Source organism: Camellia sinensis, chromosome 9, assembly GCF_055761805.1.
Source record: "Camellia sinensis isolate YWXY chromosome 9, ASM5576180v1, whole genome shotgun sequence".
Classification (NCBI taxonomy): domain Eukaryota; kingdom Viridiplantae; phylum Streptophyta; class Magnoliopsida; order Ericales; family Theaceae; genus Camellia; species Camellia sinensis.
This window is the reverse complement of record NC_138969.1, coordinates 145,342,922-145,631,279: the sequence shown is the minus strand read 5'-3', so window position 1 is coordinate 145,631,279 and position 288,358 is coordinate 145,342,922. Positions and strand designations below refer to the sequence as shown.

The window sequence follows — 288,358 nt, the reverse complement described above, 5'->3', positions numbered from 1 at the left end:
AAAAGGAACACGAACATGGATGGTCATCGAGTGTTCAAACGATGACATCCAAGTCTTGAGGATAGTCAAAAATGGGGTGTCTACAGGTGGCATTGATGAAAGTAGTACAGTCAGATGAGAGACAGCGCAAGAAATGCAAGTAAAGAACATTAGATGTGTAAGTAAACGGAGGTTGTACCTCAACGGCAATAGCTGAAAGATGGGAATCTGGCTCCCTCAGTAAGAGGTCCTCTGGCACGTCAGTAGCAAAATTAGTGAAGTGCCTAATGCCTCCAGCAGGTAGAATATGTGTTCAAGGATGATACCTCGCCCGATCAAAAGGCCTTACTCCCAGTGGTAATGGCTCTGGCTCCGCTTTAGAATCAAACTCTGCCTCGAACTCTGCCTCCGGAGGAGCTCCTTCACGTGGTATGTCATCTGCCATATGGAATATGGGTAAAGAGTCGATGAAAAGTGAAGAAAGTGGAGAAAATGGGTAAACTTTGAAAAAGTCAAACCCTAGGAGAGAGAAAAGGGAAGAAAAAGTCAAAGCCCGGAATAAGGCACCAAACCCAAGAGAAACTCGAGGGGAAAAAGCCTCAAGTGATGAAACTCCAAGAAAAAGTGCCGAAATCAAATTTCAATCGGTTCAAAACGGAGTAAACTAAGAGGGTTTAGTGAAGAAAATATGTGTGGGGCGTTCGAAAACGCGTATAAAGCTTGGATCTAGAGAGGAGGAAGGTCTAGAGAGAGAGAGGGTGGAATTTCGGGCATAGAGGTGTGTGGAAACGAGGTCCCATGACCTATACTTAAAGACCAATGGGTGAAAGAACCTTTTGGCCTGATCTGCCATCGGTGGCTAGTCGGCCACCACTGATGGCCGGTCAGCCACCACTGATGGCCGACATGCCTCATTGGTGGCCGACAATCTTGAAAGGTGGCCAACAGGTGGCCGTCACCCTCATCTGGTGGCCGTCCAGTGCCCAGTGCTCCTATTTTGGGTCTTGTCGCTGTGGTTGTCCCTGTTTTCCAAGAGGTGCAAGGGAAGGTCATTGTTGAGTTCAAATTCTCTCTGTGGAAGCTCGAAATTGTGTTTTCGGTGATCGTTGTTTGTCACTTGTTAAATGAGGTGTATCCTTTTTGCATGTTGCAACTCTTCCGAGAGGTGAATCAGAAAGTTGCTATTGAACTTGTTTTGTTAGAATACATATGCATTCCCTCATTACGTATGAAGAATGTGCATTTTACATATGCTATTGCACAGAATACACATTTCAATCCTTTGCATAGAACATGCATTTTGTTATTTAGCATGGAACATGCTTTTAATCATGCATGGAGCATGCATTTTGTACTTTGCATAGAACATGCTCTGACTCTAGCCGCATAGAATGTGCTTCCGCTCTTGCATTATGCATAGAACAAGCTTATTGCTTTCGCTCTTGAATAATGCGTGGAATATATGCATTTGCCTTTGAATCATGCATAGAATATGCTCCCATTACCAATCATGCATAGAATATGCTCTCAAATTGTTTGGTTCGCATAGAACATGCCATTATATCTCAGTTGTTGTCTTGCATAGAATATACGTTTCCTATTCGTTACACAGGCATAGAATATGCGCTTCTCCATTATTGCATAGAATATGCACTTTTCTATTGTAGCATAAAATATGCTTTCATTCTTGTTTCATGCATAGAAAATGCACTATCGTTACATAACACGCTTTTGTACACAGGCACGATATTGTATGTATGGTTCATTTAGCGGAGCCAGCACAGACAAATGATATTGTATGTACAATCCATTCAGAGAAGCTGTTGGTAAAATCATTTGTGCCCTTCGAATAATATCCTTTTACTCACTTTTCTCTCCCGTGCAACGCGTTAGGATTCCTTTGATTAAAAGCATTTGTGTGCGTCCTGATGTTCATACCATCCTCCGGCTACCTTCCTTCGATTAAAAACATTTGTGTGCGTCATGATGTTCATACCATCCTTTGGTTACCTTCCTTTGGTTCTAATGTTTATGCCATCCTTCGGTTACTTTCTCTCAGTTAAAAAAATTTGTGGGCGTCCTGATGTTCATACAATCCTTCGGTTAAAAACATTTGTGTGCATCTTGATATTCATACCATCCTTCGGCTAAAAAATTTGTTTGCGTCTTGATGTTCATTCCATCCTTCGGTTACCTTCCTCCAGTTAAAAACATTTGTGTGCGTCCTCATGTTTATACCATCTTTCGGTTACCTTCCTTTGGTTAAAAACATTTGTGTGTGTCTTGATGTTTATACCATCCTTCGGTTACCTTCTCTTGGTTAAAAACATTTGTATGCGTCCTGATGTTCATACCGTCCTTCGGTTACCTTCCTTCGGTTAAAAACATTTGTGTATGTCCTGATCTTCATACCATCTTTTGGTTACCTTCCTTTGATTAAAAATATTTGTGTGCATCTTGATGTTCATAAATATTTGTGTGCGTCCTGATGTCATACCATCCTTCGGTTATCTTCATTCAGTTAAAAACATTTGCGTGCGTCCTAATGTTCATACCATGCTTTGGTTACCGTCCTTCTGTTAAAAACATTCGGGTGTGTCCTGGTGTTCACACCACCGTTTTCCTTCCTTCGGTTAAAAACATTTGTGTGCGTCCTGATGTTCATACCATCCTTCAGTTACCTTCCTTCGGTTAAAAACATTTGTGTACGTCCTGATCTTCATACCATCTATTGGTTACCTTCCTTTGGTTAAAAATATTTGTGTGCGTCCTGATGTTCATACCATCCTTCGGTTATCTTCATTCGGTTAAAAACATTTGCGTGCGTCCTGATGTTCATACCACCTTCAGTTACCGTCCTTCTGTTAAAAACATTCGGGTGTGTCCTGGTGTTCACACCACCATTTTCCTTCTGTGTGTAACACATTAGGATCTTGTTTGACATCTTGGGTACGCCCCATGATTTTGTTGCCCTTCGTCTTTCCTGCGCATTGCGTAGTTAAGCTTGCATAATTTTCTTACATCCTTTCTGCATGAAATGTGGTTTGGTTAGTTATTCCCACGTGTGGCATGTTTACTTACTTTTGTGTTTGAGGTTGATGTACCTAGTTTCGGTTTGTTTGAATGTGGCATTTTCCTTGCATAGCATTTGCATTTAAATGTTTCATTACAACCTCATTGCATGATCATAAGTTATGTTCCTGTATCATGCATATCACTTGCATCTTGCCCTAGAACTATGCTGGTTTGATTCCATGTAAAGGGATACGTAAGAAGCCTGTGGGCGCAACCATTTTTGTCTTGCTTGTTTGTTGGTCCAAGGCTTCGGCCATGTCAAAATAGGTCGTCTCTAGGCTTTGACATTCACTCCCGTCATTCCGTGACTTTCGAGTTCTGTCAAAGAGGGGCAACTGTAAACACCCCATTTTTGACCGTCCTCAAGACTAGGACGTCATGACTTGTGCATTTGATGATTATGGTTGCTTGTGTTCGTTTTGAGCGCTCGAAGTCCTCGACGGAACGCCCTGTCTTTGAGCCTTTAGACCTTGTCCTTTCTGTGCCTTGTTTTGGATCAAAACTTGGTGCTTGGAACTTGTGGTGACCTGTCGGCTACCACCATAGGATGTCGGTCGTGGCTTGTGCTTGTCGGCCATTGGTGTGGCCGGTCGGCCACCAGTGGTGGCCAACGGCCATCTCTTTTTGCAGATATTTCTAGATATTTGTTGACAGTTGTGCCAGCTGTTAGCACACTGACCTGCATCTTCCTACACGTGTATGGTAGGATGTTTCTAAGCTTAAGGCATGTTTTTTTATATATAGGGGGGTTCCTCCCCCATTTTTGAGGGTTAGAAAATTCAAAGCAAAAATATATCTCTCTCTCTCTTACAATTTTGTGCCTAAGTGCTTGTTTTCTCTACACATTTGCATACACATCCTAAATCAAATCCTCTTACCTTTGAGCTGAGGTTACTTGGGGTCTTCTTGGAGCTCTTGAAGGCGGTTTTAGCTTGGTTTTGTGCCTAGAATTGCCCATTGCTTCAAGAGGTAGTTTACTTGCCTCGTTTACTTTGTTTTGCAAGCTTGTTTTACCATCTTTTCTTACTATTTTGGGGGTGGTTTTGAACTAAGAAAAACTCTATTTTTGTGGCCTAAAAGTGCTGGCTTGAGCCTTTTTTTGGTTAGGGAGTGGTTCACCCTTCTTGCTTATTAGTTTGTAAAGTTTTTGTACCTTTATTCATCACTTTCAACTTTTTTGGGCCTTTTTACTACTAAATTTCAAAGGTTTTTGAATGGCAAAGAACTTATTTTGAAGTCCAAATTTGGAGCGGGTAGCCTCCGTGGACTTGCCTTTTTCCGCGCCCCGCCTTTCAGAAAGGGTTTGAAATGAAGGCCTCACAGTTCGGCCTCCCGCGGTTCTGAATCTAGTCTCACAAGTGCAATGTGAAACTGATAATCACCAAAGAGTCCAATCCGACAAATCTTTTTGGAAAATTGATTTTAAATCAAATAATGCCAAAATTGAACTGCTTTTTTCGATATTGAGTCGCCACCTGGATATTTTTTTTTTGAAAATTTAGGAAACCCTGACTCATGCCGAAGACCGCGTGTCCATCATCAACAAAGTTGCCTCAGCTCGGGAACTTGGGTACGAGGGGGAAGGTCATGAAATGAGCAGCCCCGCTCACCCGATCAAAGGATTGGTCTCTACTAATCATGATATGATATTTTATAAACATTACGCGTTCTTATTTCAGTTATTAGACTAGCTTTACTATGTGATGTGCACAAGCAAGTATAGACTAATCGCAAGACTTGGAACAATTCAACTCGTGTTTGTTTGCGAAAAAGGGTTTGTATTTGCCACCCTTAACTGGGCTTAAAAGATGTGGATTTTCCACCAAATAAAGGGGGCTTAAAACATGATATGCCATAGCAAAGTGGGCTTAAAGCACATATTCGCTGAATCGTTCCAATTCAAACAACAAGCCTTCATCCACAGGCATTCATGCAGTTTAGCAAGTAAGCACATAGCCTCATGGCAAGCATGCTAAATATGGCAATATGGCAATCATACTCATGCAAGTATGCTAAAGCATAAAGACTTACCGAGTACTCCAAGCCAAAACAAAAACTGGTTAGAAAGATGCATGATCCTAGCTATACAAGATACCTAATGCAACGCATGCAATAGTGCAATTAATAGGCTCGACTACTAATATGGCATATGGATTGATTTGAACAATATACGATTAAACACGTATTCAAAGAAGTTATTGAAATTGTGATGCAGTTTGAATAATGCGTCGAGCCTCGGTGCATGCAATGTTAATGAATGTATGCAAACATGTAAGCATATGTGTAGACGCGCCCGTGGGCCTCGTGCTACAGTTCGGACTCAATTTGTGTCACGGTTCTTAATCTGAACCAAAGAGTCCAAATCTGGCAAATCGTTTTGAGAAATAGATTTTTGAAAAAGTAGTGCCGAACATGGACTGCTTTGCCAGATACAGAGTCGCCACCTAAATATTTTTTTTATGGGAGAATTTAGGAAACCCTGACTCGGTGCCGAAGGCCACATGTCCATCATCACCGGAGTTGTCTCGGCTCGGGAGCTTGGGTACGATCGGGGAAGGTCAGCTATGAGCACCCCCTTTCGCCCGGTCCGAAGACCGGCCTCTACTAACCGTGATATCCAATTTTGAAAACGTTACGTGTTCTTAAACCGGTTATTAGCCTAGAATTACTATGTTGTGCGCGCAGCAAACAAGTATAGACCAAATCACCCAAATTGGAACAAAACATTTCATGTTTGTTTTGAAAATGGTTTGCTACTCGCAAGTAGGCTAAAATGCAGATTTTGCCACCCTCAAGTGGGCTTTTGGAAAAGATGGTTTTGCCACTATCTAGTGGGCTTAAAAATCGCAGTTTTAACGCATTATCCCAATTTAAGCAATTTGACCTCCACCCACAGGCATTCAAGCAGTTTATCTCACGTAAGCACTTAGCCGCATGGCAAGCATACTGTCATGGCAACACTCACACGCATGCTGGATGCTAAAGCAAAAATACTTACATCGTACTCCGTGCCAAAACAGTAAACTAGTTAGCAAACATGCATGTCCTAGTTCATGTTAAAAGTGGCTAATGCATCACATGCAAAATGCGATCTAGGCAGGCTCGGCTAGCCCTAAACATCGCATATGAAATGCGATCAACTATCACATAGTCAATTTTTGAATTGAAGTACGAATGCAGTTAGCGTGATGTACCGAGCCTAATGCATGCAGTACAAATGTATGGATGCACGCATGCATAGCATAAGGTATGCTAAAATAAATGTGCCCTAATCTACCATCATAAGCAGGTAAATAAAAGAGAGAAAGAAGTGGGGGTTGGAAGACATGCACACACACACCCACACTTATTACAAGTTTGCCCTCGCTCGGAGGGACCAAATAAATATTACAAATTAATTAACTACGCAAGCTAATTAAATATTACAAATTAATTAATTAATTAACAAATTAACTAATCTATGAAAACAGGTAAACCGCCTCGGGAAATGCGCCGCCATGCATAGGCTGCCTCTGTTTTCTTTCCTCAGCTCCTCTGAAGGCTACCAAAACCTCAGGACTGCTTCCTTGGACACTGAGGAGTGCCACCGGCTGAGTAGAATTGCCACCGGCAGTGTGGTGTAGTCACCGGCACAATATGAATCCATCGGCTGCTTGTTTACTGCCGGTCGGCAATATATACTGCCGGTCGGCAAGGAATGTCTGCAGAACCTGCAATTGACAGCAACGGAGTGCAAAGCAAAGCATGGCAGCACAATTCAAGGCATATATGCACCATTCATGTCCCTTATCATGGTAATGACTCAAAGGGGCATGTGCCTCGATTCTCGGACCACCAATCACGCATTTCCATGCATGATGGCCCAAGGAATCAAGTATGCAACTTTGATTTCAAATGCAATGCAAACCAATCAAACAAACAAGGCCCAATTCCTATCACCAAGTCAAGGAACAAGGCATGCATGCAAGATGCAATGCAACCTAAGCATACAAGCTAGGGATGCAACATGGCATACACAATGCTAACAACATAACATGCGCAACGCTTTGAAACATGGCATACACAATGCAAGATGGACTTACACCAATGTGAGTGGACCTCAGCCGCACCCACATCAGTGGCCATAAGATGAAAATGAAGTGCCTCGAAATGCGTACACACGGGCACGCAAATCGAGGCAATGGCATATGCAATGCAATGGCTAAAATGGCATATAGAATGCAACATGGACTTATACTAACATGAGAGAGCCTCAGCCACACTCACATGAGAGGCCGATGGATGAAAATGAAGTGCCTCGAAATGCGTGCACACGGTCACGCAAACCGAGGGCCGAACCTACGGCACGGAATGCCACTCTAACAAGACATGGCAAGATGATATGCTAGCATGAAAATTTCAGAAGCTAAACATGACCTGAAACAGCCCCGAATCATGGCAAAATGGCACCCGATGCATGACATGCGACCCGAAATGCAAAATTAGGCATACACAATGGCCTACAGCTATACAAAGCATGCACAATATGGACATGGAGCATGAAGACAGAAGAAAGGCAGCCCTGAGACAAGAATTTATGCAAGATTAAGGCCACAAGAGGGCTATAACATGAAGTACACAAAATATTCATCAAATAGCCAAAGACCCTTAATGAAACATGACAAGGGGGTCAAAATATGGCCACTTTAAGTTCGGATCAAGCCACAAAAACAGAAGAAAAACAGGCTAATAAATTATGCAAAAAAGGGGGCCAAAGAGGGCTACAATGGCAAGTGGTACATGGAGATCCCAAACAAGGATGAGCCCTTCTTCAATGTTGACGAAGGGCTCAAAATAAGCCTATTCACAGTTTATAACATGCTCCAAAACAGATTACACATGGGCCAAAAATACTATGCAAAAATGATGGCATACAAAGGTGTAAAGAGGCAAGTGCAAAATGGAGGTCTCAAATAGGGTAGGACCCTTAATTAAAGATGAAATACAGCTCAAAAAAAGGCTACTTTCAGTTTTGGCCGGAGCTCAAATATACAAGAAACTATGGCTTAGATATGATGCAAGAATAGGCTAGAAAAGGGAACAAAAGGAGTTCACCCTTGTAGACCAAGTCTTGACAGCCTCTTGGCTTGAGTTGCAGCACTCCTAGCTCTGAAAATCAGCCTCAAGCTTCTGGAATGGATGATGGAAGCCTTGTGCTATGAGTTGGTGTGTAAATGGCCAAGGATCATGGACTTTTTAGCTTTGAAGAGAGGGGGTGAATGTATAGATATAGGCTTGTATCTATATGGTGCCTCAGCTGGTTTCTTTCTTCTAACCTAGTATAAGGAAGAGGAGAGCTTCCTATATAGGCAAAACAAAGTGTAAAGCTTCTTGAGGAAGCTAAACAAGGGTGCATATCCTCCATACACGTGTATGGAGGATCCATTCTGTGCCCTCCAGCTAGCACAGCTGGCATACACTCAATCTGCAGAATGCTCCGGAAGGTCGTCGGCTAGCAAAAAAGGCCGGTCGGCTACTTTAACCTGCCGGTCGGCACAATAAATTGCCGGTCGGCATAATAAATTGCCGGTCGGATAAATATAGTGCCGATGGGTGGCCGGTGACGTCAAAAAAGTGCCAGTTGGTGTCCAAATTGAAGCTCCGGAAGTTAGCTTTCCAATGGCGCAAACCTTGCATTAAAATTCCTTCTGTGCAAAAAGTTATGCCCTTTTTCGTGAAGCCGCGCAGATTCGATCCAACCGGGATGATGCCCGACTTCAACTGATCATATCTCCCCCACCCGGACTTGGCTCTAGGAGATTCTTGAGTGCAAAATGAAGCCCCGGAAGTAAGCTTTCCGACGGTGGTGGCCCCATAGCTAAAATCCAAGCGTACAGACAGATAAGCCCGATTCAGCGAGGGCTGCTCGACTCGCTTCTACCCGGATTCATGCCGAACTTCTCCCAAATTAGTTTTCTCCTCTCCTTTCCTCTCTTCTTCAACTCCAAACTCCTAAACAAAGTGTTTTGAAGGATTTGCCTCTCTCCTTGCCGAAGAAACTGAACATTTCCCCTGCACACCTGTCTCCACCAAGTAAGCCATTAGTAACGCCCAAGTCTTAAGGGCGGTCAAAAATGGGGTGTCTACAGTTGCCCCTCTTTGACAGAACTCGAAAGTCATAACAATGACGGGAGTGAATGTCAAAGCCCCGAGACGACCCATTTTTGACAAGGCCGAAGACTTGGACAAACAAACAAAATACAAATGAATGAATGGTTGTGCCCGCAGGCTGCCTACGTATCCCTTTGCAAGGAATCAAACCAGCGTAGTTCAGGGGCAGGATGCAAATGATATGAAAGGAGACTTTGATAATTGGACTTATATGCCACGCGAAGCCAGTTTTGAAAGTTGGACTTATACGCTACGCGAAGCCGATTTTGAAAGTTGGACTTATACGCTACGCGAAGCCGGTTTTGAAAGTTGGACTTATACGCTACGCGAAGCCGGTTTTGAAAGTTGGACTTATACGCTACGCGAAGCCGATTTTGAAAGTTGGACTTATACGCTACGCGAAGCCAGTTTTGAAAGTTGGACTTATACGCTACGCGAAGCCGATTTTGAAAGTTGGACTTATACGCTACGCGAAGCCGGTTTGTATTCAAAACAATGCAACGTACTAACAAGTACAAGTGAGGTGCGCAAGATAGCGCGATAGAATGCATGCAAGATGCAAGTGAGGTGCACAAAACAGTGCGATGCGCAGAACAGCGCGAACAACTTTGAAATGCACAAAACAGTGCGATGCGCAAAACGGCGCGAATGAATTTTGAAATGCACAAAAATAGTGCGATGCGCAGAACAGCGCGAACAACTTTGAAATGCACAAAAATAGTGCGATGCACAAAACAGCGCGAACAACTTTGAAATGCACAAAACAGTGCGATGCGCAGAACAGCGCGAACAACTTTGAAATGCACAAAACAGTGCGATGCGCAGAACAGCGCGAACAATACAATGAAATGCACAAAAATAGTGCGATGCACAGAACAGCGCGAACAACTTTGAAATGCACAAAACAGTGCGATGCACAGAACAACGCGAACAACTTTGAAATGCACAAAACAGTGCGATGCGCAGAACAGCGCGAACAACTTTGAAATGCACAAAACAGTGCGATGGATTGAAATGCACAAAACAGTGCGATGCGCAAAATAGCGCGAAGAAAATACAATGCACTAACAAGTGCAAGTAAGGTGCGCAAGATAGCGCGGACAAATGCAATGCACAAAATAGTGCGATGCGCAAAATAGCGCGAAGGAAATGTAATGCACAAAACAGTGCGATGCGAAAAATAGCGTGAACAAATGCAATGCACTAACAAGTGCAATTGAGGTGCGCAAGATAGCGCGAACAAATGCAATGCACAAAATAGTGCGATGCGCAAAATAGCGCGAAGGAAATGTGATGCACAAAATAGTGCGATGCGCAAAATAGCGCGAAGAAAATACAATGCACTAACAAGTGCAAGTAAGGTGCGCAAGATAGCGCGAACAAATGCAATGCACAAAATAGTGCGATGCGCAAAATAGCGCGAAGGAAATGTAATGCACAAAACAGTGCGATGCGCAAAATAGCGCGAACAAAATCTAATGCACTAACAAGTGCGATGCGCAAAATAGCGCGAACAAAATACAATGCACTAACAAGTGCAAGTAAGGTGCGCATGATAGCGCGAGTGAATGCATGTTCTATGCAAATGAGGTGCATTTTCTATGCAAGTATGGAAGAGTGCATTTTCTATGCAAAAGATACGAGCATTTTCTATGCAAAAAAACAGGAGCATATTCTATGCAATATTGAAAGCATATTCTATGCAGAATCGAAAGAAAACATATTCTATGCAATGGAAGGGCATCAAACATGTACTCTGGTGCCTCCGATTTACCTTTCGGAGGACTTTGTAACACACTCAGCTCAAAAAGGGCACACCCTGTTTATGTTGGCAAGAGATAACATCTGTTGCTGCTGTAATTGCCATTCTGACTTGAAGCAGGCTTACACTTGGGGTCGAGATACACTCATACTCCAGAGAAATGGCGAGGTCTGGGAAGGTGCACCTGAAATGCAGTCTCGGATCTTGCCAAAGCTGGAACACCCTAAGATGCTCCAAATTTTCCTTTTTTTCTTTTGCTTTGCAGTGTGGAACCTACGTAGCTTCAGATAGGTCCTTGTTCTACTGTTCACACTTATCGGGGGTGGACCCTGCAGTTTTATGAAAGAACAAATACTGTTTTGCACAAATGTGGAGAATGGCACAGCACTCTGAGCACAAGATGATTTTTTTGGAAATTGAGAAATGAGTTCTTAACCGGGTATTGAGCCGACCACTGGCCACAGCCAAAACGACTCGACAAGTGAAAAACAAAGGTAAACAACCTAAACACATCGAGTAACACTCGAAGCGACTCAAAACGAGAATCGAGACAGACAAAATAAAATAGAAGACTCAAATGTGCACATGGAGCCTGTTTCCCCGGGTATTATTCCCACCCTTTCTTATTTGTGATTCTCACATCACTCGGCTCTCAAGCTCGGTTTTTTCTCTCAAAACCCTTTTCTCGCTTTTTCTCTCAGCGCACATCTCTCTATTCTTTAATCTCTCATTTTTCATCCCTCCCCTGGGTGGTTGATGGATAAGCTGGAAATTGTGGGCTCTTGCCCCTGGTATTCTACCATCTTTTGATTCTTGTTCACAACAGTGAATTCCTCCCACAGAGGGGGTCGCGCTACAACTGGGTATGTAGCAAATCTGTAGCTGACATCAGTTGATGATGCTCTGCTGGGAAGTTCGGACATGATCAGATCTATCCAGATAAGGGAATGGAATATCTCCCCCCATTCCAGTTCGTGCTTCGCACTTGTCTTGATACCTCGTTGCTTAGAGGAGGAGAGAGCTTTCAGCCCTTTGTTGTTGACTTCAGTTGTGCCCTTTCTGGCAAGTAGAGTGCCCTTTCTGGCAAATGCATTGACAACAGGGAAAAGACAGGAAGCCTGACTCAACTGTGCCCCTAGTTCATTATTTTGACCATTTTTTGTTTTGGTTTTCTACTAAAACAATTTTGACCAACATGAGAGTTAGATTAACACACTTGTTCGATTTTTGATTTGAAATCATGCAAGTCAGGCTATGAGCACTGAAAATTTTCCTTTTTTGGGTCCAAGAAATGGTCCAGTTTTTGGAAAAGATGGAACAATTTTCGAGAAAAGTAGTCAACTTCAGTAAAAATTCTCAAAAACTATTTTTACAAACGGCCAATGCTTAACAAGCACGGAACCCACTCTTGAGACGCACAACCTCGGATTTGGAGGAAAATTGGCCCCTTTCTGGAAGAGAGCTACATGGGAACGAAAAGTTGCCCCTTGTTTGCACGGCACCGCAGCGCGTTGAATGGCAACGGAAAGTTGCCCCTTGTCTGAATGGCACCGTAGCTCATTGTAATCAGTCCTCAGAGCGATGATTGCAACCGAACTCCCGGATACAGAAAAGACAAAGATGACTAGAACCATCACATGGACACAGTTGAATTTGAAGTGTTTTACGGCTGGACCTCAAAATGAAGTTGCCTACGTATCCCAAAGATGGGAATCAAGCCTTACGTAGTTCGGGGTTAAGGTACACTCGGGTATTTAACCTCTCCTTTTTAGGCTCTAACTTTTGCCAAGGCGCCCGTTGCGGGTTTTCGACCTTGCGAGCTTTGTTCTTCTTTTCTTTTCAATTCTTTTCATTTTTTTTATCTTTTCTTTTCTTTCTTTTTTTTTTCTTTTCTTTTTTTTTCTTTTCTTCCCTTTTTTTTTCTTTTCTTTTTTTTGTTCTTTTCCTTTTTTCCTTGCTCTAACTTTTGCCTGGGTCGCCCTTCCAGGTTTTCGACCCAGCGAGCCTCTCGAGGGTAAAAGTGTAGCTTTGTCCATGTCAAATGGTTCTGAGATCTCGAATTCGTCTGAATCCAGGAGAGTGACTGTTGTTCGCTGACAGTGCAGGAGTCCATCCCATGGGGGCTGGATTTACCCCTAGTGTTGTAGATCAGAACTCAATTTTTCTTTAACAATACTTTCTCTTCCCTCCCTCTAGGATTTGGCGTTCTTGCCGGTCTTCATTGATTTGCAGGATGACCAATCTTCGGCTTTTCGAACACATCTGGCATTTTTGCACCTAGTTCCAGGGATACTTCTGATCTAGCTTTGCAAGCTTCTTTTGATGACATCTGATCTTCTTGGTCTGACTTCCCTGCCCCTAATTTATGGGCTGCTTCAAATCAGGCCACACAGGCTTCACATCGTAGTTGACCGTTGAACCTTCTGAATTCAAGTTCAAGGTTTGGGAGCGAAGGGGTTGAGTTTCGAGGCTGAGGGCGATCCTAGGCTGCACAATCTCAAGAGCAATTCCACACAGGTCTTCGCAGGACCGCGCAAAACATTTTTTGAAATTTTTTAAGAAAGCGACAAATCGCTCGCGCCGAAGACAGTGTAGAACCAATCTGGATCAAGCCAGGGTCCTTCTCAGTACTCACATTAACAAGCATGATCTCAATCATTAAGGGCTTAGCATGCCTCTCTTTCTCTCAAATGATCAAAATTTTGCAAATCCCGAGGAATTCCTTCCTCTTCGTTTTCACCGCAGTGTTCAAAAAAAGTTTTGAAAAAAACTTAGGTCGATACAATGATTTCAAGGCACAGAAAAGGCAGGCGAAAGAGCATTGTCATTCCATTCAATACTTCTGGCACAACTGGCACACGGCAGAAGCAAACACAAGAGCGTGAAAATCACTGCTGTCCATTCAAATCTGTTGGTGTAACTGGCTCCATGGCAGAAACAGACTCAAAAGAAAGCGAAAAGACAAACGCAAAACAAGATAGTGATGTCCGAGGTAACACCCCCGGAATCACCCGACTCTTAACAAAATAGGACTGACTCGATACAACAAGACAGACCTGAAACAAAAGGACTGACTCAAAACAGACTCAAAACAACACAACAAGACTGACCCAATACCCAAGTCAGCATGTACAAAACTAGCATTCACAAATGCTCAAAATAGTGTGTGCCATACACCACATCTGGAGTAAATCGAGCGCCATCCGCAGGTGGTTCATCCCCCGATCACATCACATTATCCCCCAGGTTCACTGATCCAATGACGATAGACTTCGCTGAGTTGGTGCGGCGATGACCTTATTGTCAATCAGATCTTGTATTTCGTGGCGAAGACGGAAACAACCATCAGTGACATGGCCGACTTGCTGATGAAAGGCACAGTACTTGGTCGGATCATGGGAGGAAGGAAGTCTATCTGGCAGTGGTCGCGGCTCTAAGGGTTTCAAATTCCCCTCTCTAATCAAGATCCTAAAGGCCGCTGATAGAGACATGTACAGTGGTGCGAACACCCTCTGGCCTCGAGGTGGATATTTTGAGGTTTGTGGATTTTTACTGGGCGCACCAGCAAAGGGATTGGCAGGCGTTGACTGGGTTTGCTGATCGTTTCCGAGCATGGGATTAGGGTTGAAGGGAACATTCCTAGTACAAAGGCCCTTCTCCCGGCTTGCCCCTTGATTCAGACTGCTCTCATTCTGAGTGGCGAAAGTGTCATCCACAGTTTTTTTAACAATTGCGAGGACTTGCTCTTTGTTCAGTCCCTCAGCTTTCAAAGCCTCAATATCCCACCGAAGGTGTTCATGGGGACCAATGCCTGCCCCTACCTTGTTCTTACCGCTTGCCTCCACTTCGCTAAAAGATTGGCCTTCTCCCAATGCAGCCCGTCCTGAGGAGCCTTTTGACATGAACTCCCTGGTATGTGATGCGGTTAATGACGGGGCCAAAACTCCAAAGGCCAGATCTGCCACAGTTCTCTGAAGATCTTTAATCATTCCCATCAACTCAGAAGTAGTGGGTTCACGGGTTTGAAATGGTTGAGGTTCGGGTGTACCCATCATGCATAAGTCCATGCTTTCTAGGATAAACACCTCAGGCTTAGGTAGATGGGCCGGGGTGATGTATATGCTGGGGTCAAAGGTGGATGGCAGTATGTGGATGTGATTGAGGTAGGCAGGAGATGTTTGGTCATCGGGGTCCGAAGGTGGAGCTATCGTCCGGTTGTCGATGAGATTTTGGACCTCATGACGAAGGCGGTAGCAACGGTCGGTGCCATGACCGCGCTGCTGATGGTACATACAGTACTTGGCGGGGTTATGTCTGGCTGGGAGTGGGTTGGGAAGAGGTTGAGGATCGAGGGGTTTGAGATGTCCTTTTTCCATCAAGGCTTTTAGTGTGCTAGTCAGGCTCCTATAGAGGGAAGTGAAAGTTCTGCCCTGAGCTCGGGCTGGGCCGGCTGTTTGTAGGCTTGGTTTGGCAAAAGGGTTGGCTGTGGTGACTGCATTGATCTCGGTGGGTTTGGGAATGACGCTACTACCAGCATTGGTACTCCCTGCAAAAACCTTCCTCGTCGGTTCACTTGTTCTGGGAATGATCCCACTGTTGAACGTATTCTCGATCTGAACCCCCAGATCATGCAAACCTTTGAAAGTGAATAGCGGAGCGACTATCAACTTTTGCAACATATCATGCTCGAGGTTTCGCACCATCATCTGTACTTGATCCCTCTCAGAAGGGCGGCGATCTATCATCTGTGCTGCCTTTGCTCTCCACCTCGCAACAAATTCCACAAAAGGCTCTGTTGGGTTCTGGCGGGTTGCTTCAAGCTCTTGCATGGTCATTTCAACTTGGGTATTGTAGGAATACTGATCAACAAAGGCCTCAGCCAATTCTTCCCAGTCTTGCTTCACTTTGTCCTCCAACTTAGTGTACCAAGTGGCTGCTACACCCGACAGGGTTCTTCCATATAGAGAGAGTTTCTGTGGCTTAGTTAGTCCCATCGGCTTTAGGACATCCAAGAAAAGTCGGATATGTACCATTGGATCTCCAGACCCGTCGAAACGGTCAATACATGGCATTTTGAATCTGTCTGGGAGCCGAACGGCAGCCTCGGTGTGCCCATCCTCAATGTCGGGAATGGAGTTAAGGCCCTGGGCCTTTTTGAATTGCTTCTCAAGGTTCGCAATCTTCACTGTAGTCGGGTTGAGCTCATTAACATGAAAGGGTCGAAGCCTCTCAGTAGGCTGCACCAGGGGTCTGAGCACCTGAGCTTGAGTCAACCTTTCCCGAGAATTCAGACACGGCAAATCTTCAACCGGCGGAAGTGGGTCAAAGTTTGGCTGGGGTTCCAAAGCTGGATGTGAGGCAGATACCCCAGGTGGGCGCTGCGTTTCAATACTGGTCTCAGCCTGCATGGCAGTTCCCTGATTTAACGCTGCTATCACGGCCACAAATTCTTCTGAACCCTGTGCCATCATGGTTTGCTGAGTCCGAACAAAGGTGATGTGGCTGGTGACTGTCGGATCAGATGAACCAATGAGCCCTGTTTGGCCCTTCTTTGCCTTGCCTCGGCAAAAGAACACTGGTTGCCCTTGAATTGAATTTCTGACCTAACAAAGTCTATCAGCACTAGTCCAATGTGCCTGGGGGATATCGGAGCCTTCTGAAGCTATGGTTCCAGGACTACCTTGCAAAAGAGAAAACAGACAGCATCTCAGCTCGGATATAATCATAGTGGAATGACTGTGCTCAATACTGATCACTGTTCCCCAAATATCTGTCCCAAAATTGATACCCTCAGGTAAAACTGATTCCCCAAATACCGATGCCCACAGGCCTGATGCCCAAACTTGTAAACTGATATATGCATTCCTATAGAGATACACTCTAAAAGCACATAGCAAGTAAGAGAGAGCCAAAACACCCCTATGTTGGGGTAGGGTTTCCCTGTCCTATTTTGTCAGGAGCTAGGGTTTCACTATGCACACAGCAGTTCTCAAACAACCTAACATCGGGTAAGCAACCTGTCCTAATTTGGAATGGTCAGTATGGATTCGAAAATGTACTAGGTCGAGTGGTCAAAAAGGGTGCCCCGGTAAACCGGGGTTTGTGTTCTCATGCTGTCAGAGCCCATAGCCGGTCAGCCTTATGGACATGCCTTGACAAGACAAGCCTCCGGCAAACCGTTCAGGAATGGCAGATGGCAAACACTGTGTTCCTAGGCGCACCAATGCACATGCAATGCAAAGAAACACATAAGCGAAATCCAAAACAGGATATCACGAGTTTGAGTCAAGCTCTCTAAAATCCCCAGCAGAGTCGCCAGAAACTGTAGACGCGCCCGTGGGCCTCGTGCTACAGTTCGGACTCAATTTGTGTCACGGTTCTTAATCTGAACCAAAGAGTCCAAATCTGGCAAATCGTTTTGAGAAATAGATTTTTGAAAAAGTAGTGCCAAACATGGACTGCTTTGCCAGATACAGAGTCGCCACCTAAATATTTTTTTTATGGGAGAATTTAGGAAACCCTGACTCGGTGCCGAAGGCCACATGTCCGTCATCACTGGAGTTGTCTCGGCTCGGGAGCTTGGGTACGATCGGGGAAGGTCAGCTATGAGCACCCCCTTTCGCCCGGTCCGAAGACCGGCCTCTACTAACCGTGATATCCAATTTTGAAAACGTTACGTGTTCTTAAACCGGTTATTAGCCTAGAATTACTATGTTGTGCGCGCAGCAAACAAGTATAGACCAAATCACCCAAATTGGAACAAAACATTTCATGTTTGTTTTGAAAATGGTTTGCTACTCGCAAGTAGGCTAAAATGCAGATTTTGCCACCCTCAAGTGGGCTTTTGGAAAAGATGGTTTTGCCACTATCTTGTGGGCTTAAAAATCGCAGTTTTAACGCATTATCCCAATTTAAGCAATTTGACCTCCACCCACAGGCATTCAAGCAGTTTATCTCACGTAAGCACTTAGCCGCATGGCAAGCATACTGTCATGGCAACACTCACACGCATGCTGGATGCTAAAGCAAAAATACTTACATCGTACTCCGTGCCAAAACAGTAAACTAGTTAGCAAACATGCATGTCCTAGTTCATGTTAAAAGTGGCTAATGCATCACATGCAAAATGCGATCTAGGCAGGCTCAGCTAGCCCTAAACATGGCATATGAAATGCGATCAACTATCACATAGTCAATTTTTGAATTGAAGTACGAATGCAGTTAGCGTGATGTACCGAGCCTAATGCATGCAGTACAAATGTATGGATGCACGCATGCATAGCATAAGGTATGCTAAAATAAATGTGCCCTAATCTACCATCATAAGCAGGTAAATAAAAGGGAGAAAGAAGTGGGGGTTGGAAGACATGCACACACACACCCACACTTATTACAAGTTTGCCCTCGCTCGGAGGGACCAAATAAATATTACAAATTAATTAACTACGCAAGCTAATTAAATATTACAAATTAATTAATTAATTAACAAATTAACTAATCTAGGAAAACAGGTAAACCGCATCGGGAAATGCGCCGCCATGCATAGGCTGCCTCTGTTTTCTTTCCTCTGCTCCTCTGAAGGCTACCAAAACCTCAGGACTACTTCCTTGGACACTGAGGAGTGCCACCGGCTGAGTAGAATTGCCACCGGCAGTGTGGTGTAGTCACCGGCACAATATGAATCCATCGGCTGCTTGTTTACTGCCGGTCGGCAATATATATTGCCGGTCGGCAAGGAATGTCTGCAGAACCTGCAATTGACAGCAACAGAGTGCAAAGCAAAGCATGGCAGCACAATTCAAGGCATATATGCACCATTCATGTCCCTTATCATGGTAATGACTCAAAGGGGCATGTGCCTCGATTCTCGGACCACCAATCACGCATTTCCATGCATGATGGCCCAAGGAATCAAGTATGCAACTTTGATTTCAAATGCAATGCAAACCAATCAAACAAACAAGGCCCAATTCCTATCACCAAGTCAAGGAACAAGGCATGCATGCAAGATGCAATGCAACCTAAGCATACAAGCTAGGGATGCAACATGGCATACACAATGCTAACAACATAACATGCGCAACGCTTTGAAACATGGCATACACAATGCAAGATGGACTTACACCAATGTGAGTGGACCTCAGCCGCACCCACATCAGTGGCCATAAGATGAAAATGAAGTGCCTCGAAATGCGTACACACGGGCACGCAAATCGAGGCAATGGCATATGCAATGCAATGGCTAAAATGGCATATAGAATGCAACATGGACTTATACTAACATGAGAGAGCCTCAGCCACACTCACATGAGAGGCCGATGGATGAAAATGAAGTGCCTCGAAATGCGTGCACACGGTCACGCAAACCGAGGGCCGAACCTACGGCACGGAATGCCACTCTAACAAGACATGGCAAGATGATATGCTAGCATGAAAATTTCAGAAGCTAAACATGACCCGAAACAGCCCCGAATCATGGCAAAATGGCACCCGATGCATGACATGCGACCCGAAATGCAAAATTAGGCATACACAATGGCCTACAGCTATACAAAGCATGCACAATATGGACATGGAGCATGAAGACAGAAGAAAGGCAGCCCTGAGACAAGAATTTTTACAGTTTATGGCATGGCCAAACAGCAAGCAAAGATAGGGCTAAAATGGCATACAAAAACGGCTCCACAGGGGAGGTAATGAAGCAAGTGGTAGATGCAAAACCCAAACAGAAAAATACCCTTCTACAACACTGAAGAGGGACCAAAAATATGATGTTTTTCAGTAGATGACAAGGCTCGAAAACAGATACAAGCATGGCAAACAATTTATGCAAGATTAAGGCCACAAGAGGGCTATAACATGAAGTACACAAAATATTCATCAAATAGCCAAAGACCCTTAATGAAACATGACAAGGGGGTCAAAATATGGCCACTTTAAGTTCGGACCAAGCCACAAAAACAGAAGAGAAACAGGCTAATAAATTATGCAAAAAAGGGGGCCAAAGAGGGCTACAATGGCAAGTGGTACATGGAGATCCCAAACAAGGATGAGCCCTTCTTCAATGTTGAAGAAGGGCTCAAAATAAGCCTATTCACAGTTTATAACATGCTCCAAAACAGATTACACATGGGCCAAAAATACTATGCAAAAATGATGGCATACAAAGGTGTAAAGAGGCAAGTGCAAAATGGAGGTCTCAAATAGGGTAGGACCCTTAATGAAAGATGGAATACAGCTCAAAAAAAGGCTACTTTCAGTTTTGGCCGGAGCTCAAATATACAAGAAACTATGGCTTAGATATGATGCAAGAATAGACTAGAAAAGGGAAGAAAAGGAGCTCACCCTTGTAGACCAAGTCTTGACAGCCTCTTGGCTTGAGTTGCAGCACTCCTAGCTCTGAAAATCAGCCTCAAGCTTCTGGAATGGATGATGGAAGCCTTGTGCTATGAGTTGGTGTGTAAATGGCCAAGGATCATGGACTTTTTAGCTTTGAAGAGAGGGGGTGAATGTATAGATATAGGCTTGTATCTATATGGTGCCTCAGCTGGTTTCTTTCTTCTAACCTAGTATAAGGAAGAGGAGAGCTTCCTATATAGGCAAAACAAAGTGTAAAGCTTCTTGAGGAAGCTAAACAAGGGTGCATATCCTCCATACACGTGTATGGAGGATCCATTCTGTGCCCTCCAGCTGGCACAGCTGGCATACACTCAATCTGCAGAATGCTCCGGAAGGTCGTCGGCTAGCAAAAAAGGCCGGTCGGCTACTTTAACCTGCCGGTCGGCACAATAAATTGCCGGTCGGCACAATAAATTGCCGGTCGGATAAATATAGTGCCGATGGGTGGCCGGTGAGGTCAAAAAAGTTCCGATTGGTGTCCAAATTGAAGCCCCGGAAGTTAGCTTTCCAATGGCGCAAACCTTGCATTAAAATTCCTTCTGTGCAAAACGTTATGCCCTTTTTCGTGAAGCCGCGCAGATTCGATCCAACCGGGATGATGCCCGACTTCAACTGATCATATCTCCCCCACCCGGACTTGGCTCTAGGAGATTCTTGAGTGCAAAATGAAGCCCCGGAAGTAAGCTTTCTGACGGTGGTGGCCCCATAGCTAAAATCCAAGCGTACAGACAGATAAGGCCGATTCAGCGAGGGCTGCTCGACTCGCTTCTACCCGGATTCATGCCGAACTTCTCCCAAATTAGTTTTCTCCTCTCCTTTCCTCTCTTCTTCAACTCCAAACTCCTAAACAAAGTGTTTTGAAGGATTTGCCTCTCTCCTTGCTGAAGAAATTGAACATTTCCCCTGCACACCTGTCTCCACCAAGTAAACCATTAGTAACGCCCAAGTCTTAAGGGCGGTCAAAAATGGGGTGTCTACAATATGGTATGCTAATCGAAAATGTCCCTAATCTAACCATCAAAAGTGATTAAATAAAAGGGAGAAAGGTGTGGGGTTGGAAGACATACACACACGCACGAACTCACCCTTATTACAACATTATGCCGTCGCGAAGGAGTGTCCAAATGAATAAGCTAACTAGCTACGCTTATTAAGCTAACTATTATAAAACTCAAAACTAATTAACTATTCTAGTTAACTAGTTATTACAAACCGAATTAAGCTAATTAATTACAAACCGAATTAATTAACTAAATAGTTACAACACTTGTATGAATGAATTAGCTACAACTAACTAATTAAGCAAAACAAGTAAATGGCCTCGAGGGGTGAGGGATGCATGCATGCTCAGCTTCTCTACCTGAAAATGCCACCACCTTGCCATTGCAGCCACTATTTGCACATTTTTTGTCACTGAATATTCCACCAACTTCCAGAACACCTCTGCTCCACCTCAAGAACACACTGAGCAACTTTCTTCATTGATGGCCGGTCGGCTACCATTGGTGGTCGGTCGGCTACTGTTGGTGGCCGTCGGCTATTGCTGGTGGCCAATCTGCTACCCTTGCCCTGAACTTCTTTTTTGCTACAACAGAGAGCAAACAGAGGCAAAGCAATCTATTCTCAAGGAGTGTATGTACTACTACCCTCCTTATCATCACACAAGCTCAAGGAAGTGTAGCTCTTGGCCCTCAAACCATCAACCAAGAATTTTTCATGCATGATGGCTAAGGAACAAAGCTTGTACAAACTTAATGAATACACAAACAAGACTAAAACAATCACCACCCTATCATGCATGATCAAGGGTGACGGTGACTAAGGAAAGTGGCATATTTCATCACTTCGAGTATGAAATGTCCCATTTTCCTTGTGTTCAAATTAACGTCCGATCTGAACACATGTAACACAACATGAAAGATGCTTATCTTGCCTCTTGTACTTGTTCATTTTTGTTTACTAATTTTAGATTACGAATCCATTCTTTAATTGATTAGTCCAAAAGTGAGTGTCCTCTAATGGAAAGAGGGCTCAAACCACAAGTGCCTTGGGCATGAAAGAGACCTCCTACCATTGGTAATGAACTCCTGAAGGGATTAAACCATTAAGCATGAACGTCTCAATTTCACACTTAAGCAAACAAGTGGTTTAAAACCACTTTCAAAGAAAACGAAAAGTGAAGAATAGAGGAAGTTTTCGGAGATTTCAGTGCTGAAATGTAATGCCAAAATAACATTAAAACATTCTTTTGACTCGAAAGAATGATTATCAAAGCATTAAAACACCAAGCTAATGAAGGAATTAACATTACAACCATGCCATACAAGGCTTAAAGGATCAAACCAGCCCAAAATAGAGCTAAAACAAGTCAAAACGGTAGCAAAAACATGCTGGACCAAAGCTAAGTTGGGCTATAAAAACATGCTGACATGTAAGGCAACTAGGCATGAAAGCAAGACAACAACGAAGGGAGGCTATCCCATCCAATTTTGGACTACAAAAGTAGGTTTTTGTCACTGAAAATCCTCTAAATTTCAGTGGTTTAGCCCAAAAAGTTTGAATTGAAGGTGATGAAAGATGGCACAAAAAGCTAAACAATTAAGCAACAAGAAGAGTGGACTACCCGTTAACACAAAAAAGCCGCAAACCACCATTTTTAAAACATAAAAATAGAGTTTTTTGGAGTCCAAAACCAGCTAAAAAACAGTGTAAAAAGATGGCAAAACAAGTATTTAAAACAAGCTTAAAATACAAGTGTTATACCTCTTGAAGACAAGATGCAATTTAGAGTAACCAAACAAGCTAAATCTAGCCAAAATCCTCTTCTAGAGCTCAAAGAGGACCTCAAGAGACCTTATCTCCAAGGTGTTTGTAGACCGCCCGTACTACGCTCTGCGCGCGAGGGCGCGAATTGTAGTTCTAGCTACTTTAGTTTGGACTCCTGTCACTGTTTTGAATCTAATCTTACAAAGTGCAATGTGTAGACACCCCATTTTTGACCGTCCTCAAGACTTGGATGTCACCATTTGAACACTCGGTAATCATCCATGTTCGTGTTCATCTTGAGTTCTCAGAGGTCTCGGCCACGCACCTTGCCTCAAGACCTCTCGACTTGCCTGTTTTGTGTTTGGTTTTGCACCAAACACTTGTGTTTTGCTTTTGAGGAGTAGGGAATGGCTTGTTGGCCATCCCCATATCTCACCGGCCATGGCTTGAGACCATCGGCCATTGTTTTGTTGTCATCGGCCAAATGTTTGGTCGGTCGACACTCTGTTTGGTCAGCCGACCATTTATTTGGTAAATTTGGCATTTTTGGCTTGCCGACCACTGTGCATCTTCTTTTGGCAGATATTTTGTGCTAGCTGTGCTAGTTGGCACCCACTTTGCACCCACTTTGATTCATTCTTGGTTAGCTTGTTTTGTAAGCTTTGCAAGAGTGATCCTCAATAAAGGGAGGCCTTCTCCTCCCTCCTCAAGGGTTACAAAAAAGAGTTCCAGAGGTCTGAATTAGGGTTAGGTCTTGTGTATCTATCTATCTATCTCTATATCTTCCCATCTTTTGCTCTTTGTGTGTGTATTAAGGTGTTTTGTTCATAGTTTTGCACATAAACACGTAGAGTTACACTTTCCTTTAGCTACTGAGGTACTAAGGAGTGATTTTCAGAGTTCTTGAGTTGATCTAAGCTTGGAGAAGGGGCTGGAGTGGTCCTTGTGAAGAAGGTCTTCAAGGGTAAGAACTTTACCCCTTTATTCCCCATTTTTGCATAGGCTTTTAGCCATCCTTGTATCTATTTTTAAGCTTAACTTATAACATTTAAAAGTTCTAATTTTAAGTGCTTAAAATAGTCGCTTAAGGTTGTTTTGGTGTTTGGGGTTGTTTGACCCCTCTTAGGCCTTGTTTGGCCCCCATTTTGTGCTATTTTGGTGAGCTCTGGGACCACCTTGTTTGGGCCTCCTCACCAGAGGGATTTCAGTGGTGCGGATGGTGCTTTGAGGTCCTAAGAAGGAGAGGGTCATCCCCTCTCCTTGTTGTCTTCAAAAGTTATCATTTTGGCCTCATGTGTGAGCACCATTGTTGAGTTCATGTTGGCCATGTCTTAGCTAGTATTTGTGCTTATTTTGCCATGATATAGCATTGTTTTAAGTTGGTTTAGACACACCATGCTTGCTTTGCATACTTGTCTTGCAATGCCATGAATTGCCTTAACATGCTTTGTGCTTTGAGCCTTGTTTCTAGGATGTTTTTGGCCTAGCTTTGTGAAGCTTTTATGCATGTCTTAGTATGCTTAAGGTCTGTTTGGAGTTGTTTTGGCCATCCGTGACATGCTTTGCATAGCCACCTTGCATTTTGGCTTGTTAGCCTTGGGTGTGTGAGTGTTGAGCATGCATTACTTGGCTTGTTTCAGTGGTTTGGCACCACTTATAACATCATTTCAGTCCTTGTGGTATGCTTGTATGCTTGCATTTGATGCTCCTTCAATGCTTCAAGAGGTTGGTATCTTATGCTCCATGTTTGAACCCTTTTGCATGCCTTTAGACTTAGGCCATTTAGATGCCATCTAGGTGTGCCTTTGACCTTGTTTTGATCTGCCTTGGGGTGGTTTTGAGTCCCCATGGCCCTTTGGGACTTGCTTCATATAGCTATGGTTTAAGCCCCTTGGCTTACCTTGAGTTTTGGACATAGTTGCATGCCTTGCTTGCATTGATAGGTTGATTTGGCATCATTCCTCATGTATTTTTAGAGGTTGCTATGCTTGCCATTAGTCCATGTTTATCCTCTTTTAAGTGTGCTTAAAAGTTGCTTCTTTATGCTTAAGAGTTGGGCCATGTGTGCATGCATGTTTGTATATGTTTTGGCCTTCATTTCCTTAGCATTTGGCCACTGTTTTGGACCTAGTAGAGAGCTGTCCGTCTTGGTGTAAGTCCCTCCTTTGCATGTTGTTGCATGCTCGCCTTGTGTGTTGTTGCATACTTGGCCCATCGCATGTGTTGCATGCTTGAATCACATTGCACTTAGCATGTTTTCTTCATTTTGTCTTGGTTGCTTAACATGTTACGTGTCTTGCATGTTTGCATGTCCGCATTGCATATTGCATGCTTGTTAGCTTGCACGTGTTGTTACATGCCTTGCATGTTTCTTTGTTTAGGTTGTGTGCTTAGTACACATTACTTGCTTTCATGCTCATGATTGCATACTTAGCTCACATGTCTAGGTTGCATTGCATTGAGCATGCATGCCTTGTCTCTTGATCTAGTGATAGAGGTTAGGCCTTATGTGTTTATTTGGTTTGCATTACATTTGACATCAAAATGCATAACTTGGCCTCTTTGGCCATCACGCATTGAAATGCGCGATTAGTGGCCCGACGGTCGAGGACCATCACGCTAGAACAGAAGCACCCCTCAAACTAGGGGCAAAAATGTCCGATGTGCTCGAAGAGCCGAAAATGGATCTTTCTACAAATCAATACAACAGCCACTCTCCTAGATACGGATGGCTTCAAAATCTTAAAACCATTTGGCATGGACTTGTTACACTTTTACCCTTTGAGAGGCTCGCTGGGCCGAAAACCCGGAAGGGCGACCCAGGCAAAAGTTAGAGCAAGAAAAAAAAAAAAAGAACAAAAAAAAAAGAGAAAAAAAGTGCACCAAAAAAAAAAAAAAGAGAATGAGAAGATTTGAAAAAGAAAAGACAAAAATGAATGAATAAAAAAGGAATTGAAAAGAAAAGAAGAATAAAGCTTGCAAGGTTGAAAACCCGCAAAGGGCGGCCTGGGCAAATGTTAGAGCCTAAAAAGTGAGGGTTAATACACGAGTGTACCTTAATCGGAACTACGTAAGGCTTGATTCCCATGTTTGGGATACGTAGGCAACTTCATCCTGAAGTCCAGCCACAAACACTTCCATGTCAAGTGTGCCCATGTAATGGATTTGATCATCCTTGCCTTTTCTGAATCCGATAGTTTGGTTGTGACACAACCGGAACTACGTAAGGCTTGATTCCCATGTTTGGGATACGTAGGCAACCTCATCCTGAAGTCTAACCCCCAACATTTTCAAAGTGACTGTATCCATATATTGGTTTTGACCATCTTCGTCTTCTTTGTATCCGAGAGTTCGGTTGCGATCATCACTAATGAGGATTGACTAGTGTATGCTGCGGCGTTATCTAGACAAGGGGCAACTTTCCGTTGCCATGAGTCGCCATCCAAGCCAGGGGCAACTTTCCGTTGTCGTGCTGTGGCCTTTCGAACAAGGGGCAATTTTCTATTTCCTCCGATCCGAGGTTGTGCATCTCGAGAGTAAGTTCTACGTTTGTTGAGTAGTGGCTGTTTGCGAAAATAGATTTTGATAATTTTTTTACTGAGGTTGACTATTTTCTTGAAAATTATTTCATTTTTCTAAAACTGGACCATTTTCTTGGACCCAAAAAAAGGAAAATTTTCAGTGCTCATAGCCTGACTTGCATGATTTTAAATCAAAAATCGAACAAGTATGTTAATCTAACTCTCATTTTGGTTAAAATTGTTTTAGTAGAAAACCAAAACAAAAAAAAAAAAAAAATTGTCAAAATGATGAACTAGGGGCACAGTCGAGTCAGGATTCCTGTCTTTCCCTCATCGCCAGCATACTTGCCAGAAAGGGCACAGCTGAAGCTGTCATTAAAGGGCTGAAAACTCTCTCACCCTCCGAGTAACGAGGTATCAAACCAAGTGCGAAGCACGAGCCGGAATGGATTAAGATACTCCACTCCCTTATCAGGAACATCGACTAAACGTCACCAGAGGAAATAGTTGCGAGCTAACAGTGCTGGGCATGAGCCCACAACCTCTTGTTTATTCACCGACCATATCTGGGGAGGGATAAAAAAAATGAGAGAGTAAAGAATAGGGTTTTGAGAGAAAAAACCGAGCCTCAGGGCCGAGTGATGCGAGAATCACAAATGGTAAGAGGGTGGGAAATAATACCCAGAGAAACTGGCTCCTCGTGATCTGAGAAGTCTCTCATTTTTATAACGCATCTGTGTGTCGTGTCTTTTGTTTTGTTTACCTTAACTCTTGTTTTGGGTCTATTCCGAGTGTGTCTCGTTGTGTTTAGGTTGTATACCTTTCGTTGAGTCGTAGTATGCTGTGTTCAGTCGTAGGCTCAATACCCGGTTGAAAACCCTCTCCTCAAATCATTTGTGCTTAGAGTGTTGTGCCATTCTCCACATTTGTGCAAAGTAAGATTGGTTCTTTCAACAACCGTAGGGTCCACCCCCGATAAGTATGAACAGAAAAACCTGGACCTATCTGAAGCTTTTGGGTTCTGGATTGCGAAGAAAGAAATTTTGGAGCATCTGAGTGTGTTTGAACTTCTGCAGAGTTCAGAGTGAATCGTGTATTCAGAATGAGCAATATGCTGCTGTGGGCTATGAGTTCAGAATGAGTAGTGTTCAGAATGGACTGTGTGTTCAGAATAAGTAGCGCGTTGTATGAACTGTTTGTATAGGCTATATGCAGAGTAAACCAAGCACTGTGTTATGGGCTGTGTGTTCAGAATGAGCAGTAGGTTGTATGAGTTATTTTGTCATTAGCTGGTTCGCTACCTGGTTATTACAATACAAGTGTTTGATTTTTAGACAAAAGATCAATCTCATTTACATTGTTGTGTAATATGATGCGATGCGATGTATGAAACACACAAATGTAACACTTTTTCAGGCAAAAAGTTTGTTTCATTTCACCATCTTTTCAAGTACAAAGTTTCGAAGAAAATAAAACCTGCATGCGGCAGTACAAGGTACTCAAGCTACCAGTAAAAAGAAAAAGTAAAACAAAAAGAAGAAAAGCAGCAAAATCTGGATCAGCATCGATCATCTCAGACCTGAGAGTCTGTCCTCGTCCTCTTCCTGGACGAAAGTCCAGGAGCGTCATCGCCACCCCCATAGTCTGAGCCCGAGTCCGAGTCATCTCCGGTCTCCTCCTCAGATGCCTCCGCCTCCATCTCTGCCTCGGAGTCGTCATCATCTGGGATCGGTGCTCGAGAGCTACTCCCAACATGAGTGCGCCCCACTTTGGTGCAGGGATATACTGTGCCTCCTCGCCCTCCTCCTCGAGCAGGAATAAAAGGCCCAGCTGGAGCACCTCCTGCAGTAGGAATCTGGAATGGAGGCTGAAAAGCACAAATGGCAAACACATCAGTATGCTACGCAAAAGCAGAGTATGAATGCCGTGAGCAGTGTATCAGTATAGAATGCAGTGTGTGAGTACAGAGTATGAATACTGTGAGCAGTGTATTAGTACAGAATGCAGTGTGTGAGTACAGTGTATGAATACTGTGAACAATGTATGAGTACAGAATGCAGTGACCGAGTGTAGTATATGAATGCTGTGAGTAATGCTATGAACAGTCTATGGGTTACGGCTTATCGACTGCTGTGAGGGCCGTATGTCAAGTACTGTGTTGATGGTGCGATGCATCAGATTGTGCAAAGTTTGAGATGATGGTCGAAAGAACGTACCGGGATACTGTAAATGGCCAGCAGGTCGAGGCTCCGCTGCAACATCCCCATCACAGAGGCGGTCAACTCCAGGGACTGGCGAGTATACTCAGATGAAGCCTGCAAAAGTGTTAGAAGTATCAGTATTCGGCGGAATATCAAGAGAAATGAAATGAAATGACGGTACAGAATACAAAATACGGTAGTACATACCGGGGGCAAGTCGTAGAACCCGACTAGCTCGTGATCGGATAGAGGGAGAGCGATGGGGATCTGATAAGTCTCCCCACCCTGCCCTTTACATGTCATCATCGTGGGCAACGCTGGCCATTCAGCTCCCCGCCCTCTCCGAGGCCCACTCTTGCCATGGGCCCGAGCCATCCTAGGTGCTCCTGCCCCTGCTCCCGTTCCTGCTCCAGCTGCTGGCACCGCAGGCCTCTCTCACTCAGCTCGACGGCCACTGCTCAGAGGCCGCATGATGTAGGTCTGGACGTACTCTGCATAGTTGCTCCCACCTGTGAAGCCCTCTGCATCCCAACCGATTGTATAAGTGGCCATCTCCCGGGGGGTGTATCTCTCTGTCTGCCTCATGGTCGTAGGAGGTGGACCCAGGGCTATCTGCTCTAGTAAACCTAAGGTCTGGCGCAGGAAGCACTCGCCCAGGTACCAAGCCTGATAGACTGGGCCCTCGAGCAGAATCCTGAATTGGGCAGTCTCCTCAGCACCAGTATACCGCTCCCGAATTTCGGCAGGCAATGGAGCCCAAGGCTGCCAGGTGATCTGTAAATGATATGCAGTTTGTTGTCTACTGTTATCGAAAGAATAATGTAAAGCAAAGCTTAAATGAACTGCAAATTCTAAAAATACCTCTGCGGCGATAATGGTATCGAAGTAGCAATGGAAGAATATGAATGACTCCCGTGGTCTCCGCACGCATCTCACGTCAAAGCGGGGGAAGAATGGAACGCCGACGGGGGTCTCCTCGTCCGGCACTGGGGCAAGCCTCGGGAAGTAGGCGTAGACCCACAACTGCAGAGTAAATATCAGTATGCTTATCAGATAAAGCAGAATGCAAAATAAAACAGAAATTGCAGAATTGTGTATTGTGTAGTGTATTGTGCAGAGTGTACAGTGTGTGCAGTATATTGTCAGTGTAAAGCAGATTGCATGTTTGCAATATGTGCGGTGTATAGTCAGTTGGCATCAGATTGTGCAGTATGTGAAGTATTGTGCAGTATACAGTCAGTGTAAAGCAGATTATATGTGTGTCGTGTGTGCAGTATACAGTCAGTGTGAGGCAGATCGCAGTGTGTGCAGTGTACAGAGTACAGAAAATGTAAAGCAAAAATGTAAAACAGAGAAAGAAAATGAACCTCCCAAGCCCGCCAGTAGCCTCCGAGCAACTGTCCGCTACAACGGAAGGATGAGCTCATGTATCCGTACAGTGTGGCCAAGCCTGCGCCACCCCAGTCATAGCGGCGGATCCGCATGACGTCCACCAAAGCGCTCAGCAGATAGAGGGGCACAGTGTTCGCCCGGTCGGCGAAGAGGGTCGTCCCCAACAAAAACATAAGGAAGTTACGTGCATACTGCTCCGCCTCCTCCTGAGCCATCAGCGCCTCCTCCTAAGCCATCGGCGCCTCTTCAACTAACGCTGGCTGAATCCTGAAGTAATCCTCGAACCATGAATATCTGACAAATCTTAGATGGGCAAGAGGTGGCAGCTCGCCAAGCAGGTACATCTGGACGGCCTCCCACTCGTCCATATCTGTGTCAAAGGGGATCGGATCACCCCCTACCCCGATGCTGGTGAGCATCGAGAAGTCGAAAGGAGTCATCGTCATGTCTCCTGTGGCAGAGAAGTGGAAGGAATCGGTGGTGTCCCACCACCTCTCCACCAGAGCAGCAAGGAGAGGCCTGCTCGTCGTAAGGCACGAGAGTCCCCTACAAAAAGTGCCAAAGCCGGCCTGGTCGACGATGTGGCAAACCACATTGGGCAGCTCCATGTACCAAGCCCTGGCAGCAACATTCCCATACACTCGGAAGGCATGGGAATCCCCCTGTGGTCAAAGCAAACAGTTGCGAAGCAATATTAAATGTACAGTTTTGAAGAACAGTCAAAATTGATGCAAATACAGCGTGTGTGCACGTTTTCAGATTCAAACAGATATCGAGTGCCGGTGTGCTCGAAGTGAACTACAACATATGATGTATCAGTGTGTTTGAGTTGTTCAGCGTAATTTTCAGATTCAAACAGATATCGAGTGCCGGTATGCTCGAAGTGAACTACAGCATATAATGTGTCAGTGTGTCTGATTGGTTCAGTGAAAACACAGCTTGCGTGTATGTTTTCAGGTTCAAATAGATATCGGGTATCAGTGTGCTCACAGATGAATTACAGTGTGTAATATATCGGTGTATCCGGGCTAAGCAACTAAAGAACAGAATCAACTATTGCAGTTATGTGCTACATTGCGAAAAATAAAACAGAGGGAAGACTGTACCTCTGAAGCGCCATAAGACAGATGTGACTCTGGTTCGCGCAGAAGAAGCTCTCGTGGCACGCCCCTATCAAAAGTCCTGAACTGGCGAAGACCATCAGGAGGTAGCACGTGAATCGCCGGCCTGTAGGTCGCCGGGTCGAACGGTCGAACACTGAGAGGCAAGAGCTCAGCCTCGGGGTCCATCTCCTGCTCCGGAGGAGTCCCACCTCGTGAAATACCATCCGCCATGCCGAGAATGGTGTGAAAATGGCCGGAAGAGTGAAAACCGGGCAAAAATGCAAAATGTCAACTGAAAGTCAACCCCGGGAGGGTGAAAAAATGGCCGGAAAGGTCAGGGTGTGGAAAAGGCACAGTGATCAAGGAAAATTTGAGGGAAACAAACCCTGAGGGGTGGAAATCGAGAAAGAGACACCGAAACAAAGATTTGTTTGGTTCAAAATGCTCGAAACACGAAGGAATTCACGAATTGAACGATGAAATGGGCCCTAAAACCAAGGAAAATGAAGGATAGAAGGTTGGAAAATAACCTAGAGGAAGAGGAAAAGGGTTTTTGAGTTTGTGGGAAGTGAGAAATGAGGGCTATAAGCCCTATTTTTAAAGACCCGTGCCGAATTGACCAAACTGCCCCGATTCAGGCATATTTGGCCGGTCGACCACATTGTTGGCCGGTCGGCCAAATATTTGGCCGATGGCATTGTTTTGTGGCCGATGGATGGCCGGTGACCTCCCCTGATGGCCGGTGAGTCTCCTACACTTTTTTTTTTTGGGTCTTTGATATAGTTTGGGGCCTCCATTGCTCAACACGGTGCAAGAAAATGCATTTTCGAAGCTTAACCGGTCTCTGTGCCATGTCTTCTGTGCGTAGCACTCAAATACATGCAAGGTGTATCCTTTTTGTATCCTTTTGTCTCTTGAGAGACTCAAAAATTGCTTTACATACGTTATGTTAAAACGTTTCGTCGCGAACGCGGGTGGAGTTATACGTCATTTCACTCGCATTGTCATGCTTATCATACTTGCATTGTTATGCATTTTAATATCGGTCTAGGAGACCTTAAATCCTCTGAAGGTGCAAATCCTTCAGTGTTTGTCGTGCCCAAATGGCTTTTGGTAGGCTTTATCTTAGGTTGCATTGTCATGCATCCCTCGACTCGCATTGTCATACATATCACGCGTTGGCATACACACCTTACATGCATTGTCATGCATTTTCCTTATCTCGCATTATCGTGCGCAGTTCATTTGCATTGTCATGCATTTCAATAGATGGGCATTGTCACGCATTTGTGTCTCATTTGCATTATCATTTGCATTTCAAAAAAAAAAACAACAAAAAAAACCAAAAAAACAAACATGCATTGTCATGCATTTCATTGTAAATATTACATTCCATTGCATATTGTATATATTGCATTGTAGCTTGCATGCATTTATTGCATCACCTCCATTTACGGCTTGTGCCTTTCCATGTTGAGCCTGGTCTGGTATGTGCCCTTACTCTTCGCGTTGAAGCACAGTTATGATATTATGTGTACGCACCTAGTGTTGTGGGTGACGGCACCGTTTCTGTGTTAAACGTGGTTTGTATGTGTCCATGCCTTTCCTAGGAAAGATACAGTTTGGCCGCATGCCTTATCCATTGTAAATATTACATTCCATTGCATATTGTATATATTGCATTGTAGCTTGCATGCATTCACTGTATCACCCCCATCTACGGCTTGTGCCTTTCCATGTTGAGCTTGGTCTGGTATGTGCCCGTACTCTTCGCGTCGAAGCACGGTTATGATATTATGTGTGCGCAGTATTGTGGGTGACGGCACCGTTTTCGTGGTAAACGTGGCCTGTATGTGTCCATGCCTTTCCTAGGCAAGATATGGTTTGGCCGCGTGCCTTATCCATTGTAAATATTACATTCCATTGCATATTGTATATATTGCATTGTAGCTTGCATGCATTTATTGCATCACCTCCATTTATGGCTTGCGCCTTTCCATGTTGAGCTTGGTCTAGTATGTGCCCGTACTCTTCACGTTGAAGCACAGTTATGATATTATGTGTACGCACCTAGTGTCATGGGTGACGGCACCGTTTCCGTGTTAAACGTGGTCTGTATGTGTCCATGCCTTTCCTAGGCAAGATACGGTTTGGCCGCAGGCCTTATCCACTGCATCCATTGCATTTTAGCTAGTAAATATTGCATTGTACATAGCTTACATTGTCATGCATCTTTCTTTACATGCATTGTAGTGCATTCTTCCTTACTTTGCATTGTCATGCATTTCCCTATTGCATCATTTAGTATGTAAGTTTCATTGTAAATAGTGCATTGTCATGCATTCATTGTATTGCATTGTAGCTTGCATGCATTCATTGCATCACCTCCATCTATGGCTTGCGCCTTCCCATGTTAAGCTTGGTCTGGTATGTGCCCATACTTCTCGCGTTGAAGCACGGTTATGATATTATGTGTACGCACCTAGTGTTGAGGGTGACAACACCGTTTCTGTGTTAAATATGGTTTGTTTGTGTCAATGCCTTTCCTAGGCAAGATATGTTTTGGTCGCGCTATATCCATTTCATTCATTACATTGTAGTGTAGTGTTTTGCATCCAGCATTTAGGATCACGATCTCTCCTGAGCAGAGCATTCCCCACTTATATCTGTAGACGCGCCCGTGGGCCTCGCTACAGTTCGGACTCGATTCGTGTCACGGTTCTTAATCTGAACCAAAGAGTCCAAATCTGGCAAATCGTTTTGAGAAAACAGATTTTTTGAAAGAAGTGCCAAACACGGACTGCTTAGCCAGATACAGAGTCGCCACCTAAATATTTTATTTTGGGGGAATTTAGGAAACCCTGGCTCGGTGCCAAAGGCCACGTGTCTGTCATCACCAAAGTTGTCTCAGCTCGGGAACTTGGGTACGATTGGGGATGGTCAGCTATGAGCACCCCCTCTCGCCCGATCCGAAGATCGGCCTCTACTAACCGTGATATCCAATTTTGAAAACGTTATGTGTTCTTATCCTGATTATTAGCCTAGAATTACTATGTTATGCACACAGTACAAAAGTATAGACTAGATCGCCTAATTTGGGAATAAGCATTGCATATCCGTTTGTTTTGAAAAATGTTTTGGAATTTGCTACTCGCGAGCAGGCTAAAACACGGATTTCAATGAGCTATTCCAACTCAGACAATCCAACCTTCACCCACAGGCATTCAGGCAATTTATAACACATAAGCATCAAGCCACATGGTAAGCATGTTGTCATGGCAACACTCACAGGCATGCAAGGATGCTAAAGCATAAATACTTACATAGTACTCCAAGCCAAAACTGGGAACTCGTTAGCAAATCAATGTATGATCCAAGTACATGTTAAGTGCCTAATGCAACGCATACAAAATGTCACTAGAATAGGCTCGGCTAACCTAGAAGTGGCATGTGAAATGCACCAACATCATGTATTCAAGTTAGATTTGAAATACTAATGCAGTTAACATGATGCGCCGAGCCCGGTGCATGCAATACTGATGAATGATGCACGCATGCATAGCATAAGGTATGCTAAATTAAACATGACCTATTACTAACCATCAAAGCAGGTAAGTAAAAGGGAGAAAGAAGTGGGGGTTGAAAGACATGCACACACTCACCCACACTTATTACAAATTCGCCCTCGCTCGGAGGGACCAAAAGAATAATACAATTCGAATAATGAATTAACTATCCTAGCTAATTAATTATTACAGACCAACTAAATTAATTAAACAAATTAATTAATTTAAGAAAGCAAGAAAAAGGGCCTCGGGAAGAGGGCTCAACGCACGCGTGCTCGGGTCTTGCTCGGAAGTCCACTGCCATGCGTAGGCTGCCTCTGTTTTCCCTGCTCTGCCCCTCTGAAAACTTCCAAAGTCTCAGAATTACTTCCCTGGACATTGGGAGACACCACTGGCTGAGGAGAATGGCCACCGGCAGTAAGATGTGATCATCGGCTGTTGATGAAGATATCGGCCACGGATAGATTGCCAGTCGGCACTATGTGCAGTCGATCGGCAAAAAGTTCCTGCAGAATCTGTTTGACAGCAGCAGAGGATAGAGCTTTGCATGGCAATGCAATTCAAGCAATGTATGCGCCAACCATATCCCTTATCATGTTTATTACTCAAAGGGACATGGTCCTTGGTTCTCGGACCATCCATCGCACATTTCAATGCGTGATGGCCCAAGAGACCAAATTATGCATGTTGATTTCAAATGCAATGCAAACCAACAAACAAAGGGGCTTCTACCTCTATCATGACTCACTTCAAGAGGTGAGGCAATGCATGCACAATGCAATGCAACCTAGGCATGCGAGCTAAAGATGCAACATGGCAATGCAATGTGTACATGCAAGTATGCAAGCAACCATGCGAGGTGAGCATGCAAACAAGCAAAGAGACGGACTTAAATATGGTTTAGGCAGCCCTTACTAGGCCTAAAACAGTGGCCAAGGTGCTCGAAAATGAAGGGCTAATAGGCACAAACATTCATGCAAATGATCTCCAACACTACAAGCATTAAGGAGCAATTCTCAAGCACACTCAAGAGGATGCAAACATGGACATATAGCATGCATTAAGCTCTAAAATCATGTTACAAGATGATGCCAAATCACTTTAAACAAGACAAGCAAAACATGCCACAATGGCCCAAGTGCTTAAGACAAGCCGAGGAGGCTTAAACCAAGGTCAAGTCCACCAAACCTCACAAGGCCAAGGGGACTTAAAACAAGTCAAATGCTGACTTAAACAAAGCCAAGGGTGCACTTAGATGGCATCTAAGTGGTCTAAAAGTGCAAGCATACTCCGAGGCCTAAACAAGGGGCATAAGGTAACAACCTTTAAACACATTGAAGGAGGATTAAATGCAAGCATATAAGCATGTCATAAGGACTGAGATAACATGTTAAGAGGTTCCAAACCATTGAAATGATACAAACAAGGCATGCTATACACTTATATACTTAAGGCCAACAAGTCCAAAATGCAAAGGGGCTATACAATGCATGCCAAAATCGACCCAAACAACTAAGGACAGACCTTAATCGTGGCAAAATAAACATGAAAGCTTCACAAAGCTAGGCCTAAAGCATGCTAGAACAATGGTCTACAACCTAAGACATGTTAAGGCAACAAAATGGCATTACAAGGCATGTATGCTAAGCAAGCATGGTGTACCAAAACCAACTTAAAACAATGCTATTTCATGGCAAATAAGCATAAATAACAGCTAAGGCATGGTCAACAAGAGCCTAAGCTAGGTGCTCCCTCAAGAGGCAAAAAGTGCCCTTTTCAAGGACAACAAGGAGAGGGGGTGGCCCTCTCCTTCTTGGGACCTCAAGGCACCATCCTCACCTCAGAAATCCCTCAAGGTTTCAGTGGTGACGAGGCCCAAACACCAAGGTCTCGGAGCTCTCCCAAAATGGCACAAAATGGAGCCTTACAAGGCTTAAGAGGGTCAAACAACCCCAAAGCTTGAAGCAACCTTAAACAACTATTTAGAGGGCCTAAAAATTGAAATTTTTTATGTTATACACAAAGCTCAAAAACAATTTCAAGATAGGCTAAAAAGCTATGCAAAAATGGGGTAAAAAGGGGGAAAAGTCTTACCCTTGTAGACCCACCTCAGAAATGGTGGACCAGCTGTCTCCTTAGGTCCAAACCAGCTTCAAAACTCTAAAAACAACCCTCAAGGGCCTCAGCTCCAAGGAAAGGTGTGGTAGTGTGTGTTTGTGTACAAAACTAAGGCTTAAACACACACAACACAAGAGAATGAGAGGTATAGATATAGGTTAGATACAAAACCCTAAACCTAGAACCAGAGCTTCCCTAACAATTTTTTCTAACCCTAATGCCAAGAGAGGAGCCCTCTTCTTATAGGCAACTCCCTCTTGTAAGGCTTCCAAAACAAGCCCTCCAAGAGGGAAATCCCGCCATACACGCGTATGGAGGGGAACAGAGTGGGTGCCAGCTATCACAGCTGGCACAAAATATCTACTAAAAGTAGATGAACAGTGGTCGGCCATCCAAAATTGCCACTTTGACAAAATAAATGGCCGACCGGCAATATATATTGCCGACGGCATAGAATCACTAGCCGGTGGCCTCAAGCCATGGCCGGTGATGTGTGGGGATGCCTTACAAGGCATTCCCTGCCCCTCCAAGGCAAAACACAAGTGTTTAGTGCAAAACCAAACACAACACGGTCGAGTCGAGAGATCCTAAGGCAAGGCGCGCAACCGAGACCTCCGGGAACTCAAGACGAACACAAACAAGGGTAATCACCAAGTGTTCCAATGGTGACGTCCAAGTCTTGAGGACGGTCAAAAATGGGGTGTCTACAGTTGCCCCTCTTTGAAAGAACTCGGAAGTCATAACAATGACGGGAGTGAATGTCAAAGCCCAGAGACGACCCATTTTTTACAAGGCCGAAGACTTAGACAAACATGCAAGACAAACAAGATATGCGCCCGAAGGCGGGGGCAAGATGCAAGACAATGCACAGAGCCGGACATAACTTATGATTATGCAAAGAAAACTGTAATGAAGCACACATGCGACAGTTTTAAGCTAGCATACACCAATGCAACTACATTACAAATGAAGAAAGGATGTAAGAGAATTATGCAATTCTCGATACGTCTCACTCGGAGGATATAATACCTGTGCGCTTCGTTTGGTTGCACCAGCCTCAAATGAACCGTACATACAATATCGTGCCTGCAAAGAAAACAACTTAACAAGTACAATGTTGTTAGCAACATGCATGTCAATGCAAAAATGAATGCAAAATGATATGCAATATATACAAAACAATGTATAAACAATGCAAAAGAAAATGCAATATAATTGAAACAATGCAAACTACATGCAAAGCAATTGAATCATGATCCAGTCATGAGCGGTTCGAAACCACACCTATGTCAAATAGATTGATGGAGGTAACAAGTCCGTCTACCATAGAACGATCAACTGAACTATGAGTAATGTAGACGGACATAAGAACAAGTATTGGGGGGGATGACATAAGTGGGGAAACGACCCGCTGGGGAAAGGACAACGATCCTAATGCTGGATGCAACAATTACACTACAATGTAATATATAATGAAAATACTGGGAAATGGCAATGGATATGGCACGCAGGCCAAACCAAATCTTGCCTAGGCAAAGCATGTACGCATACAAGCCATGTCTAACATAGAACGGTCCACTGAACTATGCCTGGACACGAGAAGTATGGGCACATACCGGACCAAGCTCAACATGGAAAGGCGCAAGCCATAAATGGAAGGTGATGCGATGAATGCATGTAAATTACAATGCAATGTGCACTGGGATGGAAAAGATACGATAGATAAGGCACGCAGGCCAAACCAAATCTTGCCTAGGAAGGGCATGTACACATACAAGCCGCGTCTAACATAGAACGGTCCACTGAACTATGTTTCGACGTAAAAAGTATGGGCACATACCAGACCAAGCTTAACATGGAAAGGCGCAAGCCCTAGACGGAAGTGATGCAGTGAATGCATGCGAGTTACAATGCAATATCTACACTATATTACAATGATGCATGACAATACAACTATTTACGATGGTGCATGACAATGCAACTATTTACGATGATGCATGACAATGCAATTATATTTTTTTGTTTTGTTTTTGTTTTTGAAATGCAAATGCATGATGATGCATGATGCATGGAATGCGCAACAACACGCGGCTTCTAAGATGCACGTGAACTTGAATATGCGACAACGCGAGTCGCTTGAAATACATGCATAATGCAACTTATCAAAAGTTGTTCGGGCACGACAAACACCGAAGGACTTGCACCTTCAGAGGATTTAGGGTCTCCTAGACCGTCGTATGTTGCACAAGAAATGCATAACAATGCAAGTGAACTCGAAATGCGCAACAACGTGCGGCTTAAAATATGCATGACGATGCATGATGCATGAAAATGCATGAAAATGTATGATTTTGAAATGCGCGACAAAGCGCGGCTTTTGAGACGCATGACAATGCGACCGAGCGGGTTTAAGGTCTCGCCGGACTGCGCATGTTTTTGGTCCCGCCGGACCGGGCTAAATGCGTGCATTTGAGATGTGATGCGCAAGACAGTGCGATGCGCAAGATAGCGCGATGGGATGCAATGCACAAGATATAGCGATTGAAATGCGATGCACATGGGGTAACTTTTGAGTTTTGTAAAAGCCAAAAGGATACGGAAAGGATACACCTTGCATGAATTCGAGTGCCACACATAGAAGACACGATCCCAAAAATGATGCACGTTTCTTGCACCGTCTTAAGCAATGAAGGCCCTGAACCACACGTATAACCCCAAAAATGATGTAGGAGGCTCCAAAACCACTGTAGGAGACCACCGGATGTCCACCGGCCATCAAAATGCATCACCGCCCATCCATCGGCCATCATACAATTTCCATCGGCAAACTATTTTGCCGACCGGCAAAGAGTGTGGCCGACCGGCAAAAAGTCCCTGTATCTGGGCAGTTCAGTCATTTGGCCACGGGTCTTTTCAAATAGGGATTCTGGCCTTATTTTCTTCACTTCCTCTTTCTCGAAATTTCTCCCCCTCTCTCTCTAGATCATTTTCCTCCTTTGATTTCCTCGTTTTCTTGCGTTCTAGCCTCCACTTTGTCATCCGATTCGCGAATACCTTCGCGTTTCGAACGTTTTGAACTGATTGAAATTTCATTTCGGTGTTGTTTTTTTCGATTTCTGCCAGTCGGGGCTTGTTTCCCTTGAGTTTTTCTCGATATCTGTGCCTTTTCCGCACTTCGGCTTTTCCGGCCTTCTCGGGGTTGACTTTTTGTTGACTCTTCACATTCTCGCCCGGTTTTTCGTCTTCCGGCCATTTTCACATTCTCTTCGAGATGGCGGATGATCTTCCACAGGACGGGACCCCTCCAGAGCACGAGATGGATCCCGAGGCCGAGCCCTTGCCACTTCACATGCGGCCGTTCGATCCGGAGACCTACAGGCCTGCGGTTCATGTGATGCTCCCCGATGGACTACGCCAGTTCCAGAGCTTTGAGAGGGGAGTGGCACCCGAGCTTCTCCTGCGTGAGCCCACCTCCCATCTGTCCTTCGGCGCTTCCAAGGTAACATTCTTTCTTCTGTTTTATTACTTTCCGCAACGTAGAACATAACTGCCATTAGTTGATTCTGTTCTTTAACTGCTTAGCCCGGACGCACCGATACACTGTACACTATAGTTGATTGTAAACAAACTTGCAACCGATATCTGTTTGAAACTTACACGTGCACACACACTGCACTGACCCTGAATCACCCAAATGCACGGGCACACTGTATTTCACTGCATACATACTGGTACCCGATATCTGCTTGAATCTGAAAACATGCACACATGCTGTATTTGCCCTGAACCACTCAAACACGCTGACACATCACACATTGTAGTTCACTGTAAGTACACCGGCACCCGATGTCTGCTCGAATTTGAAAACATGCACACATGCTGTATACCTGTATGCTTCTTAAAATTGCGTTTTGAATATTGCCTCGCAATTGTTGTTTTTTTTATTACAGGGGGATTCCCATACCATCCCCAGGTATGGGAATGTTGTTGCCCAGGATTGGTACATAGAGCTGCCAGACGCGGTTCGTCATATCATCGACGAGGCCGGTTTCGGCATCTTCTGCAGGGGGCTCTCCCGGCTTACGACCTGCAGGCCCTTGCTTGCCGCTTTAGTGGAGAGGTGGTGGGATACCACCAACTCCTTCCACTTCTCTGTCGCGGGGGACATGACAATGACCCCTTATGATTTCTCGATGCTCACCGGCATCGGGGTAGGGGGTGATCCGATCCCTTTCGACACCGATATGGATGAGTCGGACGCCGCCCAACTGTACCTGCTTGGCACCCAGCCACCCCTTGCCCGGGTAAGGTTTGTCAGGTACTCGTGGTTCGAGAGCCACTTCCGGATTCAGCCAGCCTTGGCGGAGGAGGCGCAGATGACCCCGGAGGAGGTGGATCAGTACGCGCGGGGCTTCATCATGTTTCTGCTCGGGACGACCGTTTTCGCCGACCAGGCAAACACCGTGCCTCTATGTCTGTTGAGCGCACTGGTGGATGTCAGGCGGATCCGCCGCTATGATTGGGGTGGCGCCGGCTTGGCCACTTTATACGGTTACATGAGCTCTTCTTCCCGCCTCAGCGGACAGCTTCTTGGCGGCTACTGGCGAGCTTGGGAGGTACACCTTCTTCCCCTTTTATATTTCTGCTTCACGTTTTCTGTATTCTTTACACTGCACACACCACGGTCTGCCTCTCACTGACTATATACTGCACACACGGCACACATATACTCTGCTTTACTTTGACTGTATACTGCACACACTGTATACTCTGTACAATACACTGCACAACACACGGCTCTGCCATTCCTGCTTTATTCTGTATTCTGCTTTATCTGATAGTCATACTTATCTCTGTTCTGCAGTTGTGGGTGTATGCCTACTTTCCCAGGCTTGCCCCAGTACCTGATGTAGAGACCCCACTCGGCGTCCCCTTTTCTCATCGCTTTGATGTGCGATGCGTGCGGAGACCACGGGAGTCTTTTATTTTCTTCTGCCGCTACTTCGATACCATCACCGCCGCGGAGGTATGCTCAACTTTAGAATTTGCTTAGGCTTTGCTTAGCACTATATGTTTGATAACAGATAGATAACAAACTGCATATTTACCCGCATATCACCTGGCAGCCCTGGGCTCCGTTGCCGGCCGTGGTGAGGGATCACTACGAGGGCGCAGAGGAGACTGCCCGTTGCTGGATTCTGTTGGAGGGCCCGGTCTGTCGGGCTTGGTACCTGGGCGAGCGTTTCTTGCATCAGACCGTGGGTTTACCAGAGCAGATAGTCCCGGGTCCGCCTCCTGCCCATATGAGAGATACTGAGAGGTTCATCGCCCAGGAGATGGCCGATTACATGATCGGCTGGGACACGGGGGACATCAGGGGCGAGGGCGACTTCAGAGAGTACGTCCAGGCCTACATTATACGGCCTCTGAGCGGTGGTCGCCGAGCTGAAAGAGGGGGACCTGCGGCGCCAGTAGTTGGAGCAGGAGCTGGGGCAGGGACGTTGAGGACGGCTCGTGTCCGTGGCAGGAGCGGAGCTCGGAGGGGTCAAGGGGTTAGCTGGCCAGCTCTGCCCACTATACTGATATGCCGAGGGCAAGGTGAGGGACGTACCAGATTCCCTTTGCTCCTCCTCCGGCTGACCATGAGTTGGTCGGGTTCTATGGCATACCTCCGGTATGTACTACTTCATCTTGCATCTTGCATTGTCATTTTATTTCAGTTTATTTTGATATTCCGCAGAATACTGATGCCTTTAATACTTTTGCAGGTGTCCTCCGAGTACACCCGGCAGTCCCTGGAGTTGAATGCCTCCATGATGGGGATGCTACAGCGGACCTTCGACCTCCTGGCCCTCTACAGTATTCCGGTATGTCCTCCTGACGACGGTCTCAAACCATTCATAAACTGATTTGCGTAATCTGATGCACGACACAACACCTGACACACTGATCTCACAGCGTCTGATACACTGCATACACTGCATTTATACACTGCACTCTGCACTGATAAACTGCTCACGGCATTTGCACACTGTACTCATACACTGCATTCTGCACTGATAGGCTGCTCACGGCATTCACATACTGTACTCATACACTGCATTCTGCACTGATACACTGCTCACAGTATTCTGATGTATTTGCCTTTTGTGCTTTTCAGCCTCCCTTCTAGATTCCTCCTGCGGGTGGTGCTCCGGCTGGGCCCTCTATTCCTGCTCGAGGAGGGCGTGGAGACGCTATATGTCCCCGTACCAGGGCGGGGCGTGTTCATGTCGGGAGTAGCTCTCGGGCACCGACCCCTGATGATGATGATGACGATGATGATGAGTCCGAGGCAGAGGCAGAGGCTGAGTCATTTGAGGAGGCTGGAGACGACTCAGAGTCAGGCTCAGATGGTGATGCTGATGACGATGCCCCTGGACCTTCGTCCAGGAAGAGGGTGAGGACAGATCCCCGGGCCCGAGACTACTGATGATGATCCAGATTGCTGCTTTTCTTCTTTTTTGTACTCTTTTTTCTTTTTCTTCCTTCTTTTGCTGGTAGTTAGATTACCTTGTACTGCAACAGGCCGATTTTTGTTTTCAAAGCTATGTGCTTGAAAAAGATAATGAAATGAACAAACTTTTTGCTTAAAAAGTGTTATATTTACATATCTCATGTATTGCATCGCATGACATCATGTTACACCTCAATGTGAATGGAATTGACCTGTTGTCTGAAAAAATTGAGCATTTGTATTGTAATGATCAGATAACCAAACGGCCTCATAGCAAAATATCCCAAGCTACACACTGCTCAAACTGAACGTATAGCCCATACTCTGTTGGGGATTAGTCTGCGTACAGCCCCTAACACCACACTCGGTTCATTCTGCATACAGCAAATCCTGAACAAACGGCCCAATCTGACAAGACGGAACACAAAGATGGAACCAGTTGAAGTTGAAGCACGCTCAAATGCCCCGAATTTTTTTCTTCTTCTTTTGCTTCGCACAGATGTAGAGAATGGCACAGCACTCTGAGCATAAACGATTTTCGAAATAGAAAAAGGGTTTTCAACCGGGGTATCGAGCCTAGAACTGAACACAGCGGGAAGGACTCAAACAAAAGGTACACGACCTAAACACATCGAGTAACACTCGGAAAAGACCCAAAACAAAAGTTGAGGTGAACAAAACGAAAGACACGACACGCGGACATGTTCAACGAAAGACCTCAAATCTTGAGGAGCCAGTTCCTCCGGGTATGTTTCCCACCCTTTCTAATTTGTGATTCTCACATCACTCGGCCGTCAGGCTCGTTTTTTTTCCTCTCGAAACCCTCTTTCTTACTTTTCTCTCAACTTACACCTCTCTATTCTTTATTCTCTCATTTTTTGTCCCTCCCCAAGGTGATTGATGAATGAATAGGAAGTTGCGGGTTCATGCCCAACCCCGTTAGCTCATAGCTATTTCTTCTGGCGGGTAGAGTGCCTTTCTGGCAAGTATGTTGACGACGGGGGAAAGATAGAACGACTGACTCAACTGTGCCCCTAGTTGATCATTTTGGCCATTTTTTTTTGTTTTCTACTAAAAAAATTTTGAGCAAAATGAGAGTCAGATTAACACACTTGTTCGATCTTTGATTTGTAATCATGCAAGTCATGCCGTGAGCACTGAAAATTTTCCTTTCTTGGGTCCCAGAAAATGGTCCAATTTTGAAAAAATAAAACAATTTTTGAGAAAATGGTCAACCTCAGTAAAAATTCTCAAAAACTATTTTCATAAACGGCCGCCGCCCAACGAGCGTGGAACTTACTCTCGAGATGCACAACCTTGGATCGGAGGCAATGGAAAATTGCCCCTTGTTTGAAGGACGCTGCACGGCAACGAAAAGTTGCCCCTGGTTTGAACGGCGACTCATGGCAACGGAAAGTTGCCCCTTGTCTGGATGACGCCGTAGCATTTGGTAAACAGTCTTCGTTAGTGATGATCACGACCGAACTTTCTCGGATACAGAGAAGACGAAGATGGTCAAAACCAATATATGGACACAGTCACTTTGGAAGTGTTGGCGACTGGACTTTGGGATGAAATCGAAACCATTGTATGGACTGAGATGCTATGAAAGCGTTGGGGGCTGGACTTCAGGATGAAGTTGCCTATGTATCCCAAACATGGGAATCAAGCCTTACGTAGTTCCGGTGAAGGTACGCTCGGGTATTTTAACCTTCACTTTTCAGGCTCTAACTTTAGCCAAGGTGCCCGATGCGGGTTTTCGACCTTGCGAGCTTCTTTTCATTTTCTTCTTTTTTTCTTTTTTTTTCGTGATTGTTTGTATCTTTTAATTCTCTTTTTTTCTTTCTTTTTTTTTTTGATTTTATTTCTTCTCTTTTTTTTGCATTTTTTGTATTTTTCTCTTGCTCTAACTTTTGCCTGGGTCGCCCTTCTGGGTTTTCGGCCCAGCGAGCCTCTCAAAGGGTAAAAGTGTAACAAGTCCATGCCAAATGGTTTTTGAAGTTGAAGCCTCTCTGTATCTAGGAGAACGGCTGTTGCAATGATTTGTAGAAGAATCCATCATGGCTGCTCCATGAGCTTCTTCTAGTGAGATCTAATCTTTTTTATTTGACTTTGGTGCCTCTTGTTCGAGGGCTGCTTCAAAACTGGCCACACGGACCTCACATGGCGGTTGACCGTTGAACTTTCTGAACGGGTTCAAGGTTTGAAAACGGACGAGTTGAATCTTGAGGTTGAGAGCGATCCTAGGCTACACAATCTCAAGAGCGATTCCACACAGGTCTTCACAGGGCCGCGCAAAACATTTGTTTTTGAAAGTTTTTAAGAAAGCAACAAATTGCTCGCGCCGAAGATAGTGTGGAACCAATCCGGATCAGGCTAGGGTCCTTCTCAGTACTTACGCTAACAAGCATGGTTTCATTCATTAAAGGCTTAGCGTGCCTTTCCTTTTCTCAAATTGATCAAAGTTTTGGAAAACTCGAGGAATTCCTTCCTCTTTGTTTTCACCGCAGTGTTAAAGAGGTTTTGAAAAACATAGGTCAATGCAATGATTTTTAGGGCACAAGAGAATAGGTGGAATGCACGGCTGTTCGATTCAAATCCTTTGGCACAACTAGCTCAAAATTAGCGATAAGCATGGAAACATGGTAGCCGCAACTGTTTCATTCAAATTCCCTGATTGTAACTGGCTCCACAACAGAGATAGACTCAAAACAAAAGGGGATTTACAAAACCAAAACGGTGTTCAAGGCAACAACCCTAGAATCACCTAACATCCTATACAACGGGACTGACTCGATACCACAAGACAGACCCAAAAACAAAAAGACTGACTCAAAGCAAAGAGGCAGACTCAAAAACAAAACAGAGAATTGACTCAAAACCCAAGCCGGAAGCTACAAAACTGCATTTACAAATGCTCAAAAAGTGCGTGCCAGATGCCACATCTGAAATACACCGAGCGCCTCCCGCAGGTGGTCCAACTCCTGATCACATACTCGCAGTATCTTCAAAGTCCAACAGCTCGGTGGTAACGGACTTCACTAAGGTAGGTGGAAGAATGACCTCATTATCGATCAGATCCTGCACTTCATGGCGAAGGCGGAAACAGTTGTCGGTGGCGTGACCAGTCTGTTGGTGGTACGCGCAGTACAAAGCAGCATCATGTGTGAGAGGGAGATTTTTCGGGAGAGGCCGAGGTTCAAGGGGTTTGAGGTGCCCGCTTTCGGCAAGAATCTGAAGTGCCTTAGACAGAGGCATGTAGAGAGCATGAAAGATCTTGCGCCCTCGGGGCAGGTACTTTGAAGTCTGAGTATTCTTACTAGGCGCACTAGCAAAAGGGTCGGCAGGCACTGCCTTGGTTTTCTGATCTTTCCCAGGTGCAGGGTTGGGAATAGGAGGAATTGTTCTGGCATGACGGGGCCTGTCCCGATTTTCTGACTGACTTGAACTACCCTCAGGTGGAGTGGGGAAAGCATCCTCCACAGTTTTTGCCACAACCGCGGATATCTGTTGCTTGTTCATCCCCCCAGCTTTGAAAGCCTCGACTGCCCGCAACAGTTGTTCAATGGGATCGGCATCTGCCTTCATTTTGTTCTTGTCTCTGGCCTCAGCCTGATCGGGGGTTTGGGTTACTGCATCAGAGCGAAGCCCGGTTGTTGCTGACACGTCGTTGCTGTAGCTGGAAGCAACCTCTGGTTGGCTGAGCTCTATCACAATCCGCCCCAGTAGCGGGGGCTCCTGTGGTATGAAATTCCCGGCATACGGTGCCGCTGGCGGCGAAGCCGACATTCCATAGGCCAGATCGGCCACGGATCTCTTGAGGTCACCAATCATTCCCATCAGCTCGAATGTAGTGGGCTCGCGAGCCTGATACAACTGGGGTGCCCAGATTGGGTGTGCAATGGGCAACTTGGGCGGGTGTGGTGCGTCACCATCGGTCTCGCCCTGCAAACTGATTCCTTGACCTAATGCGGCTGTCATAACCACAGTCTCTTCTGAATTCTGCGTCATCATAAGTCCTGCCTCAGCAAGGGGGAACACTGGCTATTCTGTATCAACTCTCTGAACTCTCTGAACTGAAAGGAAAAACAAGCAGCATTTCAGCCCAAACGGATCAAATACAGGTGTAGCCGGACAACTGCACTCTACTACTGATCACTGTTCCCCAGAATCACTGTTTACAAAACTGAACTTGATACCCGCAGATAACTGATTTCTTAACAACACTGATACTGGTGCCCTCGGGCCTGATACTCAAACTTGCAAACTGATATGTACGTTTGTAACAAGTCCGCGGGGGGGACCTCGCTGCTACAGTTTGGACTCGATTTGTGTCACGGTTCTTAATCTGAACCAAAGAGTCCAAATCTGGCAAATCGTTTTGAGAAACAGATTTTTGAAAAAGTAGTGCCAAACATGGACTGCTTTGCCAGATACAGAGTCGCCACCTAAATATTTTTTGTGGGAGAATTTAGGAAACCCTGACTCGGTGCCGAAGGCCACATGTCCGTCATCACCGGAGTTGTCTCGGCTCGGGAGCTTGGGTACGATCGGGGAAGGTCAGCTATGAGCACCCACTTTCGCCCGGTCCGAAGACCGGCCTCTACTAACCGTGATATCCTTTTTTGAAAACTTTACGTGTTCTAAAACCAATTATTAGCCTAGAATTACTATGTTATGCGCACAACAAACAAGTATAGACTAGATTGCCTAATTTGGAAATAAACATTGCATATCCGTTCGGTTTGAAAATGCTTTGGAATTTGCTACTCGCAAGTAGGCTAAAATACGAATTTCAACAAGTTTTTCCAACTCAAACAATCCAACCTTCACCCACAGGCATTCAAAACAGTTTAACACATAAGCATCTAGACACATGTTAAGCATGCTGTCATGGCAATATTCACACTCATGTGATATGCTAAAGCGGAAATACTTACATAGTACTCCGTGCCAAAACAAAGAACTTGTTAGCCAACATGCATGATCCAAGTCCATGTGAAGTGCCTAATGCATCGCATACAAAATGTTACTAGAATAGGCTCGGCTATCCTAAACATGTTATGTGAAAATGCACAATTATCACATATTCAATTTTTGATTTGAAGTACGAATGCAATTAGCATGATGTACCGAGCCTAATGCATGTAATACAAAATGCATGAATGCACACATGCATAGCATAAGGTATGCTAAAATAAATGTGCCCTAATCTACCATCATAAGCAGGTAAATAAAAGGGAAGAAAGGAGTGGAGGTTGGAAGACATGCACACCACGCACACACACTTATTACAGACACGCCCTCACTCGGAGGGACCGAATAAATATTACAAATTAATTAACTACGCAAGCTAATTAATATTACAAATTAACTAATTTAATTAACAAATTAAATAAATTAATTAAAGCAGGAAAACGCCTCGGGAAGCGCGCCACCATGCATGGGCTGCCTCTGTTTTCCTTCCTTTCCTCCTCTGGAGGCTGTCAAAGCCTCAGGACTGATCCCTTGGACAGAGAGGATCACCACCGGCTGATTGAAATTGCCACCGGCAGTGTGGTATGGCCATCGGCACAAAATTGAATCTGTCGGCAGAGAAAATGGTGCCGGTCGGCACATTACACTGCTGGTCGGCAGAGTATTCCTGCAGAACCTGCAACTCACAGCAACAGAGGGCAAAACAAAGCATGGCAACACAATTCAAGGCATGTATGCACCAACCATGTCCCTTATCATTGTGATGACTCAAAGGGACATGTGCCTCGGTTCTCGGACCACCAATCACGCATTTCCATGCATGATGGCCCAAAGAACCAAGTATGCAACTTTGATTTCAAATGTATGCAAACCAATCAAACAAAACTCCCAATCCCTATCACCCAAGTCAAGGGACAAGGAATGCATGCAAGATGCAATGCAACCTAGGCATACAAGCTAAGGATGCAACATGGCATGGCAAAGCACTTATGCAAGCATACAAGCATACATATGGCAATGCAAATAAATGGAAAGATGGACTTATACATGAATTAGGCAGCTCTAAAATAGACCTAAAACAGTGGCCATAAGTGCTAAAGAGTGAGGGCTAAATGGCATACACACACGCATGCACATAAGGACCAACACTTAAGCACAAATCAAGCAACATTCAAACACACTTGAAAGGGACAAACATGAACAATTAGCATGCATTATAAGCCTTGAAATCATGCTAATACATGGTGCCAAACCAAGCAACAAATCAAGCCAAGCATGCACCAAATGGCCTAAGTGTTCAAAGCAAATCAATGAGGCATTGAACTACACTTAACATGACCAAACATGGCATGAAAAGAAGGACCAAAATCAGAGGTTTAGCATGTTAAAACAAAGCTAAAGGACTTAGATGGCATCTAAGTGACTCAAAAAACAAAGACATGCATAAACAACGAAACTTGGAGCATTGCTACACAAGCTTCCAAAGCATTAAAGAGGCATGCAAGGCAATCAAACAAGCATGGAAATGGGACTAAAATGGCATGTAGAATGATCCCAAATCACCAAAACAATGCAAAGATGGCATGCTACACATGCACATACTCAAGGCCAACAAGCCCAAATACAAAGGAGCTATATAATGCATGCTAAAATCAACCCAAATACTTATGGACAGACCTAGAACATGGCAAAATAAGCACATAATCTTCACAAGACTAAGCCTAAAACATGCTCCAACAAAGGCTAACAACCTAAGGCACATTAAGGCATAAACAAGGCATTACATGGAAACTATGCTAAACATGCATGGAGTTCCAAAACCAACTTGAAATCATGTTATATTATGGATATATAAGCATGAAAAACAAACCAAACATGCTCAACACACACTCAAGCATAGGCTTCCTTAAGAGGTCAAAATATGCCCTTTTCAAGGACAACAAGGAGAGGGGGTGGCCCTCTCCTTCTTGGGACTTCAAAGCATCATCTTCACCACTGAAATCCCTCAAGATTTCAGTGGTGAAGAGACCTCAACACCAAAATCCCGGAGCTAGAACAAAATGGCTCAAAAAGAGGCCTTTTGAGGTCTAAGGGTGGTCAACAACCCTCAAACAACAAAACACTCTTAATAAACAATAAAGAGGGCCTAAAAACAGAACTTTTTTATGTTATACAATAATCACAAAAACAGCTCTAAGATAGGTATAAAATCAATGCAAAAATGGGGAAAAAAAGGACTAGAATCTCACCCTTGAAGACCCCTTACAAATGATGCTCCAATGACCTCCTTTGGCTTGAATCCAACACCAAAAACTCAAAACAAACCCTTTAGAACCACAGCTCCAAGAGGAAGGTGAAACACTAGGTGTTTGTGTGCAATAGTGAGACACAAAACACCTAGTGAACAAAATGAGAGGGAAAGAGAGATAGAATGTGTATCTCACCCAAACCCTAGAACAAGAGCTCAACAATGGCTGTTTTGCTCTCCAAAATATCCTAAGTCTAACCTTGTCTCTCCTTTTTGCCTTAGAGAGAGCTCCTCTCTATATGCCTCTTGTAAAGCTTGCAAGACAAGCTTTGCAAGAGCGAGATCCCTCCACACACGTGTATGGAGGGGAGCAAAAGCAATACAGCTGTCTAAAAATATCTGCAAAAGCAGATGAACAGCAATCGGCCGGCCAAAAATGCCATCTTGGCCAAAAAGAGTGCCGGTCGGCAACAAATAGTGCTGACCGGCAACAAAAAAGTGCCGGCCGGCAAACTATATTGCCGGTGGCAGCAGACACCAGCCGGTGGCCTCTAGCCAATGCCGGTGGTGGGTGGGGTTGGTCTACAAGCCCCACCCTGCCTCTCAAAGGCAAGATGCAAGTGTTTGGTGCAAAACCAGACACTAAACGGTCGAATTCGGGGATCCTGAGGCATGGCGTGCGAGCCGAGACCTCCGGGAACTCCAAACGACAAACATGGATAATCACCGAGTGTTCAAACGGTGACGTCCAAGTCTTGAGGACGGTCAAAAATGGGGTGTCTACAGTTGCCCCTCTTTGACAGAACTCGAAAGTCATAACAATGACGGGAGTGAATGTCAAAGCCCAGAGACGACCCATTTTTGACAAGGCCGAAGACTCAGACAAACATACAAGACAAATAAGATATGCGCCCGAAGGCAGGGGCAAAATGCAAGACAATGCACGAAGCCAAACATAACTTATGATCATGCAAAGAAAGCTGTAATGAAGCAAACATGCGACAGTTTTAAGCTAGCATACCAAACTACACTACAATGCAGAAAGGATGTAAGAGAATTATGGAATTCTCAATACGTCTCACTCGGGAGATACAATACCTGTGCGGCTCGTCTGGTTGCACCAGCCTCAAATGAACCGTACATACAATATCGTGCCTGAAAAGAAAACAAATTAACATGTACAATATCGTTAACAACATGCACAATAGCATACTCGAAATGCGTGACAGCGCAAAGCAAGTGGGGGGCATAACAATGCTGTGAAAATACAAACATGTAAGTGGAGCATGCGGTCTACGCAGGCAACGAAATTGGTCATAAGCATGCGATCTACGCAGATAATGAAGTTTAACAAACATGCGGTCTACGCAGGTAATGAAATTGATAATGCGGTCTACGCAATCAAGACATGCGGTCTACGCAGGTAATGAGATTTGAATAAGCATGCGGTCTACGCAGTCAAAACATGCGGTCTACGCAGGTAATGAAATTAACAAACATGCGGTCTACGCAATCAAAACATGCGGTCTACGCAGGTAATGAAATTAACACACATGCGATCTACGCAATCAAAAACATGCGGTCTACGCAGGTATTGAAATCAAAATTGCGGTCTACGCAATCAAAACATGCGGTCTACGCAGTCAAAACATGCGGTCTAGGCAATCAAAACATGCGGTCTACGCAAGTAATAGAATTAAACATGCGGTCTACGCAATCAAAACATGCGGTCTACGCAGTCAAAACATGCGGTCTACGCAATCAAAACATGCGGTCTACGCAGGTAATGGAATTAAACATGCAGTCTACGCAATCAAAACATGCGGTCTACGCAGGTAATGGAATTAAACATGCGGTCTACGCAATCAAAACATGTGGTCTACGCAGGTAATGAAATTAAACATGCGGTCTACGCAATCAAAACATGCGGTCTACGCAAGCAATACATGCGGTCTACGCAAGCAATACATGCGGTCTACGCAGGTAATGAAATGATTACAAACATGCGGTCTACGCAGGTAATGAAATTAATATGGGGTCTACCCAAACGAAACATGCGGTCTACGCAGGTAATGATATAATGCGGTCTACGCAGTCAAAACATGCGATCTACGCAGGTAATGAAATTAACAAACATGCGATCTACGTAATCAAAAAACATGCGGTCTACGCAGGTATTGAAATCAAACATGCGGTCTACGCAATCAAAACATGCGGTCTACGCAGTCAAAACATGCGGTCTACGCAGGTAATGAAATTAACAAACATGCGATCTACGCAATCAAAAAACATGCGGTCTACGCAGGTATTGAAATCAAACATGCGGTCTACGCAATCAAAACATGCGGTCTATGCAGTCAAAACATGCGGTCTACGCAATCAAAACATGCGGTCTACGCAGGTAATGGAATTAAACATGCGGTCTACGCAATCAAAACATGCGGTCTACGCAGGTATTGAAATCAAACATGCGGTCTACGCAATCAAAACATGCGGTCTACGCAATCAAAACATGCGGTCTACGCAAGTACTGAAATGATTACAAACATGCGGTCTACGCAGGTAATGTAATTAACATGCGGTCTATGCAAGTAATGAAATGATTACAAACATGCGGTCTACGCAGGTAATGTAATGAGATGCGCAAAACCGCGCAACGGAATGCAATGCACAAAACAGTGTGACGATTTGAAATGCACAAAACAGTGCGATGATTTGAAATGCACAAAACAGTGCGATGATTTGAAATGCACAAAAAAGTGCGCCGATTTGAAATGCACAAAACAGTGCGACGATTTGAAATGCACAAAACAGTGCGCCGGTTTGAAATGCACAAAAGAGTGCGCCGATTTGAAATGCACAAAAGAGTGCGCCGGTTTGAAATGCACAAAACAGTGCGACGATTTGAAATGCACAAAACAGTGCGCCGGTTTGAAATGCACAAAACAGTGCAACGATTTGAAATGCACAAAACAGTGCGATGCGCAGAACAGCGCGAGGTTTGAAACGCACAAAACAATGCGATGCGCAGAACAGCGCGAACAACTTTGAAATGCACAAAACAGTGCGATGCGCAGGACAGCGCGAGGTTTGAAATGCACAAAACAGTGCAATGCTAAGTGCGACATGCATGCCACACGGAATGTAAATGGGCTTAAATGCGCAACAACACACGTATTCCAGAATGCATGACAATGCATGGAATGGAAATGCAATGATGATGCATGAGAAATGTGCACGATAATGCAAAGGGGTGCATGTTGCAATGCATGTAACACGTGCATAACAATGCAAATGTGTGGCGCATGACAGCGCAATGTAATGCACCGAAGTAGTGTGATGAACTTGTGCAACACACATGGGGCAACTTTTGAATTTAAAAAAAGGATACAAAAGGATACACCTTGCATGAATTCGAGTGCCACGCACTGGAGACACGGCCCGCGGTCAAAACGAAGGCCGGTTGAATGTCGGAGATGCACTTTCTTGCACTTTCTTGAGCTATGAAGACCCAAAACAGCTCAAATGGCCTAAACAAGGCTGTGGGAACCCCACCGGCCGAAAGATGAGGCCACCGGCTGGCCATCGGCACAAAAACAATTCCATCGGCACAAAAAAGTGCCGGCCGGCACAAAACATTGCCGACCGGCAAACAGTTGCTGATGCGGGGCAGTTTTGACTTTTCACCTTGGGTGTTATAAAATAGGGCTTCAAGCCCTATTTCCTCATTTCCTCCACGCCGAAATCCCTTACTCTCTCTCTCTCGAGCTTTTTCTCTTCCCCGTTTCTCCGTTTCTTCGCGTTCTACGCCCGTTTCATCGTCGGATTCGCGTTTCTCTTCGCGTTTCGGACGTTTTCGACCGATCACATTCTCGTTTCGGTGCCTCGTTTGGCGTTCTCGCCTTTTCGGGGTTTGTTCCCCTCACTTTCCTCTTCATTTCCGTGCCCTTTCATATTCCGGCCTTCCCGGCCATTTCCAACCTTCTCGGGAGTTGACTTTCCGGTTGACTCTTCGTATTCCGACCCGGTTTTCCTTTTTCGGGCCATTTTCACACCACTCTCTTCATGGCGGACGACATTCCACGTGGCGGGACTCCCCCGGACCACGAGATGGATCCCGGGGTCGAGCTCTTACCACTGAGCGAGCGCCCGTTCGACCCGGCGACCTACCGGCCGGCGATCCACGTTCTGCCCCCAGACGGCCTGCTTCAATTCCGGAGTTTTGAGAGGTACGCGGCGCCTGAGCTACTACTACGCGAGCCTACCTCCCATCTGTCTTTCAGCACTTCCGAGGTAACTTTTCATCTTCTGTTTTACTTTCTGCAATGTAGGATACAAAACTGCCATAGTTAGTTGTATTCTCTAACTGCTGAAATCTGATATGCCGTAGACTGTAGTTGACTGTAAACATACATACAACTGATATCTGCTTGAGACTGACACATGCACACACACTGCACTAGCCCTGAATCACTCAAACACACTGTACTCACTGTATTCTACTGCACACACACTGGTACCCAGTATTTGTCTGAATCTGTTAGATTTGCACATATGCTACATCTGTTCTGAAACTCCCAAACACGCTGACACAGCACACGTATTTCACTGCAAGCACACTGGCACCCGGTATTTGCCTGAATCTGACAAACCTGCATACATGCCATATCTGTCCTTTCAAAACTGCATTTTGAATGTTCTCTTGCAATTGTCATTTTCTGTTTGCAGGAGGGTTCCCATACCATTCGCGGGTATGGGAATACTGGTGCACGGGAGTGGTATGATGAGCTCCCTGATGCGGTCCAACGCATCGTGGACCGGGCGGGCTTCGGCACCTTCTGCCGAGGGCTCTCCAGGTTGTCCACATGCAGGCCTCTCCTTGCCGCTCTGGCGGAGAGATGGTGGGACACCACCGATTCTTTCCACTTCTCTGCTGCAGGGGACATGACGATGACCCCTTATGACTTCTCGATGCTCACAGGCATCGGGGTAGGGGGTGATCCGATCCCCTTCGACACCGACATGGATGAGTGGACCGCCGCTCAGGTCTATTTACTGGGGGAGGCCCCACCACTAGCTCGTCCAGGCTTCGTGCGGTACTCCTGGTTTGAGACACAGTTCAGGGTTCAGCCCGTTTTGGAGGAGGTGCAGATGACCCCAGAGGACGAGGAGAGGTATGCTCGCGGCTTCCTCATGTTCCTGTTCGGGACTACCATCTTCGCCGACCGGGCGAACACCGTGCCTCTCTGCCTTCTCAGCGCACTGGTGGACGTCCGGGATATCTTGCACTACGATTGGGGCGGCGCTGCTCTGGCCACCCTGTACGGATATATGAGCTCGGCTTCTCGTGGCAGCGGCCAGCTGCTTGGAGGCTACTGGCGGGCTTGGGAGGTACATTTCTTCTCCACTTTTTCATTCCTATCTCGTACTTTCTGTACTCAGTACACTGCACACACTGTGGTCTACTCTATACTTGTTGTATACTGTACACACGGCACACACATACATTCTGCTTTACACTGACTGTACATTGCTCACACTGTACACTGTACACAATACACTGCACAACACACGGCTCTGCCATTTCTACTTTATTCTGTATATTCTGCTTTTTTTGATAGTCATACTGACATCTGTTTTGCAGTTGTGGGTTTACGCCTACTTTCCTAGGCTTGCCCTCGTGCCAGTCGCGGAGCCTCCTCCGGCTGTTCCGTTCTCGAGTCGCTTCGACGAGAGATGCACCCGACGACCACGGGAGACATTCGGCTTCTTCCGCCGATATTTTGACACCATCACCCCGGCCGAGGTATGCTTTACTTTCAGTTCATTTAGCTTCGCTTTCCCACTGCATGTTTCAATAACAGTAGATAACAAACTGTCCGTCACTTTCAGATCACATGGCGGCCATGGGCATCCTTGCCGTCGGCGATGCGGGGTCGGTTCCCTGGTGCTGAGGAGACCTCGCGTTTCCGGATCTTGCTAGAGGGCCCGGTCTGTCGGGCTTGGTACCTGGGGGAGCGTTTTCTACGCCAGACCCGCGGGTTACCTGAGTAGATAGTCCCGGCTCACCCTCCTGCAGAGATGAGGGAGACCGAGGGGCTGACCACTGAGCAGCTGGATGATTACTCCATCAGCTGGGAGGAGGCCGGCTTCCGAGGCACCGGCAACTATCAGGAGTATGTGCAGACGTACCTGATGCGCCCCCTGAGCGGTCGTCGAGCAGAGGGGGCCAGGCCTATAGCATCGGCGGCTGGGGCCGGAGCGGGAGCAGGGGCTGGATCTTCGAGGAGGGCCCGGGTCCGTGGTAGGGGTAGAGTGCAGGGAGGACGGCGAGCTGGCTGGCCTGCCCTGCCTGCTGTACTGACTTTCCAGGGGCAGGGTGGGTCGACCTATCAGATCCCCTTCGCCCCTCCACCGGCTGGTCACGAGTTCATTGATGTCCCCGACTTACCTCCGGTACGTATTACTGCATTTTTGTACAGTCATTCACCTCAGTTTACTTGATATTCCACAGAATATTGATGCATCTGATACTTTTGCAGGCCTCTTCTGAGTACACCCGTCAGTCGTTGGCGATGAATGCCTCGATGATGGGGATGCTCCAGCGGACTTTTGACCTCCTAGCCGTCTACAGCATACCGGTATGAATGCCGTGAGCAGTTTACATAATCTGATGCACAGCACAACACCTGATACACTGATCTCACAGTATCTGAACACTGCATACACTGCGTTCTGCACCGTACCCTACACTGGTAAACTGCTCACGGCATTCATACACTATACTCACACACTACATTCTGCACTGATAAACTGCTCACGGCATTCACACACTGTACTCATACACTGTACTCGACATTGCATTCTGCACTGATAAACTGTCCACGACATTCATACACTGTACTCACACACTGCATTCTGCATTGCTAAACTGCTCACGGTATACTGATGCATTTCCCTTTTCGTGAACTTTTCAGCCTCCTTTCCAGATTCCCATGGCAGGAGGTGCTCCAGCTAGACCTTCTGTCCCTGCTCGGAGGAGAGATGAGGAGGGCAGGATATTTCCCCGTACCAGGGCGTACTCACGTCGGGAGTAGCTCGCGAGCTCCAGTCCCGGACGATGACGACGACGAGGAGTCAGAGGCGGAGGGAGGGTCATCGGAGGAGGAGACCGGAGACGGTTCTAGCTCGGGCTCTGATGACGACACTGATGATGCTCCTGGACCCTCGTCCAGGAAGAGGACTAGGACGGACTGATGGCCCCCCCTGGAGTGCTTGACACAGATGCAGATTTTTGTCATCTTTTCTTTTTTTCTTGTACTTTTCTTTTTGTCGGTAGATAGATTACCTTGTACTGCCGCAGGAAGATTTTTGCTTCCAAAACTTGTACATTTGAAAAGATAATGAAATGAAATGGACTTTTTATCTGAAAAAGTGTTTACATTTACACATTTCATGCATTGCATCGCATCTCATCATGTTACACCTCAATGTAAATGAAATTGATTGGTTGTCTGAAAATTGAACACTTGCACTGCAATAATCAGATAACTTAAAACAGCCAGCAGCAAAATAACCCAAGCAATCCACTGCCTGATTCTGGACACACAGCCCTTGCTCTGTTGGGGATTGATCTGCATTCAGCCCATAACACAGCATTCGATTCATTCTGCACACGGCGATTCTCAAACAAACAGCCCAATCTGACAAGATAGAGCTCAAAGATGGAACTGGTTGGAGTCGAAACACGTTCAAATGTAGAGAATGGCACAGCATTCTGAGCATAAATGATTTTTGAAATCGAATGAGGGTTTTTCAAACTGGGATATCGAGCCTACAACTGAACACAGCGGGGAGGACTCAAATATAGGTACCTGACCTAAACACAACGAGACACGCTCGGGAAAGACTAAAAACAAAAGACGAGACCGTCAAATCAAAGAAACACGACACACAGACGCGTTAGCGAAAATAGGGGACCTCGGACCACGAGGAGCCAGTTCAAACTGGGTATTTTTTCCCACCCTTTCTGATTTGTGATTCTCACATCACTTGGCTCTCGAGCTCGATTTTTTTCTCAAAACCCTTTTCCTCACTTTTGTCTCAACTTATACCTCTCTATTCTTCATTCTCTCATTTTTCATCCCTCCCCGGGGTGATTGATGGATAAATAGAAAGGTGTGGGTTCATGCTCAACACCGTTAGCTCGCGGCCATTTCTTCTGACGGGTAGAGCGCTCTTCTGGCAAGTACGTCGATGACGGGGAAAAGACAGAATGCCTGGCTCAACTGTGCCCCTAGTTCATCATTTTAACCATTCGTTGTTTTTGCTTTCTACTAAAACAATTTTGATCAAAATGAGAGTCGGATTAACGTACTTGTTCGATTTTTGATTTGAAAAGCATGCAAGTCAGGCAGCAAGCACTGAAAATTTTCCTTTTTGGGCCCAAGACAAAGGTCCAGTTTTGGAAAATGAAATAGTTTTCGAGAAAATAGTCAACCTCAGTAAAAATCTTCAAAAACTATTTTGCAAACAGCTGATGCTCAACAAGTATAGAACTTACTCTTCGAGATGCGCAACCTCGGATCGGAGGCAATGGAAAATTGCCTCCGGTTTGAAGGGGGGATGGGAGGCAACGGAAAGTTGCCCCTAGTTTGAATGGCGGCTCACGGTGGCTCGTGGCAACGGAAAGTTGCCCCTTGTTTGGGATGGTGCCGCAGCAATCTGTAAACAGTCTTCATTTGCCGATGGTCAAACTCTCAGACACAGAGATGACGAAGACGGTCACAACACATATATGGACACAATCACCTTGAATGGTGTTGGCCACTGGACTTTGGGGATGAAATCGAAACCATTGCATGGACTGAGACGCTTATGAAAGCGTTGGGGGCTGGACTTCATGATGAAGTTGCCTACGTATCCCAAACATGGGAATCAAGCCTTACGTGGTTCCGGTTAAGGTCCACTCGGGTATTTTAACCTTCACTTTTTTTAGGCTCTCACTTTTGCCAAGGCGCCCAATGCGGGTTTTCGACCTTGCGAGCTTCTTTTCATTTTCTTTTGTTCGTTTCTTTTTCTTTTCTTTTTTTTTTCTTTTCTTGCTTTTTTTTCTTTTTCAATCTTTCTTTTTGTATTTTTCTCTCTTTTTTTTGTATTTTTCTCTTGCTCTAACTTTTGCCTGGGCCGCCCTTCCGGGTTTTCGGCCCAGCGAGCCTCTCAAAGGGTAAAAGTGTAGCAAGTCCATGCCAAATGGTTTTTTTTTTTTGAAATTGAAGCATCTCTATGTCTAGGAGAACGGCTGTTGCACTGATTTGCAGAGAATCCATCCCGGTTGCTCTACGAGCTTCTTCCGACGAGATCTACTCCTTCTGATTCGGCTTTGGTGCCTCTTGCTCGAGGGCTGTTTCAAAACTGGCCACACGGGCCTTTCATGGCGTTTGTCTGTTGAACTTTCTGAACGTTCTGAACGGGTTCAAAGTCGGAAAACAAACGGGTTGAATCTTGAGGCTGAGAGCGATCCTAGGCTGCGCGACCTCAAGAGGGATTCCACACAAGTCTTCACAGGGCCGCGTAAACATTTGCTTTTGAAAGTTTTTAAGAAAGCGACAAATCGCTCGCGCCGAAGATAGTGTGGAACCAATCTGGATCAGGCCAGGATCCTCCTCAGTACTCACGCCGACAAGCATGGCTTTATTCATAAAAAGGCTTAGCACGCCTCTCTTTCTCTCAAAATGATCAAAATTTTACAAAACCCGAGGAATTCCTTCCTCTTCGTATTTATCACCGCAGTGTTCAAAAGTTTGTTTTTTTTTAAAAACTTAGGTTAATGCAATGAGTTTGGCACACAGGAGAGCAGGCGAGATGTACTGTCAGCCCATTCAAATTCTCCGGCACTTATGCTGAAAGTAAGCATGAAGTTGAGATAGCAATAGCTGTTTCAATCAGTTCTGTTGGTGCAACTGGCCCCTCGGCAGGAACAGACTCAAAAACCAAAACAGGTAATTACAGAACAAAACGGTGTTCGAGGCAACAACCCCAGAATCACCTGGTATTATATACAACGGGGACTGACTCGGTACAACCAGACAGACCCTTAAGCAAAAAAACTGACTCGATATCCAAGCCAAGATTTACAAAACTCGGTTTCACCGATGCTCAAAATACGTGCCAGACGCTTCATCCAAAATACACCAAATGTTGCCCGCAGGCGTTTCACTTCACATACTCGCAGTATCTGAGCCCTCGAAATCCAACAACTGAGTGGTGACGGGCTTGCCCGAGGTGGGTGGTAGGATAACCTTGTTATCAATCAAATCCTGCACTTCATGACGAAGGCGGGAACATCCATCGGTGCTGTGACCGGACTGTTGGTAGTACGCGCAGTACAAGGTAGCATCATGAGTGGCGGGGAGATTCTTCGGGAGTGGCCGGGGCTCCAAAGGCTTAAGATGCCCATTCTTCGCCAATATTAGCAATGCCCTAGACAAAGGCATGTGGAGGTCGTGAAAGACCCTGCGCCCTCGGGGCAGGTACTTTGCAGTTTGAGGATTCTTGCCAGATGCGCTGGCGAAAGGATCAGCTGGCGCTGCCTTGGCCTTTTGAACCTTTCCTGGTGCAGGGTTGGGAACTACAGGAACTGTCTGGGCATGACGGGGCCCATCCCGGTTTTCTGCCTGGCTTGAACTGCCTTTGATCGGAGTGGGGAAAGCATCATCCACAGCTTTGGTCACTATTGCAGACGTTTGTTACTTGTTCATCCCTCTGACTTTCAGAGCCTCGACTGCCCACAGCAGTTGCTCAATGGGGTCGGCATCTACCTTCATTTTATCTTTTCCTCCGGCCTCAGCCTGGTCAAGGGTTTGGGTTGCTACTTCAGAGCGAAACCCAGTTGTTGCTGACATGTCGCAGCTGTAGTCGGAAGCCACCTCTGGCTGGCTGAGCTCTATCACAATCCGCCCCAGTAGCGGGGGCTCCTGTGATACAAAATTCCCGGCATACGGCGCCGCTGGAGGTGAAGCCGACATTCCATTGGCGAGGTCTGCCACAGACCTTTGGAGATTGCCTATCATCCCCATCAATTCGAAGGTGGTGGGCTCACGAGCCTGGTATAACTGGGGAGCCCAAACCGGGTGCACAACGGGCGACCTGGGCGGGTATGACATACTGATGCTGGCCTCACTCTGCGGAACAGTCCCCTGTTCCAATGCAGCCGTCATAACCACAATTTCTTCTGAACTTTGTGTCGCCATAAATCTTGCCTCAGCAAAGGGGAGACACTGGCTGTTCTGTATCAACTCTGCACCTCTCTGAACCTTGAAAGAAAAACAGACAGCATTTCAGCCCAAACTGATCAATCACGGGTGTAGCCAAACAACTGTACCCTACTGCTGATCACTGTTCCCAGAAGTCACTGTTCCCGAAAGCTGAACCAATACCCGCAGATAACTGATTCTCACAACTGATACTGATACTGGTGTCCCCAGGTTTGATACTCAAACTTGCAAACTGACATGTGCGTTCCTGTAGAGCAACACTCTAAAAGCACATAGCAAGTAAAGAGAACAAAACACCCCTATGTTGGGGTAGGGTTTCCCTGTCCTATTTTGTCAGGAGCTAGGGTTTTACTACGCACACAGTGGTTTCAAACAACTTAGCATCGGGTAAGCAACCTGTCCTAATTTGGAATGGTCACTATGGATCCGAATATGCACTACGTCGAATGGTCAAAAAGGGTGCCCCGGTAAACCGGGGTTTGTGTTCCCATGCTGTCAGAGCCCATAGCCGGTCAGCCTTATGGACATGCCTTGACAAGGCAAGCCTCCGGCAAACCGTTCAGGAATGGCAGATGGCAAACACTGTGTTCCTAGGTGCACCAATGCACATGCAATGCAAAGAAACACATAAATGAGATCAAAAAAGGATATCACAAGTTCGAGTCAAGCTCTCTAAATTTCCCCAGCAGAGTCGCCAGAAACGGTAACAAGTCCGCGGGGGGGACCTCGCTGCTACAGTTCGGACTCGATTTGTGTCACGGTTCTTAATCTGAACCAAAGAGTCCAAATCTGGCAAATCGTTTTGAGAAACAGATTTTTGAAAAAGTAGTGCCAAACATGGACTGCTTTGCCAGATACAGAGTCGCCACCTAAATATTTTTTGTGGGAGAATTTAGGAAACCCTGACTCGGTGCCGAAGGCCACATGTCCGTCATCATCGGAGTTGTCTCGGCTCGGGAGCTTGGGTACGATCGGGGAAGGTCAGCTATGAGCACCCCCTTTCGCCCGGTCCGAAGACCGGCCTCTACTAACCGTGATATCCTTTTTTGAAAACTTTACGTGTTCTAAAACCAATTATTAGCCTAGAATTACTATGTTATGCGCACAGCAAACAAGTATAGACTAGATTGCCTAATTTGGAAATAAACATTGCATATCCGTTCGGTTTGAAAATGCTTTGGAATTTGCTACTCGCAAGTAGGCTAAAATACGGATTTCAACGAGTTTTTCCAACTCAAACAATCCAACCTTCACCCACAGGCATTCAAAACAGTTTAACACATAAGCATCTAGCCACATGTTAAGCATGCTGTCATGGCAATATTCACACTCATGTGATATGCTAAAGCGGAAATACTTACATAGTACTCCGTGCCAAAACAAAGAACTTGTTAGCCAACATGCATGATCCAAGTCCATGTGAAGTGCCTAATGCATCGCATACAAAATGTTACTAGAATAGGCTCGGCTATCCTAAACATGTTATGTGAAAATGCACAATTATCACATATTCAATTTTTGATTTGAAGTACGAATGCAATTAGCATGATGTACCGAGCCTAATGCATGTAATACAAAATGCATGAATGCACGCATGCATAGCATAAGGTATGCTAAAATAAATGTGCCCTAATCTACCATCATAAGCAGGTAAATAAAAGGGAAGAAAGGAGTGGAGGTTGGAAGACATGCACACCACGCACACACACTTATTACAGACACGCCCTCACTCGGAGGGACCGAATAAATATTACAAATTAATTAACTACGCAAGCTAATTAATATTACAAATTAACTAATTTAATTAACAAATTAAATAAATTAATTAAAGCAGGAAAACGCCTCGGGAAGCGCGCCACCATGCATGGGCTGCCTCTGTTTTCCTTCCTTTCCTCCTCTGGAGGCTGTCAAAGCCTCAGGACTGATCCCTTGGACAGAGAGGATCACCACCGGCTGATTGAAATTGCCACCGGCAGTGTGGTATGGCCATCGGCACAAAATTGAATCTGTCGGCAGAGAAAATGGTGCCGGTCGGCACATTACACTGCTGGTCGGCAGAGTATTCCTGCAGAACCTGCAACTCACAGCAACAGAGGGCAAAACAAAGCATGGCAACACAATTCAAGGCATGTATGCACCAACCATGTCCCTTATCATTGTGATGACTCAAAGGGACATGTGCCTCGGTTCTCGGACCACCAATCACGCATTTCCATGCATGATGGCCCAAAGAACCAAGTATGCAACTTTGATTTCAAATGTATGCAAACCAATCAAACAAAACTCCCAATCCCTATCACCCAAGTCAAGGGACAAGGAATGCATGCAAGATGCAATGCAACCTAGGCATACCAGCTAAGGATGCAACATGGCATGGCAAAGCACTTATGCAAGCATACAAGCATACATATGGCAATGCAAATAAATGGAAAGATGGACTTATACATGAATTAGGCAGCTCTAAAATAGACCTAAAACAGTGGCCATAAGTGCTAAAGAGTGAGGGCTAAATGGCATACACACACGCATGCACATAAGGACCAACACTTAAGCACAAATCAAGCAACATTCAAACACACTTGAAAGGGACAAACATGAACAATTAGCATGCATTATAAGCCTTGAAATCATGCTAATACATGGTGCCAAACCAAGCAACAAATCAAGCCAAGCATGCACCAAATGGCCTAAGTGTTCAAAGCAAATCAATGAGGCATTGAACTACACTTAACATGACCAAACATGGCATGAAAAGAAGGACCAAAATCAGAGGTTTAGCATGTTAAAACAAAGCTAAAGGACTTAGATGGCATCTAAGTGACTCAAAAAACAAAGACATGCATAAACAACGAAACTTGGAGCATTGCTACACAAGCTTCCAAAGCATTAAAGAGGCATGCAAGGCAATCAAACAAGCATGGAAATGGGACTAAAATGGCATGTAGAATGATCCCAAATCACCAAAACAATGCAAAGATGGCATGCTACACATGCACATACTCAAGGCCAACAAGCCCAAATACAAAGTAGCTATATAATGCATGCTAAAATCAACCCAAATACTTATGGACAGACCTAGAACATGGCAAAATAAGCACATAATCTTCACAAGACTAAGCCTAAAACATGCTCCAACAAAAGCTAACAACCTAAGGCACATTAAGGCATAAACAAGGCATTACATGGCAACTATGCTAAACATGCATGGAGTTCCAAAACCAACTTGAAATCATGTTATATTATGGATATATAAGCATGAAAAACAAACCAAACATGCTCAACACACACTCAAGCATAGGCTTCCTTAAGAGGTCAAAATATGCCCTTTTCAAGGACAACAAGGAGAGGGGGTGGCCCTCTCCTTCTTGGGACTTCAAAGCATCATCTTCACCACTGAAATCCCTCAAGATTTCAATGGTGAAGAGACCTCAACACCAAAATCCCGGAGCTAGCACAAAATGGCTCAAAAAGAGGCCTTTTGAGGTCTAAGGGTGGTCAACAACCCTCAAACAACAAAACACTCTTAATAAACAATAAAGAGGGCCTAAAAACAGAACTTTTTTATGTTATACAATAATCACAAAAACAGCTCTAAGATAGGTATAAAATCAATGCAAAAATGGGGAAAAAAAGGACTAGAATCTCACCCTTGAAGACCCCTTTACAAATGATGCTCCAATGACCTCCTTTGGCTTGAATCCAACACCAAAAACTCAAAACAAACCCTTTAGAACCTCAGCTCCAAGAGGAAGGTGAAACACTAGGTGTTTGTGTGCAATAGTGAGACACAAAACACCTAGTGAACAAAATGAGAGGGAAAGAGAGATAGAATGTGTATCTCACCCAAACCCTAGAACAAGAGCTCAACAATGGCTGTTTTGCTCTCCAAAATATCCTAAGTCTAACCTTGTCTCTCCTTTTTGCCTTAGAGAGAGCTCCTCTCTATATGCCTCTTGTAAAGCTTACAAGACAAGCTTTGCAAGAGGGAGATCCCTCCATACACGTGTATGGAGGGGAGCAAAAGCAATACAGCTCTCTAAAAATATCTGCAAAAGCAGATGAACAGCAATCGGCCGGCCAAAAATGCCATCTTGGCCAAAAAGAGTGCCGGTCGGCAACAAATAGTGCTGACCGGCAACAAAAAAGTGCCGGCCGGCAAACTATATTGCCGGTGGCAGCAGACACCAGCCGGTGGCCTCTAGCCAATGCCGGTGGTGGGTGGGGATGGTCTACAAGCCCCACCCTGCCTCTCAAAGGCAAGATGCAAGTGTTTGGTGCAAAACCAGACACTAAACGGCCGAATTCGGGGATCCTGAGGCATGGCGCGCGAGCCGAGACCTCCGGGAACTCCAAACGAACACAAACATGAATAATCACCGAGTGTTCAAACGGTGACGTCCAAGTCTTGAGGACGGTCAAAAATGGGGTGTCTACAACGTTCCTGTAGAGATGCATTCTAAAAGCACATAGCAAGTAAAGAGAGCCAAAACACCCCTAAGTTGGGGTAGGGTTTCCCTGTCCTATTTTTGTCAGGAGCTAGGGTTTCACTATGCACGTTGCAGTTTTCAAACAACCTATAATCGGGTAAGCAACCTGTCCTAGCTTGGAATGGTCACTATGGATCCGAATATGCAGTAGGTCAAATGGTCGAAAAGGGTGCCCCGGTAAAAATCGAGGTTTGTGTTCCCATATTGTCAGAGCCCATAACCGGTCAGCCTTATGGTCATGTCTTGACAAGACAAGCCTTCGGCAAACCGTTCAGGAATGGCAGATGGCAAACATGGTGTCCTAGGCGCACCAATGCAAATGCAATGCAAAGAGACACATAAATGAAATCAAAACAGGATATCATGAGTTCGAGTCAAGCTCTCTAAATCCCCAGCGGAGTCGCCAGAAACTGTAGACGCACCCGTGGGCCTCGCTACAGTTCGGACTCGATTCGTGTCACGGTTCTTAATCTAAACCAAAGAGTCCAAATCTGGCAAATCGTTTTGAGAAAACAGATTTTTTAAAAGAAGTGCCAAACACAGACTGCTTTGCCAGATACAGAGTCGCCACCTAAATATTTTATTTTGGGGGAATTTAGGAAACCCTGACTCGGTGCCAAAGGCCACGTGTCCGTCATCACCAAAGTTGCCTCAGCTCGGGAACTTTGGTACGATTGGGGAAGGTCAGCTATGAGCACCCCCTCTCGCCCGATCCGAAGATCGGCCTCTACTAACCGTGATATCCAATTTTGAAAACGTTATGTGTTCTTATCCCGATTATTAGCCTAGAATTGCTATGTTATGCGCATAGCACAAAAGTATAGACTAGATCGCCTAATTTGGGAATAAGCATTGCATATCCGTTTGTTTTGAAAAATGTTTTGGAATTTGCTACTCACGAGTAGGCTAAAACACGGATTTCAATGAGCTATTCCAACTTAGACAATCCAACCTTCACCCACAGGCATTCAGGCAATTTATAACACATAAGCATCAAGCCACATGGTAAGCATGTTGTCATGGCAACACTCACACGCATGCAAGGATGCTAAAGCATAAATACTTACATAGTACTCCAAGCCAAAACAGGGAACTCGTTAGCAAATCAATGTATGATCCAAGTCCATGTGTAGACACCCCATTTTTGACCAACCTTAAGACTCAGACATCACCGATTGAGCGCTCGGTGACGTTACATATCGTGCTCGTTCAGAAGTCTCAGAGTCGCGGCCGTGAGCCCTGCCTCCGGACTTCCGAACCCTCTTCTTTGCCTTGCCTCGATTTGCCAACCAGACTCAGTTTTCTCTGTTTCTTTTCCTAAGGGGAGGGAGAGGTCTCGTAGACCATCTCTCAGTGGCCGTGGGCTACATTTTGTGGCTGTAGGCCATTTTGTCCATTTCGGAGCCCGGTTTCCGGTTTTCGGGATCGTCAGGCCGTGTGCCTCGGTTCAGGACCGCTTAACCATCTCCGTTTGCTCCGGTTTTTGGCATACTTCTTATTTTCTCCCTTTTGAGGGACACTGAGGTCTGAGAGACCCACTTCGTGGTCGAACACCACTCCCGGTGCCTAACAGCCAGTTTTCGGGGCCTCGGGCTGCGCGTTTTGGCCCCCGAACCTTCATTTTGCATCGGTTTGGGCTCATTTTTGGTGGAAACCTTATTTTCACTGTTAGAAAGCTTGTAGGAGGGTGGGAGGCCAGCAATTTTGCTGAAAGGCCAACTTCTTTTTGGTCAAAAGTGGTTCAGCATGAATCCGGGAAGGAGAAAAATTTGCGCGGCTTCACCGAAACGGGCGTAACTCTTTGCACAAGAGGAATTAAGATATGAGGCCACCACCATTGGAAAGCTTACTTCCGGGGCTTCATTTTTCACTCAAGAATATCCCAAGTCCAAGTCCGGGGGGGGAGATGTGGTTGGTTGAAGTCTGGTTGGACCGAATCTGCGCGGCTTCACGGAAAATGGCATAACTTTTTCTAGAGGAGGAATTTTAATGCAAGGTTTGCGCCATTGGAAAGCTAACTTCTGGGGCTTCATCGTAGGGGGTGGCCGGCCACTTTCTTCCCTTTGACCTAGCCGGCCGGCTAGGGGAAGTGGCCGGCCGGCCACCTGCAGCCAAAATGCCAGGCCGACCTGCTTCTTCAGGTTGAGTACATTCCAACTGTGCCTTGGTTTTCCCCCAAAAATATCTATATCCGGGGTACCCTTTTGGAGGAAAAATAAGCCTCATTTCCCTCCACTTTTGCCCAGACTCTTCTCTCCCTCTCTTGCCTATATAGTTGGCCTCCCAACTCAAGAAAACGGGTTACAAGAATTGCTTTGAGGATATAGATACATATCTCTCCATTTCCTTCAAGTTTTGGCTCCATTTCTTCATCATCATCAAGCTCTACCACCACCCCTCCATTCCAGCAGCAAGGGGAGGAATTCCAGCAGCTTAGAGTCATCAAAGTTGGTCCGAGAAGCAACAAAAGCATTGGCCTTCAAGGGTAAGTCCACTTTCCCTCTTTTCTAGCTCATTTTTGCACCATTCCTCTAGCCATTTTGCCTACTATTTTGAGCTCTGGCCCTAACTGAAAGTGGCCTTCTTTTGAGCTCTTTTTCACTTTTGCTTAAGGGCTCAACACTGTTTGAGGCCCCCATATTGCACTTGCTTCAATATCTCCTTGTATGTCAATATTCTTGCATGCTTCACTAACCTATCATTTTTCTATTTTTGGGCCATGATCAGAACTAAAAGTGGCCTTATTTTGACCTTGCTAACATGTTTTATTCAGGGTCTTTTCTCGTTTGGTGAATTCTTTGTATACCTCATGTTATAGCCACTTTTGAGCCTCATTTTGCATTGCATTTCTAGCATGTTTGTGTACTGATTTTGGGGTTTCCATAAACTGTAAATGTGCACATTTTTTGTCCCTCTTAAATTTTGTAGAAGGGAATTTTTCAGTTTGGGCTTTGCATATACCACTTGTTTCTTTGGCCGCCTTTTGTCCCATTTTCTTGCATAAGAGCTTAGCCATATCTATGTTTGTTTTTAGGGTTTTTACAGTTCTGTAAAGTGGCTTATTTTGGGCCTCTCTTCAATGTTGTTGAAGGGCCCTAACCTGTTTGGGGTCAGCAGCTGTGAGTTGCTTCATAACCTCATATTTAGGGCCATTTTTGCATACTAGTTTTGCCCTATTTATGTTTGCTGTTTGGCCATGCTTTGAACTGTAAAAATGCTTATTTTGAGGCTACCTTGCTTCTGTCTTTTCATTCCATGCACCAATTATGCATGCTTTGTGTAGCTGTAAGCCATTTCACGTACTTAATCTTGCATTTCGGGAGAAATTCCATGCATTGGGTATCATTTCGCCTCGTTTCGGGGCTGTTTTGCCCCTCATTTTGCTACTGAGAATTGCATGTTTGCATATCATTTTCCATGTCTTTGCCATGTCTCATTAGAGTGGCATTTCGGTGCCTGAGGGTCGGTCCTCTGTTTGCGTGCACGCGTGCACGCATTTTGAGTTGTCTTATTTTCATCTGATGGTGTAGACACCCCATTTTTGACCGTCCTCAAGACTTGGACGTCACCGTTTGAACACTCGGTGATTATCCTTGTTTGTGTTCGTTTGGAGTTCTCGGAGGTCTCGGCTCACGCGCCTTGCCTCAGGACCCCCGAACTCGACCGTTTAGTGTCTGGTTTTGCACCAAACACTTGTGTTTTGCCTTGGAAAGGCAGGGTGAGGCTTGTAGACCATCCCCACCCACCACCGGCATTGGCTAGATGCCACCGGCTGGTTTTTGCTGCCACCGGCAATATAGTTTGCCGGCCGGCACTCTTTGTTGCTGGTCAGCACTTTTTTGTGCCGGTCGGCACTTTGTTTGGCCAAGATGGCATTTTTTGCCGGCCGATTGCTGTTCATCTGCTTTTGCAGATATTTTTGGACAGCTGTATAGCTTTTGCTCCCCTCCATACACGTGTATGGAGGGATCTCCCTCTTGCAAAGCTTGTCTTGTAAGCTTTACAAGAGGCATATAGAGAGGAACTCTCTCTAAGGCAAAGGGAGAGGCTTAGACATTTTTTGAGAGAAAAATACAGAGGAGAGCTCTGGTTTTCTAGGGTTAGGGTTAGACATACACAACCTATCTCTCTTTTCCTCTCATTTTTGCATACTAGGTGTTTTGTGTCTCATTATTGCACACAAACACCTAGTTTTTCACCTTCCTCTTGGAGCTGAGGTTCTAAAGAGTGTGTTTTGAAGTTTTTGTCTTGGATTCAAGCTCAAGGAGGCCATTGGAGCATCTTTGTTGAAGAAGGCATCAAGGGTGAGAAACTAGTCCTTTTTTTTCCCCTTTTTTGCATTGATTTTCTACTAGTCTTAGAGCTGTTTTTGTGATTATTGTATAACATAAAAAAGTTCTATTTTTAAGCCCTCTTTATTGTTTATTAAGAGTGTTTTGTTGTTTGAGGGTTGTTGACCACCCTTAGGCCTCAAAAGGCCTCATTTTGAGCCATTTTGTGCTAGCTCCGGGATTTTGGTGTTGAGGTCTCTTCACCACTGAAATCTTGAGGGATTTCAGTGGTGAAGATGATGCTTTGAAGTCCCAAGAAGGAGAGGGCCACCCCCTCTCCTTGTTGTCCTTGAAAAGGACACATTTTGGCCTCTTAAGGAAGCCTATGCTTGAGTGTGTGTTGAGCATATTTGGTTTGTTTTTCATGCTTATATATCCATGATATAACATGATTTCAAGTTGGTTTTGGAACTCCATGCATGTTTAGCATAGTTGCCATGTAATGCCCTATTTGTGCCTTAACATGTTCTAGGTTGTTAGCCTTTGTTGGAGCATGTTTTAGGCTTGCATTTGTGAAGTTTATGTGCTTATTTTGCCATGTTTTAGCTCTGTCCATAATCGTTTGGGTTGATCTTTGCATGCATTATAGAGCTCCTTTGTATTTGGGCTTGTTGGCCTTGAGTATGTGCATGTGTAGCATGCCATCTTTGCATTGTTTTGGTGATTTGGAATCATCCTACATGCTATTTCAGTCCCATTTCCATGCTTGTTTGATTGCCTTGCATGCCTCTTTAACGCTTTGAAAGCATGTGTTGCAATGCTCCATGTTTTGGCCATGGTGTATGCCTTTGAATTTGGGCCACTTAGATGCCATCTAAGGAGTCCTTTGGCCTTGTTTTAACATGCTAAAAATCTGTTTTTAGTTGTTTAATGCATGCCATGTTTGGTCTTGCTAAGTGTAGTTCAATGCCTCATTGATTTGCTTTGAACATTTCGGCCTTTTGATGCATGCTTGGCTTGATTTGTTGCTTGGTTTGGCACCATGTGTTAGCATGATTTTAGAGCTTATAATGCATGCTAATTTGTCCATGTTTCCTTCTTTCAAGTGTGCTTGAATGTTGCTTGATTTGTGCTTAAGTGTTGGTCCTTATGTGCATGTGTGTGTGTATGCCATTTAGCCCTCACTCTTTAGCACAATGGCTACTGTTTTAGGCCTATTTTAGAGTCGCCTAATTCATGTTTAAGTCCGTCTTTGCACTCATTTGTATTGCCATATGCATGCTTGTATGCTTGCATAAGTTAATTGCCATGCCATGTTGCATTCCTAGCTTGTATGCCTAGGTTGCATTGCATTTTGCATGCATGCCTTGTCCCTTGACTTGGGTGATAGGGATTGGGAGTTTTGTTTGATTGGTTTGCATTGCATTTGAAATCAAAGTTGCATACTTGGTTCCTTGGGCCATCATGCACGGAAATGCGTGATTGGTGGTCCGAGAACCGAGGCGCATGTCCCTTTGAGTCATTACAATGATAAGAGACATGGTTGGTGCATACATGCCTTGAATTGTGCTGCCATGCCTTGTTTTGCCCTCTGTTGCTGTGAGTTGCAGGTTCTGCAGGAATACTCTGCCGACCGGCAGTGTAATGTGCCGACCGGCACTATTTTCTCTGCCGACAGCTTCAACTTTGTGCCGATGGCCATACAACACTGCCGGTGGAAATTTCATCTAGCCGGTGATGATCCCCTCTGTCCAAGGATGTAGTCTTGAGGTTTTGACAACCTCCAGAGGAGGAAAGGGAGGAAAACAGAGGCAGCTTGCGCATGGCGGCGCGCTTCTCGAGACGTTTTACTGTTTTCCTAAATTAGTTAATTTGTTAATTAATTAATTTGTAATATTTAATTAGCTTGCGTAGTTAATTAATTTGTAATATTTATTCGGTCCCTCCGAGCGAGGGCAAATCTGTAATAAGTGTGTGTGGGTGGTGTGTATGTCTTCCAACCTCACTTCTTTCTTCCCTTTTACTTACCCGCTTTAATGGTTAGTATTAGGACACGTTTAAATTAGCATACCTCATGCTATGCATGCGTGCATCCATGCATTTGTATTACATGCATTGAGCTCGGTACATCATGCTAACTGCATATGTATTTTCAAATTCCAAACTGAATATGTGTTAATTGTGCATTTTCACATGACATGTCTAGGTTAGCCGAGCCTATCTTAGCAACACTTTGTATGCGATGCATTAGGCACTTAACATGGACTTGGATCATGCATGTTTGCTAACAAGTTCTTTGTTTTGGCACGGAGTACTATGTAAGTATTTCCGCTTTAGCATATTACATGAGTGTGAATATTGCCATGACAGCATGCTTAACATGTGGCTAGATGCTTATGTGTTAAACTGTTTCGAATGCCTATGGGTGAAGGTTGGATTGTTTGAGTTGGAAAAACTCGTTGAAATCCGTGTTTTAGCCTACTTGCGAGTAGCAAATTCCAAAGCATTTTCAAACCGAACGGATATGCAATGTTCATTTCCAAATTAGGCAATCTAGTCTATACTTGTTTGCTGTGCGCATAACATAGTAATTCTAAGCTAATAAACGGAATAAGAACACATAAAGTTTTCAAATACGGATATCACGGTTAGTAGAGGCCGGTCTTCGGACCGGGCGAAAGGGGGTGCTCATAGCTGACCTTCCCCGATCGTACCCAAGCTCCCGAGCCGAGACAACTCCGGTGATGACGGATATGTGGCCTTCGGCACCGAGTCAGGGTTTCCTAAATTCTCCCATTTTAAAACATTTAGGTGGTGACTCTGTATCTGGCAAAGCAGTCCATGTTTGGCACTACTTTTTCAAAAATCTGTTTCTCAAAACGATTTGCCAGATTTGGACTCTTTGGTTCAGATTAAGAACCGTGACACAAATCGAGTCCGAACTGTAGTAGCACGAGGCCCTCCGCGGGCGCTGTTACAGTTTCTGGCGACTCTGCTGGGGAGTTTTAGAGAGCTTGACTCGAACTCGTGGTATCCTGTTTTGATCTCATTTATGTGTTTCTTTGCATTGCATGTGCATTGGTGCGCCTAGGAACACAGTGTTTGCCATCTGCCATTCCTGAACGGTTTGCCGGAGGGTTGTCTTGTCAAGGCATGTCCATAAGGCTGACCGGCTATGGGCTCTGACAGTATGGGAACACAAACCCCGGTTTTACCGGGGCACCCTTTTTGACCATTCGACCTAGTTCATATTCGGATCCATAGTGACCATTCCAAATTAGGACAGGCTGCTTACCCGATGTTAGGTTGTTTGAAACCGCTGTGTGCGTAGTGAAACCCTAGCTCCTGACAAAATAGGACAGGGAAACCCTACCCCAACATAGGGGTGTTTTGTTCTCTTTTACTTGCTATGTGCTTTTAGAGTGTTGCTCTACAGGAACGCACATGTCAGTTTGCAAGTTTGAGTACCAAACCTGGAGACACCAGTATCAGTATCAGTTGTGAGAATCAGTTATCCGCGGGTATTGGTTCAGCTTTCGGGAACAGTGACTTCTGGGAACAGTGATCAGCAGTAGGGTACAGTTGTTTGGCTACACCCGTGATTGATCAGTTTGGGCTGAAATGCTGTCTGTTTTTCTTTCAGTTCAGAGAGTTGCAGAGTTGATACAGAATAACCAGTGTCTCCCCCTTGCTGAGGCAGGATTTATGGCGACACAAAGTTCAGAAGAGATTGTGGTTATGACGGCTGTATCGAAGCAGGGAACCACTCCGCAGAGTGAGGCCAGCATCAGTATGTCATATCCGCCCAGGTCGCCCGTTGTGCACCCGGTCTGGGCTCCCCAGTTATACCAGGCTCGTGAGCCCACCACCTTCGAATTGATGGGGATGATAGGCGATCTCCAAAGGTCTGTGGCAGACCTCGCCTATGGAATGTCGGCTTCACCGCCAGCGGCACCGTATGCCAGGAATTTTGTACCACAGGAGCCCCCGCTACTGGGGCGGATTGTGATAGAGCTCAGCCAGCCAGAGGTGGCTTCCGGCTATAGCCACGACATGTCAGCACCAACCCAGACCCTCGATCAGGCTGAGGCCAGGGGAAAGGACAAGGCAAAGGTAGACGCCGACCCTATTGAGCAACTGCTGTGGGCAGTCGAGGCTTTGAAGGCCAGAGGGATGAACAAGCAACAAACATCTGCAATAGTGACCAAAGCTGTAGATGATGCTTTCCCCGCTCCAACCAAGGGCAGTTCAAGCCAGACAGAAAACCGGGATGGGCCCCGTCATGCCCAGACAATTCCAGTAGCTCCCACCCCTACACCGGGGAAGGTTCAAAAAGTCAAGGCAGCGCCAGCTGATCCTTTCGCCAGCGCATCTGGCAAGAATCCTCAAACTGCAAAGTACCTGCCCCGAGGGCGCAGGGTCTTTCACGACCTCCACATGCCTTTGTCTAGGGCATTGCTGATATTGGCGAAGAATGGGCATCTTAAGCCTTTGGAGCCCCGGCCACTCCCGAAGAATCTCCCCGCCACTCATGATGCTACCTTGTACTGCGCGTACCATCAACAGTCCGGTCACAGTACCGATGGGTGTTCCCACCTTCGTCATGAAGTGCAGGATTTGATTGATAACAAGGTTATCCTACCACCTACCTCAGGCAAGCCCGTCACCACTCAGTTGTTGGATTTCGAGGGCTCAGATACTGCGAGTATGAAAAGTGAACCGCCTGCGGGCAACATTTGGTACATTTTGGATGAAGCGTCTGGCACGCATTTTTGAGCATCGGTGAAACCGAGTTTTGTAAATCTTGGCTTAGATGTCGAGTCAGTCTTTTGTTTTGAGTCTGTCTCTTTGTTTTGAGTCAGTCTTTTTTGCTTAAGGGTCTGTCTTGTTGTATCGAGTCAGTCCCCGTTGTATATAATACTAGGTGATTCTGGGGTTTGTTGTCCCGAACACCATTTTGTTTTGTAATTATTATCTGTTTTGTTTTGAGTCTGTTTCTGCTGAGGGGCCAGTTGCACCAACAAAGCCGATCAAAACAGCTGTTGCTGTCTCAACCTTCATGCTTGCTTTCAGCATAAGTGGCGGAGAATTTGAATGGGCTGACAGTACATCTCGCCTGCTCTCCTGTGTGCCAAACTCATTGCATTAACCTAAGTTTTTCACAAACAAACTTTTTGAACACTGCGGTGATGAAAACGAAGAGGAAGGAATTCCTCGGGTTTTGCAAAATTTTGATCATTTTGAGAGAAAGAGAGGCGTGCTAAGCCTTTTTATGAATGAAATCATGCTTGTCGGCGTGAGTACTGGGAAGGACCCTGGCTTGATCCAGATTGGTTCCACACTATCTTCGGCGCGAGCGATTCGTCGCTTTCTTAAAAACTTTCAAAAGCAAATGTTTTACGCGGCCCTGCGAAGACCTGTGTGGAATCGCTCTTGAGATTGCGCGGCCTAGGATCACTCTCAGCCTCAAGATTCAACCTATTTGTTTTCCGAGTTTGAACCCGTTCAGAATGTTCAGAAAGTTCAACGGACAAACGCCATGGAGGCCCGTGTGGCCAGTTTTGAAACAGCCCTCGAGCAAGAGGCACCAAAGCCGAATCAGAAGGAGTAGATCTCGTCGGAAGAAGCTCGTGGAGCAACCGTGATGGATTCTTCCGCAAATCAGTGCAACAGCCGTTCTCCTAGACATAGAGAGGCTTCAATACAGAATAACCATTTGGCATGGACTTGCTACACTTTTACCCTTTGAGAGGCTCGCTGGGCCGAAAACCCGGAAGGGCGGCCCAGGCAAAAGTTAGAGCAAGAGAAAAATACAAAAAAAGAGAAAAATACAAAAAGAAAGATTGAAAAAAAAAGAAAAAAGAAAGAGAAAAAAGAAATAGAAAATGAAAAGAAGCTCGCAAGGTCGAAAACCCGCATTGGGCGCCTTGGCAAAAGTAAGAGCCAAACAAAGTGAAGGTTAAAATACCCGAGTGTACCTTAACCGGAACTACGTAAGGCTTGATTCCCATGTTTGGGATACGTAGGCAACTTCATCATGAAGTCCAGCCCCCAACGCTTTCATAAGCGTCTCAGTCCATGCAATGGTTTCGATTTCACCTCGAAGTCTAGTCGCTAACGCTTCCAAGGCGACTGTGTCCATATATGTGTTGCGACCGTCTTCGTCATCTCTGTGTCTAACAGCTCGACCACCGCCAATGAAGACTGTCTGCGGATTGCTGCGGCACCATCCCAAACAAGGGGCAACTTTCCGTTGCCACCAGCCGCCGTGAGCCGCCATTCAAACTAGGGGCAACTTTCCGTTGCCTCCCACCCTCCTTCAAACCAGGGGCAATTTTCCATTGCCTCCGATCCGAGGTTGCACATCTCGAAGGGTAAGTTCTATGCTTGTCGAGCATCAGCTGTTTGAAAAATAGTTTTTGAAAATTTTTACTGAGGTTGACTATTTTCTCGAAAACTGTTTTATTTTCCAAAATCGGACCATTGTCTTGGACCCAAAAAGGAAAATTTTCAGTGCTTGCAACCTGACTTGCATGCCTTTCAAATCAAAAATCGAACAAGTACGTTAATCCGACTCTCGTTTTGATCAAAACCGTTTTAGTAGAAAGCAAAAACGAAAAAATGGTTAAAATGATGAACTAGGGGCACAGTTGAGTCAGGCGCTCTCTTTCCCCCGTCATCAACGTACTTGCCAGAAGAGCACTCTGCCTGCCGGAAGAATAGCTGTGAGCTAACGGCATCGGGCGTGAACCCACACCTTGCTATTTATCCATCAATCACCCCGGGGAGGGATGAAAAATGAGAGATATGAAGAATAGAGAGGTGTAAGTTGAGAGAAAAGTGAGGAAAAGGGTTTTGAGAGAAAATCCGAGCTTGAAAGTCGAGTGATGTGAGGATCGCAAATCAGAAAGGGTGGGAAATAATACCCAGATTGAACTGGCTCCTCGTGGTCCGAGGTCCCACATCTTCGTTTACGCGTCTGTGTGTCGTGTCTCTTTCATTTGACGGTCTCGTCTTTTGTTTTGAGTCTCTTCCGAGCATGTCTCGTCGTGCTAGGTCGTGTACCTTTATATTTGAGTCCTCCTCGCTGTGCTCAGTTGTAGGCTCGATATCCCGGTTTGAAAAACCCTCATTCGATTTCAAAAAGTCACTTATGCTTAGAATGCTGTGCCATTCTCTACATTTGAACGCATTTCGACTCCAACCGGTTCCATCTTTGAGGTCCGTCCTGTCAGATTGGGCTGCTTGTTTGAGAATTTACCGTGTGCAGAATGAATCAAATGTCGTGTTATGGGCAGTATGCAGATTAATCCCCAACAGAGTAAGGGCTGTGTGTCCGGAATCAGGCAGTGGGTTGCTTGGGTTATTTTGCTGTCGGCTGTTTAACTTATCTGATTATTACAGTGCAAGTCTTCAATTTTCAGATAACCAATCATTCCATTTACATTGAGGTGTAACATGATGAGATGCGATGCAATGCATGAAATGTGTAAATGTAAACACTTTTTCAGATTAAAAAGTCCGTTTCATTTCATTATCTTTTCAAACGTACAAGTTTTGGAAACAAAAATCTGCCTGCGGCAGTACAAGGTAATCTATCTACCAACCAAAAAGAAAAGTACAAAGAAAGAAAGAAAGAAAAGATAGCAAAAATCTGCATCTGTGTCAAGCACTCCGAAGGGCCGTCAGTCTGTCCTGGTCCTCTTCCTGGACGAGGGTCCAGGAGCATCATCAGCGTCATCGTCAGAGCCCGAGCTAGAATCGCCTCCGGTCTCCTCCTCCGATGACCCTGCCTCCGCCTCTGACTCCTCGTCGTCGTCATCGTCCGGGACTGGAGCTCGCGAGCTACTCCCGACGTGAGTACGCCCTCCCCTAGTACGGGGAAATATCCTACCCTCCTCATCTCTCCCCCGAGCAGGGACAGCAGGTCTAGCTGGAGCACCTCCCGCCATGGGAATCTGAAAAGGAGGCTGAAAAGTACACGAAAGGGAAATGCATCAGTATGTCGTGAGCAGTTTATCAGTGTAGAATGCAGTGTGTGAGTACAGTGTATGAATGCCGTGAGCAGTTTGTCAGTACAGAGTTTAGTGCAGAATGCAGTGTATGCAGTGTTCAGATACTGTGGGATCAGTGTATCAGGTGTTGTGCCGTGCATCAGATTATGTAAAGCAGTGTATGAATGGTTTGAGGCCAGTGTCAGAAGGACATACCGGTATGCTGTAGACGGCTAGAAGGTCAAATGTCCGCTGGAGCATCCCCATCATCGAGGCATTCATCGCCAACGACTGACGGGTGTACTCAGAAGAAGCCTGCAAAGGTATCAGATGCATTAGTATTCTGTGGAATATCAAGTAAACTGAAATGAAATAACTGTACGAAGTGTAGTGATACATACTGGCAGAAGGTCGGGGATGTCAATGAACTCATGCCCAGCCGGTGGAGGGGCGAAGGGGATCTGATAGGTCGACCCACCCTGCCCCTGGAAAGTCAGTACAGCGGGCAGGGCAGGCCAGCCAGCTCCTCGTCCACCCCGCACTCCGCCCCTGCCACGGACTCGGGCCCTCCTCGAAGATCCAGCCCCTGCTCCCGCTCTGGCCCCAGCCGCCGATGCCACAGGCCTGGCCCCCTCTGCTCGACGGCCGCTCAAAGGTCGCATCAGGTACGTCCGCACGTACTCCTGATAGTCGCCGGTGCCTCGGAAGCCGGCCTCCTCCCAGCCGATGGAGTAATCATCCAGCTGCTCAGGGGTCAGCCTCTCGGTCTCCCTCATCTCTGCAGGAGGGTGAGCCGGGACTATCTGCTCAGGTAACCCGCGGGTCTGGCGTAGAAAACGCTCCCCCAGGTACCAAGCCCGACAGACCGGGCCCTCTAGCAAGATCCGGAAACGCGAGGTCTCCTCAGCACCAGGGAACCGACCCCGCATCGCCGACGACAAGGAAGACCATGGCCGCCATGTGATCTGAAAATGACAGACAGTTTGTTATCTACTGTTATTGAAACATGCAGTGGTAAAGCGAAGCTAAATGAACTGAAAGTAAAGCATACCTCGGCCGGAGTGATGGTGTCGAAATATCGGCGAAAGAAGCCGAACGTCTCCCGTGGTCGCCGGGTGCATCTCCCGTCAAAGCGAATCGAGAACGGGACAGCCGGAGGAGGCTCCGCAACTGGCACAGGTGCAAGCCTAGGGAAATAGGCGTAAACCCACAACTGCAAAACAGATGTCAGTACGACTATCAGAAAAAGCAGAATGTACAGAATAAAGCAGAAATGGCAGAGCCGTGTGTTGAGCCGTGTATTGTGTACAGTGTACAGTGTGAGCAGTGTACAGTCAGTGTAAAGCAGAATGTATGTGTGTGCCGTGTGTACAGTATACAGTGAGTGTAAAGCAGACCGCAGTGTGTGCAGTGTACAGAGTACAGAGAATATCGAACAAAAATGAAAAGCGGAGAAGGAATGTACCTCCCAAGCCCGCCAGTAACCTCCGAGCAGCTGGCCGCTGCCGCGAGAAGCCGAGCTCATATAGCCGTACAGGGTGGCCAGAGCAGCGCCGCCCCAGTCGTAGTGCAAGATATCTCGGACGTCCACCAGTGCGCTGAGAAGGCAGAGAGGCACGGTGTTCGCCCGGTCGGCGAAGATAGTAGTCCCGAACAGGAACATGAGGAAGCCGCGGGCATACCTCTCCACGTCCTCCTCGGTCATCTGCACCTCCTCCCCCAATGCGGGCTGGACCCTGAACTGTGCCTCGAACCAGGAATATCGGACGAAGCCTGGACGAGCTAGCGGTGACGCCTCCCCCAGTAGATGGACCTGAGCGGCGGTCCACTCATCCATGTCGGTGTCGAAGGGGATCGGATCACCCCCTACCCCGATGCCTGTGAGCATCGAGAAGTCATAAGGGGTCATCGTCATATCCCCCGCAACAGAAAAGTGGAAAGAATCGGTGGTGTCCCACCATCTCTCCGCCAAAGCGGCAAAGAGAGGTCTGCATGTGGAGAGCCTAGAGAGCCCTCGGCAGAAGGTGTCGAAGCCCGCTCGGTCCACGATGCGCTGGACCGCATCAGGGAGCTCGTCATACCACTCCCGCGCACCAGTATTCCCATACCCGCGAATGGTATGGGAACCCTCCTGCAAACAGAAAATGACAATGGCAAGACAACATTCAAAATGCAGTTTTGGAAAGACAGATATGGCATGTATGCAAGTTTGTCAGATTCAGGCAAATACCGGGTGCCTGTGTGCTTACAGTAAAATACGTGTGCTGTGTCAGCGTGTTTGGGTGTTTCAGAACAGATGTAGCGTGTGCGCAAATCTAACGAATTCAGATAAATACTGGGTACCAGTGTGTGTGCAGTGAAATACAGTGTGTGCAGTGTGTTTGAGTGATTCAGGGCTAGTGCAGTGTGTGTGCATGTGTCAGTCTCAAGCAGATATCAGTTGTATGTATGTTTACAGTCAACTACGGTCTACGGCATATCAGATTTCAGCAATTAGAGAATACAGCTAACTATGGCAGTTTTGTATCCTACATTGCATAAAGTAAAGCAGAAGATGAACAGTTACCTCGGGAGTGCCGAATGAAAGGTGGGAGGTAGGCTCACGCAGCAGTAGCTCAGGGGCCGCGTACCTCTCAAAGCTCCGGAACTGACGCAGGCCGTCTGGGGGCAGAACGTGAATCGCCGGCCGGTAGGTCGCCGGGTCGAACGGGCGCTCGCTCAGTGGTAAGACCTCGACCCCGGGATCCATCTCGTGGTCCGGGGGAGTCCCGCCACGTGGAATGTCGTCCGCCATGTAGAGAATGGTGTGAAAATGGCCGGAAAAGGGAAAACCGAGCCGGAATACGAAAAGTCAACCGAAAAGTCAACTCCCGAGAGGGTCGGAAATGGCCGGGAAGGCCGGAATGTGAAGAGGCACGGAAATGAAGAGGAAAGTGAGGGGAACAAACCCCGAGAAGGCGAGAACGCCGAACGAGGCACCGAAACGAGAATGTGATCGGTGGAAAATGTCTGAAATGCGAAGAGGATCGCGAATCCGACGACGAAACGGGCGTAGAACGCGAAGAAACGGGCGAAAAATGAGAGAGAAATACCCTAGAGAGAGAAAGGAAGGGATTTCGGCGGTGGAGAAGTGAAGGAATAGGGCTTGAAGCCCTATTTTATAACACCCAAGGTGAAAAGACAAAACTGCCCCGCACCAGCAACTGTTTGCCGGTCGGCACTTTTTTGTGCCGGTCGGCACTTTTTTGTGCCGATGGAATTGTTTTTGTGCCGATGGCCAGCCGGTGGCCTCATCTTTCGGCCGGTGGGGTTCCCACAGCCTTGTTTAGGCCATTTGAGAAGTTTGTGGTCTTCATAGCTCAAGAAAGTGCAAGAAAGTGCATCTCTGACGCTCAACCGACCTCCGTTTTGACCGCAGGCCGTATCTCCAGTGCGTGGCACTCGAATTCATGCAAGGTGTATCCTTTTGTATCCTTTTGAATTCAAAAGTTGCCCCATGTGTGTTGCACAAGTTCATCACACTACTTCGGTGCATTACATCGCACTGTTGTGCGCCGCACATTTGCATTGTTATGCACGTGTTACATGCGTTGCAACACGCACCCCTTTGCATTGTCGTGCACATTTCTCATGCATCATTGCATTTCCATTCCATGCATTGTCATGCATTCCGGAATACGTGCGTTGTTGCGCATTTAAGCCCATTTACACTCCGTGTGACATGCACGTCACACTTTTTCATCGCACTATTTTGTGCATTGCATTTGTTCGCGCTATCTTGCGCACCTTACTTGCACTTGTTAGTGCATTGTATTTTCTTCGCGCTATTTTGCGCATCGCACTGTTTTGTACATTACATTTCCTTCGCGCTATTTTGCGCATCGCACTATTTTGTGCATTGCATTTGTTCGCGCTATCTTGCGCACCTTACTTGCACTTGTTAGTGTATTGTATTTTCTTCGCGCTCTTTTGCACATCGCACTGTTTTGTGCATTGTATTGTTCGCGCTGTTTTGCGCATCGCACTGTTATGTGCATTGTATCATTCGCGCTATTTTGCGCATCGCACTGTTTTGTGCAGCTACATTCGCGCTGTTCTGCGCATTGCACTGTTTTGTGCATTTCAAAATTGTTCGCGCTGTTTTGCGCATCTCATTGCATTTTGCATGCATTCCATCGCACTGTCCTGTGCACTCGCGCATAGCGCTGTCTTGCGCATCATACCATCGTGCAACCCCCGTGGTCTGGCGAGACCTTAAACACGCATGGTCTGGCGAGACCTTAAACACGCATGGTCTGGCGAGACCTTAAACACGTATGGTCTAGGAGACCTTAAATCCGTGGAAGGTGTAAGACCTTTAGTGTTCGCATTGTCGTACACTTCGAAAGCCGCGTGTTGTCGCGCATTCCATGCAACATGCATTTCATGCATCATTTGCATTTCAAAAACACAAAAAAAAACATGCATTGTCATGCATACATCTTGCATCCCGGTCTAGGAGACCTTAAATCCTCTAAAGGTGCAATTCCTTTGGTGTTTGTCGTGCCCGAACGACTTTCGGTGGTCTGGTAAAGCCACCAGTCTGTGCTTGCGATGAGTTCCTAGAAGACCAACTGGGACGGTGGAAACTAGAGTTCGAACGGCTTATGCCTAGAACGCAAAGGTTCGGGAGTTCCGAGACTAAAGTCTGGTTTAAATACCCAGAGGTTTACCCTCGGCTTGAAATCTGTATGGAAGCCCCATAGGTTGAGACGGCATGTCTACGCCTCAGTTCTGGATACTGAACCAACCTAGTATATCGCCCTGTTGGTAAGATAGGGAAAGTTGCAACCATAGTCATTGCATCATAGTGCATTGTCATGCATTTCCATTGTAGCTTGCATCCATTGCATTTTCCCCAGTAGGTCGCATCATACTGCATTGTCATGCATATTTGTAAATATCCACTCCATTGCATATTTGTAGATATTGCATTGTAGCTCGCATGCATTCATTGCATCGCCTTCCATCTATGGCTTGCGCCTTTCCAAGTTGAGCTTGGTCTGGTATGTGCCCTTACTTTTCATGTTAAAACACAGTTCTGTATGTGCATCGCGCCGATTCCACGTTGATATGTTGGTTGAGGGTTGCGGCACCTTTTCTGTGTTACACATGGCACGTACGTGTACATGCCTTTCCTAGGCAAGATTTGGTTTGGCTTGTATGCCATATCCATTGTATCCATTCCATTGCATATTTGTAGATATTGCATTGTAGATTGCATGCATTCATTGCATCACCTTCCGCCTATGGCTTGCGCCTTTCCAGGTTGAGCTTGGTCTGGTATGTGCCCTTACTTTTCATGTTAAAACACAGTTCTGTATGTGTATCGCGCCGATTCCACGTTGATATGTTGGTTGAGGGTTGCGGCACCTTTTCTGTGTTACACATGGCACGTACGTGTACATGCCTTTCCTAGGCAAGATTTGGTTTGGCTTGCGTGCCATATCCATTGTATCCATATCCATTCCATTGCATATTTGTAGATATTGCATTGTAGATTGCATGCATTCATTGCATCACCTTCCGCCTATGGCTTGCGCCTTTCCAGGTTGAGCTTGGTCCGGTATGTGCTTTTACTTTTCATGTTGAAACACAGTTCTGTATGTGTATCGCGCCGATTCCACGTTGATATGTTGGTTGAGGGTTGCGGCACCTTTTCTGTGTTACACATGGCTTGTATGTATGCATGCCTGTCCTAGGCAAGATTTGGTTTGGCCTGCGTGCCATATCCATCCATTACATTGTAGTGTAATTTTTGCATCCGGCATTAGGATCGTAGTCCTTCCTCCAGCGGGTCGTTTCCCCACTTATGTCAATTCCACCCAATGCTTGTTCTTGCATCTGTCTACAATACTCATAGTTCAGTTGACCGTTCTATGGTAGACAGACTTGTTACCTCCATCAATCTATTTGACATAGGTGTGGTTTCGAACCGTTCGTGATTGGATCACGATCCAAATGCTTTGCATGTAGCTTGCATTGTTTCAATTACATTGCATCTTCATTTGCATTGTTTATACATTGTTTTGTATATATTGCATGTCGTCTTGCATCCATTTTGCATTGTCATGCATGTTGCTAACAATATTGTACCTGTTAAGTTTGTTTTCTTTTCAGGCACGATATTGTATGTACGGTTCATTTGAAGCTGGTGCAACCAGACGAACCGCACAGGTATTGTATCTCCCGAGTGAGACGTATTGAGAATTCCATAATTCTCTTACATCCTTTCTGCATTGTAGTGTAGTTTGGTATGCTAGCTTAAAATTGTCGCATGTTTGCTTCATTACAGCTTTCTTTGCATGATCATAAGTTATGCTCGGCTTCGTGCATTGTCTTGCATTTTGCCCCTGCCTTCGGGCGCATATCTTATTTGTCTTGTATGCTTGTCTGAGTCTTCGGCCTTGTCAAAAATGGGTCGTCTCTGGGCTTTGACATTCACTCCCGTCATGGTTATGACTTTCGAGTTCTGTCAAAGAGGGGCAACTGTAGACACCCCATTTTTGACTGTCCTCAAGACTTGGACGTCACCGTTTGAACACTCGGTGATTATCCTTGTTTGTGTTCGTTTGGAGTTCTCGGAGGTCTCGGCTCACGCGCCTTGCCTCAGGACCCCCGAACTCGACCGTTTAGTGTCTGGTTTTGCACCAAACACTTGTGTTTTGCCTTGGAAAGGCAGGGTGAGGCTTGTAGACCATCCCCACCCACCACCGGCATTGGCTAGATGCCACCGGCTGGTTTTTGCTGCCACCGGCAATATAGTTTGCCGGCCAGCACTCTTTGTTGCCGGTCAGCACTTTTTTGTGCCGGTCGGCACTTTGTTTGGCCAAAATGGCATTTTTTGCCGGCCGATTGCTGTTCATCTGCTTTTGCAGATATTTTTGGACAGCTGTATAGCTTTTGCTCCCCTCCATACACGTGTATGGAGGGATCTCCCTCTTGCAAAGCTTGTCTTGTAAGCTTTACAAGAGGCATATAGAGAGGAACTCTCTCTAAGGCAAAGGGAGAGGCTTAGACATTTTTTGAGAGAAAAATACAAAGGAGAGCTCTGGTTTTCTAGGGTTAGGGTTAGACAGACACAACCTATCTCTCTTTTCCTCTCATTTTTGCATACTAGGTGTTTTGTGTCTCATTATTGCACACAAACACCTAGTGTTTCACCTTCCTCTTGGAGCTGAGGTTCTAAAGAGTGTGTTTTGAAGTTTTTGTCTTGGATTCAAGCTCAAGGAGGCCATTGGAGCATCTTTGTTGAAGAAGGCATCAAGGGTGAGAAACTAGTCCTTTTTTTTCCCCTTTTTTGCATTGATTTTCTACTAGTCTTAGAGCTGTTTTTGTGATTATTGTATAACATAAAAAAGTTCTATTTTTAAGCCCTCTTTATTGTTTATTAAGAGTGTTTTGTTGTTTGAGGGTTGTTGACCACCCTTAGGCCTCAAAAGGCCTCATTTTGAGCCATTTTGTGCTAGCTCCGGGATTTTGGTGTTGAGGTCTCTTCACCACTGAAATCTTGAGGGATTTCAGTGGTGAAGATGATGCTTTGAAGTCCCAAGAAGGAGAGGGCCACCCCCTCTCCTTGTTGTCCTTGAAAAGGACACATTTTGGCCTCTTAAGGAAGCCTATGCTTGAGTGTGTGTTGAGCATATTTGGTTTGTTTTTCATGCTTATATATCTATGATATAACATGATTTCAAGTTGGTTTTGGAACTCCATGCATGTTTAGCATAGTTGCCATGTAATGCCCTATTTGTGCCTTAACATGTTCTAGGTTGTTAGCCTTTGTTGGAGCATGTTTTAGGCTTGCATTTGTGAAGTTTATGTGCTTATTTTGCCATGTTTTAGCTCTGTCCATAATCGTTTGGGTTGATCTTTGCATGCATTATAGAGCTCCTTTGTATTTGGGCTTGTTGGCCTTGAGTATGTGCATGTATAGCATGCCATCTTTGCATTGTTTTGGTGATTTGGAATCATCCTACATGCTATTTCAGTCCCATTTCCATGCTTGTTTGATTGCCTTGCATGCCTCTTTAATGCTTTGAAAGCATGTGTTGCAATGCTCCATGTTTTGGCCATGGTGTATGCCTTTGAATTTGGGCCACTTAGATGCCATCTAAGGAGTCCTTTGGCCTTGTTTTAACATGCTAAAAATCTGTTTTTAGTTGTTTAATGCATGCCATGTTTGGTCTTGCTAAGTGTAGTTCAATGCCTCATTGATTTGCTTTGAACATTTCGGCCTTTTGATGCATGCTTGGCTTGATTTGTTGCTTGGTTTGGCACCATGTGTTAGCATGATTTTAGAGCTTATAATGCATGCTAATTTGTCCATGTTTCCTTCTTTCAAGTGTGCTTGAATGTTGCTTGATTTGTGCTTAAGTGTTGGTCCTTATGTGCATGTGTGTGTGTATGCCATTTAGCCCTCACTCTTTAGCACAATGGCTACTGTTTTAGGCCTATTTTAGAGTCGCCTAATTCATGTTTAAGTCCGTCTTTGCACTCATTTGTATTGCCATATGCATGCTTGTATGCTTGCATAAGTTAATTGCCATGCCATGTTGCATTCCTAGCTTGTATGCCTAGGTTGCATTGCATTTTGCATGCATGCCTTGTCCCTTGACTTGGGTGATAGGGATTGGGAGTTTTGTTTGATTGGTTTGCATTGCATTTGAAATCAAAGTTGCATACTTGGTTCCTTGGGCCATCATGCACGGAAATGCGTGATTGGTGGTCCGAGAACCGAGGCGCATGTCCCTTTGAGTCATTACAATGATAAGAGACATGGTTGGTGCATACATGCCTTGAATTGTGCTGCCATGCCTTGTTTTGCCCTCTGTTGCTGTGAGTTGCAGGTTCTGCAGGAATACTCTGCCGACCGGCAGTGTAATGTGCCGACCGGCACTATTTTCTCTGCCGACAGCTTCAACTTTGTGCCGATGGCCATACAACACTGCCGGTGGAAATTTCATCTAGCCGGTGATGATCCCCTCTGTCCAAGGATGTAGTCTTGAGGTTTTGACAACCTCCAGAGGAGGAAAGGGAGGAAAACAGAGGCAGCTTGCGCATGGCGGCGCGCTTCTCGAGACGTTTTACTGTTTTCCTAAATTAGTTAATTTGTTAATTAATTAATTTGTAATATTTAATTAGCTTGCGTAGTTAATTAATTTGTAATATTTATTCGGTCCCTCCGAGCGAGGGCAAATCTGTAATAAGTGTGTGTGGGTGGTGTGTATGTCTTCCAACCTCACTTCTTTCTTCCCTTTTACTTACCCGCTTTAATGGTTAGTATTAGGACACGTTTAAATTAGCATACCTCATGCTATGCATGCGTGCATCCATGCATTTGTATTACATGCATTGAGCTCGGTACATCATGCTAACTGCATATGTATTTTCAAATTCCAAACTGAATATGTGTTAATTGTGCATTTTCACATGACATGTCTAGGTTAGCCGAGCCTATCTTAGCAACACTTTGTATGCGATGCATTAGGCACTTAACATGGACTTGGATCATGCATGTTTGCTAACAAGTTCTTTGTTTTGGCACGGAGTACTATGTAAGTATTTCCGCTTTAGCATATTACATGAGTGTGAATATTGCCATGACAGCATGCTTAACATGTGGCTAGATGCTTATGTGTTAAACTATTTCGAATGCCTGTGGGTGAAGGTTGGATTGTTTGAGTTGGAAAAACTCGTTGAAATCCGTGTTTTAGCCTACTTGCGAGTAGCAAATTCCAAAGCATTTTCAAACCGAACGGATATGCAATGTTCATTTCCAAATTAGGCAATCTAGTCTATACTTGTTTGCTGTGCGCATAACATAGTAATTCTAAGCTAATAAACGGAATAAGAACACATAAAGTTTTCAAATACGGATATCACGGTTAGTAGAGGCCGGTCTTCGGACCGGGCGAAAGGGGGTGCTCATAGCTGACCTTTCCCGATCGTACCCAAGCTCCCGAGCCGAGACAACTCCGGTGATGACGGATATGTGGCCTTCGGCACCGAGTCAGGGTTTCCTAAATTCTCCCATTTTAAAACATTTAGGTGGCGACTCTGTATCTGGCAAAGCAGTCCATGTTTGGCACTACTTTTTCAAAAATCTGTTTCTCAAAATGATTTGCCAGATTTGGACTCTTTGGTTCAGATTAAGAACCGTGACACAAATCGAGTCCGAACTGTAGTAGCATGAGGCCCTCCGCGGGCGCTGTTACAGATGGCCTCCTATGTGAGTGTGGCTAAGGCTCTCTCATGTTGGTGTAAGCCCATTATTGCATTGCATATGCCATTGCCTCGATTTGCGTGCCCGTGTGCACGCGTTTCGAGGCACTTCATTTTCATCCATCGGCCTCTTATGTGAGTGTGGCTTAGGCTCTCTCATGTTAGTGTAAGTCCATGTTGCATTCTATATGCCATTTTAGCCATATTGCATTGTGTATGCCATTGCCTCGGTTTGCGTGCCTGTGTGCACGCGTTTCGAGGCACTTCATTTTCATCCATCGGCCTCTTATGTGAGTGTGGCTGAGGCTCTCTCATGTTAGTGTAAGCCCGTATCATATTTCCATGTCATTTGCATTGCGTATGCATTTCCTCGGTTTGCGTGCCCGTGTGCACGCATTTCGAGACATCTCATTTTCATAGCATTGTGCATGTTAGGCTGTATCTTAGTTGCATTCTTGCATATCATGCATATTGCATCGTGTTCGGGATAGGAGTTAGCCCGGGCACGGGAAACGAGGTGCGTTTCGTACTCCGAGTGACGGAACGTGTCTCCATCCCCAGTCACCGACACTCCGGATTATCCATGATGGAGTTAGGTTCTTGTTGTGTTTACACGTGCATTCATTCTATATTAAGTTTCACATTTCGACTCCTCTGCCATCATGCATCGATATGCGTGATTGGTGACACGAGGATCGAGGCATGCATATATCTGTGAAAATACATTGCCATGCCCCTCTCCTGCTCTCTGTTGCAGCAAAATAAAGAATCAGTAACTTTTTGGAGTTTGGCGCGCATTTCAAGAAAAGGTGTAAACAGAGGCTAATTGGGGCATCCCAGTGGATTTCCGCGCAAGGCAGCCCAAACATACATCATTCATCAGAAGCAAGGCAGTCCCTGGCTTGCACGCCAGTTTTACAGCTTTCTTAGTTAATTTGATTAATTAATTAGGAATTTGTACATTATTTGGACTGTAACATTTGGACTGTATTATTCTTTTATTCGGGACTGTATATTTATTTGGACCCTCTGCGCGAGGGCAATACTGTAATAAGTGTGCGTGTGTGTGATGCATGTCTTCCAACCCCACGTCTTTCTTCCCTTTTATTTACCTGCTTATGATGGTTAGATTAGGGCATATTTCAATTAGCATACAGTATGACAGCCTGTTTGCATCATTCATCTGTCTTGCATGCACCGGGCTCGGCGCATCACACTAACTGCATTTGTATTTCAATTCCAAGTTGAATACATGTTAGCTGTAGCATTCCATGTGCCATGTTTAGAATAGTCGAGCCTGCTATAGTTTGCATTCTTGCATGTGTTGCATTAGGCATTTCTGTATATTTAGGATTCATGCATGATTCCTAATGAGTTTTTGTTTTGGCTTGGAGTACTCAATGAGTTTTATGCTTTAGCATCCTTGCATGCGTGCGAATGACTGCCATGAATAGCATGCTTACCATGAGGCTATTTGCTTATGTGATATATCTGCCTGAATGTCTGTGGGTGAAGGTTGGGTTACTTAAATTGGAATAAATCATCAAATGTTTGAAGCCTACTTGCGAGTAGCGAACCATCTTTCAAATAAACAAGCATGAAATGTTTTGTTCCAATTCGGGCGACCCAGTCTATACTTATATGCTGTGTACATCACATAAGTAACCTAGGCTAATAACCGAAATAAGGGCATACAAAGTTTTCAAAAATAGATATCATGGTTAGTAGAGGCCGATCTTTGATCGGGCGAGCGGGGGTGCTCACGAAGTGACCTTCCCCAATCGTACCCAAGTTCCCGAGCCGAGGCAACTTTGGTGATGACGGACACGTGGCCTTTGGCACCGAGTCAGGGTTTCCTAAATTTCCCATAAAAAAACATTTAGGTGGCGACTCTGTATCTGGCAAAGCAGTCCATTTTTGGCGCTTCTTTTCAAAAATTTGTTTTTCTCAAAACGATTTGCCGGATTTGGACTCTTTGGTTCAGACTTAGAACCGTGACAAATTTGAGAGTCCTGAGCTGTAGTGACCCCAAAATGAACATAACAGGAGCTCGTTCCTCCCGGGGCGTTCGGGGACGTCTACACCATGTTAAGTGCCTAATGCAACGCATACAAAATGTCACTAGAATAGGCTCGGCTAACCTAGAAGTGGCATGTGAAATGCACCAACATCATGTATTCAAGTTATATTTGAAATACTAATGCAGTTAGCATGATGCGCCGAGCCCGGTGCATGCAATACTGATGAATGATGCACGCATGCATAGCATAAGGTATGCTAAATTAAACATGACCTATTACTAACCATCAAAGCAGGTAAGTAAAAGGGAGAAAGAAGTGGGGGTTGAAAGACATGCACACACTCACCCACACTTATTACAAATTCGCCCTCGCTCGGAGGGACCAAAAGAATAATACAATTCGAATAATGAATTAACTATCCTAGCTAATTAATTATTACAGACCAACTAAATTAATTAAACAAATTAATTAATTTAAGAAAGCAAGAAAAAGGGCCTCGGGAAGAGGGCTCAATGCACGCGTGCTCGGGTCTTGCTCGGAAGTCCACTGCCATGCGTAGGCTGCCTCTGTTTTCCCTGCTCTGCCCCTCTGAAAACTTCCAAAGTCTCAAAATTACTTCCCTGGACATTGGGAGACACCACCGGCTGAGGAGAATGGCCACCGGCAGTAAGATGTGATCATCAGATGTTGATGAAGATATCGGCCACGGATGGATTGCCGATCGGCACTATGTGCAGTCGATCGGCAAAAAGTTCCAGCAGAATCTGTTTGACAGCAGCAGAGGACACAGCTTTGCATGGCAATGCAATTCAAGCAATGTATGCGCCAACCATATCCCTTATCATGTTTATTACTCAAAGGGACATGGTCCTTGGTTCTCGGACCATCCATCGCGCATTTCAATGCGTGATGGCCCAAGAGACCAAATTATGCATGTTGATTTCAAATGCAATGCAAACCAACAAACAAAAGGGCTTCTACCTCTATCATGACTCACTTCAAGAGGTGAGGCAATGCATGCACAATGCAATGCAACCTAGGCATGCGAGCTAAGGATGCAACATGGCAATGCAATGTGTACATGCAAGTATGCAAGCAACCATGCGAGGTGAGCATGCAAACAAGCAAAGAGATGGACTTAAACATGGTTTAGGCAGCGCTTACTAGGCCTAAAACAGTGGCCAAGGTGCTCGAAAATGAAAGGCTAATAGTCACACAAACATTCATGCAAATGATCTACAACACTTCAAGCATTAAGGAGCAATTCTCAAGCACACTCAAGAGGATACAAACATGGACATATAGCATGCATTAAGCTCTAAAATCATGTTACAAGATGATGCCAAATCACTTTAAACAAGACAAGCAAAACATGCCACAATGGCCCAAGTGCTTAAGACAAGCCAAGGAGGCTTAAACCAAGGTCAAGTCCACCAAACCTCACAAGGCTAAGGGGACTTAAAACAAGTCAAATGTAGACTTAAACAAAGCCAAGGGTGCACTTAGATGGCATCTAAGTGGTCTAAAAGTGCAAGCATACTCCGAAGCCTAAACAAGGGGCATAAGGTAACAACCTTTAAACACATTGAAGGAGGATTAAATGCAAGCATATAAGCATGTCATAAGGACTGAGATAACATGTTAAGAGGTTCCAAACCATTGAAATGATACAAACAAGGCATGCTATACACTTATATACTTAAGGCCAACAAGCCCAAAATGCAAAGGGGCTATACAATGCATGCCAAAGTCGACCCAAACAACTAAGGACAGACCTTAATCATGGCAAAATAAACATGAAAGCTTCACAAAGCTAGGCCTAAAGCATGCTAGAACAATGGTCTACAACCTAAGACATGTTAAGGCAACAAAATGGCATTACAAGGCATGTATGCTAAGCAAGCATGGTGTACCAAAACCAACTTAAAACAATGCTATTTCATGGAAAAATAAGCATAAATAACAACTAAGGCATGGTCAACAAGAGCCTAAGCTAGGTGCTCCCTCAAGAGGCAAAAAGTGCCCTTTTCAAGGACAACAAGGAGAGGGGGTGGCCCTCTCCTTCTTGGGACCTCAAGGCACCATCCTCACCTCTGAAATCCCTCAAGATTTCAGTGGTGAGGAGGCCCAAACACCAAGGTCTCAGAGCTCTCCCAAAATGGCACAAAATGGAGCCTTACAAGGCTTAAGAGGGGTCAAACAACCCCAAAGCTTGAAGCAACCTTAAACAACTATTTAGAGGGCCTAAAAATAGAACTTTTTTATGTTATACATAAAGCTCAAAAACAGTTTCAAGATAGGCTAAAAAGCTATGCAAAAATGGGGTAAAAAGGGGGAAAAGTGTTACCCTCGTAGACCCTCCTCACAAATGGTGGACCACCTGTCTCCTTATGTCCAAACCAGCTTCAAAACTTTGAAAACTACCCTCAAGGGCCTCAGCTCCAAGGAAAGGTGTGGTAGTGTGTGTTTGTGTACAAAACTAAGGCTTAAACACACACAATATAAGAGAATGAGAGGTATAGATATAGGATAGATATAAAACCCTAAACCTAGAACCAGAGCTTCCCTAACAATTTTTTCTAACCCTAATGCCAAGAGAGGAGCCCTCTTCTTATAGGCAACTCCCTCTTGTAAGGCTTCCAAAACAAGCCATCCAAGAGGGAAATCCCTCCATACACGTGTATGGAGGGGAACAGAGTGGGTGCCAGCTATCACAGCTGGCACAAAATATCTACTAAAAGTAGATGAACAGTGGTCGGCCATCCAAAATTGCCACTTTGACAAAATAAATGGCCGACCGGCAACAAAGAGTGCCGACCGGCAATATATTGCCGATGGCATAGAATCATTGGCCGGTGGGCTCAAGCCATGGCCGGTGATGTGTGGGGATGCCTCACATGGCATTCCCTGCCCCTCCAAGGCAAAACACAAGTGTTTGGTGCAAAACCAGACACAACACGGTCGAGTCGAGAGATCCTGAGGCAAGGCGCGCAACCGAGACCTCCGGGAACTCAAGGCGAACACAAACAAGGGTAATCACCAAGTGTTCCAATGGTGGCGTCCAAGTCTTAAGGACGGTCAAAAATGGGATGTATACAATATCATCCTACCCAGTTACTTGTATCTTGTGTTCCGTCTACACACTCATAGTTCTGCATGTGTACGCGCCTAATCCACTGCTGGTATTGTGGTTTGAGGGTGTCGGCACCTTTTCTATGGTAGACGGACTTTACATCTCCATCATCTTTATGATATTTGTGTGGTTTTGAACTGCTTATGGTTTGATCATGTTTCAATTGCATTGCATATCATTTGCATTGTTTATATTTAGTTTTGTATATATTGCATTATCATTTCGCATCCATTCTGCATTGTTATGTGTTGTCACACATAGGTTGCATTGTCATGCACTCCTTCACTTGCGTTGTTACGCATCTTTGATTGCATTGTTATGCATGTTGCTAACGATATCGTACCTATTATGTTTTCTTTCTCTTTCAGGCACGATATTGTATGTACGGTTCATTTGAAGCTGGTGCAACCAGACGAGCCGCACAGGTATTGTATTCTCCGTGTGAGACGTACCGAGAATTAAATAATTCTCTTACATCCTTCCTGCATTATAATGTAGCTTGGTTCTTGCTTAAAACTATTGCATGTTATGCTTCGTTACAGCTTTCTTTGCATGATCATGAGTTATGTTCGGCTTCTTGCATTGTCAGTTGCATTTTGCCCCCGCCTTCGGGCGCATATCTTTATTGTCTTGCATGTTTGTCTAAGTTTTCGGCCTTGTCAAAAATGGGTCGTCTCTGGGCTTTGACACTCACTCCCGTCATTGTTATGACTTTCGAGTTCTGTCAAAGAGGGGCAATTGTAGACACCCCATTTTTGACCGTCCTCAAGACTTGGACATCACCGTTTGAACCTTCGGTGATCATCCATGTTCGTGTTCGTCTTGAGTTCTCAGAGGTCTCGACCACGCGCCTTGCCTCAAGACCTCTCGGCTTGCCTGTTTTGTGTTTGGCTTTGCACCAAACACTTGTGTTTTGCTTTTGAGGAGCAGGGAATGGCTTGTTGGCCATCCCCACATCTCGCCGGCCATGGCTTGAGGCCACCGGCCATTGTTTTGTTACCATCGACCAAATCTTAGGTCGGTCGGCACTCTGTTTGGTCGATCGACCGTTTATTTGGTCAATTTGGCATTTTTGGCCGGCCGACCACTGTGCATCTGCTTTTGGCAGATATTTTGTGCCAGCTGTGCTAGCTGGCACCCACTTTGCACCCCCTCCATACACGTGTATGGAGGGATTTCACTCTTGCTTAGCTTGTTTTGTAAGCTTTGCAAGAGTGATCATCTATAAAGGGAGGCCTTCTCCTCCCTCCTCAAGGGTTACAAAAAAGAGTTCCAGAGGTCTGAATTAGGGTTAGGTCTTGTGCATCTATCTATCTATCTCTATATCTCCCCATCTTTTGCTCTTTGTGTGTGTATTAAGCTATTTTGTTCATAGTTTTGCACACAAACACCTAGAGTTACACTTTCCTTTAGCTACTGAGGTACTAAAGAGTGATTTTCAGAGTTCTTGAGTTGATCTAAGCTTGGAGAAGGGGCTGGAGTGGTCCTTGTGAAGAAGGTCTTCAAGGGTAAGAACTTTACCCTTTTATTCCCCATTTTTGCATAGGCTTTTAGCCATCCTTGCATCTATTTTTAAGCTTAACTTATAACACATAAAAGTTCTAATTTTAAGTGCTTAAAATAGTTGCTTAAGGTTGTTTTGGTGTTTGGGGTTGTTTGACCCCTCTTAGGCCTTGTTTGGCCCCCATTTTGTGCTATTTTGGTGAGCTCGGGGACCACCTTGTTTGGACCTCCTCACCACTGAAATCTAGAGGGCTTTCAGTGGTGGGGATGGTGCTTTGAGGTCCTAAGAAGGAGAGGGCCATCCCCTTTCCTTGTTGTCTTCAAAAGTTGTCATTTTAGCCTCATGTGTGAGCACCATTGTTGAGTTCATGTTGGCCATGTCTTAGCTAGTATTTGTGCTTATTTTTCCATGATATAGCACTGTTTTAAGTTGGTTTAGACACACCATGCTTGGTTTGTATACTTGTCTTGCAATGCCATGAATTGCCTTAACATGCTTTGTGCTTTGAGCCTTGTTTCTAGCATGTTTTTGGCCTAGCTTTGTGAAGCTTTTATGCAAGTCTTAGTATGCTTAAGGTTTGTTTGGAGTTGTTTTGGCCATCCATGACATGCTTTGCATAGCCACCTTGCATTTTGGCTTGTTAGCCTTGGGTGTGTGAGTGTTGAGCATGCATTACTTGGCTTGTTTCAGTGGTTTGGCACCACTTATAACATCATTTCAGTCCTTGTGGTATGCTTGTATGCTTGCATTTGATGCTCCTTTAATGCTTCAAGAGGTTGGTATCTTATGCTCCATGTTTGAACCCTTTTGCATACCTTTAGACTTAGGCCATTTAGATGCCATCTTGGTGTGCCTTTGACCCTATTTTGATCTGCCTTGGGGTGGTTTTGAGTCCCCATGACCCTTTGGGACTTGCTTCATATAGCTATGGTTTAAGCCCCTTGGCTTACCATGAGTTTTGGACATAGTTGCATGCCTTGCTTGCATTTATAAGTTGATTTGGCATCATTCCTCATGTATTTTCAGAGCTTGCTATGCTTGCCATTAGTCCATGTTTATCCTCTTTTAAGTGTGCTTAAAAGTTGCTTCTTTATGCTTAAGAGTTGGGCCATGTGTGCATGCATGTTTGTATGTGTTTTGGCCTTCATTTCCTTAGCATTTGGCCACTGTTTTGGACCTAGTAGAGAGTTGTCCATCTTGGTGTAAGTCCCTCCTTTGCATGTTGTTGCATGCTTGCCTTGTGTGTTGTTGCATACTTGGCCTATCGCATGTGTTGCATGCTTGAATCACATTGCACTTAGCATGTTTTCTTCATTTTGTCTTGGTTTCTTAACATGTTACGTGTCTTGCATGTTTGCCTGTCCGCATTGCATATTCCATGCTTGTTAGCTTGCACGTGTTGTTACATGCCTTGCATGTTTGTTTGTTTAGGTTGTGTGCTTAGTACACATTACTTGCTTTCATGCTTATGATTGCATTCTTAGCTCACATGTCTAGGTTGCATTGCATTAAGCATGCATGCCTTGTCTCTTGATCAAGTGATAGAGGTTAGGCCTTATGTGTTTATTTGGTTTGCATTACATTTGACATCAAAATGCATAACTTGGCCTCTTTGGCCATCACGCATTGAAATGCGCGATTGGTGGCCCGAGGGTCGAGGACCATCCTCCTTTGAGTCATGAACATGATAAGGAGGGTGTTTGTACAAACATTTTCTTGAAATGCGTTGCCATGCCATGTTTGCCCTCTACTGCTGTCAAAACAAGATTCTGCAAAAAAATATGGCCGGTCGACTGCATAAAGTGCCTATCGACCAATGATGGATAGCCGAGAGCTGAATATTTGGTTGATGACCCTTCTACCATGGTCAGTGATGTTTCCCCTTGGTCGGTGATGCTCCACAGTGCTCAGAGAGTGTTCCTTGGGACTTGTGCAATTTTCAAAAGAGCAGAGCAGGGTAAGTAGAGGCAACTTGTGCATAGTGACGGATTTCCGAGCAAACCTGAGCACACATGCATTGGACCCTCTTCCCGAGGCTGTTTTATTGCTTTCTTAGCCTAGTTAATTTGCTTAACTAGTTAGGTGGTCTGTAATAATTAATTAGCTTGTAGGTTAATTAATTTGTATTATTCTTCTAGTCCCTCCGAGCGAGGGCGAACGTGTAATAAGTGTGGGTGTGTGTGTGCATGTCTTCCAACCCCCATTTCTTTCTCCCTTCTACTTACCTGCTTTTGATGGTTAGTACTAGGGCATATTTAATTTAGCATACCTTATGCTATGCATGCGTGCATTCGTTCATCAGTATTGCATGCACCGAGCTCGGCGTTTCATGCTAACTGCATAGTATTTCAAATCTAACTTGAATACATGTTACTTGTTGCATTTCACATGCCATCCTAGGATTAGCCGAGCCTATTCTAGATTGCATTTTTCCTATGATGCATTAGCCGTTTAACGTGGACTTGGATCATACGTTTGATTGCTAACATGTTCTTTGTTTTGGCTCAGAGTACGCTGTAAGTATTTATGCTTTAGCATCTCGCATGAGTGTGAATGTTAACATGATAGTATACTTACCATGTGGCTATGTGCTTATGTGATATTACTGCCTGAATTCCTGTGGGTGAAGGTTGGATTGCTTGAGTTGGAACAACTCGTTGAAATTCATATTTTAGCTTACTTGCGAGTAGCAAATTTCAAACCATTTTCAGAACAAACGGATATGGAATGCTTTGTTCCAAATTAGGCGATCTAGTCTATACTTTTGTGTTGTGCGCATCACAGAGTAAGATTAGCTAATTAATCAGAATAAGAACGCATAACGTTTTCAAAACTAGATATCATGGTTAGTAGAGGCCGATCTTCGGATCGGGCGAGCGGGGGTGCTCATAGCTGACCTTCTCCAATCGTACCCAAGTTCTCGAGCCGAGGCAACTTTGGTGATGATGGACGCGTGGCCTTAGGCAAACTATTCAGGGTTTCCTAAATTCCACCATAAAAAAATATTTAGGTGGCGACTTTGTATCTAGCAAAGCAGTCCATGTTTGGCACTTCTTTACAAAAGATCTGTTTTCAAAAACGATTTGCCAGATTTGGACAATTTGAGTCCTGAACTGTAGTGAGCCCAAACGAACAAAAATGGGATTCATTCCTCCCGAGATGTTCGAGGACGTTTACACAATGTAAGACTGATAAATCGTAAAAGAGTCTGAATCCGGCAAATCGTTTTGGGAAAATCAATTTTAATCAAAAAGCGCCGAACATAGACTGCTTTGCCAAATTTCAGAGTCGCCACATAAATATTTTATTTTGGGAAATTTAGAAAAGCCTGACTCGTGCCAAAGGCCATGTGTCCGTCATCACCAAAGTTGGCTCGGCTCGGGAAATTGGATACGAGAGGGGAAGGTCCTAAAATGAGCACGCCCGCTCGCCCGATCAAAGGATCGGCCTCTACTAATTATGATATGTTATTTTTGAAAACACATGCGTTCTTATTCCAGTTTATTAGCTAACCTTACTATGTGATGCACACAGCATACAAGTATAGACTCAATCACAGTAATTGGAACAAAACATCTCATGTTTGTTTTTCGAAAATGGTTTGAAGTTGCTACCCTCAAGTAGGCTAAGACACGGATTTCCCACCCTTAAGTGGGCTTAAAACATGATTTTGTCACTTCAAGTGGGCTTAAAATGCACATTTTGATGAATTGTTCCAATTCAAGTAATGAAGCCTTCATCCACAAGCATTCATGCAGTAATAGCAGTTAAGCACATAGCCTTATGGCAAGCATGCTAAACATGGCAACACTTACATGCATGCAAGGATGCTAAAGCATAAACACTAACAATGTACTCCGAGCTAAAATAGAAGCTAGTTAGAAATCATGCATGATCCTAGCTATGTCAACAATGCCTAACATAACACATGCAAAAATGAAACTAAAATAGGCTCGGCTAGCTAAGATGGCATATGAATGCAACACATGAGAACATGTTGTTAAACACGTATTCAAGTAAAGTGTATTGAAATACAATGCAGTTTGAATGATGCGCCGAGCCCAGTGCATGCAAGACAGATGAATGATGCACGGATGCAAGCATAAGGATGCTAATTGAAATATGTCCTAAAACTAACCATCAAAAGCTGATAAGTAAAAGGGAAAAAGACATGGGGTTGGAAGACATGCATCACACACATGCACACTTATTACAACATTTGCCCTCTCGACGGAGGGTCTGAATAAATCAACTAACTAGCTACGCTATTCTAGCTAATAAATTACAAACCGAATTGAAACTAGCTATACTAAGCTAATTAGAATATTACAAAGATGAAATAAATTAGCTAAATACATTAACTAATTAATTACAAAATCAGCAAATTAACTAGCTAAATAAAGCAGTTAAAATGGCCTCGAGGGGAGGGAGATATGCATGCTCGATCGGCTTCGCTCAGAAATCCACTACCATGCCTCAAGATGCCGCTATTTACACACTTCTGTACTTCTGAAAATTGTGCCAACTCCCAGATTGCTTTTGACCCATCTTAGGAACATGCTGTGGAATGATCGGCCAGAGATGGCGGCCATCGGGCAGAGTTGATGGCCATCGGCCACTTCTGATAGCCGATCGGCAGCCTTGGTGGTCGGTCAGCAGCTTTGATGATTGGTCGGCCACTGCTTCCTGTAATTTCTCCTTTTGCTACAACAGAGCACAAATAGGGGCATGACACTGTATTTTCAAGGGAATGTGTGTACCACCACACTCCTTATCATGCCTCAAGCTCAAAGGAGTGTGGTACTCGACTCTCGGGCCACCAACCGAGCATCACAATGCATGATGGCCGAGAAGCCAAGTTTGTACAAGTCAATGAATGAACAAATAGACTCGATCAGCCTCCATCCTATCATGCATGATCAAGGATGTCGGCGACTAAGAAATGAGGCACGTTTCATCACTTTGAGTATGAAACGTCCCTCGTTTCTCGTGTTTGGATTAACATCCAATCCAAACACATGCAATGCAACACAAACACGTTATCTTTGCATGTTTTACTTCAATTCAATTTGTTTACTCATTTTAGATTACCAATTAATCCTTTAACCGGATAAGTCCAAAAACGAGAAATCCTCTGAAAGGAAAGATGGACTAAGCCACAAGCATCTTGAACATGAAAGAAGCATCAAGCCATTGGTTAGTAGAAACCCTCAAGAGAACGCGAAAACCATTAGGCATGAACGCCTCGATTTCGTGCTCAAACCAACAAAGGACTTAAAACCTCTTTCAAAGTGATTTAACAAATGAAGAATGGGATGCAATGGTATGCATTTCAGCACTGAACTGGGATGCTAAAGACCTTAAGGCATGCAAACAATGCAAGCATAACATGTTAAAGTTCAAAAACATCAAAGCTAGTAAAGAGCATTTCACAAGAGGCATACAATACCAAGCTTAAATGATCAAACCAACCCCGGACAAAGGTTAAACATGCCAAAACAGTGGCCTAAACATGCTAAAATGGGAGCTCAAAATGCTAGAAGAACATGCACACATGTTGTCCTATAAGCAAGGCATAATACACAACCCTCAAAAGTTATGAAGAAGTGAAGTTTATGAGGGTGTGACTACACTATATGTACTGAAATTACTTGCTAAATGGTACCATACCATGCAAACATCACATGCATAACATGTTAAAGGCCTCAAAACCCAAAGCTAGGCAAGGCCCTTTACACTACAACCATACTAAGCAATGCTCAGATGACCCTAACCATTCAAAACAGATCTAAGGCAGGTCAAAATAGTGGCAAAAACATGCTAGACTCGCAGCATAGATGGCAAGAAAGATATGCTCATGTATTAGCTCACAAACAAGGCATATTGGCACAACTCTTAAACGCAATTAAAGAGTGATAAACATGAGAGCATGGCAAATATATAAGCTCTGAAATACCATGCCAAATGATGAGAAGGCATGCAAACATCACAAGTATAGCATGGTAGTGGCCTCAAAACTCAAGACTAGTGAAGGCACTTGCACTAAAGCTATACAAAGCATGGCTCATATGACCAAGACCACTCAAAATAGTCCTAAAGCATGTGAAAACATTATAAAAAATGTGCTGGAATGGAGCCAATACATGCTAAAATAATAGGTTACGACATCAAGCATGTTAAGCTAGTAAGCACGATTTGCACTACAAGTACAAAATGCAAGCAAGAAGTGGCCAAGGCATCCAAAAATAAAGTTTAAGCATGCTAAAACAAGAGTAAAAGCATGTGGGAGCATAGTCAAAATAAGCTAGAATGATGAGCCAAAGTCACAAGCATGTAAGGCTAAATGGCAAGATTACACTACAAGTGTAAAAGGCATGTAAGAGGTGACTCAATCAAGTTAAAACAGAGTTATGCCATGCTAGAATAAGCCCAAAAATAAGCTAATAACAAGCCAACACATGCTAGAAAAACATGCTCACTAATTAGGCTAACAAGGCATGCAAATAAGAGAAGGGACGGGGGGGACAACCCCCACCTATTTGGGACCTCAAAACCACCTTTCTACCACTGAAATTCCTCTAGAATTTAGTGGTTTTAAGGCCAAAAAGAAGTTGTTTGAAAAGCTTGAAAAACAGCTCAAAAGGCCTTACAACCCAAGGAGCAAAAGGGAGGAAACACCCCGTAGCCAAACAAGGCTCAAATCAAAACTTTTAGGACTGAAAAACATAGGAAAAACTGAGGTTTTTGTAGTTCAACACCTCCCCAAAAACAGCCCCAAAGTAGTTGAAAACTATGGCAAAACAATAGTGCACAAAGAGCTTAAAAGGGATAAGAAGTTACCTTTGAAGCACAACAGCAAATCAGCCTCTTTTCTAAGCCAAACAACCTTCCAACAGCCCAAAAATAGGTTCTAAGGGACCTCAGCCCAATGACATGCAACTTTGATGAAGGGAGTGTATGCAAATATGTAAGGAATTCTCACTTTCAAGCCTAAAACAAGAGAAGAGCGGGAGAATTCTAGAGAGAGGGGAGAATTTGCTCACAAAGCTTCTAGCGAGAGAGGATTCTAGAGTGAGAAGCCCCCAAATTTTCTCTAAGTCTTCAAAATGTTCTAACCTTGCAAAATATGAGATATAGCCTCCATATATAGCAAAAACAAGAGCTTTGGTTGAAAATATCTGAGTTAGGACAACTGGCACAAGCTGGAAACAGCTTGAGGAGAAATATCTTCAAAAAAAAATGAATTTGGGTCACTCTTGCTCGGCCGACCATCTTTGGTGCCAACCTGTTACTTGTGATGGCTGGCCGGCCATCCCCATGGCCGACTGTGCACATTTGTGGCCGATAGGACATTCTACTCTGCAGGTCCAACTTCAAATGGGTGTAGCTCCTTCATATGGACTCCTTTTCAGGTCATTGTTGTGTCCAAATTTAAGCCCCAGAAGTATGATTTCCAATGGTGGTAGCCTTGCATCAAAATTCCAACTATGCTAAGAGATATTCCTCTTTTAGTGAACACTGCTCAGTTTCAGTCTAACCGGATTGATGCCCAACTTCAACCAATCATATCTCCCCTATCTGGACTCGTCTTCAGGATATTCTTGAGTGCAAAATGAAGCCCCAGAAGTCTTATTTCCAATGGTGGTGGCCTCATAGCTGAGATCCAGGTGTGCAAATAGATAGGCCTCATTTAGCGAGAACCACTCGACTCTCTCTTAGCGATTCATGCTCATCTTCTTTTCCAAATTGGTTTCTTCCCTCTCCTCCAATTTTCTTTAACTCCAAACCCCTAAACAAGGTGTTTTGAAAGATTTTTCAAAGATTTCATCTCTCTTTCATTCATTTTCACTTTCTCCTTGCTCAGTTTACCAAAAAGCGCAACATTTAACAAAATGTGAGCATCCGAGCATCGTAGGAACTTTTTTCAAAAGTGGTTTGAAAGAGTGGATTTTAAGATCTAAAATCTTTTGGTCCAAAAATGGGCTGCGAGATTTGGATTTGACTCTCCTCTTGCCAAAGAAATCAACCCTTTGCATAGCATAGCCTGTATCACTAAGTAAGCAATCAGTAGTGCCCAAGTCTTAAGGACGGTCAAAATTGGGGTGTCTATAGTTGCCCCTCTTTGATAGAGCTTGAAGTCTTGAAATGACGTAAGTGACTGTCAAAGCCCAGAGACGACCCATTTTTGACAAGGCCGAAGACTTGGACAAACAAAAAAAATGCAGATAAGTAAATGGTTATGCTCGCAGGCTGCCTACGTATCCCTTTGCAAGGAATCAAACCAGCATAGTTCAGGGGCGGGATACAAGATGATACACAATATAACAAAACTGAATAATGTAAATGATATACAATGTAACGAAACAATGCAAATGATATGCAATGTAATTGAATTATCAAACCACAAGCAGCGCAAAACCACACAAATATCATAAAGAGATAGAGATGCAAAATCAAACTACGTTCAACATAGAAGAGGTGCCGGAACCTTCAAACCACAATTCTCTTTAGTGGAGTAGGCGTATGCACAGGCAGAACTATGTGTTTCGCAGAAAGAATACATGTAATTGAGTGGCATGATATTAGTGAGGACTGATCTGCTATGGAAAGATCGTGATCCTACATGTTGAATGCAACAAAACAAAATACAATGCAATGGATGCAATGGATGAAGTGAATAAGGTTCATGGCCAAACCACATTTTTCCTAGAAAAGGAATAGACACAAAACAAACCACGTCTAACACAGAAAAGGTGCCGACACCCTCAGGCCACAATTCTCTTAGTGGAATAGGCGCGTACACATAATCACATAACCATGTTTCAACGAAAGATAGTATAGGCGCATGCTAGACTAAGCTTAACATGGAAAGGATGCCTGATGCAGCAGACAATGCAGTAAATGTATGCGATAGATTCTATATGCAATGCAATAGACATACTAGATGATGTAGTAGTTAGGAAGTGAAGGTACCTTACAGGGGCAATTGGCAATGACTTACCTTATGCTGCTGGGGATCTTCCCCTTTCTTGCATTTTCGAACCACATATACTACTTTTCTTCCTGACTATGGTCGTAGCTTTCCCTATTCTCTAACAGGGTGACATACAAGGTTGGTTCAATATCCAGAATTGAGGCGCATACCCGCTACCTCAACCTATGGGGCTAGCATACAGATTTCAAGCCGGGGATACACCCCTAGGTATTTAAACCAGACTTTAGTCACGAAAATTCTGAACCTTTGCGTTCTAGGAAACGGCCATTCGAACTCTAGTTTCCATCGTCTCAGTTGATCTCCTAGGAACTCACCGCAAACACAAGCATGTGGCTATACCAGACCACCGGAAGTTGTTCGGGCACGACAAACACGAAAGGAATTGTACCTTCTGAGGATTTAAGGTCTCCTAGACCAGAGAGTGCACAAGACAGTGCGAGTGGAGATGTAAGATATAAGGTCTCCTAGACCAGAGGATTTAAGGTCTCCCAGACTAGAGAGTCCACAAGATAGAGCGAGTGATGCAAAAATATAATGTGTACAAGACAGTGTGATGCAGAGTGAATGCACAAAACAGTGCTAAGAAGATGCACATAACAATGCGATGCAGGTTGAAATGCACAAGACAGTGCGATGCAATGCACTAACAAGTACAAGGTGTGCAAGATAGCGCAATGCAATGCACTAACAAGTGCAGGTAAGGTGCGCAAGATAGTGCGATGCAATGCATTAACAAGTGCAGGTAAGGTGCGCAGGATAGCGCGATGCAATGCACTAACAAGTGCTACAAGCATTTTCTATGCAAGATGAGAGCATGTAATGAAATGCACAAGATAGTGCGAGTGTAAACGCAGGACTTTAAGGTCTCCTAAAGAATGCACATGACAATGCGATGCGCAAGAAAGCGCGAGTGTAAATTGCACAAAACAGTGTGATGCGCAAGAAAGCGCGAGTGATTTTGAAATGCATTAAACAGTGTGACACGCTAAACAGCGCAAGTGATTTGAAATGCACTAAACAGTGCGATACGCTAAACAGCGCAAGTGATTTGAAATGCACTAAACAGTGCGATATGCTAAATAGAGCGAGTGATTTGAAATACACTAAACAGTGCGATGCGCTAAACAGAGCGAGTGATATGCAATGCACAAGACAGTGAGAGTGAAACACAACCACAAGATGCACAAGATAGTGCGAGTGAGATACAAAGCATAAGTTCACAAGACAGTGCGAGGAAGGTGCACAAAAGAAGTGCGATAAAATGCATCTTCTATGCAAGTAAGGTGCACAAAAAAGTGCAATAAAATGCATGTTCTATGCAAGTAAGGTGCACAAAAAAGTGCGATGAAATGCTTGTTCTATGCAAATGGGGTGCATTTTTTATGCGAAAGATACAAGCATTTTCTATGCAACTTTGAAAGCACATTCTATGCAATATTGAAAGCATATTCTATGCTACACTGAAAGCATATTCTATGCAAGAATCATGAACGATGCGCGACACATACGCAATAGAAATTTATATGAAAATGCACATTTTATTCAATAGAGGGGCATCAAATATGTACTTTGGTGCCTCCGATTTACCTCTCAGAGGACTTTGCAACACGTTCAGCTCAAAAGGGGTACACCCTGTTCATACTGGTGAGGGGTAACATCTACTGCTGCTTTAATTGTCATTCTGACTTGAAGCGGGCTTAAGCTTGGGGTCGAGATACACTCATACTCTAGAGAAAGGCGAGGCCTGACAAGATACACCTGGAATGCAGTCTCGGAATTTGCTGGAGTTGAAACACGCTAAGATGCTCCAAATTTTCCCTCTTTTCTTTTGCTTTGCAGTTCAGAACCTATATAGCTTCAGATAGGTCCTTGTTCTACTGTTCTCACATGACCTGGGTTGAACCCTGCAGTTTTACGAAAGAACAAATCCTGTTTTGTACAAATATGGAGAATGGCACAGCACTCTGAGCACAAAATAATTTGAAATTGAAATTGAGAAATAAGTTTTCAACCAGGTATTGAGCCTATGACTGACCATAGTCAAAACGACTCGACAAAGGAAAAACAAAGGTAAAACAACCTAAACACATCTATTGACACTCTAAACAACTCAAAACAAGAATCGAGACAAACAAAAACACACACACACACCACTCAGATGTGTTCCAAAGGTGAGAGGCCTCTCGGTCGACGAGGAGCCCATGGCTTCTCCAAGTATTGTTTTCCACCCTTTCTTATTTGTGATTCTCACATCACTCTGGCACTCCATCTCTTGTTTTCTAAAAAAGCCATTTTCTCACTTTTCTCTCCATGCACATCTCTCTATTCTTCAATCTCTTTTATTTTTTTATCCCTTCCTTGGGTGGTTGGTGGAGAAGTAGGAAGTTGCGGGCACTTGTCCCTAGCATTCTGCTAGATTCTCATTCTTCCGCTCAGAACAGTGAGCTTCTCCTGCAAAGGGGTTGTGGTGCGACTGGATGTGCAGCAGATAAGCAACTAACATCAGTTGACGATGCGCTTGGCCAACTCGGATGTGATCAGACCTGTCCAGATGAGGGAGTGGAATATCTTGATCCATTCCAGTTCGTGCTTCACACTTAGCTTGATATCTCGCTACTTGGAGGATGAGAGAGCTTTCAGCCCTTTGTTGTTAGCTTTAGTTGTGCCCTTTTCTGGCAAGTGCAGTGCCCTTCCTGGCAAGCATGGTGCCCTTCTTAGCAAGTGTGTTGACAATGGAGAAAAGACAGAACACCTGACTCAACTGTGCCCCTGGTTCATCGTTTTGACCATTTTTTGTTTTAGCTTTCTACTAAAACAATTTTGACCAAAATGAGAGTTAGATTAGCATATTTGTTCAATTTTTTGATTCAAAATCATGCAAGTCAGGTTGTGAGCATTGAAATTTTCCTTTCTGGGATCCAAAAAATGGTCCAGTTTTGGAAAAAAATGGAATAATTTTCGAGAAAATTAGTCAACCTCATTAAAAATTCTCGAAAACTATTTTTACCAATGGCCACTTCTCGACCAACATAGAATTTACTCTTGAGATGCACAACCTCAAATCCAAAACAATGGAAAATTGCCCCTTGTCTAAATGGCACTGCACGACAACAGAAAGTTTCCCCTTGTTTAAGTAGCACCGCAACACACTGTATGGCAACGTAAAGTTGCCCCTTGTTTGAATAGCACTGCCGCACACTGTAACCAGTTCTCATAGTGACAATCACCACCGAACACTCAGATACAGCGAAGACAAAGATGACCCATTCAGTCTCATAGACAGGACAATTGAATTTGAAGTGTTTTACGGCTGGACTTTAGAATAAAGTTGCCTACGTATCTCAAAGATGGAAATCAAGCCTGACATAGTTCCGGGTTAAGGTACACTCGGGTATTTAACCTTTCCTTTTGCAGTCTGACGTCTGCCAATGCCGCCCTTTCTGAGTTTTCAACCTTGCGAGTTATGTTTTTCTTTTCTTTTCACGTCTTTTCATTTCTTCTCTTTTTCTTTTCATTCTTTTCTTTTCTTTTCTTCTTTCATTTTCTTCATTTTTTTTCCTGCTCTTTTTCTCTTGCTCTAACTTTTGCCTGGGTCGCCCTTCTGGGTTTTCGGCCCAGCGAGCCTCTCAAGGATAAAAAGGTTTAACTGGTCCATGTTAATCGGTTTGAGATCTCAAAGCCATCTGAATCCAGGAGAATGGCTGCTGTTCACTGATGATGTAGGAGTCCATCCAATTGGGGGCTGAATTGCCCCTAGTGTTGCGAATAGGAACTTGATTGTCTTTCAGCAATAAACTTTCTTCTTTCCTCCCTTCTGGGATTTGGCATTCTTGTTAATCTTCGTTAGCTTGAGAAATGTCCCAATTTTTGACTCTTCGAACACATCTGGCATTTTTACCCCTAGTTCAAGGGCTGCCTCTGATCTAGCTTTGCAAGCTTCTTTTGATAACATCTGATCTTCTTGATATGAGTTTCTTGTCCCCAGTTTGAGGGCTGTTTCAACTCTGGCATGGCAGGCCTCCTTTGTGGTTGACCATTGAGCATTCTGAATCCAAGTTCAAGGTTTGAAAGCAAACGGGGATGAGTCTCAAGGCTGAGAACGATCCAATGCTGCACAATCTCAAGAGCGATTCCACACAGGTCTTCGCAGGACCGCGCTAAATATTTTTTGAAATCTTTTAAGAAAGCGACTAGTCGCTCGCACTGAAGACAATGTAGAACTAATCTGGATCAAGCCATGATCCTTCTCAGTACTCACATTAACAAGCATGATCTTGTTCATTAAGGGCTTAGCACGCCTCTCTTTCTCGCAATTGTTCAAATTTTTGCAAATCCAGAGGAATTCCTCCCTCTTTGTTTTCATCACAGTGTTCAAAAATTTTTGCAAAACATAGGTCAATGCAATGATTTCAAGGCACAGAAAAGTAGGTGAAAAGCACTGTGTCTTCATTCAAATCTTCTGGCACAACTAGCTCTAAGGCAGAAACAAACTCAAAAATCACTGTTGTTTCATTCAAATCTTCTGGTGCAACTGGCCCCATGGCAAAAACAGACTCAAAAGAGTGTAAATGACAAACACAAACAAACAAGTGATGCCTGAGGTAACACGCTCGAAAGCACCCGACTCTAACACAACCGGACTGACTCAATACAATAAGACAGACCCAACTGACTCAGTACAAAAGGACTGACTCAATGAAACACAACGAGACTAACCCAATTTAACAGCATTTGTACATTGCTGAAAATAGTGCATGCCATCCACCATATTTGGAGTAAACTAAGCGCCATCCGCAAGTGGTTCATCCCCCGATCACATAATCACATTATTCCCCCAAGTGCACTGATCTAGTACCGATAGACTTTGTAGAGCCTGGTGCAACGATAACCTTGTTATCAATCAGATCTTGCATTTCGTGGTGAAGACGAAAGCAACTGTCAGTGCCATGACCGGTTTGTTGATGGAAGGCACAGTACTTGACTGGATCATTCTTAACTGGAAGGGGATCCGGGAGAGGCCGAGGCTCAAGGGGTTTGAGATGGCCTTGCTCTATAAGGACTTGGAGAGCTTTGGACAAAGCCATGTAGAGGGGATTGAAGAACCTGTGGCCTCGGGGTTGATGGCTTGAGGTTTGCGCAGTCGTGTTGGATGTACCAGCAAAAGGATTGACAGGTGCTGACTGGGTTTGATGATCTCTGACAGATATAGGATTGAAGTTGAGAGGGGTGTTTCTGGTACGACATCTCTTTCCGTTGTTTGCCCCTTGATTTAGGATGTGCTCATCGTGAGTAGCAAAAGTGTCATCCATAGTTTTTGCAACAACTGGGAGCACTTGCTGTTTGTTTAGTCCTTCGGCTTTCAAAGCCTCAAGAACCCACAAAAGGTGTTCATGGGGATCCATGCCTGCCCCTACCTTGTTCTTTCCACTCGTTTCCACTTTTCCAAGGGATTAGATCGCTATATCAGAGCGGGGCCCTGTTGTTGTCGCCATGCCACCACCCAGATCTGAGATGGCTTTAGGTTGACCATTTTTAATTACAGCTTGCCCTAAGATTGGAGAGCCTCTTAGCGTGAAATTTCAGGCATGTGATGTGGTCAATGACGGAGCCAATATCCCAAAGGCCAGATCTGCCACAGTTCTCTGAAGATCTTCGATCATTCTCATAAGCTCAGAAGTAGTGGGTTCACGCGTTTGAGATGATTGCGGTTCGAGTGCATTCATCATGCATAAATCCATGTTGACTGAAATGAACACCTCCGGCTTGGGTAAATGGGCTGGGGTGATGTATATGATGGGGTCGTAGCTAGATGGCATTGTATGGATTAGATTGAGGTGTGGATGAGCTACTTGGTCATTGGGGTATTGAGGTGGAGCTATAATCCGGTTGTCAATGAGATTCTAGACCTCATGACGAAGACGGTAGCAATGATCGGTGCCATGACCGCGCTGTTGATGATACACGCAGTATTTAGAGGGGTTATGCCTGGCAGGAAGTGGGTCAGGCAAAGGTTGAGGATCAAGGGGTTTGAGATGCCCTCTTTTCATCAAAACTTTTAGTGCGTTGGTTAGGCTCATGTAGAGGGGGTTGAAAGTTCTGCCCTGAGCTCAGGTTGAGCCGACTGTTTGTAGGCTTGGTTTGGCAAAAGGGTCGGCTATAGTGACTGTATTAATTTCAATGGGTTTGGGAATAGTGCTACTACCAGCATTGGTACTCCCTGAAAAAACCCTCCTTATCGATTCACTTGTTCTGGGAATAATCTCACCGTTGAACGCATTCTCGACTTGAACCCCCAGGTCATGCAAACTTTTGAAAGTGAATAGTGGAGCGACTATTAACTTTTGCAACATATCATGCTCGAGGCTTCGCACCATTATCCGCACTTGATCCCTCTCAGAAGGGTGATCTATCATCTGTGCTGCCTTTGCTCTCCACCTTGCAACAAATTTCACAAAAGACTCTGCTGGGTTCTGGTGGGTAGCTTCAAGCTCTTGAGTGGTCATTTCAACTTGGGTATTGTAAGAATACTGATCAACAAAGGCGTTAACCAATTCTTCCCAGTTATGCTTCACTGTATTCTCCAACTTGGCATACCAAGCGGCTGCTACACCCGACATGGTTTTGCTATACATAGAGAGTTTCTGCGGCTTAGTCAGACCCATCAGCTTCAAAACATCCAAGAAAAGTTGGATATGTACCATATGATCTCCAGACCCATCGAAACGGTCAATATGTGGCATTTTGAATCTGTCTGGGAGTCGTATGGTAGCCTCGGCGTACCCATCCTCAATGTCGAGAATGGAGTTAAGGCCCGGCGCCTTTTTGAATTGCTTCTCAAGGTTCACAATTTTCACTAAGGTCAGATCGAGCTCATTAATATCATGGGGATAAAGCCTCTCATTAGGCTGAACTGGGGGTCTGAAAACCTGAGTTTGAGCCAACCCTTCTTCGGGATCCGGACCTTGTGAATCTTTAGTTGGCGGAAGTGGGTCAAAGTTCGGCTGGGGTCCTAAAGCTGGGTGTGTGGTAGATGCCCCAGATGGGCGTTGCGTTTCAGCATTGGTCTTATCCTGCCTGGTGATTCCCTGGTTTAATGCTGATATCACGGCAACAACTTCTTCCGAACTCTGTGCTATCACAAGTCTGCTGAGTTTGATAGAGGTGATGTGACTGGTGACTATCGGATCTGTTGAACCGGTGAGCCCTGACTGGCCCTTCTTTGCCTTGCCTCAGCGAAGGAAAACTGGTTACCCTTGAACTGAATCTCTGACCTGACAAAGTCTATCAGCACAAGTCCAATGCACCCGGGGGATATTGGAGCTTTCTGAAGCTATGGTTCCAGGACTATCTAGCAAAAGAGAAAACAGACAGCACCTCAGCCTGATTTCACTAAAGCAGATATGAGCATAGCTGAATGATTGTGCTCTCTACTGAATTCTGCCTAAAATTCTGCCTTGTAAACTGATACCCTCAGCCCGACACTCAGACTTGCAACTGATACATACAACCTGTAGAGACACACTCTGATAGAACGTATCAAGTAAGTAAGAGCCAAAACACCCCTATGGTGGGGTAAGGTTTCCCTGTCCTATTTTGTCAGGAGCTAGGTTTCGCTACGCACGCAGCGGTTTTAAACAACCTGTAATCGGGTAAGCAACCTATCCTAGTTTGAAATGGTCACTACAGCTTCCAATATGCACTAGGTCGAATGGTCAAAAAGGGTGCCTCAGTAAAAATCGAGGTTTGTGTTTCTATCGTGGTAGAGCCCGTAACCGATCAGCCTTATGGCACGCTTTTCCAAGCAAGCCTCCGGCAAGCCGTTCAGGAATAGCAGATGACAAAAACTGTGAATTAAGTGCACCAATGCACATGCAATGCAAAGAAACTCATAAGTGTAAACAAAACAACATATCATGGTGTTCGAGTCAAGTTCTCTAAATCCCCAACAGAGTCGCCAGAAACTATAGACCGCCCGAACTCCGCTCCGCGTGCGAGGGCGCGAATTGTAGTTCTAGCTACTCCAAGTCAGACTCCTGTCACGGTTCTGAATCTAATCTTACAAAGTGCAATGTAAGACTGATAAATCACCAAAGAGTCCAAATCTGGCAAATTGTTTTGGGAAAAAAGATTTTAATCAAAAAGCGCCAAACATGGACTGCTTTGCCAGATTTCAAAGTCGCCACCTAAATATTTTATTTTGGGAAATTTAGGAAACCCTGACTCATGCCAAAGGCCACGTGTCCGTCATCACCAAAGTTGCCTCGGCTCGGGAACTTGGGTATGAGAGGTGAAGGTCCTGAAATGAGCACCCCCGCTCGCCCGATCAAAGGATCGGCCTTTACTAATCATGATATGTTGTTTTTGAAAACACATGCGTTCTTATTCCAGTTTATTAGCTAACCTTACTATGTGATGCGCACAGCATACAAGTATAAACTCAATCGCAAGAATTGGAACAAAACATCTCATGTTTGTTTTTCGAAAATGATTTGAAGTTGCTACCCTCAAGTAGGCTAAAACACGGATCTCCCACCCTTAAGTGGGCTTAAAACATGATTTTGCCACTTCAATTGGGCTTAAAATGCACATTTTGATGAATTGTTCCAATTCAAGTAATGAAGCCTTCATCCACAAGCATTCATGTAGTTATAGTAGTTAAGCACATAGCCTTATGGCAAGCATGCTAAACATGGCAACACTTAAACGCATGCAAGGATCCTAAAGCATAAACACTCACAGTGTACTCCGAGCTAAAACAGAAGCTAGTTAGAAATCATGCATGATCCTAGCTATGTCAACAATGCCTAATGTAACACATGCAAAAATGTAACTAAAATATGCTCGGCTAGCTAAGATGGCATATGAATACAACACTTGATAACATGCTGTTAAACACATATTCAAGTAAAGTATATTGAAATACAATGCAGTTTGAATGATGCGCCAAGCCCGGTGCATCCAAGACAGATGAATGATGCGCACATGCAAGCATAAGGATGCTAATTGAAATATGTCCTAAAACTAACCATCAAAAGCTGATAAGTAAAAGGGAGAAAGACGTGGGGTTGGAAGATATGCATCACACTCGCACACTTATTACAACATTTGCCCTCTCGACGGAGGGTCTGAATAAATCAACTAACTAGCTACGCTATTCTAGCTAATAAATTACAAACCGAATTGAAACTAGCTATACTAAGCTAATTAGAATATTACAAAGATGAAATAAATTAGCTAAATACATTAACTAATTAATTACAAAATCAGCAAATTAACTAGCTAAATAAAGCAGTTAAAATGGCCTCGAGGGGAGGGAGATATGCATGCTCGATCGGCTTCGCTCGGAAATCCACTACCGTGCCTCAAGATGCCTCTATTTACACACTTCTGTACTTCTGAAAATTGTGCCAACTCCCAGATTGCTTGTGACCCATCTTAGGAACATGCTGTGGAATGATCGGCCAGAGATGGTGGCCATCAGGCAGAGTTGATGGCCATCGGCCACTTCTGATAGCCGATCGGCAGCCTTGGTGGTCGGTCGGCAGCTTTGATGATTGGTCGGCCACTGCTTCCTGCAATTTCTCCTTTTGCTACAACAGAGCACAAATAGGGGCATGGCACTGTATTTTCAAGGGCATGTGTGTACCACCACACTCCTTATCATGCCCCAAGCTCAAAGAAGTGTGGTACTCGACTCTCGGGCCACCAGCCGAACATCACAATGCACGATGGTCAAGAAGCCAAGTTTGTACAAGTCAATGAATGCACAAATAGACACGATGAGCCTCCACCCTATCATGCACGATCAAGGGTGTCGGCGACTAAGAAATGAGGCACGTTTCATCACTTTGAGTATGAAACGTCCCTCGTTTCTTGTGTTTGGATTAACGTCTAATCCAAACACATGCAATTCAACACAAACATGTTATCTTGGCATATTTTTCTTCAATTCAATTTGTTTACTGAAATGGGATGCTAAAGACCTTAAGGCATGCAAACAATGCAAGCATAACATGTTGAAGGTCAAAAACATCGAAGCTAGTAAAGAGCATTTCACAAGAGGCATGCAATACCAAGCTTTAATGATAAAACCAACCCCGGACAGAGGTTAAACATGCCAAAACAATGGCCGAAACATGCTGAAATGGGAGCTCAAAATGCTGGAAGAACATGCACACATGTTGTCCTATGAGCAAGGCATAATACACAACCCTAAAAAGTTATGAAGAAGTGAAGTATATGGGAGTGTGATTACACGATATGCACTAAAATTACTTGCTAAATGGTGCCATACCACGCAAACTGCACATGCATACCATGTTAAAGGCCTCAAAACCCAAAGCTAGGCATGACCCTTTACACTACAACCATACTAAGCAATGCTCAAATGACCCTAACCATTCAAAACAGGCAGGTCAAAATAGTGGCAAAAACATGCTAGACTCGCAGCATAGATGGCAAGAAAGATATGTTCATGTATTAGCTCACAAACAAGGCATAATGGCACAACTCGTAAACACAATTAAAGACTGATAAACATGAGAGTATGGCAAAGATATAAGCTCTGAAATACCATGCCAAGTGATGCCGCGGCATGCAAACATCACAAGTATAGCATGGTAGTGGCCTCGAAACTCAAGACTAGTGAAGGCACTTGCACTATAGCTATATAAAACATGGCTCATATGACCAAGACCACTCAAAAAAGTCCTAAAGCATGTCAAAAAATTATCAAAAATGTGCTGGAATGGAGCCAATACATGCTTAAATAATAGGCTACGACATCAAGCATGTTAAGCTAGTAAGCACGATTTGCACTACAAGTACAAAATACAAGCAAGAAGTGGCCAAGCCAGCCAAAAATAAATTTTAAGAATGCTAAAACAAGAGTAAAAGCATGTGGCAGCATAGTCAAAATAAGCTCAAATGATGAGCCAAGTAGCAAGCATATAAGGCTAAATGGCAAGATTACACTACAAGTGTAAAAAGCATGTAGGAGGTGACTCAACCAAGTCAAAACATAGTTAAGCCATGCTGAAATAAGCCCAAAAAGAAGCTAAGAACAAGCCAACACATGCTAGAAAAACATGCTCACTAATTAGGCCAACAAGGCATGCAAACAAGAGAAGATGAGGGGGGACAACCCCCACCTATTTGGGACCTCAAAACCACCTTTCTACCACTAAAATTTCTCTGAAATTCAGTGGTTTTAAGGCCAAAAAGAAGTTGTTTGAAAAGCTTGAAAGATAGCTCAAAAGGCCTTACAAGCCAAGGAGCAAAAGGGAGGAAACACCCCCTAGCCAAACAAGGCTCAAATCAACACTTGTACGACTGAAAAAGAGAGGAAAAATTGAGGTTTTTTTAGTTCAACACCACCCCAAAAACAACCCTAAAGTAGTTGAAAACTATGGCAAAACAATAGTGCACAAAAAGCTTAAAAGGGATAAGAGGTTACCTTTGAAGCACAACAGCAAATCAGCCCCTTTTCTGAGCCAAACAACCTTCCAACAGCCCAAAAATAGGTTCCAAGGGACCTCAGCTCAATGACATGCAACTTTGATGAAGGGAGTGTATGCAAATATGTAAGGAATTCTCACTTTCAAGCCTAAAACAAGAGGAGAGATGGAGAATTCTAGAGAAATGGAGAATTTCCTCACAAAGCTTCTAGAGAGAGAGGATTCTAGAGTGAGAAGCTCTCAAATTTTCTCTAAGTCTTCAAATGTTCTAACCTTGCAAAATATGAGATATAGCCTCCATATATAGCAAAAACAAGAGCTTTGGTCGAAAATATCTGAGTTAGGACAGCTGGCATAAGCTGGAAACAATTGGAGGAGAAATGTCTTAAAAAAAAATGAGTTTGGGTCACTCTTGGCCGACCGGTAATCTTTGGTGCCGACCTGCTACTTGTGATGGCCAGCCGGCCATCTCCATGGCCAGCTGTGCACATTTGTGGCCGATACGACATTCTGCTCTACAGGTCCAACTTTAAACGGGCAGAACTCCATCATATAGACTCTTTTTCAGGTCATTCTTGTGTCCAAATTGAAACCCCGGAAGTAAAATTTCCAATGGTGGCAGCCTTGCATATAAATTCTAACTGTGCTAAGAGATATCTCTCTTTAAGTGAAGACTGCTCAGTTTCGGTCCAACTAGATTGATGCCCAAATTCAACCAATCATATCTCCCCCATCCGGGCTCGTCTTTAGGAGATTCTTGAGTGAAAAATGAAGCCCCGGTAGTCTTCTTTCCAACGATGGTGGCCTCATGGCTGAAATCCAAGTGTGCAGAAAGATAGGCCTGATTTAGCGAGGACCGCTCGACTCTCTCTTAGCGATTCATGCCCATCTTCTTCTCCAACTTGGTTTCTTCCCTCTCCTCCAATTTTCTTCAACTCCAAACCCCTAAAGAAGGTGTTTCGAAAGATTTTTCAAATATTTCATCTCTTATTCATTTATTTCCACTTTGTCCTTGCTTGGTTTACCGAAAAGCGCAACATTTAACAAAATGCGAGCGTCGGAACATCGTAGGAACTTTTTTCAAAAGTGTTTTGAAAGAGGGGATTTTAAGATCTAAAATCTTTTGGTCCAAAAATGGGGTGCGAGATTTGGATTTGACTCTCCTCTTGCCGAAGAAATCGACCCTTTGCATAGCATAGCCTGCATCACTAAGTAAGCAATCAGTAGTGCCAAAGTCTTAAGGACGGTAAAAAATGGTGTGTCTACAGTGGTCAAGTTTGATCAAGGGTTGATGTGCAAAAGTTTAGAGAGTTTAGACTTTAAGGCACAAAATAAGGAGAGAGAGAGAGAGAGAGAGAGAGATTTGGTCTAAAATGTCTAACCCTCCAAAATGGGGGAGGACACCCCCTATATATAGAAAATCAAGGTTTGAGCTTGTAAACATCCTACCATACACATGTATGAAGATGCAGTTCAGTGAACAACAACTGGCAAACAAATATATGAAACAGGAGACCAATGGCCGTCGGCCACAACTAGTGGCCTACAAGAACAAGACATGGCTGACAGGCCATGGGTCTAGCCGACAGGTCATGCACTCCTCCAGACTAGAGGCAACAAGCTCTAGGTCCAAAACCAAGCACAAAACAGACAAGGTTTAGAGGCTCAAAGACGAGGTGCTCCGCTGAGGACTTCGGGCACTCAAAATGAACACAAACAAACACAATCATCGAGTGCACAAATGAAGACGTCCAAGTCTTAAGGCCGGTCAAAAATGAGGTGTTTATAGTTGCCCCTCTTTGACAGAACTCGGAAGTCACGGAATGACGGAAGTGGATGTCAAAGCCCAGAGACGACCTATTTTTGACAAGGCCACAGACTTGAACAAACAGACAAGCAAGACAAAGATGGTTGCGCCCTCAGGCTGCCTACATATCCCTTTGCAAGGAATCAAACCAGTGTAGTTCTGGGGCAAGATGCAAGTGATATGCACAATGCGACAACATAACTTATGATCATGCAATGAAGCTATAATGAAACATCTAGATGCAAGTGTAATACAAATAAATGTCACATTCAAACCGAAACAAGGTACATCAAACTCAAACACAAACATAAGTAAGTAAACATGAACCAAACCACATTTCATGCAAAAAGGATGTGGGAAAATTATACAAACTTAACTACGCATTACGCAGGAAACGCAAACAACAACACAACTGTCGGGTACACCCGAGGTGTGAAACAAAATCCTAATGCGTTGCATGCGGAAGGAGAAAATAGTTGGTGTGAACACCAGGATGCACCCGAGTGTCTCTAACCGAAGGCGTCCTAACGTGTCGCACACGAGAGGAGAAAGCGGTAATGTGAACACCGGGATGCACCTGCGTGTTCGAAACTAAAGCGTCCTAACGCGTCACACGTGAGAGGAGAAAGTGGTAATGAGAACACCGGGACGCACCCAAATGTCTCTAAACCGAAGCATCATAACGCGTCGCACGCGAGAGGAGGAGGGGATGATAAAAACATCAGGACTCGCCCAAATGTCTGTAACCCGAAAGTGTCCTAACGCATCACGCACGAGAGGAGAAAGGGGCGACAAGAACACTGGGATACACCCAAATGTCTTTAACCCGAAAGTGTCCTAACACGTTGCACGCGAGAGGAGAAAAGCGTGACAAGAACACCGGGACGCACCCAAATGTCTCTAACCCGAAAGTGTCCTAATGCGTCGCACGTGAAAGGAGAAAGGGGCGACAAGAAGATCAAGACTCGCCCAAATGTCTCTAACCCGAAAGCGTCCTAACGCGTCTCACGCGAGAGAAAAAAGGGGCAACGAGAACACCGGGACGCACCCAAATGTCTCTAACCGGAGTGTGTGGTGTAAACACTGGGGCACACCCGAATGCTTTTAACCAAAACATGGTGTTTGAAGGACAGGAATGATCTCACCTGGAATTCCTCTTAATGAACCGTACATACAATATCGTCTGGTAGCACCAGCTTTGAATGAACCGTACATACAATATCATACCTACTTAAGAAAAAGACTTAACAGATATGACATAGTAAGAGTTCATGTTCTATGCAAGATGAATAACCATGACACAACGTTAGAAACATGTTTTATGCAGAACATGCAAGAAACAAAAACAGAAGCATATTCTATGTGGCGTGAGCGAGAGCATGTTCTATGCAACACTGGGATGCATATTCTATGCAACAGTATAGGGTGCATGTTCTATGCAGTGATTAATAGTGGAAAATGCATATTCAATGTTCTATGCAAAACACCAAATGCGTGCTCTATGCTGTAGACACCCCATTTTTGACCGACCTCAAGACTTGGACATCATCGTTTGAACACTCGATGATCATCCTTGTTCGTGTTCGTCTTGAGTTCCCGGAGGTCTCGGCTATGCGCCCTGCCTCAGGATCTCTCAACTCGACTGTTTTGTGTCTGGTTTTGCACCAAACACTTGTTGTTTTGCTTCTGAGGGTGGGATGTAGCTTGTAGGCCATCCCCACACCTCACCGGCCATGGCTTGAGGCCACCGGCCTTGTTTCCTTGCCACCGGCCATTGGTGATGGCCGGTCGGCACTATTGATGGTCGGTCGGCATTGTGTTTGGTCGGCCGGCCACTGTTTCTGATCAATTGGCCAGTTTTCCTGGCCGAGACCTTTTCCTGCGGGAGCTTGACCCTTTTGAACCCTTTTTTAGCTTCTTGAGGAAGCTTGAACCTTTTTAGCTTCTCCAAGAAGCTTGACCCTTTTGAACCTTTTTTTAGCTTCTTGAGGAAGCTTGAACCTTTTTAGCTTCTCCAAGAAGCTTGACCCTTTTTTTAGCTTCTCCAAGAAGCTTGAACCTCTTGACCCCTTTGCCTAGCTTCTCCAAGAAGCTTGGCCCTTTCGCTCCAAGCTTCTAAGAGAAGCTTTGCCTTTTTGGTCAAAGCTTCTAAGAGAAGCTTTGCCCCATTGGTTTCTCTATATAAGGAGAGCCTCTCCTTCCATTTTAGAGGTTGAAAAAATCTGATATATATCACATATATATCACTCCCTCTATATATCTCCCTCTCTCTCTAGATTTGTGTGGGTTAGAGGGTCCAAAAGTGTCTTGTTCTTGGCCTATTGCACACCACTTCATAGCCACACACTTCCATCATCACTTGGAGGTTCTTGGAGCTTGTTTTCAGAGGTTGAGGACTGGTTTTTGAGACCTAAAGGCTGCTGGTTCTTGCTGGTCTTCAAAGGTTACTTCTTACCCTCTTTATTCCCCATTTTTGCACACCCTTTTAGCCTATCTTGCTTTCGGATTTGGGCTTTGTGTATAACATAAAAAAGTTCTGTTTTTTTGTGTTTAAGATACTTCATTAAGGACACTTTTGTGTTTGGGATCGTTTACCCCCTCTTAGGCCTTTTTTGGGCCCCATTTTGTGCTATTTTTGGTGAACTTCGGGACCACCTTGTTTGGGCCTCCTCACCACTGAAATCTTGAGGGATTTCAGTGGTGAGGATGGTGGTTTAAGGTCCTAAGAAGGAGAGGGGTGACCCTCTCCCTTGTTGCCTTGTTTGTTGCCCTTTTTGGCCTTCCAAAGGGGCTCCTATTTGCATGCTTCCAAGCCTTGTTTCAAGCATTTTTCAGTGGGTTTTAGGACCCCCATAAGCCATTTCCAGAGTTGGTTTGGTCTTGTTGAATGTCCTTATTGCATGTGTAGAGTAACCCTCATGTTGGCCTTTCAAAGGAACACCCCATCCTAGCATGTGTGGACCTTGTTTCCATGGGTTTTTGGGGCTTATTTGACATACCATGTTACTGTTTTTACTTGGTTTAGACACACCATACTTGCTTTGCATACTTGTCTTGTAATGCCATAAAACTGCCTTAACATGTATCTAGCACTTAGACCGCTATGCTTACTTATTTTGGCTTAGCTTTGTGAAGCTTTTATGCATGTTTTAGTGTGCTTAAGGTCTGTTTTTGGTCATTTGGGTCATCCATGCTTTGCTTTGTATAGCTACCATGCAATCTCCCTTGTAGGCCTTGAGTGTTGACCCCCCTAGCATGCTTTACTTGCTTTGTTTCAGTGGTTTGGAACCATTTATCATGCCATTTCAGACCTTATAGCATGCTTGTATGCTTGCATTTGATGCTCCTTTAATGCTTTAAGAGGTTGGTATCTTATGCTCCATGTTTGGCCCCTTTTGTATGCTTCCATGTATAGGCCATTTAGATGCCATCTAGGTGTGTCTTTGACCTTAATTTGGCATGATTTGGGACTGTTTGATTCACTTTGATCATTTGTTTCGTGTGTCATATGATCATAGTTTAAGTCCTTGGGCTTGGATGCATGCTTTGCTTGCATTGGTAGGTTGATTTGGCATCATCTTCTACATGTTTTTCAAAGCTTATCATGTATGCTATGTGCCAATGTTTGCCCTTTTTAAGTGTGCTTGAAAGTTGCTTCTATATGCTTAGGTATTCAACCATGTTTGCATGCATGTTTGTATGCTTAGGTACTTGGCTCATGACATTTTGTTGCATGTTTAATTGGTGTTGCATTTGGCATGCATTTCTTGCTAAGTTTCCTAACATGTTACATGCCTTGCATGTGTGCATGGTTAAGATTACACTTTGCATGTTTGCTAACTTGTATACTTGTCCTCATGTTCATGTTGCATACTTAGCCTCCATGCCTAGGTTGCATTGCATAGAGCATGCATGCTTTGCCTCTTGAATTGAGTATGATAGAGGTTGGGCTTTATGTGTTTAATTGGTTTGCATGTCATTTGAAATCGAAATGCACAACTTGGTTTCTTGGGCCATCACGCATTGAGATGCGCGATTGGTGGTCCGAGGGTCAAGCACCATCCTCCTTTGAGTCATAAACATGATAAGGAGTGTGGTTGGTGCAAACATTGCTTGAAATGCATTGCCATGCCATGTTTTGCCCTCTGCTACTGTCAAAACAGATTCTGCAGGAAGATTTGGCCGACCGGCCATATGTAGTGCCGACCGGCCATCCATCCGTGCCCGATATCTCAATCAGAGGCTGGTGGTCATTCTCCATGGCCGGTGGCAAATCCCCTTAGCCGGTGATGTTCCGAAGCATTCAGAGAAGCAACCCTGGGACTTGTGCAGTCTTCAGAGGAGGATAACAGTCAAAGTGGAGGCAACTTGTGCATGGCTGTGACTTTCCGAGCGGAACTGCGCATGCATTGCATTGGGCCGTCTTCCCGAGGCTGATTTTATTGCTTAATTAGCTTAGTTAATTTGCTTATCTAGTGAATTGTCTGTAATAATTAATTAGCTTGATAGTTAGTTAATTGTATTATTCTTTTGGTCCCTCCGAGCGAGGGCTAATTTGTAATAAGTGTCGGTGCGTGTGTGCATTTCTTCCAACCCCCACTTCTTTCTCCCTTTTACTTACCCGCTTTGATGGTTAGTATTAGGACACGTTTAATTTAGCATACCTTATGCAATGCATGCGTGCATTCATACATTTGTCTTGCATGCACCGGGCTCGGCGCATCATTCTAATTGCATTTGTACTTCCATTCCAAGTTGAATACGTGTTAGTTGTATCATCATCATATGCCATCTTAGAATAGCCGAGCCTGTCTAGATTACATCTTTGCATGTGTTGCACTAGCCATTTTTAACATGAACTAGGATTATGCATGTGATTACTAACTAGTTTTTGTTTTGGCACGGAGTACGATGTAAGTATTTATGCTTTAGCATACCGCATGCGTGTGAGTGTTGCCATAACAGCATGATTACCATGAGGCTAGCTGCTTATGTGATATAACTTCTTGGATGCCTGTGGATGGAGGTTGAATTACCTAAATTGAAATAATGCATTAAAACTGTGAGTTTTAAGCCCACTAGATAGTGGCAAAACCATCTTTTCTAAAGCCCACTTGAGGGTGGAAAAACTTGCATTTTAGCCTACTTGCGAGTAGCAAACCATTTTCAAAACAAACATGAAATGTTTTGTTCCAATTTGGGCAATTTGGTCTATACTTGTTTGCTGTGCGCATAACATAGTAATTCTAGGCTAATAATCGGAATAAGAACACATAACGTTTTCAAAAGCAGATATCACGGTTAGTAGAGGCCGATCTTCGGATCGGGCGAGAGGGGGTGCTCATAGTTGACCTTCCCCAATCGTACCCAAGTTCCCGAGCCGAGGCAACTTTGGTGATGATGGACACGTGGCCTTTGGCACCGAGTCAGGGTTTCCTAAATTCCCCCATAAAAATATTTAGGTGGCGACTCTGTATCTGGCAAAGCAGTCCATGTTTGGCACTTCTTTTCTAAAAATCTGTTTTCTCAAAACGATTTGCTGGATTTGGACTCTTTGGTTCAGATTAAGAACCGTGACACAAATCGAGTTCGAACTGTAGCGAGGCCCACGGGCGCATCTACATATGCAAATGTGAGAAGTGCACTTTCTATGCAAAACACATGTGAAATGCACGTTCCATGCAACGACAAAGAAATGCACGTTCTATGCAACGACAAAGACGTGCCTGACAAAACCAACTTAGTCGCAACTTCTGATTTACCTCTTAGAAGTGTTGCAATATGTTTCAAAAGGATACACCTCGTTCATGTTGAGTAACACACACCGAAGATACAGTTTGGAGCTTCCATAGAGGCAATTTGAGATTAAAAGTGAATTTTCCTTGCAATTTCTCGAGAACTGAAGGCACAAAACAGCAGCAAAACACACAGTGAGAGCACTGGAAGATTACCGACCACCAAGGAGAGGTGTCGGCCACCTGTCGGCCACTCATGGAGATTTTTGGCCACAAATGGCAGCCATCGGCCACCGATGGCAATTCAAGCTAGTTTAGTCTTTTTGCATTCGGGTCTTTAAATACACATCTCCAATCTTCATTTCCTCACATCTCCCTAGCCGAAATTGACCCTTCTTTCATTCTAAACCATTCTTCTCTCTAGATTCGAGCTTTATACGCATTTTCCAATGCCCCACGTGAAGTTGATTCGCTAAATCCTCTTGATTTCCTTCGTTTTGAACTAATTAGAATTTGTTTTCGGTGTTTTTTCCTTTATTTTCACCACTTGAGGCTTGTTCCCCTTGAGTTACTCTTGGGTTTAGTGTCTTTTCTTGAGCTTTGACTTTTTCTTCCATTTTTTCTCTCTTAGAGTTGACTTTTGTTGACTTTTGGCATTCTCCACCCATTTTGATCATTTTCGCTCACTTTCTCACCTCCTTTCTAGATGGCAGACGACATTCCCCATGATGGAGGTTCTCTAGGGATGGAGGGAGATCCCGAGCATGTTTCATTACCACCTAGGGTTCGACCCTTTGATCTGGAGACATACCACCTCGACGTGTATGTGCTACCGCCTAATACCATCCGTCATTTCAGAGGATTTCCATGAGGCGCGCCAGAGGACCTCTTGTTACGAGAGCCAGAGTCTTATTTATCCTATGGCGCCAACGAGGTATACACTGTCTTCTTTCATTTTACGCAATGTACCTTGCATTTCTTGCATAGCTCACACTTACGTTTTATTTCTTACACTGCCTTTCATCTGCACATTCTAATTACAGGGGGACTCTCATTCTATCCGAGGATATGGGACCACATCTCCGAGAGAGTGGTATATGGACCTCCCCGTTGGTGTCCGCCAGATTGTCGACGAGGCCGGGTTTGGCTTATTCTACACAGGGCTATCGTGTCTTATAGTGAGCAGGGCCCTACTTGGCTCGCTGGTAGAGAGGTGGTGGGACACCACCAACTCTTTGCACTTCTCTACCTCAGGAGACATGACGATGACCTAGTACGACTTTTCTATGCTCACCGACATCGAGGTAAAAGGTCGGCCGACCCCATATGATACAAACATGGGCGAGTGGGAGGCTACCTGGATCTACCTACTGGGGGCACACCCACCTCTCTTTCGATCGGGGATGGTTCGGTATACCTACATTGCGGATCATTTCAGAGGGACACAGCCAAAGACCCTAGAAGAGATCGAGCAGTATGCCCGAGGTTTCCTGATGTTCCTCTTTGGCACCACCTTGTTCGCCGACTGGGTGAACACTGTTGGGCTATATCTTTTGAGTGCCTTGGTGTACTTGTCTCAGGTCTGGCATTATGACTGGGGCGGCGCTGGTCTCGCTACCTTGTACAGCTACATGAGCTCGACGTCCCGCAAGAGCGGGAACAGAGCGGGCGACTACTGGAGAGCCTGAGAGGTATGCTTTAGTTTTCTGCTTTACATTTCCTGCCGTGCTTTCTACTTTGCACTTTTTGTACACTGCACACACATACATCGCACACACATAGTTTGACCTTTGCTTTGCATTTGTACTTTCTGTACGCTACACTACGGATTATGTTTTTTGCACCTTCTCTGTATTCGCATTTTCTGCACATTGCACACATATTATGCTTTTCGCATCACCTGTGTTCATCTGTTGTATACTCACTGTCGCCCTTTTGCTTTTCGTAGCTATGGGTATACACATATTTTCTGACACTTTCCCCAGAGCCGGAGGTGGAGATGCCTCCTGTCGTGCCATACTCTCACTGGTATGACGAGAGATGCCTACGGAGGACACGAGAGACTTTTCCATTCTTCCACTGATATTTTGACATAGTGACCGCAGCGAAGGTAACGCAAAACTCATAGCTCTTTCTAGTTTACTTCAGCTCTGATTCATATTGCATATCTAATGGCAGCTAACAATCTGTGCATTTGCTGTTTGTAGATCTCATGGCAGCCCTGAGCGACGATGCCTGAGGGTGTCAGATACCAATTTGCTGGTGCTTGGGGTGTTTCCCGTTACCAACTTGTGCTTGAGGGACCAGTAGGTCGAGCTTGGTTCCTAGGCGAGCGCTTCCTCCGCCAGACCTTGGGTTTGCCGTCACAGGCGGTTCCCATGCCACCTCTACCATCCCTGAGGGCTATATAGAGTCTCTCTTCCCAGGAGGTGATCGACTTTACACGAGGCATGGAGGTCGACTACTTCCTTGGAGAGGGGGACTATGCGGCATATATTCAGACGCACCTCATGCTTTCCTTGATCGGTATTCATCACTACAACAAAACTGACTTTTTACGGCACCATATCAACGACATACAATAAATGCACGCCGTAGTTTCTCATTTTTATGGCTTGCTTTTTTTGCACGTCATAAATACTTTTCCAACCACGGCTCGTCTATTGCATAGGTCGTGAATGGTAATAACGATGATTTTTTTACAGCTTGCAATGCACGCCGTAAATAATAAAACTTTTTACGACATGCATATGACGTGCCATTAATACATTAATTATAAACGATGCACATACGTTAGTCATGAAAAGTGAATACTTTTTACGATGTACACAACGTCCACCGTTAAAAGTATTACACTTTTTACGATACACATCACCTGCCGTTAAAAATATTACCTTTTTACGACGCACAGTGCATGTCGTAAATTATATGATAAGGAAAAAAAAAAGGCGCCAAAATAAAATTTTGTGGCGCTAATCCACCAATATATATATATATATATATTAGAAAAAGAACGTATACATCGTCAGCCCCAAATTAATGAAACCAACTGATGAAATGAAACTCTTACCATCGATGCTCCTCCATTGCCGATCTACATCCTCACCATTCTCATCTCTGATCTGTCCCTCCCCCCTCAATCTTCCCAGCACTGATCTACTTCACTTCACCATTTTGAGCCCCAATTTGAGAGAAAATTCCCATTTGAAGAGAAAGCAAAAAGGCTCTCTCTCTCTCTCTCTCTCTCTCTCTCTCTCCAAACCCATCGCCCTCTCTCTTCTCTCTCTCTCTCTCAAAAGCCCTCTCAAATCATCCACTTCCATCCTCTCTACAAGGCCCTTCGATTTCCCTCAAAGCCCCTCTCCGACCCTAATTTACAATGATTCGGATGTGAAGTCAAAGCCTCGGAAGTGACTCATCAAGAAGAACACGACGGCTGAGGAGAGCACTCCTAATTTTGGAATCGAGGAAGAGGATGATGGGAAAGAATTGGGGGATTTTGTGAGGGGAGAGTTAGCCTACGATGATTTCGGGGATGGAAAGAGGAAGACGTTTGAGAAAGATGGAATTGGTGGTAGTAGGAAGAGGGACAAACATTGACAAACACACGTTCACTCTCTGCCCTCCTCGCTCTCTACCCTAGCTACTCCGTCTTCAGCGCCGCCGCCGACTTTGCCCATTCTCTTTCTTCAGCGCTACTACCAACATCGTATCTCCGAGGTAGCGTTAGCGCCGCTGTCGTCTCTTCGAGTATTCAAGAATTAGGGACAGACATTGAGAAACATCACGAGGTATTTTTTATCCCTTCTCTATCTCTATTGATTCGGTTTTGGCTATGAATATACTTTTCATCTTCTCTCTCTAGGTTTGGTTTTGAATATTTTGTGTCATTTCCTTTTTATGATTGCTTTGTTTTTTGATTACCCCTTTGTATATCTTTATTCTCTCTTTGTTTGGGTTTTATTTTCGTAGATTTCCTTAACTTCTCTTCATGTATGCTACGTATTTGATCAAATGTCACAATGTACAAGAAGAACTTCTTTGAAAATTTAGACTATTTTATTTGCTTTATTTATTTATTTATTTATTAACCTAAGATAAAATGAATTCATTTTTAATAAATAATAATAGTTTACATACATGTGAAACTATTATTATTTATTTAATTAGGAAATGAAACGTTAGGTGCTCCAGCTGTTTTAGACATGGAAAATAATCCCACAACTTTGTTGGTAATGAACTGTTACAAGAATTTTGGGCAAGAACAACAAAGAGATTGTTAGTGATGTTGGTGCAAGGGAGTTTCCTCTGAAACTAAAAATTAAGGGCATGGTAGTTAACATGGATGCCCAATGTCTCAGAGGTCAATGTAATAACTGAGAGCATTGATAATGTAGGTTGTAGATTTGTAAGGATGATTAGAACTTGGTTGGGTATGGCTTATTATGAACAATATTTTTTTTCCATCTTTCTTGGCCCTACGGATTCATACAATTAAGTGGACCAATGATAAATATCAATTGATGCTTAGTTGGATAACATTTTACACCTACGAATCGCCAATTTTAGGAGAAATTATTTAGTCTCTTGGAGTAATGCTTCAAGCTCGTAGTTGGACTTAGTTGTTATGTGGTGGTTACATTTGAATTTATGCTGCTACTGGGTAGCATTTTCAGCTGGAGGGGTTTTTGGTGTTTTTTTTTTCCCTCTATTTTTTCTTTTGTTGGTTGTTTAGTTTGCAATGTTACTTTTTTGGGCTTGTGCTTGGTTTTTTTTTTTGGCTCTTGTTGGTTGGTTTTTATATATTTTAATTTTTTTTATATGTATATCAACATTGGATTGTGGTTAGTATTTTCATTATAAATTTATGAGATTCTCTTCAACATTAATAAACGAAAACACTTTAGATTTGGTTTCATTTTAAGAATCTATTTTTTGAATTATGATGTCACAAAGTAGTGGATTTCTTCAGAGTATTATTTTAAGGAAGCTATTGCATTCATGGTAAAGAATTTTTGTTATAAACTCTCTTTCTCTCTCTTAATTCTCTTTGAGGTGACATGTATTCTTTTCATGTGGTTGGCAATTTAGCAGTACTTTTAGAATAGTGGAATATATTTCATATTGGAGAAATGTTAAAAGAAGAAATGGCTTTTGACTTGTGGTTAGAAAAAAAAGATTCACAAAAATTTCTTTTATTTCAAAAAATAAAAGTTATGAAGTAGAGATATCTTCAATCTATGCATTGTCATATTTGTATACTCTAAAGTATGCTGATTCCGCTTCTCCATAAACTCCACATCAAGCACATAGGTGCCACCAACCAAGTGTTTTGCACCCTCATTGAATGATACCCATTTGCTTGGAATTGACGAAGGTCGGCTAAACCCAAGGAATGTGAAAAATGGAGGCTTATTAACGATCTTCCTATTACACAATTTTGAGAGTCCTTTAGTTGAATCTAATTTGCTATGCTATAACACAGCTTCTTATCTTATGGTTCGGTTGTGTTGCTCATATAATATTGATGATGGTTTCAATTTTGTTTCAGTTAAAGAACGATAAGAAATGGTATAAACCCATATCATCGCTTCTCCTAATTGATCAATATCTATCGTGCCCGACTAGCTGATATGACTCTATTTTACATGTTTTTTAAACCAACCCAACCCAAAAAATAGATTTTATATAATGTGAAAATTACCTAGTAGTTTATATAAAACAGACCACATAAAAACTTCAACCTTAAGAGGCATTATTTTATTATCTTCTTTTGTTCTCTCTCCACCTCACTCTCTAAAAAAAATTAGAAATTATGTCTTTTCTCAAATCCATGTTTCTGCTAGTTTCTCTTGAGGAATTATATTCAAGAGCTTTAAAAGTAAAGTCCAATCTATGTGCAAAACTAGAATTCATTAAATGAAGAAAATGGCTTTGGAACAACCTTTCTTTTTTGGAACATCCTTTCTCTGCATATAATTGATAAAATTAGGTTATGCGTGCAGAAACGTGAGTCCCTTCCACGATTCCTACTACTAAGATTTCTGTTGCTAGTAATTTGATGCATAGATAAATTGATAAAATTTATTTGTCAATATATATTGAAGGTAGATGTCACCCTCACACCTGGTCATGATGCAGTGTTGGAACAATTTTCCTGTTCTGCTTCTTCTTTACCGGACAACTAAATCACTGAAGGTTGTTCATCCATTTTTAAACTTTATTATTGAAAACATCATATTTTTCAAGGTTGCCCATGTCCATTCCAATAGAATTGCAGATACTCTTGTTTGACCCAGCTCATCAGAGTTATTTGGCCAAGCTTGAACTCAATTCAGTTAGAGCACATTTTCTTACATTGTCTCGATAATACTGATGTGTCTGTTTCAAGTTGACTCGTACTAATACAAGTGTGATGCCAAAATTAGTGTTGGCAGCAGTGGTCTTTATTTAGGATTGAATGATACTAGAAGGGTAGAGTTTTGAGGGATTAATGAAACAACGGATAGATGAAGTTTAGGGGTTGTCCAATGGTTGTGAATAGTAGTACCATGAGAGTAGTAATAGTGGTCATTTATGTTCTTTTAGACCCTAGGGTTGAGTAATTGTAGTAGGTAAGAGATTGGGGTTGTGCTATATAGGAATTTTAGGGCTAGGGAAATAAGCTTGACATGGATATGGTTTTGAATTTGAACGGTTAAAAGTGTAGAATGTCAAGAAAATGAATATTCTAGGAATCAACCTAAGGTTATAGTTGCATTGCACAATTTCAAGAGAGTTTTAAAAATTCATAAATTTTCTAACAAGTTTCTCCATTGAATTGGAAGAGTCAAGTTCATAGACTTAAAGACTTATTAAGTTATCAGACTAATCTAAAACTCACTAGTCATATACTAAGATCCTAAAATAACTACAAACTGGACTATGTGAAGCTCCAAGATGGTTTCAACTTGAGACAATTGATTTGCAATTATTGCCACTTCTTTAAATTTATTCTTGGTTGAGGTTTTTTTTTAAAAAAATTTTTTTGTATGGCCTCAACTTTGTTTTTATCAACACCAATTGATGAGTTTGAATCTGCCTCTGCTGAGCAAAGCCTGAACTGTTTCATGAATAGTATAGTTCATGTGCAGCCTTAGTTTATTAATTTGTACAGCTCTACATGAACTTCCTTATTTGACAATGTCTAATTTATTGCTAATGCTATTATATTTCTGTTAAACATAAAATCCAGTCACTCATGGTTTCTATGTTTTTAAGTAGAGGTTGACATGAAGCGTGAAATGGAGAGAAAGGAGCAAGAAAAGAAGAAGAATCAAAAGGTTGAATTTGTTACAGGAGGAACACAACATGGAGTGGTTGCACAGGCACCAAAAATTAATATTCCAATTCCAGGTCTGGAAATCACTTGTAACTTGGTTTTTTCTATTTTTTCATTTATGGTTGGTGGTCTGCATAGCATGTCATTACAACCTGATTTTTTTTGGTGGATTGTTATTGTTTGTAGGTGCATCAACTGTGGCTGCTGGTGGGCTACATCCAGTTCTTGGTGCAGTTGATTCTGTGGCTTGGGATGGCAGGAAAAATTATAAGTCAAAGTGGGATAAGGTTGCGATTTTCACATACAGTAAACTGAACTCAATCGGCCTGCTTCTATGAGCGCTATATTTTTTGTTGTTGTAAAGATACAAGTAATGATCAGTAATTTTCAGGTGGATGGTGATCGAAGAAATCTACTGCCTCTTGGTGGGCAGGATTCTATATCTGCAGCTGGTGCACATTGTGGATGCGCCCGAACGTCCCGGGGAAAATCATGTTTCGTTCATTTGGGCTTACCACAGTTCGGACTCAAATGTCACAGTTCTGAATCTAATCTTGCAATGTGCGATGTAAGATCGACAAATCACCAAAGAGTCCAAATCCGGAAAATCATTTTGGAAAACTAATTTTTAATAAAAAAGTGCCAAACATGGACTGCTTTGCCAAATACAGAGTCGCTACCTAAATATTTTGTTTTAGGGGAATTTAGGAAACCCTGAATCGTGCCTAAGGCCAAGTGTCCATCATCACCAAAGTTGCCTCGGCTCGGAAACTTGGGTACGAGAGGGGAAGGTCATGCAATGAGCACCCCCGCTCGCCCGATCGAAGATCGGCCTGTACTAAGCATGATATCTTGTTTTTGAAAACACATGTGCTCTTATTCCGATTAATTAGCTAGTCTTACTACGTGATGCACACAACAACCAAGTATAGACTAGATCACCTAATTTGGAGCGAAGCGTCACATATCCGTTTGTTTGGAAAATGGTTTGAAGTTTGCTACTCGCAAGTAGGCTAAAATGCGGATTTCACTGAATTGTTCCAATTCAAGTAATCCAACCTTCACCCATAGGCATTCAGGCAGTTAATTACATAAGCAGTTAGCCTCATGGCAAGCATGCTAACATGGCAACATTAACCCACATGCAGTATGCTAAAGTGTAAACACTCATGGTGTACTCTGAGCCAAAACAAAGAACTAGTTAGAAATCATGCATGATCCTAGTTCATGTTAAGATGGCTAATATAACACATGCAAAGATGCAGCTAAGATAGGCTCGGCTATTCTAGTCATGTCATGTGAAATGCAACTTGATACATGTATTCAAATAGGTATATTGAAATACAATGCAGTTAGTATGATGCGCCGAGCCTAGTGCATGCAATACAGATGAATGGATGCACGCATACGAGCATAAGGTATTCTAAATGAAATATGCCCTAGAACTAACCATCATAAGCGGTTAAGTAAAAGGGAGAAAGAAATGGGGATTGGAAGACATGCATCACACACACGCACGCTTATTACAACAATGTTCCCTCTCGAGGGAGGGACCAAATAAGAAGCTAACTAGCTAATCTAAGCTAATTAAACTAATTATTACACAACAAATTAATTAACTAACCCTAGTTAACTAATTATTTCAGAACGAATTGAATAGCTAACGCATTAACTAATTAAAGTACAAACCAAAGCAAAAGCTAGCTATCTAAGCATGGCAGCTAAGGAAAGCAGTAAACCAGGAGCCTCGGAGGGAGAGGAATGCATGCAAGCCCGGTCGCCTTGTTCGGAAATCCAATGCGATGCCCCGATTTGCCTCTGTTTTCATCTGTCCTCAGAACTCTGCACCAAGCTCCAGAAAGATGAAACTCCACCTAGGGAAACCTGTGGGAGGGTGGCCGACCACTTTTGGTCTCTCCAGACACCTACCGACCACTTTTGGTTGTTGAAAAACCAGAAAAGTGGTCGGCCAGCTAGTTTTTCTGGCCGGCCGGCCAATTGTTGCTGCTGAACTGCAATTTGCTGCAACAGAGAGCAAGAAAGGGCATGGCAATGTATTTGCAAGATATGTGTGCACAACCACCCTCCCTATCATGTCATGAACTCAAGGCAGTGTAGGTTCTCGACCCTCGGGCCACCAATCGTGCATTTCAATGCATGATGGCCGAGAGGCGAAGTTGCCCAATTCAATATGAAAATGAATGCACAAGTAAACACATAAGGCCTAGAACTCTATCATGTATGATCAAGAGCGTCGACGACCGGGAATTAAGGCATGTTTCATCACTTTAAGTATGAAACGTCCCTCATTTCCCGTATTTGGACTAACACCTATTCCAAACACAATGCAACACATAACATGGCATACACAATGCTACTACATGGCATACCCGATGCAATGTGATATGATTAACTTAACAAAGCTAATGATAACAATGCTAACACATGCATGCACAATGCAATGTTACAAGGACAAATTAGCAATGCTAGGGCCATGCACAATGCAATGAAACATAAGCATACACGATGCGATGAACTACATGGCATACTCAATGCTGAGTAAGATAAGCATGCAAGCAACATGCAAGTGAACATACTAAATGGACTTAAACCAAAAGGGGTAGACCTCATTCATGCCTAAATCAGTGGCCATAAGGGTGAAATTAAGGCACATAAAGCACATACAAGCATGCACAATGCAATGGCCTATCAAAGAGGCCTAAGAGCTCAACTCTCAAGAGTGCTCAAACAGTGAAAAGCATGGAAGTGTAGCAACACTAAGTGCACTGAAATTAGACAAGAAATGATGCCAAATCACTCAAACAAAGCAACTAAAGCATGCTAGGGTCCTTAAAGCATGAAGCTAGTAAAAAGGACTACAAAGGAGACATGCAATTCATGGCAAAAATGCATGAACTAAGCATGGACATAGCTCAAGTAGGTCAAAATAAGGACCTAAACATGCTGAGACGAGGTCTCAAAGGTCTAGGCATGCAAGCATACGAGCTAAGGCATAAGCTAGGCAACAATGCATAACACTCAAAGCCACTTAAAGCATGATTGAGGTAGGAACATGGCAATGCTAAATGCTCTGAAATGTCATGTTAAGTGATGCCAAATCATGTACACAACACAAATGAAGCATGCAATGGTGCTCAAAGCTTGAGGCAAACAAGAACATTTGTATTACAAGTATACAAAATATGGAACGTGTGACCAAGGCGACCCAAAACAGTCCTAGAACATGTTAAAATAAGTCTAAAACATGCATGGAAGGAAGCCAGAACAAGCAATCATGAAGGGCATAAGACATGGTGCATACAAGGCAAATAATGTGGATTACACTACACCTATTAAGACCAAGCATGGCATGACATAAGCAACAAAAATCAGAGTTATATCAAGCATAATAACCCCAAAACACATTGAAATGATAGCTCGCAAGCTTAGGCATGAAGGCATACGCATTGGTTCATGTTAAGGTATAAAGGGGCCAACCCTACAACGCATTGAATGAGTGATAAATGTGAATGCATGGCCATAAAACATGGACTGAAATCACATAATAAATGATGCTAAATCATTGAAATAGGCCAAGTAATGCATGCTAGAGGACTCAACACACAAAGCTAACAAGCTAGGTTGAACCATAACTATACAAAGCAAGTCATGCATGGCCAAGACAACACAAATCAAACCCTAAACATGCTAAAAAATGAACAAAGTCTTCTCAGAGCTAAGCCAAAAGCATGCTAAAATGACATGTTACAACATGATGCATGTTAGGCTATTTCATGGCACTACACTACAAGTGTATGGAGCATGCAAGGGCCAACAAACCAAACCAAAACAGAGTCATGACATGGCAAAACATCACCAAAAACATGCTCAAATGGAAAGAAAACAAGCTAGAATGACATGCTATTTCATGAAGCACATAAAGCTAGTTTGTGCGATTTATACTACAAGTGTATCAACCATGCATGGAGTGACCAAAGCAAGCAAAAATAGTGTTATGCCTCAGCAAAACCAACCCAAATACATGCTAAGAACAAGCTAACACAAGCTTATCAAAGGTGCTCAAACATGAGGCATATAAAGCAAGTACACACAATACAAGGAGAGGGGATGACCCTCTCCTATTTAAGACAGCAAAACAACATTTCCACCACTAAAAATCCTTTGGATTTTAGTGGGAGAAGGGTCATGCAAAGCCTTCAACAAGAGTCTAAAGGGATGGCTCAAAGTAAGGCCTAACAAGGCCTAAGAGGGGGTAAATCCCCGCAAACGAAAAAGTGACCTTAAACAACTATTTTAAGCATGCAAAAAAAGAGCTTTTTTAGTTAAGCGTTAAGCTTAAAAAAGTATGCAAAAGGGGCCAAAAGCTCAAGCAAAAATGGGGGTTTTAAAGGTCAAAGACTCACCCTTGAAGACCTTCTTTAAAGCTGCAACTTCAGCAACTTTTCCAAGCTCAAAGCAACCTAAGAACACCAAAACCAGCTCCTAAGCACCTCAGTAGCAAAAGGATGGTGTTTGAATGTGTGTTTGTGTACAAAAGTGAGACAAATCTACACTTTAAGGAACAAAACAAGAGAAAAATGAAGATGTATAGATATAGGCTATATGTATAACTCAAGGGAGTTTTTCTGAACCTAGAGGAGAGAGGAGGAGCCTCCCTCTTATAGAAGAGGAAAGGCAAAGTTTCAAGGAGAAGCTAAGCACCAAGGCAATCCCACCATACACGTGTATGGAGGATGGCCCTAATGTCCTCCAACTGTGCCAGCTGGAGGAAAATATCTCCCAAAAGGTGTCAAAAAGTAGCCGACCAAGTGGTCGGTCTGCTACTTAAAGTGGTCGGCCGACCACTTTAAGTGGTCTCTGAGAGCGAAAACTAGTCGGTCATGGTGGGAGAGAGTCCAGGGCATGAAAGAAAGCTAGTGGTGTGGTGGCCGACAAAAAAAATTGGCCCAAAGACCAACCAAGCCAGTAATCCGACCAGAAAACTAGCTGGTTGAAGGAAAAGTGGTCTCCAAGGAGAAAAAGTGGTCTCCCACCCTTGTACCACCTTCCAAGCAAGGAGAACAAGGTTTGTACCAAAAACAAACCAAAACGGATGCAAGACGAGAGATCGAGAGGCAAAGCACGCGGCCGAAAGCCTCGAAAACTAGTCTACGAGCATCAAAAGTGGTATGCCACCACAAAAGTGGTCTCCCGGACCACAGTGTCCCTCTAGGCAAAGGCAACAAGGTGTGGTTCAAAAACCACGCCAAACGGAGAACGTTAAGCGGTCCCGAGACAAGGCACACGACCGAAGGCTCCAAAAACTGGAAACTAATCTCCAAAAGGGAAAAGTGGCCTACGACCACAAAAGTAGTCTACGACCACAGAGAGATGGTCTACAAGACCTCTCCCTCCCTTCGGGGAAGAGAAACAAAGTTCGATCCACAAACCGAACCGAAGCGTAAAAGAATTCAGCGGCCTGGAGGCAAGGCCCTCAGCCAAAACTCTAAAACCTCTAAATGAGCACAACATGCACCATTAAGGTCGGTCAAAAATGGGGTGTCTACAGTTGCCCCTCTTTGACAGAACTCGAAAGTCATAAGTGACGGGAGCGAATGTCAAAGTCCAGAGACGACCTATTTTTGACAAGGCCGAAGACTTAGACAAACAGGCAAGATAATAAAGAGATGTGCCCGCAGGCTGGGGCAAGATGCAAATGACATGCACAAAGCCGAACATAACTTATGATCATGCAAAGAAAGCTGTAATAAAGCAATTATACACAATAAATGCAACAATTTAAGCAAGCGAATATGAACCAAACTACATTACATGCAGAAAGGATGTAAGAGAATTATACAATTCTCACTACGTCTCACGCGGAGAATACAATACCGTCGGGTTCGTCTGGTCGTGCCAGCTTCAAATGAACCGTACATATAATATCATGCCTACAAAAGAAAGAAACTTAACAGGTACAATATCGTTAGAAACATGTATAGCAATGCAAGTGAAAAGTGCGTGACAACGCGAGTGGAGGAGTGCATGACAATGCAACCTAAGTGTGACGCATAAAAATGTAGAAGGGATGCAAAACAATGCAACCTAGGTATAACGCATAACAATGCAACCAAAGTGTGACGCATAACAATGCGGAAGGGATGCAAAACCATACAACCTAAGTGTGATGCATAACAATGCGGATAAAACAAGCATAACAATGCGAGTGAAGTGTGCAAAACAAGCGAAGTGTATAGCAATTCAACAAAAGTGCGCATAATAAAGCGCCTAGTAACGTGCATAACAATGCAACAAGTGGTGGGCATAACAATGCAGGATAGGAAAGTGTGACGAAATAGCACGTTTTAATGAAAAATAAGTACAAGCCTTAAAGAGAGTAATTCAACAGTAACCTCTGATTTAGCTCTCGGAGGGGTCACATGTACTTAAAAGGACACACCTTGCTCTTGACGAGTAACGATGAGCTACACATCGAAGACTTGAATTGAAATTCTCCCAGGGACATTCTTGAACTGAAAGGTGTACTTTTCTTGTACTTTCCCGAGGGTCAAGGACTCCAATCATCACCAAAATGCATAGGGAGAACAATGGAGCCTTGAGGATCATCCAGGAGGGTGGCCAACCAATTATATCAGTGGCCGACCAATTGTTGCCCATAAAAGTGGTTGGCTGACCAGAAAAACTGGCGGGCCGACCAATTTGCAGAATTTCAGGGCAGTTGGCACATAGCTCATAACACTGCTCAATCTGAACACGCAATCTATAACACAGCATTCGATTAGTTGGCACACGGCTCATAACACTGCTCAATCTGAACACGCAATCCATAACACAGCATTTTGTTTAGTTGGCACACAGCTCACAACACTGCTCAATCTGAACACGCAGTTCATAACACAGCATTTGATTTTTTGGCACACGGCTTATAACACTACTCAATCCGAACATGCAGTCCATAACACAGCATTCGATTAGTTGGCACACGACTCATAACGCTGCTCAATCTGAACACGCAGTCCATACTTTTACTTTGAACACGTAGCTCGTACTTTTCATTCTGAACACACAGCTCATACTTTTTACTTTGAACACGCAACTCATACTTTTCATTCTGAACACACAGCTCATACTTTTTACTTTGAACACGCAGCTCATACTTTTCATTCTGAACACATAGCTCATACTTTTTACTTTGAACACACAGCTCATACTTTTCATGCTAAAATTGAATACATCTGTTCATTGTAAATGCAGTATCTTCCCGTTTCACACGGGGTTATGGGTCCATCCTCGCGAGGGAGTGGAACATGGAGCTCCCAGACGCTGTCCGACATATAGTGGACGAGGCAGGGTTTGGCCTATTCTGTGCAGGATTGTCACGTCATCCAGCGAGTAGGACCCTCCTGGGGGTACTTGTGGAGAGATGGTGGGACACCACCAACTCCTTCAATTTCTCAGCCATCGGGGATATGATGATGACCCCATACGACTTCTCCATACTGACGAGCCTTGAGGTGGGAAGCCAGCCGATCCCATAAGATGCAGATATGGGTGAGTGGGGGGCCGCTTGGGTTAATTTGCTCAGAGCCTATCCGTCGATCGACAGATCATCAGGCAGGGTCAGGTACACCTGGTTCTCCGAGCGGTACAGGGGGACTTCACCTCAGACCATTGAGACCGTACAACAGTACACCCGGGGATTCTTGATGTTCCTCATCGGGACCACACTGTTCTCCGACAGGGGGAACACAGTTGGGATTTATCTGTTCAATGCTCTGGTGGACCTATCACGGGTCCAGCTCTTTGATTGGGGTGGCGCTGCCCTCGCTACCCTTTACTGCTACATAAGCGCGACCTCCCGTGAGCGGGGGACCATAGTTGGAGGCTACTGGCGAGCCTGGGAGGTACATTCTGCCCTCTTGATTTACAATTCTACTTTTCATTATCTTTACACCGCACACTGCACACATTGCATTCTGTGTTCTACATTTTGCACTCAACATTCTGCATTTCCTGTATTTTCTATATATTGTACACTGCACCCATCATTCTGCGCTCAGCATTCTGTATACTATACACTACACATAGCATTCTGTACTCATCATTCTGCACTTTTTATACATTTAGTATATTGTACACTGCACCCAGCATTCTACACTTAGCATTCTGTATACTGTACACTGCACGCAGCATTTTGCATTCAGCATTCCGCACTCAACATTCTGCACTCAGCATTCTGTATACTGACAGCCGTTGTCTTGCCTTTCACAGCTGTGGGTTTATGCGTACTTCCCGACACTAGCCCCTAAGCTCGAAGTCGAAGTACCCCTTGAGATCCCTTACTCGCGCAGATTTGAGGATCGGTGTCGACCCAGGCCCCGGGAGACTTTGCCCTTTCTTCGGCAGTTCTTCGATACTGTACGGGCGACAGAGGTAATCCAGAACTCTCAGTTCTTCATGCTTTCAGCTTTAATTTATCTTGTATATTTGTGACATCTAATCAATTTATTCACTTGCTACCCGCAGGTGACTTGGCAGCCTTGGATAGCCATGCTAGGGAATCCTCGATTTCTATTCGCTGGGGCATGGGGGACCTCGCGATACAGGGTCTTGCGTGAGGGATCGGTCGGCAAAGCCTGGTTCCTCGGAGAGCGCTTCATGCACCAAACAATGGGCAACTCCGATCAGGACATTCCCTCGTTGCCTCCACTAGAGATGCAGTCCGCAGGGGATCTTATGCCCGAAAGATGGAGGACCATATGCTAGGTATTGATGTAGTCCTTTTTTTGGAGGACGGGAATTACGCGATATCGCCATACGTACCTAATGCCCCCGCTGTCAGGTGTCTGTATCCCCAAGAGGAGAGCTGCTGACATGCCTTCCTTAAGTCGCGCCTGAGTTGGAGGTATTCCTTCGACCAGCGGGGCAGGCTCATCGAGGGGCGGGACCAGATGGATACCCTCGACTTGACAGTATGTTGGATGGCTAGATCTTCCGGCCGAGCTGACGGGCTGGCAGTATGGGACTTCTTGCCCGATTCCACTAGAGCCTCCAATGCCCGACCATCGATACATCAGTGACCCAGACTCACCACCGGTATGTTTTACAATTTTCATTTATCACTCAAAGATTTAGACATTCATTCATTCACTAATGACTTGAACTTGTGTGTGCAGCCTCCCAGGGAGTATACTGAGGGGTTACTCGGAGTGGTGGCTTCACTCAAGGGCATGGTTTTACGGAGGGAGACGATGCTTTGTGCCTCCAGCGTTCAGGTACTTTTCAATTTCCTCGCATTTATCATGCTTCTGATGACATATGGAAACTGAACATTTCACTGTATTGATTCATTCCATGTGTAGAACACATCTGACACGTCGCATTCACACACTATATCTGCATGCACCCACTCTATGTAATTCTCGCATCTGCATCTAATATACATACTGGCTAATGCATTCAAACTATCCTTTTCAGGTCCCCCCCCCTCTGCGGATTGGGCCATCGAGGCCTTCTCGAGCAGCTAGGAGAGGAGTCTTAGCACGAGGCCGAGGGGGACATAGGGCACCTGTCAAGACAGGATGACGAGTTTAGCGACGATGAGGAGTCAGCACATCCACAATCAGAGACATCTGCAGGCAGGGATGACGACTCTAGTTCCAGTGCTGAGGACGGAGGCGACGCTGAGGAGGATTCCGATGACGGTGACTCTGATTCAGATGATGGTGCCGGTGCCGGTGGTGCGGAGGCTGCTCAGCCGAAGATGGTAAAGAGGGCCTCTCGATATTGAGCTTGATGGCACTGATGCAGATGTTCCTGCTTTATTTTTCTTTTTACATGTAGTTGTAGCACATTGTACAGCTTAGGCAGTTTTATTTTTCTTCCAAAACTTGTACCCATTTGTAAAATGTTGTACAAGAAGAAGCTATGATGGAATGAAAACGGCTTTTCGTTCAAAGAGTGTTGTATTTGTATTCTAAGCATCGCATCACACCATTTTGCACAAAAAAAGAAATTTGATTGAAAATAGAACAACGTGTATTGCCAAGTCAGGTAGTGAGCCGACGCAACAAACTAAACTAAACGACTCAACTCAAAAACAATTTGTTAAACAAATTAATAACTTGATAAACAAATGAGCAACAACTCGATAAATAAATGAGCAATGACTCGATAAACAAAGCGACGGAATGCATCCGAAACAAAGGTAAACTCGAACCTTCAGCACTCCCAGCGCACGGGGAAGTTAGAGAGTCACTCCTGGAGGCAAGAGACGGGTGCAAACCACTTTCATGCTCATGGTCGGCCACCATAGAAGCCTGCCAACCAGTTTTTCTGTCTGCAGCCTAACAAAAGTAGCTGGCCAACCAAAAAAAGTGGTCAACCGACCACTTGACGTGGGAACCTCCAGTTTTCTGTCACTTGTCCTCTAAACAGTGTCTTATCCTTTATAAAGGTTCTAGCTTCGTGGTTCCCTCATTCCAACTTAGTTTTGCACCAAAATGGAGGCGTTTCTCATCCAAAATCTCACATATTGGATTGCTTCCTTGGATGGCTCGAAAAAGGTGAATTTCTGGGATTTTGGCATAAATGCACTATTCATGCTGAGCTGCACTCCGCTGCATTTTCCATTTCTTCATGCCGCGGAAAGTTTTGGAACCCAGTAACACACGTCTTTAGCTTTGGCGGACAGAAGAAGTGCCCCACATTTGAAGACTTCCAAACTTTAATGGAATCCAAGCGCGAGGAAGAAATTTTACCGCAATTCCGCTTTGGCCACGTCCAAGCCTTAGGATGGATGTGTGGGCTCACTTTGCATGACGCTCAGTCATTGACTCGCGGTGGAGTGCTGGATATCCCCAGTTTGATTAGTCGATTTTCTGATGCCAGTGACCGCGACAATCATGACTGGCAGGGTTATTGGCAACATGCACTTTGCTTGTGCATGTTGTCTCATTTCTTGCTTGCCCCAGGCTCTGGTGGGTTTAGCACTCGTTTGATTGAAGTCACCCAAGGCTTAAGAGAGGGCAAGAGCTGTATCGCCATGACATTAGCTGAGACATTAATAGGCTTGGACGCTTTTCATCGCCGGGAGACGGCTAGCTTGGCGGGGAGTCCACTACTATTGCAGGTAATGTTTCCCACCCCATCTCACATATATTTCTCACATCATTCGTTCCTTAGGCTCGATTTTTCTCTCAAAACCCTTTTCTCACTTTTTCTCTCGACGTACACCTCTCTATTCTTTAATCTCTCATTTTTAATCCCTCCCTAGATATGGTTGGTGGACAAATTGAAGATTGTGAACTCCTGCCCCGCATACTCAGCTTACAACTATTTCTTCCGACGATGTCTAGTCGATGCCCCTAACGAGGGATGGTGGTCCAACTGGATGCTCAGTTTACCCACAGACCGCATTACTTGGTGTTGTCCTTGGCTCAATCTATCGGCAATGAGCTATAGTATGACTCGTCAGCCAGGGATTAAGTTGATTGGCATGACACACTGTGTGTTCTATTTTCCTTTCTGGTTCTGGCGTCAGTTCAGACATGATCAGACTTGCCCGGCAGAAGGGATAGAGTATCCTACTGCATTTCTGGTCCGAGGTACTCAGCTAGCTCGGTACGCCACGTCATGGAGGACTAGAGAGCTTCTGGCCCCCGCTCCCACTTTCAATTGTACTCTCTCTGATGAGTGTATAGCTTGGCTTTTTGAGGAGGCGCAAACTGGGCCTACTTTAGCATCAGAGGCTTCGACCAGCTCTGGGAGGGGGTGCAGGAACACTTGACTTATCCATGCCCCACATTTATTGCTTTATTAGTACTTTCAAGTTTTCTTTGTGAATGTAATAAAAAGTAACTTCAATTTGTATTCAAGAGTAGGAGAACTCTGCGTTGAAATCAATGAAATTGAAGGTTGTGGGTACTGAAAATTTCCCGTTTGGTCCAAAAATGGTCTAAGTTGTAAAAAGGTTAATTTGAACAAAATCAACTTTTATTAAAACTTTTCAAAACCATTTTTGATATGGATCAGAACTGGACACGCTTGAGATCTGTCACTGAGATGCACAACCCTGGATTCCAGCAACTGTAAAGTTGCCTCTAGTTTGAATAGCACTGCACCGGAGATCACAACCAAGCTCTTGGACGCCGCATAGAAAAAGATGACGAAACATGATCACATGGACAAAGTTGATCGGGGAAATGTTTATGGCTGGACTTCAGAGTGAAGTTGCCTACGTATCCCAAAGATGGGAATCAAGCCTTACATAGTTCGGCTCGGGTTCACTCGTGTATTAACAATCTCCTTTTGCGCTCTAACTTTTGCCAAGGCCGCCCTTTGCGGGTTTTCAACCTTGCGAACTCAGTTTTTATAGTTTCAAATTTTTCATGCTCTAACTTTTGCCTAGGTCGCCCTTTAGGGTTTTCGGCCTAGCGAGCCACTCAGGGATAATATTTCTTCAACTTATCCATGTGGATCTGTTGGGAGAACTCTAGGCCATCTAGGTCCATCAGAACGACAGCTCCACCCAACCAGATAGACTTGACGATGTAAGGACCAGTCCAATTGGGTCTAAACTTGCCCCCTAGGGTCATGAATGGGAGCTCAGTTGTCTTTGAGCACTAGATCCCCTTCCTTCAAATTCCTGGACTTAACCTTCTTGCTGAAAGCCCTGGCGATCCTCCTTTGATAACCCTGAATATGGTACAGTGCTTTCAGCCTTCTTTCATCAAACAGCATGAGTTCTTCGAACCTGCTTTGTTGTCAATTTGCCTCAGCTATCTGGCACTCAGCCAATACCCATAATGACGGAACCTCAACTTCGATACGGAGAACAGCCTCCATCCCATAAACCAAGGAATACAGAGTCGCCCCAGTAGAAGTTCGAATTGAAGTTTGGTAGCCCCACAAGCAAATGGCAACTTATCTGGCCAGTCCCGGTAGGTTTCCACCATCTTCTGCAGAATGTGCTTGATGTTCTTGTTGGCGGCCTCAACTGCTCTGTTGGTTTGCGGCCGATATGTGGATGACTTGTGAAAAGCCACATTATACTTGTCCAACAAGTCGATCACCTCCTTCTTGAAGTGGGAACCATTATCTGAAATGATCTCGTTCGAGACCCCGTAACGACAGATGATGTTGTTTCTGATGAACTTAGCAACGTGTGATGCCTTCAATACCGCATAAGATTGGGCCTCAACCCACTCTGTAAAGTAGTCTATCGCTACCAAAATGTACTCATGTGCATTGGACCCTTTCAGAGTGACAGCTCCAATCACATCAATCCCCCAGACTGAAAACGGCCATGGCGAAGTCATGTTGTACAGCTTTGATAGTGGAATGTTCATGCAGTTGGCATGGATCTGACATTTGTGGCATTGCCGGACAAAGCCAATACAATCCTCCTCCATGGTAGACCAGTAATAACCCTATCTAAGAATCTTCAGGGCTAGCGTTACCCCGTTCATGTGCGCTCCGCACTCTCCTCCATGGATGGCCTCCATCAGGCACTTTGATTCTTCGGCATCAACACACAGCTTATGCATCCCGAGATGACCTCTCTTGTACAGTTTACCCCCGCAGATGATGAACTGAGCAGCCATTGTTTGAATTGCCCTCTTATCTTTGGCGTTTTCCCCTGGTGGATACGCTTCCTTTTCCAAGAAGTTCCAAACATTGTAATACCAGGGGTTCTCATCTTGTACCTCTTCTATGGCAGCAAGCAGCTTGTGGACCGGCATAAATTTATGTTCGATGATGATCGGATGCATCTGGACTCCGAAAGGGATGTCTATCATAGAAGATAGAGTTGCTAGTGAATCTGCAAACCTGTTGTTTTCTCTTAACATATGAGCGAAGTTCAGCTTCTCAAACCGAGGGATCAACACGTCCAAGGTCTGGTGGTAAATTCTCATCTTTTCTTCTTTAACTTTCTAATCTCCTTTAGCTTGAGATACAACAAGGTTTGAGTCCCCGATGACGTCCAACCGTTTTGCCCCTAGTTCTAGGGCGGCTTCTAAACCGGCAATGCATGCCTCATATTCTACTTCACTGTTCGATACTTTGAACCGGAGTTTGAATGCTAGAGGTATACGGGAATTGTCGAGTGCTATCAACAACACCCCTATCCCATACCCATATTGGTTTGACGCTCCGTCAAAGTACATCGTCCAAGTTTCGTCTTCGAAATGTAGAATGGCCTCGTTTGGGAATAGGTACTCAACTGCTTCATCCCCTTTAATTGGGTGATCGGCTAGGAACTTCGCTACCGCTCTCTCTTTTACTGACTTGCACATCACATACTTCAGATCGAATTCGGAAAGCAGAAGCAACCAACGGGCTAGCCTACCCGTAGGTGCTGGTTTCTCGAAGAGATATTTGATGGGATCCAATCTCGAAACCAGTATTACAGAGTGAGCTAACAGGTAGTGCCGCAGCTTCCTGGTAGCCCATACCAAGGCTAGACAAGCCTTCTCCAGCGGAGTGTAGTGGGTCTCGTACTCCAACATTTTCTAGCTCAGATAGTAGATAGCCCTTTCCGCTTTGTCCTCAGACTCTTGGGCGAGCATGCAGCCCATTGTAGTTTCAATCACTAAAAGGTATAGAATCAACGATTTCCCCAGCTCAGGCGGTGACAACACAGGTGGGTTCTGTAAATATTGTTTGATCTGTTCAAAAGCAGCTTCGCATCGGCCGTCCCATTGGAATTTCTTTCCTTTCTTCAGGAGACCAAAGAGTGGTTCACAAGTCAAGGTTAATTTTACAATAAACCGTCTTATGAATTGCACTTAACCCAGAAAGCCTCGCACCTCCTTTTCAGTCATTGGTGGTGGCATTTCTAAGATGGCCTTGATTTTGGAAGGATCGACTTCAACACCTCTCTGTGTAATCAAGAACCCCAGCATTTTCCCTGCTGTAACACCAAACGTACATTTCTGAGGATTCAGCTGCAACTAAAACTCTCTGATCCGTTGAAAGTACTTTTGCAAAGCGTTGTAGTGGCCCTCTCTTTTTTTGGACTTGACAATCATGTCATCCACGTACACCTCAACCTCTTTGTGGATCATGTCGTGCAATGTTGTGGTCGCAACCCGTTGATATGTAGCCCCAGCATTCTTCAACCCAAACTGCATCACCCGATAACAATAGGTCCCCCATGGGGTGGTAAAAGCAGTCTTCTCCCGGTCTTCGGGTGCCATCTGATTGTAGCCTGAAAAGCCATCCATGAACGAGAGCAGCGCATGCCCAGCAGTAAAATCCACTAACTCATCGATATGCAGCAGAGGAAAGTCATCCTTCGAACTGGCTTTGTTTAAATCCCTGAAATCCACACATACCCAAATTCTGCCGTCTTTCTTCGGCACTAGAACAATGTTGGCCAACCAAGTTGGGTATTCAAACACCAGCAGGAACCCTACATCAATTTGCTTGGTGACTTCTTCTTTGATCTTGAGAGCCCAGTCTGGGCGGATCCTTCTGAGCTTCTACTTAACAGGTCGGGCCTCTAGGTCAAGAGGGATCCGGTGCTATACAATCTCAGGATCGATTCCAGGCATGTCTTCGTAGGACCACGCGAAAACATCTTTGAAATCTTTTAATAAAGCGACTAAGCGCTCACGCTCCTCCGAAGACAACGTAGACCCGATCTGGACCAGCCGCGGGTCCTTCTCAGTACCAACATTAATTTGGGTGATTTCATCAACTAGCGGTTTTACAAACCTCTCCTGCTCTTCATCTAGCAAATATTTCAAAACCGGAGGAATTTCTTCCTCGTCGTTTTCATCAAAATTTTGAAAGTCTAAATTAATGCAATAAATCAAGGGTACAAAAAAGTAATCGAAGGCCACAGCCGTAGAATTCTCATTAAGTACTTCCAAGTCGCCTGGTTCCTCTGTTACAACAATCTCAAAGGACAAAGAAAAAGACGATCTAGACAGGACTATGACATCTGGGTTATTACTCCCAGGAAAACCAAACTCAGACTCAGACGAGCTGGAACCTGATTCCGACTCACAAGACCCAGTGGAATCAGATTCCGGCTCACTACCTGACCCGGTACTGCTCGATAAGAAGCCTTCCTCGTATTTCCAGACGAGGGAGGGTGCAATGGATGCATCCAAAATGTTTGAAGGTGGGTTCGCAACCATTTCATTCCCAATCATGGACACTGAGAGGTCATCCCCCAAGCACCCATGTACGATCGAAGGATTTGAAAGTAGACAAGCCAGTGCTACCCCATTTCAATCTCTGCGCCATCGGAAACCTCCGCTTTGTACTGTTTAGCCTCAGTTGTCGGGTCTGTTTGCTCCTCGACAACATTATCCTCAGACAATTGCAAGTCAAAGAAGATCTCGAACCCCAACAAGTGTCTCCTCTCTACATTCAACCATGGCTCTGGGAAGCTGCAGAACGGGAAGTCCTCCCCCTCTGAACAAAACGTCCGTTCAGGGTAGCCTGAATAGGTCGGTGCATCAACTCAAAATGCTTCCCCGCCTGCTTAGCTCTGGCCCTTCCAGCCATTTCTTTGCCTTTCCTCACCCAGTCCTCCTTGGTATGCAGGTAACCTAAACCAAAGGTATGTGGGTTATGCGGCACTTCTGCCGAGGCTGCAACGCCTTTCCGGTCACTTTTTCCTAATCCCATCCTGGGGATGTGCTGGAGTTTGTTCATAAGGTACACCGATTGTGCGCTGACATATAACCCCTCGTCGATAGCTAGTATGTTCAGTACGACCCGGACCTTGGCTAGGGTGAACCCTGATAGGAACACATCCTCTGCACCATGTTCGATCTCCAACACTGGCATAGAAACCTCTGGCGGCGGATGGATTGAAGAATTCCCAAAAACTATGGCCACCCGTTTCCCGTGGGGGTATTTCAACACCTGGTGGAGCATGGAAGAGATTGCCTTTACCTGGTGCAACCACGGCCACACTAAGAGTAGATTGAAAGTCGCAGGAACGTCCAAGACATGAAAGTCAATATCGTGTTGTCCTAGACTGACCTTAGCCTGAATCTGCACAGTCCCCCTCACTTCTCTGCTAGTATTGTCATATGCTCGAATTACCTGGGCAGTTGGTACAAAGTCCACAAGCTTCAACCCGATTGCATATGCCGTCCTCGATGGACATACGTTGATGGCGGATCCTGTATTGACAAGAACTACTGGTATCCATTTGTCTCTACACTCCACAGAGATGTAGAGTGGTTTGTTATGGTTTGAGCCCTCAAGCGGCAATTCCTTATCAGTAAAGGTCAACGTCGGGGAAGCTCCTCTCGGAAAGACCGATCCTACTAGCTGCTCAGGCATGGTGTCGATTGAAAGTTTAGCCCTGTCCATTGCAGAAAGGACAGCCTGTCTGTGTACCCTTGAAGCCATAAGCAGTCCCCAGATAGAGATGTCTGCTTATATCTTCTTAAGCTGTTTCAACACAGCCTCATCTTCGAGTAGTTTTTCTTTCTGCCTTTCTGCTTCCTTATCCTTTTCGGACGCCTCTGGTTGATCTAGGTGTGGGGGCTTGAAATACCGCCCACTTTTAGTCATGTGGTCAACTTCTCCAATATACCAGGTATCATCCGGTCGGTTGTTCCCCCAATCCTTGTCTGTGTGGGCAAGACATAGGTCATCATCTTCCCACCACATCCCATCGGCCATCGACAAGCAACTATCCGGTTCTGTTGCGACTACTACCGCACGCACAGCACATTCCGTCCCCTCAAAGGCTTTGGCCTTTCTAGCCTTCTCCAGATCTTTGATCTTTTCCCGCTCAAACTACTTCAGCGCAACTTGCTGTTCAATATCCTCTGTACTCAAACTGTTCTAATCCTGAGCAAAATTCTTAACACCGGTGCTCTCCGGCAGTTGCTCCTGATTCCCGGCCATTTCGGCCATTACTGATGATATTCCAACCCCTTATTGCCCCTGGTCTGGCTGAAGTTCTTCAATAGCATCTGGCTTGTCACTGAGCCACCTGATAGCTTCTACTGACTCATCTAAATCAAACCAGTTGATAGTCACGTCTCCTGGATCTTGTTCATTGAAGAATTGAAGGTTGGCTATGTCCTCTTCCAATTCTGCTAGGTCATCTAGCCCCTGATTAGGTCCATCCTCTCGAACGACACAGATCTCTGCCCAAGCTGGTAGTTCCACCCTTGACTTAATCTGTCCTGTTGGTGTAATGTAACCGCTCGGGTTGTACACAAATCTCATAGATCCCTCAGGCTCTGAAAAATCATTTCCATTTGCTCCCGCAATCATCCTGGTTCTATCTTTTGATAGTCACCACCACCAGCTCAGGTTGGGTTTGGGAGATGTCTAGCTTGCACAAATCTGTGCTTTCTGGAATGAACACCTCCGGCTTGGGTAGGTGAGAAGGGGTGATATATATGCTAGGGTCGTATGACACAACCCCAGTTTGGATTAGGTTAATGCGATTGGGAAGTGGAGCTTGGTTATGTGGTGGGAGTGGGTTGGTTGTGATGTTTGGTTTTTCCGGAGGCATGATTACCTTATCGTCAACGAGATCTTGGATATCATGACGTAGTCTAAAGCACTGGTCGGTGTCGTGACCATGCTATTGGTGATAGGCGCAGTATTTTGCCGGGTTATGTGAATGAGGAAGTTTTTCTGGAAAAGGTCGCGGCTCTAGGGGCTTCAAGTGCCTGTTCTTGATCAAAACCCCCAAAGCTTTGGATATGGGCATGTATAATGGGGTGAAGGTTCTTTGGCCTCTGGGCGCATATGTAGTTGACTGTGAGCTACTACCGGACGCACCAATGAATGGGGTAGCTGTGAGGGTTTTGGGAGTAATGGTGCTGACCATTCTGACATCTGAAGTTCTGCCAGCTGCAGCACTGCTTGTGCCTGCATTCATACCGCGGTTGAATGCCCTCTTGGGCTGCTCTCTCTCATTATCAATGAGGCCTTGTTTCATGGCATCCTCTATTTGCACCCCAATCTCATGTAGATCTGCAAAGGTGGGTAGGGAGAGGACGATCATCTTCTGCATGAGCTTGCGCTGGAGGTTGCGCACAACCATCTGTATCTGATCTTTGTCCACAGGCCTGATGGTCATCATCGAGGCTGTGGCCCTCCAACGGGTTACAAACTCGGAGTAGCTCTCCTTTAGTTCTTGCCTGGCTGTCTCGAGATTACGAGTTATGACCTTGATCTGCGTGTTATAGGAGTATTGAGCTATGAAGGCCTCAGCTATCTCCTCTCAATTCCTCTTAACGGAGTCCTCTAATTTTGCGTACCAAATAGCCGCTACAGCTAACAGGGTCCGGCCAAACAGAGAAAGCTTCTGCAATCTGGAGAGACCCATCAGCCTTAAGATGTCTGAAAACAGCCGCAGGTGTACCATAGGATCCCCAGACCCATCAAAGCGGTCAATATGTGGCATTTTAAATCGGTCTGGCAGAGTCACGGCCAAGTCGGTGTATCCATCCTCAATATCCGAAATGGGTTCCACGCCTTGAGACTTTTTGAAAAGCTTTTCAAGCTTGCTCACTTTTAGTGTCGTGGGGTCCACTTCAAACTCAAAGGGAGAATTTGATAGGTTGGTGGGTGTGGGTGCCTTGGACAGCTGGGGTAGGATTGGGGGCGAAGCCGGCCCTGTGGGGATGTCCATATCTTCCTGGACATTAGCTGTCTCCCCAAGTATTGAAACTCTTGGCGGGGGAGGAGCTTGATGTGAAGCAGATGCTCCAGTCTGCTGCTATAGCCTGGTAATTACCTCTGCATGTTGTGCCATAACCTCGGCCTGGCGTGTAGCAAATTCTGTCTAACGGGCAGCATCCTGCTGCATGGTTTTCATACTTTCCTGGAGCTGACGCATCATCTCTTCCAAGCTTGCCATATTGTGCTGATCTAACTTAATAACCGGTATATCTGCTTCTGCAATAGAAACTGAGACCTCAGTCTGACTATTCAAGGACCACTGATCTAGCGACCTCTGTACTGATACACTGCGCCTTTTTGACCTCCGCCTAGTAACCGGGGGTAAAGAAAGAAACACTGCTTGTCCATCTATCAGATCCTTGGTTCGATCAAGTCTTCGACCTCTGACCTAGAGTGCTCGGGGAATATCTGCCTAGTCGGATCCAATTGTGCTAAACTACCTTTCAAAAAGATAAATAAAGCATAATAAGGAAATAAACAACCAAAACGCGCAGTGTGCTATGTTATGAGCTGAATAAATTAAAGACAACACACAGTCGGCATAACAACACACAGTCGGCATTTGTAAGCTGAACACACTGTCCTTAACACTGATCACTGTGCCCCAAATTGCTGCCCCAAAACTGAATCTGATACCCTCAGGGAAAACTGATTCTCCAAATATTGATGCCCGCAGGCCTGATACCCAGACTTGCAAACTGATACACGCAATCTCGTAGAGACAGACTCTGACAGCAAATAGCAAGCAAGTGAGAGCCAAAACACCCCTATGGATGGGTAGGGTTTTCCCTGTCCTATTTTGTCAGGAGCTAGGGTTTCACTACGCACACAGCGGTTTCAAACAACCTACAATCGGATAAGCAACATGTCCTAGTTTGGAATAGTCACTATGGATTCCGATACGCGCTAGGTCGAATGGTCAAAAAGGGGTGCCTCAGTAAAAACTGAGGTTGTGTTCCCGTCGTGGCAGAGCCCGCAACCGGTCAGCCTTATGGCACGCTTCTCAAAGCGAGCCTCAGGCAAACCGTTCAGGAATAGCATACGGCAAACACAGTGTCCTAGGCGTACAAATGCAAATGCAATGCAAAGAGACACATAAGTGTAATCAAAACAAGATATCATGAGTTCGAGTCAAGTTCTCTAACCCCCTAGCAGAGTCGCCAAAAACTGTGGACGGGCCCAAACGTCCCGGGAAAAATCCCGTTTCGTTCATTTGGGCTTACCACAGTTCGGATTCAAGTGTCACAGTTCTGAATCTAATCTCACAATGTGCAATATAAGATCAATAAATCACCAAAGAGTCCAAATCCAGCAAATCGTTTTGGAAAACTAATTTTTAATAAAGAAGTGTCAAACATTGACTGCTTTGCCAGATACAGAGTCGCTACCTAAATATTTTATTGGGGGAATTTAGGAAACCCTGACTCGTGCCTAAGGCCACGTGTTCGTCATCACCAAAGTTGCCTCGGCTCAAGAACTTGGGTACGATTGGGGAAGGTCATGCAATGAGCACCCCCGCTCGCCCAATCGAAGGTCGGCCTGTACTAAGCATAATATCTTGTTTTTGAAAACACATGTGCTCTTATTCCGATTAATGAGCTAGTATTACTACATGATGCGCGCAGCAAACAAGTATAGACTAGATCGCCTAATTTGGAAAGAAGCATCGCATATCCGTCTGTTTGGAAAATGGTTTGAAATTTGCTACTCGCAAGTAGGCTAAAATGCGAATTTCAATGAATTGTTCCAATTTAAGTAATCCAACCTTCACCCACAGGCATTCAGGCAGTTAATCACATAAGCAGTTAGCCCCATGGCAAGCATGCTAACATGGCAACATTAACACACATGCAGTATGCCAAAACGTAAACACTCACGGTGTACTCCGAGCCAAAACAAAGAACTAGTAAGAAATCATTCATGATCCTAGTTCATGTTAAGATGGCTAATGTAACACATGCGAAGATGCAGCTAAGATAGGCTCGACTATTCTAGTCATGTCATGTGAAATGCAACTTGATACATGTACTCAAATAGGTATATTGAAATACAATGCAGTTAGTATGATGCGCCGAGCCCGGTGCATGCAATACAGATGAATGGATGCACTCATGCGAACATAAGGTATGCTAAATGAAATATGCCCTAGAACTAACCATCATAAGCGGTTAAGTAAAAGGGAGAAAGAAATGGGGATTGGAAGACATGCATCACACACACGCACGCTTATTATAACAATGTGCCCTCTCGAGGGAGGGACCCAATAAGAAGCTAACTACCTAATCTAAGCTAATTAAACTAATTATTACACAACAAATTAATTAACTAATCCTAGTTAACTAATTATTACAGAACGAATTGAATAGCTAACGCATTAACTAATTAAAGTACAAACCAAAGCAAAAGCTAGCTATCTAAGCATGGCAGCTAAGGAAAGTAGTAAATTAGGAGCCTCAGAGGGAGAGGAATGCATGCAAGCCCGGTCACCTCATTCGGAAATCCAATGCGATGCCCCGATTTGCCTCTGTTTTCATCTGTCCTTAGAACTCTGCACCAAGCTCCAGAAAGATGAAACTCCATCTAGGGAAACCTGTGGGAGGGTGGGCGACCACTTTTGGTCTCTCCAGACACCTGCCGACCACTTTTGGTTGTTGAAAAACCAGAAAAGTGGTCGGCCAGCTAGTTTTTCTGGCTGGCCGGCCAGTTGTTGCTGCTGAACTGCAATTTGCTGCAACAGAGAGCAAAAAAGGGCATGGCAATGTATTTGCAAGATATGTGTGCACAACCACCCTCCCTATCATGTCATGAACTCAAAGCAGTGTAGGTTCTCGACCCTCGGGCCACCAATCGTGCATTTCAATGCATGATGGCCGAGAGGCGAAGTTGCCCAATTCAATATGAAAATGAATGCACAAGTAAACACATAAGGCCTAGAACTCTATCATGTATGATCAAGAGCATCAGCGACCGGGAATTAAGGCACGTTTCATCACTTTAAGTATGAAACGTCCCTCTTTTCCCATGTTTGGAATAACACCTATTCCAAACACAATGCAACACATAACATGGCATACACAATGCTACTACATGGCATACCCGATGCAATGTGATATGATGAACTTAACAAAGCTAATGATAACAATGCTAACACATGCATGCACAATGCAATGTTACAAGGACAAATTAGCAATGTTAGGGCCATGCACAATGCAATGAAACATAAGCATACACGATGCGATGAACTACATGGCATATTCAATGCGGAGTAAGATAAGCATGCAAGCAACATGCAAGTGAACATACTAAATGGACTTAAACCAAAAGGGGTAGACCTCAGTCATGCCCAAATTAGTGGCCATAAGGGTGAAATTAAGGCACATAAAGCACATACAAGCATGCACAATGCAATGGCCTATTAAAGAGGCCTAAGAGCACAACTCTCAAGAGTGCTCAAACAGTGAAAAGCATGGAAGTGTAGCAACACTAAGTGCACTGAAATTAGACAAGAAATGATGCCAAATCACTCAAACAAAGCAAGTAAAGCATGCTAGGGTCCTTAAAGCATGAAGCTAGTAAAAAAGACTACAAAGGAGACATGCAATTCATGGCAAAAATGCATGAACTAAGCATGGACATAGCTCAAGTAGGTCAAAATAAGGACCTAAACATGCTGAGATGAGGGCTCAAAAGCCTAGGCATGCAAGCATACGAGCTAAGGCATAAGCTAGGCAACAATGCATAACACTCAAAGGCACTTAAAGCATGATTGAGGTAGGAACATGGCAATACTAAATGCTCTGAAATGTCATGTTAAGTGATGCCAAATCATGTACACAACACAAATGAAGCATGCAATGGTGCTCAAAGCTTGAGGCAAGCAAGAACATTTGTATTACAAGTATACAAAACATGAAGCGTGTGACCAAGGCGACCCAAAACAGTCCTAGAACATGTTAAAATAAGTCTAAGACATGCATGGAAGGAAGCCAAAACAAGCTATCATGAAGGGCATAAGACATGGTGCATACAAGGCAAATAAGGTGGATTACACTACACCTATTAAGACCAAGCATGGGATGACTTAAGCAACAAAAATTAGAGTTATATCATGGCATAATAACCCCAAAACACATTGAAATGATAGCTTGCAAGCTTATGCATGAAGGCATACGCAATGGTTCATGTTAAGGCATAAAGAGGCCAATCCTCCAACGCATTCAATGAGTGATAAATGTGAATGCATGGCCATAAAACATGGACTGAAATCACATAATAAATGATGCTAAATCATTGAAATAGGCCAAGTAATGCATGCTAGAGGACTCAACACACAAAGCTAACAAGCTAGGTTTAACCATAGCTATACAAAGCAAGTCATGCATGGCCAAGACAACACAAATCAAACCTTAAACATGCTAAAACATGAACAAAGTCTTCTCAAATCTTAGCCAAAAGCATGCTAAAATGACATGTTACAACATGATGCATGTTAGGCTATTTCATGGAACTACACTACAAGTGTATGGAGCATGCAAGGGCCAACCAAACCAAACCAAAACAGAGTCATGACATGGCAAAACATCACCAAAAACATGCTGAAATGAAAAGAAAACAAGCTAAAATGACATGCTATTTCATGAAGCACATAAAGCTAGTTTGTCATGCAAGAGGCGGTTAGTAGGGTGGTGGTATGGAAACTTAAGGATGATCTAGAGGATCTTCCCTGGGAATGTCAGGAGCAGCCATACCTCCAAGCAAAACATCACCTCCTCCAGCACAGTTAATTGTGTATTCACTGATGTTGGAGGCAATATGCAATTCTAGCTCTTTGGCAAATCTGACTTTGAAGTGTTTTAGGAGCTTTTTTAACAAGGCTCCAAAAGCTAAGGATTTTTCTCCTGAAGAAGAAACAAGAGTCATTTCTCTCATGATAATGTAGCACAAATCAATAGAGTAACCGACCTTAAAACAATAAAGTCGGTAAGCATTAAAAATGGGAACAACATCATAGTGACTTGCTTTAGGAGTGGCATTCTCAAATAAAAAGCAGTGGAGAATGCAAAGATGTGGTTTGAGGTGTTTGGCTTGAAGGTTCGACTTGGTTGTTTTGCTAATACAAACGATGGAATAAACTTCAGTTCTATTTCCCACAATTTGAGCTTTTTGTTCCTCGATTTGGAAATAGATTTAGTGAGGACTTGGTTCAACATTAAGAATAGTAGCCAATGAGGGAAAATTAAACTTAATAAAATTTCCTTTGACATAGGAGTTAGTAGTGTAATTGTCTTCTTCGGCATTAGAATGGTGGAGGTGCAAATAAAATGGGGCAATAAGACAAGGATATACCTTTTTAGACAAATTTACAAAGTTTTGCCATCCCATGGCTTCAAGTTTAGCCATTAAGAGAGCATCATACTTTGGGGCAAGATTGACTCTTCGGCCTGTAATGATAGAGCGGGATGATATGGCTACAAATTCTTGTTCTTGGTGCTATGTGAGGAAGTCAATATTTGGATATCGTTGTTTTTTATTTGAAATGTCACGACCCAAACCCACCCCTATAGGTTTAGTGTCGTAACCAGTCAGTAATCTGAGATTACCAAAGGCCTTTCCGTACAAATCGAAATAATTGGGGCTAGCAGAAGCTTAATATTAAATTATGTACAACAAGTAGTCCAATGAGCTGTGAATCTATATGAAATAACACAAGCACAAAATGTTAATTTACCCACCCTGTATTATGTACATAACATCTTGTACAAAATCATTCACATACATATACACACATAACAAAATCTCAATACCATGATCAAAAACTAGACAATGGTCCTCTAGACCTAGCCTCAACTCGGAGGCATCAAAATCTCAAAAGATTTAGGTGGTAACTAACGGTGTTCATCTAGGCTTGATCTTCATGTCACCCACCTATATATATACACACAGTAAGCTAAAGCCCAGTGAATAACATTAAAGTAAAGAGGTTAGTGAACGAATTCCAAGTATGTCATATCCGTAAAGCAAATCATATCACAATCATTATCATATTTGAACATAATAATGGTACGTCTAATGGAACAGAACAGAACATATCATCTTCTGACTAGAGTAATCGGTTCCGGATACTGATTAAACATATCACCACTTTGTCAAGTGGCTAACGAGATCCCGTAATCACACATATGTCATGGACCAACTATTGCTCAGCCTTTTCGCACTTTTCGCACCTCCTTTCGGAAGCTCGGAAAGAAGCCCTACAGTTTGGGCTCCTTTGGTTCTGAATCTAATCTCACAAGTGCAATGTGAAATTGATAAACACCAAAGAGTCCAAATTCGGCAAATCGTTTTGGAAAATTGATGTTGAATCAAAAAGTGCCAAAAGTGGACTACTTTGCCAGATACAGAGTCGCCACCTAAATATTTTATTTTGGGGAAATTTAGGAAACCATGACTCGTGCCAAAGGCCACGTGTCCGTCATCACCAAAGTTGCCTCAGCTTGGGAACTTGGGTATGAGAGGAGAAGGTCATGAAGTGAGCACCCCCGCTCGCCCGATCAAACATCGGCCTCTACTAATCATGATATGATATTTTATAAACATTATGTGCTCTTATTCCGGTTATTAAGCTAGCTTTACTATGTGATGCGCACAAGCAAGTATAGACTAGCTTGCTCAATTTGGAACAATTCAGCTCATGTTTGTTTGCAACAATGGTTTGAATTTGCCACCTCAAGTGGGCTTAAAGTTTGCGGATTTGCCACCAAACATAGTGGGCTTAAAACATGATTTGCCACTCAACAAAGTGGGCTTAAAACACACATTTGTTGAATCGTTCCAATTCAAACAACAAGCCTTCATCCACAAGCATTCATGCAGTTTAGCATTTAACCACATAGCTTCATGGCAAGCATGCTAATCATGGCAATCACTCACACTCATGCAAGTATGCTAAAGCATAAAAACTCACCTAGTACTCCAAGCTAAGAAAACATGAGTTAGTAAAATATGCATGATTCTTAACTATACAAGATAACTAATGCAACACATGCAATATGCATTTAATAGGCTCGGCTACTAATGTGACATATGGATCAATTTGATAGCATGCGGTTAAACACGTATTCAAATAAGTATTGAAATAAAAATGCAGTTTGAATGATGCGCCGAGCTCCGGTGCATGCAATATAAATGAATGGATGCAAGCATAAGGTGTGCTAATTTGAAATATGTCCCTAATTTAACCATCAAAAGAGACTAAATAAAAGAGAGAAAGACGAGGGGTTGGGAAATATACACACATGCACGCACACTTATTACAACATTACACCCTCGCGAAGGAGGGTCTGAGTGAATAAAAGCCAACTAGCTACCTATGCTAATTAAGCTATCTAATTATTACAAAACTTGAAACAAATTAACTAGCTATACTAGCTGACTAATTCTTACAAACCGAATTAATTAACTATTCTAGTTAACTAACTACAAAACGAAGTTGCATAACTAGTTAAACTAACTAATTATTTACAACACTTAATTAGCTACAACTAATTAATTATACAAATTAACTAAGAAGCCACAGGAAATGAGGGTGGCCCATGCATGCTCGGTTTTTCACCCAAAAGGCCACTGTTTTGCTACTGCAAGCCTCTGTTGCACAGAACCACTTACACTTTCTCTTTCTCCAGATCAACTCCGTTTTGTCCCAAGAGCACACTGTTGAATTTGCATTGGTGGCCGACAGGGGGGCTGGTCGGCCACTGCTGATGGTCGATTGGCCAACAATGGTGGTAGGTTGGCTACTGATGATGACCGGTCGACTACTGGTGGTGGCCATCGACCACCAGTGGCTTGGACTTCCTTGCTGCAACAGAGAGCAAAACAGTGTACTTTTTGAAGGTTTCTTTGTACTGTACCCTCCTTATCATCAAACAAGTTCAAAGGGGTGATTCTCTTGGCTCTCAAACCATCAACTAAGCAACTTCATTGCTTGATGGCCAAAGAACTAGGTTTGTACAAGTTTAATGAATGCAAAACAAGACTCAAATGACCACCACCCTATCATACATGATCAAGGGCAATGGAGACCTAGGAAAATGGCACATTTCATCACTTTTGAGTATTAAATGTTCCATTTTCCCTGTGTTCAAATTAACATCCATTTTGAACACATGCAATGCAATACAAAGAATGCTTATGTTGCCTCTTTTACTTGCCGATTTTGTTTACACATTTTAATTACCAAATCATTCATTAATCAATTTGTCCATCGGTGAGTGTCTTCTAAGGTGAAAGAAGTGTCAACCAAGGGATAGTTTAAGGCATGAGAGAAGCTTCATGCCGTTGGTAATGAACCCTCAAAGAAGGATCAAACCATTAAGAATGAGCTTTAATCTCAAGCTTAAACAACCCTATGGGTGAAACAACCCTCAAAGCAAATGAAAAAGTGAAGAAATGAGGGAGATTGCAGAGATTATAAGTGCTGAAATCAGGTGAGAAAAAGCACTAAAACATGCAATCTACTCAAACCAACGATGGTTAAAGCCTTAAAACACCAAGCTAGTGAAAGGACATACACTACAACTATGCAAAACAAGACTCAAAAGACACCAAACAGAGAAAACAGTGGCAAAATAGTTCAAAACAAAGTGTAAAACATGCTGGACTTGAGCCACAACAATCTAAAACATTAAGCTAATACATGGGGCTAACTAGGCATGCAAACAAGACACAAGAAGGGGAGGCTAACCCCTCCAATTTTGGACTTCAAAATGAGTTTTTTGCCACTGAAAAACCTCTGATATTCAGTGGTTAAAAGACCCAAAAAAGTTGGTTTGAAAGTGGTGAACAAAGGCACAAAAACTTTACAAACTAAGAAGCAAGAAAGGTGAACCACCCCTTAATTGAAAATGGCCTCAAGCCAATACTTTTAAGCCATGAAAACAGAGCTTTTTACAGTTCAAAATCAGCCTCAAAACAATTGAAAAAGATGGCAAAGTGTGCAACACAAGTATAAAGAGAGAGTGTTATACCTCTTGAAGAGAAGACAAAATTTGGCCAACAAATTCAAGTCACACACACCTTCTAGAGCTCAACATAAGTCCCAAGCTACTTTAGCCCAAAGACTAGCAACTTCTATCAAGGGTATATAGGGAAAAGTGTAGGATTTGTGAGCAAATATATATAAAATTACAAGAGAGAGAGAGAAGTCTAGAGAGAGACAGAATTTGGTTCCAAATTTTCTAACCCACAAAAATGGGGGAGGAACCCCCATATGTATAGAAAAACAAGCCTTGAGCTTAGAAACATCCTACCATACACGTGTATGAAGATGTAGCTCAGTGTGCTAACAGTTGTCACAGTTATCAACAAATATCTAGAAAAAGACGCTGGTGGCCATCGGCCACCACTGGTAACCGACTTTCTACCACTGGTGGCCAATCGGCCACACCAATGGCCGACAACCATGAGCCAAGGCCGACAGCCTATGGTGGTGGCTGACAGGTCACCAAAAATTCCAGACTAGAAAGAACAAGGTTTTGGTCCAAAACAAAGCACAAAAAAGGCAAGCTTTAAAGGCTCAAAGACAGGGCATTCCACCGAGGACTTTAGGCACTCAAAGCAAACAAATCCAATCGTAATCATCGAGTGCACAAGCGATAATGTCTAAATCTTGAGGTCGGTCAAAAATGGGGTGTCTACACCAGCATCAATATGTTGTCCCCCATGACTTGGGTCCATTCTTTGGATGCCACAATAGATTCGAAAATCGAATAATCATTCACTTAAGCAAAATAACATTTTAGAAAATATATCACATCCAATAGCATTTCAAATATATTTCATATGAACATATCTTTACAAAAATGTTACTCACAGTGCTTGGTTAAATGATACTCTTTAACGGCTCAACCTGCAAAAATATATCCAAGCATAACATTTCAAATTTACGTGTCATTTATTTCATTCGTTACTTATTCGTTTGGTTATTGCTATTGTTTATTTACTTTCTTTCATGCTTATGATATGAATATGGATGTGAATTACATGTAAAAACCATGTAAATGAAAGCTCGGCAGTCAGAAAAACAGAAAGAAAATGAAACCGAAAAAACTGCCTTGCAGGCCGCACGGGCGGTGGCCTCGTCGCTCATGCAGTGGAGCTAGCCACTCGTGCAAGCAGAATGCAACCAAAAACAAAAAGTGGTTGGCTGCTCGAGTGGTGGCCCAAGCCGCTCGAGCGGTTTGGGTGCATTTTCAATCCGAAAATTTGCCTTGAATAGAAACTCATTCTTTTGCAAAATCAAATTCAATTTCATGAAAATCAAGGCCCAAAACTCATGAAAACCACTTGAATTAAACATCTCTCACTTGAAACAAAAATCATAACCTGAATCAAACTCGATTTTCCATGCAAATGATCAAAACCTTGAATTGACGTGCAAAATCAAGAACCATGAAAATGGTGAGTTCCAAACTCAAAATCCATGGAGTTTCTTCCTCCATCTTCAAGAATCATGCAATAAATCATGTGTATGAACAAGAATTCCATGAAAAATATGCTATACATGTTGATATTACAAACTAATTTCTTACATCAACAAATCCCTAAATAACCACGAGTTCATTCAATTTAGGCTTCACTATTGGAGGATCATGAGTGAAAATGACTCAAATTCAAGAAATGAGGGAGAAATTCATACCTAGAGTTGATGATTAAAGAAGAGCCCTTCAAATCTCTCTCTTATTCTTCTTCCTCTCTTTCCCTGCTTAAGTTCTCTCTCTCTCTCTCTCTCTCTCCCCCCCCCCCTCCAAAATATCTCTTTTTACAAATCCCACTAAGATATCATTAAATTGAATTAAATCTATTTAATTCATTCTGAATCAAATTTTTACAAAACTTCATATTAGGCTCTAAAAATCATGTTGATCACAAATATTTAATCAGTTTTTGTTTTTGGTACCTCTAAGACCATCAATTTTCAATTTAAAGTTGTAATTACAACATGTTTTTTCTATAATCAATAGAAATAAATCCAAATCCTTCTAATTCTCATTATTAGACATTCAATTTCACATCAAACACATAATCAATTAGCACATAACAATGCAATTAGATGATTTTTTAATCAAGTACCTGTCCAAGTCGTTACATTATCCCCACCTTAGAATGTTTGGTCCTCCAAACTTGTTTTAGCACATTACTAGTCGAATTCGGGTCTCGTTTATCATTTCATTTTCTCGTTGCTTAACTAATTCCTCCCTTTATACCGTAACACAAAAGGTCGATCAAATTTTCCCCATATTCAAAATCCAAGTTCACAATAACCCAACAAGTAAACAAGTAACGTTTCTCAGTCCTTCTTGGAATTTTCATAATAGGACGCAGCACATTCCCACAGATATCCATACAATTCCCGTATGTCATATAAGTAAGTCATTCATGCAGTTCAGTCAATTGGCATAAGTAGATTATAGTAATTCCGTTTATAGTCTCATAATTTCCATTTGGTAAACATATCCATTCAGATTCCAAAACGTCAAGAGGATAGTCAGTAATGTAACAAAGAAATCACTATTCATGCTTAGCCTCGGAATTAACAAAGCCGGTTCGATATTGTAGCATATAAGTTCTTAGTCTTATGCGCAATCCCAAGCAGTTCTTATCAATCTGTGAGTTTATCAAATAGCTCAAAATCAAATAGTCATTCAATTTGTTATTCCATATAAGCAATTGGTGGAAGATTTCATAGCAAAGGTTTCACGACCTAAATTATTGTAAATGTCATTAAGCCATCACAATATTCCAAATGAAGTCATGGTTTAAAATGTACTCAATACCCCATATCATAGTCAATCATAGTATGCTCCCATGTCTATTCATTTTCAGCATAGTTCAAATTAGTATGCATAACAGGTAATTTGTCAAATCCATATTCATTAGCTACCATTCAACCCTGGTATGTTTCATTGCATACTCATAACTCTTCAAAGATTTTATGTTCAAAATCAACAAGTCAAATGTAACATATCAATTATACTCATATTTCGACTATCACTAGCAATCAAAGTACAAGGCACAAGTCCATAGTTCCAATGAGTCAATGAGTTCAGTCAGTATATTCACCATTTATATCAAGTCGAGAAGTGTACAATGCCCACACTACATTTCACATAAACATTTTGCACTTAATGAGGGTTATGCCTGCGTTAGTTGTCTCTGTATTCTGGGTCCTTTCTAAAGCTAGGGTGTTAGCCCTGTCTTGCTTGAGATTATTTCCTTCGAGAGTAAACGTTGCAATTCTCCTTGGTGTCATTGCCAATCCAACCCCGCTCATAATAGGTCTAGCATTATTTGGGTGAGCTTGTGGATACGATTTAGCTAAGTGTCCTTTCTTTCCACATCTAAAACAAGCTCCAAATAGGCGGCAACAAATGCCCCAATCTTGCTTCCCACATTCTCTACAGGTGGGTTTGCCATTGTTTCCACTACTTTTCTGACTTGTGGTGCCAAAAGTTCTTGAATTTGATTTTTCATTTATGGAGGTTTGTAGACACCCCATTTTGACATCCCTTAAGACTTGGGTGCCTCACGTTGAATGCTCGATAATGAAATGTTACGCTATACAAATCGTTCAATTTCTTCAACAAAATGTTTCGGTTTTTGAGCTTCAGAACCTAAACCTTCCACCCCCTTTGAACCAAAACCTATTTTTTTCTAGCCTGACCACTCAGAGACCTACTAGCTAATAAGTGGTCGGCTGGCCATTTTGGGTTGGCCGGCCATGTTTAGCGACAAATAAATATTTTTGGTTGTCAGCTGTCCCCATGTGCATATCTTGCACCAACTGGCTCATTACAGATATTTCCAATGTGAGAAGGATTTTTTTCTATAAATACATGACCACCACTTATGGTTTGGGGTTAGAAAAAATTCCCCGAGTGCTAAAACTTGTCAAACACACTACCTCTCTCTCTCTTGCAATATCCATACACTATCCATAAAATTCCTAAGCCTAAACTTGAGGCCTCTTGCTGAGATTCTTGAGTACAAATTTCAACTCTTGAGAGTGTTCAACTTGTGGCTTGTGAACTAAACAGCATCCTCTCTTTGAAAGAGGTATACTTTGAGCTTTTATATCATCTTTTCTATCTCTTTCCCTTGCATTTTCATACTATTTTTCAGAGTTTATTTTAGCTCAAAAATGCGATTTTAAGTCACAAAAAAGAGGAGGGGTTAGCTACCCTTCCTTAGGCTTGTTAGTTGTTTGAAACCTCTTGGCTTTAGCCTATTTTTTTCTCACTTTTTCCACCTCAAAAATCTGATATTCAGCACTGTTTTAGTTCTGTTTCAGTGTTGTTTTGTGTGTTAAATTATGCTTTGAATATTGTAGATGTGTTGTTGTAAGTCCTCATGGATATAGCCTTCAATCCATTCGAGTTGATAGCCTTTTTTGTACTTTTTTTTTTTATAGCCTTCATACATGTTCATACTATTGTAATCACCTTTACATAATCATCTCTACAACCTCCCTCCATTATTTGTTGCTTTTGATTAATGAGTTATATCAAATAAAAGATTGTTGTTCAAGCTTAAGAAAAAGATTTACATGCTCAATGGTTTAATCTATTCGGAGGTTCGTTACCAAGGAATTACATCTCTCTTATGTTAAGCACAACCTCTTGTTTGGCATTTATCTTTATCACCAGTACATTTACTTTTAAGGGACTAACTTTCTAGTTAGACCCTTGGAAATCACCAAGGAAAATGTCATTATAGCTTATTATCAAGTTTGGATTTGGAGTCATTATCGTTCAGTTTGACTTAGAATTCATTATTGCTTGCAAATGAGTTTGACTCATCCTTTGTAATATCCCCCATAGAAAAGGGCTTGACATGCTCATTTCTCAGGTCAAGTCATGCTTGTTATCTTTATCGCTTTTGGACCTAGCGAACACAATTATCACTTTTGGACAAAAATAAAGAAACGATAAGATTGGAAAGGTAATGAAAAATGGCTAATAAAATTGGAGTAAAAAGACATAAAAAGGTAATAAAATTGAGTTTGGTTCAATCGGACGTTATATTGAACCTATTGCGTCTTGACTCATTGCATACTCTTTAGTGATGTTCAATGATTCAAGAGGCAATGTCCCCCTCCCCTCCTTTCCTTGAGGTAACTCCATGATAGGGAGGAGGTGTTGCTGGTCTTTCATCTCCTTTTATTGAGCTTTTGTCCTATCGATTCTAAGATCATCACGCAACAAACGTGTGAAAATTGATGATTTGTGGACCAAATCTACTCCTCCCTTGATGTTTTCATCATGGAAGGGCAAAGAGGATAAACATCTCTTAGAAACACTCTATTTTTTCTCTATTTCAACTTTGTTGCAGTAGGGTAATCCCAAAAAATATTGCCCAGCCGGCCACCATTATGTTCGGCTGACCACTTTCCATGGCCGGCCGACAACCCTTTTTTTGTACAAGCAGTGGCATTTTTGTGGCAGAAAGAGTAGAATCAGAGGCCAAAACAAAATAATTTTCTGACTACAAACAGAATAGATTCTAACAACAAAATAGAGAAGTTCCGGGAGGATGTTCTCCGTTGCACACATGTGGCTCTTCGCCTCTCGTTCCATTTAATTAGTGCTTTAATATTAGTATGTTGCAATTAATTAATTAATTAGCTTCATTTGAATTTTTAATAGCCAGTTAGTTTAGTTAATTCATTTGGTGTTGTAATAATTAGTAATTAGTTAATTAGGACATTCATTCGAACTCACTTGTGTGAGGGAAAATTTGTAGGACTTGGAATATTTTGTATATCTTCCAACCCCCATTTCTTTCTCCCTTTTATTTACATACTTATCGTGGTAGCATCACGTTTTTGGTTTCATATCATTTCCATGTTTAAATATCCATTTTTGCAAGCATAGGGTTCGGCTTATCATTTTAACATTGTTGTCATTTCTAACTTATTGGAACAAGTGTGCTAACGAATGCTTTGAGTTGATTCATATGACATGTTAAAAACTGGACCTAGTAGTTGCATGTTGTATGTGTTGAATTAGTCACTTGCACATTAGAGCATGCGTTTTTTTAATTATTTTCTTCTATATTGGCTTGCCTCGATTGAGTACTAGGTGAGCATTGCTTGCTTTATTATATTGCATGTGTGTTTGTGTTGCCATATAAAGCATGCTATCATGAGGCTAAGTGCATATTTGATATACATGTCGAAATGCCGGTGGATGAAGGCTATTTCGCTTAAGTTAGGATGATTTTGATTAATGCACATATGAGCTCGCTTTTCCAAGTAGCACATATTCAAAATTCTTTTCAAACAAACATGAAATCAAAGCCTTCTAAAGTGGGAGAAATAGTCTATACTTGTGCGCCTCACATAGTAATGTTAGCATAATAATTGGAACAAGAGCATATAATGTACATAAAAATCACATAATGATTAATAGAGGCCGATCTTTGATCGGGTGAGTGGGGTGCTTAATTCATGACCTTCCCCTTTCATACCTATGTTCCCGAGCCATGACACTTTGGTTGTAACGGACAAGTGGCCTTTGGCACGAGTCACGGGTTTTCTAAATTTTCCAAAAATATTTAGGTGGCGACTCTGAAATCTAACAATGTAGTTCATTTTTGGCATCTCCGATGATAAATGAAATTTTTAAGATTTGTTGGATTTGGACTTTCATTTGTGTTTTTTCTTGTTTCACATTGCACTTGTGAAACCAAATTCAGAACCACGGGAGTCCAAACTGTAGGGCTATCATATCCGAGTAGACTAAATCCCTTCGAGGAGCACGAAAAGCAAGCTACAAGGTTATTGATTCACTGTTCATTTCAACTTTTTGCTTCTTTTGTTTCTTACCATCCCTTTTGGGTAATGACATTGACTTGGACACCTTTAAAGCTGCTATATTTGCCTTAGACATCAAAGCCCTATCAAGGGCAACCACATACTTTGACAATTTTAGTACATTGACCCAATCAAGTACTTCAATGTTGAGTCCACTCTCAAATTTTCTAACTTTTTTATAGTCAGTATCTACCATATGTGGTGCATACCGAGCAAGCTCCGTGAATTTGGCCTCATATTCGGCCACAAACATAGCACCCTGCCTTAGCTGCTCAAATTCAGACACTTTGTGGTCCCTAACACATTGTGGAAAATATTTCTCATAAAAAACTTCTTTAAATTGAGTATGTGCCATGGAGCCATTATAATCTCGGATAAGTACCCCCCACCATCTTGCTTCCTCTTGTAGAGTAAAGGTTGCTAATAAAACCTTTTGTGCCTCAGTGTACGGAAAAACCTCAAATAGTTTTTCAATATCCAAAATCCACGCCTCACCTTTCAAAGGTTCAATGCCACCCTAGAAGTTGCTTTATTTTGTTGAATTTCAGTGTTAAAGCTATGATGTCTTCATTATTGATCGGTTCAATTCGGACAGACGGCGGAGGAGGAGGTGGAAATTGTTTTCTTTGCTCTTTTTGTTGTCTCGCTAATTCAGTTAAAACCTCCACCATTCTATCTAACCGACCTATTCTAGCATTAGAAGATTATGACTCATCTACATTTCTTGTGTTCTCCATTGGTCTATATAAGAAAGGGAAATAATAAACATAGGAAATTTCACTTATTTCATATCAAATTACATATTGAACCACATAACTTCTTGTTTATACTCATTCCACACAGTCATCTAGATAATACAACTTTCATGTACTTCATATTCCATAAGAGAATGAGCATAGCACACATAAGTATATAACTTTTATTTTCATGTTCACATAGAGTTCATGGATTCACATCTTCACTCATACATTCTTGACACAATGCAAATGTACATAACTCTTTTCTAGACTTCCCATAGCTCAATTGGACATGTCTGTGGGTAAATTAACTAGTGCTCTAATATCATCCTGTCACGACCCAAACCCACCCCTATAGATTTAAAGTCGTAACCGGCCAGTAATCTAAGATTACCAAAGGCTTTCCTGTACAAATTAAAATAATCAGGGCTAGCGGAAGCTTAATATAAAATTATATACAACAAGTAGTCCAATGAGCTGTGAATTTATATGAAATAACATATGCACAAAACGTTAATTTACCCACCCTGTATTATGCACATAACATCTTGTACAAAATCATTCATATACATATACACACATAACAAAATCTCAATACCATGATAAAAAATTAGACACGGTCCTCTGGACCTAGCCTCAACTTAGAGGCACCAAAGTCTCATAAGCTTCAAGTGGTGGCTCGACTAACGGTGTTCATCTAGGCTTGATCTACACGTCTACAATAAGTTGGGTCTTCGATGACAAAAATTTTTTGTCTCCAAAGAGCTAATTTCGTCACTATAGATATTTGAGGAAATATTTTCGTCACCGGGTTCGTCAATGAATGTTTGTCACTAAAAAGCATCGTGACGAAAAATAATTTCGTCACCAATGAAATTACTTCAGTGACGAAACGTTTTGTCACCAATGAAACAACATTTTGTCACCAAAAATCCTCATTTTCATCACTAAATAGTAATTCAGTACCAAATTTATAACTTTAGTTGACGAATAAATTTGTCACTCATGTTGATCATTGATGAGGAAATAATTTCGTCACAGTAAGATGTAAAGCTGACGAAATTTTTCGTCTCCAACAGTCAAACATGGGTGACGAAATATATTTCGTGGCAAAAATATGTATATATGATGAAATGTTAAGTCACCAAACAACAAAATCAATGAAAACTTTCATATATAAGCTGTAATATATTATCACAAAAAATATTTATTAGTGACGAATAATCACTTTGTCATAATGACAAGTACAAATGATGAAAAAATTTGTCACTAAACTTGTCCCATATTTTATATTTCAATTTCAATTATTATTTCACAAATACCCCTGCTCCTATCCCAATTGCCTTTCAAATGTACTAAGAAATCCATCAGCTATTATACACCAGTCCATACAAAAAATTCACTAAACAATTTATATTATAAATCAAAATATATCCATCAAACAAATTTAATAATAATCCATTAAGTATAACAAAAAAAAACTATCATAGCAAATCCCAAAATGAACTAACGTGGAGTCCACCAAAAAAAAATTAGCACTAGATCTTGATTTACAACTAGAACTAAGTATCAGTTCGGGAAAAAAAAAATTCAACACTTGATCATGATTTGTAAGTATGCTTCCAAACGTCATCAAAAACTAATCTGCAAATAAAAAAAAAGGAAAACATTAATATATTAGAAATTACATCTAAACTCATATTTAAATAATTTATTTTATAAACCAATTTAGTAGAAATGCATATAACAATCCAAAACTTCAAATAGTTGAAGTGATCCTTGATGATAAGCAACATGGATAACAAATTTGATAACAAAAGATTGCAGGAATAAAAGCAAACTTCGTGTTAGGAACAAGGGACAAGAAAGCAATTACTAACAATTAACAATAGACAGCTTAAATTAGTATTGAAAAAAATCACTGTAAATAAATTAATCCTTCAGGGCAAGAGTTGTGTAGGTGTTACATGAAAGGAGGGAGAGGAATGATATAGGACAGACCATGGGACAAGAAACGAAAGAAGAAAGGGAAGAAAAACAAAAGAAAAGAAAAAGAAAGAAAACTAGAGAGACAAAGTTATAAAGGATGTGGTAGTGATGTCATAGACAAGGAAATTTGACAGAAAATTAAGGGTAATTTTGATTTGGTGGTTTGATTATGTGACTTTGATTTCAATTATCTTGCAAGACTTGTGGTTATTTGTTGTTGCTTTACTAATTTGGTGGTTTGATTATGTGACTTTGATTTCCCTCGACATGCACTTAATTAATTTCCCATGGCTGTTTGTGTAAGTTACTATATGTCAACTCTTGCTTATCTTTTCTCAGGTGTACATATATTCCAACGGTAGAAGATTGGCACAAAGGCTCATATTTGGCAATATGAAAAAAAATGCTCGTGTGGATTTTTCGATACCATAGTGGGGTATATTAGACACTCCTTGAATGCATTTCTTTGTTTTAAAAAGCTATTATATTACTATTTCATTCTAGGTAAAAAATCATTCACTACTATTATGTGCAGGAACAAGAAACAAACAAGCAGTTCTATTGAAATATCGAAATCTGTGGGAGTAAATAGGCCATCAGAGATCTTATTTGTGACTGATGTATATCAAGAAGATATAGTTGCCAAGGCAGTAGGTAAGATGCTTAACTTTTGATCTATTGGAAAGGTTTGAATGATGCAAACCATTGATTAGGCAGAATAACTAAAATTTGAATGTTGAGACTCATGTTAAAAAATTCCCTGAGCCATTGGTACTTGAATTCTAATATATGTTTCAGGTTTGGAGGTGATAATTTCTGTGCTTCCAGGAAATGGACCTCTACCTGAGAAGCATAGGTTCAAGACAGTCAACTCATTCTCAGAGATTGAAGATTTCGGTGTGTTCCCTATAAGCTTACTTTAACACAACATAGTTCTAATTAACAATGATATACTACATCAATAAACAAATTCCCTTCTTGATGAACTTGCCACTTATGTTTTGTTGCTGCACTACTATTTTCAACAACACAAAAAAAAAAGGAGGGGGGATTTCGTTTTCGGTTAATGACTTGTCTGGATTTTTTTTTTTTTTTTTTTTGGTTGGCTAAGCTTGTTCAATTTCCTGCTTAACTCTAGCTATTAACAAGTGAAAACTGGGAAACAAATTTTTACACAAAAAATGTAAAATGATAAATCTATGTTGAATGGTCTGATGTTCATAATTGAATAAAATATCTCTAAATGGTCCCAAAGTTAGTGGAATGATGGAAAAAAATGGTAGACCTCTCTATCTATGTCAATACGACTAATGGAAAAATGCTACCAACATGGCCGGAAAAAAAAAAAAAAAAAAAAAAAAAAAAAAAAAAAAAAACAGAGCAGAGCAGGGGGCAAAAGTGCTACCAACTAATGAAATATGCAAGCAATGATCAAGGTCTATATTTTATGATGCAGAGAATAAAGGATGTTGTGGGTGATCAAAGAACAAAGGTGGGTATATAAACATATGGGATGGATATGTTATGAACACCGTGCTCTCTTGGTTGTGTGTAGATCAATCAATATTGCATGTTGTGTAAACTCTTAATTGATGGGTTCAATACTTTGTGCCACATCAAAGTCTATGTTAGCATCCTTCACCTCCCCAACGAAGGCCACGCCATGTTCATAATGAAGAATAAAAGTGATAAAAAGCATTCTGCAAAATGTAAGGAGATTCTTTGACAACTTTGGTGAAAAGTTCAAAGAAGTCATTGTCAAATGCAAGACAAAGATTGACTCAACCATTGCAAAAGCTAAAACTTTCATGTTTTCAATGTTGGGCTTGTTTTGCTCTTCGATGTAAAAGATGATAAGATATCCAATATCAGCTGCAATACCAGTAGCAGGTCTACTAATGCTGCAGATGCACTCACAAAACATAGCTCCGGACTATAGCTAGTTAGATGAAGAGTTTGTTAGAGTGGTTGTTAGAGTGGATGTGTGTGTTAGTTAGTTGTAACTGTCTTAGAGCTGTAAATGACAATACTGATCTATCGAAGATATGAATTGAATAATGAAGTGTTTCTTCATGGTTTGCATAGCTTGAAGCCAAATGGATAAAATGGCTTCCTTATAAGAAGGTGGTTCAAAATCTGGAAAAAAAAAATGAGGAGAAGAAGAAGTCTTGATGACAGAGAAAGAAGCTTTAGATCAAGTGATCATAGTATAAGTGTTGGTAGGAGAATGTGAAGGCTGCAAAGGAAGTTATATAGAAATGGACTGTATAGGTATAGAAGGATTAGGGGAGACAGCAAGATCAGATGGGTCTGAAGAAGTAGGTTGCAGAGGGATAGAAGTAGCTTGAAAAAATGGACTTGGATGTGGCAAAAGGGAACTAGGCTGTGGGATGCAACACTGGACTGTGGACCTGTAGGCATAGAAGGAGACCTAAGAACTACAGAATTGAGCTTTAAGGTTGGAGGTTGCAGGGCAGCATACTTGGGCTGTAGGACAACAGAACTGGGCTGCTAGATGGAAAAGCTAGGCTGTAAAGCAGCAGAACCTGGGTGAGCAGTAGAACTAGGCTGTACAGAACTGGGCTGTTTAGAAGTATATCTAAGCAGTAAGGATCAAGATTTGCATATTTATTTTAATAGTAAGTTGGTTCAATTTTTTTTTAAATCTATTGCAATGTATCTATGTATTCTTACAGTTCGTAGGATTCCTCAAGCCATACGTGGAGGATGGCCACTCAAAAGGATGGAAGCACTAGCTTTACTGAAGGAGATATACTTTTGATTTCCTCAATATGTAAGAGTGTGTCTTCTAATTCAATGCTAAGTAAGTGATGTTCTAGTTTTTTTTTTTCTGAAATTAATATATTATTAGTATATTATATATGAATGAAGAATCTAATTCTACAATACTATTACTGATGATGGAGCCATATATGGTGTTGGGTCGATACTTCAGAGAATAATTTTGAGGGAGCTAAAATGATGAATTTGATGATGACGTATTGATGAAGATGAGAGTGATTGGGAATTCTGCTCCAAAGAATGATGCTTTGGAAAGTATATCTTTGCAGGCCACTCTATTTTATGGGTTCCTATCGGACAAAGATTGCATAAAATTACTCATTAAATGTTTCCTGTTAATTGCATATAAAGAAAATAACATGAACGAGTCATTAACTTAACATGTGAAGCCCCTGGAAAAAAAATGTATTCTCTTTAAAAAAAAAAAAAAAACCTTATGTTTGAATTATTTCCTTAAAACCCCTCAGTTTCTTGAATTATTTCGGATCTTGCCGGTTAGCATTTTTTTTTTTTATCGAAACAAGGATATCCTAGCCGAATTAGGTTCCTTAGCCTAATTTAATTTAATTCTACATAAATAAGGTTCCAATACCTGAGTTTAATTCCAAGCCCTCACTTCTTTTATTAATTTCAAGAATTGCCCCAAAACTAGTACATGTACTTTTTATACTATAAGTACCATCAAATCAATTTGAGATCTATGTATATACATTGGGAATATGTCCATAGTACTCTTATATTGAATAAAATATTCCCCATTTTCCTTCCACATGGCCGGCCGAACTTGGAGAGTGTAAGGGACCAATCTCTCAAACTTTCCAAAGGCACACCTTCAAGATAAATTTCTGAGTTTAATAACTATTATTTAGCATGTTTTCATCACACAAAAGAAAGGAAGAAAAATTTCCCCTAGTGGATCTCTCTTCTCACAAATCCTCTTGTTTTTGAGAATTGTGTATTAAAAATCTGTTTTTACAGCCAACTTTCAAAAATTCTACAAAAATGTAGAAAAATATTCTGGACCTCCATTTTATGTCAAAATCTTCCTTAGGAATTTATATTTCATCTAAAATTTGTTTCATTAAAAACGAGTGAACGATTTGTGAGAAACTCTGATTTTTGTAACGGTTGACTAATCTGGACAGCGCTGGAGTGTTTCTTAAATAACTGAAAATCTAGAAAAGCTATCCCATTTCCAAAAAATGTTCTGGAAACTAGATTAAATTCTCTTCGAACCATAGGAAGGCGGAGTTCGGAAAAAAATCTAAAACCACCCTTTTGATTCTAATCTTTAAGGGGTACTAAATCTGAAATTTCTGTTTGGCATTGGTATTCATGCTATTGTGTTTATGAATATGCTTGTTAATATATATATGAATGTGTCCTAATATGATATTACACTTTCCGTGGTTGTATATCTTATATTCTAGCCCTTCAGTGATGCTTACAGTCAAGCAAGTTTATTCTTGTTACTTGCTTGTACTAACTAACTTAAACACTAATCCAAACGGAAAACTTAAATGGGATGGTTTTGGGTTTTCGATCACTGGAGCAATGAAAAGATGATAATATGTGATATATGGATTGTTAGGATGCGTTCCCTATTTGGAAGTTAAAGTCTTGCGCAAGTGGTTTCCGGAACCCTTGAACGGAGCGGTTGTATTCGGACCCTAGGTATTTGGTTTGAGGAGGGATTTGGGCAAGGCCCATTATTACCGTCTCTTTTGAGGCCCTGCGGTTGGCGCTATGCGGTATATAACCATTGGTAGGCATCCGAGGTTAGTTCTGCAACAAAGCAGCAAAAGAGGGGGCATACCGAATAATCCGCGTTCGATTCTTGTGGTTGGGAGGATGAAATCTCTTTGGGGGATTTCTAGTTTACTAACATCTAACCTTGTAACCCTTTATTTGTTCAGTTGAATATCATGCTTCATTACTTTCTGTCATATTTGTGATTGTGTATAGGACTGGGAAAAATGGACGGGGTGTGTGTGCGTTTACTGGGCATTCAAAGCTCACGGCGTGTCATGCCAGGTGCCGAAGAGGAGCTTATAACTGGAGACGACGAGCATGAAACCTTCGAAGACTTTTGGCTATCTTAGAAAAGTTAGAAATTTCCTTTTTGATATTTTGTAAGGCTCATATGAAGATTTAAATTTTCTCTTGGGATGTAATGTAATGGAACAAGCTTTTGAAATTAAGGATATTTGTGGTTATTATGTACTTATATTCTAATATATATATATATATATATATACCTTATCGTTGCTTATGAGACCTTGTGTCAATACCTTTTAAGATCTGCCAAAAGGGTAGTGCGCTGCCTAAGAAAGCTGGACTTGGAAGGGAGGCTAATTTGACTCCTCCAGCGATATGGGATCTTACTTGGTTATTGACCATAGGACTCATTAATGACTCTCCCTTGACTGCAACCAATAGTGTAGATTTGGGGCGTCACATAACAAGTCTATATTCAAGCACTCATTTCTTCATAACCAATCCAAAGAAACAATATATGGGACACTGTGTGTCTCAGTAGTTTTCAAAATTAGGGAAAACAACGAAATTAGTTTTGAAAATTAGGGAAAACAAAGATAGAAAAACTGAGAATGAGTAGTAGGTTACACTGGAAAAGAATGTGATGAGTACTAGTGGTGCTATCTATGGTTGATATGGTTCTTCCAATCCAAAGTGAGACCAATGTCAGTCAAACATATATAAGAGTGATATGTATGGGCAACCTCAACCATAAAGTAAATGGTGGCTTTCGGGTATAGTATATTTATATATGGATTAACTACTTTCAAAAGCTAAGTGAATCAGAAAAGAATCCAAATGTGGCAGTTTTCTGTTATATCTCTATTAATTTGACTACAAATCATTAAAAGGTTGAAGATTTTGTTTTATTTTTGATAGGAATATTGTATCATCAAAATTTGGCAATTAATTGAATGAATCCAGATTGATTAACTGAACTCTTTCAGCTCGCTTTGTGCAAATTACAAAGAATAAACATATAAATATGTAATCAATTGTTTTTTAGAGAAAGACCTGTATAAATCATCCTTGACAAAATAAATAAACAAATAAAAAAAAACTAACTAGAAAGATTTTCTCAAGGTCAAAACCATCAGTGTTCAAATGGTTACTATTGCAACCACCAGAGGAGAAAACTGCTGTTAACTTTATTGTAAAATAACTAAAAGATTAGTTTATTATTTATTTATTTATTATTAAGAGGAGTTACTAGTCTTCATGATATGTCTCATTCAAAATGATTGAAAAAGGCGAATTGTGGTGGCTTGTCTTTTTAAAATTTTATCAGTAAATTTTTATTTATTTTTTTTAATTTTTGGTGTAAGTGCACATGACTATACAACACATTTCCACATTCTTTCCTCATCACTTTGTAATTGCTCATTTATTTATATTTTGATTTCTCAGCAGTTATTTGAAATATAAGAGGTTTTTTTTTTAAGAGTTAGTTAAAAAGTTAATTTATTAGCTAAGTTTATAATCCTACAAAAATGTTCATTCTAAAAAAATTAGTTTATTTTATATATATATATATATATTTTTTTAACTTTCTAAAATGGCTAGAGTAGTCTTTTTAAAATAGCTAAAATGTCCATAGTGAACAAACAATAATTTCAATTTTCTCAACAGTTATAGATCTAAATAATCACAGTAAACAAAAAAAGAAACATCTAATCTTGTTGAATCCACACGCGCAGATGCAACGCATACATATAATAGCTTTGGAAACTCATTTGCAAAGGTTCAGCCAACGGTGACATCAACCAATCCGAGAGGCGATTCCTAGTCAATTTTGTCAGGTGGTGTGGTGAGGGGTTCAATGTATTTTTTCGCAAATAAAAATCTAATCAATTCACTAGGAGAATCTTATCTATTCCTAAGCTTGCTTAAGTCTATAAAATGTTTTATTTCACAAAAAAAACAATTATCTTAACCAATTTTGCCCTAAATTCGTTTGTATTTTTACTAGTTTGCTGATATTGTAAAGATTGTTGGCAAGACCGGATATCATCATTTAATATGGTTTCCAAAACCTAGATAGAATATTTTGAAAGTAAATCACAAATAACTTTAATCTAACAACATTTTCTTTATGCAAATATCGAGCCACTTTAAGCATCTATAGTTTCCTTGTCCATAGAATATTTTGAAAGCAAATCACAAATGCTTCCAATATATACTCTCAACACACAAAATCATATTTATTCCCTACACGGTTCCATTTATTTGGTTTTGTTATTACAAGTGTGTCTATATAATACATGTAGCTATAAAACTAAACAAAGGCAAATTAGGTGGAGAAACACCTTTTTTCCATAACACTCGAGATTGAATTAAAGATTTCTGCACACTTGAATTTGAAATTAAAGAAATCCCTAGCATCAAAATTCAAAAGACTTGCGATCATTTTCTCATACTTTCTCAGCAGTCAAACAGTTGTAAAAACAAAAACTAGGTTTCCAGAAAGAGATATATACCTTCCAACATAGTCCCTGAGAATCTGCTCGATTTTCTCACACTTTCTGATGAATTTGCCAGGCTCGACTTCTTCGATTGTGCAGTGCGATTTGACAATCTTTGTGGTGGAGCATCAATCATCAGATCTAGGGTTTGAATTTTCCTCCTCGGCTTCGTCCTTATTCCATACCTAACCCATTCCAGATTCAAGATTGCAAATCGCAGTTGCACTTGCAGTATTGAATTCAAATGTTGGCATCTATGGAGGAGGTACTTAAATATTGGCCAATTAGGGAAAACAAAGACAGAAAAACAGAGAAATTGAGTGTGAGAGAGAGGACCCATACCTGAAAAGAGAAGAAAAAAAAAAGATAAATAATCGAATAAGCGACATCGGCGGCGCTGACGATTGCTCGGAGGAGAATGCGGTGACGTCGGTGGCGGCACTAAAGGAGGAGAACGGGTGATGTCAGTGGCGGCGCTAAAGGAGGAGAACAAGCTGAAGGAGTAGAGGAATGGGGGGTAGAAGGCAGTGTTTTGCAAGAGAGGGATGAAAGGAAAACTGAAGCACCAAAAAAACAAAAAAGGGACGAAGAGGTAATTAGTAGGGTTCTTTTTTTTCATTACTATCAATATCTCAAAGTTTTCTTCGAAAAAAAAAAAATTCACCAAAAATTTTAAAATATTAAAATTATTGACAACGAAAATATATTCCTCATTAAATAGTTTCAAAATATTTAAAATCAAATTTTTTAAAAAAAAAATTAAATTATTGGTGACGAAAATATATTCTTCACTAATAATTTTAGGATAAATAAAAAACACACCCCTTCAGGTTTGTTTGAAATACAAATTGTTCTATGTGGTTCTAGAAATTACATCCCACCCCCTAAGGTTTTTAATTTCATGACGATTAACACCTTTTATCAATAAAACATCGAATTAATTAACAATTTTTAATGATGTTAATTTTACAAATTGTTCCATGTGGTTCTAGAAATTACAAGTAATTTTATTATCATATAGGGCAGCGGTTAAGAATTTTATTTTTTCAGTTAATTCTGATAAATAAAAAATTTTGACAAGGAGGTATTTGTAATTTTTCAAACCACAGGGGGTCATCCGTATTGTTAAGTAAAGCTCAGGGGATGCATTTGTAATTTATTCGTAATGACAAAAAATTTTCTCACCCAAAGTCTCAAAATTTTGGCGCCACCCAAAAACATTAGAGGGAAAACCTTTATTGACGAAATTTAATTTTCCTCACCTAAAAAGAAGTATTAATTGACGAAAATAACTTTTGACACCTAATATTTTTACTTTTTTATTTTATGTGACAAAATTTTATAATTCGTCACGGATTATTCTCATTTAGTAATGAAATTTATTTTCTTCACTACTTTTCATCACCATAGGTTACTTAAAGCGCTAATTAGCTTGTGTTTTCTTTTGAGAGAAAGAGAGAGGAAAACTGATAAAAAAACAAGGGGGGAAGGTTAGTAGTTTTTTTTTTTTTTTCATTACCACCCAATATGTCAAAATTTTCCCTCCAAAATTAGTGACAAAATAATTTCCTCACTAAAAGGTCTCAAATATTAAAAATTATTAGTGACAAAAATATATTTCTCACCAAATGATCTTAAAATATTTAAAATCAAGTTTCTCAAAATATATATATATAAAATTGTTAGTGAAAAAAATTTATTCGTCACTAATAATTTTATAATTGGTGACAAATTTTTTTCTCACCAAAAGTCTCAAAATTTTAGCACCACCCAAAAAAAATTAGCGGAAAAACTTTCGGTGACGAAACTTAATTTTTTCTCACCTAAAAAGAAGTATTTGTTGACGAAAATAAATTTCGTCACCTATTATTTTTATTTTTTTATTATATGTGACAAAATTTTATAATTCGTCACAAATTATTCTTATTCAGTGATGAAATTTATTTTATTCACTACTTTTCGTCACCATAGGTTACTTTTGTTATATATATATATATATATACACACACAATGAGCTAAAACCCAATGAATAATATTAAAGTAAAGAGGTTAGTGAACAAATTCCAAGTATATCATATCCATAAAACAAATCATATCACAATCATTCTCATATCTGAACATAATAATGGTACATCCAACAGAACAGAACATATTGTCTTCCGGCTGGAGTAATCAGTTTCGGATATCGATTAAACATATCACCACTTTGTCAAGTGGCTAACGAGATCTTGTAATAACACATATGTCATCGACCAGCATTAATATGCTATCCCCATTACTTGGGACCATTCTTTGGATGCCATAATAGATTCGAAAATCGGATAATCGTTCACTTAAGCAAAATAACATTTCAGAAAACATAACATATCCAATAGGATTTCAAATATATTTCATATGAGCATATCTTTACAGAAATGTTACTCATAGTGTTTGGTTAGACGATACTCCTTTACGGCTCAACCTGCAGAAATATATCCAAGCATAACATTTCAAATTTACATGTTATTCATTTCATTTGTTTCATTCGTTACATATTCGTTCGGTTATTTCTATTCTTTCTTTACTTTCATTAATGCTTATAATATGCATATGGATGTGAATTACACATGCAAACCATATAAATGAAGGTTTGGAAGTTAGAAAAATGGAAAGAAAATGAAACCGGAAAAACTGCCCTGCAGGCTGCACATACGGTGGCCTTGGCCACACGTGCGGTGGAGTTGGCCGCTCGTGCGAGAAGAATTCAACCAAAAACAAAAGATGGTTGGCCACTTGAGCGGTGGCCTAGGCCGCTCGAGCGGTTTGGGTGCATTTTCAGTCCAAAAATTTGCTTTGAATGGAAACTCATTCTTTTGCAAAATCAACTTCAATTTCATGAAAATCAAGGCCGAAAACTCATGAAAACCACTTGAATGAAACATCTTTTACTTGAAACAAAAATCATAGCCTCAATTAAACTCAATTTTTCATGTAAAGGATCAAAACCTTGAATTGATGTACGAAATCAAGAACCATGAAAATGGTGAGTTCCAAACTCAAAATCCATGGAGTTTCTTCCTTCATCTTCAAGAATCTTGCAATTGATCATGTGTATGAACAAAAATTCCATGAAAAATATGCTATACATGTTAATATTACAAGCTAATTTCTTGCAGCAACAAATCCCTAAATAACCATTAGTTCATTCAATTTAGGCTTCACTCTTAGAGGATCATGAGTGAAAATGACTCAAATTTAAGAAATGAGGGAGAAATTCATACCTAGAGTTAATGATTAAAGAAGAGCCCTTCAAATCTCTCTCTTGTTCTTCTTCTTCTCTTTCCCTGCTTAAGTTCTCTAGAACTCTCTCTCCCTCAAATATCTATCTCTACAAATCCCACTAAGGCAACATTAAATTGAATTAAATCTCTACAAAAACTTCACATTAGGCTCTAAAAATCACGTTGATCACAAATATTTAATCAATTTTGATTTTTGATGCCTCTAAGACCTTCAATTTTCAATTTAAAGTTGTAATTGCAAATCCTTTTGATTCACATTATTAGACATGCAATTTCACATCAAACACATAATCAATTAGCACATAACAATGCAATTAGATGATTATTTAATCAAACACATTTTTGGGTCATTACATGAAGACTGTCCTACCTCTCAGACTTGAGGCTACTTAGTGCGAGAAGCCATAACGGTGAACTAAAAAAATAGAACAACCATTTAACAAGTTTACATAATCAAGAAATGGAAAATATATATATATATATATATATATATCAGGTCCACCAAATGAATTTAACAATGGTAGGCAAAAAAATGTTTGGAAGTTTGACCGAAGAATTTCAGTTGTTTCAGTATTCATGGGAAGACTTTAATATTTTGAAGCAACTAAGAATGGATTTTTAGGTATAATGATAGTACACAAGAAGACAAACCTAGTAACTAATCTAATAACATTGCATAATATGGATGTTCAATTCATAGGTACAAGATAGTTAAATATTTAAGATGAAATAAGTAATGGAGATTTGAAGTTTTGAAAAAAAATTGACATCATCCTAGATTTTGGCATGTCAGGACAAGAATGTATAAATATAAAGATATATATATATATATATATATGAATTTATGAAGCCAAGATGATAATGTTTACAAATCAATAGCACAAATCAATAAATATGGGTCAAGCATTATCAATCTGTGTTAAATTAAGTAAAATGAACAAGTATCTAGCATGAATCATGGAAGGATTTCACCATTTTCCAGTTTTAAACAAAACCCACTCATAAATGTAGAACTTATGTAAAATCATGGAAGAAATTACGCAAAAACATAAAGAAAAACAAAGAATGTTAAAAAAAATTTACTTGATTGTGCAAGAGGGTTGATAAAATTTGTGATTTTAGAGAGTTTTAAAGGAAGGTGATATGAGGGTTTAGGAGTTGGGGCACTCAGAGGCGAGGAAGAAACAAAAATTAGAGGGAGCAGTCAAGTTTGGGGGTTTTAAAACCAGTCCAGGTAGGCACCGGTCAACCTCCCGGTTTTTTTTTTTTCCCTACTCTGCTGCAATCCTGCTCTGTCGCTTAGGTCCTTTGCTGGTTGCTAAGAAGTGGCTAGGACTTATGAAGATGTGATTTTAGATAGATAAAAACAAACTGTTATGCGACAAAAATATGTTGAAGAAGAAATATATGAGTCACTTTATAGGATTTAATTGACATAAATGTTTCCATATCAACGTAACAGTACACATACATCAATTAAGAAAAATTCATGTTTCACATTCACAACAAAACTTTTAAGTGGATTTCGACATTCCAAGTTCGCCATGAATAATATTGAAGCGTTCCTCGCTTAGAGATTTTGTGAAAATATCGGCCAATTGATTGTCAGTGTTTATAAATTCAAGAACAATATTCCCTTTTTGAACATAATCTCATAAAAAGTGGTGTCGAATTTTAATATGTTTTGTTCGTAAGTGTTGAACCGGATTTTTGCTTAAGTTGATGGCACTAGTATTATCACAATTAATAGGAATATAATCATAATACAAATCAAAGTCCTCCAATTGTTGTTTCATCCGTAGTACTTGGGCATAACAACTTCCGGAAGCTATGTATTCAGCTTTGGCCATTGATAAAGCAACATAACTTTTGCTAAACCAAAATAGCAATAAGTTACCAAGGAAGTGACAAGTACCACTAGTGCTTTTTCTATCAAGTTTGCACCTGGCAAAGTCAACATTCGAGTAACCAATTAAATCAAAAGCAACACCTCTATGATAAAACAGTCCCAAATTTTGAGTACCAACAAGATATCTAAAAATTCTTTTAATAGCACTAATGTGTGATTCCTTAGGATTTGATTGATATCTAGCACACATGCAAACACTAAACATAATATCTAGTCTACTTGCGGTTAAATAGAGAAATGAGCCGATCATACCTCGATATTTTGTTTGCTCAATAGACTTACCCTTTTCATCCTTGTCTAGCTTAATTGATGTGTTCATAGGTGTTCCGACTATTTTTCAGTCATACATCCCAAACTTTTTGAGTAGTTCCTTTTTGTACTTAGCTTGGTTCATGTAAATGCCTTCCTTACATTGTTTAATTTGAAGTCCAAGGAAATAATTTAGCTCCCCCATCATGCTCATCTCAAACTCACCTTTCATACAATTAGCAAATTCCTTACACAAGGTTTCATTAGTAGCACCAAATATAATGTCATCCACATATATTTGTACAATAAGTAAATCATTGTTTTTGGTTTTAACAAAAAGTGTCGTATCAATCTTTCCTCTAGTAAAACCATTTACAATCAAAAATTTGCTCAAACATTCATACCATGCAGGAGGTGCTTATTTCAAACCATATAAAGCTTTTGAGAGTTTAAACACATGATTTGGAAAAACATGATTTTCAAAACCAAGAAGTTGTTTGATATAAACTTCCTCATTTATAAAACCATTTAGAAAAGAACTTTTTACATCCATTTGATAAAGTTTAAAATCTCTATAACATGCAAATGCAAATAACATACGAATGGCTTCTAATCTAGCAACCGGAGCAAAGGTTTCATAGAAATCAATACCTTCTTCTTGATTGTACTCTTGAACAACAAGTCTAGCTTTATTTCTAACAATAGTGCCGGATTCATCAAGTTTGTTTCTAAAGATCCATTATGTACCAATAATATAGTGATCTTTAGGTCTTGGCACTAAATTCCAAACTTTGTTTCTCTCAAATTGGTTGATATCTTCTTACATAGACATCATCTAATGTTCATCGAATTAGGCTTCTTGAAAATTCTTTAGCGCAATTTGTGAAAGAAAAGCTAAATTACCACACATATTTCTAAATGAGGAGCGAGTGGCAACACCTTTGGTAGGATCACCTAGGATTAAATCCTTAGGATGATTATGAACAAACTTCCATTCTTTTGGCAAATCATCATTGTTTCCACCTTCTTTCTGAGGAGGGAGAATAGGTTGTTCATCTTTTTTGTTCACTTCACATGGTTGATCCCTTTCTTTGTTGATGCTTGATTCTTTCTCACTAGTTTACAATTCTACAAGATCATTATTAACCACTTGCTGTGGAGAAGAAATATAAGTTTCATCAAATGCAACATATATAGATTCTTCAACAACAAAAGTTCTTTTATTAAAATCACGATAAGCTTTACTAGTCAAAGAATAGCCATGAAAAATTCCTTCATCAAATTTTGAATCAAATTTACCTAAGTTATCCTTAACCATTATTATGCACATAACATTTACAACCAAAAACATGCAAGTGACTAATGTCGGACTCTCTACCATTCAAAATTTCATAAGGGATCTTTTAGAGAATAGGTCTAATCAAGGCATAATTTAAAATATAGCATGCGGTGTGAACGGCCTCGACCCAAAAATATTTAGGAAGATTATTTTCGCAAAGCAGTGTTCTACTCATTTCTTCTAAGATCCTATTTTTCCTTTCTGCTACAGCATTTTGTTGAGGGGTTCTAGGTGCTAAAAAATTATGTCCAATACCATGCTTATCACAAAATAATTCAAAATTTTCATTTTCAAGTTCTTTACCATGGTTGGTTCGAATATTAGTAATAAGAAAACATTTTTCATTTTGAATTTTGCGACAAAGTTTGGTGAAAGAAGAGAAAGTTTCATCTTTGTGTGCTAAAAACATAATCCATGTAAATCTTGAAAATCATCAACAACTACAAGACAATAATGTTTACCAGCAAGACTAGATGTCCTTGAGGGACCACATAAATCCATATGCAATAATTGTAAAGGTCTAGCGGTGGAAATAAAAGATTTTGATTTAAAAGTAGTTTTGGTTTGTTTTCCTTGTTGACGAGCACCACAAAGTCGTTCTTTTTCAAATTTAATTTTTGGAAGTCCAACAAACAAATCCTTTCTAAAAAATTTAGCAATTAAATCCATGTGAGCATGACCAAATCTTGTATGCCATAACCAACTACTATCATTACTAGCATATAAACATTTAACATACTAGCATAGAGATCTTTGAGATGAAAAACATAAACATTATCGTGGCAATTTCCAACAAATAGTGTTTTGTGATCAATTGTGATTTCAATTGTGCAATGTGATTTATCGAAAATAACTCGATTTCTTTTTATCACATAATTGGCAAATATTAAGTAAGTTATGCTTAAGTCCATCTACAAGGAGAACATTTTTAGTAGAAGGGTTAGGAGAAATACCGATGCTACCAATACCAATAATTTTTCCTTTCTTGTTGTCTCCGATAGTGACAAATCCTCCATCTTTAGATGATAAAGGAATGAAGAAAGATTTATCTCCGGTCATGTGTCTAGAGCATCTAGTATCAAGGTACCACCTCCCTTCTTTTTCTTTAGACTTAAGGCATACCTACAAAATGATAATCAAATGTTGGATTTTGGTACCCATGATTTCTTTGGTCCATCTTGGTTAGTTTAGTTAGTTCCCTTAACAATCCAAATCTTTTTAATTCCCATGTTCATATTCTTATTGAATGGACAAGTAGATATATAGTGGCCTTTCTTCATACAATAATGACAAGTAATGTGACGGTGTGTCATAGAAGGTGCTTTTTCAAAGATTGTTTTGAGATTCTTTTGTTTCTTAATAGGGTCATATCCAATGCTCGCCTTATCAAAAAACACATCATTGATTTCCAAGAAGCATGTTGAGATTTTCTCTTCGTTTTACAAAATTTTCAAGAGTTTTGTTCAAAGCACTAACACTGTTTTTCAAAACATCTTTCTCATTAGAGACAGTGACAAAATCATTTTTCAAAGTAATATTCTCTTCTTCAATTCATCCACATTGTTAGATAAAGATGCAACATATTTCTTTAACACATTATTTTTAGCACATACTTTTCTAAACTCATCTTGTAATTCATTGAAAGCACTCTCAAGATCTTCATAATTAAAGGTTACCTTATCTTGAGTGGATTCTTCTTCTCCTAGAGCCATGAGACATAGGTTGGCTACTTCATTATTTTCAACTTTATCATTTGAGCTATCATCATCACTTTCTCCCCAAGCTGCTACCATGGCTTTCTTGTTCCTTTTGTAGTCTTTTCTAACTTTCTTCAATTTTGGACAATCCATTTTCATGTGTCCCGGATTTTTGTACTCATAGCAAATGATATTTTGATGTCATCTTTGTTGTACTCTTTCTTGAAAGGTCTTCTTCCTCCATGATTGTTTTTCTTGTTGTACTTTTTGAGATTTCTACTAAACATGGCATATCCTTCATCTTCACTAGAGTCTTCATTTTCGTCTTCATGAGATAAGGCTTTGAATGCAATTTCATTTTTCTTTTTACTCTCATCATTCTCATGTCCTTTCATAGCGATTTCACGAGTCATAAGAGAACCAATGAGCTCATCTAATCCCAGAGTTGTGAGGTTCTTTGCTTCAATAATGGCTGTGACTTTAGCTTCCCAATTCTTTGGTAAGCACATAAGAATTTCTCTCACCAACTCACTGTTAGTATAGGTTTTGCTAAGAGATTTCAAAGAATTTATAATTTCAGTAAATCTAGTAAACATGCTTAAAATAGATTCATCAGATTTCATTTTAAATAATTCATAACTATAAATTAACACTACAAGAAATGGCATTTTTGGCGACTAAATTTTTAGTCACCAAAGGTCAAGTTGTAGTCACCAAGTTGTAGTCGCCGAAGGTTTTTAGCGACTAAATTTTTTGGTCGCCAAATTGGTCCTTGACTAATTGTCAGGAAAAGTATTGGCAACTAAATGTTTTTTAGTCGCCAAAAGTTTGAAATAAAATTAATTTTATTTTTCAGCAACTAAAACTTTTAGTCATGGATAAGTTGTAGTCACAATATTACTACATTTAGGGACCAAATAATTTAGTCACCGAAATATTTTTATTTTATTTTATTTTATTTGTTGCTACTAACTATTTCGTCACCCAAAGTTTCATTTATTTTTCGCTACTAAATATTTAGTTGCCAAAAAAAATTATTTTTCATCTTATTTTTTCAACTACTAAACTATTTGCCAAAAGAAATTATTTTCATCTTATTTTTTTTAGCTATTATTTAGTCGCCTAAAGTCTCATATATTTTGGGCTACTAAATTTTTAGTCCGCAAAAATCTTTGGTTTCTTACTGGTTAGCAAATATATAGTCACTAAAAATATTGATGTCCTTTTTGGCAACCAATTGGTTAGTCGCCAAGAAGTTCACTTTTTTTTTCTTTTTTTTTTTTTTGCCTACTAAACTTATAGTTGCCAAAAACTTTATTTATTGTTTTTTTTATTACTATTAATTTCTCCACAACCTATATTTATTTTGTGCAACCTGTAACCTATATATAAACAAAACGATACATATACCTGTTTCTATTTCACTTCCAACCATCCAAAAATCTAGTCTTTTAATGTCAAATTCCATATAAACTAAATATAATCCAACCTAAAATAATAATTCCATACAAATAGAAAATCATACAAAAACCATGTCCTCCGTACACAAAAAAGAAATATCCACTAGTAATCTATACCACGCCAATAGTAATATGTTTCATGCCAAAGTAATCTCCACCTCGGATCTAAAGTCTTTGCATCTCCACTTCTCGTTGTGCTGCACCATTTGAACCATAATCAAAGGAAGAGAGTTTTGGGCTGATCCCAAATCTCCTTAAATATCCCTTCTTCCCAAGCACCTCTCTTGATATTTCCTCTTGTGTCATCGGTGTTCCATACTAGGAAGACTTGTCCCACACCCTCGCCTAAAATCTCCTTGTCATTGACAAATATAAATGTACAAGTTAGATAAATTTACAAAGCACTCCAACAAAGATTCAAAGGCTTCTCAAAGTCATCATATAAAAATAACACAACTCACTAGAAGACCAATTTAAATATATGTTCCAAGGGGTTAACATTCTTGGTAAGAAATCATCGTGGAAACACTAAATTGAGGTGGCATGTTAGTACACTATTGGAGCAACAAAATAAAATTTTATGGATGACATGCAGGTTCCAAAAAAATTTAGATGAAAGTAAACTAACAAAAGTGTACGGTTTTTCTAACCAAGGATAGGCAAATGGCATATGGTAGGAGAAAGTAAAATCAAAACCAAAAAGAGCGGAAAGAAAAACATATATAACATAGAAAAATCAAGGAAACTATCTGTATCCGCTAGATAAATTTAATCAACATTCAAAAAACAAAACAACCAATTAAACAAAAGTTCAGAGTTGAAGGCACCTTCATAGATTTATACATAGAAAGGTAAGGTACTTCACTAAAAAGAACTAAAGAATATAATGGAAATGGGAAAAAAGCACCACCCTGCTCCAATTTTAGGGAAATCAGAAATAAAATTACAAGTCTTAAGACTTAGAAAACAAGGAATCAAAATAATAGAGGAACAAACAATTGTGAAAACAAAGGAAACATAGTATGTACATAGACATAAACCAAGGCAAGCAATTTATCATAATGTCTCACTTTTAATTTTTTTATTTAACCATCCAATATGTTCCTAATGTTACCAAGGAAAACAAAAAGTAAACCATAGCCAAATCATGTTCACACCCACATGGTCGACTTGGGACCAAAGTGCTAAGTTTACAAAACTTCTGAATTTGCTCACTATCAAAGCTAGTGTGATCATCTTTTCAATTTTAACAGAGATTCTATGCACATGATGCCTATAACCTCAATGGACATCTGGGAACTTTAGACCACTAGATGGGCTATAAAGACAAGGGGTGTTTTGAACAAATTTGAACTCTCAAAACCTCCAATGATTAGCAACATTCACAAACTATTTCATGAAAGCACAAAAAAAGTGAGACTAGACCTCACCTATCCAATATTATAAGCATATAATGATGGGAGCAGAAGGCTGAAAGATGGCCGATTGCCAGAGGTCTATGAAGGACAATATAAATATAAGGAACAAACTTTCAACGGAAAGAAAGAGACTACAATAGTGAGAGGAAAATTACCTTGTGAGCAAGGTTTTAAAAAGCAGCCGCAACCATTACGTAACGGTTGTGGTAGTTACCGCCACCCGTTACGGCCGCTTTTGTAGTGTGATTGAGATTCGCAGGTGTATCGGTCGTAGCGGCTGCTATAGCGGTCGTAATGGTGCCGTAACGGCCTGTTACGCACCGTTACGTAATGGTTTTGAATTGCTTCTTTCGAAAAAACACAAAAAAAAAAGAGTTGAAAATGGGGGAAGAGAGATAGAGAGAGAAGAGGGAAGATGGAGGAACAAGAGATAGAGAGAGAATAGGGAAGATGAAAAACATATTATTGATTTGTTGAAATTGTAAGACCTATGCTATTCTATTCAGCTGTTATCACTCAACCATTTTGTTTGTGTGTGTCTATCTATATATTGTTTGAAAATAATAATAAGTGTGGTCATTATCTATTTGGCTTGATTAATATATATATATATATATATATTTAGGCTTTTATTTATTCTCTTACATTTGTCATTGTTTATCTTATACATAATAGTTAGTGATTGAATTTTTGTATAATATAAAGTTGTTAATTATTAAAATAAAGTGTAAAAAACTCAGTTTATAATGATTTAAAAATATGAAATATATTGGATCAAACTTAAAAATTGACTAATATTTATTTTAAAACCCAATAAATATGATCATGGAAAAAAAATGTGCGTATAGGTAAGTTTTTTTTAAATTGTGCAAAAAAAAAAAAAATCATGGTTCCGGTTACCGCAACCGTTACGCTACAGCCTTTATACCCCGTAACCGCAACCGCGCCACCGCCACCGTTACGGCGACCGCAACCGCTTTTCAAAACCTTGCTTGTGAGGGATAAGATGAGGGGAAACATTCTAATTCTGCAACTCTTGTGGTGTCTACAAGAAACTGAAATTTAGTTAAATGGGAGAATTAGACTGACATTGTGTTAGTTTCACTTATTTATCAAAAAGTAAAAAACATTATACACATGAATAATCAATATTATAAACTTTTTTATTAATTTATAATTTTTTTCCACTTACCCAACTGTCAAGTAATTGTCCCTAGTTAAATATCCTGGCACTTTTAGGAAGATGTTGCAATCACCAGGCAAATTAATAGAAAATATATATATATATTATGATTTCCAGATATGAATGCACACAATTAAAAATGCAAAAAGAAACAATCAACACTGCAGAAATTTTTCATAATGTCAAACACCTCATGATGCAGCTACATGGCTTTAAAGTTTCACAAAATCACCGTAAGGATTCTTCATGATGGTTGCGGCTGTTTCTTTTCATTTATTATTACTGTTAGTATTATTAATATTTTGTTTTTTTGCACAGAAGCAAAATGGAAATTTAGAGAACTATTGGCTAGACAAAAAAATTTGAAAGTAGATATCAATGGGGGGAAATAGCAAGGTTATGGAAAAGCATCCATCTTACCTTTCCGTAAGCAAGAGTATTTGGTTGTGCAAAAAAGTTAGACATGAGTTCATCGTGGTTACTAACCACTTCACCTGCAACACAATTCAATGAAAATTTTGGTAATGGATAGAAACACCATCAAGAAAATAGGGATCTACAGACCACCTTTACCAAGCCATTCAAGTAAACTTGTTTTGGTAATACTGAGATAAGAAATTGTGCCCAACAAAGAGAGGGAGGAGAAAAAAAAAGAAAAAAAAGAAAAAAGAATGATGTACCCTTAAGGTACACAGGTTGTTGACTCTTCACAACACCAATAAAATCACAAGGAATTACTCGCCCTTGAAAGTTCTGAGAAGATGGGTTATAAGGATAGAGTTTACAACACGGAAAAATATATACAAGCTAAACATAATCTAGTGCACATACATTCACCAGCAGCAACCTAGCAATCAGGTATGTATTCTTCACAGACATTAAACGATTCAAGTTCTATATAACACCTTTGACAAATGGTCAAAATGTTAATACTATATGTTCAGAGGAACAAAAACATTCTCGAACTACTCGCCAACCTTAGACAAGAAATATTCCTCAACTTCAAAGAAGCACCGAATGGTAAAAGTAGTTCAGGTAGGAGAATTTCCTACATATATGGGCATTATCAATTTTATTTACCAACGTATGGAACATAAGACGTAACTTACCTGGTGAGTTAATTGGTAAAAGCTATGCTGGCTAGTTGTTCCTGGTTCACCAAAATCAATTTCAACAGTCACATAGGGAATAGGCACACCATCAATTGAAACACTTTTCCCATTACACTCCATGCTAACCTAAATTGTGTTAGGGAAAATAGATGTGATTCCCCACAAGTAAATCAATCAATGGAAATAAAAATTAATGAGGAAAAATTAAATCAAAGGCAACACAAGAATTTTTACGTGGTTCCCTCAATGTGAGGTACGTCCACGGGATCGAAATCCGATTCCATTATCAACCAAATAAGTTCCAAACGATTACAAACGAGACACTAATGGTCTCACAAAAAAACACCCTTAGGTGAATTCCAAATAATCACAAATAAACAAGAGGAAAGACCTCACCAAATAGATGAACCAAAATCTTCAGAACCAGAGTTGTAGAAGACCCAAAATAACAAACCAAATTAATTTCAGAACAGAGGCAACATGAGCATGAACAAATCAAGCACCTTGACTAATCTTCACCAATCGGCACTGTTACCGAAGCTATATAGCAGCCGCCCACTTTTTTCGTGAAAAAAAACCCCAATCTATATCTCTCAAATATTGAACAATATATATTGTGAATCTAGGGTTTTTTAATCAAACCCTAATTGTTTCCAAATTGGATTGGGTCTCCTCAAATATAATATATAAAAATATATTATAATTAATACTAAATCAAATTAAACTTTTTTTCCAAAACCAATTGGGTCCCACACTCCAATAAGGAGGTATACCCAACAATTCTCCCCCTACCGACTTAGGTGGAGATATCAACCATACCCGCCAAAGTTCGACAATTCAAATGTTTGTCCCTTAATAAAGTCTTCGTTAACATATCCGAAATATTATCATCTGTGTGAACCTTTTCGAGTTGTAACAATTTCGAATCTAACACATCATGAATCTAATGGTATCTCACATCAATGTGTTTCGATCTCGAATGAAAAGTATAATTTTTACTCAAGTGAATAGCATTTTGACTATCACAATAAAGCACATACCTTTCTTGCTTTAAACCCAACTCTTGCAAAAATTTCTTCAACCATAACTCTTCTTTGCAAGCTTCCGTAATAGTAATAAATTCAGCTTCGGTAGTTGAGAGAGCAACACATTTTTGTAATTTAATTGCCATGCCACAGCTCCCCCTGCAAAAGTCATCAAATACCCCGAAGTAGATTTCCTTGAATCAACATCACCAGCCATGTCAGAATCCGTGAACCCATCAAGCATTGGCTTACCATCCCCAAAACACAAACACACCTTCGAAGTCCCTCGAAGATACCTTAGAATCCATTTTACCACTGCCCAATGTTCTTTACCCGGATTAGAGAGAAAACGACTCACCATACCAACGGCGTGAGCAATATCCGACCTTGTACAAACCATGGTGTACATCAAAGAACCAACTGTTGAAGCATAAGGAACTTTCAACATATCTTCTTTGTCTTTCTCACTTGTAGGACATTGATTCGAACTAAGTTTGAAGTGACCCGCAAGTGGACAACCAACTAGCTTTGCTTTATTCATGTTGAACCTCTCAAGAACTTTCTCAATGTAGCTTTCTTGAGACAAAATCAGTCCCTCTTTGCGATCACGAACAATTTTCATACCAAGTATTTGCTTTGCCGGTCCCAAATCTTTCATAGAAAAAGATTTGTTCAACTCCAATTTCAACCTATTTATCATGGTAGAATCTTGACCAACAATTAACATGTCATCAACATAAAGCAAAAGAATAATAAATTTGCCATTCGAAAAAATTTTCACAAATACACAATGGTCCGAAGTAGTTTTAGAAAAACTATTATTCATCATGAAAGAGTCAATTTTTTTGTACCATTGCCGCGGGGCTTGCTTGAGACCATTAAAACTTTTCTTCAATTTGCAAACAAATTTCTCTTTCCCTTTTTCTACAAAACCTTCCGGTTGCTCCATGTAAATTTATTCTTCAAGATCACCATGAAGAAATGCGGTCTTCACATCAAGTTGCTCAACTTCAAGGTTTATACTTGTAGCCATGCCAAGTACAACCCGAATAGAAGACATCTTTACAACCGGTGAGAAAATCTCGTCAAAGTCAATACCTTTCTTTTTCTCAAAACCTTTCACAACAAAACGTGCCTTGTACCTCAGATTCTTACCATCATTCTTCAATTTGAAAACGCACTTATTTTTCAGAATTTTCCTCCCTTTAGGCAACTTTACTAAATCATAAGTCTGGTTTTCAAGCAAGGAATTCATCTCCTCGCCCATGGCCTTTTTCCAATCACCTTTCTTTACATGTTCAATTGCTTCTTGGTAGCTCTCAGGCTCCCCTTGATCAGAAATCAACACAAATTCATTGGGAGGATACTTTCTTGAAGGTTGTCGGTCCCTTGTAGATTTCCTCAACTCAAATTGTGGTGGCGGTTCTTGAGTTGGATGCTCTTCCTCAATTTCTGGCTCAACTTCATTAAGATTAGCATCATCTTCTACATCTTCAATGGGTGGCTGCACATCTCCCCCATTTTCATCATCCACCGAAGATGAAGGAGATGGATCCATGTCAATGAGATCACTAGTTTTTGGCTCCGGTTGATCACCTTTGCCAAAGTCTTCACTTGTTTGGTCTTCAAGAAACACAATATCACGACTTCGAATGACTTTCTTGTCGATCTGATCCCATAATCTAAACCCAAATTCATCACGCCCATAGCCAAGAAAAATACATTGTCTTGACTTACTATCAAGCTTAGACCTCTTATCCTTTAGAATGTGAACAAAAGCTCGGTAACCAAACACTCTCAAGTGCTCATAAGATACATCTTTACTGGTCCAAACTCTTTCTGGAACATCACCATTCAAAGGATATGAAGGTGACAAATTGATCACGTCAACTGCTGTCTTCATTGCCCCACCCCAAAAGGATCTTGGCAATTTAGCTTGTGAAAGCAAACACCTTGTTCTTTCCACAATAATGCGGTTCATCCTCTCGGCAACTCCATTTTGTTGAGGAGTCTTCTTAACTGTCTTTTGATGCCGAATACCTTGGCTGCGACAAAACTCATCAAATGGCCCAATGTATTCACCACCAATGTCTGATCGGATGTACTTCAATTTCTGCCCTGTTTCTCTTTCAACCATGGCCTGAAAATGCTTAAATACTTCTAGAACTTGATCTTTAGTTTTTAGTAGAAAAGCCCAAACTTTCCTTGAATAATCATCAATGAAAGTAACAAAATAAAGTGCATCACCATGTGTTCTAACTTTTAAAGGACCACAAGCATCCGAATGAATCAACTCCAAAACATTTTCTTTTCTAGAAGCAACATTTTTATGAAAAGAAACTCTATGTTGTTTACCCGCCAAACAATGAACACAAGTTTTAAGATGTGTACCTTTCAAACCAGGTAGAAGCTCTTTCTTGAACCAAACTTATAGCCCCTTTTCACTCATGTGCCCAAGTCGCCTGTGCCACAATTCAGTAGAAGTATCATCTTCAAGTGCATTGACAACACCTTTACAAATTTTTCCTTGCATCGAATAAAGTGTATGAGTCTTCTTACACTTAGCCACCACCAAGGAACCCTTTGTGAGCTTCCATATTCCATCACCAAATTTGTTGTTGTAGCCTTCATCATCTAGCTTCCCGGTAGAGATCAAATTGAGGCGAATGTCGGGAACATGCCTCACATCTTTAAGCAACAACTTGCAGCCCAAATTTGTTTCTAAGCAAACTTCACCCATACCAATAATCTTAGACAAACCTTCATTACCCATTCAAACAGAACCAAAATCTCCTGTAGTGTAGGTAGTGAAGAAATCAACTCGAGAAGTCACATGAAAAGAAGCACCGGAATCAATCACCCAATTGCTCTCTTGGCCCACAAAATTGATACAATCATCATCACAAACGACCATGAGATCACCATTGGTAGTAACTGCCGTTGTGTATTCTTGTTTCTTGTCCACACTTTTGTCACGTCTTTTCTCCTTGTTCTTGAGCTTTCGGCATTCCCGCTTCATGTGCCCTTTCTCATGGCAATAATAGCACTCAATGTCTTTCTTTGAAAAAGAACCATCTTTTGATTTGTCACGGCTTTGATTACGACCATGAGGAGTCTTACTCCTCCCCCTTGTTTTGCTTCGGCCTCTTACAACGAATGCTTCCGAATGAGAGGAACCTGCTGATTTTCTTCTAGTTTCTTCATTCAATAGGCTACTAGTGACTTGGCCCATTGTGAAAACTCTATCGGGCGCCGAATTACTGACGGTCACAACCAAAGTCTCCCAACTTTCGGGCAAAGAACTAAGTAGCATCAAAACCTGCAACTCATCATCAAAAACAATTTTCATAGAAGCAAGTTGGTTAACAATACTCTTTATTTCATTCAGATGTTCCGGAATAGGGTTACCCTCTTTATATTTTAAATTAACCAACTTACGAAACAAAAAAGCTTTATTTGTGGCTGATTTTCTATCATAGAGGCTCTCTAATTTTTTCCATAAATCATGTGCTGAAGTTTCAGTAGCAACATGATGAAACACACTGTCCTCAATCCATTGACAAATAACACCAACGGCTTTTCGATTAAGCCTATTCCATTCATCATCTTTCATACCCTCGAGTTTGCCACTATCACCCTCAATAGGTCCATACAAATCTTTACAAAATAATAAGTCTTCCATTTTAGTTTTCCAAGTTACCCAATTACTTCCATTGAAGCTAGACATACGACCCACATTCCCCTCCATTGATTTACACAAATAAATAAACCCAAATAGACCGTAAGCTCTGATACCAGTTGTTAGGGAAAATAGATGTGATTCCTTACAAGTAAATCAATCAATGGGAATAAAAACTAATACGGAAAAATTAAATCAAAGGTAACACAAGAATTTTTACGTGGTTCCCTCAATGTGAGGTACATCTACGGGATCGAAATTCGATTCCACTATCAACCAAATAAGTTCCAAACGATTACAAACGAGACACTAATGGTCTCACAAAAAAACACCCTTAGGTGAATTCCAAATAATCACAAATAAACAAGAGGAAAGACCTCACCAAATAGATGAACCAAAATCTTCAGAACCAGAGTTGTAGAAGACCCAAAATAACAAACCAAATTAATTTCAGAACAGAGGCAACATGAGCATGAACAAATCAAGCACCTTGACCAATCTTCACCAATCGGCACTGTTACCGAAGCTATATAGCAGCCGCCCACTTTTTTGGTGAAAAAAAACCCCAATCTATATCTCTCAAATATTGAACAATATATATTGTGAATCTAGGGTTTTGTAATCAAACCCTAATTGTTTCCAAATTGGATTGGGTCTCCTCAAATATAATATATAAAAATATATTATAATTAATACTAAATCAAATTAAACTCTTTTTCCAAAACCAATTGGGTCCCACACTCCAATAAGGAGGTATACCCAACAAATTGAAGTAGTTTACCAAGTGTAAGAGCATTTGCCAAGAAGCTTTCATGACAGTACACAAGCAGCAAAGGCATAGATAGACACATGCCTGTTGAATGTGAGGGGCAATCTTCTCCAGAGCTTGAGAATAAGGTAAAATGGCCTGAAAAAAATACAAGAAGTTTTAGTGTTATGGAAGAACAACTAAAAAGAGATTATCAGAAAACATATGAACGTAGTAACCCAAACTGACTTCGTTGTAAATAATGCGTACACTCTTACAGGATATCCAAGAAATGAAACATTACATACACTTAACAAACCTAAAAGCACCTGAAGAAATGATGCAATGACATTGATCAGCATATTGAACCATATTGATCCAAACAGACTTCATATATTAATGTTCCAACAATGACCTGTAATAAATTATAGTATATATAGTAGTATGAACACATAAAAGCAAATTACAAAATCAGATTTGAGAAAAATGGAAGAAGAATGAGGAATGAGAATCATATAAGAACAGCAGTGAGGGAATTGCAAAGAAAAATGAAGTGCTATGTTTTTTACAATGGTTTCATTTCTTACCGAATCACAGCCTTCTTCGCTGCCATCGAATCTGACTCAGATCTTTGAGAGAGGTGTTGATTGGAGCAGAAATCACAGAGATCTGAGTGCTCAAGAGATTTTTAGATCTCGAAATCGAATCTAATTCAGATCTCAACTGTTAGGCATGGTCTCTCTGTTTTCACTGTCGACTACGGATATGTGTAGATTGCTCACCACGGTCAGATCTCAGTCTAGGACTCAAATCTGATTCAGATCTCAACAATCTTCGTAGATCCGGTGGAGGCACCAGCAGAGGAGAAGGAGGATGAGCCGAGGTGGTACGGTTGGTGTTTAGGAGAGAGAGAGAGAGAGAGAGAAAGAGCCACCAGTGGAGGACGAAGGAGGATCATCAACGGCAATGGCAATCTGTGGCGATGGCCATAGCCATGGTGATCTGCGGCAGTGGCGGTGGTCTGCGGTGAGGTGACGTAGGGTGAGGTTTGGTGGTGAAGGAGAATCTGTGTGAGTGGCTTGAACAAATTGTTGTGTATAAACAAGAACAGGGGTGGGCGCCAATTTTAAGTGATTTCCCTCTATAAAAATTTCACCTTTAGTGACTAAATTTGTTTTTTGTCGCAAAATCATAATATATAATGACTAAATATTTTGGTAGCCAAATCTCAATAAACAGTGATTAAAATATTAGTCGCCAAAAGTACTAATTTGGCGACTAATTTTTTTTGTCGGAAAAAAAAATAAATATACGATGACTAATATTTTTTTTAGTCACCAAAACTTAACATTTTTTGACAAAATTGTTTGGTCGCCAAAGAGTAACCATAAAAATATCACTGTTATTTGGCGATTAAATTTTTCTTTTGTCACCAAAAACTATTATACGACTACTAAAAAAAAAAAAATTAGCAGCCTAAAATATAGACTAACGACGACAAATACATTTTTCAGTCGCCAAGAATGTCACTTTTGGCAACACAAAAAAAAAAAATTAGTCACCAATAACTAATATATCTCAACTAAAAAAATTTAGTAGCTATACCCTAAACCAACGCCGACTAATACATTTTTTAGTCACCAAAAGTGATATTTTTGGCAACTAAATTCCTTTTGGTCACCAAATTTGGTCGCCAATAGTGTAAATTCTTATAGTGTAAGCATATCAATACGAGCTTCTTTTACTTGGTTGGTTCCTTCATAAGTTATTTCTAATTTGTCTCAAATTTCTTTAGCAGAGTCACAACTAGATATTCTGCTATACTTATTAGAGTCTAAACCACATACAAGGGTGAGTTTGGCTTTGGCATTGGCTTGCAACAATCTGTGATCCCTCTCATCACATTCATCTTCGATTTTAGGTACACTAATATTGTCTACTAATATGGCAGGGATTTTTGGACCTTTGGTGAATATAATCCACATAGTATAATCTGTGGCTTAAAGATATAAGGTCATCTTATCTTTCCAGTGACTATAGTTATTTCCATCCAACAAGAGTGGCCTATTGGTGACTTGACCTTCAACAGCGTTGGTACTAGCTATAGTTGCCATGGATCGAAAACTCTTAGATAATTAAATCTAAGTAAGAGTCTAGGTGCTGATACCAATTGTTACCCAAAAGGCAATCCAAGGGGGGTGAATTGGATTTCTATAAATAAAAATTAATAATACCCCAAGAAAAATATCAACTAGTATAACAAATAATTAATTAATGATAGATAAATGAATAACAATTAATGATTAAGATAGATTAGCAATGGATTTTAACTATCACAATAAATGAGAGTTGATGTTTATCAGATAGTTATATTAGTTAAGTAAAGAGATTAGGGAAGAAGAGGCAAACAAATTTATAGTGGTTCAGCTTCAACCAAGCCTACATCTACTGATTCACTAGAGATATTCCACTATCTTCTAACTTCACAGGGGTGCTAGCAACCACTTCACAAATGAAGCAATCTTTCACAGATTTTACACAGACTTTCCAAGTCCTCAAACACTTGCAAACCTTAGGTGATTCACAATCACTCTCAAGGAATCAAGAAACCTGAGTATACTACACTCTTACAATGTTTGAATGATAGGTTTTGCTTGTAAGAATATCCATAAAGTGGCCTATATGCCACATGTTTTATTTATTTATTTATTTATTTATATTTATATATTTATTATATATATTCAATTGGTTTAATGACTAATTAATTCGTTTAATGACTAATTGGTAACTAATGTCTGTTCACTATCCCATATGGTGGTTTCATAGGACTTTACAACTTCCCTAATGGTGGGAAGTTATAAGGAGTTACACTTGGATATGGGTCTAAGCCTATCTATATATATGTTTGTGATAGCCATCAAACACAGACGTTGTTTTGTGAATAGAATAGGCTTGAAACTCTGTTCCTTCCACTTTTCCCATATGGTTCTATAAAAGTGTTCAGTGAGTGGGTTTTGTTTATACATTCAAGATTTGATCATTCAAGAATAAAGATTCAAAGGCTTGAACATCGGCAGGAGATATCATTCTTTCTGAATAAAAATTATTTTAATTCTCACAATTGGTATCAGAGCCAACTTTTTATTATGTTGTTTAGTTTTTATTTCAAATTCTTACATCAAACTATTATCAATTTCGTGAATCGAATCAAGCCTATTCTATACATGTGATATTTGTATATTAATTCAAACCATAAAATTTAACAATTCAGAATCATTGTAGAATCAGAATGAGTAATTTATATTGCATAACTTTTGAATATCACTATTAAAGAAAAAGGAAGCACTGTTGCAATAGTAGAGTCCATCATGATTTGTGCTAATGGTATTTACATTTATTTAGAATTTTCTCCTACTCTCAATCTATTTTATTTAGGAGACTTGTTGTGTGTCATTAACTATTATTTTTGACACACACATTAAAGAGCAAAATATTTAATTTGATTCTGTATAAAATCTAGAAATTCTCACACTTTTATTTGGATTTATTTGGTTTATTTTAAAAAAAAAAAGCATGAAAGACTTGAATTTATTTCTAAAATTTTCATAAAGAAATTTTAACATGTTGTTAAGGATATTTTGTTTATTATCATTGCATGTTTAAATAGTAAGCAAATTCAATTGAATCTCATACAGTGAATTATAACATGTTCTTTTAGTTTTTATAATTTTTTAGATTCATTGGCATGTTATCTAAAATAATGTAATATTATATTCCATGCATTAAGGTAATTATTTATGCATTGAAAATTCATGTGAAATAAGAGTATGAATACACTACGTGTTGGGCTTATGGAATTTATTTTGGTCCATTTTTTAAGAAAAATCTAGTATAAGGTTGAATTACATGTGTTTGGTCTTGGGACTTTTCATGTGATATTACTCTGATTGTATGTATTATACATTATGTGTATTGAAAGATTATGTATTTGTTGTGACTATAAGGATTTGCTCACGTTAATAAATTATGTCATATTTAAAAAATTTATTCTGTTTTAAGAGTAGCTATAGCATCTTAAGACATAAAGATGTGATCCTCAGTATTTTGATCACATAAGGTTAAAAATTAATTTGGCATTTTTACATTACAATCATGTTTTATAAATAATTTCTTGGTCTCACAGGAAAATAATTATTTATGAAATTTAATTGGAATAAGATAATGGATTGGGTATTAAAGGGATTGAACACTCTAAACCCACAAGTATGAGTTTTCTTTTCCTTACATATTTCGGAACCCATTAGTCTTATTATAAAGTAATAGCAAATCTAATACAGTTTAGTGACCTCTACCCACATGAAGGTTTAGATTTGTTACTGAATTTGACATTGGTTGATTCAGACTATAGCTATTGCTTCAAAGCATTAATAATGTTCTTGGTAATTGTAGTGATTTCTACCTCTGTACTATCTAATGAGTCTTCTCGTATTCTATTCTTGAACGGTGATAATTTTTTGGACTGGAAGGACAAAATCCTTCTAACATTAGGGTGCATGGACCTCGATCTGGCACTCCATGTGGATGAACCTCCTGAATCCATGGACGAGAGTTCCGCTACAAAAAAGAGTGCTTATGATAAGTGGAAGCGATCCAATCTCTTAAGCCTAATGCTCATAAAGTCACATATCATCCAGAGCATTAGGGGCTCAATCCCACCATCTGATAAGGTCAAGAACTACATGAGGGCTATTGAAGAGCAATTTGTTAGTTCTGACAAAGCATTGGCAAGCACCCTAATGAACAAAGTATCAGGAATGAAGCATAGCAATTCTAGGAGTGTGCGTGAGCACGTTATGGAAATGAGGGAAATTGCAACTCATCTTAGGTCTTTAGAGATTGAGAAGAAAGATAATCTCATATCTCTTGTGTGTTATGAATCTAATTTTGTTAATACTCATCAATATGATTGGTGGGTTGATTCGGGTTCTACAATTCACAATGCTAATACCATGCAAGGCTTCCTCAGCCTAAGGAAACCGACGGGAAGTGAACAAGGCATCTATTCTGGCAATGGGATGCGTTTACACGTCAAAGCTGTTGGAACTTTCAGACTTGTTTTAAAAATGGCTTTGTTTTGGATCTTGAAAACACATTTTACATTCCATCTTTTTCAAAAAATTTAATTTATGTTTCTAGACTAGTACCATTTGGATTTGAATTTCAGTTTATTGGTGCAAATTTTAGTTTGTTTAAAGACTCTGTTTCTGTAGGATTTGGTACTTTAATTAATGGTTTGTACAAATTAAATTTGGATCTTGTTTTTGAACAAAATCTTTTAACCTTGCATGGTGATATTGGCATTACGCGTGATATTGTTGATGAGTCCTCTTCTATTCCTTGGCGTAGGAGATTGGGACATATCTCCATTGAGAGAATAAAGAGGTTGGTTAATGATGAAGTCCTTCCGACTCTTGATTTTACCAAATTTGGTATTTGTGTGGATTGCATAAAGGGAAAGCAGACCAACAAGACCAGTAAAGGTGCTAAAAGGAGTGAGGAAATTCTTGGAATCATACACACTGATATTTGTGGACCATTTACTCCACCTTGTCTGAATGGTTAGAGATATTTTATCTCATTTATTGATGACTTCACACGATACATGTATCTCTACCTCTTGTTTGATAAGGTCGAGGCACTTGATGCCTTTAAAGTTTATAAAGCAGGGGTAGAGAAACAATCAGAAAAGAAAATTAAAATTGTGAAGTCAGACAGCGGTGGAGAATATTATGGGAGGTACACAGAATTGGGACAATTACCAGGTCCATTTGCTAAGTTCCTTAAGGAAGAAGGCATTATTGCACAATATTCAATGCCTGGCACACCACAACAAAATGGTGTTGCTGAAAAAAGGAACCAAACACTTATGGACATGGAAAGGAGCATGCTTAGTTATTCTAATATGTCTATAAATTTATGGAGTGAAGCTTTGAAAACCGCCGTGTATATCTTAAATAGGGTTCCATCCAAGGTTGTTTCCAAAACACCGTTTGAGTTATGGAAATGATGGAAGCCAAGTTTAAGACACTTACACGTTTGGGGTTGTCCAGTTGAAGTGAGGGTGTATAACCCACATTTAAAGAAATTGGACACCAGAACAGTTAGTGGTTTTTTCATAGGCTATGCGAAAAACTCCAAGGGTTACTGATTTTATTGTCCTTCAAATTCACTTAGAATTGTTGAAGCCAGAAATGCTAAGTTTGTTGATGAAGTTAACCCTAGTGGGAGTTACCCTCGAAAGATAGAGTGGAAGAAATCACGGGATCCAGATACAACACCTGTGAATAGAGGTGAATTGGTTGTCTTTCAAGATAATCAACCTGATATCCTTGAAAATCAACAAATTCAAGAACTTCCACCACAAGAGGACCAAATCAACATGAAGCCTGTAGCTCAAGTCCCAATTGAGACTACAGAATTAAGAAGATCCTCACGAGCTAGAAAGTCAGCAATTTCTGGTGATTATTTTGTATACTCAATGGAGTCTAATTTTGACATCGGACCTAAAGATGATCCTATATCATTTTCCAATGCCATGAATAGGGATGATTCTAAATTATGGTATGATGCCATGAAGGAAGAGTTGGAATCTATGGCTAAGAATCAAGTTTGGGAAATTGTCGAGTTGCCTATAGGAGTTAAAGCTGTTGGTTGTAAATGGGTCTATAAGACCAAGAAAGACTCAAATGGTAATGTCGAACGATATAAGGCTAGACTTGTAGCCAAGGGTTTTACTCAAAGAGAAGGCATCGATTATAATAATACATTTTCTCCAGTTTCTAAAAATGATTCATTTCGAATTATCATGACATTGGTAGCTCATTGTGATTTTGAGCTACATCAAATGGATGTGGAAACGGCATTTTTAAATAGGGATCTAGAGGAAGAAGTATACATGAACCAACCTAAAGGTTTTTGTTATGATAAAGATAGTCACTTAGTCTGCAAGCTCAAGAAATCCATATATGGACTAAAACAAGCTGCCCGACAGTGGTATTTAAAGTTCCACAATGTTATTACTTCATATGGTTTTACGGAGAATGTTGTGGACAACTGTATATACCTTAAGGTTAGTGGGAGCAAATACATTTTTCTAGTTCTATATGTGGATGACATTTTACTTGCATCTAATGATTTGGGATTGTTACATAATACTAAACAATTTCTTTTCCAAAATTTTGAAATGAAAGATATGAGTGAAGCTTCTTATGTCATTGGCATAGAGATTCATAGAGATAGGTCCAAAAAGACATTAGGATTATCTCATAAAGCCTACATTGAAAGAGTTTTGGAGAAATTCAAGATGAGTGATTGCACTCCTAATGCAGCGCCCCTGTTAAAGGGTGACAAATTCAGTTTAAGTCAATGTCCGAAAAATGATTTGGAAAAGGAACAAATGGTTAGCATTCCCTATGTGTCTGCCGTAGGCAGTTTAATACATGCTTTGGTTTGTACACGACTTGACATTGCATTTGCAGTTGGGATGCTTGGAAGATACCAAAGTAATCCAAGAATGAAACATTGGAAGGCTGCAAAGAAAATCATGAGGTACTTAAAAGGAACCGAGGACTACATGCTTACTTACAAGCATGTTGACTGTCTTGAGGTGGTTAGATATTCAGACTCAGATTTTGCGGGTTGTCAAGATTCCAGAAAATCCACTTTAGGACATGTCTATTTGCTAGCAGGCGGTGCTGTGTCATAGAAGAGCACCAAAGAGACGATAATTGCATCGTCAACAATGGAAGCAGAGTTTATAGCCTAGTTTCAAGCAACCTCACAAGCTATTTGGTTAAGAAATTTTATCACAGGGCTTCAAATTGTGGATTCAATTTCTAGGCCATTAAAGGTTTACTATGATAATTTGGCGGCGGTTTTCTTCTCTAACAACAACAAAAGTGGTAGCCAAAGCAAGCATATTGACATAAAGTATCTTGATATTCGAGACCGTGTTAAGAAGCAAGAAGTCAGCATTGAGCATATTAGTACCGATGTGATGATTGCAGATCCCATGACCAAAGGTGTTTCTGTAAAGGTGTTTTCAAAACACGTTGAGGGTATGGGACTGATTGGTTAGCTCAATGATTTTTCTAGTTGTTGTTTTATTTTGTTTTGTCATGACATTTTGATTATTATTAGTGAAAAGCATCATTTTGTGCACCTAAAGTATTTGTGATGCTATACAGTCCATTGGGACTATTGATCCATAGGGATCATTGGACCCAGAATAACTTATTAGAAGTTATTCATAAAGAATGACACCACATAAAGTTGAGAGTGTAATACAATGTAATACATGGAAGGAAATACTTAATTGATAGAGTATGACCACCATGATTCGTGTATTATACCTCTAAGGTTTGGGTTTTTTTTATTTAATGGCCATCTATAGACGTCCCCGAACGTCCCGGGAGGGAAAACCCCCGTTCTGTTCATATTGGGCTCACTACAGTTCAGGACTCTCAAATTGTCACGGTTCTTAATCTGATCTCACAATGTGCAATGTGAGATTGATAAATCACCAAAGAGTCTAAATCCGACAAATCGTTTTGGAAAACAGATTTTTGTAAAGAAGTGCCAAACATGGACTGCTTTGCCAGATATAGAGTCGCCACCTAAATATTTATTTCTGGGAGAATTTAAGAAACCCTGACTCGTTGCCTAAGGCCACGTGTCCGTCATCACCAAAGTTGCCTCGGCTCAGGAACTTGGGTACGATTGGGGAAGGTCAGCTATGAGCACCCCCGCTTGCCCGATCAAAGATCGGCCTCTACTAACCATGATATTTAGTTTTGAAAACGTTATGCATTCTTATTCCGATTATTAGCCTAGATTTACTATATGATACGCACAGCATACAAGTATAGACTGGGTCGCCTGAATTGAAACAAAGCATTTCATGTTTGTTTTGAAAACGGTTTGCTACTCGCAAGTAGGCTAAAATGCAGGTTTTGCCACCCTCAAGTGGGCTTAGAAAAGATGGTTTTGCCACTGTCTGGTGGGCTAAAAACTCATAGTCAATGCATTATTCCAATTCAGATAACCCAACTTTCACCCACAAGCATTTAGGCAGATATATCACATAAGCACATAGTCTCATGGTAAGCATGCTATCATGGCAATACTCACACTCATGCAAGGATGCTAAAACATAAATGCTTACCGAGTACTCCAAGCCAAAACAGAAACTAGTTAGTAATCATATGCATGATCCTAGTTCATGTTAACATGGCTAATGCAACATACGCAAGATGCAGCTACAATAGGCTCGGCTAATCTATGGATGGCATATGATGATGCTACAACTAACACGTATTCAACTTGGAATTGAAATACAATGCAGTTAGTATGATGCGCCCAGCCCGGTGCATGCAAGACAAATGTATAGATGCAAAACATGCGAGCATAAGGATGCTAATTTAAACATGCCCTAATTTAACCACTGAAAGCAGATAAATAAAAGGGAGAAAGACGTGGGGTTGGAAGGTATACACACACCCACGCACACTTATTACACAATTGCCCTCGCTCGGAGGGTCCAAATAAATAATACAGTCCGAATAAACAATTAAACTATTCTAGCTAATTAAATATTACAAAACTTCTAATTAATTAAACAAATTAACTAAGCTATGGAAAGCAGTAAAAGGCCTCGGGAAGAGGGATGCACGCATGCTCGGATTGGCTTTGCTCGGAAATTCATTGCCATGACACATGTTGCCTCTGTTTACACTGCTCTACACCTCTGAGACTTGCACAAATCCCAAGGATGCTCCAGAACCACCTTCTGAGCACTGTGGAAGGTCACCGGCCATCCATCGACCATGGATATTGATATCGGCCACAAATGTTTGGTCGATCGGCACTGTAGATGGCCGACCAGCCATATCTTCCTGTAGAAACTTGTTTTGACAGCAACAGAGGACAGACAAGGCATGGCAATGCATTTCAAAGTAAATGTTTGCACAACCACACTCCATATCATGTTTAAGACTCAAGGGAGTATGGTGCTCGACCCTCGGACCACCAATTGCGCATTTCAATGTGTGATGGCCCAAGAAGCCAAGTTGGACATTTTAATGTCAAATGAAATGCACACAAACACATAAGGAACCCAACCTCAATCATGGTGATTCAAGAGGCAAGGCATGCATGCCAAATGCAACCTAAGCATGTGAGCTAAATATGCAATATGAGCATGCAAGCAAGTAATGTACGTTAGGCACACAACCTAAGCAAACAAGCATGCAAGGCATGAAGCAATGTAACAACATTTGAGCAACATGCAAAAGGTGGACTTAGACTAATTTGGGCAGCTCTCAAATAAGCCCGAAACAGTGGCCAAATGCTATGGAAATGAGGGCGAATGTTCATACAAACATGCATGCACACACACATGGTCCAACACTTAAGCACAAAGAAGCAACTTTTAAACACATTTAAAAGAGACTATTATGGACAAATGGCAAGCACATTAAACTCTGAAAAATACATGAGGGATGATGCCAAATCAACCTATCAATGCAAGCAAGGCATGCAACTATGTCCAAAACTCAAGGCAAGCCAAAGGGCTTAAACCATGGCTATATGAAGCAAGTCCCAAAGGGCCGAGGGGACTCAAAATAGTCGCAATGTAGGTCGAGACAAGGCCCAAAACACACTTAGATGGCATCTAAATGGCCTACACAAGGAAGCATACACAAAGGTCTAAACATGGGGCATGAAACACCAACCTTTTAAAGCATTAAAGGGGCATCAAATGCAAGCGTACAAGCATGGAGCAAGGACTGAAATATCATAACTAATGGTGCCAAACCACTAAAATGATGAAAATAGAGCATGGTAGAGGAGCCAACACTCAAAGCATACAAGCTAGATTGCATGCTAGCTATACAAAGCAAGTCATGGATGACCCAAACAACCAAAATCAGACCTAAATCATGCCAAAATATGCATAAAAGCTTCACAAAGCTAAGCCAAAATCATGCTAAAAACAAGGCTCAAAGCACAAAGCATGTTAAGGCAATTTCATGGCATTACAAGACAAGTATGCTAAGCATGTATGGTGTGTCTAAACCAACTTAAAACAGTGCTATATCATGGCAAAATAAGCACAAATAACACTTAAGACATGGCCAACATGAACTCAAGAATGGTGCTCACACATGAGGCTAAAATGGCACATTTTGAAGACAATAAGGAGAGGGGATGGCCCTCTCCTTCTTAGAACCTTAAAGCACCATCCCCACCACTAAAATCCCTTAAGATTTCAGTGATGAGGAGGTCCAAACAAGGTGGTCCCGGAGCTCACCGAAATAGCACAAAATAGGGGCCAAACAAGGCCTTAGAGGGGTCAAACAACCCCAAACAACAAAGTGATTTTAAACAACTATTTAAAGAACTCAAAAACAAGACTTTCTTCAGTTTATGACAAAGCCCAAAACAGCATGCAAGATGGGCCAAAAGCTTGTGCAAGAAATGGGGATTTAAGGCTTAGAAACTCACCCTTGAAGACTTTCTTCAAAACCAGCACTCCAACAGATTTTTCTGAGTTAAAACCAAGTCTTGAGTCCCCACAAGACCCTCTAAGAACCTTAGATGAGTGGTTGAGGTGTGTGCTTAGGAGTTGTGGTGCAAAGGGGTCAAAAACCACGCACTTTGGAGGCTTGGATGTAGAGATATCAAGAGAGATATATGTTTTTGTCTTAGACAAAAGTGTTGGAACCCTTGCAATGGAAGAGAAGCTCTTCTTTTATAGAGGAAGAAGGGTTCAAGCTTCTCTTAGAAGCTTGGAGCAAAAGGGCCAAGAAGGCCAAGCTTCTTGGAGAAGCTAGACAAAAGGGCCAAGCTTCTTGGAGAAGCTAGACAAAGGGTCCAAGTTTTTTGGAGAAGCTAGAACAAAGATTCAAAAGGTTCAAGCTTCCTCGAGAAGCTAAAACCAAGGGTTCAAAAGGTTCAAGCTTCCTCAAGAAACTAGAACCAATGGTTCAAAATGTTCAAACTTCCTCAAGAAGCTAGAACCAAGGGTTCAAAAGGTTCAAACCCCCTCAAGAAAAGGTCTCGGCCAGAAAAAGTGGCCGATTGACCAAAATCAGTGCCCGGCCAACCAAACACAATGTCGACCGACTATCAATAGTGCCGACCGGCCATCACCAATGGCCGGTGGCAAGGAAACAAGGCCGGTGGCCTCAAGCCATGGCCGGTGAGGTGTGGGGATGGCTTACAAGCTATTTCCCACCCTCAGAAGCAAAACAACAAGTGTTTGATGCAAAACCAAACAAAAAACAAACAAGTCGAGAGGTCTTGAGGTAAGGCGCGTAGCCGAAACCTCCGAGAACTCAAGACGAACACAAACAAGGGTAATCATCGAGTGTTCAAACGATGACGTCTAAGTCTTAAGGATGGTCAAAACTGGGGTGTCTACACCATCATCAGTTTGTTAGTTACCTGACAATCAACAACGTGTTATATGTGCCAAGTGAGAGAATGTAAGAATATCCATAAAGTGGCACATATGCCACATGTTTGTTTGTTTTATTTATTTATTTATTTATATTATATATATTCAATTGGTTTAATGACTAATGGGTAACTAATGTCTGTTCATTGTCCCATATGGTGGTTTCATGGGACTTTACAACTTCCCTAATGGTGAGAAGTTATAAGGAGTTACACTTGGATATGGGTTCAAGCCTATCTATATATATGCCTGCGATAGCCATCAAACACAGACGTTGTTTTGTGAATAGAATAGGCTTGAAACTCCGTTCCTTCCACTTTTCCCATATGGTTCTGTAAAAGTGTTCAGTAAGTGAGTTTTGTTTATACATTCAAGATTTGATCATTCAAGGATAAGATTCAAAGGTTTGAATATCATGGCATGAGGTATTCTTCTTTCTGAATTAAAATTATTTTAATTCTCACATTGCTTTCACAAAAAGTTAGAAATGAAACTCTCTCTCAAGAAATATTTCAAAGATTGAAGCTCTGAGTTATATCAGTGAAAACCTCTCATAAGTGTATACGCTAAAAGCTAAAGCTCACTATAATTTCTGAAGGGAAAATAAAAATCAAATGATGAACACTTCAGAGAATAGAGAAAATGAGATTGATGAAAGATCAAAAATGATTTCTTGCTTGTGTTGTTGTTGTTGTTGTATCTACTTCAACAACAAGAGCACGACTATTTATTTAAGGAGAAATTCATCTATTGTCTGTCGCGTGTGTTGAGAAGATTGAGTGAGATTTTGGTTAAATCTACTCAACTCAAACTTACATTCTCCATACATGATTAGATGTTGAAGTAGTTGAAAAATGGGTCTGATTGTTGGCAAGTATTTTTGAAAAATAATCGTTGCAACACAGAGTGGTCGTCCACCCGGATGTCCAAATGAAGTTTTGCTCTTGGTGGTCATCCGCCTAGACGTCCTCCCAGATGTCCGGTCAAGTCCTAGTCGTCAGGGATGACTGTCGCAGTCATTGAGTATACTGCTAGTTTGACAGCCAGAGCGAAGCAGAATTGAACTGGAGCAAAACTGGGCCAAATGCCATGGCCGGTAGTCCCTCTGGACGTCTAGCCCCTTGTGGACTGGGCTGCTTTGCTTTGTTGCTGGGCTACTTTGGCTGGGGCAGTTCTAGGCTGTTCTTCTTAGCATGTTAATCTCCATTTTTTGTTATAAAAGATCTTTAACAAATGAATTTAAGAATTATCCTCAATTTGTAATAGTTGAATTAATATTCAACTCTCAAAATAAATCAAAACATATAATAAATAATCATCAAAATAAATTATGCCTAACAAAGTTTTTAAAGATCTAAAAACATTTGGCCAAAACAGGTGAAAAATGGTGAGATCTGCTTTCAGACTTGAGCTTTATGTTGGAGAAATAAAAGGTAACACGAGTTTCAGATTTTCATCATCTGGTGCTTAGAAAAGGGCATGCAAGTTTTAGGACCAGTCAAAATGGGGTATTTACACTACAAGCCTTCCCTTTTTCCACGCCCCCTTTCAGAAGGTTTGAAAAGAAAGGCCTCACAGTTCGGACCCCCGTGGTTCTGAATCTAATCTCACAAGTACAATGTGAAAGTGATAAACACCAAAGAGTCCAAATTCGGTAAATCGTTTTGGAAAATTGATTTTGAATAAAAAAAGTATCAAAATTGGACTGCTTTGCCAAATACAGAGCCACCACCTAAATATTTTATATTGGAGAAATTTAGGAAACCCTGACTCATACCAAAGGCCACGTGTCCGTCATCACCAAAGTTCCCTCGGCTTGTGAACTTAGATACGAGAGGGGAAGGTCATGAATTGAGAACTTCCGCTCGCCCCATCAAAGATCGGCCTCTACTAATCATGATATGATCTTTTACAAACATTATGTGTTCTTATTCCGGTTATTAAACTAATATTATTATGTGATGCACACAAGCAAGTATAGACTAGTTTAGTTAATTTGGAACAATTCAACTCATGTTTGTTTGCAAAAATAGTTTGAATTTGCCACCTTAAGTGGGTTTAAAGTTTGCAGATTTGTCACCAAACATAGTGGGCGTAAAGCATGTTTTTCCACTCAACAAAGTGAGCTTAAAACATACATTTGTTGAATTGTTCTAATTCAAACAACAAACCTTCATCCATAGGCATTCAAGTAGTTTAGCATTTAAGCATATAGCCTCATGGCAATCATGCAAAACATGACAACATTCACGCTTATGCAAGTATGCTAAAGCGTAAAAACTCACCTAGTACTCCAAGCTAGGAAAACATGAGTTTGCAAAATATGCATGATTCCTAACTATATTAAGTGTCTAATGCGGTATATGCAAAGAATGTTATTAATAGGATCGGCTACTAATATGGCATATGGATCGATTTGAACAACATACGATTAAACACGTACACTACAACAAAAAAATGGTTTTTACGGCGCGCAATGCAAGCCATAAAAACCCTTCTACGACGTGCAACATGCGTCATATTATGACCAGTCATGGAAAGCCATTCACTTTCAACGACATACTTCGTACGCCGTTAAAAATTATTTAACGGCAAATTTTGTGCGTCATTATTTTTTCTACGACATGTTACAGTACGCAGTTAAAACCTATTTAACGACAGATTTTGTGCGTCGATGTTACTTTTTCTACGACTGCTTTTACATGCCGTTAATTGGGGAGATAAATAACGACGCTAATTGCACGCCGTATAATATGTAATACGACGACTTATTATGCCTGCCGTAGAATATGCAATTTTTTTTTTTATAATTTTTAAATTTAGCAAGTTCTATTTAACTAATTTTGTACAATCTAACAAATATTATAAACAAACATCACAAAACATCAATCAAACACCAAAACATAGTTTGAAACATCAAAAAGAAACTATATCCATAAATTATAAACATTCAACAATTGTCTATACATTCCAAACATTCAAAAACTATATCCTTAAGTTCTAAATTGTACAAAAAAATTAAATCATCCAAAACTATGCATATCAAACTTTCTAAACATATCTAAAACTACCGACAACAGGTCTTATAGCAATTGCAGCTGTAGCAAATCCACATGCTCGTGTTACCGGGACGAGGATGCCCAATGTATGTGTTCAGGCACCTAAACCCGCGGCAATAGCTAGAGCAACTATCCCTATTGCATTTCTTATTTGCATGACAAAAGAAACTTCACATAAGTACAAAAACCAACTCCTCGGGAACAAAAATATTTTTTGAGGTATTAAGAAATGATCAAGAAATTTTAAAACATCAACAAAACATTTCTAAAATTAATAAAATAATTTAATGGTCCCATAAAAGCAATGTCATAATGAAAAATTAGCAAAAATTCAAAATCTCAATAGTGTTAACGTATATGCAAATAAAATCTACATAAAGCAAAACTTTTTTTTTCATACCTCCAATGAAGTTACCTCTAATGAAGTTACCTCATTTAGGTAGAATAATGATGTCTATATATCCATTCAAAGAAAATAAACTATGCAAATACATGAAAGCATCTTCAGCTTTCTTTGCAAATTGAGGAATAGGAAGAGTCACTCATTTGAAAACACATTCACCATTAAGAAGCACAAAATCAAAAAGGCACAAAGGTCTACCTTCATTCAATGGTAGTTCTTTAATATTTAGTTACCAGAAATTTACTGCAACAATGATTCAGAAGAGCCATCTGATCGCTTCAGCTCATGGTAACCAAAAGTTAATAATTGACAAAATAAGGTTCAAGGGACTGAGAAAAAGTAATCTAGAAGTAATAAGGTTAATCTGGGGGATGCCAAATTTATATTCCTATGATCATATACAATCCTCAAGACAACTGAAAATGAAAGCTGACCCAGTCTATAAAGAACTGATGACTTCAGACAATGCAGACAATGATCAACCGTAACGTCTTGTCATCTATGAATCTGACAACTAAATAAAAGAAGAGAAAAAATACTGCGAAGATTAGAATTTAAATAATCTTTGTCCAACTTTGATGGAGAGCATTCTGAATACTCAGTGATCAACCTTAACGTCTTGTTATCTATTATCCTGTCAACATGGTAAACTTGGTTTAGCACAGATGAATAGAGAGGCACAATATACGTAACAAGCCCAACAGTGGTAATTAACTTCACTAGTTCAGTCAATTTCAACTGATTTACTATATAAAATTTTGAAAGTACAACTTCAATCTTAAAGTTATATTTTCAAAACAAATTTCATGAAACAATCGAAATTTAAGAAACTAGTTTAACACTGTTTATGTTTTAGGATTCTGTTACAAAATAACTTACAATTGGTAAAATACTCATAATCATGTGACGTTCACATGTTGTTTTCGACTAATGACATAGTAAAAAAAATATGAATGAGATAATATTAACCAATTTTTATTAGGTAGTTGTAAAAAAATTTGAATAGTTCATCAAATATTGTAATTTTTTATTTATTGAAAACAATATGGAAGCAAAAGATTCAGGACTACTTAATTTTTTCAAAATTTGTGCAAAAGCACAACCAAAAGAAAGAACAAATTATAAACAACAATGATAGCACAAAGGAAAATTTATCCAGAGAAATAATCAAAAAAAGTAATGAAGGTTTGAAATGAATGCAAGTTACACATCAATTTTTTTATTAACTTTTTTGGACGATTTTTTTGGGCAGTGCTAGGTATCAAGAAAAAGTAATGAATAGTTTAGTTAAATTTCATTTCAGGTGAGAATTCCATTATATAATAATTAAATTTAAGTCGTACATCAATTTTTTGAGCTATTTTTATGAAGAAAACGATATACAAGTCACATTGTTGACCCACTTACTAAACCTAATAATGTGTAAATGAAGGGTGATTATTCGGTAGTCTTGTGTCAACGGCGAGGAGATAAGTCGCCACCAGTGTCATGGGCACACACACTACATGCGTGGCGGGACAGAATAACAAATTCAAGACCCCACACTTCTCTTCTTTCATCACTTCAAGTCCATGACTGGAAAAGATAAAACAGGAATAAAGAAGACAAAGTTGATGGACCAAACTATCTATAATTATCTGATACATCACAATCTTTGCAAAACAAAGAATATAAAAAGACAACCATTAAAAATTTGAGAAAGGAAAAGTGGAGAAAGTTGGAGAATCGATTTGGATTTTGATACACATTTACAATATAGTGATGGAGTCTGTTTTCAAGATTGACTGGTGTTTTGAAGTAACAAGCAACCAAAGATCCCACAGAAATGATTATGACAGACAAGATAAAATTTCAGCTCTGCTTTATCCTATTCTATGCAAACTCTATTGACAATGAAGTTCAATGTGAAGTTGATTTGTGGTGTGGTTTCCATTCAACTCTGTAGTGTCGAATCTTCTTTGTGCTTTTAAAAGAAAACTATAATAACCTATTCGAACTCATAGCCTACAAAAAAATAAAAAGGAAACTCACCCCATGGCGCACAATCATATGGGCCTTCAGTCAAGGCAGCAGTCGCAAATAAGGGCAAATTCTTTTGGACAATTCATAACGAGATAACTCATTGAGCTTCAAGGAGTTAAATGTTACTAATTGAAGGTTTTAAGAAATATCAATTGACCATTTTTGAAGAATTTTCTATGCGAGGGTGGAAGAGGAACCAGGACACATCACAGTCTTAATTAAATGTTTTGGAGTAAGCAGTCACTTGATAGGACACCTTCATTTACAGATGGGTCCTAAAGATACTTAACACTTCGAAACATAACTGTAGAAGCAGATTCACAAGGCATTATAATGGAATTCTCCTCTTCTAGCTCTACTATTTTACAACCATGGATGAGAAATTCAGTCACTGGTATAAATCATGGGATGAGGCTGATTTGCTTCAAACGTCCTTAACAAACCATCCTGTTTGATTAGGCCAAGACTCCCCACCTAGTAAATAAGTGTGACCTTGCTAATCTGAAATGGACACTAGCACCAGTCTACTATTATGCCCAGGATTAAACTATAAGCCTTTAATTCTATTCAACACACAAATTAAACTCCAAGCCTATCAAAGATTCAAGACAGGTCATTTACTGCACACAGTAAGAAATATGCCTCTGATAAAAAGGGCACTGAAACAAAGGAGAAAAACTAATCTTCTGTTCAAATGTAAAAGTGATCATTACCCAGCAAATAGTGACTAGTGAGGGTGCATACGGTGGGGTTTTGTGCCCAGCAGTTTCTTTCTGAAATCTTGTTTTCTCTTTGCTTCATAATCATTCCCCTTATCTGCATCTTGGTTAACAAGAACTCGTCCCAGTCTCTCTAAAATTCTGCTTCCAAATCCATTAGAAACTCATTACATAAAGAGCAACTAAACAGGACAGAAATTCATGGAGATCCGCATCTCCATAGGAAATTCTGTACAGTAAAACATAGCTGGCAATTCAATACAAGAAACTTACAGCCAATAATCATAAGTTGAAACACCGACATGGTGTCCACGAGGAACAGTGACGACAACCATCAAAAGACTAAGAAACAGGACCTAATTGAAACATCATATGAGACGATAAAAAATATGGTACCTGATAGACATCAAGAGGTTCAATAACCCTAACCGAGCTACGAAGTTGAATTCAAATCAAAATGATTTCTAATGTGCTCCTGCTTTCATCACTACTTTCATATCAGCCAAAAAATATAATGGTACAACTTAGCCATCTTAGGCACAAATTATGTGCAACTAATTCAGCCGAACATATGTTTGTTGCAAACCAAATCATCATAATTTGAAATTACTGCAAGTTTCGATACAAACTTTGTGCAATTTTCTTTTCTATTCTTTTCAATTTTCTATATATGATAGAACTCGTCGGAACCAAATTGAACAAGATACAAGATTTAGAAGCACATATTATATATATAACGAAAAGCAATTCTTCATTGAAACATTAAAATTGTTCAGAACACCTTCCAAGATAAAAACTTCAAGCACGACAACTGAACTTTTCTCAACCAACAGAAATTGAAAATCAAGAGAGGGTGTATATCGTCTAAGCTAGGAATGGCACAATACTTCTTTCACAATGAAAACCATATAATTGTTTTCTTTGAAAACCATATACTTGTTATTACCATGAAGGATAATGAATCTTTTCCCAGCATGAAAAGAAAAATGGCAAGTAGGAATTCCACTGAAAGTTAACATAATTTTTTCGAAACAATTGCAAATCCAATGTGACCATTGAACCCAAATCCTAGGATTTTTAGAGTGATGTAGTGATTACAGATGAATTTTGGCTTTCATTTTTTCTTTTTAAAAACAAGCTAGAAATATCTGAAGCAGCCAGCAAACAGAGTCCAATGAAAATAACATGATAAAAAATGCAAACCCCAGTTGGCCCAATTTACTTCATTCTATGGCAAGGACTGAATAGCAAAACAAGAATTAGCAATAGAAGAGAAGTTTACCCCAGACATTGTTTATCTATACATTCTATGCCACGGGGAAAGGATTGCAAATGGTTAAGACCTTTTCTAGCAATTGTTGTTGGCTTCTGCTCAAATTTTTGAGCCACCGGAACTGCTATCGTCTCCCACATCTCACGAACCCTACGAGCAAGCTACCACAATAATACAAACTAAAGAAAATTCTGCATAAATTGGAACCAAAAATAAGAGTAAAATCAAAAAGTAAAAAGGCACATAACAATATCATAATAAGTTTAGTTTTTGCAAGAAGGTGTATGTTATTGTAACTAAGAAGTCATCATTTCAAATTGAGAAAACATTAAAATAACGAATTTTGGTTCAAGATTTGTATATGCTAGCCAATGTCCACTGTTTACTAACATGGTGATGTAGTTCAAAAGCAATTAAAAAAAGAGCACCTTAAGGAAAGATAGATTCCTAGTAATTAAGCTCTTTGAGATGCAATCTTACCCTAAATGTGATGCCTACAAGATAGGCATGATGCATCTATTCTTTTTTACTTCTACTTCTCTTTAACTTTCTGCACTAAGCTCCAGATTTTTAAGGGAGAAATACCCCATAAATCAACAACAAAAAGTAAGGACTCTTTGATTGCATGTATTCTACCATCACAAACAGCTCAAATGGGCCCCCTGCTTTTTCGATTTTCTAACACCCTGATTTCCCAATGAATACAAATATCACTTAATGTCATTTAGGGCTGTTCAACCTGATATATTCGGTTCAGCTGACGTTCAAGGTTGCTCCCTCTTAATGTACAAAGAATAAAATTGGAATTCATAGTCTTTCAGATATGCAATTCTAATAAAATGCTACTTTCCAAATAATGCATATTGTTGAGTGAACTATGGCAAGAAGTCAGAAACACATAATAGTTGTCTTATTTACATAATAGTGGAGTTGAATGAAAATCTATGCATATGTGACTCATTCTCAATATTGCAAGTTCGAAATCGTTTCTTTGCCATATCTGCTAGACAAACAATAGATGTAATGAATCAGAAACTAACATATTAATCAAATTAAATGAGCATTTTTTTTTAGAACTAAGCAAAAGATAAGGACCTTTATTGATGATTCATAAGCTTTGAACTTTCTTCATGTATTTTCCTTGAGGTATATGGTTTGGTTTTTCTCCATTAACATAAAAATGGAAATTAGGAAAGATGACAAGAATGTGGGGATGCAATATTATGCTGTTTGCAGCCTAAGTCATAATACCTGTAATCCTGAAACTCACAGTATTGTTTCTGCAAGCCTACAGTATTTGTTCTTCAACAATGACAAATGTACCATGATGTATGTAAATGAGTGTAAGGTGGGGGTGAGTAGGTTTGATGTTTCTCAGGTCTAAACAAATATTTAATATATTTATGCGCATTAATTTCAGGTGTCCAAGTATAGTTGCAAACTACCATTTATATTATTCAATACCAGTAATTATACAATAAGGCCAAACTGAACCCTAACCTAATTAAATAAGGAAACAAGGAATTAGAATAATTCCTTGCTAGACATGAAAATAAACAGAAAATTACCAAAAATAGAAAATACGATTTAAGCCCAAATCTGCATACTAGGAAACATTAGAAAAGCACCAAAACAGACAGTGATAAAAACAGACTTCTCAAAATAAAGTTATTCCCAAAACGAAACTTTCCTAAAACGGCAAAATAACTAATTTAAAGGCCTAAACCAAGAATTTGGTTTAAATTCACTGTTCATCATCGCCGAGGATGGCCATGATTTTGATTTAAAATGCCGTTTTCAATCAGACTACCAAATTTGAGACAATTCTGAGCTCATCCCAAAAGTGTCGCTATTGCTCTGAATTTGGTTTCTTTCTTGCCTTTTGGCGGTCCAATTGTTCCAAGAAATCTTCAGCTACTTGTTCTACACCACAAATTCAACACCTAAGGGTCTAACAATCTTTTCATTGATCAGCATTTATAGCTAGGGGTCTTCGGCTACTTGTTCTACATCACAAATTCAACACCTAGCTATTTTAAAATCAGTTTCTTGAATACACACATATTCTAGATTTAGACAGAGTTAACCCAACATTTCAGTTTTGACTGCAAGCAAGCATTGTGCAGAAAAATATTACGAGACCAAAGTTAAGATGCAGTCATACCAAACTATGACCCTTGCATGCGGGGATCTTTAGTGGCAGATTAGTTGGTGAAAGGTAAGGCTTTGATGAACCTGTGGTCCAGGAGAATCTATCAAAGTTAAGCACCTGTAAAGAGCAAAGAAACAAAGAGGGAGATTAAAATAAAATATAGCAGCTAAAATATATGGAATAAAATAAAATATAGCAGCTAAAAAATAACGACACAAAGAGGGAGATTAAGAGGGAGACTAAAAAAAATGAAAAAAATACAAATGTGAAAAGAAACAAAGAAAGAAAAAATAACAATTTAGATTGACTTGACAAACTTACATAGTATGAAGTAAACAAACAAAGTTTAGTTTCAATTCTCAGCTGTGTACAAATCCAATCTCAGTTGTAAGCAAATTCAGACAAGAGGCAAAAACTACAGGTTTAGCAAATTCAAAGTGAAGAAACTCTTGACAGGTTGAACAACGAATGGGGCAAAGATCTAAGAAGTTGAAAATTATAGTTAACGCTGTGTTTGGTTGGGGGATTTGGGAAGGGAAATGGAAAGGGAAATGGAAATGAAAGGAAAAGGAGAAAGAATTAATAGAATTCCAAATCCCAACTATGTTTGGTTGTGTTGGTTATAAAATAGAATTGATGTCCTAAAAGGTATCCTATTTCTTTATTTATTTCTCACCCCCTTTCTTTTCCCATATATTTTTTATTATAACCAAACATAAATAGGATTACATTTCTCATTCCTTTTCCAAATCCCACCTCAAAAACTCCAACCAAACACAGCATTAGGGTTTGAAATTGGGGGAACGAGAGAGAGAGAGAGAGAGTGTTTGTTTACCTGATGCAAGAGGTCTGAAATCGAGAGGATTAGCAATGGTGGAGTGCAGGCGGCTCCACGCACTGCTACCGAACTTCCTTCATCTCTCCACCGAACCCCACTACAGCTCCGACGCTACTCCTATTACGTTTCGTGTTAGCCACCTTCTTCGTGTTTGCTCTCTGCCTTGGTCAGTTCGCCACTGACCTCGCGGTGGGGAAACAGGGCGGCGCCACCACGCCGTGAGACATTTTTGGTAGTGGTGGTTTCGAATGGTGGCGTAGGGTTTGTGCTTGTGTGAATGGTATAGAAAAAGAGAAACAGAAGTGAGGGTTTGTTTGGTAAAGTTTATTTATATTTACAAAAATTTTATAAATTAGTTTTTGTTTATTTTTAGAAAAACATAAATTATAAACGCGTTTGGTAATTGATAAAATATTTAAAAATATAAAAAAGAGTGAGAAATGACAAGTGGTGGCGGAAGACGGTGGTGGAAAGTGGTAACGGTGAGTGGTGGGTAGCGGGTGGTGGCAGGTGGGTGATAGTGGTGGTGGTGGTGGTGGGTGGTGGTGGCAAGTGGGTGGCGGATGGCAGGTGGGTGGGTGGGTGACGGTGGCGGGTGGTGGGTGGTAGCGAGTGGGTGGTGGTAGTGGTGGTGGTGGTGGCAAGTGGGTGGCGGATGGCGAGTGGTGGCGGGTGGTAATGGTGGGTAGGTGGGTGGGTGACGATGGCGGGTGGCGGGTGGTAGGTGGTAGCGAGTGGTGGTGGTGGTGGGTGGTGGTGGCAGCGGCAGGTGGGTGACAAATGGCACGTGGTGGCGGGTGATGGAGGGTAGGTGGCGGGTGGTGGTAGTATTGGATGGGTGGGTGATGGTGGCGGGTAGTGGGTAGTAGCGAGTAGGTGGTGGTGGTGGTGGTGAGTGATGGGCGGTGGTGATGGGTGGCTGGTGGTGGTGGTGGCAGGTGGTGGATGGTGGTGACAGGTGGGTGGTGGTGGTGGCGGTGGCGGCGGCGGCGAGAGGTGGGTGGTGGTGGCGAGTGGGTGGTGGTAGGTGGTGGGTGGCAGGTGGGTGATGGCGGGTGGTGGATTGTGGTGGTAGGTGGGTGGGGAGTGGTGGTGGCGGGTGGATGGCAAGTGGGTGGTGGTGGTGGTGACGGCGAGGGGTGGGTAGTGGTGGCGAGTGGGTGGTGGGTGGTGGTAGGTGGTGGGTGGCGAGTGGGTGGTAGTGGCGGGTGGTGGGTAGTGGTGGCAGGTGGGTGGTGAGTGATGGTGGTAGGTGAGTGGTGGGTGGTGTGGCGGAAGACGGTGGTGGAAAATGGTAGCAGGTGGTGGCTAGTGTTGGGTGGTAAAAAAAAAAAAAAAATGAAAACTCAAAATAGAAACATATTTTTTTATTTTACATTTTTTGGCCAAATTTAAAAACTAGGACCACTGATTTATAAATCAAAAATTTACCAAACAAGTTTTAATTTGAGTTTTTTAAATTTTTGTAAATATAAACTGAAAACTGAAAACGTAAGTGTTACCAAACGGCACCAGAGTATTTGTTTTTTTTTTTTATTTTTTGGTGTTTGGCACCTGAATTTTTCATTTTCCCACTATTTTTTTTTGGTCATATCTTTCATGGCAACAATTGCATGCCGTGAAAAGTCTAACATTTTAAACGGCTGACTTTTTGTGCGTCGTAAAAAGTGCAATATTTTTAACGGCGAGCGTTGCGTACACCGTGAAAAGTATTCACTTTTTATGGCTGGCGTATGTGCGTTGTGTATAATTGATGTATTAACGGCACGCCATATGCACGTCGTAGAAAGTTTTATTATTTACGGCATGCATTGTAGGCCGTAAAAAAATCATCGTTATTACCATTCACGGCCTACGCAATAGACACGCCGTGGTTGGAAAAGTATTTACGACGTGCAAAAAAATCAAGTCGTAAAAATGAGAAACTACGGCATGCATTTATTATATGCCGTTGATGTGGTGCCGTAAAAAGTCAGTTTTGTTGTAGTGGTATTCAAAGAAGTGTTGAAATGACAATGCAGTTTGAATGATGCGCCGAGTCTCGATGCATGCAATATAAATGAATGGATGCAAGTATAAGGTATGCTAATTCAAACATGCCCCTAATCTAACCATCAAAAGCGATTAAATAAAGGGAGAAAGACGCAAGGTTAGAAAACATACACACACACGCACGCACACTTATTACAACATTACGCCCTCGTGAAAGAGGGTCCGAATGAATAAGCTAACTAGCTAACTAATTAAGCTAATTATTACAGCACTTCGAATGAATACCGAGCTTACTCTAAGCTAGTGAATTACAACAATTTAAATAATTAACTATCTAAGCTAATTAAATATAACAAATGAAACTAATTAGCTAAATACTCAACTAATTAATTACAAAGCAACTAAGCAAATTAATTACAACATGAAATTAACTAATCTACTTGAATAATTACATCACTTGCAAGCATTAGTTACAGCTAATTAACTAAACAAATCAACTAAGGGGCCTCGGGAAACGAGGGACGCATGCATGCTGAATTTTTTGCCCGAAAGGCCACTGTTTTGTTACTGCAGGCCTCTGTTGCATAGAGGCATTTACACTTTCTCCTTCTCCAGATCAAATTTGTTCTGCCTCAGGAGCAATCTGCTGAATTTTCATTGGTGTCCAACAGTAGGGCAGGTTGGCCACTGCTGATCTGAACTTCCTTGCTGCAACAGAAAGTAAAACAGAGCAAAATAGTGTACTTTTGAAGGTTTGTTTGTACTATTACCCTCCTTATCATCAAACAAATTCAAAGGAGTGAAACTCTTGGCTCTCAAACCATCAACCAAGTAATTTCATTGCATGATGGCCAAAGAAACAAGTTTGTACAAGTTTAATGAATGCAAAACATGACTTAAATGACCATCACCCTATTATGCATGATCAAGGGCAATGGAGACATAGGAAAATGACACATTTCATCACTTTTGAGTATGAAATGTTACCTTTTCCTTGTGTTCAAATTAACGTTCGATTTGAACACATGCAATGCAACACAAAGAATGCTTATCTTGCCTCTTTTACTTGCCAATTTTTGTTTACTCATTTTAATTACCAAACCATTCATTAATCAATTAGTCCATTGGTGAGTGTCCTGTAATGGGAAGAAGGCTCAAACCACAAGTTGCTTTGGGTATGAAAGAGGCATTACATTGTTGGTAATGAACCCCCTAAGGGATTAAACCATTGGATGTAGCACCTCCATTTCACAGTTAGGCAAACAAGTGGTTTGAAACCACTTTCAAAGCAAAACAAAAGTGTGAAGAACTGAGGGAGATTGAGATTATACTGCTGAAATTAGGTGAGAAAAAGCACTTAAACAAGCAATCAACTCAAACTAATGATGGTTAAAGCCTAAAAACACCAAGCTAATGATGGAATTTACACTACAACTATGCAAAACAAGACTCAAATGAACAAACCAGCCTGAAACAGAGCTAAAACAGGTTATTTCTGAGATAAAAACATGCTGGACTTGAGCTAAATTAAGCTAGAAAAACATGCTAACATGTGAAGCTAACTAAGCATGCAAACATGACACAAGGAGTAAAGGCTAACCCCTCCAAATTTAGACTTCAAAATAAGCTTTTTTTCACTGAAAAACCTCTGAAATTCAATGGTTCAGAGGCCCAAAAAAGTTGGTTTGAAAGTTATGAATAAAGGGACAAAAGCTTTAAGAACTAAGATGCAAGAAGGGTGGACTATCCCTTAACTAAAAATAGCCTCAAACCAACACTTTTAAGCCATGAAAATAGAACTTTTTTAGTGCAAAACCATCCTCAAAATAATTGAAAAGGATGGCAAAACAAGTATACAAAACAATTATAAACAAGGCAAGTGTTATACCTTTGAAGCAAAGCACAAGTTGGCCAACAATCCAAGCCAAAAACCACCTTCTAGAGCTCAAAGGAGGTCCTAAGTTACCTTAGCCCAAAGACTAGCAACTTTGGTTAAGGTAGTGTGTGTAATAGTGTAGAGAAAACAAGCTACAAAGCACAAAATTGTAAGAGAGAGAGAGAAAGAGATAATTTTGGTCCAAATCTTCTAACCCTCCAAAATGGGGGAGGAACCCCCCTATATATACAAAAAGAAGCCTTGAGCTTAGGAACATCCTACCATACACGTGTAGGAAGATGTAGCTCAGTATGCTAATAGCTAGCACAGCTGTCAACAAATATCTGGAAAAAGCACATTAGTGGCCGTCGGCCACCACCGGTGGCCGTCGGCCACCACCGGTGGCCAACCGGCCATACCAATGGCTGACAAGCACAACCCATGGCTGACAGCCTATGGTGGTGGCCGACAGGTCACCAAGAGATTCTAGACACAAAAGCATCAACATTTGGTCCAAAACCAGACAAAGAAAAGGCCAGGTTTAGAGTCTCAAAGGTAGGGCGTTCAGCCGAGGACTTCGGGCGCTCGAAACGAACACAAGCAAAAACAATCATCGAGTATACAAGCGATGACGTCCAAGTCTTGAGGATGGCAAAAAATGGGGTGTCTACAGTTGCCCCTCTTTGACAGAACTCGAAATTCATGAAGTGACGGGAGTGAATGTCAAAGCCTAGAGACGACCCGTTTTTACAATACCGAAGACTTGGACAAACAAACTAGCAAGACCGAAATGGTTGCGCCCGTAGGCTATCTACGTATCCCTTTGCAAGGAATCAAACCAGCGTAGTTCTAGGACAAGATGCAAATGATATGCACGATGCAGGAACATAACTCATGAGCATGCAATGAGACTGTAATGAAACATTGCAATAATATACAATGTAACAAAATAATCAAACCACAAGCAGTGCAAAACACACACAAGTACCACAAAGGGATAGAGATGCAAATCAAACTACGTTTACCACAGAAAAGAAGTGGGCACAACCAAACGACGCCTAACACAGGCTAAGTGCGTACATCCTCATTATTGGCCTCAGCGCAGCATGGACGCTTACACATAACAGATTAGTGTTTCAATGTGTAAGGGTGCGAGCACATGCAAAACTATGTGTTTCGTAGAAAGAGAAAGAGTGAAAGTAATTGGATGGGATGATATAAGTGAGGAGTGATATGCTCAAGAAAGATGATGATCCTAAATGCTAGATGTAACAAAACAAAGTACAATGCAATGGATGCAGTGAATAAGGCATAAGCCGAACCACATTTTACCTATAAAAGGTATGGACACAAAACAAACCACGTCTAACATAGTAAAGGTGCCGAAACCCTCAGACCACAATTCTTGCAGAATAGGCGCGTACACATGCAGAGCTATGTTTTAACGAGAAAGTATGGGCTCATGCCAAACTAAGCTTAACATGGAAAGGACAATATGATAAAATAGATGTATGCAATAAATTCTATATGCAATAGAAATGATAGATGTGATGCAATAGATAAAAAAATGCGATGTAGCGGCTAGGAAGTGAAAGCACCTTACAGAGGCAATTGGTGCTGACTCACATTATGCTGTTAGGGATCTTCCACTTTTTTGTTGGTTAGATCATAGGTACTACTTTTCTCCTTGGCAATGTTCGCAACTTTCCTTATTCTCCAACAGGGTGACAGACTAGATTGGGTTAGTATCATAATTGAGGTGCATACAAGCTACCTCAACCTATGGGGCTACCATACAGATTTCAAGCTGATGATACACCCTTGGGTATTTAAACTAGACTTTAGTCTCGAAAATTCCAAACCTTCGCATTCTAGGCCTTGGCCATTCGAACTCTAGTTTCCACCATCTCAATTGATCTCCTAGGAACTCATCGCGAACACAGGTAAGTGGCTATACCAGACCACTAGAAGTCGTTCAGGCACGACAAACACCAAAGGAATTGAGCCTTTAGAGGATTTAAGGTCTCCTAGACCAAGTGAGGGCACAAGACAGTGCGAATAAGGTGCACAAGATAGTGTGATGCGCAAGACAGCGCAATTGAATTGTAATGCACAAGACAGTGCGAGTGATACAAAAATACAATGTGTACAAGATAGTGTAAGTGAGGGTGAATGAATGCACAAAATAGTGCTATACAAAATGCTATGCATAAAATAGTGTGACATAAGATGAAATGCACAAGATAGTGCTATACAATGTACAAAATAGTGCGATGTAGTGCACAAAATAGTGCGATGTAGGGTGAAATTCACAAGACAGTGCGATGCAATGCACAAAATAATGCAATACAAGTTTGAAATATGAAATGAATGCACAAAATAGTGCTATATGGGTGCGTAAAATAATGCGATGCAAAGAGAATGCACAAAACAGTGCTATACAGGTGCACAAGACAATGCGAGTGAATGTATACAAGACAGTGTGAATGAGGGTGCACAAGATAATGCGATATAAAGTGCACAAGACAGTGTGAGTGAAAGTGCACAAGATAGTGCGATACAAAGTAAAGATGTATGAATGCACAAATAAGTGCGATGGAAGGTGCACAAAACAGTGCGATACAGGGTAGAATGCACAAGATAGTGCGATGAAATGCACAAGATAGTCCTATGAAATGTGAAATGCACAAGACAGTGCTATATGGGTGCATAAAATAGTGCGATGTAAGATGAAATGCACAAGATAGTGCAATGCAAGATGAAATGCACAAGATAGTACGATGAAAGGTGAAACGCACTACATAGTGCGATACGCAAGAAAGTGCGAGTGAATTGAAATGCATAAAATAATGCGAAGGTGAAATGCACAAGATAGTGCGACGCGCAAGATAGCGATTGAGTTAAAATGCACAAGACAATGCGATAAGTTGAAATGCACTAGACACTACGATTGAGTTGTAATGCACTAGACAGTGCGATTGAGTTTGATATGGTGTGGTATGCAAGCAGTGATTTGTGCGATGATGCACAGAATGATTGATTGTGCGATAGATGCATGAAGTGAGATTATTGTGCAATAGATGCACAAAATGATCAAATGAACAAGATTCACAATCAATGCAGTGACAACGCATGTTCCATGCAAGATAGACAACCGATGCATGATGTTAATTGAAAGCACGTTTTATGCAAGAGACGAGCATATTTTATGCAAAATTGAAAGCATGTTGTATGCAAGAGGCAAGAACATATTCTATGCACAATTGAATGCATGTTCTATGCAAGAGACAAGAGCATATTCTATGCACAATTGAATGCATGTTCTATGCATGAATCATAAATGATGCAAGGCACGCATGCAACACATGTATATGTGAAAATACACATTCTATGCCACAGAAGAGAACAACTATGTAATCTAACAGAACGATAGATCGAACAAAAGGTGTTGTTTGGCGACAACCTCTGATTTACCCCTCAGAGACTTTGCAACATGCTCAAAAAAGGATACATCATATTCATATTTGTAATAGATAACATCTGCATACCGCTTTGATCGCCATTCTGACTTGAAACAGGCTTGAACTCGGGGTCGAAGGACACTCATACTCCAGAGAAATGGCGAGGCCTGAGAAGGTGCACCTGGAATGTAGTCTCAGAATTTGCTGAAGTTGAAACAAACTCAGATGCTCTGATTTTCCCTCATTTCTTTTGCTTTGCAGTCTAGAACCTATATAGCTTCAGATAGGTCTTGTTTCGGTTGCTCTCTCTTGATCGGGGTTGAACCGTGCAGTTTATGAAAAAAAGAATCCTGTTTTGCACACCATGTTGGGAATGGCACAGCACTTTGAGCACAAAATGATTATTTTTTTTTTAAATTGAGATTGAGAATGAGTTTTTGACCGGGTATTAAGCCTACGATTGACCACAGTCAAAACGACTCAACAAAGGGAAAGACAAGGTAAAAACAACACAACTGTTGACACTTACTGAAATCAAAATGACTCAAAATAAGAATCGAGACAAACAAAAACAACAAACACAACACTCGGATATGTTCCAACGGCGAGAGACCTCTCGGGTCACGGGGAGCCTATTTCTCTGGGTATTGTTTCCCATCCTTTCTTATCTGTGATTCTCATATCACTCTGGCACTCAATCTCTTTTTCTTTGAAAAGCCCTTTCCACACTTTTTCTCTCAGCGCACATCTCTCTATTCTTTACTCTCTCTTGTTTTTTTTTATCCCTTTCCTGGGTGGTTGATGGATAAGCATGAAGTTGTGGGCTCTTGCCCCTAGTATTCTACTAGATTCTCCTTCTTTCGCTCACAACTAGTGAGCTTTCCCACAGAAGGGTTATGATGTGACTGGATGTGCAGCAAATCTGCAACTGACATCAGTTGACGATGCCCTTGGCTTAGCTTGACCGAGATGAATTACAGCATGTCCCACCGGCCAGGCATACAATTCATTGGTCTCACACATTGTGTTTTCTGCGTCCCCATTCCAGGTTAGATGCCAATTTGACCGTGATCGTCTAGATGAGGGAATCGAATATCCAGCTCCATTTTCAATTCGTGCTTCGCACTTGGCTTGATACCTCACTGTTTGAAGGATGAGAAAGTTTTCGGCCCTCTGCTGTTAGCTTCAGTTGTGCCCTTTCTGGTAAGTTCGCTGATAATGGCCTTTCTGGGAAAAAGACAGAAAATCTGACTTAACTGTGCCCCTAGTTCAATACTTTGACCACTTTTTGTTTTTTGGCTTTCCACTAAAACAATTTTAACCAACGTGAGAGTTGGATTAACATGCTTGTTCGATTTTCTGATTTGAAATCATGTAAGTTTAGGTTGTGAGCATTGAAAATTTTACTTTTTTGGGTCCAAGAAATGGTTCAGTTTTGGAAAAATAGAATGATTTTTGAGAAAATTAGTCAACCTCATTAAAAATCCTCAAAACTGTGTTTGCAAATGGCCACTGCTCAACCAACGTGGAATTAACTCTTGAGATGCACAACCTCAAATCTAAACTTGAATTGTCTTACAGCTAAATCTTGTAATGGAATAAGACAACCGAATTTGAACGAAGACGAGCCAATTTGCACATGGATAAAATAGTCAAGTTTGAACAAGGATAAGCCAATCAACATGGATGAGACCTGCAAGCAGAAAATGGTTGGGGCCTAACTTTAGGATGAAGTGGCCTACGTATCCCAAAGATGGAAATCATGTCGTACGTAGTTTCAGGTTGAGGTTCACTCGGGTGTTGACACTCTCCTTTTGCACTCTAACTTTTGCCAAGGTCGCCCTTCTGGGTTTTCAACCTTGCGAGCTATTTTTCTCTTTTCATTTTCCTTTGTTCTTTTTTTTCTTTTCTTCTCTTTTTCTTTTTTCATTTTTCTTCATTTCCATTTTTTTTTTCATTTTTGTTCTTTTCTTCTTTTTTTTCTTTTTCATTTTCTCTAACTTTTTCTTGGGTTGCTCTTCCGAGTTTTCGGCCCAGCGAGCCTCTCAAGGATGGAAAAGTTTAACTTGTCCATGTTGATCAGTCATAGGATCTCTAAGCCATCTGAATCCAGGAGAATGGCTATTGTTCGCTGACAGTGTAGTCTTGATGATGTAAGAGCCCATCTAATTGGGTCTGAATTTGCCTCTTGTGTTGTGGATAGAAACTCGATTGTTCTTCAGAAAAACTTTTCTTCTCTCAGATTTTGGGATTTGGCTTTCTTGCCGATCTCCATTGGCTTGAGAAATGACCCAGTTTTGAATCTTCGAGCACATCTGACATTTTTGCCCCTAGTTCAAGGGCTACTTCTGATCTAACTTTGCAAGCTTCCTGTGATCACATCTGACCTTATTGCCCTTAGTTCAAGAGCTACTTCCAATCTGGCCATACAAGCCTTATATTGTGATTTATCATTGAACATTCTGAGTCTAGGTTCAAGGGTTGAAAGCAAAATGGGTCGAGTCTCGAGGCCGAGAGTGATCCTATGTTGTACAATCCTGAGAGCGATTCCACGCATGTCTTCGTAGGACCACGCAAAATATTTTTTGAAATCTTTTAATAAAGCAACTAGTCACTCAAGCTCCTCTGAAAACAATGTAGAACCAATCTAGATCAAGCTAGGATCCTTTTCAGTACTCACATTAACAAACATGATCTCATTTATTAAGGGCTTAGCATGCCTTTCTTTCTCTCAGTTGATCAAATTTTTGCAAATCCTGAGGAATTCCTTCCTCTTTGTTTTCATCAGTGTTAGAAAAGTTTTGAAAAACTTAGGTCAATGCAATGATTTCTAGCCACAGAAAAAGTAGGTGAAAATCTATGTTGTTTCATTCAGAACTTTTGGCTCAACTGGCTCCATGATAGAAACAGACTTAAAAGAAAGAGCGAAAAGACAAACAAAACAAACAAGGAAGTGATGTCCGAGTTGACACCCCTAAAATCACCAACCTCTGACACAACAAGACTAATTCGACTGACTCAATACAAAATAGATTGACTCAATACAACACAACAAGACTGACCCAATACCCAAGTCAGAAAGTAAAATAAACAACACTAAAAAATTACTCAAAGTAGTGCGTGCCATCCGCCATATCTAGGATAAAATGAGCGCCATCGGCAGGTGGTTCATCCTCGATCACATAGTCACATTATCCCCCAAGTTCATCGATCCAATACCGATAGACTTTGCAAGACCTGGTGCAACGATGGCCTCGTTGTCAATCAAATCTTGAACTTCATGTTGAAGACGATAACAATCATTAGTGTCATGGCCGGTTGTTAATGGAAGGAACTGTACTTGGCAGCATTATGCCTGGTTGGAAGGGGATCCGGGAGAGGTCGAGGCTCAAGGGGTTTGAGATGGCCTTGTCCTATAAGGATTTGGAGAGCTTTGGACAAGGTCATGTAGATGGGATTGAAGGTGCGATTACGAGTTCTGACAAGCTTGACAGAGGGCTTAGTAGGTGTTGATTGGGTTTGATGATCCCTTACAGGTGTAGGATTGGAGCTAAAATGGGCATTTCTGGTACGGCATCCCTTTTCTTGGCTTGCCCCTTGATTCAGAATGCTCTATTCCTGAGGGGCAAAAGTGTCATCCACAATATTTGCAACAACTGAGAGCACTTGCTATTTGTTCAGCCCTTCGGCTAACAAAGCCTCAACAACCCACTAAAGATGTTCATAGGGACCAATACTTGCCCTGACCTTGTTCTTACCACTTGCCTCCACTTTGCCAAGGGATTGGGTCGCTATATCAGAGCGGAGCCCAGTTGTTGTCGACATGTCATTACCCAGACCTGAGACAACTTTAAGTTGGCCATTTTCAATTGTAGCTTGCCCCAAGATTGGGAGCCTTTTGGCGTGAAATTTCTGGCATATGATGTGGTCGATGATGGAGCCAAAACCCCAAAGGCTAAATATGCCACTGTTCTCTGAAGATCTTCAATCATGCTCATCAGCTCAGAAGTAGTGGGTTCATGGGTTTTGAGATGATTGGGGTTCAAGTGCATCAATCATGAATAAGTCTGTATTTTCTGGAATGAACACCTCAAGCTTGGGTAAATGGACCAGGGTGATGTATATGCTGGGATTGTAGGTGGATGGTAGTGTATGGATTAGGTTGAGGTAGGGAGGAGATACTTGGTCATGGATGGAAAGTGGGTTGGTGATAACACTAGGCTCTTGAGGTGGAGATATCATTTGATTGTTGATGAGGTTTTGAACCTTATGACAAAGGTGGTAGCAACGATCGGTGCCATGGCCACGTTGCTGATGATACACACAATATTTGGTGGGGGTATATCTGGCAGAGACAGGGTCAAGAAGAGGTTGGGGATCAAGGGCTTTGAGATACCCTTTTTCCATCAAGACTTTTAGTGCGTTGGTTAGGCTCATATAGAGAAGGGTGAAATTTCTGCCTTAAGCTCGGGTTGGGCCAGCTGTTTGTAGGTTGGTATTAGCAAAAGGGTTGGCAGTTTTGGGATTAGTGGTGACAGTATTGACTTCTGAGCATTTCGCAGTTGTGCTACCATTGGAATTGCGAACAATATTCCTCCTCGTAGGTTCATTACCCTCCACAATGATCCCTTGCCTGATGGCATCCTCGATTTGAACCCCAATTTCATGGAGGTCCTTAAAGTTGAATAGCGGGAGGACTATCATTTTCTGTAATAGCCTTTCATGCAGATTTCTAACAATGATACAGACTTGCTCTTTCTCTAGAGGCATGCTTGCCATCATAGCCGCCTTTGCCCTCCGTCGAATAACAAACTCTGAAAAGCCCTCCTTCAGTTCCTGACGCGTTGCCTCAATATCACGAGTTGTGACCTCGATCCGCGTGTTGTAAGAATATTAGGCAACAAAGGATTTGGCCAACTCCTACCAGCTCTGTTTCACCGAGTACTCTAATTTAGCAAACCAGATGGTAACTATTCCAGATATGGTTTGGCTGAATAGTGACAACTTTTGGACTCGGGTTAAATCTATCGGTCGTAGGATATCAGAAAACAGATGCAAATGCACCATCGGATCTCTAGAGCCATCGAAGCGGTCAATATGTGGCATCTTGAACCACTCCGGTAAGGTAACCGCCAATTCAGTGTGCCCATCCTCTATGTCTGGAATAGAGTTGACCTCCTGTGCCTTTTTGAATAGCTTTTCCAGCTTGTTGACTTCAAGCGTAATTAGATCAATCTCAAATTCGAACGGGCCTCGGTTTAACACACCGGGGCCTTGGAAGTCTGTGCTAGGATGGGTTCTACTTGAACTGGGAGAACTGGAACACCCTTGGTTTGTGGATCTTGAGCAGTGGTAGCATTAGCTATGGTACCAGACACAGGGATAGCTGCAGTAGGTACATGTGATGTAAAGACCGTTGCTGGCTGCGATTGCTATTACTGTAGGCTAGTTATAACCTCGGCCTGACGGGTCACATCATGCTAGAGGGAGTCAACTATTTGTTGCAGATGATGTAATAATTCCTCCGAATTTGTCAGAGGCTGAGCCATGATAGGGGTAGATGCTCGGGATGAGCTGAACGAAGGTAATCTAACTGGTGAATGTTGGACCAATGTAACTGGTGAACCCTATCTGGCCCTCCTTCGTCTCCCCACCGGCGAAAGTAACACTAGTTGCCCTTGAACTAAATCTACGTCCTGACAAAGTCTATCAACATGAGTCCAGAGTATCTGGGGGATATCTGAGCCTTTTGAAACTATGGTTCCAGGACTACCTTGCAAAAGAGAAAACAGGCAGCACCTCAGCTCAATTTCACAGGAACAAATATGATCATAACTGAATGACTGTGCTCTCTACTGAGTTCTGCCCCAAAACAGATACCAACTTGGCAACTAATATGCACATCCCAGTACAGTTTCATTGTAAAGCACATACCAGTTAAGTGAGAGCCAAAACACCCTTATGAGGTGGGTAAGGTTACCCTGTCCTAGTTTCGTCAAGAACTAGGGTTCACTACTCAAGCAAAGTGTTTCACACGATCTTGCATTCGGGTAAGCACCTTGTCCTAGTTTGGAACAATCCCTACGGCTTCCGATATGCAGCTAGGCCGATTGGTCAAAAGGGGGTACCTCAGCAAGACTACCTAATATACCTCTCACACGTAACACCGAGAAGTGAAAGGAGGATCAAATGGTACAGCGGTAGTCCAGATCCAAGGGTTGTGTTTCCATCGTGGCAGAGCCCGGAACCGGTTAGCCTTTTGGCAAGCTTTTCCAAGCAAGCCTCCGGCAAGCCATTCAGGAATAGCAGGTGGCAAACACTATGACTTAGGCGCAGCAATGCAAATGCAAATGTAAAGAAACACATAACTGTAGATAAAATAACATATCATGAGTTCGAATCAAGTTCTCTAAATCTCCAGCAAAGTCGCTAGAAACTGTGCTTCCCTTTTTCCGCGCCCCCTTTCAAAAGGTTTGCAAAGAAAGGCCTCATAGTTCGGACTCCGGCAGTTCTGAAACTAATCTTACAAGTGCAATGTGAAACTGATAAACACCAAAGAGTTCAAATCCGGCAAATCATTTTGAAAAATTGATTTTGAATCAAAAAGTGCCAAAATTGGACTGCTTTGCCAGATACAAAGTCACCACCTAAATATTTTATTTTGGGAAAATTTAGGAAACCCTGACTGGTGCCAAAGGCCACATATCCGTCATCACCAAAGTTGCCTCGGCTCACGAACTTGGGTACGAGAGAGGAAGGTCATGAATTGAGCACCCCTGCTCGCCCGATCAAAGATCGGCCTCTACTAATCATGATATGATCTTTTATAAACATTATGTGTTTTTATTCTGATTATTAAACTAGTATTACTATGTGATGCACACAAGCAAGTATAGACTAGTTTAGTCAATTGGAACAATTCAGCTCATGTTTGTTTGCAAAAATAGTTTGAATTTGCCACCTCAAGCGGGCTTAAAGGTTGCGAATTTGCCACCAAACATAGTGGGCTTAAAACATACATTTGTTGAATCGTTCCAATTCAAATAATAAGCCTTCATCCACAGACAATCAAGCAGTTTAGCATTTAAGTACATAGCCTCATGGCAAGTATGCTAAACATGGCAACATTCACACTTATGCAAGTATGCTAAAGCGTAAAAACTCACCTAGTACTCCAAGCTAGGAAAACATGAGTTAGTAAAATATGCATGATTCCTAACTATATTAAGTGTCTAATGCAGCATATGCGAAGAATGTTATTAATAGGCTCGGCTACTAATATGGCATATGGATCAATTTGAACAACATGCGATTAAACACGTATTCAAAGAAGTATTGAAATGACAATGCGGTTTGAATGATGAGCCGAGCCTCGATGCATACAATACGAATAAATGGATGCAAGCATAAGGTATGCTAATTCAAGCATGCCCCTAATCTATCAAAAGCGATTAAATAAAGGGAGAAAGACGCAAGGTTGGAAAACATATACACACGCACGCACACTTATTACAACATTACACCCTCGCGAAAGAGGGTCTGAATGAATAAGCTAACTAGCTAACTAATTAAGCTAATTATTACAGCACTTCGAATGAATAACGAGCTTACTATAAGCTAGTGAATTAAAACAATTTAAATAATTAACTATCTAAGCTAATTAAATATAACAAATGAAACTAATTAGCTAAATACCCAACTAATTAATTGCAAAGCAACTAAGCTAATTAATTACAACATGAATTAATTAACTAATCTACTTGAATAATTACATCACTTGCAAGCATTAGTTACAACTAATTAACTAAACAAGTCAACTAAGGGGCCTCGGGAAACAAGGGATGCATGCGTACTCGATTTTCTACCCGAAAGGCCACTGTTTTGCTGCTGTAAGCCTCTGTTGAATAGAGGCATTTACACTTTCTCCTTCTTGAGATCAAATCTGTTCTACCTCAAGAGCAATCTACTAAATTTCATTGCTGGCTGACAGTGGGGCCGGTCGGCCACTGCTAATGGACGGTCAGCCAACAATGGTGGCCGGTCGGCTACTGGTGGTGACTGTCGGCCACTGCTGATCTAAACTTCCTTACTGCAACAGAGAGCAAAACAAAGCAAAACAGTGTACTTTTGAAGGTTTTGTTTGTAGTGTTACCCTTCTTATCATCAAACAAATTCAAAGGAGTGAAACTCTTTGGCTCTCAAACCATCAACCAAGCAATTTCATTGCATGATGGCCAAAGAACCAAGTTTGTGCCAGTTTAATGAATGCAAAACAAGACTCAAATGACCGTCACCTTATCATGCATGATCAAGGGCAATAGAGACCTAGGAAAATGGCACATTTCATCACTTTTAAGTATGAAATGTTCCTTTTTCCTTGTGTTCAAATTAACGTCCGATTCGAACACATGCAACGCAACACAAAGAATGCTTATCTTGTCTCTTTTACTTGCCAATTTTTGTTTACTCATTTTAATTACCAAACCATTCATTAATCAATTAGTCCATTGGTGAGTGTTTTCTAATGGAAAGAGAGCTCAAATCACAAGTTGCTTTGGGCATGAAAGAGGCATTACACTGTTGGTAATGAACCCCCTAAGGAATTAAACCATTGGGTGTAGCACCTCCATTTCACACTTAGGCAAACAAATGGTTTGAAACCACTTTCAAACCAAAACAAAAAAATGAAGAATTGAGGGAGATTGCAGAGATTGTAGTGCTGAAATTAGGTGAGAAAAAGCACTAAAACTAGCAATCAACTCAAACCAATGATGGTTAGAGCCTAAAAACACCAAGCTAGTGATGGAAATTACACTACAACTATGCAAAACAAGACTCAAATGAACAAACCAGCCCAAAACAGAGCTGAAATAGGTTATTTCAGAGATAAAAACATGCTGGACTTGAGCTAAGTTAGGCTAGAAAAATATGCTAACATGTGAAACTAACTAAGTATGCAAACATGACACAATGAGGGGAGGCTAACCCCTTCAAATTTAGACTTTAAAATAAGCTTTTTGCCCCTGAAAAATCTCTGAAATTCATAGGTTAAAAGGCCCAAAAAAGTTGGTTTGAAAGTGATGAATAACGGCACAAAAGCTTTAAGAACTAAGATGCAAGAAGGGTGGACTATCCCTTAACTAAAAATAGCCTCAAACCAGCACTTTTAAGCCATGAAAATAGAACCTTTTTAGTTCAAAACCATCCTCAAAATAATTGAAAAGGATGGAAAAACAAGTATACAAAACAAGTATAAACAAGGCAAGTGTAATACCTTTGAAGCAAAGCACAAATTGGCCAACAATCCAAGCCAAAAACCACCTTCTAGAGCTCAAAGGAGGTCCCAAGTTACCTCAACCCAAAGACTAGCAACTTTGGTTAAGGTAGTGTGTAATAGTGTAGAGAAAACAAGCTATAAAGCACAAAATTGTAAGAGAAAGAGAGAGAGAGAGAGAGAGAGAGAGAGAGAGAGAGAGAGAGGGAAATCTAGAAAGAGAGATAATTTTGGTCCAAATCTTCTAACTCTCCAAAATGGGGGAGGAACCCCCCTATATATAGAAAAACAAGCCTTGAGCTTAAGAACATCCAACCATACACGTGTAGGAAGATGCAACTCAGTGCGCTAACAGCTGGCACAACTGTCAACAAATATCTGGAAAAGCACACTGGTGGCCGACCGGCCACACCAATGGCTGACAAGCACAACCCATGGCCGACAGCCTATAGTGGTGGTCGACAGGTCACCAAGAGGTTTCAGACACAAAAGCAACAAGATTTGGTCCAAAACCAGGCAAACAAAAGGCCAGGTTTAGAGACTCAAAGATAGGGCATTCTATCCAGGACTTCGGGTGCTCGAAACGAACACAAACAAACACAATCATCAAGTATACAAATGATGACATTCAAGTCTTGAGGACGGTCAAAAATGGAGTGTCTACACACTCTATCCTTTCATTCATTTCTTGGTTGTATGTGACACTTTGGTCCACAAACCTTAAAAAAATAAAAAAATAAATAACTAAATAAAATTGGACTAAGGCCACACAATTCAAAATGTACATGGATGGGATTGAAACCTAAGATCTTTAAATGTGTAGTAGTGATTTTTTTTTTTTTTCTATTTTTAAAAAAAGTGATGTAGGGGATCAATGTGTTGGAAAAAAGATTGCATGTTGCAAATGGATTAAGTGGATAAATATTATCTCTCATTAATTTAATATTATTATGGTCCTTATCGTAAAATGAAATTACTCATTGGATGATGATATCATTACATGGTATTACTATTATATTCATTATTTTTTCTAATCAATTTATTTAAGTGTCAACTGGTCCAGTCTTAAGATGGTGTTTCAAATTGAAAAAGCCTGTTAATATGGATAAACATGACTAAAATTCTATAAAAATAATATAGCATTTATTTTTCTTAAAACTACCTGAAATGTTTTGTTTTGGTACAATTTAGTGAAAAGGATTTAAAATTTTCACCATACGTGTTTTGATTAGAGTCTGTGTTGGGTGGAACAAGACAGACCTTTACTTAGATTTTTGGTACAAATTTTAAATATGTTAATTTCTTTCAGTTTGTGTTTTCGAATTTATCACAAAAAGTTAGTCCAATTCCTATATATTTCAATTCATAATATTGTGAACTATTCACATAGTTCCTAAAATTATAGAGAAATAATAATAACTAAATTGGTCCAATTAATGCCTGGCAAAATAGTATATATTATTTTTCTTGTGTCACAATCAGCATCAAATGCATTCTAAGGCGCACCTTAGATCTGAACTAGCATGTGTGATCTCCATCCAGTTCACAAAGTGTCTAGTGGATGAGAATAAATTAAACAGTTATAAGTGTGAATGGTTGATTGGTTTTTTGTTTTTAGTTTCAATTACTCATCAACCTAACCTCATCTAGCCAACAAATTTAATAGATATAGACCTACTTCACCAAAGCATTAATGGATATTTATAGGATATTTTTGTAGAATTTTACTCATAATAATGGTGTAATAATAATCTTGTAATTATGAACAGTATTGATGAGCATTTTGATTACAAAAACATGAATGAAAATTTATTAGATACTGTACGGGAAAGAAATAAACCTTCTCGTATAATCCTGTTGATCAAGTCTGCGCTCCTCTGTACGTCGTCGCTTTATCACCTGAAAACACAAACGTGAGCTAGCCGGCGGGTGTGTGCCGGAAACCTCTCCGATGCCTAAGTCAGTAAGCTTGACCAATAGACAAAAGCTCTGTGTATTCAGAATGCAAAGTTGTGTGTTACCTCTCCAAAGGTGATGTTTGTGAGCTTTTATAGGTTTCGTGTGGCACAATCCTAGTAGGACTTTTACTTCTCCAGGCAGAGTCCTCCTAAGATTCATACTCCTGAAGGACAATGCTTATCCTTCAACACCCCCCTCACTGCTTAAACCAAGTGAGATGGTTTTTATCATGGCCGAACTCCCATATAACCGAAGTAATTATGATCACGCCGAGCCACAGAGTAGACCGAACCGTCTTTAGTTCGGTTCTCCTTTTCACAACTCCTTATCTCGGTCCCTCATGTACAAAGAATGGCGTGGTTAGACCGAGCTACCGAGTAGCAAAGTCATAACCGGTCTAACCATAATACGTCATGACCGGGCTAACTCTGAGACCAGTCTAACTTCAAAGCGTCTTCCAACTGGCCTAACTCCAAGTTGCTTCCGGACCGGAGTAACATTACATTTCTCTCGGGCAGGAGTAACTTTGTACCTCTCTCGGGCCGGAGTAACTTTACGACCTTTTTACTCGGCCCTTCGTATTGTGGGCCATAATGACCATTTCCCAGCTCGGTCCAATTTTTACATAAATTACCCTCTCAGATACTCTCAAATATCCTGTGATATTTTTTACATGATACTAGCCCCGTTTGGTGTAGCTGTTAAAACAGCTTATAGATTATAGCTTAACAGATTATAGATTATGACTTTAATCAGAAGTTGTTAATTTGTTTGGTGTAACTGTTGGATTATAGATTTAAGTTGCTGAGTAGTGTTTGTTAAATAAGCTGTGAAATAGCTTTTTCAATTAATTTTTATTTTTTGTTTGTCTACATTTCTCATAAATAATAATAATAATAATAATCTATAGCCCATTTGAATCTTTTTCTATTTTTAAAAAAAATAAAAAATAAAAAAATTTAAGAGTATAATCATAAATTAACATGTCCACAGCAGAAGCTGATAATCAGAAGCAAGGGGTGAACAGCTTCTCAGAATCAGCTTTTTTGAGTTAAAATAAGCTGTTAGAATCAGAAGCTGTTCGAAATAAGTTTAACCAAACAGTCTAAAATAACTTTTTCAAAGCTAAAAGCCATAAGTTGGCTCTGAAAAGCTGAAACAAACACCCCTACTTTCGACAAATAATATAGGATTAACTTTTTTAGTGGCTTGCTTTTAGAATTCTTTTTTCATTTTTAGTGAACCTTTTATAAAAAATTTATAAGAAATTTGTAAGTTTCACTCAACTAAATAGACTAGAAAAGTACAAAAAAAAAAAAACAAAACAAAACAAAACAAAAAACAAAAAACAAAAAACAAAAAACAAAACAAAACAAAAACAAAAAATATGGGGAAAAGGTCCGCTAAAGAAAAGAACAAGAACAAAAAAGACAAAATGAAACAATATTTTTTTTCATTTTTGGCCCCCTTTTTTTTTTCTTTGGTAAATTATTTTTAGATTTTTGCAATTTTTTTTCTTATTCTTTGGTAAATTATTTTTAGATTTTTGCAATTTTTTTTCTTACTTTTCAGATCTTTCTACCCAACAGATTAGAAAAAGTAAAAGAAAAAAATTGACACAAATTTGAAAAAGAAAAAAAAAATCACTATAAACAAACAAAATAAATAAATAAATAAATAAAATGTGACTTAGATTGATTTAAAACTCACCATAAGTGAGTCATTTTTTACTCTTGACTGCCTAACAAAGACAAGTCAATATTTCCCCCAAAAAAAATTCCGTTAAATGATTAGTTGTGAGCATTATGTAAATAATGTCGTATGATATTTCAAAATTGCTGAATAGTTATTTTGAATGAATATATATCAGACATAACATTATGTACGAAAATTTTATATTCAAATTGATATTGGTGCAAATGGTCTCCAGGACGACGATGTTGATGACATCACTTCAAACAAAAGCTTGAATTACACTTCGAGTCACATTACGAATGTCACTTTCCTAAATAGAATATTTGCTCCCACGAAATGGTGTGCACCGAGTTCATAACAAATTCACCTTCAGAATACAACGGAACTGATCTATAGATCTCCTGTCTGCATTTGCACAAATAAAGACAAATCAGAATGCCTTTAAATTAATTGAAAGCTAGAAAATCGAGATCTAATATTCTATTTCTACAGCTAAATAGAATATTGAAAAATAGAAAGCACTAGATTAAAAAATTGAAATCAAGAAAGAAAAAGAATCAAATTTCAGACTTTCTTGAGAATGTTGGAATAAATTGAATGGCTTGATCGCAAATCTATTTATAGACCTGGAAGCACCCGATCGGAAAGATCGCGATCCTTGATCACACCTAATTAGATTTGACCGTTAGATCAAGTTCTGATGGTCCGGATCTTGTCCAAGTCGAATAAGTACCGTGATAAGACACACTCTATCGCAAGCGGATGCAATCTGCACCGCACGATCGCTCATATGATTAACGATCATGATCTAACTGATTGCGAATAAACACACAACTATTCGGATGTTGCGCCACCTTATTACCATGTGTGCGTTCTGGACACACTACACCATTTCCACCAAACTTTTCAGTATGCGATTTGCACTGCACGATCACGCACATTGATGACCAATGGTCACGATTTAACGGATTGCGAACAAACACATAACCATTTGGATGTTGCGTCTCCTCATCGCCGCATGCATTCTGGACACACCACATCGTTGACACCAAACTTTCCAATGCAAATAGAAAACCGCCCTCATGGCACCAACATGTCCGTGCTAAGTGTAAAGTGCACCATCAAATGCCACACAACTCATTACCCACGCCACGCGCACACACGCATGTGCGGATGGTGCGGTGCACCATGCTTGCGGTGTGTGACCATACGCTTGCACCTTTCTCACATTTCCTTATTCAAAGGAATATTCCATGTGAGTGTTTATTAAGCCATGTCTTTTCTCTCACCTTTTCAATGTGGAACAAGCAACAAAGCTAAAAGAGCTTTCTATAGAATAAAAAAGGTTTTTGAAAACAATAAAAAACAAACCTATTTATTTTTGGAAAATCCATAACAATCCTCCACCATTTTTCAAAATAAGGAAGTCTCGATTCTCTTGGTAGACTTGTGCATAGGCGAAGGGTATCTTTCAATTTGAACCAATCACTTAGTGTAACATCTCAAAGGTAGTTGGGACGGCATAGTAGACATATCTTTGAACTAGCAATCCACAATGACTAACTAGACACGTTACACATAATTCTAAACTAACAAAGGTATTCAAGAAGCTGACATGTGGATTGCCCTTGTGTCTATGTCCTAATTTCATGAGCGTTTTAGAGTCAAGCCCTTGGACGTATAGAATGTGGCACCACCTCTTACACTCAAATGGGTAAGCTTAGTAAGAGTACAGTACCCTAACTACATCGTTGTAAGCTTATTAGGAGCTAAATAGCTCATCCTCTTCCTTGTGCATTACAGGTCGCAAGCACTTTAACCTTGGATGGATGTGAAATAATCAAGTACTTGCAATCGTGACATATGGTGTACTTTGCTCATTGAACTCAAGAGATTGAATGGATTAACTGTTGAGTCGAGTTTCCACCAAGAGTGATTAATATGGGCTTAAGTCCTATCCCCATTGATGTTTTGCACACCAACTCCCTTGCAAGACCTTTTGTTAAAGGATTCGCCCCAATTTTGACTTGACTTAACATAACCGATGGTCTTTAATCAATTCCCTAACATAACTATGTCGAAGTCCTATATGCCTGGACTTACCATTGTACACCTGGCTATAAGCCCATGACAGAGTTATTTCACTATCACAATGCAAAGATATTGGTGGCATTGTCAAGCCCCAAACCTGCCCCTAGAAGTTTGGGCATGACCACTTCAGAAACGGACACTTAACCTATTATATATAACATATGGGGCCTGAGTGGAAGCGTAAATTTTATATAATAACATGCAAGAAAAGAGCTACATCCATTGAGCGGCCATTATCATGCCAGGATCACAAACAGATAGATAATAATAGTTACATACACCTATACAACCCCGCTTGTGTTTGGGCGTATAACAAAAAAACATTAGAATTTACAACATATTATGGACAATCAGAATGTAAGCCAAAACTTCACAAAACGGGTAGGCTTCACCAAAATGCTTGGACACGCAGAGGCTGACAAAGGGAGACGAGCATTAAGAGTTGTGGCTGACCTCCAAACGTATGACCTACGGAATCAGACAAAATACAAAGTGAGATAATCTCAGTGAATAATAGTACTTGAATAATTCAATGCTCAACTTGAATTATAATGCAAAGTAGAGCGTATATAATATAAAAGACAGGTAGTTAATCTGATTCTGTACTAATGTCAGAACAACCTTAGGCCTCTTTTTAACTAAAATGGCTTTAAGCCCTTGAACAGAGTGGCATTGAGCCCTTTAACAGAACGACATTAAGCCCTTATCAGAATGGCATTACAACCCTTATCAGAATGGCATTAAGCCCTTGAACGTATTAACATTAAGCTTTACACATATTGGCATATAGCCCTTGAACATACTTGTATGAACCCAAGAGGTGTCTCACACGGATTCTAGAGGTGACTCACGTCGTAGCACTTAGTTCCGTGTAGCACTTTGTTCCATACCGGAAATCATTAGGTCTTAAGACCGATCAATTCATATCATTTTATAACATAGCATAAACGGAACGGATAAATAGAAACATATCCATACATACTCTTAATGATGCTTGAATCAGAAACAGAAATCAGAGTTCATGCTTGATCATAACCCACCCGTACAAGACCGTCGGTGGTACCATCCGTACAAGACCGTCGGTGGCAAGAGATATCTCATAACATACACCTTTATTTAATTATTCATATATGTTAATATGGTTGACCTGCAACTAACAAAGTATTACTGGTAACCATTGCATTATTCACCTGAGTTAATGCAGTTAACTTAAGTTTAACAGAACGTTCTTGATAAATATTAACGAAAGGTAAACACATTTTACCGATTGAATGATTCTAGAGATACCGGAATACCATAGTTCCATTTATTAACTATTGACAGGACATAATGATTTTAAAGTCATACCGATGTGTGCCAATCTTTCAACGTTCACATTGACTTCTAATCGTCATAAATGTTCATGTATCACTTACGAGGAACAGAGCATTTGTGACAATAATTATCAATGGTAAATAAAATGTACATTTCCGTACTATTACTCACAGTGTTCAGATGCTTGGTCCGCCCCTGTAGCTGACCCTACACAATCCATAATAATTCAAGCACAATTCATCATAGTACAACACCATTCAATTCAACATTATTCAACACAACATAATTTCAACAAAAATCAACATTTAGTTCATCAACACCATTTGTAATTTAACATAATTCAAAATAAATCCTTGAATCCCATTTCAACATTCCAAAACTGAGTTCATATCATCCATGTCAGTCATAGACTATTTCCCATTTTTCCCTTCACATTATAGCATGAATTACAATGTTCATAACGTAGTTCATTCGCAAATTTTTAAACATAATTTTCAAACATTTCTAAATTCCAATTAAACTTGAACACAAATAATTCAATTCTGCAATTTCATTATTCTACTTTCAATTTGGGCCAAATCATTGGTTATCATCATTAATCAACCTAGGGTTTAAAAAAAATTGGGGGTTTTCCTCTTTTCTTAGTTAAATCTTTAAATCAACAATTACTATTTATCAATATGCTAAAAACATTCAACATCCTTTGAAAATTGGAGTGGAAACCCCATTTGTAAGTAAACAACAAGCCATTGATGTTTCTAACCCATAATCAACTCAAAATTCCAAAATGTCAACAAAATCCCAAAGTGGCAATAAAATCACTTTGAATCATAAACATTCAAGGCTAAGAGAACCCCCTACCTCAAGATTGGAAGCAAAGAAGCTAGATCGAAAGCGTCCTCTCGAAAATCTCAAAATCTAATCGGTTGGAAAAGTTGATTTTCACTTCTTCTTCATCCTTGATGCACGATCTATGGTGGATTATTGGTGAGAATGGATGAAATCAAATGTTTGAGGGTTAGGTTTTCGGACCTAGGAAAAGAGGAAGGAAGAGGGAAGAAGAAAATATAAGAAATGATCCAAAAATCCCGTTTTTACGCTACTGTACTCGCGAAACCCGCTCGAGTGTCCTTATTCACGCTCGAGCGTACCTGCTCCCAACACAGATTCCAAAACTTCAAACCGGTATAACTCTCCCATCCGGACTCCGTTTTAGGTCGTTTTTGTGTCCAAATTGAAGCCCCGGAAATAATCTTTCCAATGGTTCTAACCTCACATTCAAATTCAAAGTGTGGAAAAAGAAAAGGGCAAATGAGTGACAGTTGATCGTAGAATAACTATCCGGATTATATTCTTTGGCCCAATCTTTCTTTACCATCATACCACCACCTCAATCAATACCCCAAAATAAGAGAGGAACATTCCAAATACACTAATAAGAATGTCAAAAATGAGGCCACGTGCCTCAGAAGTTCAAACTTAACCAGGTGACCCGCTTGAGCGACCACTTCTACGCTCGAGCAGTAAATCACCACTTCCAAAATTTTAGTCCGCCTGCAAAATTACTGGAAACCCCAAAAGTCCGGTCGAGCGTCAACTCCCCCGCTCGAGCGGAGGGAAAAATTCCCGATCGTTACAGTAAAGGTCGTCAATTCCAGTTTTAAAATCATAACTTAACAGATAGTTCTTCAATTTCAATAGATATAGTTAAATTAAAACACATTAACCTCGAATTAAATAAGGATGACTTCGTATACGCATTTTGGGGTCATTACAGGCATAGGTATAGGCCATATCAGAATTTCCAATAATAAATTCCTAAGCCACTCTATCTCTTTGCTTGAAGAAGTTAATGCCACAAACTCTGATGCCATGGTCGAGTCTGTGATTGTTGATTACTTCTTTGATCCCCAGGAGATAGCCCCTCCACTAAGTGAGAACACCCATCCACTAGTGGACATGTGATCATCACTTTTATTTATCCAACTTGCATCTGTGGAACCTTCAATTATAGTTGGATATCCGCTATAGACTATTCGATAATCTATAGTCTTTCTTAAGTACCTCAATACTCTATAAACAGCTTGCTAGTGAACATTGCTTAAGTTATTAGTATATCAACTAAGTTTACTTACAGTTTATGCTATATCTGGTCTAGTACGAGCCATGGCATACATTAGGTTGCCTATCACTCTAGAGTAATCTTGTTATGATACAGCTCTACCTGTGTTAGGATACAACTTAATTAGAGAGTCAAATGGTGTAGAAATCGGTGTGCACTCAAAGGGATTGAGTAAGAATCAAATTTCCATTTTGTCTCTTAATTCTCATTCGCAAAATTACATTAGTAACGCGCATGTCTTTCATGCTGAATTTAGATGATAAAAAGTCCTTAGTACTTTGAATGCTATCTGGATCCGTGCGAAAGATAAGCATGTCATCCACATAAAAGCAAATTATGACATCTTTGTTACCACAAAACTTGCTACACACGCATTTGTCAGATTCATATATCTTGAACCCATTTAATAAAATTACCTTATCATTTTTTTCATGCCATTGTTTGGGTGCTTATTTAAGACCATAAAGTGACTTGACAAGTTTACATACTTTATGTTCTTGTCCTTGCACCACAAACCCTTCTAGCTGCGTCATATAGATCTCTTCATCTAATTCACCATTTAAGAATGCAATCTTGACGTCCATTTGGTGAATTTTTAGTTTATGAATAGCTACTAAAGCAATAAGTACTCTAATTGTAGAGCTCCTTGCAACCAAGAGGAAAATCAACAAGTACCCATGTACTGTTTCGTATGATAGAGTCCATCTCATCCTGAATAACCTCTTTCTAGAAACCTACATATTGAGTTTTCATAGCCTCGTTAAAAGTCAATGGATCCGATTCCACATTAAGTGAAATCACCATTTGTCTAATTGTAGTGTCTCAAGTGGCTTCAACTAGATAAACTATGAAGTCTGGACCAAAGGACTTTTTACTTCTAGCCCTTTTACTTCTCTTGAGTTCTACGTCTTGATTAGATTCATTTGAAACTAACGACAAAGGATTAGTTGTTTCCTCTAAAACACCTTTAGGAATAAAGATGAATCTATTCTCATAGATCACTGCATCCCATAATTCAATAATGGTATTGACCTCTATTGAATCATTTGGCTGAACAACAAGAAACATATATGCTTTACTATTAAAGCATAACCAAGGAATACACATTCTATTCCTTTCTTATCTAACTTTTTACATTTAGGTTCAGGCACTCTCACAATTTCCCTACAACCCTGAGCATTAAAATAACTTAGGTTAGGTTTCATTTTTTTTCCAGAGCTAATATGGAGTAGCACTATTTTTGTTAGTAGGTACTCTGTTTAAGATATGAGAAGTAGTTAGTAAGGCTTTGCCCCAATAACCACTAACTAAACCTGCATTAGAAGCATAACATTAATCATTTCAGTTAATGTCATATTCTTCCTTTTGGCTACACCATTTTGTCGTGGGGTATAGGGTGCAAATTTTTCATGTGTTATTTCTACCATTTCATAGTATTCAGGAAAGTGGTATTCACCACCCTTATCAAATCTAAGACGTTTTCCATTTTCTCTCTAAAAACATTAAATTTGTCCAAAACTTCATCTTTTGTGTGCAATAGATATACATAACAAAGTTTTGAATAGTCATCTATGAATGTAACAAAATGCCTTTTTCCTCCTCTAGTATGGGTGCTATGCATATCACGAACATCACTATGTACAAGTTCTAACAAAGAAGTAGTGCTCTCAATTTTTGGAAATGGAGTTTTAGTTATCTTAGTTTGCATGCAGACTTGACAATTTTCTACAGTATCAACATCATACTTAGGAATTAATTCAGATTTAACCATATCATTCATTTGTCTAATATTTACATGACCTAAGCGAGCATGCCATAAAGATAAAGAATCAAGCATATAAACAGAATTGTGGATTTTATTAAGATTGAGTTTGAACATTCCTTTGTACAAATAACCTTTTCCAACAAAGGTACCACTCTTAGACAAGACAAACTTGTCTTACTCAAAAACTAACTTAAAAGCATGCTTATTCAGCAGACTTCAAGATACAAGATTTTTGTGAACTTCTAGTACATGATACATATCGGTAAGCGTCAGGGTTTTCCCGAAAGTAAATTCTAGTTCCACTTTTGATTGCGACAATTGAGGAGTTTCCCATGTAAAGGACTAAGTCATCCCACTAGTTGATAGGCGATGAACAGATTCTTGTCATTGTAGGCATGCTTTGTAGAGATTGAGTCAATCAACCATTCTCTTGCGTCTTTGAGGAGATTCACTTCAGAAATAATAATCATGAAATTCTTCCTTCACTTCGATGCTCCTAGTTTCTTCTTTTTGAGAGACCGACATTCATCTTTGTAGTGCCCTGGTTTTCCATAGTGCTAGAATTCACCCTTTTTCTTTATGTTCGGGTCATTACTATGTTGAAACTTTCGATTCTGATTGTACTTGTTGGAATTCTTTCCTTTTTCCATCACATGAACTTTGGAGGTATTAGCTCCTAGTTCTTCCTTACTTTCTTGAAGTTTTGACTCTTCCTCACACGAAGGTGTTAAGCCAATTCCTCAATAGTAAGATCCTCAGTTTTGTGTTTAAGACTTTTCTTATAGTCTTTCCATGATGGAGGATGTTTGTCAATGATACAGGAGACAATAATGGACTCATCTATTTTCATGTCTTTCTGTTTAAACTAACTTAATATGTGTTATAACTCATGCAATTAATAAGTCCATATTTACCATCTACCATTTTGAAATTCATAAATTTACTAACAAGAAATTTTTCACTTGTAGCGTTGTCAGTCAGATACTTAGTCTCGAGTTGGCTCCATAACTCCTTTGATGTCCTCACGTGCTAATACACATCAAATAGTGTGTTAGATAGAGCGTTCAAAATGTGTCTCCTACAGATGTAGTCGTTATTCTCCCACTTAGTCTTGGTGCGAGCCTAAGCAACTGTCTCATCTTCTGGTTCCTTGGCGTATGGTGCCTTTAGTACATACACCACATTGAGCATGGTCAAAAGGAAGTCTAACTTCTTCTAACAACGCCTGAAGTTTACTCTATCAAAGCAATCAAGCTTGAGGAAGTCTTCTGTCATCTTCTATAAAGACATTGCCATAATAAAAAAAAATACTGTCTTTAGAATGTTGATGCAAATGATCTCCGGGACGACGATGTTAATGACATGACTTCAAAGGAAAGCTTGAATTACACTTTTAGTCACGTTACAAATTTCACTATCCTACAGACAGTATTTGCCCCCCACCAGATGGTGTGCACCTGGTTAATAATAAAGCCATCTTCAGGATGCAACAAAACTGATTTATAGATCTTCTGTTTGTGTTTGCACAAACGACATATCAGAATACCTTCAAATTAATTGAAAGCTAGAAAATCGGGGTCCGATATTATATTTCTGCAGATAAATAGAACCTTGAAAAATAGAAAGCTCTTGATTGAAAAATCAAAATCAAGAAAGAAAAAGAATCGAATTTCAGACTTGATCTCTAAAATTCTATTGCTTGAGAATGTTGGAATGAATTGAATGGTCTGATCGCAAATCTATTTGTAGGCCTAGATGCACCCAATCGGAAAGATCGTGATCCATGATCGCATTTGATCAAATTCGACCACTAGATCAAGTTTTGATGGTCCAGATCTTGTCCTAGCCAAATAGGTACCACGATGAGACACACCCGATGGCAAGTGGATGCAATTTACATCGCACAATCACGTGCATGGATGATCAATGGTCACAATCTAACCAATCACAAACAGACACATAATCATTTGGATATTGTGGCACCTCATCGCCACGTGTGCGTTCTGGACACGCCACCTTATTGCCATCAAACTTTCTAGTGCAAATAGGAAAGCGCTCTCATGGCATCTATGCTAAGTGCAAAGTGCTCCATCAAACATCACACAACCCACTGCCCACATCGTGCATCCTTGCGATGTGTGAACAGTACATTTCCGACATTTTCTTATTCAAAGGAATATTCCATGTGGGTGTTATTAAGCCATGTCTTTTCTCTCATCTTTTCGATGTGGGACAAGGCACAAAGTAAAAGAGCTTTTAAGGAATAAGGAAGGTTTTTGAAAACAATAAAATGGCAAACCCATTTATTTTTGGAAAATCCCCAACAATTGAAGCTTTGATGCTTGGGGGAAAATGTCCTTTGTACTGTAGGAACCAAAACCTGATTGTCTTTCTTTTTTGACATATGACACATTTCATTACAAAAATAAAAAATTTTAAAATAAAAAAGGAAGGGGAGAAAAGTAAACTTTTTTTTTCATATATAAGGAAAATGATATATGAAATTCAAACTGAATTTAGTGGCAAGTTGATGTACTAGTTGAATATTTATACAGTTGTGTACTATCTATATTATTATATAAAGCACATAATAAGTGTGACGTTTTATTTTTTTTTTGAAAATTTCTCCACGAATCTCATCTTGAGAAACTATGATCCTTTTAGTCCCATAGGATTTTTTATGAACCAATTAATTTGATTTTGGTAAGGTAGAATTAATATATTCTTTTGGGTGGAGTTTTACGTTTCTGACCTTGTTCCATATAGATGTAAATTGATTTTTCTTTTTAGGAAGGAAGTTTGGGAACACAAAGTAATATCTTTTGGGATTTTGTTGAGGGAAACATGGGATTGATTGAAGTGAGTTCCCGTTTTGGGGGGTCGAATGTGAATATATACATTAAGGGATGAAACCGTTGTGGCTATTTAAATTTTCTGACAGTGTGATTTTCTTGTGTAGACAGTGGTTCGACAGCACTACGTTCAGTGTCATAGTGTTGTTTGGGTCATTCGAAATGACACCAGGTGCATTTCCCATTACCTTCATTCTTCTTATTGTATCCTTCACTCATAATAACATCCTTATCCTTCACATTCTTTTTAAGACACATATTGTACACCTTAAATTATATTTTGGCCTCAACACATCAACCCAAAATAAAAAAAAAAAAAAATCAATAACGTCAAACTCCCATGTTGCAAAATACGTGTATATAGATTGTAACGCCCCATATTGTATTACCTGAATCCATTATCAGCCCTGTTTGGTAGAGCTGTGGGAAAGTGCTTATAGCTTATGCCTAAACAGCTTATAGCTTATAACTTTCAACTTAAGCTGATTTCCAGCTTATTCTTAAAGCATCTCCTGCCCCACTCAAAGAATAAGCTGATTTCTGACTTCCACAAAGCTATAAGCTATAAGCTATAAACTAAACCAAACACATCAAAATAGCTTAAATTAAGCTGAAAGCTGAAATAAGCTGTAAATAATTTCTGCCAAACAGGCACATCAAATCCTTTATTTAAATCCATTTCCATCGAATAATTGCAGAAGAAAAATAATAAATCAACAAATAATAAGCAAAAGCAAAATAATAAATCAACAAATAATAATGTTCTCTCTCGTATCAAATGATGAAACATTTAGATACAATAATTACAAGTGCCCTTAGACTTGCATTGAAGAATTTACAACATTACAAAATAAAAAATAAGGAGATTAACCCTCTTTGCACACTTGGCTTTTCCCCAACAATCATTAAATCTCAATGACCAACTATAAGTAAATTTCTTGATTCTTGGACAAATCTTCCAACTTTACACCTAGAAAATGGTTTAACAATGTGGGTGAACAAATATGTCCAGTAGGGATTTATAATGAATCTAAACAACAACATACCATGGAGATATACGATTACGATGCACAAGTAATAATTATATAAGTAATGTAACTTTTGGTATATCAATATATATATAAGTATACTTTTTCCCAAAAGAATACCTTTTCAACATTTAAGAAAAATCTTTTCTTGTCTATCCAATCCAACCTTAAATATCAAAACTTTTACCTCTTTTTATTCACACCTAACATCTGTACTCAAATAACTATTTCGATTCATTTAATATATAACAACTTCGAGAACAACCACAACCACCATCGATACTAACATCCCTTAAGTTGTATAAGCCAACACAAACCCCACCATAACACAACACTAGCTCAAATGTGCACATTTTTCATCTATCATAACATCATTAAATCCATTCAATTAGACTACTATCATAATGACATCACATTCTCCTACATTTACTGGCCTCAGTACGGAAGGGCAATTGGGCACCTCTTAATTCACAACAAGACCAACTAAAAAGAGTCATCAATTCCATAACATGATTTACCTAGCGCAAACCGGAAGGAATTAGAACCTATCTCAACGCGCCATGTTTTACTGGTGGCTAGCCGAAAGGAATGCAAAACCTTCACAATTCACATGGTTTACCGAGCGCAAACCTGAAGGTAAGCGAACCCTATCTCAATGTGCCACACTTTACCGATTGTTATCCTGAAGGAATGCGAAACCTCCACATTATTTACCAGGCACAAATTGGAAAGAATTGGAACCTATCTCAAGGCACCATGCTTTGTCGATCACAAGCTAGAAGGAAACAAGCTATTTGCATTATACAATAAATCCCACAACATTCTAAACTACGTAACTAATTAACAACACATGATACGCATCTAGCCTATTCAACAACAATCAACACTATCCTCCACTGATGTCCAAAGACAAAACCTCTAAACAATGTCTGAGGACATAATTTTTTTTTATAAATGAAACAATGTGATTCCCAAAACATTTCCATATATATTCAACCTCATCAACCTTTTCTAGAGCTAGACCAACAATCATTTTATCACATACATGGTACATTCCATAATTTATTTTACCAATTCAAATCACCATAATTTATTTTACCAATTCAAATCACCAGCTTTCGCAATATAGGTCAATTTCACAACAATTATTTCTCTCTTTCTCATATACAAAATTTATATTCACACTATTTAACATAACTCTACAGTCATGAACTCATCAACTTATTTCACTTCTCAACATTATTAAACAGATAGAAATTATGGTTTTTTATCTCCATCATCATAATCAGGTTCTATTGACATCATTTTCCTTATAATCAACATTAAAACTTAAGATTTACTATTTTTGTTACAAGACCCTAACCCACGTCTATAGGAAATTCGAAAATCCCTTCCCAAAGCATGTTTTTCATGCAATAAAAAATACCGCGTGGGGTTTGGGTATTCAAAATGGGGGAAGTTATTATGAAAATCTTCTCGTTTTGTAATGGCTTGATTTGTGGGATTCTCCCAACATTCTAGGAAGGAGTACAAAAATCATTTAGTAAACTTTGAGTAAATGTATAATTTTAAGATAAGGATATTTTCATCATTTATGGATATTAACCAACATTTCGAATGTAAAACATAAGGTTATTTTGTCATTTCCACATAGATGGTACTGTTGGGTTCATTAGATTATTTGGAGGACTTACTGATTACTAGATATGGAAATGAGATTGATTGGCACTTCCCCCATTTTTTTTATTTTTATTTTTTTCATTTCTAAATTGTCCTTGTATAATTATCTCTATCTGACTAAATCAAATTTTGTTTTTCTTTGATGTGCACATCGTCTAGTAATGACAATAATTCTACCTTCCTACTTGAACCAATAGTTCTACCTTTTTCTTGAATGTTTGAGCCTATTGCAACCGCCTGTCTTTTGATTTGAATTTTCACATGTCTCTGCTCGATAAAGATTTTTTTTTTTTTTTTAAATGGGAGGAGGAGATATCCATCAAGCAAGCCAAAGACTAACAAGAAGCCTGTTATGGCACAACAACTTTACCAAATATTTTATTTTAGGAAAAATAAGTAATTTCCAAATGTGTTACCAAGGTAGAGATTAAGAACAGGCCATAGGCACGTAAAGGTCAGGGCGGTCACATGCCCCCTTAACAATTTATAACTTTTATTTTTATTTACAAAATTTAAAAATTGTAAATAAAAACTCTTTTGTATCTAATTTCGTTTTTAAAAACTTATGAATAATTTACGAAAGTATAAAATTCTATAACAAAAGAAAGAAAAAAAGGTTTCACCTGCAAGGTTCTAAATCGCGGTATCGGGTAACGTAACGGTATCGATCGCGGAGTATCGGTATCGGTAGTATCGATCGGTACGTATCGGGAATCGGGTGTCGCGGTGGTGAAATTTTAAAAATCATTTCAAAGGTTTTTCAACTTTTTCTTTCCCGTACCGGTCCGAACCGGTGAGTATCGGCCCGTCGCGGCTTGTGTAACGCTTACAGGCCGATACGTACCGGGACTCGGCCGATACTCCTGCGATTTTTAATCTCAGTGATATATCGGCCTGTATCCGTCGCGGCACCCCATTTTTCCGATACGTATCGGCCGATACGTAGCGTATCGGCCGATATTTAGAACTATGTTCACCTGTTTAGAAAAGGGCAAAAAAAAAAAAAAAAAAAATTTGCATTCCTTGCCTCCTCATTCCACACTTTTCATTATCATATAATGCTCATCATTATTGTCAGTCACCACCTCCAAAAACTGTTCATTATCGTCGAAGTTTGGCTATCATCTTCGACCATCGAACACCACCTCTCGTTACCAGCCACTTCCGGGCAACGACAACAGAACCAACTGCCTTCCATAGTGGCAAAAAACATCTGATCACCATTGTCGGCAACTAATAACCACTTGCGACCACCATATTCGACCGTTGACCACTACTTTCATCTACTACTTTCCACCGACCACCCATTTCACTTATTTTCTAAGTAAATTTTTAAAACATACATGTTTATCAAAACTTTTTTCATATAAAATAAATAAATATAAGCATGTTCAATATTTTGTACAAAATAAAAGAAAAAAAAATGACAAATTTCACTTTACCTCCTAGAGGTTTGATCCATGTGTGGATTATTCCTCACTCATTTGGAAATAATCACATAACCATTTTTTTTGTTTGTGAACTGAAATATACCGATAGGTCCGTTAACGATTTAATTAAAAAGACTTAAATACCTTCATATATAAGTAATCTAAGTGTGTGAACTACGAATATTTTCGTCATTTGTTTAGGAGGCAAAATGCTCTTTTACTCCATATGATTTATTCCATGTGCAATTTATTCTTTGAAATTTGAAAATAAACATAAAACACTCTTATGTTTGATATGTGTTTCACACTTATTGTGAAATTAGACAGAATATTTAATTGTGCACTTTAGTTCATAAATTACAAAAAAATTATGTGAATATTTGTAAATAAAAGGGATGCAATCTTGCATATGGAGAAAATCATAAAGGAGAAAAACGAAATTTTCCCCGAAAAAAATATTATATCGTAGGTGTTGAAACAACACCTTAAGCCTAATATAACTAAGTTTTTAGGCCCTCTTTGATTCCAGGATATGGAGATTGGGATTGGATATTATATCCGGTGGGGTCTACATATCCCATGGTTGCAATTTGTTTTTGAAGGAGATATAATATACCATAGAATTGTATATCCCCCAAATTTGGAGGATATACAATACCACCACCCCCCTATTATATGATATCCCCTGGTCTGGGATACGAGTTAAAAAGTCTAATATACCCTCGTCTATCTCTCATATACACAGACTAGGGCTCAGAAAATATATGCAGCTCATACATATAGTAGAAGAGAAAAAGGCTCTGATTTTGCAAGTGTAGATTTGCTCAATTTTGTGACTGATTTCCGTTGGCAAGACATCATTCTGGTGATTATTATCGTTTCCCTCTACCTTGCTTTCTTTTTTTTTCTTTTTTTTCTTTTTTTTTTTTTTTTCTGATTTTCTAGTTTTAGGTTTTTTTGTACGATTTTTATGTAAACCATTTGTGGTCTTTCCATTGATTTTTGTTCAATCTAAACCCTCTTGAGGCTGATTTTTACCCTCTTGTCTATGATTTTTGGAACTTTGATTTCTAAACCCACTGATTTCTAAATTGGTTTTTCGAACTTTGATTTCTAAACCCACTGAGATAACAGAAAGTTTCTAAACTGATTTGTAAACCCACTGATTTGGAACTTTTGAAACTTTTTGGCCCTTTTTGGAATAAACCCACTGTTTTTTGGAACTTCTTGTTCAATCTAAAGTTTCTATGATTTTTGGAACAGATTTTGTAATCAAACAGATTTTTTTTTTTTTTATCAGTGGGCTTTGATTGTTTTGTAATCAAATTCGATTCAATCAATAAAAAGTTGTCTCTGTTTTGTTGTTTTATTGAAACCAGATTTTATATCTCTGCTTTATTGAATAAAAATTTATTTGTTTTGTATGTAAAGGGAATTTGATTGAATCAAACTCTTAACATTAAAAAAATAATGATTATTTTTAAAGATGTTATTTTTAATTATAATGGCTTGGATTATTTTATAAGAATAATGATGTGCGATGAATGAATGAATAAAGATGTTATTTTTTTTCATTCAATGATTATTTTTGTAAGATAAAATTTTTAGAATGAATATTATTTATTTATTTTTGGGTAAAATTATTGAATTTAATATAATATAATTTTTTTTTATCAGTGGACATTAATTTAATATAATTTTTTTTTGTTTTGAAAAATTATTGAATTTAATATGAATATTTAATTTGTTGATTTACATTAATTTTTCCTAACCTGAACAATTTGGTTTTGATGGACATAAGGGCAATATGGGTATTTAAAATATATTATGAGGGTAATCTTAGAAATTACTTGTTTATATCTTACAATATATTTTATAAAACAAACATGGATAATATATATCAAGTCAACAAATATAATTTAGGAGATATATTATCCAATACATATATCATATTTATTATATATTTTAACTATATCCTATATCATATTATATCTTTTATTTTATATAATTTATTTTATATGAAGTGAAACAAACAGGTCTTTCAGAGATTTCTAATGCTGCCCCCACTTCATTGTGGGCCTGTCACAGTCATTGACTAAGTTATAACTAGGGAGGTGAAAAAAATGCTGCCCCCACTCCAGCGTGGGCCTATCACAATCATTGACTTAAGTTATAATTAGGGAGGTTAACAAAGACCGATAAATCGAACCCGTCGATTGAAATCAATCAAAATTTAATTTTTTTTTTTTGTCTGTTTTTTATAACATACAGTTTATCTTGATTTTGAAACTTTTTATACTAATAAAAAGTGAGCTGATCGAATATTATATTTAAATATTTTTATATTATAATTTTTTGAACATTATATGAGAAGTAATTAATATAATACACTTTTGTAATAAATATTAGGGAGAAAAACTTTTACGGAGCAATATTCACATATTTTCTTTATTTATTTTCAATGTAAACTTCTATTTGCTACTATAAAACTTTTTAAAATTTCATGTAAATTTCTCTTCTACATCAAACCGACAAAACCGATAAATCAAACCGTAACATACGGTCTGTATCGGTTTCTCAATCATAAAACCGAAAGGATCAATTTGGTGCTAAATATACTCTTAATACCAACCGAATCAATCCCTTTATATCCCTAGTTACAACAATATGTGACACGTTATGTATGTTGATGTTGAGTTACGAATGATTCATTACATATTTTAATAGCGTTTTTAAAAATTTTAATTTTTACACATTTATTATACATGTATTTTTATAGATTCATCATGAAATTTTGAAGTTCTATTACGCTTTTTTTTTTTTTTTTTTTTTTTTTTTTTTTTTTTTTTTTTTTTTTTTAAGGTTAAACGTTTACCTTACAAAAAATTGCAATTTCGTATGTAAGTTTTTTTATTTTACTTTAATGCATTTTTAGTGATTTATTTGTATAATTTATTATTTAAATGGTGACCTACAAGGGAACATGTTCCTAAATAATTATGTAACTAGAGCTATATTAAGGTTAATTGTCAAGCAATTTTATTTAGAAAACTTAAATACCTATAAGTCCTATGCATTTCTAAAAGAGTAATGCTATACAAATAAAAAAATTTATATATAATGATTTGACTCATTGTGAATATTTCACTTCAAAACAAAATACTATTAAAGATTGATTTGTTTATAATAATAGCATTGTCACATCATATTTATCAAGTTTTTAGTATGAATTTTATGTAAGAATAAAAGTTTCCTTTTTAAAATGCACTATTGAGTCTTAAAGTGCCTAAATTACCCTCATTGAATTCATTACTCCTCATGAATTTTCTCTTTTTTCTATTATCTTCTTTCTCTCGACCATTTTTCTAGAAAAACTCTCTCTCTCTCTCTCTCCACAATTTCTTTAAAGAGCTTCAAACTACCACTGTCTACTGCCACCGTCGCCATGGTTGTCCACCTACCACTGTCACTGACCACTGCCACCTTTGCTAGCCAGCGCCACCACCATCGTTCACCAACCATTTCCATTGTCACTGATCTACACTCCATCATCTTCGATCCACCAACACTATTCACAAACCACCAACCACCAACCACCACCGTCACCACCAATCGACACTTTACCATGTTCAATCTACACTCCATCGTCACCGATTTACACTCCACCATCTCCAATTTACATTCCATCATCACAAAATGCATCATTGTCGCTGCCACTATCATTTGTCTTCGTTATCCTCATTATCTATGATTTTTTTTGATGATTTCAAATGTTATCAATCTACGCTAATCTAGTTGTTTTTATGGTGAAATCAACTTCAAAAGATTCCAAGTAATAGTGATTCCCTAGATCTCACATATCTCTATCTTTCTTCCTGTTTATTTCTTTCAAAGCAAATCTGTTACAAATCAACATTGAATATATCAATGATAATTTGATTATTAAATGTGTCTATCAATCATAAATGTATCAATCAATATGCCTTTGATTCTTGTGTTAATTTGTGACATTGATGGCTATATTTTCCTTCTATAATTTTTTTATACACAGTCAATGATAAATTTATCACTGAATTTGTCTTTGATTTTTTGTAATGATCTGCGAATATGAAAAATGATGAAAACTTATGGTAAGGGCTCTTCATCCCTCTCCTTTATTCTTTTCACCCTTCTTCTTCTCATTTTCTCTTTGTGGCCACCAGATTTGAGGAGGTAGCAGCAGTGATGATGTGTTGGAGATGAAAAATGGCCAAAAAGATATTATCGAAGGTCTAAAGTAGTTTTCGTAGGTCAGTGGTGGTCGCAAGCAGTTGGAAACAAGGATTGAAGGTGGTCACTGGCAGTTGAAAGTGGTCTTTGGTGGCCGAAATTAGTCTTCAATGGCCGTAGGTGATAACCAGTATTAGTCGGTGGTATAGTTTTATGGGTAAGAAGGGCGTTTTTTGAATATTAGTAGGTAAAAAATGAATAGGACTTATAGGTAAATAATTATGGTCAATAGGACTCATTCGTAAGTGCCCTTTATATTAATGCATATTAAGAATCATCAAATTTGCAATTTTTATCACAATTTTACATAATTATTGGATATGGTATGCATTGCATACTTAAGATTTTTCCTAATAATAATAATAATATAATAAGAGTAATATTAATAATTCCTAGTGAGTCGCTGATCGTCATTGGATAATACTCCCTCTGTCCCAATTTGTTGGTCCCGTATAGAAATTCTAACTTTTTAAGAGGGCATGCAATCATTACACTTAAATTTAAATTTTAAAATATTTTTCTACTAGTCTATGTGTTAGGTCCCTACCTGTTGCCAATTCTGCGAACAACTTTGGATTCTTCAAGTTGTAAATTTTCCTTGTTGTTTGGTTTTCCCGCTCGAGTGGGGAAAGTTGTGCTCGAGCCGAAATCTCACACTGTTTGGTTTGTTTGCAAAAGTACTGAGAGGCGTGTTTTAATGCTCGAGCGTAAGTTCCAGCGCTCTAGCATAAACCTTGTCAGATACACATATTTTAGTCACTCTACTTGGTTGAGTATTAAACTCATGATTTGAAAAGTATACATCAAAGAGTTGATTGAGTATTTAGCTACAATAGTGTTCTTCTTCGGTGGAATTTGGAGATTCAAGCGTGGAGTAATCGAAGGAGTTCGAAGCTGTGCGCAGTCGTTGATTCGACATGGATGTTGTGGATTCAACATCAAGCTAATCAATTCCGAGGCGAAGGCGGTGGTGAAAGAGATATAGATTGTTGAAGACAAATTGATTTCGTTTGGATAATTTGTTTTGGTAAATTTGTATTCTTTTTTTCTTTCTTAGTGGATTGATTAGTGGCGTTTCACCTGTGGTTTTTTAATCACAATTGGACGTGCTCCAATTGTGATTTTTCCACGTTAAAATCGGTTGTGTCAATTTATTGATTTTGAAGCAACAATCTAAATCACTTTTGTATGTGCTAGATGATTTAGATTGTTAGTTTTAATTGTTTGGGAATTGTTACAATTAATCTTGATCTAAATCAGGAATCACTTAGGTTTTTCAATTGGTATTAAAACAACAAGTATATGAGACATAGTATGTTTCACAAACAAGGTCTTGTCCATACTAGCCCTTTAAAAATCATTATCAAGAAGAAAGGTAGTAAGTTTATCATACCAAGCTCGAGGGGCTTGTTTCAACCCATATAACGCATTGTCTAACTTGTAGACATGGTGAGGACATTTTGGGTCCTTAGACCCTTTTGGTTGCTCAACATAAGCCTCTTCTTTCAAGTACCCATTCAGAAAGGCACCTTTCACATCCATTTGGAACAATTTGAACCCAACAAAGCATACAACACCAAGTAAAATATGAATAGATTCGAGATGTGTAACAGGGGCAAACGTCTCATCATAGTCAACACCCTCTACTTGTGTATAGCCTTGAGTAACTAACCTAGCTTTATTTCTAACCACAGTACCATTCTCAACTGATTTATTTTTAAAGATCCACTTGGTACCTATCATATTCATGACTCTAGGTCTGGGGACAAGAGTCCAAAATTTGTTACTAAGATTTATGCTGATGATGTTGTGTTTGGATCCATTTCTGATTCTCTAGTGAAATATTTCTCAAATTGCATGACACATGAGTTTGAAATGAGCATGATAGAGGAGTTGTCTTACTTCTTGGGTCTTCAAATTAAATAGTTGCCTTCGGGTATGTTTGTCTCTCATACCAAGTATGCCAAAAACCTTGTGTCGAAGTTTGGTCTTGAGTCGACCAAACATGCTCGCATGCCCATGAGCACGAGTCTTCACCTCTCCAAAGATTCCTCTGGTACTAATGTTGATCCAACCCTTTATAGGAGTATGATATGGAGTCTCTTGTATCTTACAGCCAATCAATCTGACTTTGCATTTAGTGTAGGTGTTTGTGCCCGTTACCAAGCCTGTCCTAAAGAGTCTTATCTTCTGGCAGTCAAATGTATCATTAAGTATGTTAATGGGACATTAGGGTATGGGATTTGGTTCTCGACTGACACTATAGCTGAAATCACTGATTTTTCTGATGCTGACTGGGCCGGGTGTGCTGATGATCCGAAGAGCACATCCGAAGGGTGTTTTTACCTTGGGAATAATTTGGTTGCCTAGCATAACAAAAAGCAAAATGCCATCTCTCTTTCGACCACCGAGGCTGAGTACATTGTTGCAGGGAGTTGTTGTGCACAAATGTTGTGGATGAAGCAAATGCTTCATGATTATGGTATAGACCAGGACACTCTCACCCTTTTCTGTGATAGTGCAAGAGCCATTAATATCTCAAAAAATCCAGTCCAACACTTTCGCACCAAACATATTGACATTCGTCATAATTTCATTCGAGAGTTAGTTGAAGAGGGCCTAGCTGTTCTTGAACATGTACCTACTGAGCATAAAAAAATTGATATTTTTACAAAACCCTTGATCTTCTGAGGTTTAAGTTCCTTAGAAAGACCTTAGGTGTAGTGCTCAGTAACTAGAATGTGTCATGTTGCATGAATGGGTGTTACTGTATGGCGATTTGTGTACTTGGATGTTATAATCTAATTCCCATTGATTCTTGTCATCTTTGCACTTATAGTTAATGAACGTCTCTCATGCTGCTTGTGGGATCTCATTTATCTTTGTCCATAGCTCATTCTGAATGCTCATGCTCATTGACTTCATGATCTCATTCTGTACACATTCTTGAGATAAACTGTTACGGGGGTTTCTGTATAAGTGATCAATTCTCTCTATGGACTTCTAACATTGTCTCTTATGCTTTACTAGAGGAATTGACCTATACTAGCATAACATGGGTGATGTTAAGTCTCTTAACCATCCACCATCACTTCCACTGTTTCTCCCTCACTTCTTTGTAGTATGGGCATTAGGAAAAGGCTACCTCAAAGGCACCAACCAGGGCATCCTTATTGTTTTCATGTTTCTCTGGTTTGGTCTCCATCGTCTTAAGCGTGCATGCCACCAGTGAGTGCCCACAAGCAAGAAAAGTCAAAAATAAAATAAAATAAAATAAAATAAAATAAAATAAAAATGACTCATTGATTGAGGGGGGCCTTCGCTTTTACTCAACAAATACCCCTTGATGTCTAGTGGTTTGACTTTTCTCAGTGATGTTTAGATACTCTTGCCGGAGGTCCAGCCATCCAATCACTACTAGGATTAACTTTAGCTATGTGGCCTCTCAAGGATTGCACACACACACATTCTTAATGTGAGCTCTCGTGTTTGTCTCTAAGTTGTGCATTCATATGTAGCTTATGCTCATAGATCTATGTTTACCTGATTTGCTCATGATACTGTGCTTCATATTGTCAAATTTGCAAGTTTGCTAGCTTCATGGGTTGTGGATTATCTCATCTTCCCATCACATTCTTGCTATTGTGCTAATCCTCTCTTGTTTCAGGTCTCATATGACAGCCTGAGTTGCTTTTACTTGCTCAATAGGGCAGTCTCTGAACTTGGTTTTGTTTTCTCCCCTGCTCGAATATCAACTCTAGCGCTCGAGCGAATATGTAACTCATCCAGTATTTTTTCAAAGGCACCAAACTTTTGGGAGCATGTTTTTTACGCTCGAGCGCATGAGTCTTGGTTCGAGTGAAGCCACGCGTATAAGTACTCACGCTCGAACGGACTGCACTGCTTTAAAAACCCAGCCCTCGACCTTTCAGACCATTTTTTTCACCACATTTCTTCTCCTCTCTCCTAAAGCTCTGATTGCATTCACACCCTTCTGTTTTCCACCTTGGATTGGCTTGTTTGTGACTATTTTTACCTTCTTTCTAGTTCTCTATTGTCTTCTCAGGTTTGTCTCTCTTCTTTTTTTTTAGTTTTATTTATTTATTTATTTTTTGGGGGTCATTTTCTCTATTTATATCCGTAATGGTTTGTGGAGAGTCTAGGGTTCACCAGGTTGTTATGTGTTTGGTTTGTGGTGTCTTGGTCTGTGTCCCTTCTTAGGGCGTCACTTGTTCACACAATTACACAATGGGGTTGAGCATCTTGAGGGTTATGTGTTTTTTCTGCACGGTTCACTATTGCCAACTGTCTATCTACTGTCCTCTTGTTGGTTTTGCTTGGTTGTGCTTTGGTGTATGCTATTGCCTTCATCTTGTTTTTCGTTTATAATTGTGTGTGCCTATTGATTTCATTTAGAGGTAGGGAATTTTACACCTCTAGGACTGTCTACTTAGAGCGCAATGTCTAGCCTAATATATTTGAGTCCATTTCCATTTGGCAGTTGTTTGATCCATTAGGAGGTGACTTGGTTCTATCCTTTTCTGGTCGTCAAAATCTTGATTGGGTACAGAAGTTCTATTGTGACATCGAGGGGATTGATGATATTGGTCCTTCATTCAAGACCTGGGTTTGGCCTAATTCCATCACCATTACCCCCGATCTCATTCGTGAGCTCTTAGGCATAGGTCCTGTCACTCGGGTTCATTATCCTTTCCTTGTCAGACCCACTTGTGATTTCAACGAGGTGGCCACTGAGTTGTGTGGAACAACCCGCACTTGGATCAAAGGGGCTTTAATCAAACAACATAAACACCTTCTCCGGTTTCAGTTACTTAACTTGATTGTCTATGCCGATATCATTGTTACTACCCATAGTTCAGAAATCAATCAAGACCAAGGTTATGTTCTCTATTGCATCTACCACCATCTCTCTATCAATCTTGCCACCCTAGTCATCCAAAAGATGGTTACCGCATTTGAGCAAAAGTCCTTAGGTTTACCTTATGGTTGTCTTTTGAACTATCTTCTCACTACACTTGAGGTTCCTACCTTGAAGACAATGAGTTTGCCTTTCATGTCAAACCGTTCACCAAGAAAACCATCTCCTAGAGTCAGTCTCATGTTAAGGGGGCTCCGTTTGGGGTGGGCTGTTCTAGTGCAAGTGAAGATAATTTGGCTAAGGAAGCTAAGTTTGAAGCCGTCGTTGCTGGTGAAGGAAAGCAACCTCCTCTGGCTCGATCTATTAGGGGCCAGCTGGGATAGTTTGAGCGTGCCATGGTTTTGCGCTATGATTATTTGAAGAGTCAGATGGACATCTTTGATGCTCGTCTCACTGACTTGGAGACCTCTACAGACACCCGACTCACTGCCTTTGAGACATCTGCTGGCCGCATTGAGCAGTCGATTGATCAGTCCTCCATGCATCTTGCTCAGATCTTGTCCCTCCTTCAGGTGCAACAGCCTTCACCGCTGCCAACTCAGTGATTTTTGTTGCTTATTGGACAGTGTTTCTCTTTTCCTGGACAGTTTATTTTTCTTTTAACAGTTTTTCATTGTGTTCTTTCTTCTCTTTCCATGTTTATTCTGTTCTTTTTGTCCTGTTTTTTTGTTTCTTGTTGATTTGTCTCATGGCCAAAAATGGGGAGTAGTTGGATTATTATAGTTTTTGCTAGACGTTTTTGCTACTAACACACTCAGAGGATATTGGTTTATGGATTAGCGGAATAGCTATGGATATATTTAGATTATTATATTTGGATTATGTCTAGTGCGTGTATTTGTTAGGAAAAATTGCAAGTAAGTTTTGTTCGGGAATTGACAAAGGGGGAGATTGTTAGGTCCCTACTTGTTTCCAATTCCACAAACAACCTTGGATCCTTCGAGTTGTAATTTTTCCTTGTTGTTTTGTAAACCTTGTCAGATACATGCATTTTAGTCACTCTGCTAGTGTGGCCATTCCTGAGCTCGAGTGGTGATCGCGGATCTATTTGCTATAAATCTTTGTTTTCATCAAATTTTAGGGTACGGCTTCTAAATCTTAGTTGAGGGTATTAGGGTTTTCTTCTTGGGAAACTTTGCTAGTTTTCTTTGATGTTTGGTTAAGTATTAAACTCATGGTTTGACAAGCAAACATCAAAGAGGTGATTGAGTATTTAGCTACAAGAGTGTTCTTCTTCGATGGAATTCGGAGATTCAAGCGTGGAGTATCCAAAGGAGTTTGAAACTATGCGCAGTTGTTGATTTGACATGGATGTTGTGGATTCAACATCAAGCTAATTAATTCCGAGGCAAAGGCGATGGTGAAAGAGATACAGATTGTTGAAGACAAATTAATTGTGTTGGGTAATTTGTTTTGGTAAATTTGTATTCTTTTTTTCTTTCTTAGTGGATTGATTAGTGGCGTTTCGCCCGTGATTTTTTAATCACAATTGGAGGTGCTCCAATTGTGATTTTTCCACATTAAAATCGGTTGCGCCGATTTATTGATTTTGAAGCAACAATCTAAATCACTTTTGTATGTGCTAGATGATTTAGATTATTAGTTTTAATTGTTTGGAAATTGTTACAATTAATCTTGATCTGAATCATGAATCACTTAGATTTTTCACTATGTTTTCAAATTTTAATTATACTTATAATTGCTCAAAAGGGGTAGTTTTGAAAAATCAAATGGTTTTTACTTTAACTTTTCAAATGGGACTTTCATTCTATTTTGGGACATTCCAAAATAGAATAATCTATATAATAAGGGAGAAAGCTTTTTGAAAATGTATAAAAATATATGTGAGATACATTTTGATCCAATGGTTGAGATGAATCTTAGATATATATCAATGATTCAGATCAATCCTCTCAAATATTAGTTCCCGCCCAAAAACTCTTCTCTCTCCCATGTCTCTGAAAGGTCGCCGACCTACCCCCCTCTGTCTCTCTCTCTCCCTCTCTCCTCATCCTTGACTTTAAACTCTGTTCATCATACTGTCACACAAACCTTCTCCATCTCTCTGTCCAGCTCTCTGGTTTCGGTTCTGGACTGGGAAAGTTTTGGTTGTGTAACCTCCAGCAAATGGGTTTCTAACTCTGTTTCTATCTCCAGCAAAGTTTTGATTTCTCTTGAATATGAAATGGGTTTTGATTTCTAATATATTGTTTCTTTTGATTTCTATCTCCAGCAAATGGGTTTTGATCTCTTGAATATTATTTCTCTTTGTGTAACCTCCAGCAAAGGTTTTTGTGGATTGCCCATTGGGTTTTTCCGAACCACATAACATCTGTATTCTTATTTTCTTATGACCATTTTATTTTTATTTGCTCCCCCTGCTTGGGGTGGAATTTATTCCCAACATATTGTACAATCACTTTTTAGTTATTTGATTTGCCTCTCAATGCCTTTGTATTCTAATTTTAATGAAATAGATCACTCAACACTTCCATTGAAAATCTTTTTTCTTTTCCATGATAATTGTTTTTGGTAACTAACCATGTTGAGCAAAATTCAATTGACAGACAAGAGAGATCAAGTTATTGCATCCACAAACTACAATTCTTCACCGTTCAACTGCTTTCAGAGATTTTTTTTTTTTTTTTTCACACTGTCATTTGATTGGAAAAAAAGTAATAATTTATTATAAAAATAATAAAACATTACACAATGGAATAGGGAATGCACTTAACAAGCATACTGTAGAAAGGGCAACAAGCTATCCACAGAGCAAATGCTACAAAACATGCAACCAAAAAAAAAAAAATGTTTATGTTTTCTTTATTTTTCAAGATAATTAGCGTCATTCATTACACAAACATTCACGATGATTTGAACCCTTGACTGTGGGACTCTCTGATTTTACTCTCTGATGTTTGAAATGTTTTTGTGGATTCAAACATTGGGTTTAATTTGAAATGTTTAATCATATATAATTAATTTCAAACATTGGGTTTTTATGGAGGTTTTTGTGTAACAAAGCACTGTGTGTTGCAACAAATTAATTAGTTTTGGTTTAACCCAATGTTTAATTATATATGCTTTTGTTTAATTATATATGATTCCAATGTTTGAAATGTTTAACCTCCAGCAAATTATATATAAATCAAAACCATGTCGTCTTTTGTTGCTTTGTAATTGATTTTTGTAAATTGAGTCGTCTTTTGTTGCTTTGTAATTAATTTTTGTGGATTTGTACTCTTTCATGTGTGAATCTTGAGCAGCATTAAATTTTGCTTATTTCTTGAAGGTTGCCCAATTGCTTGGTTTGCATGAAGCATCTGTTCTGCCTAAAAAAAGCAATTCAGGTGTGTATTTTTATTTATTTTTTATTTTGCTAATCATGATATATATAATTTGCTTATTTGTATATGTGTATATATGATTCCAATATGTATGTTTAATTTGAAATGGTTAATTTGAAATGTTTGCGGACACCCTCTGTAATCTGATGTTTGAAACATTGGGAAAACATTTCAAACATTACCAGAACTTCAGATCTTGAGTCTAAGATCCAACGGGATATTAGGTCCTTTCCCTTCAGATTTTTCTAAACTTGGAAACTTGACTGGCCTCTATCTTCAATTCAATAATTTCTTTGGCCCTTTGCCTTCGGATTTCTCGGCTTGGAAAAGTCTCTCAATCATCAATTTATCCAACAATGATTTCACTGGTAGTATCCCTTCTTCAATTGCAAATTTAACTCACCTCAGACCAACTCGCTTTCTGGTGAACTCCCCGACTTGAATCTCCCTAGCCTGCAAGTGGTCGATCTATCCAACAATAATCTCACCGGTACTGTACCTCGATGTCTTCAAAGATTTCCAAGTTGGGCATTCTTAGGTAACAATCTTTCTGCTGGAAATTCATCCCCTCCTGCACTTCCACCCAATGCTCAACCATCAAAGAAATCAACAAAACTTAGTGAACCTGCAATACTGGGAATCATAATTGGCGGTTGCGCTCTGGGATTTGTGGTACTTGCTTTCCTAATGATTGTCTACCGCTTAAAGAAAGATGGTGAAAAAGGGGTCTCAGCCAAATCACAGAAGAAAGAAGTGTCTGCAAAGAAAGCAATTTCCGGGAGTCGAGATGGGAATGAAAAGCTTGATTATTATATAGAACATTGATTAGAACATTGATTAGTAATATATAGAACATTGATTAGAAATGAAATCCATATTCAAATTCTCAAATCAAAAGCAACCTAATGTAAACTTGAGTATATAAATCTGAGTGTTAGAAAGCCAACATCCCATTCTACAAAAACACTTTAAAGTTCAAATAGCGACGTCACAAACTCAAACATGCTACCAGGCAAAAGAATAATCCAAACAGTAGAATACAATATAAATTTAATATACAGCTTCAGTGTTGCAGGTTAAGGCAACCTCGGAAAAATCAAGATATAGACATATATCTGTACACAGCTAAAGAGATAGTAAGCCTCAGCTCCCAAAATAACAAACACTCACTTGCCCAGAAAAGCCAAACCCACAAACAATCACATCAAATTAATCACATCAGATTCATACACAGACGAAAAAAAATAAAAAACACATATTCAAATTTGAAAGAGAACAAAAAAGAGTACCAATTTGGCTTATTGGATCACAAACAGGGGAAATTTTACAAACCACTGTAATGTAAACATAAAAAGGTAGCCCCAAATCAAAGCCGTAATTTTCAATTTAAAACATAACTTTTCAATCCGCAAAAAAATGTTATATAAGCTAATTTTTTTTAGGTGTTTTAGAAAAAATAAGCTACACATTCCTAATTTTACACATCAAGTAATGCTCAATTTTGATCTCTTAAACCTATGCCCAACTGATGTTACACAGGTTTCTAATGTATAGAACATTGATTTGAAATGTTTGAAATGTTTGCCCAATGTTTCTAATCAATGTTCTATACATTTCAAATCACATTCCTAATCAATGTTTGCCCAATGTTTCTAATCAATGTTTGCCCAATGTTCACGGGCATACGCTATGTTTCTAATACATTTCACGGGCATACGCTATGTTTCTAATCAATGTTTGCCCAATGTTTCTAATCACATTCCTGTTTCTAATCAATGTTCTATACATTTCAAATTGGAATCATATATAATTTGAAATGTTTGAAATGTTTGCCCAATGTTTGATTTCTCACATGGTTTTGATTTATGAAATGAGTTTGATTATTATATATATAATTTTGAACACACACCCTCTGTAATCTGATGGCTCTGTTAATTTGGTCCCCTGTGACTCTTTATTGAAACACCCATTATTCATCTTCTTTATGTAAAAAATTGTGCATATCTGTTAACCTTAAGTTGTGTTCGTATTAATTTTGGTAAAGTTTCTTTTGAATCTGTTAAACCCATGTTCTATTTTATTTTTTTGGTGGAAACCCATGTTTTAATTTTGGTTTGATGAGAATGTTTCTGTTTTCTGTTATTGCTCACTTTTTCAAATTTTGTGAAAGTTAAACCCATGTTTTCAAATTGCTCACTTTTGTGAAAGTTAAACCCATGTTTTAAATTTTGTGAAAGTTAAACCCATTTTGTGAAGTTGCGTTCGTATTGCTCACTTTTTCAAATTTTGTTCTAATTCGTGATGCTATCAATAGGATATTCTTGGTTTAAAATTATATTTAAGCTTGCCAATCTCAAATCGATTAACAGAAAGAGCTGTACAATCATGATATTTCTATGTCTATCTCTGTATTTATTTATTTCTATGTCATATGAACTTATGAAGGTTAAGTTGCATTTGTTGCATGCTAATTCTTATTTGGGCATAATCTGATCTCCACCGTCGCATCGCGTCGCCTCCGATCTCAACCCACTACGGCACCTCCGTCCTCCATTATTTGGGCATAACTGTAAATCATCTATATCCATCTCTGATTTTTATATTTTTTGAATAAGGGAGAACAGTTTTTTTTTTTCTTCTTCTTCTTCCATTAATTTATTATTAGGTTGGATGCTCTGTATTACTTTGGATGCTCTGTATTACTTTGGACAAATATTTGAACAAAATTCAAATATTGGATGCTCTGTATTACTTTGGACAAATATTGGGTTTGCTCACTCTGTATTATTCACTAAAACTGGCTTCTATTATTATTTTAATAATATTGGGTTCTTTTTTTATTTTTAATTTTACATTTTGTTTGAATGATTGAGATTTTTTTATTTTTTATTTTTTGAATACGGGAGAACGGTTTTTTTTTTTTTTTAATTTATTTGCATTGGCTTTACATGGATTATTCTTAGCTATATCACTTGGTTGCATCATGACTTTCAAAGTTGATAAAAAAAAATATGTTTTCTTTGGTTTCCATGTCGGAGAATTTCCTGTTCGATTGGAGAACCCTCATGTTATATCAGCAATCAGATATGGGCTAGAGTTGTACCAGCTGGTCCATCTGGTTACTCTTTGAACTCTTCATATCGGAGTCGTGATTCCATAGAATACAAGCTGGAGCTTGGTAATGCTATTGGTACGTAATTAGGTACTAATAATGATGGTTTTAGGTGTTGGGTATCACAAGTACTATCAGTGGGTCAATGATTTGCATACCATGCACAATGATAGTTACAGGGGGTGATAAATTCTTTGACCCCCCTTGGTTTAGCCAGAATGTGAGCTTTTTTAGATCTGATCCTGTTTTCCGGACAGAGGGAAATTTGGGCTTTTCAGTGCACTTGATGAAGATGTCATTAACATTCTCAGCTAGGAAAATTGCAAATGAACCTTTGATTAAATTAGTCTTCTATTTGATATCAGTAGCCTCATTGCCATAATAACTACTTCATAAATTATTTGTTCCTTAAATTTGATGCTGCAGTCAATTTTGCATTATTTAATAAATTATTTTGTATAAGCATTATTTGACAATTTTTCATTTTCCATTATTTTGCAGTCAATTTTCCATTTTTATAAGCATTATTTGAATTTTCTTGTTTAAGTCATTTTATATTTGAATTTTACATTTTATATTTTCCCTTATTATATAAATTCAAAAACCCTCTTCACTTACTTGACAATATGTTAAACACGTTTTTTTATTTTATTTTACTGTTTTTGTTGAATTTTCTTTCTTTTGGGTCAAAAAATAAGTTTTTGTTAAAGTTTTCATTGCCTAAGTTGCAATACATTTGCATAAGTTTTTTCTTGAATGACCTTATCTTATTTTTTTTTCTTTGTTTTTGGGCCCATGATTTTATTATTGGTATTTATTGCAGAGGTGCAATTTTTTAATGGACCTATTTTGAATGAAGTAACTTTCCATACATTTTGGTGATTTTTTTTATTATAGAGCCAACGCAAATAATGCTTATTTTGAATTTTGTCTGGGAACATTTTGTTTTGCTCTGAAGTCTATTGTGTAGTGTTCTGCTTTGCTTAATTTGATGGAAGGGCTATGATGGTGAGATAGTGGCAAATGGTTGTGTTCAAGAAATACTATATGAAGTTCTGACACAGTTGATTCTTATACTATGAATGAGAAGAATATACATATGAAGCATATTTTTGTATGCATATTTTTGTACATGGTGCAGCTCATTTTTTGAATAGGAATGCAAAAAAAATATGTGAAAGACAGACCCCGCAAAGGACTAATGGCTACTTCTTCCTACCGATAAATTGTCTTTCAACACAATTTTTTTCTTCCTAAGGACAGACCCCACATGAATATATTAAATTTGAAGTTTTTTTTTTTTTTTGGTTAATTTTTCCTAAATTTTAATGATACCTACAATTATTCAAACAAAACTGGCTTATGTGTGGTGGCAGCATACACTGTTTCTAATATATTCATGTTCCCCATGATTAATTAAATGTTGAGGTTACATTAAATTAATTAATTAATTGACATTATTTACACTGAACATTATAATTATATTTTAATCTCAACATTATTTACGCCGTGCCTTCAGGCACGGGCATACGCTAGTAGACTAATAAAATGGAACGGAGAGAGTATTAATAGTAATAAGTTTATAAAAAATAAAAATATAAAAATATAAAAAAAATAAAAGCAAATAGAAATAAAAGAAGAAGAAGAAGAAGAAGAAGAAAAAAAAAAGAAGAAGAAATGCGTCATATTAACAAACTTGTTTAGATAGAAGAAGAGGATAAAATAAAAGATTGAGGTTGTCAGTATTTGGTTGTACATAAATGGTGGATCACGGGGGGATTTATGATTTTACTCATGAGGAGAAAATCTATGCAACTCTCAATCAACATATTGTATTAAAAAATTTAAAATTTCATACAAAATTTTATCATTAAAAATATTTTAATTTTATTAACTAATTAGTGTTTGGAGTTAACCTTTTTAATGATTTATTTATTGATTTTTTTGGTTTTTAGTGAACTTAAAAAAATTAAAAAAAAAAATCAAAACTTCACACTTTTAAATTTTACTCAAATAGATAGAACGAAAAAATAAATTTAAAAAATAAAAAAAATAAAAAAGTCTAGAATGAACAAAAAAATTTAGATTTTTTGATTTTTTTTTTTTGGGTCTTTAATTAACTTGTTTCAGATTTTTCTATACAAAACAGACTTGAAAAGTAAAACATAAAAAATAATTAAGTAATGCATATGCTTCGTGAAAGAAATATGAGAAAAAGTTTTCTGATGATTCTCCAATCTTGAATTTATTTGTGGTATTTTATTGTATGTTGTACAATCACACAAATTGAGTCATAACCTATCAATCACAAAGCATTATAAGACAAAACTAAGTTTGGGATGTTCAAAAAAAGTCAAAAAGTCACTATCCTATTTAAATCACATCATCTTATATAAGTCACATCACCTCTCTACCACATCACTTCAAACCCAACCCATATTTCATATTTCATAAAAAGTCAAAAATGCTGTTATTTAAAATATCTCAAACAACCCCTTATACTATTTGCAAACTAAAACTTCAAAATTAAAATATACTATTACAAGAAGGTAAGTTGCTTTTCTTGTTTTGTTACCTACCACACTATAGAATATTTCTAAAAGCTAAAACTTTTCCCAATATTTTTTTATATATAAAACCTAACATTTCTCAAAAAAAAATTAATAATAACAATAATAATAATAATAATTTGACGTTTTTCAATTGTATGCCAAACTTTGAAAAAGGAGAAACTTTACATAAAAGTATTAACAAACTTTATGGCAAAAGAAAAACAAGAAAAAAATACTACCAAAACACATTCAGAGTCTGTTTATCTATTCTGGCAACTGGTAATTGTAATACAATAAGTTGAGACAAATACAATCGAATCAAATAATTGTGTGACGTGGAAGAGCCAACGTCGTAGGAAATATTGAAAGTGATATATATACACACATTGCAAACTCAGCTTGATAATGATGGATGCAGTGCTGCTGGCCTGTTTCTGCTTTGATTCAGTTCTGTAAGTCTCAGTTTTTGCTCTACTGCTGGCTCTGTTTTTATGGGATTGCTGCTGCTTTGGCTCAGGCTCTGTATGGGAAGCTGCTGGCTGCAAGTCTTGGTTTAGGTTCTATTTTGTTAGACTGCTATGCTCAGCTGTAGACTGCTATGCTGATATGTTTGGGCTGACATACTGTGCTATTGTTGTAGTGGTGGTTCTTCTGTTTCTTTGATTGGTTGCTCACCAACTTTGGAGGTGCTAGCAAATAATAAGATGGGCGTTTTGATACCAATATAGTTGGAATAATTTAACTCATCCTGATACTTTTGCACTTGTCTCTCTTTATTGATATATTTTGTTTTATATCTTATATTTTGCTCTTTCATCAATAAAGTTTCATTTTTGCTGATAAAAAAAAAAATGATGGATGTAGTGCTCAGCAACAATGATTGAGACCTTCTTTTTTTTGGAGACCCCTACAATCCTTTTTAGATCTCAACCATTGATGGTGTAGGCTCTACGCATACATGAGTGAGTCTCACACATATCAATGATTGAGATTCAAAAGAAATGGTAGAGGTCTCAAAAAAAAGGAGGTTCCAAGCATTTTTCTAGTGTTCAGTAGTACCCCATGATAATCAAGTGTAGACATTGCAGGTACATGCTTGCAAAACTGGAAAATCATGTGATTTTTGTGATAGCATATTCGGTAGTTGTCTAGTAATATACATGATAAACACTTGTTAGGTTGTTATTTAAAAATTAATATAAAAGTGACATATATTTTAACCAATAACCTAAGACCACAAAATAATTTGTCAATGTTTGTTAAGATACTCAAGTCAGCGGTTTACTTCTGAAATTATTGGATGAATAGGTCCAAACATATATTTTTTCAGAGCAAAATAACATTATTAGTCCAAAATGACACCTATATGTATAAATACCACCTATCTATATAAGTATTACCCATCTGTCTAACTATTTGTCTAAATATCACCTATCTATACAAGTGTCATTTATTCACCTATGTGTTTAATGACATATATGTCCACCGCACTGCCACCAGCTATGGCCGACTTTTAAGTGACTTTTTCAATCAATTTTCTAACAACTTTTCAACGTGTGTTGTTATCACTAAAAAAAATTAAATCTTAATTCAAATAACATATGACTCCATAGGTGTGGACTTTCACCAATTAACCATTTTTGTCACTCTCTCCTTCCTAAAATATTGGTCTATTTTTGTCAATTTTTTTCACAAATTAAAAAAATCTCAATTAGTTCTCCTAGATAAAAATTAGGACAAAATTTATATTATCTCTTTGTAGTTTATGGCTGGAGTGTAACCATTAACTCCATTAACTACTAAAATGACGGTAACACTCTCAAATCTTATTCCTAGAAAAGAAATATCGATTCACTCCATATTTAATTCCAAAAAATAAAAAATTAAAAAAGCTTTTCCTTTTATTATGTGTCTTTTTTCAAGATTTTGCATTTTTATTTCATTTCGTATTGCTTCGGAGTTATATATATATATATATATATATGAATATCATGATTATTTTATTTAACTATATCTATACTATTGGGATAATTTCAAAATATTAATAATTACTTTTTTACCAAACAAAACCAAACTAATCTATCACATTCAATATTTTGTCTAAGTATCGCGTCCCATTAGTAGTCAAATTACTAAGGTAGTATTTGATAAATCTAAAAATTGAAAGCTAAAAATTAAGTATTGAAAACTAAATGTTGAATACTGAATTTTTTAAATTAAAAAAACTGTTTGATAAAAATTTAAGTGCTAAATTAAAAATAAGTTATTTCATATATATAAGATCAAATTTGAAATTTATTATTTTCAAATTTTATATTTTAATTTTTATGTTGTAATGGTGGTAGTAGTGGTGATGGAATGATGGTGGTGATGGTAGTGATAGTGGTGGCGGTGGCGGTGGCAGTGGTGGTGATGGTGGGATGGTAGTGGTAATGGTAGTGGTGGCAATAGCATTGATGGTGGTGGTCGCGATAGTAGCCATAGTAAAATGATAGTGGTGTGACAACAATGACAGTGGTGTGACAACAATGACAATGGTGAAGAAGTTGGTAGTGGTGGTGGTTGTGGCGGTGACAACGGTAGTAGTGGTGGTGGTAGCGGCATAGTTGTAGTGGCGATGGCATAATAGTGGTGGTTGTGTTGGTGGTGGTGGTAACGACGGTGGTGGTGATGAGTTTATAATGGTTTATATCGATACTTATGTTTAATATTTATAAATACAATCTGAATTGAGTAAATTTTATATAACTTAATGGGCGAATTACACCAACGGTCCTTGTAGTTTTAGGTTTGTGTCACTTTGGTCCCTAACCTTACAATTGTGATACGTTTGATTCTGAATTTTGAATCTCATTACAAATAAGGACAATAGAAAACATTATTACTCCATTTCAAGAGCAAAGTCATCAATTTGATAAAATATAAACTAATTTGACATAACTAAATGTCAAAAAATTATTTTAAAAATTTTAAAAATTGTTTCTACTCACCAAAAATAAAGTTATATAAAAATGATAAATCTTTTACATTTTTATTTTTTCTATTTTTTTACCGAATTAATTTTTAGCAAGTGTTTGGATGATGATCGTGTACTGGATGATTATTTTTGTTGACATTTTTGAATAGTTATCATGTAATGGATAGTTGTATTTGTTGTTAACAAATGTTTTTATATGGTTATTATATAATGGTTGGTTATTAGACTTTTAATGTCTAATTGATATTTTAATATATAAAATATTTTTAGTTTTGGATTTGTTTATTTAAGGGATTGTTTTAATAATGACATTAAGGTTGTTGCAATGTTTGACTTTTGAAAAAATAAAAACTAATTTAATGAAAATAAATTAAAAATATTATTTAAAAAATTTATTTCTACCTTCTCAAAAGATAAAATTATATAGAAATGATGTGTATTTAATTTGTTTTCGTCAATTAAATTTTTTACTTTCTTAAAAAAAATTACTAAAAATAAATTTTGAAAACCAAACCAAACAGAACTTTATAACCAAAAAAAATCTAACATTATTCATTAAAAAAATATTATATTTCAAACAATATATAAGTTAACCAATACAAAATAAGTTGTATGACGACTTTGCCCTTCATATGGAGTAACAATGTCTTCAATTACCCTTATTTGAAACGAGATTCAAAATTTATGATCAAATGTATCACAATAGAAAGGTTAGGGACCAAAGTGATATAAGCTCCCAACTTTAAGGACTGCTAGTGTAATACACCCTAACTTAAAAATCGATCAAGGTATCACCAATTTAAGATTAAGAAAGGAGACATACCGAAAACTACTTTTCAAACTCGCTACGTGCATTACGAATTTCTTGTTATGCCTTTCGGTCTAACTAAATGCTCTCGCCGCATTTATAGACCTTATGAATAGAGTGTTTCAACCATACATTGACCAATTTGTGATTGTATTTATTGATGACATACTTGTTTATTCAAAGAGTCAAGAGAATCATCAACAACACTTGCGGGTGGTATTACAAAGTTTACGAGAAAAAAAGAGTTGTATGTGAAGTTTAACAAATGTGAGTTTTGGTTAGATCGTGTTGTATTTTTAGGGCATGTGGTTTCGAGTGAAGACATTTTTGTGGATCCGAAGAAAATAGAGGCTGTGGTGAATTGGGATCGTCCTACTAATGTGACCGAGGTGAGGAACTTTTTAGGGTTGGCAGGCTACTATCGTAGATTTATAGAGGGGCTTTCATTAATTGCAGCACCATTAACACTTTTGACCCGTAAGAATACCAAATTTGATTGGATGGAGAATTGTGAAAAAAGTTTTCAAGAATTAAAGAAGTGATTAACTTCTACCCCAGTGCTTACTATTCCATTAAGTGGTGAAGGATTTGTTGTTTACAGTGAGGCCTCTCATCAAGAGCTTGGTTGTGTTGATGCAACATGGAAAGGTGGTGGCCTGTGCATCTAGACAATTGAAGAATCATGAATGCAATTATCCCATCCATGATTTAGAGCTCGCATAAGTTGTTTTTGCTTTAAAGTTGTGGAGACATTATTTATATGGGGAAAAATGTGAGATATATATCGATCATAAGAGTTTGAAATATTTATTCACACAGAGGGATTTAAATTTGAGGCGAAGGAGATGGATTGAACGGATTAGGGACTATGACTGCACCATTAATTATCATCCCAAAAAAACTAATTTGGTTGCTGATGCTCTTAGTCGGAAATCTACAAGGAGATTAACTCACATTCGGGGCATTCAATTTGGTCTCTTACATGAAATAAAATCTATTGGAGTTGATCTAGAAGTTAGGAAGTTAGGATCCTTGTTAGCTACAATTAAAGTGAGACCTTTGTTGGTGGATCGCCTTCGAGAGGCCCAAGGGAAAGACTTAGTTTTGGAAAAGACCAGAGCTCGAGTGCGAGATGGTACTCTGTTAGGCTTTATTATTAAAGAAGATGGTGTATTGATGCTTAAAAATCGATTATGTATTCCAAATGAGCCCAAGATAAAAAGGGAGATATTAGATAAGGCCCATAATTCACCTTATGTAATGCACCGGAGAGTACAAAGATGTATTGAAATTTAAGAGAAATTTATTGGTAGTCAAATATGAAGAGAGAGATAGTAGAATTTGTGTCAAGGTGTTTGGTATGTTAGCAGATTAAAACAGAGCATCAACGCCCAGCCAGTTTACTTCAACATCTTCTTATACCTAAATGGAAATTGGAGCATATCACTATGGATTTTGTTTCGGGCCTGCCTTGCACACAAAAGGGACATGACCTTATTTGGGTGGTTGTAGATAGGTTGACCAAAGATGTACACTTTTTGGCTACTAAGAAAAACTTTTCACTTGATCGATTAGCAAAAAATTATGTAGATGAAATTGTGAGATTGCGTGGTGTGCCGGAACTATTGTTTCAGACAGAGACTCACGCTTCACATCCCATTTTTGGCCTAGTCTTCAAAATGCCTTGGCTACTAAATTGAGATTTAGTACAACTTTTCACTCCCAAACTAACAGGCAACCTGAGAGGACAATCCAAACTTTAGAAGACATGTTGAGAGCTTGTATTGTAACAACACTAAAATACGTATCAGAAATTATCTTTATGTAATTATGGGTTAATGTGCTTTAATTTAATTATATTTGTTCGAATTGAAGAATTATTTGTTGAGTTTCGACTTTAAAACTGAAATTGACAACCCTTATGAGTTCAGAAATCGAAATTGAGTACATAGATGTGTTAATGGGAATTTTTAGAGCTATTTGGGAAAATTAATTGAAAATTTATTTCGCCTGATTCGTTAAGGTATGTTTGGGTGGTTACCTTTGCACTACAAATTGAAAGCCTTAGAGGCTTCAGAAACCAGAACGGAGTACATAGTTATGATTAGCATTATTTTTAGAGTCATCTGGGAAGTTTAATTGGAATTTGATTTCGTACGATTCGTAAGGGCGTGTTTTGCTCTCCCTACTTGTAATAAGCTTTTATATATATATGAGTTGTTGAACTCATCAATTGGAGTCCAAAAATATCTAAGGAAGAGGGAGAGAACCGTGAGAGAGAAAGAGAGAGAGAAGGAGAGACAAGCTTCTCTAAGGGAGAGAGCTCAACATTCATGGGGGTTGGAAGATAAATTGAAGAGATTGAAGAGAGAGGAAGAAGATCAACCATGGAAGCTTGGGAAATTGAAGAGAGCTAAGAGAAAGGCAAAGATTGAACTAAGGTATGGAAGTCTATCTTGAATCCTTATATTTAATGCATCAATTTCATGAAATCATAATGATATTGGAAGATTTGAACTCATTTGGGTTAGGGTTTTATGTATGTATTTACTTGAGCTCAATCTAAGAAATTAGAACTTGGGTCCTATGATTTTGTTTATGATTGGAGCTCAACCTTATGAATACAATATGAAATGAACTCTAGATTGTCCATAGAACGCGATTATGCAAGAATCAAGTGTATTTGTGGGTTGTGTTTTGAGAACTTTAAAGATTATGAAAGATAAAGCATTGATCTTGAACTTGAGGCAAAGGGTGATTTGTTTGAAATGGAATTACACTTGAATGATGTTAGTTTATCATGTTGTGGGATAATTTTACATGTTTTTGGGTGATTAGAGTTGAAACCAAGCTTAGAAATGGAAAGAACAAGTGTTAGAACCAACAAACATTTTCGAACAATAGAATTTGCCCAGAGCCGCACGTCCGGCAGGGCTTCCCGCACATGAGGCAGTTCACTCCAGCACCCAAAAATGATTCTAAAATAAAAGCACCTTGTCCCGCACGTGCGACCCTGTTTCCCGCAGGTGCAGAATAACTCTGTTTCAGCCAACTTCAAATAAGCATATCTCTTACTTCTGGACTCCGTTTTAAGTGATTCTTGAGCCTAAATTCAAGCCTCAGAAGTCTAGATTCCAATGGTGGTGGTATCACTGCCAAATTCTAAGTACACAAATAGATATTCCCAAATCAGTGAAGGTTGTTCACTTTCTGTCCACCGATTTCATGCTATTTCTTCTTCTAAACCATTTTCCTTTCGATTCCTCTTATTTTCCTAGACACGGATTATAACCTATTGAGGACTAATGAGTTTAGAACCAACATGACTAATTGATTAAAGAACAAGTAAGGGATTGGTTATATTCTTATATTATGCTATGTGCATTGTGTTTGTAGGTCAAGACGAGAACATCGTCCCATCGCTACTAGAAGCCCATCACTGTGAGTAATAGTAGTGTAACGATGTGTTTTACTTACTTCCTGTGATTATGATTTATATATTGTTGTTTGTGAATGGCATATACTATTGAACGATGGCATTGATATGGACCTAAGGTCGTTTTGTTCCTAGTAATAAAAGTGGGCCCAAGACCGTTATGATGTGAATTGTTTATGACTCATGGCCCTAAGATCGAGGGACATGAAGACATGCCGATGTTTCGTCTACCCTATAATGGTATGAACTGTATATGAGTAATGGCTATACGCCAAGGGAGATGGAGACATGGCGACGTTCCATTTTCCCTATATTGCTCTAGACAGCTGTTGTAATGTTGGGCCTAAGGCCGTTTCGTATCATACATGGGCCCGAGGCCGTTTTGTATTACATGTGGACCTGAGGCCGTTTTGACATATGGCTATGGATAAGACCTGTCTATGATTTACTAAATGTAGATTTATATTCTCCAAGACCATGCTCATTCACCTAACCTCCTTACATTGCTATTATTCACTGAGCTTTGCTCACTCCGTTTTTATGTATATTTATGTAGGTGAGCCATCAGAGACTAACACTAGAGTTGTATTGAGGTCCACCTCTCTATCAAGCCGCCCAGATTACGCCTCTGCATCGAGGCTTTAATTTTGGTATTGGAGAATTATGTCTTTTATTGAGTCCTATGTATTTGTGTGTGAGATCTATATAAGTCTTGTGATTATATGTGTAAATATGGAAGTATATTTAAATGATTAAATTAATCTAAGTCTTTACATATGCACAAGCTCAATGGCTGTTGTCTTTATGTTGTAATTTGCTTCCGCTTAAAGCCCCGTATTCGAATAAATATTCATGAAATTTTGTTTTGAGGCCTATGTACAAGCTGGTCATGGACCAAACTTTTAGGGGCAGGTTTGGGTCATGACATGTATCCAAGATTTTTGAGGTAGTTGGGATGAACACTTGACCTTAATAGAATTTGCATATAATCATAGTTATCAATCAAGTATTGGAATGGCTCCCTATGAAGCTTTATACGAGTGAAGATGTATAACTCCAGTGTGTTTGTAACGCCCCCAAAATAATACAAATAATCCAACTCTCAAGAGAAATGAATATAATAGAATTGGTATACTTTCACATATCAGAGTCCGTATTACAAAAGATATTACATGCATTATACATTCATAAATGTTCATCCTGAATTTATAGCATGCAACACTAGTTAATAACAACAAAATAAATGCCCAACGGGCTTACATCTTTCCAAGACATTACTTGGTTACAACGAAAGAGAGTCATAATCTCTATACATATAAAGCTCCCGGCTTGAATAAACATTTAAACACAAAATAACAAAATAGAGCCTCTAGCTTCTAAGTCCTCCCAAGCTACATCATTGGAGGAAGCATGTCACTAGTACCTGAAAATGGTTTCCCAAGTAGGATGAGCCAAAGCCAGTAGAAACAGTCTATCACAAAATATGAGGTGTAACTAAGGTATAAGTGTCAGATAAACATTCAATATTATAACCAACGTACATTCTTCCCATGACCATTCAGTATTTATACTCACATCTCAATCCATTTCCATTTATTCGTTTCAAGTTAATTTATTTCATTTCAAGTCATATGCCAAGTGTATAATTTTCCAAATAATCCAATCGAGATTGCAACTCAGTGGTTCTCAATCAACATAACTATCATACAGACACTTCAATCTTGCCATTTTATGGAAATTTCATCCGCGCGATCGGCACCCATGTATGCATAAGATTTCGAGACTTTCACCCTGGACACTCCAGCCAACTTAATTTCAATGGAGTCCATCCCATGTCTCCTCCCAAACATGGAGTACATCCCATTTCTCTTCCCAAAACGTTATACATATACAATGTATTTAAAAGCATCGTCATATTCAATGACTATCAACTATACATACTCAATGCATTATCATACCGTCATATTCAATGACACAATTTAAATGATTAGTTTCAATTCACTTAATCCTCATGCAATTTCTACAACAATCATAGCTATCGTCCACCGATAGCCCAATATAGTTATTTTTAAACAGATATACAATCTTTATAACAAATAATTCATCAAATTTCCATATGTGAGTGATTAAATAAATCCAACTACACCATTCATTTATACATCCTCCTAATTTCACATTTCTCATATCAATTCCATTATTTATACAAAATAATTATTTAACACATATTAGGAAATTTTTTCCCCTTTTTCAAATATCAATCCAAAGGCTAAATTCCACCATTTTAATACAAGAACTTCATATTCAAACCCCATATACATTTATGTAATCCAACATGGAAACCCCTCTTTTCAATTTGAATCCAAACCCTAAGTTTACCCAAATTACTCCCAAATCTCACCATGTATACATAACAACAAATAACTAGGTCAAAGATCATAACAGAGTGTAGAATATCCCTATCTCAAGATTAGAAGCCCAAAGAAGGAGTGGAGAAACCTCAAAGATGCTCAAACTCGATTTTATTCGGATCAAACGAAAGCCCATGGGATGCTCTATCTTTTCATTAAAGGAAGTAGGGCGGAGAGATCCCTAAATCTAGATGTATTTATAGAGAAAAGTCAAATTTTAGAGAGAGAGAGAGAGAGAGAGAGAGAGAGCTGATCTAGGGGCTTTTAGTGAAAGGATAGCAAAAAGTGATGTAAAAAAGAGCTGCTTCGAACTAATATATGCGAGGATCACTCAAGCGAAGGAGTTGTCGCTCGAGCAACCAGACACAATTAGTGACCTCGCTCGAGCACAAGAAGCGTTGCTCGAGCGCAAAATATATGCCTTCAGAAGTTTTACAGACGCACACCGTCGCTCGAGCGAAGAACATCACCCTTCTAGAATCTCTGTAAGCCTGCAAAAATGCTGGGAGCTCACAAAGCTTGTTCGAGCGCAAAAAGCCTCGCTCGAGCGAAGAAGAAACTTTCTAGACAGCAACAACATGAACAACTAGCAACCAACCTATCCCAAACATGCCCAAGGCACTCCAAAACTCCAATTCAAAGACAAATGAGGGAAAACAAGACATGAATAAAAATATTAAACCACAAAACCCGAGTCTGGAATATAACAAAGGTTGGGTCAAAACCGGGATCGCTATAGTGTTGGGATAAGATTGGAGAGAGCAAATTGTTAGGGCCAGGTATTGTTTAAATTACTACTGATAAAGTGCATAATATTTGAGAAAGGTTGAAGGCGGCTCAAAGTAGACAAAAGAGCTATGCAGATAATCGGAGGAGGGATTTGGAATTTCAAGTTGGAGATCATGTATTTTTGCGAATCTCGCCATGGAAGGCAGTAATCTGATTTGGTGAGAAAGGCAAACTAAGTCCAAGGTATATTAGGCCATTTGAGATACTAGAGCGCATTGGCAAGACAGCTTATCATTTGGCTTTACCACCTAGTCTATCTCGCATTCACAATGTGTTTCATGTATCCTCGTTGAAAAAGTACATGCCTGACGCATCACACGTGTTAGATTTCTAACCAATCTGACTAAAGGATGATTTATCTTACGAAGACAAAGCCATAGAGGTTATGGACAGGAAGGATCAAGTACTACGTTCTAAGACTATGCCACTAGTAAAAATATATTGTGGAAGAATCATGCTTTGGAGGAAGCTAATTGAGAGCGGAAAGATGATATGGATATTCGATAGCCACATCTTTTTCAAGGTATGAACTGGACTAAATAAATAAATTTCGTGGAGGAAATTTCCTTTAAGGAGTAGAACTATAATATTCCCAACATTCATCTAGAGCCAAACACACTCCTACGTTAAACTCCACTTAGGATATCAAAATCCAACTCCAAACTTGATATTAGGTGTGACCAAAAACCCCATTTCAACTAAAACAAAAATGCAGATTTTTACTTCATTCTCTTCATTCTTCTCTCTCTTACTTCTCTCTACATTCTCTCTCATTTTCCTTTACTTTCTTTGTGGCCTAACAACCCACCGTTGCTCCACCCTTACATCACCACCTTAACCTACCATCTCCACCACCGCCGGCCATTTTTCTTGCAGAAAAAGGTCCGATTGGCCACTCCGTAACTCTATCCGAAAATAACACAATAGTAGTACCAACTCTAGATTTTTCTTAATCTTTTGAAGAACCAAAGCTTAGGGTTTATTTTCTTGATGGATTAAAGGCTTTTGATTGGTAAGAATCTTTCTCCAAAAAGTTTAGTTTAAGGTTTTACATATTTTGAGTTCGAGATGATGAATTTTTATTTAGACCTATATATTGAAATTGATTTGATAAATGGTGGATTGGGTATCTCTATATTCTATAAATGATTTTGGAGGAATTTTATACGTGATTGAAGTGGTTTTACCTAAGTTGTTGAGTTTATGCAAATGTTGATTTTTGACTTTTATGGTTTAATTGATGGTGGTATTGTGCATATAAATTGGTTGGATATTTAAAAAGTTAATTACTCAAAAATGTACAAAGGTTGGGTGTTGTGGAGATTGGATAAGTTGTTTGTTTGGGTGACTTAAAGTTGGAGGAGTTCTTTAGCTTGGTTTTAGCTCTCATTCCATAGCATGTCTTATTTAAGATCAATTTGTAGATGCTGTAATTTTAATTGAAAGCTTTTCCCTAATTTTAGATCTTATTTACTAATTGTTAGGATTGGAGGAAGGTGTCTCTACACCTCTTGGGAATTAACTCATAGAGTTTCAAATCTACGCTTTTGCTATTTTAGAGGTGAGTATACTTATCATGTAAATTTACCTTATCTCTATCTGTAAAACTGAGTTTGAAAATTATTTGAATTAAAGGGAGTGAATGACACATTTTATCATGATATATGTATACAAAGAAAATCTATAAATTTATTGAGATCAAAAGGTTGAGTTTAAATAAATGTTTGCATTTGTATAATGAACCATTTATTTATTTTTTTATGAGAATTTATTTGCGTCTTTCAAATTTTATGATGACGACGATTGAATGACAATGAAACGTTATGCAAAAGTATTTGTTTTTATTGATCATATAACCGAATATAGCCTATGGAGCCACAAGGGTCGGAATGCTTTGGGGTCCTGGAGACGGAAATGTTTTAAGGACCATAAGGGTCGTGGTACATAAAGGGTCCTAGGGATTGAAATATTGAAATGAGAATTGAAGTGCTACGATGACATGAGTTATGTTCCTATGGATATGTTTTGGGTAACAATACCATCACCACCTAAGTCGCGAGATAATGTGACCCTAAGGCTATGTAGTGGTTCGTATGATGAACATGAGATCATAATGTATTGGAATGTTGTATTTTTTTTGGTTTACTTTCCTTATTCAACTGTATTTTTCTTGCATTATCAGATTCTTTGAAAAGAAAAATCTTGATAATGGTTTATGCAATATTTTTTTCATTTTGTCTAAATTTCAATGCAATCAAGCTCTTATGTTTATTATCTTTATTTTGAACCCAATTGGAAGGAACAAATTTTATAATTCCATGGAATTGGTATACACATTGGGCTCTAGCTCATTCTTTTTAATTTTTTTTTTCCAGATTCCTAGACTTTAGCGTGGCTCACCTCAACTTGGAAGATTAGAGTTTCTAGAGGATCAAATATGGGCATTTGTAGTTGAGGTTTTTGCTTAGGGTCATTCTAGGATGTAGTTTTATCCTTTGTTTTTACGAAGGAGGTTTATTGTAAATATTTGCTTTATGAAGTTGGAGGTAATGATGGATTCATGAATAGTATTTTCGGGTGGTAGTGATGCATGGGAACTATCTTATGATGATATTTTGTCTTCGAATGGATCATCTAATATGTGTTGGCCAATCGAAAGGTCTTATGCACTATTGGAGATGTAAATATAAGGATTATATAGGTGATTATTGTGTACAGGTGCTATATTGTTTGAAGTGCATCCTCTTGGCATGGTTTGTCTTGCTGAGATTGGGTCGTGGCATTTTTTGTATCAAAGTTTTAGGGTATGAATCTGTAGACTTGTTACTTTAGAATTAAAATTGATAGGATATGGTAGTTAGTAATTCAATTATTGATGATGTTTAATAGTGATCTAGTACTCTAAGATTTAATTGTCTTGTTATATTGGGACATATGGCAAGGCGAAAAGTTCATAAGAGTCGCCCCCTTATAGAAGTACTTGAGGTTGAGCGAGAGCCACATCTTAGTGTTGGAAATGTTGTTCCACCTCGGGTTCAAGAAGAAGAAATGGAACATGAATCGCATAATGAGCAAACTCAAGAGTCAAATGCCAAGCCAGAAGTGGGGCTTTCAGATGGAGTTGTGCCACCAAGGGCTAATGCAGCTCCAACATTTTTAGACCCTAGTGTGCAGCGCCTTTTAGAGTCTGTGGCTAGCCTCGCAGAAAGGAAAACTCGCATCATTGAACAACATAATGTAGCACAGGCCAAGCCATTGGTGCAACCTATAGAGAACCGTCTCACAACAATTGAGAGGTTTAAGAAGTTAGGGGCTCTATCATTTTCTGGATTGCCAAGTCCTATGGAGGCAGCGGCTTTGTTACGGAGGGTAGAGCAGATATTTTTAGTGATGGAAGTATCAGACGAGCAGCGAGTTGTATTTGTTAGTTTTATACTGGTGGAGGAGGTCGAATATTGGTGGGGGCAATGCAACGCCTACTTACGGAAGGTGGCACCAGAGGATTGACCAGGAACCAATTCACTAAGGTTTTTAATGACAAGTACTTTCCAGCTACCTATCGGTATGAAAAAGATAGAGAGTTCCTCCCAGTAGAGCAAGAGGATTTGAATGTAGCCCAGTATGAAGCTAAGTTCATTTCTTTATCTCATTTTTCCCCTTCATTTGTGGATGATGAGGAAGTTAAATGTCGTCATTTTACAAATAGATTGGATTTGGACATCAACCTTGTATCTGAGTATTGGGAATGACTAACTATCCAACCTTTGTTGATATGGCCTTAACAGCTGAGAAAGATGTCATAGAAATGAAGTTAGCAGAACAACAGAAGAAGTGCCACCTTAGTTCATTCCATCATGAGAACACATCTAATAGACCTTCCAAGAGAGGTGGTCATGGTTATGGTTTAGTCAAGAGCTCAAATGCATGTCAAAAAAATAGAGAGTATCCCACCCTAACCCAAAGCATTTCTAATCAGCGTCATGGAAAGTCTACTGGGGCATCATCTCAATTTACTCGAAGTGTTTGCAGGCAGTGTAGGTGAGCAAATACAAGCGTATGTCATGCTAGTACCGAATTATGTTTTCATTGTGGCCAGAAGGGTCATTTGGTGAAAGACTGCACAGTTTCTAAGATGACTAATTTGGGAGATACACGAGCTTGCTTCAATTGTGGGCAACCCGGACATTTGGCTAGAGATTGCACTCGAAATGCTTCATCTGCTAGTACTGTAGTTGGTAGTAATAGAGTTTTAGGTGGAGGCTGAGGGGGAGGGCAGGTAAGGGCTAGGTTTGGCAAGCAGAATAAATGAGGTGTTCAATCTGATAGACAAACCTCACTGCGGAGAATTTTTGCTTTGACTCAGCGGGATGCTCAAGCTAATCCGAAGGTGGTGACATGTATTATTTATGTCTTCAGTAGGGAGGCACATGTACTTATTGATCTGGGTTCTACGCATTCTTTCGTATCTCTATCATTTTCTTTGCATGGTGATAAACCTATTGAACCTCTAGGCTATTGTTTATCCATTATTACTCCATTTGGGGATTGTGTTATAATTGAGGAGGTATATCAAGGTTCTGTACTACAGTTGGGAGATAAGGAGATGGTAGCGGATTTATTGCCTTTAGGGATGCTTGATTTTGATTTTATTTTGAGAATGGATTGGTTGGCTTATTACCATGCTACGGTGGATTGTTATAGGAAAGAGGTAGTATCTTCCAATTTTAGGGAACCTGAATTTAGATTTTGTGGAGATCGATGTGGGTCCCCATCTTATGTTATTTCTGTTATTACCGCTAGAGAAATGCTTAAGAAGGGGTGTCAAGGATACTTAGCCTATGTGGTTGACTCCGAATTAAGTGGTCTAAGGTTGGAGGATATACCACTTGTGCGTGACTTCATAGATGTTTTTCTTGACGAATTACCTGGATTACCCTAAGATTGAGAAATTGAGTTTGCTATTAACTTAATTCCTGGAAATACCCCAATTTCTAGTGCACCTTATCGTATGGCCCCAGTGGAACTTAAGGAGCTTAAGATGCAATTACAAGAGTTATTAGATAGAGGCTTCATTAGGCCAAGTGTCTCACCTTGGGGGTCACCTGTGCTATTTGTGAAGAAAAAAGGTGGCACCATGAGATTGTGCATTGACTACCGGCAGTTGAATAAGGTCACGGTGCGTAATAAGTATCCTTTGCCTCGTATAAATGATTTGTTTAACCAACTTCAAGGAGCATGTGTGTTCTCCAAAATTGATCTCAGATTGGGGTATCACCAACTTAAGATTAAGGAAGGAGACATACCGAAAACAGCTTTTCGAACTCGCTACGAGCATTATGAATTTCTTGTTATGCCTTTTGGTCTAACTAATGCCCTCGCCGCATTTATAGACCTTATGAATAGAGTGTTTCAACTATACCTTGACCAATTTGTGATTGTATTTATTGATGACATACTTGTTTATTCAAAGAGTCAAGCAAATCATCAACAACACTTATGGGTGGTATTGCAGACTTTATGAGAAAAAAAGTTGTATATGAAGTTTAGCAAATGTGAGTTTTGGTTAGATCGTGTCGTATTTTTGGGGCATGTGGTTTCAAGTGAGGGCATTTTTGTAGATCCGAAGAAAATAGAGGCTGTGGTGAATTGGAATTGTCCTACTAACGTGACCGAGGTGAGGAGCTTTTTAGGGTTGGCAGGCTAATATCGTAGATTTGTAGAGGGGTTTTCATTGATTGCAGTACCATTAACACGTTTAACCCGTAAGAATACCAAATTTGAGTGGACGGAGAATTGTGAAAAAGTTTTCAAGAATTAAAGAAGCGATTAACTTCTGCCCCAGTGCTTACTATTCCGCTAAGTGGTGAAGGATTTGTTGTTTACAGTGATACCTCTCATTAAGAGCTCGTTTGTGTGTTGATGCAACATGGAAAGGTGGTGGCCTATGCATCTAGACAATTGAAAAATCATGAATGCAATTATCCCACTCATGATTTAGAGCTCGCATTAGTTGTTTTTTCTTTAAAGTTGTGGAGATATTATTTATATAGGGAAAAATGTGAGATATATACTGATTATAAGAGTTTGAAATATTTATTCACACAGAGGGATTTAAATTTGAGGCAAAGGAGATGGATTGAACAGATTAAGGACTATGACTGCACAATTGATTATCATCCCAGAAAAAGTAATTTGGTGGCTAATGCTTTTAATCGAAAATCTACAGGGAGATTAACTCACATTCAAGGCATTCAATTTAGTCTCTTACATGAAATAAAGTCTATTGGAGTTGATCTAGCAGCTGGGAAGTCAGGATCCTTGTTAGCTACAATTAAAATGAGACCTTTGTTGGTGGATCACATTCGAGAGGCTAAAGGAAAAGACTCAGTTTTGGAGAAGACCCGAGCTCGAGTGAAAGAAGGTGCTCTATCAGACTTTATTATTAAAGAAGATGGTGTAGTGATGTTTAAAAATCGATTATGTG

The 288,358-nt window shown here is 40.4% G+C and overlaps 1 protein-coding gene across 6 annotated transcripts; it reads right to left on the bottom strand.

The window, feature by feature from the left end:
• Positions 1-80,677: 80,677 nt before the first annotated feature.
• LOC114307164 (uncharacterized) lies at positions 80,678-218,949 on the bottom strand. 6 transcript variants are annotated; one of them, XM_082887748.1, is made up of 10 exons: positions 218,696-218,949; positions 218,182-218,341; positions 217,873-217,977; positions 215,718-215,899; positions 214,709-214,791; positions 214,461-214,576; positions 195,746-195,871; positions 190,258-190,298; positions 189,569-189,642; positions 80,678-80,912 (listed from the first exon to the last, which is right to left on the bottom strand). In XM_082887748.1, exons 4-10 carry the CDS (start codon positions 215,724-215,726, stop codon positions 80,693-80,695), a joined length of 669 nt encoding a protein of 222 aa, XP_082743874.1. In that variant the 5' UTR covers positions 215,727-215,899; positions 217,873-217,977; positions 218,182-218,341; positions 218,696-218,949; the 3' UTR covers positions 80,678-80,692. The 6 variants fall into 6 exon arrangements, 2 of the variants coding, with proteins under 2 accessions (XP_082743874.1, XP_082743875.1); XM_082887749.1 differs by lacking the exons at positions 80,678-80,912; positions 214,709-214,791; positions 218,182-218,341 and adding an exon at positions 188,953-189,020 and having other exon boundaries at positions 218,696-218,832; XR_014340404.1 differs by lacking the exons at positions 80,678-80,912; positions 189,569-189,642; positions 190,258-190,298; ... (1 more) ...; positions 214,709-214,791; positions 218,182-218,341 and adding an exon at positions 212,189-212,328 and having other exon boundaries at positions 215,779-215,899; positions 218,696-218,832.
• Positions 218,950-288,358: the final 69,409 nt, after the last annotated feature.

Bases quoted from the DNA above. Each gene is read 5' to 3' on its own strand.
- LOC114307164 (XM_082887748.1), bottom strand. The intron at 214,577-214,708 runs GTAAGTTTCTTG...ATTTGGAAGCAG, and splicing joins TCAACTTATGATTATTGGCT to AATTTTAGAGAGACTGGGAC. The intron at 80,913-189,568 runs GTAAGATGGATG...TTCTGTTTGCAG, and splicing joins ATACTCTTGCTTACGGAAAG to GAGGGTTCCCATACCATTCG.